Genomic DNA, 252,024 nt, shown 5'->3' on the forward strand with positions numbered 1-252,024 from the left:
GTGACCAGGGCCGGGCGCCTCGGGGGTAGGCTCAGGGGGCCTGCAGGGGGCCGGAGGGTGGTCAGTGGGGATGCGGTGGGGGGGGCAGGGTGTCCAATGGGGTCTCCGGGAAGGAGGATGTGGGGGACGTAGCAGGGTGTCCAGTGGAGGCAGCGGCCGGGAGGGGGGCAGGGGTCCAGCCAGGCTCCGGGAGCAGTGGTCTGGGGCTGCGGCCGGACGGGTGGACGCTCGCGCTGGCCACGCCCCAGCCGCGCCGCGCATCTGGGGGCGCTGACGGCGTGTCACCCGGGCGGCTGCAGCGGCACCCCACCCCTGGGAGCGCGGGCCGTGGGCGTGACCGGAAGCGCCCATCTCCCGGAAGCGGCCGCGGGGCATTCTGGGCATTGTGGTCTGGGCGCGCGGCGGGAGGTCAGTCCGGGTCCGGCCTGAGGAGGAGGAGGAGGAGCGGCCGGCGCCCAGGTACTCGGGCTGCGCGGACGCAGGTGGACGCGGGGCGCGGGCGGTGCGTGCGGGGGCGATGCAGGTGGATGCGGGTGGATACAGGGGCGCGCCCTGGGCGCACGGTGCGGCGGCCGGGTCCTCGCAGCCCCGTCCCCGCCTCTGCCCGCGGGGGTCCTCGCCGCCGCATTTTGTCCCGCGGCCTCGCGGCCGTGCATGCTCCGGCCCCTTTCCCGGACGGAGGGAGCCGCGTGGACCGGCCCCGCGCACGTGCTGCTGCGGCGGGAGGCGGGAGGCGGGCAGCCCCGGCGGACACGTGTCTGGAGGGCTCTTCGCGCGCCTCCGGGTCTCGGCCCGGCTGTTTGCTGCTTTGTAGGTGCCGAACGGCTTACCCCGAGCAGCCCTTGGCGCGGCCGGAGCGGAGCGCGCGCGGTCGTTCCGGAGCCCCAGCCTCGTGCCCGCAGTCCGTCCTTACCTGAGCGGTGCTTCCAGCGCCTCCGCGAGAGTGAAGCTGTGTCCGGGGTCTTTTTACTCCCCCTCTGAACGCTTGTCCTAGAGGGTCCAGGAGAGTGTGTTCGTGGGATTCCTCGCCGTCTCGGGGTGCTCAGCCCCAGCCTGCCCGGTCTCAGGATACGAGTTAGAATCTGAGACCGTTCAGAAACCCAGAATGGTGCAGAAGAAGCTATCTTCCAGGCTGTTCACAGTGCAGGTGGGATGAAGTACCTGGAGCTGCCTGCTGGGCGCTCCGTCTCTGCAGCCCAGATTGAATCCGCAGAACCAGGACCCTCTGGCTCAGCAGAGCTGCCCCCCCTGCAGGTCTGGGAGCCCAGCGCCTGGCCGAGGGTTTCTCGATGGTGTTGCACCCTGCTGCCTGGGCTGGACGGCATCGCCCGGCCTTTGCGTCCTCTCATGCTGGCGCTGCTCACTGGTGTCCTTCAGAGGATCTTTGGTGGGTTTTAATAACCCCGAATGTTACAGTTGTCTGTGCTGGGCAGAGATGACCAACGCCTCCAGGGCGTTTTAAACTCGTGGGTTTGGTGTCTACAACAGTGGTTGCCAGGGGGGTTAATCTCCCTCCTTGGAACATGGGATGCTGTCATCTGATCTCAGGAGGGTGCAAGGCTTTTTTCTTTCTAACAGGTGTTTGAAAATGTAATGAGCCTCTCTGGTTAACCTGCCACAGTAGCAGCTGGTTTAAAACACAGAACAGGAGGGACGGTGTTAGCTTTTGTTCTGGTCTTGGGTCCCCAGCCTTCCTAGGTGCTGTGAGGACAGAGGGAGTGGGAGCTGGTGCTTCCCTCCCTCCCCCGGGCAGGTGCTGGGGTGGGGGTCAGGAAGGGTCCCAGTGGGAACTATTGAACCTGCTCCTGAAGGCAGACATGCAGATCTTCCGTCCTCCCCCATGACCCTCCCAGCCGGCAGGTACTTCTCTGGTCGCTCTGAAGAGGCCTGAAGTTGACCGGAGCTGGGCTGGGGTTCGGACACTTGGGGTCCAGGCCAGTCCTGCCGCCCGCTTGCCCTGAGCTTGGGCACCTCTGTTGCCTTCTGCGCTCCTTTCCGTGGCTGAGCGCGTGGCGGGGTCCCTCCCCCTCCAGTAGCGTGAGGTTGGGCCGGGCTTGTATGTTTAGAAGAGCAGTCTGCACCGTCTAGGCAGAGAACCGCAGGCCACCTGTCCGTGTTGGTGGTTATGCCCCCTCATGTGAGTTGAATAAACTGAGGGCATCAGACTTGAGGTGGACAGACCCTCCCCCCCCCCCCGGGAATGTGGGCAAGGCCCCAGTCTCCCTGGCTGCACTTTTCTCTGATCCTCAGTCTGGCACAGGTGGCCTTTCCTCCTGGATACGCTGAGTAACGGGGCCTGAGGCCCTGCTGAGCCCTGGGAGTGGAATCCGTGTGCTTGTAAACATGCGTGGGTCCCGTGTGTTCACTGTTGTCCATGGCGGCCAATGTTAAAAATGGCTTTCAGACAAGACCCTGGAATTTTTGGTCCCTGTTTCTGTGTGGCAGCCAGTGCTTCTGGGGTGGGGCCGGGCTCCTCCTCTGACCCTGACCCTGTCGTGCCAGTCACTTCACAGTGACCCCATCGTCCAGCCCGTAGGGGCTGAAGGTGACAGCCCTCAACCTGTTTCAGAAGTTTTTGGAGTGTGTGTGCAGCAGTGCTGAGCAAGGAGACACACAAGCCTCGTGTCCCCAGGGGTTCCTTCAATTGAAATAAGTGTCACCACTCATCCCCCGGGTGGTGGTCTGGCTGCTGCCTGCAGTGTTAGCTCCTCAAGGCCTGCCCCTTCCTTCTTCTCTGAGGCCAGTTGGTGGCATTTCGGCCCATGAGGGGGTTGACCAAGTTCAGCACTGCCACATGCCCCCCCCCCCGCCCCCCCCCACCCCCCCCCCGTCTGCATTCTGCCCTGGGTGCCCCTGCAGCAGGCCTCTCATCTCGGGAACCAGGAGGTGTCCTGAAGGGAGGTACAGACTGTTTCCCCCCCCCCCCAGTCGAGGACGGCCTTGCGTCAGGGGAGGAATGGGAGCCCGTCAAGGGTTTGGCAACTTCTGTGCTCCTCCGGGTTTCCGCTGCGTGTCTGCCTCCTCCTGGCACGGGGCAGGGTGATGCTGGGCTGGCCACGTGGCAGTAAACGTACTCTCAGGACAGGGCTGCCTTTGTCCAGGGCGGGCATCTGCACTCATGAGCGTGTCCCAGCGCTGCGCTGAGCAGAGGGGGTTCAGGCCCTTCTCCTGGCACATGAGAAGGCAGCTGCTCCGTGTTCTGTGCTGGCTCACTGAGAAAATGTTTGTGGGGATGGCAGGTGGAAGGCTGGTGCCCCGGCTGGGAGGCAAGACCGTGCCAGCTAACGGGCTGCAGATGCAGAGAGCGGTCCCCAGAGTGGGACGCGGGCACTCGTTACTGAGCCCAGGGCTCAGAGTGAGCTGTGGGTTACGTGGGCCCTTAGCATCACGTGATCACAGAACAGAGGTGGCCCCGAGGCCTGGGCCTCCTATCTCCCCTCCCCCGGAGGAATTCCTGAGCCTGGGCTTCTCCTCCTGGCTGGTGAGGCCCCTCCTCCCTCCCAGCTGTTGTGTAACTCTGGAGGCCCCAGAGGGACTTTGGTATGTATGTTGCTCAGCAGGTTGAGTTCTGCACTGGGCAGTGTCTCTAGATTGTAGGGATGGCCTGTGAGGGCTGCGCTTGATGGGGTCAGCCCTCAGGGTGAGCTGGGAGGGAAGGGGTGAGCTTGTAGGACACGCCCTGAGGAGGCCGCTTCAGGGTGCCACCAGGAGAGCCGCGATGTAACCCCGTTCCTCCTGCCCTGTTCCCCGTGTCTGCAGACACTCTGCCTCTGTGAGCTCCCTGCCATCGCCTGGGATGGCTCTTTGTGTGTCCATCCTTAGGGGGCGTGAGGCTGGTCCACTGCTGCCTTGCGACCCTGGAGGACTCCTGTGGCCCCTCCCTGCTGGGCCCTGGGAGACTCTGGGGCTCCTCTGAGGGTGGTTGGGGTGGGGCTGCCGTGCTGTCAGGGAATCCTGGATGTTCAGAAGGAGCTGTTTTTCCACAACCAGTGGAACCCTGAGGCAGCGTCTCCCAGGTGCTCTGTCACCTGCCCTGGCGTGCCTGAAGGTGCAGAGTCCTGGGCCCTGCCCCAGACCTTCAGACGGCTGTGTGGGGCAGGGCCCCAGCTCGAGTTTCTTTGAGAAGCACCGCCTCCGCCTCCGGGTTTCAGAAGCCACAGGGGTCCAGTATGTAGAAGGAAGGCTCATTGTGCTTGACACTGGTGTCTAAGACGGCTGCCATTGCCAGGGATCCGGGGACACAAGGTACGGGAAGTTCCCATCGCTCCTGGAGGCGACATCTTTCAGAACGGGAGGGCCAAGTACGTGGGGCTCCTGAGCCCCTGGGGTTTGGGAGGGTGGGGTCCCCACTCCTGGGGACCTTGGGCTTAGTTAGGCTCTTGGCTGTTAAGGGGCACTTAGCCCGTGAGACGGCTCCCATCCAGGGAGCCATGCACCTAGGGGAGGGAGAGTGGACTTGAGGGAGTCCTAGGGCTGGAATGGGGTCTGGGGGGTAAGGGGGGTGTGCCGCTCCCTCCCTGCCTGCTGAAGGAGCCAAGCTCCTCCCAGCTATTTCTGCAAGCTGCCCAGAGGAGGTTGGAAAAGTGAATGCGAGGGTCTCTTTGGCGGGAGCCGCGAAGCCTGTGCTCTGTGTGCAGCTCTTTTCCCGGGGGGCCAGGAGCGGGGGCCGAGCTCGAGCTCCCCTGCCTGGCTGATTGTTTCATTTGGTCCCTTGAGAATGTTGGGGGGCTGTCCCAGGACCTTGCAACTCCTGGGGCCACTGTTGTCCCCCATTGTCCCCTCCCTTTGAAACTCTGGAATTCTCACAGCTGTCTGTCGCCCCCACCCTGCCGCTCCTTGTAGCCCCAGAACAGACCACCAGCGCCAGCTTCTTGGGGGATTTTGCTGTTACCCCCCGGTTTCTCTGAGTCACAGAAATAAACACAGGAGGGCTTAGAAGGTAGAAGCCACCCTGCTTGTCCCACACAGTTCCCTCTGCTGAGCCCCAGGCCGGGGCGGGGGTAGCTTGGTGTGAGGTCTCACTCTGCTTCAGGGTCCCGGGGTCGGGGGGGCGGGGGGGGGCGGTCTCTGCAGTCACCTGGCTTTCCTGGGCCTCATCATGGGAGGAGTGAGGAAGCTTCCCGCTTGGGTGGTCTCTGAGCAGCATGCCGGCCCAAGCGCAGGGGACCGAGTGCCAGGAATCTGGGCAGCTTTTTCTCGGGGTCCCTGGATCCCCCAGACTGGTCCCAGATCTTGGGAAGTTTCCGTGCCCACTGCTTGGGGATTAGAGGGGATTTCTCCCCAAATCCGGACCCGCTATGGTCACCCTCCCTGAACAGGCCGTGCAGTAAGGAGCATGGGAGTTGTCCCAATGTCTTTGAGCCCAGCGCCTCTGCGCCAGGGAGCCCCCAGCCACCCTAGCCTCGGCGAGCGGCGGGTGCTCCCTGATTTTCACCCTGTCTGCTCAACGTGGGCGCCCTTCTTCACCTGACACGATTCTTCATGGCAGCTCCCTTTCTGACTTGCTTAAAAAGGAACTTTATATCAGCGCCTTAAAGAGGAAACCAGGGGCGTTGGGCACAGAGAGACACGGTAACAAAATGCAGCAGCAGAGTAGCTTTGTATTCTGATCAGTAGGCATGTTTATCTGCCTCCCGCTGTTAGAAAGGCCATTAGTGGGGGTCAGGAAGGGGCCACTCGCCTCTGCACCAAACAGAGGCCCCTGGACTGTTGGGAAGTTCTCCCCGCGTGAGGGACATGGAGCTGGGTGGGCCCCGCCTGAGCTGCTCCTTGAAGGCCCGTTGGCTGGGATGCTGCACCTGGAATGAGTCAGGTCCACCTACAGCCCATGCTTCACTTAGGGGAACCTCTGGGGGTGCCGGGGTCCCTAGGCTCAAGATCTGGGCCTCTGTCTATCTCCTGTGGTGCCTCCCCGTTGCCTTGTCACACCCCCTCGAGGGCTCATGCTTCACTGTCAGCTTTACCTGCAAACCCCATCTGCTGCGTCCCCCAGTCTTGTGTGGCGTCCCCCCAGAGGCCGATGGGACAGTGCTCCCAGGCTGTGGTTCGTGCCCCAGCCACCCGTCGCCGACCACCTGTGCTGTGGCCAGGCGTGTGCCTGGCCTCCTGGGAGGAGGAATCGTGTGTCCCAGCGGGGTCTCTTCCTGCCCACACCCTCTGGGCACCAAGGGGCCGGGCGGCACTGCAGTAGCTCCGACTGGGTCTCAGCATGTGGACACACCTGGGCGCTGTGACACCAGCCACCAGAGCAGGCTGTCCCTGAGACTTCTCCCAGGAGGGATGTGTGCCCGACCCAGCAGCCACGGCCGCCTGCTGTGAGCACTTGAAATGAGTCTGGTGTGCCCCAGAAACTGGATCTTAAATTGTATTTAGTTTTAGTTAATTGACATTTAAGGGACCCACGTGGCTGGTGGCTACCTGTGAGGCTGCACAGCCCTGAGCCCCCCGAGGTGTGACAGCCTGGTCGGCTGTCCTGGCATCTGGGTTGTGAGCTGCAGGGCGGGCGGGCCCCCCTCTTCCCCTCTGTGGGTGTTGAGTCCTAATTGAAGAGAAACGGGAGATGCCCTAGCGGTTGAGTTTTGGGGGAGGAGGGGAGGGGTCCTGGCTGTCGGCTGAGCTGCCCTGACTCTTGGCTCTTCTTCCAGGGGCAGTGTCACCTCCAGTCCCCTCCAGGGCTGCGTGGGGGCCTGGGCGGCATGGCGCCCTCCGGCCAGGTGGCGGAGAAGCAGGTGCCCCCGGAGCCCGAGCGGGGCCGCGAGCTCAAGTCCTGGCGGTGCCTGGTGTTCTACCTCTGTTTCTACGGCTTCATGGCGCAGATGCGGCCTGGGGAGAGCTTCATCACGCCCTACCTCCTGAGCCCCGACAAGAACTTCACGCGGAAGCAGGCACGTGGGTGTGGGCGTGGGCGGAGGAGGGTGTGAGTGGGCGCAGGAGTTAGGCGGCCACGTGGTGTCGCGGTCCTGCCCCCCGCAGGCCCTTCACCCTGAGGGGCCTGGCTCCCACCTGCTAACAGGCCAGTTAGAGTGACAGTGGCCCGCACAGGGGTCTATGTGTGTGGGTCTCTCAGGGAAGGGGGGGTGCCCTCTGCCACTCCCACCGCAGGCTGGGTGCACTGCTGAGAAAGCCCGAGTCCCCCCACTGGCACCTGCTTCCAGCAGAGACTTAGGGGCTGTTCGCCAAGAAATTACAGAAGGAATTTTCCTGTGCCTCAGCGACAAGGACACAGGATCTTGCTGAAACTTGACTAGTGAGCTTATGCCCACATGGGTCCTGGGTTGTCCCGGGTCATACGCAGGGTGGAAGCAGCAGCAGGCTGTGGCCCTGGTGCTCTCCCTCTCCGTAAGGTGAAACAACAGAACTCGAGGCTGTTGGTTGATGGAGTGCCAGGTCAGAGCTCCTGTCCCAGCTCTGGTCCCCACCGTGCTCATCCCCCCAGAGGACCCACACCGCTGCACCAGAACCTGTCCCAGCTGGCTGTGCCGTGTACCCCCGGGGCTTGCTCGCCCCCTGCCCCCTAGCCTTTGTGTGTCCCCTCCAGCGTGGCCGCCGGCCTCCGCACACCTCGTCGCCATCACTGGCCCCTGCTGGGTCCCACCGTGCCGCTTGATTTCTTCGGGAAGCCCCTGCCCCTCTCCCTGGCCCAGGGCTTGGCCCCTGCTCCTCGCAGACCCTAGAATCATTTAAGTCTGGAGGAGTCGCTGTGCCAGTGAGGTCTGACCCCTCAAAGGAGCCATCTTGGAAAAATGCCCATGACTGGCCCGCACAAGCTCAAAACCGTGCACATGTGTGGTGGTGTCCGACCCACAGCTGGTGCTGACCGCTGGAGCCGGTCACTCCTAGGTAAGGCCCGGGTGGGGGCTCTGCCCATCCGATGGGGCTGTGGCCTTCAGGGTTGTCTTCTGTGCCCCCCAGACTCCCAGGCCTCTTCTGAGTAAGGGGTCCCTCACTTCCCTGTATCACTGGTCGGCTGTATGGCTTTTCCTTAGAACACTGCTCTGTTAAGATTCCTTGTAGGAATAAGATGTATATGAAGCTCTGTTAAAATAAGTAAGAAAAATCTTTATAGCGACAAAGTCATAAATCCCATCTGCCTGCCCTCTCGGGTTACACGTTAACAGATAAAATATAGGAGTAGTTTCCAGAAGTCACGCCGTTCCACCAGGCCCTTGGATGTCATCAGAGGGTCGACAGAGGCAGGCCGGCTCTGCCCCTGCTGCACAGTGGGGCCCGACCCGCTGGTGCTGGGAACCGTGTCCTCACCAACTGTGTCTGGGAAGTGCACTGGGCCGTGCCCACAATGGCCTCTGCAGCCTCTTCTGCGGCTGGACTCAGAGAGTTACCCAGTGGGTTCAGGCTGGCCTTCCCTAACTCACACCCCAGGGATTAAAGCACAAAGTGTCACCATGCTTCAGTGGTACACTTTGTCACCACAGCAGGAAACGCGGCTGCTCCCTCCGCACGTGTAGCCGGCTTCCTGTTTCTCTCTGGCGACTCCTGAGCGCTCTGTTGTGTTTCTGCCCGGCTGATAGAGGCGAGGGTCTGGTGGAGGCGAGGGCCTGATGGAGGCGAGGGCTGATGGAGGCGAGGGCTGTCTTGCTGCTGGATTTGCGTTTCCTTGGTTTCTGCCCCGACCAGCCTCCCCCTTCCTCGCGGGGCTGTCCGACTTCTGTGCCTCGTGGGATTCCCGGTGCTTGCGGGGTCTGACGTGTGCCATATCTCTGCCATGTGCCTCCTCTCCTCACTGTGCCCATGGGGTCCTTCATGCTGGGGCTGTACGTTCAGTTCACCTGGATCCTCCTTTGAGGTGACGCTATGAGTGTGGCCTCCATGCCCTCCACTCTCCCTGGTTTATGAGGCGCCTCTGCGAGGGCATGAAGGTCTGCCTTGTACCTTTGGGTTGAGTCCTGCGGCCCCCGCCCGCCTCCTGATGGGCCCCAGCCAGGACCAGTCACCCTGGTCCTTCACCGAGGCTGACACTGCCTGTCCCCGTATCGCTGGTGGGATTGTCGGCCGTCCTCCTGTGTGACGGTCCCTGTCCTCCCATCAGGCGGGACTCAGTGCCCATCCGGGTGCTGCTCTTGGATTTTGGGTCACCTGTGGCCTGGCCCCTCCCTGCTCCCCTCGTCCACTGGTCCTCAGAACCCACCGTGCCCTGTCCTGGTGCCTGTCCCTTCTGCCAACCCCACAGCCCTGGCCCCCCACCCGCAGCTTGTCCTGGCTCCTGGGGGCCCCGACCAAGCCTCCCCCCTTCAGAAAAGCCACTGCCCTGGAGCTGCCTGGTCCCAGATCTGGGCACAGCTCCTGTGCTCTGCCCATCAGCCTGGACCCTGCCTGTCTAAACACTACGGTGCTGGGAACGCATCCAGGCGACACTTGGCTCAGGCCAATAGGAGGCCGTCCTTATGCCAGTGCCAGGCCACTTGACAGATGGCGCCTGCCCCAGGAACTTGGTGGGCATCCCCTATCCCCCAGCACCTTCCAAGTGTGACATGGGTTTGGGAGGGGGAAATAGAAGGAGAGGTCAGGAGAGGAGAGGGAGAGAGGGAGGAAAGGAGAGGAGAGGAGGAGGGGAAGGGGGAAGGAGGTGCATAGGAGAGGAGGAGGAGGTGGAGTGAAGGAGGGGGAGAGAGGGGAAAGGGGGGAGGAGAAGAGAGAGGGGAAAGACCAGCTGATCTCCCTGAGGTTCTGACCCCTCAGGCTTTGACAGGGAGCCCCCCCGCAGCTGAGCAAGCCATCTGCCAAGAAATCTCATTAACCAAGGGATTTTTAATGTTCTTGGAATTCTCCGTAAACACGGTCCAGACCCCTGTAGTCAGGCCTCCGTGGCTTTTCGTGACCAAGTGCAGATTCTTCAGCTTCCCCACTGGGGACTGACGTGTGCTAAAAATGTCCCAGAATGTCCTGGGGGACCTTCAGTGCTCAGTGTTTTGGGGACCACAGACTTTGGGGGCAGGCTTGGCTTCCAGCTGGTGTGTAGGTTCAGGAGGCCACCAGGCAGAGGAATTTCAGTCTGGGGCCTGGCTGTCTCAGCCTCCCAGCGGCTCGTAAGTGGTGGGCTCAGCATGGCCCCACGTGCTGACCCAGGGCTCAACTCTTGTAAAGTGGGGCCTTGGTGCCTGCACTGTGCGGATTGCACCGTGGTGTTAGCAGGTGGCCAGGCTCAAGTGAGGGTTAGCACCCTGTCAGGTGGGACCCAAGGGAGGCTGTAGCTTCTGAGAGCCCAGCAAGGCCCACGGCTCACCTGGTACCTGCCCTGGCTGATGTGAACCATGGTTCTGGCCCCTGAATGGGAGCTGGTGGGGTCAGGTGGAGCCCCTGCGTGCGGTCTGGTGTCCAGTGGAGTCCGGCAGGGCACCTGCAGAAAATCCACCTGGGCCTCAGGAGATGCTCCAAGCACAGGGCGCCTCCCATGTCTGTCCCCCAGGAAGGGTCAAGGCCAGAGACCTGGCCCTCTTACTGGGCTGGGGCCTCCTCCTATGGAGTGGCCCCAGGTGAGCCCAAGGCAGCCCCTCCCTGGGCAGCCAGGGGGACAGCTGGCTCTTGCCCTGAGTGGGTCTGCAGTGGTGCCCTCTGCCCTGTGTCCCCGGGAGGGCGCACCCTCGCTGTGCGCGGCTCCGCATTTGTGTGGAAAGGTGAATGCACCGAGGCCACAGGCAGCTCCCCTGGCGAAGGCCGGAGTCCTGGCTCCCATGGAACACATTCCCTAGTTCTGCCTGATGAGGTGAGAGGCCCTTGAGTGGGCTGGTGTGAGGAGCAGCTGCAGGGGCTTCCCTTCCAGCATCCCCTGCACCTGGAACCAAGTGAGACTGGCCACTAAAGAGTTTCCTCAGTGGAAAGGTGTGAGGAGAGCCCGGTCCTGTCTCCTCCTCTCTTTCTGTTCTCTCCTCCCACTTCCCTTCTTTTCTTTCTTGGTTCTTCCCTTTGTCAACCTTAAAAAACAAAAGAGTCAGTTATTTTATCAGCAGAATGAGCTTATTTAGGAATAGCAGAGGAATTACGATTTGGGGCTTCCTTTATAGAGGAAGGAGGAAGCTGGGAGGGGCTGTCCGGAGAGTTCAGCGAGGTGACGGCTTCTCACTGGCCGACTGGCGGTTTCTCGTTGGCTGGGCTGTTGCTGGGCCAGGAGGAACTCTCCCTTCCTCCTCCTGGGGTCTGTGAAGGAAGCCTCCTCCTGCTGGGGAATTCGAGGTTCAAGAGTGGCAGGGTGTGAGAGCCCCCCCTTCAGGGCTTCCTGACTCCATTTTAAACAAGGTTTCCTTTATTTATTTTCACATTTTCCCCTTTTGATCAAGATCTTTCCTCGAAAGCATCACTGATCAAGAGTCAGGTTTTTCGTATTTAGTGGTTTCGACCCTCGGTGCCAGGAAGGACATTTCCTGGTTGTTACGTCCTAGTCGGAGGGAGAGTGCAGATTGAAGACCTGGAAACCATTGAGGCCACATTTGCATAGCAAGGAAGGGTAGGAGGGAGAACTCTCCAGCATTTCCCATCCAGCTAAGTGTTGGAGGCCGTCTTGAAGCACTGAGCGAGCATCACCCTATGGGGCACGTTGTTTCTACCAAGGTTTGACAGGCAACAGGTATAAAGCTTAAAAATGATGATACAGAATAAGATGAGGAGCAGATATTCTGCGAGAAATCATCCTGGCCTGAAGGGGTCTTTTCTACATGCCTTCCAAAGAGGAGTTGGTCCATTTGTTTTTCCTTTAGATGCAGGGGAGCAGATTGTATTTAAATAGGGGAAAGAACATGGGGGAAGCAAAGGCTTCCGCCGGTTGGCGGAGGTGAAAGTGTTCAGTTGAGCTCATATGATTACAGTTGGAGAAAGGTTGAAACAAAGTACGGAACACCTGGCCGTAACCACCTGACCCCATAGGTAACACCCATAGGCTTGTGGGTGTCATCGACAGTGGCATTTGGGATCAAAAAGCAATTGGTTACAGGTAAGACTGAGGGGTCTCTGACATGAACAGATCAGAGTTCCTGGTGACAGATCCAGTTGTCAGAAAGGTTTTCCTCTTTTGCGATAGGTTGGGCCAAGAAAGAGAGGAAGGGAGTAAGGTAAGAAAAAACAGCGAGAGAAAGGTAGACAGGTCATCTTGGGAAAGCTGTCTCCATCTGTCGTCTGCTGTGACTCCTGGAAATCGGTCTTTCAGGTCACCAGTTGGCGTGCAGGTCCAGTCAGGGTTTGGCTCTTTTCTTTAGATGCAACATGTGGATCTAAGAGTCTGTTCCGTGGAGTTTGGTGGCACGAGGGTTGGTTAACAGTACCTGAGAGGGGCCTTTCCAACAGGATTGAAGAGAGTCTTTCTGGAGATGTCTTTTCTGATAGACGAAGTCTCCAGCTGCAAGCTTTGATGTTTAAGATCTTTATCTCCTGGGAGTGCACTATGGAAAGATTGTTCTACTAAAGCATGGTTACTCCCCACGGAAGCAATCAGGCCTTTACAACACTGAAGTATGTCTCCCTTTATCAGCTGGGGATCGAAAGAAACAGGAGTCAAGTGCCTGGGACAACCTGTGATTGTCTCAGAGGGTGAAGTTTATGGATTCCAAAAGCAGTAGACCTGAGATTAAGAAGGACCAATGGCACTGGTTTTGGCCAGGGTGTTTGAAAACTGGCCAAACAGCACAGACCTGTTGGAGCACTTGACCAGTGAAGTGAGTTTCCCGGTCACTATGAAGTTTGGGGGAGGGGGGTTCCCCAGGTAGGGATGATCTTTTCTCATAGAATTTTAGCCACGGAAGTAGCAGTAGCCTGTCTACAAGAGAAGGCTTCAGTCCGGTGGGAAAACTTACAAACCATGACCAAGACATTTATATCCGTGAAACAGGGGAAGCTGAATAAAATTCATTTGCCAAACCTCGAATGGTCCATTGGGCAATTTAAAGTGTCCGGGAGCAGTGCAGACAGGTTCCTGAATTGTATTTCGGGCAGGTGGGGCGAGCAAAGTAGGCCCTCTTTGTGGCCCTGTTAATATTTCTCCTCCAGTATTGGTGCATAAAGGTTATTTCATCAGCAGACCAGTGACTCAGTGCGTGTACAGTGGTCAGTGGTGGGAATTTCAGAGTCTCTGGCAGGACTGGATTGTTATTTGGAGAACTTTCAAGCCAGAGTTCTCTCTTTTTATCACACCAGCAGTTATTAAATTTCCAATATTGGGCCGGCCCCGTGGCTTAGCGGTTGAGTGCGCGCGCTGTGCTACTGGCGGCCTGAGTTTGGATCTCGGGTGCGCACCGATGCACTGCTTCTCTGGCCATGCTGAGGCCGCGTCCCACATATAGCAACTAGAAGGATGTGCAGCTATGACATACAACTATCTACTGGGGCTTTGGGAGAAAAATAAATAAATAAAAATTCAAAAAAATTTTTCCAATATTGTTTTTCATTGTCTGGGGCTGATTGTGGGACATCTCTAGCCAGTTTTTCTAGATTATCATTTGGGGGAACATCCCTTTGGACCATGACAGAGGTTTGGTGGTGGGTTTCTTCGAGAGCGTGTTCTTTGTGGAAATGTTAGCCAGCTGGTTTCCTGGCTAAATTTTCCCAGCCTCCAGGGAATCAAGTTTGGAATGCCCAGGGACCCTGATAATAGCCAAGCGGCTGGTGATAGTATGGCATCTAATAATTTCTGGACATAAGAGCCATTTTTGATTTTGTCCCTGCTGGACGTGAGGAAGCCTCATTCCCGTCGTCAGCTACTCCAGAGGCGTACCTGCTGTCAGTGTAGATATTTGCGGTTTTGCCCTCGGCTAAGATGCAGACCTGAGCAGGAGCGTACACTTCAGCCTGTTGGGCGGAGGTGGCTGAGGGAAAGGTCTCCCTTGATGACTTCACACGGGATTGCGGTAGCACACCCAGCACGATAGTTACTTACCATTTTCACTTTTTAAAGAAGAAACCAGGTAAACCAGGAAGAGCCAGCATTATCCAAAGGAATTTCCTGTAAGTCATCACGTGTGTGTGTGTGTGTGTGTGTGTGTGTGTGTGTGTGTGTGTGAGTGAGGAGGTGATCCATCAGTACAGGAGGGAAGAAGGGTGTCAGGTTAAGATGATTACAGGGAGAAAGAGTGACATGATGAGCAAATAAAAGATGTTGAAGAGTCATTTGATTCCCCTGGTTGGCTATTTTGGTTGCTGCTATCAAATTCTAGAATTATCTCCTCCTTTTGGGAGAAAGAAATTCCAGCATGATGTTTCCCTAAGAAATCTTGGCCCAATAAATGGCTGGGGTAGCAACTAACAAGGGGGTGTGTCTCAGAGGGCCGAAACTGAAGGGAATAAGTTCAGAGACAGGAACCTGGTGAGGTGTGTTGGGACTCCCCACTGTCTGAAGGGTTTATAGTGCTCTGCGGCAGGGCTGCTTCGTGGCCGGGGGTTTGAGCCCTGGGAGGGTAGCTCCCGTGTCAGTAAGGACAGAGATGCCTTCCCAACCTGGAGAGTGCTTTCTTTAGGCCAGTTAAGAGGAATGGTTGGGAGAAGCCCCTGTAGCTCCTTGGAGTCCTGTGATTGGGGGTTAGGAGGGCGTTGGAAAGGCTGGTGTTGCGCCACACGCCCACGTGAGCCATTCGGGATAGGTTGCCAAGAGACCAAAGAAAAGACCTAGAGACAGCAAACGAGACACATGGGTTTATTGGGAGTTACTTAAGGGAAGGTCCAGTGGAGGCCAGCTGGACGGAAGTGTGCACCACTACCGCCCCCTGAGAGAAGCTTGCTTAAGTAGACCGAGGGACAATGCTTGCCAAGGGGGACTGTCCCTGTATGACCTGATTCCAAGGTCCAGACCCCCCCCCCCCCACCCCTGGGCCTCTATGTTCCCTCAGACCTTGATGGTCTTTGTGCTAACTATCCCGTGAGAAACATCTGGGTTGGCCAAGCCCGGGACTGTTCATTGTGAGTGCTGACGCGTCGCCCAGACAAGGAGCCTCAAGGACACATGGCTTAAAGGGCACGTAGGCTAGTGCCCCTACAGCTGGTTAGAGGGCTGCAGAAGCCTGGAGTGCTTGTTTGTAGCAGTCTTTCCTCCAGTGTCCTGGCTCTGCCTAGTACTAGCAGAGATGAGGAGGGCCTGGGTTTTGTTTAGGCGCCTCCATGTGTTGGAGCTGAAAATTAAGGATTTTAGTGGTCTTCCTTTTAGCTGAATCTTCTAGGGTGCGGGCAAGCTGATTTGCTAAATTAATTAAATCTGGAGTGGACATAGTTTCCCATTCCATCCTGGTCCTTTTTTTTTTTTTGTGAGGAGATCAGCCCTGTGCTAACATCTGCCAATCCTCCTCTTTTTTTGCCGAAGAAGACTGGTCCTGGGCTAACATCCGTGCCCATCTTCCTCCACTGTATATGGGACGCCGCCACAGCATGGCTTGACAAGCAGTGCGTCGGTGCGCGCCTGGGATCTGAACCAGTGAGCCCCGGGCCGCCGCAGCGGAGTGCGGGCACTTAACCGCTTGCGCCACTGGGCCGGCCTCCATCCTGGTCCTTTTAACCAAAAGGGAAAGATTCCAGTTCGCCGGATAATGAACATAGAGTTGAAGGCTGCCCGAGTGGGTTCAACATTCATAGGAAGGCCAGAATTTTCCTTAAAGACAATTTGGAGTCGACTGTAATAGTCGTGCACAGGCTTGCTGGGTTTCTGAGTGCAAGCCTGACTCTCACTCTAAATCAGCAGGTTTTGGGAAAGCCCTAGGGATTGCCTAGTGAAGTCATTTAGTGATTGCCCAGCCTGATCACATGACAGAGCAGGTGGTTGGTCTCTCATTTGCAGTCTAGAGATTTTTCAGGATCCGGTGTTGGGCTCGGCCTTTGCCAACAAGCATGTGAACTAGCTGGTATAAATCTAGGAAACCTGGTTGGTAAGTTTGGACGACTATATTAAATTCCTCAGCAAATCTATGACGACCTTCAGAAACTCTACGAAAATCTCTGACTATGGCTTGTAGTTTGGCCTTAGTTCAGGGGATACAGGAAATTAGGGGCTTAGCATTAGGACCCTCAGAGGGTCAGATTTTAAAGGGGCAGGTTCTAAGGGGTTCAGATGAAGAGGAAGTAGGGAGAAGTTCGGAGAGAAAGGGAAATTCACCAAGAAGGTTGGAATGAGGAAGTGGAGGAAAGGTGGGGCAGGTGCTGCAGGGGAAGAGGAAGTTAGTGCAGGAGGGAAAGAGGTGAAGAGGCTTCCGGTGCCTTGTTTCCCTTCAACTGTTTGTCTCAGTTAAATCAGAAATGGTATTCTGTAAATCCTCGAGATACCAACTGAAATAGGCGGCCCATTCAGTTTCTTTATTTTAGGGCTGTGGTCTTCTAATTTGGTTCTAAGAAAAGCAAGTCTGGGGAGATCGAAAGTTCCCCATTGGAGTTCTAAATTATTTTTGAGTTAAGTTGGTCCAATTAGTTAAAAATGCACATGAGGAGGGACCATAGTTTTTAAACATAGAACTGGCCAAGAGGGCCGGCCCCATGGCGTAGCAGTTAAGTGCGCCCGCTCTGCTGCTGGCGGCCCGGGTTTGGATCCCGGGTGCACACCCATGCATTGCTTGTCAGGCCATGCTGTGGCAGCGTCCCATATTAAAAAAAAAAAAAAAATGTGGAGGAACACGGGCACAGATATTAGCCTAGGGCCAGTCTTCCTCAGCAAAAAGAGGAGGATTGGCATGGATGTTAGCTCAGGGCTGATCTTCCTCATAAAAAATAAAAGAAAAAAAAAAAAACTGGCAAGGGTCCCAGACAGTGGACCTTCCTGAGAGCATGTGGCAGATTCGGATCCCATTGCTCAAAACCAGAGGTTCAGAAAACAAGAAGTCCTCACTAGGAGGGGAATGCCTTCATAACAGCAACGACAACAACACAGATCCCGAAGGAAGTCGGAGAGCCCGACCAGAACGAGGGGCTCGATCCCACAGGAGACTTACTGAACTGAAAGGGAGAGACGTCTCAGGGAAGCAGAGAGCACAAAGTGGGTCCCCACTGGGTTCCGGGGTCGTCAGTTCCTCAGGGGTTTGTCTCCTTCGGGTCGCTGCAGGGTTGCCATGAAATGTCGACCTTAAAAAACCAAAGAGCGAGTTATTTTACCAGCAAAACAAGCTTATTTGGGAATAGCAGAGGAATTGCAGTTCAGGGTGTGCACACTACTGCAGAACCACAGGCAAGTCTGGAGAACAGAGGAGCGAGACTTCCTTTATAGAGGAAGGAGGAAGCCGAGAGGGGCTGTCTGGAGAGTTCAGGGTGGTGACGGCTTCTCACTGGCCGACTGTTGCGGTTTCTCGTTGACTGGGCTGTTGCTGGCTCAGGAGAGGCTCTCTCTTCCTCCTTCTGGGGTCTGTGGAGGAAGCTTCCTCCTGCTCGGGAATGCGAGGTTCGGGAGTGGCAGGGCATGAGACCCCCCACCGCCCCCGTCAGGGCTTCCCAATTCTGTTTTATTTTATTTATTTATTTATTTTTGGTGAGGAAGATCAGCCCTGAGCTAACATCCATGCCAATCCTCCTCTTTTTGCTGAGGAAGACTGGCCCTGGGCTAACATCTGTGCCCATCTTCCTCCACTTTATATGGGACGCTGCCACAGCATGGCCTGACAAGCGGTGCATCAGTGTGCGCCCGGGATCTGAACCCCGGGCCGCCAGCAGTGGAACACGCGCACTTAACCGCTATGCCACAGGGCTGGCCCCCAACTCTGTTTTAAACGAAGTTTCCTTTATCTTCACACCATTCTCTGTGTTCTATGTGACCCGTGGTGTGAGCTCTTTCTCTCTCTGCCCTCTCTGCGTCCCCGTGACCAAGGCAGCTGTGTCGGTGTGAGTGCACAGCGGTCACAACCTGATTTCCATGTTGGTAGATTTAAGGTGAAATCAACCATGTATTTATTCACTAAAAACAAGGGGCTGACCCGGTGGCGTAGTGGTTAAGTTGGCACACTCTACTTTGGCGGCCTGGGTTAGTAGGTTTGGATCCTGGGTATGGGCCTACACACCACTCATCAAGCCACGCTGTAGTGGCGACCCACATACAAAATAGAGGAGGATAGGAACAGAGGTTAGCTCAGGGCTAATTTTCCTCAGCAAAAAGAGGAAGATTGGCCACAGATGTTAGCTCAGGGTGAATCTTCTCAACAACAACAACAGCAAAACAAGCCTAGATTAGTGTGACTTAACATGTAATTAGTGATTGTTTTCGTGGTAGTCACCAGCTTTCTGAAGGCAAACGTGTCTTCTGTGCCACACAGTGTAGCAGTCAGAGGTCTGCACACGTCAGCGCTGCACCGCTGCGTGAGAAGCATGCCTTCCCGTGGGGGGTGGAGCCAGGGTGGAGCATGGTTCGGGGCGGGCTGTGTTATTCTCTTTCCCCGCTGCTGTGGACGGTCCTGATGGGCTGTACCTGTTTAGAGGATATAACAACGTGGGACAGCGCTCATGGCGTGGTCTTGGTTTGGGGCCACCAGAGGCCGTCCGCAGTGGCTGTGGTGCTGGGGTACGCGGGGTCACCAGCCTGCTGTCCCACAGGTCACCAACGAGATCACGCCGGTGCTGTCCTACTCCTACCTGGCGGTGCTGGTGCCCGTCTTCCTGCTGACCGACTACCTGCGCTACAAGCCGGTGCTGCTCCTGCAGGCCCTGAGCTACATCTGCGTGTGGCTGCTGCTGCTGTTCGGCACCTCCGTGCTGCACATGCAGTTCATGGAGCTCTTCTACAGCGTCACCATGGCTGCCCGCATCGCCTACTCCTCCTACATCTTCTCGCTCGTGCGCCCCGCCCGCTACCAGCGCATGGCCGGCTACTCGCGCACGGCGGTGCTGCTGGGCGTCTTCACCAGCTCCGTGCTGGGCCAGCTGCTCGTGACCGTGGGCCGGCTCTCCTTCTCCACGCTCAACTACATCTCGCTGGCCTTCCTTACCTTCAGCCTGCTCCTCGCGCTCTTCCTGAAGCGCCCCAAGCGCAGCCTCTTCTTCAACCGCAGCGCCCCTGTGCGCAGCGGGGCCTCGCCCTCCGAGCTGGACCAGATGAACGTGGGCCCCGGCCGGCCCGAGGGCAGGAAGCTGGGCTGGACGCTTCTGGACACCGTGCGGAACTCGACTCTGGTGCGCATGCTCTGGGAACTGGGGGACAACCTCCGGCTGCCGCAGCTGCGCCTCTGGTCCGTCTGGTGGGTGTTTAACTCGGCTGGCTACTACCTGATCGTCTACTATGTGCACATCCTGTGGAACGTGGTCAACCCCACCACGGACACCACCACGGTCTACAACGGCGGGGCGGACGCCGCCTCCACTCTGCTCGGTACGCCCCGCTGGCCTCGCCCGCTCTGCCCACCCCGCGAGGGTGGCCGTGACGTGTCCTGTCTCCCCAGGTGCCATCACCTCCTTTGCTGCGGGCTTCGTGACGATACGTTGGGCCCTGTGGGCGGAGCTGGTGATCGCGGGCGTGACGGCGGTGCAGGCTGGGCTGATCTTCCTCATGTACAGCACGAGCAGCATCTGGCTGTGCTACATGGCCTTCGTGCTCTTCCGCGGCTCCTACCAGTTCCTGGTGCCCATTGCCACGTGAGTCGGGCCGGTGCAGGGTGGGCGCAGGAGACTGCTGGCCCAGGCAGCTACTGTAAGGCCAGAACCCAGGGCCTGGCTGAAGGTGGGCAGCTGGAGGGCCGTGCGCCGTCCTTCTGCCGGGTGGGGCTGTTGGGCGGTCTGTGTGTGTTAAGAGGCCTCTCTCCTGGAATGGTCTGTGGGGAGCAGAAGGGGTGTGTGTGGGCAGTGTGAAGCAGGGTTGGTGGTGTGCTCTTGCTCACATTGGGAGGAGCAGTGAGCCCTGGGCACCTCTAGCCAGGGGCCTGATTGTCCCCTGTCCACAGCATGTCCCATCGCGGTTGCTGTGACCCTGAGACTCGGCAGGGAGCCTTCCCCTATGGCGACCCCTCCTGCTGAGGCCACTTGGTGGCCCTTGTGAAGTCCTTCTTCCCAGGCCCCCTGCTCTTTTTCCAAGGCCCCAAGCGCTGCGGCAGTCCCATCTTGGGTGGCCCTGAGACCTTTCTTGTCGTCTCCAGCTCCGACTGCTGGAAACGGCGGCTCACGGCCAAGAGGTGACCAGTGTCCCAGCTCGCCCTCTATCCGGGGCTCTCCTAATGCCCCTGCGTTCTTCACACCCATGGGGACTCTCCTGCACCTGCCCAGGGATGTCCCCAGAGCTGCCCACTGGACTGCTTCTGCCTTCCAGAACCTTCCCTGGCTCATGTCCTGCCTGCACCTAAGATCCTCTGTGTGCTTCTTTGAACTGGCCTTTCACGAAGCTGCCTGTTCACACCACACGTGCTCATACCCCACACATGTTCACTACACGTGCTCACCCCCCCACACGTGCTCACCACATGTGCTCGCACCACACACGCGCGCAGGAGCCTGCCTTCTGCACCCAGCGTTGGGTCTGTCACCATCCCCCTGGGTCTTTGGTGCTGGTTCGCCTCTAGGCCTCACCTTCGGCGCCCCCAGGCCTGGCCTCTCTCCGATCACACCCGTGAGAGCATCTGTCCCACCACGTCTTGAGCTCGGACAGTGTCCCAGGCTCCTGACCATCTGCAGCCGTTGCCCCACGGCATGGTGGCCTGATTCCCGTGCCCCCTCATGGAAGTGCACGGCGCCCACGCTGCCTCTCCACTTTTGGCATCACCTCCGAGAGCCTGGGTCAAACGCGGGGTCTTTCCTCTCCTGCACCTGGGGGACAAGCGCTGCCAGACGCCTGCCCACATCCTGGCCCTGCTGGGGTCCATTTCCACGGCAGGCGCCCTTCCTGCAGCCTGTGGCCATGGCCCAGGCCTGGCCTCACTCTCAGACTGAGGTCGTGTTCCCCCTGCCCCCCACCCCGCCTTGCCCTTCTCAGCCGTGAACGTCTGGGAAGCGTGTCCTCTGGGCAGGCGCTCCCCTCTCCTGTCACGTCAGCACTGTGGAGGGGTGCTGGGCTGTCTGCCATTCTCACCGTCCCTCCCTCTGTCTGTGAGGACCCTGCCTTGGGTGTTCTTGCTATTGTAAAGACCCTCAATGCCCATTGTGGGAAAGGTCAGATGAGACGCAGAGAAGCGTGAAGAGGAGAACAGACTTTCCTCCTTGGAGCCCGGCCTCCTTGTGGACAGTCGGGTGTCTGCCTGACATAGGGTGAAACTCAGGGCCCCACATCCCTGCCCTTCCCTCAGCTGTGGAGTCACTCTCAGAATGCCGACGTGATTGGTCCTCTCAGTGATGAGTGACATGCCACACTCTCATCCCCCGTTGCCGGGGACACCGCCTCCGATATTTTCCTGTGGCAGACAACACTGAGGTCAACACTCTTTCACCTACGTTTTTCTCCCCAATTCTGATCGTGGCCCCAGATGAGTCCGAGAGGGGAACTGGCCAGGTCAGAGGGCGTGTGCTGTAGAAAAGGGGTGTCAGTGGATACTGCAGACACCCGCCGGGCACACCCAGCCCCTGTGGGTGGTGGAGGGCGGACCCCAGCCCACCTGCCCTTCCTTGATGACAGCTGGGCTGGCTTCTCCCTTTTATACGGGTGGACTCTTCTTCTGCTGGGGTCTCTCTTCTCCTTATCATGTCTCACGGTTACACCTCCAGACATGCTGGGAGCTGTGTACCGTACGGGCTACGCTGCAGGCTCTGCCTTCACTCCTACTTCCTGGGTGGTGGGGCACGGGTGAGACCCTCATTGGGGGACCCTGGCCCAGCTCCGGTGTCCCAGGAGCTAATCTGTCACCCTGGACCTTTGGTGACGAGCTCCTTCTCACACTGGCCTGCCGTCCTCATCCTGTGAGTGCTCCTCCACACGTCCTGTATTTCCTGCTCCCCCGACCCCAGCGCAGCAGAGTCCCCTCAGCCGTTCTCTTTAAAGTCTTCTGGATATTGGTGTTCGTTTATTCTTCAGAACTTCAGAGTATTTCCTGTCTGATTATTATTTATACTTTGGGGATTTTGTTTTTTTGTTTGTTTGTTTTTTGGTGAGGAAGATTGGCCCTGAGCTAACATCTGTTGCCAGTCTTTCTCTTTTTGCTTGAGGAGGACTGTTGCTGAGCTAACGTCTGTGCTCATCTTCCTCTATTTTGTATGTGGGAGGCCGCCACAGCATGGCTTGACAGTGGTGCGTAGGTCTGTGCCTGGGATCCAAACCGGCGAACCCTGGGCCGCCAAAGTGCAGTGTGCCAACTCAACTACCACAGCACTGGGCCAGCCCCCCACCTGGGGGATTTTGGTTGGAAGGACGTTGGAATGTTAATGTTTGCAGGACCTGGAGCTCTGAGCACATCACTTCCTCATGCTTTCCTTGTGTGACTGTCTTTTCCCTAGTTTATTGAATCAGTTAGTAACAAAAGACTCTCATTCCCTCATGATGCTCTGCCCGTTCTTGTGAGAGTGACTTTCTGAGAATTGTGCAGTGATTGTCACTCACTCTGCCCCACAGTCACCAGGAGACTTAAGTGTCTTCCCAAGGCTGTATTTTGCATTCATTTTCTGAGGATGTGGCAGCTCGGGGCTCGTGCCCTGGGAGCGGTGGGTGGCCTGGGCGCTGGGCTGGGCTTGCGGGTCTCCCGGGACCTCAGTGGGCCTGGTCAGTCCTCAGGCCAGTGGCTGCCCGGGGGGCGGCTGCTACCCATGAGTGGCGTTCCTCTGCGCACCTCTCTGACCTGGGCCCGCTTTCCCATTAAGTTTTCAGATCGCGTCTTCGCTTTCTAAAGAGCTCTGTGCCCTGGTCTTCGGAGTCAACACCTTCCTCGCCACCGTCCTCAAGACCACCATCACCCTGGTTGTTTCCGACAAGCGTGGCCTGGGCCTCGCGGTCCACAAGCAGGTGAGCCCCCGTTGCGGGGAGGGAAGCCTCTTGGGGGATGTCCCGGCTGGCGTCCTGGTGCCCACCCGACAGGTGGCGTCGCCCACTCCTTGAGACCCAGACCACAGGTCAGGAGGCTTGCACAGGGTGGGCCAGGCGTCTCCAGCCAGACACACTGGACTGACTGAGTCAGAGCAGGAGGTGAGAAGGCTGGAGCCGGGAGGGAAGGGTCAGGGGACAGGGCAGCAGGGAGCCATGGTGTGGCCTCCCGGTGCTCGCCTGCCCTGCTCCCTCCTGGGGCCCAGGTTGGGGCTGTAAACATTTGGGCGCAGCCGATTCTGGTTAGACACGTGGGGCCTCCGGGCTCAGCCTGGCTGCAGGTCACTTCTGGAGGAGCTCTCGCCGGCCCCGGGCATCCCCCGTGCTGCCTGACGCCCCGGGCATGATGGGGGCGTTTCCTGTGCTGTCACCACTCACGCCTTCTCTCAGGTCTCTGCCTGTAACGTCAGGCCTGTCCGACCTAGGCCTGTCCCTGTGACCGCCCTTTGTCTTCTCTGTGGAGGCGGGAGAAAGGAGAGCTGGTGGGTTGACGTGGCGCGTGCTGGCCCTTCTCTAGTCCACCTCCCTTTGTCCAGCTCTGGGCGAGTTGTTGGTGCTTTTGAGAAGAGCTTGAGAATTCCTGTCCACTGTGAGGTTGGGGGACACTCACTTGTGGCTCCGGGTGGTCTCAGCCAAAGCAGGACCTCTCCGGGCAAGTTGGAATTAGCCAGAGGACAGGCCCCCAGGAGGGATGGTAACCAGGCTCCTCAGGGACCACCCTGCCCCGCCTGTGGCTGGACAAGCACCCTCGGCCTGTGGGGATGCAGCCTCCATCTGCCTGGAGCGCAGACCTCACTGGGGCTTGGGCTCCACGGAGAAGGTCCGACCCCCTGTCTGAGGGTGCTGAGGCTGCACTGCCTCGGTGACCCCAAAGCTGGCCAGGAAGGAGGTGCTGGGCAAGAGCAGACCCTCTTGCGTGGAAACAGCCTGTGGGGTTTGGAAATGCCCTCTAGGGGAGGAGCGTCAGAGCCTCTCGCCCTTTGCGTCCACACAGGCAGGGGGGTCTCAGCCCTGCTTCTACCAGGCCCTCCAGACCTCTACCCCCAGCCCCCAGGCTGAACACTGGGGACTGTCCAGCCCGAGCAGGGTTGGCTGAGCCCCTCTGTGGCCGAGCTGGACTCGGGTCCACAGGTGCCTGTGCAGCTGCACCTACCAGGTGGATGAGAGGGGCTGCCTGGAGGGCGTGAGCCCTGTGCCCCGGGATGGGCGGACTGAGGGCCTCCTTCACGGGTGCTGGCCCGGCAGATGCTGCTGCTGACCGTCCAGGGGAGGCCTCCCCCTGGAAGCACAGCCTCTGTGGGGGGACCATCCTTGGCCCCAGGCCTTTCCACAGAGTCTTGCCTGCCAGTAGTCCAGCTGGCCTAGGAGGGGCCCCAGCACCCGGGAGGAGCCCCTCCCCCTCTCGGGACCCATTCCCAAACCTGGACCCCCCAGTTGTTCTGGCCCCAGGCAGTGGGGCTGTTAGTGTGGACGAGCAAAGACCTGTTTCAGAGAGATCTCGGATCCCAGTGGACCCAGCCATGTGGCAGCTCTGACCTGCCTTGGGCCCTGACCTCTGAGGTCACTGTACATGTTGCTGCCCCGTGTTCAGCCTGTGGAGGGTCGGGCAGTGTGCCTAGAAGCAGGGCCCCCCCACCTGCTGAGGGCCCAGGCCAGGTGAGAAGGGCCAGAGAGTTTTTCCCAGGGGCTGGGCCTTCCTCGCACCCTGGCCCCGGCCTCTCCCCCTGGTGGCTCCTCTCCACGTCAGGTCACATTGAGAAAAACACACTGATTTTTCTCTGGCTGGTTTCACTTCCAGTTAAAGAGTGACTGGAGAGGCGGGCAGTGTGTTCAGTTAGAAATACTGGCGAGTGGGGAGGGAGAAGGTGGCGGCTCATCTTGCTCACCTCTGCCTGTTCACAGCGAGCACTTGCTGTGTCCCCTCACTTCTTCCTGAGCAGTGGGGACGGGGCCACGCGGACGCTGGGGGAGCCAGGACGGAGTGTGGGGAGAGAGCCTCGGTGAGCTATTTCTTAAATTAAACTTCTGATTTCTGGAGGACCACACTTGCACGTAGGAGATAACACAGACCCGCGTGCCCTGTTCCCACTCGCCCGCTGGGCACGTGCTCAGTTCTGTGGTTCACTGTCACTCCAGGATATTGACCTTACTCAGTCGAGAGCGAGAAGGTTCCCTCCCCACAGGGTCCCTCCACTGCCCTTTCACGGCCACGCCACCTGAGTCCCCTCCCATCTCCCCCCAACCCCGGCAACTGCAATCCGCTCCGTTTCTATCATGTTCTCATTTTGAGGGTGTTATTTAAATAGAATCTGGTTTTTGCGATCCATCCAGGTGTTACTGCATTGTAGTTCAGTTCTTTTCATCGCTGCATCGTGTTCTCTGGTGTGGAGGACTGCAGCTTGCTTACCTGCTCACCGTGAAGGTCTCTGGGTTGTTTCCAGTTTGGGGCTGTTACGAATAAAGCTGCTATAAACATTTGTTTATAGAGTTTTGTGTGAACATAGGTTTTCATTTCTCTGGGATAAGTGCCCAGAAGTGCAATTGCTGAGTCATATGGTAGTTGTGTGTTTTTTAAGAAGCTGCCACTGTTTTCCACGGGAACTGCACCGTATTTACATTCTCACCAGCCTTGTGTGGGAGAGCCGGCTTCTCCATGTCCTCATCAGCTTTTGGTGTTGTCACTGTTGTTTGTTTAGCCATTCTGATGGGTGTGCGGCGATATTTTCTTGTGGTTTTAATTTGCATTTCCCTGATGGCTAATGATGTTTTTCTCTCCATGTGCTCATTTTCCATCTGCACATCCTCTTTGGCGAAATGTCCCTTCACTCTTCTGCCCATTTCCTGATTGGATGGTTCATTTTTCTTCTTGAGTTTTGAGTCTAGATACTAGTCTTTTGTCGGGTATGCAGTCACACGTCACTGGATGGTGGGGATACGTTCTGAGAAATGCGTCCTTAGGTGATTTCATTGCTGTGCAAACATCACAGAGTGTACTTACACAAGCCTAGATGGTGCAGCCTCCTACACACCTAGGCTCTATAGTACTAACCTTATGGGACCGCCATCGTATATGTGGTCCATTGTTGACTGAAACCTTATGTGATGCGTGACTATATATGGTTTGCAAACATTTTTTCCAACTTTGTTGTTTGTCCTATTGTATTCTTAACAGGGTTGTTTGCAGAATGAAGGTTTTTAATTTTGATGAGGTCTGATTTGTCCATTTTTTCTTTTAAAAAGAACTCTTTGCCTAGCCTGAGATCCAGAAGATTTCCCCCAAATTCTTCTTAAAAGTTTTACAGTTTTGCATTTAAGGCTGTGATCCAGTTGGAGCTGATTTTGTTTGAAGTGTGAGGTTTACATTAACGTTCATTCTTTTGTCTCTGGGCGTCCACTTGCTTCAGCACCATTTGTTGGAAAGACTAACCTTCGCTCCATTGAATTGCTTTTTCGCCTTTGTCAGAATTCAGCGGGCATATTTGTGTGTGTCTGTTTCTGGGTTCTGTCTGTTCCCTTGAGCTGTGTACCTAGCCTTCCACCATCACCACGCTGTCCTGGTTACACAGCTCTATGGTAAGTTTTGAAATTGGGTAGACCGATTCCTCCAACTTTTAAAGTTTTTTTCACAATTGCTTGAGCGATTATAGTGTCTTTGCCTTTCCCTGTAAATTTTAGAGTAATCTTGCCTATATCCACAAAAAGTCTTGCTGGGATTTTGCTAGGAATAGCATTAAGCCTGTATATCAATTCTGGGAAAATGGACATCTTTACTATGTTGAGTCTTCCAATCTGTGAGCGTGGTTTGTCTCTCCATTTATTTAGAACTTCTTTGATTTCTTTCAGCATTTTGTAGTTTTCAATATACAAGTACTGTACATGTTTTGTTAGATTTATACCTAAGTATTTCAGTGTTATTTTGAGCAATTGTAAGTAATATTGTATTTTTAATTTTGGTGTCTATATTAGTTGGCTAGGCCTGCCATAACCAAATGCAGCAGAAAATTATTTTCTCACAGTTCTGGAGGCTGGATGTCTGAGATCCAGGTGTGGGCAGGGCTGGTTTCTCCTGAGGCCTCTCTTCTTGGCTTGTAGACGCCGTCTTCTCCCTGTGTCCTCACATGGCTGTCCCTCTGTGTGTGTCTGTGTCTTCATCTCCTCTTCTCATAAGGACACCAGTCAAACTAGATTAGAACCTGCCCAGTGACCTCATTTAACCTCCTTAAAGGCCCTCTCTCCAAATACGGTCACACTGGGGGTTAGGGCTTCAACACGTGAATTTGGGGAGGATGCAGTTCAGTTCACGACAGTGTCCGTGTGTTTGTTGCTAGTATATAGAAATGCAGTTGATATGTGCGTGTTAATCTTGTATAATCTTGCTGAGGTCATTTTAGTTCTAGGAAGGTTTTTCTTTTTTGTGTGCCTTTTATTTCCTTTTCTTGCCTTATTGCACTGGCTTAGACTTTATTATTCTTTCCTTATACTTGCTTTGGATTGATTTTGCTCCTCTTTTTCTAGGTTCTTGAGATGGGAGCTTAGATTAATGATTTGAGACTTCTTTTTAGTAATTGCATTTAGTGCTGTACATTTCCCTCAACACTGCTTTAACTGCATCACCCATATTGATATGTGGTATTTTCATTTTTGTTTATTTCAATGTACTTTTTGATCCCCCTCAAGCCTTTCTCTTTGGCCTATGATTATTTCAAAGTGTGTTGTTTAGTTTCCAAGTATTTCGCGACTTTCCTGTTATCTTTCTGTTATTGATTTCTGTTTTGATTCTATGTTGTGATAAGAAAACAATCTATATGATTTTAATCCTTTTAAATTTGTTGAGGTTTGTTTTATGGCCCAGGATGTGGTCTGTCTTGTTACGTGTTCTGTGGACACTTGAAAAGAACGTGAATTCTGCTGTTGTTGGGTGGAGTGTTCTATGAATACTGATTAGATCCTGTTGTGATTTCTTCTCTATCCTTGTGGCTTTTCTGTCTGGTTCTGTTGTTGAGAGAGGTGTTGATGTCTCCATCTGTAGTTGTGAATTTGTCTTTCCTTTCAGTTCCATCACATTTTTGCTTCACGTTTGTTGCATACATATTTGGGATTGCTGTCTTTGTGGATTGAGCCTTTTATCATTATATAATGTCCTTCTCTGCCTGTGGTCGTTTTCTTTTCTCTGAAGTGTGCTTTACCTGATATTAATGTAGACACTACTGCTTTCCTTTGATTAACGTTTGCATGGTGTATCCTCTTCCACACTTTTACTTTTAACCTGATGAGTTTCTTGTGGACAGCATGTGGTCGAGTCATGTTTTCTTAATTCACTCTGAAAATGTCTTATAGTTGATGTATTTAGGCCATTTATATTTAGTGTAATTATTGGTGTGTTAGAGCTTATGTCTGTCACATCATGTTTTGTTTTCCTTTTATTCTTTCTGCTTTTGTTTCTGTTTTCTTTTTTGTGCCTTCCTATGGGTTGTTTTCACATTCTTTAGAATTTCATTTTGGTTTATCTGAGTGTATCTCTTGGTATAGCTTTTCTGGTGGTGGCTTTATGTATTAAATAACAAGTTTGAATGAAGTATAGAAATCTTTCGTCCTGTTATGTCACTCTACTCTCCTCTGTTGATAGTACAGTTGTCTTAAGTGTTTCCTATACATTCTGTTAGAGCCACATAAGATAGGGTTATAATTTCTGTTTTAACTATCAAAATGGAGAAAACTCAAGAGGAGAAGGAAAGTCTGTTGTATTTACCCACAATTTTGCTCACTGTGTTCTTTCTCCTTCCTGATGTTCCAAGCTTCCTTCTTTGTCATTTCTCTTCTGTTTAGAGAACCTCTGTTAGCCATTCTCCTGTGGTAGGTCTGCTGGTGACAAATTCTTCTCTTCTTTTCTTCATCTGACAATGTCTTGATTTCCTTTTCCTTCCTGAAGGATATTTTTACCAGATATAGGCTTTTGTGTAGACAGTTTTTTTTCTTTCAGCATGTGAAAAATGAGTCACTTCTTCGTAACCTTCATGGTTTCTGATGAAAAAGCCTCTGTAATTCTAATTCTTTGTCCCCTAAGGTGTCATTTTTCCCTGGCTTCTTTCAAGAGTTTTTATTTGTCTTTGTCTTTAGCTTTTAGAAGTTTGAATATGGATTTGTTGGTCTGGTTTCCTTTGGGTTTGTCCCATTTGGGATTCCTTCAGCTTCTTGAATCTGTAGGTTCATTTCTCTTGCCAAATATGGGGAGCTTTCAGCCATTATTTCCTCAAGTACTCTTTCAGCCCATCTTCTTTCTCTCTTCTTATGGACTCCCATGACCCAGTGTTACATCTTCTGTTTATAGTTCCAAAGAGAATGAGGCTCTGCTTATTTTTTTTTTTTTTGAGGAAGATCAGCCCTGAGCCAACATCTGCTGCCAATCCTCCTCTTTTTTGCTGAGGAAGATTGGCCCTGGGCTAACATCCGTGCCCGTCTTCCTCTACTTTATATGGGGCTGCCACAGCATGGCATGACAAGCGGTGCGTAGGTCCGTGCCCAGGATCCGAACCTTCAAACCCTGGGCTGCCGAAGTGGAGCACACGAACTTAACCACTACACTGCTGTGCCGGCCCCTGCTTATTTTTTTTTCAGTCTGTTTTCTCTCTGTTTTTCAGCTTTAGTAATTTCTGTTGTTCTGTCTTCCGGTTCACTGATTCTTTTCTGTGTTCCCTCTACTCTGTTGTTGAGACCATTCATTGAGTTTTTATTTTAGTGATTATTGTACTTTTCATTTCTAAATTTTCTTCTTTGTCTCTTCTGTTTCTTTTCTGAGATGTTTTTTCATGTGGTTCAAGCATGTTTGTTATTACTTGTTGAAGCATTTTTATGATGGCTGCTTTAAAATCTTTCTCAGATAATTTTAACATCCCTGTCATCTCGGTGTTGATATCTGTTGATTGTATTTCATTCAGTTTGAGACCTTTGTGGTCCTAAGTATGCTGAGTGATTTTTGACTGAAACCTGGACATTGTGGGTATTATGTTATGAGACTGGATCTTACTTGATCCTTCTGTTTTAGCTGGCTTCTCCTGAGACCACTCTAGCGGAGGAAGTTATGGGTGTGTGCCGTGTTACCCAGGTGGGGTGAAAGTCCAGGTTTCTCACTCAGCCCTCCTGACCCTGAGGGGTGGGTGGGGCTCCTCCTTACTACTGGGCGGGGATGGGAGTGCCAGCTCCCCATGTGGCCTTCAGTGACATGGCTGGTGGGGCATTCTTGCTGCTGGTGGGGTGGGGGGGTGAGAGTCCTGACCCTGTGGGGTGGGGTCATTACCGTCTGGTGGGAGTGAAAATCCAGGCTTCCCCTGTGGTTTCTGGGGGTGAACATTCCAGCTCCCCACTTGGCCTTGACCAGCACCACCTGAAGTGGGGCAGGTGCCTTGTTACAGCCTGGGTAATGAGAGTGGGGTCTGGCTGGAGGCTCTCCCGGGTTCTTGCTGGGTGGGAGGGTAGGAGGGTGGGGTCTGGCTGGAGGCTATCCCGGGTCCTTGCTGGGTGGGAGGGTAGGAGGGTGGGGTCTGGCTGGAGGCTCTCCCGGGTCCTTGCTGGGTGGGAGGGTAGGAGGGTGGGGTCTGGCTGGAGCAAGGTCGTTCCTATCTGTCAGTTTCCTGTCCTGCTGGGCATCCCTCTCTGATCCTTTGGCCAGAGAGAGCGGCTTTAGTTGGGGCTTTTTTCGGCATTTCTGGGTTGCTGGTTTATTTGGTTCCAGAACACATGCAGCAAAAGGAAAAAGCCCAGGGAACGCATCACCTTATTGCTGCTCTGGGTCTGGGGTCCCTGGCTGGTCTGCTCCCGTCCACCTGTCGGAGTCACCTTTGTGTGTTCCGTGTGTCACGTGCAGGGTCTCAGTCATACCTGGAGGTATGCGTCACCTCCATCTTGCAAGCAAAGTCCTCGATGATTCGTTTCCTGGTTTTGTTTCTGAAAATGGGCTTCCCTCAAGGGCTGAGCTTGTCGGTGATGAGGGGCTCCGGGAGACCGGCTCATGGAGCTCTGGGTCTGGGTGGGGGCCGCACCCGTTCTGGCCCACAGACGCCCGAGAGCACCCCAGACCCCCTATCCCCGTGGTCATGAGAATCTGGAGGAACATTTCTGCATGCTGGATGTGCCTTCCTTTGCGGCACTGCTGTGCAGCCTCACTTGTCACCGGGGCAGGGGCTGGTTAGTGCGGGGGCTGCCCAGGTCTCGGGCCGGGGAGACGCAAACTGCCGTCCTCCTTGTCCTGGCGGCTCCGCTAAGCACAGACGTCCGTGAGCCCCTGGCAGCTGTGGGAACTTGGCCTTCAAAGGGAAGCATGTTTGTTGTTGTGAAAAACAAGCAGAGCGCCCCGGGGGGCAGACCACAGAGGCCACGCGGATGTGGGAGAAGTTCCAGGGTTCTGTGGGAAAGTGGGACGAGCCGCCCCAGGGCTGCGCCCAGCTGTGGCAGGGAGGAGGGCGAGGGCGGGCCTCGCACCCCGTGGGACCGGCTCCTGGGCTGACCTCCGACCCCGGGGCGACCACCCCACCCCTGCAGTGTGCCCGTGGCACCTCTGAGCAGGAAAGCAAGGGAGGAACCCACAGTGCAGGCCCTGACTGCCCCTCCCCATCGCCTGCCCCTCCCCTGCAGGGCCGCCTCCACCTCTCCCGCCTGCCCCTCACCTGCACGCTCTCTGTTCCAGTTCCTCATCTACTTCGCCTACTTCCTGGTGATGTCTGCCGCCTACTTCCTGGGAGCCGTGCTGGTGGGCCTGCGCCACCTCCGGGAGGGCCGCCACCAGCCCCTGCCCCTGGCCCAGGAGCTGCGGAGCCCCGAGGAGAAGGCCGCACAGCTGCTGAGCGTGCAGCCCGCAGCCCTGCCACTGGCCACGGAGAACGGCGTGTGGGCCACAGGGCCGGCCCCCCTGGAGCAGAGCCAGCAGCTTGAAACCAAGGCCTGACCCGCTCTCGCAGCCTGACCCAGTGGGCGGCCGGATTCCTGATGCCAGAGGTAGCCACCAGTCATCCTGCACGTCCTCACCGATCCTGAGACCTTGACATCTCAGAACCGACGTGTCCCTGGCAGGTCGCCTGGCCTTCTGGTGTTGGGTTTCCGGCACTGTCCAAATTCCAGTATTCAGACTTTGGAGCCAGTGACTAACGGGGCCCTACGTTGTCTGTCCTCGTGACCCACGCCTCAGGGACAGGGCCTTGGCTTGTCCTGGGCGGCCCAAGCACTGTGCCCCTCAGCCCTGCTCACCTCTGCCATGGCCTGGAGCCTGCTGGGTGCACGGGCAGCTGTCAGGCTGCTGTGGGCGCGAGTGCTGTCCCCTGCCCACCCGTGGCTGGTGGTGGGGTTTCACGTGCCCACCATGCCTCCCAGCCTTCACTGTCTGGGGAAGCAAATCCCGCTTGTCCTGGGGACTGGCGAGGTGGTCTTGGACGCCAGCCCCACGGACTGCAGCCCCCACAGGGTGTCCTGGGCCCTGCAGGGCAGGGGTGGGAGCCTGGGTTCCTGGGGCATGTGACAGTCACAGTTGTCCAGGTGCTTGCATTTTAAATAGTGCAGTGTTCCTTTTTTTTTAACTGATTTAGTTGAGAAACCTCATTGGGCTTCTGTTTCTGTAGGAGAAGCCGGGCGGGGGGCAGGGCAGGTGTTTCCCCGCCGTGTGGAAGCAGGACGCTGGTGTTCTGGGAGCTGGTTCCTCGCTTCTCCCCAGGCCCTCCGTTGTCCTCCCGCTGTTCCTGAAGTGGGCAAACGCTGACCTACCTCCTGGGTGACAGGGCTGTGTGGGGCTGCTCACACCAGCCCAGAGGACTTGCCCCGTGCCACCCTGGACGTGCCACCTCGGGGTCTAAGAACCAATCGTGCGTCCCTCTGAGATGTGAGATGGTCTGCTTTTCCCAAAATACATTAAAAAGACCACACCGCTGGAGCGTGAGAAGCTTCTGATTCTTCGCGGACCTGGGGGTGAGACTGGCGGTCCATGGGGAGGCCAAGAAAGAGGTCCCAGCCCCTGGCCCCTAGCCACAGGCAAGGATCTACACTAGGACCCACCGTGTCCTTGAGCTGAGCCCCCCTCAGTCCTCCTGCCCCCATCCAGGGCAGGGCAGCTGACAGGGCTGGCACTCGGCGGGGTCCAAAGGGAAGGCTGGCTGCTCAGAGCCAGCTTGGCAGTCAGGAACAGCACTAATGGCCGAGGAGGGGCTGCTGGAGCTGGGCACCCAGGGGTTCCCCAAGGTTGGCTTGGGTGAGCGGGGCATCTTGGCACCGAGGGTTGAGGAGGAGGCTGTACTTGGAGGTTGGCCCAAGTCACAGCTGACAGTGTGGGTCAGGTGGAGCGAGTGGTCCCGGGCGTGTCCACACAGGCTCACCACAGCTGCCTGCGGACCCTGCTGGGAAGGGGACAGCACGGAGTCTAAGGCCACAGCACCATCCTCCTCCTGGGCCCGGACACCTAGTGGGACGCCCCCTGCAGCTGCCTGGTCCTTCTGCCGGCCCCCACCCGTTCCCTCTGCAGCCTCCCCACGTGCACCATGGCCCACTGCTCAGCCTCAGCCATCTCCAGGCTCCGAGAAACAGCATTTCTCTGCTGCTCTCGAGCTCCTCGGCCACCAGGGCGGGGGGACATTTGTTCTAGGGGCACAAGTGAGCCCCTGCTCTGTGCGGTGTGCATGGCCCTAACCTCCCGGAGCCCAGTGACTGCAGTAGCTGTGAGGAGAACACGAGCTCGGGTCTGGAGCCCAGGCTGCAGACCACCCGCCCGGCCTGGAAGAAAGAGCTTCTGAGGACTGCTGGCCACCCCAGGGAGATCCGTGAGAGAAGACAGGTGTTGGGCACCTGCGTGTACATGTGCTTCCACGCACACCTGTTACACCCGTGTATCTGTGCGCACCCATGCACACCTGTGTATATCGTACATCTGTGCACACCCATGTGTATGTGCACACCTGTGTACATGTGTGCACACCTGTGCTCCCGCAGCAGGATCCGCCAGCTGGGCGGTCCAGGGACAGGCTCCTGAGGACTTGACTCATGACCAGGAAAGCTGCCTGGAAACCAGTGTCAGTGCGCAAGGTCGTTTTATTTGGAGCCTGTTCGAGAACACGCTACATGGTTGACGGGACCAGCTCCCTGGTTACAGTCGCAGGGCTCAGACAGCAGGCCCTGGGGCGGCTGGGCTCTGCCCTGCCACCCCTCCCAGCACGGCCATCATCAGTGCAGACCCCCCCAGTTCCCCCCCAGCGATGCCCACATGCACCCCAAAACGTCCTTTCCAGTCCTCCCGCAAGGAGGGCAGTGACGTGAATGTTCTTGGAGATGTGCTGGTGCCCCCGCTGTCTTGCACACGTGGCCTCCTGGACACGGCCCAGTCCTGTCCTATACTGGCCCCGACCCCTGAATGTCGCCTCGTTCATCCTGGGGCTTGGCTGGGCAGCCCTGAGCCGGCTGTGAGCTGTGTCGTGGCCAGAGTCACGCGTGGCCACCCCTTCCTTTGCTTCTGAGGTTTTCTGAGCTCCATTGTCCTGCAAAGGTAAACCTGAGACCCCAGGGCCGGGCTCAGCAGGAGGCAGTTCTGGCCAGTGACCCGGGGGGCCCTGGTTTTGGGCCCAGTGGGTCCCAGGACGTGCTCCTGAGCAGAGCTTGGCAGGGGTTAGAGTTGGGAATCCTCGCCCTGGAAAAGGAGTGCTGGGCATGGGGTCAGGGCCCCAGGACAGGACACTGCCACACCCTGGTTTGTGGACCCCTCAAAACTCCCAGCACAGCCTGGTCTGGGTTCAAGCCCTGTGCTGGGTGTGACCTCGTGGGTCACTTGGAAAGCCAGCGTGGGACAGATAGGCCCAAAGATGGGCCCCCTGTGGTAGGGCTGGCTCCAGGGAAAAATGGTCCACAGGCCACCTGCATATAGCAGCATTGGGGGCGGGGGCAGAGCCCGGGAGGCCCCAAGGAGCTGGGGTCAGCAGTCGGGTGTTGATCCTGGAAACTGCTCCAGCGGGGGGATTGCTTCGAGGGGTGGAGGAGGTGGTCTCCCCTTGCACCCACAACCCCAGCCATCCTGACTGCTCGCTGCCTGGGGAGAGGGCGCCCCTTCTCTGCTGCCAGCACAGCCCAGGCCAGGTCAAGAGGGGAGGAGGGAGGCCATGGGTGCAGCCCCTAAGGCCTTGTCATGGCTGGTCTGCAAACAGGTCTGAGTTCGTGCAGGAGGGGCACCGGGCAGGAAACAGTCAGCACCTGCTTGGCGATTGAGGGCCCCACCGGCACCTGGGAGACCTGGGGCGCGCACCTCCCCAGGGCAGTTAAGTCCTGGAGTCAGCCTCCTGCCCACAGGGAGCCAGGTCAGCCCCCCTGGTTGGTTCAGGCTGAGAGGGCTCCACAGGCACCAAGGCCAGCTGTAGGACGATGGGGACGGGCGGGAGAAAGAGTCTTGGCACCAGGCTTTCTGTTTTAAACTTTTTAAAAAATACACTCTTTGGCTTCCTTTTATTTCTTGAGGATTACATGCAACGTGAACTATACAGGAAAGCGTCCCGGCCAGGTCCCCACCCTGGGGGTGCTGGCAGACACTCCCTGCCCTGCCCTGCACTGGGGGCTTCTCCACTCCCCCTGCCGCCTGGCCGCCTCCCCGGCCATCTGTCCCTCTGCGCCAGCAGAGGCCCTACTTGGAGGAGGAGGTCATGAAGCTGTTCTCAATGCAGAGGACGATGAAGGCGTTGTGGCAGCTCGCGGCCTTCTGCTCCAGCAGCCTGCCCGCCAGCAGCGAGGACGCCTGGCCTGTGGCCGCCGTGGCCTCCGTCCGCCACGTCTCGCAGTAGCTCTCGGTCAGCCGGCGCCCGCTGGGGTCTGAGCCATGCCACACGCTCTTCTGGGGCCTGCAAGATGCGCCGGCTGTCAGTCTCACCTGGGCCAGCTAACCACACCCCCCACCCCGCGCCTGCCACAAACGGGCATTTCTCAAAGGTGGAGGCTGTGGCTGGACTTGGGGGCCGGTGGGAGTCAGGCCATCCCTTGTCACTGGAGCTCCACCGCCCAGACCACACCCCGTGCGGCCCTGGCCCTGAGCTCCTGTGTTTGATAAAGGCCATCCTGGTGCCACCACCTCTGAGGATGGCCCTCGGCGGGCGCTTCTCCATGAGGGCAGGCCCCCGGCCCAGGAACCCGGGGGATACTTGTCTGGACCCCCAGAGACGCCCTTTTCAAAGCACGAGCATTGGGGGAACAGGCGCCCCCACCCCTGGCCGGCCCTCGGAGGGACAGCAGGGATGAGGCTGTTTTGAGGACAGTCCGGCAACTTCTGCCAGCTTTGGAGTGCACGTGTTCTCCATCTCAGAAACTACACTGTAAGAAATTCACTCTATGGAAGAGCGAGTTCGCCGAGATGTCTGCACGATAGACGGTGGGGCTGGTTAAACCACTGCAGGCCCCTGGAGCCCGTCAGCCTTGGGCCACCAGACCGTCTCCCCGACGGGCATGGGGGGTGGGGGCGCTTGCCCGGGGAAGCAGGGTAGGTAGGGTGTTTATATAAAACACCACAGAGAATGTTTTTTACTGTTCTTCCTGCTCTTTTGGGTTTTACGACTTAGCACGTGTCAGGAAGGGGGTCGGAGTGGAGGGTGGGTGGTCAGGAGCCTGGCTCCTTTGCTCAGGTTCCGTGTGGCTCAGAGCCGCCCCCAGGCTGCCGTCTCCCACGGGACCTACCAGGCGGGGTGCTGCAGCACATCTCTGCCATCGAAGGAGAAGATGCGGGCCCCGGGCTTCAGCCGGCCCTCAGAGCCCGTGAACAAGGCCTCCCAGCTGGGAAACAGCACCTCGTCCTGCGGAGGGAAGCGCAGGGGACTTATTCCATCTGGTCACGTCCTGCCAGAGAGATGAGTGGCCAGGCGGCCTCAGCAGAGCCCATGCCTGTCCGAGGGTGGGCCAGCTCGCAGGCACCCTCCCCCAGTCCTGGGCCTGGAGCAAGTCCACTGCCTTTGGTCCTGAGATGCTGGTGCTCCAGGGCATCCAGAAAGCACACGATTCCATTCCTGGAAAGGAGCCACGGAATAAAGCCACGTGAAGGGCACTCAAGAAAAGATGGCCCGAGGGACATTTCCTGAGTGCCAGCTCCTAGATGGCCACGTTATGAGCCTGGCCCTGCCTCCCGTGGCTGGATACACCCACGTATGATATACCAGGACCCCTGGCAGGCCGGTGCAGGGGTTGGGGGCCACGTGAGGGGCTTCACGGGGCCCCTGGGGATGCAGGGCCCTGGCTGGGTTCCCAGAGGCTGACCGCCTGGTGCCCCCGATGCCCATGTCCCTGCCCCAGCTCAACCGCCGCACCCACCCTGAGGTTGACAATAGGCACGCTGGCTCGGTCGGCGCGGCGCACGATGCTGTAGAGGTCCTGCAGCCGTGAGGACAGGAAGGCGCGGAAGGTGCCGGCCAGCCCCACGGCGCGCGCCTGCTGGAAGCACTGGAAGTCGGCGCCGCGGATGCCACGCAGGCCGCCCGACTGCGGGCTGTTGAGTGCGATCAGGTGCAGCTGCGGGGGAGCCGCGAGGTGTCAGCGCCAGCCCAGTGTGTCTCCGGAGGCCTGGGCGTGCCCCTGCCCGCCCCAGCTCCCCAACACACCCCCACCCTGCGCCCCTGCCCAGCCCTCCATGAACAGTAAGGGTGAGGCCAGTGCAGCTGAGGCCCCGCCCGGGAGGGCTGCGTGCGCAACGCCCGCATGGCAGGCGCTGAGGCCCCGTGAGAAGCCGCCAGCCGACCCCTCAGCCAGGCTGCAGCGACGGCTCAGTGGGCTGGGGGCCGGGAGGCAGTGCCCTCAGCTGCTGGGTCCGGAGCAGCCACCGTCAGGCCAGTGCCCCCGCCACATCCACCTCCCAAGCAAGCCCCTGTCCTCAGGCCTTGCCAGCCGCCTCCCTGGAAAAGAGTCTTCCCAGGCCCCTGTCCCCAGCGCTGTCACCTCCACCATCCCAGCTTCTCCAGGACACGAGTAGGGACTGACCTCGGAGGACTTTAACTATAACTGGACAGTCACTCACCACTGGCTGGAAGTCCTGGTGGGTGTGGGCGGGCGAGCTGGTGGGGCGGGCGGGCCGGAGGTGCACGTAGGAGCCATGGTGCGGGGCTCCAGGGTAGGGCTGGGGGTCCAGTAGGCGTGGGGGGCTGGCCCGGATGTCGTCGGCCCGCCAGGGCCGTGCTGTGGAGTGGGGGAGCTCCCGCCGGGGATACGGGTTGCCCTCATGCAGCTGTACCACGGGGGGCTGCAAGGCAGCCACTTCGTTGTCCTGTGGACCGAGAGGTGGACACACCGTGAGGCCCCACCGGGCACTCAGGACTCTGCTCCCCTGCCTGGGGATTGCTGCCTGCCCAGCCCAGGCACCCCTTCGTCTGCACCCCGACCTGTGCTCTTGGGCGGGAGAGAGCTGGACTGGAGGTGGAGAGCTGGGGTGCACCCCTAGACCCTGGGGGTGCCCGGAAGTATTGGGGGAGCCAGGGCGGGGAAGCCCCACCAGGCTGTTAATGCTGAAATCAGCTCGGGTGGCCCTCTGCTCAAGCATCCCCAGGCTTCGTCACACTCAGAAGCCACCTCCTTGCTGTGGCCCCGGGGGCCCTCGGGTGACTACATCCCCCTGACTTCACGGCCTCCTCCTGGCTGCAGCTCAGACTTCTGGGGCCCTGGTTTCAGCTCCTTAGGACTTTGCTCCATTCCCACCTCAGAGGGGCGACCTCCACCTTTAAATCCCAGCTCCTGCACCTCCCACCTGATTCCTGCTGCTTCTTTCCCACAGCCCCGAACGCCTTCTGACACCATATAATTTACTACCGTGACCTACTGCTGGGTCCTGTTACTTTTTAATAATTGTAATTAACTTACATATTTATATATAACATATAATTATACATTATATCTAACATAATATGACGTATTGCCTATCATTGTTACTGCCCGTCTCCCCCACACTCTGTCAGCTCCATGGGGTGGGGGCTTTGCGTGTGTCATGCACGGCTGCACCCCGTGCTGCAAGCACATGGGCGAGGCCGGTGACTGTGCTGAATGAATGAATGAAGGAAGGAAGAAATGGAAGGAAGAAAGGAAGGAAGGGGAGAAGGGACTGGCTGAGCCTGATGAGCAGACAGGCACATCCGGAACCCCTGACACCAGCTACCTGGCACAGGGCCTCCTTCCTGAGCTGTCTGAGAAGTCGTGACTTCTCCTCAGGAGCCCTCAGCAGCGGGACCGACACTGAGGAAAACTCACTATTTTGGCCCATCGGTCCCCCATTCTTCTCCCCCTGCCCTGCCCTCCAAGCGTCTGTCCCTGGCCCTGCACTCTGGATGAATAAAGACAGACTCAAACAAGAAATGGGTTGTGACCCCAGGAGTGGATCTCCCGCCTGGGAAAGGCGACAAGCATGACTGAGGGGAGGCACCCCTCATGGTCCACACACCCCTCTCCCCAGCAGGGGTGGCTGCGCACGGGGCTCTAGGACCCTAAAGCACCAAGTGTGGTTCCAGAAACGGGAGGCAGTGCACAGACCGCCACCGTCGCACGGACCGCGTGGCCTGGGCATCCACCGGCTCCGAGGCGCGTGCCTCTAACGCACAGTTGTGGAAGGAAGAAGGCTCCTTACCGTCCCACGGGGCAGGGGCGTCCGGGCCTCCAGCTGGAAGAAAACACCCGGATCAGCCGGGGACCTCCGACGAGCCAGCACTCTGCTCACCACCCCCACCCCCCCACCTCTGGCGCCCGGCCCTCCCCACTGCATCCCAGTGTCTGGAACACAACGTGTTTAATGCACCATTTACTTTAAAGAAGCGTAAGAGTCACTTCTTTGTAAACCTGAGACTGCTCGTGAAAACAGTCTACTAAGCAAAAGGTTAACAAAAGAAGCGTGAAGAGAACGCTGGCTGTCACTGGGCTCCACGGAGTGCCTGCCCCAGCAAGACGGTCCTGACTCGGTGAGGCTGGCTGTGGGCAGTGGCCGTGGGCCTGGGTCCCTGCGCCCCCGCCCAGGCGCATGGGGCCTCCCCCATCAGTGCAGGCCCTCTCTCTGCCCTGCAGCTTCTCCCGTATCCCACACCCCACGGGCGAGGCAGGAAGGCCGCCACCCCTTCTGTGTGCAGAGAACTCACCAGCACCTTCCTGAAGCCGTTGTGGACGCGGACGTACAGCTCCTCCCTCTCAGCCACGAAGATGAGCCAGCCCTCCGGCACCTCGGGCACCTTCTCCAGCATGGTCTGGTATGTGGCCCAGAACCTCACCTGCCGGAAGCCAGGCCCAAGGGGTCCCGCTGGGCACAGAGGCAGCATCGGGGCTCACAGGGTGGGTGATGGGGGAGGCACACAGTCCGGGTGGGGTAGGGCATCCGGGGGTCTGTGCTGAATGTTTCAGGGTGCTGGATGGGGACACGGATGCCCCCTCATGAGGGACAGACCTTAAGACTTCAGTGGGTGCCTTTCTCGTCAGGCTGGCCCCTAAGAACGCCCTGGGATGGCCGGGCGGCTGACGCCGCCCCCAGAAAGGGAGGGGTGCTCAGCGTGAAGTCCTCGAGTTGCCCATGAGCACTGTGGGGGGCTGGCTCCCCGCGAGTCCCTGGGCCACCAGGGCCTCTGCAGTGGACCCACCCACGGGGACCTCCTCAGCGGCCATCCTGTTCTCCTCTGCCCATCTCAGACCCCCGGGCTCCCTGCTTCTGCGTTGGAAACCACACCTCAGGGCTTCTGTGCGCCTGCCCCAGGGCCATGCCCACCTCAGTACCGGGTCCCTGTGGGCTCCACCGGGGGCTCCCTGAAACGGCCCTCCACAGGCCTCCAAGGGGAAGGGCGGCCAGGCAGGCGGCTGGGAAGTGAGGGTCTGACAGGTGAGGGGCAGGGGCTGCTTACCCCTGAGGAGGTGCCCATGGTGCCAGGGGGTCCTGGGGGCCCAGGTGGGCCTGGGGGGCCAGGAACGCTGATGGCTACAAGAGAGAAACCAGAGGTGAGACACGTGGCCATGGCTGGACGAGGCTGGAGTCCAGGGCCCACTCCTGCCCGACTTACTCTGCCTGTAAGGGCCAGGAAAGGAAGGGGGCCCCGGGGGGCCTGGAGGGCCGGGGGGCCCGGGAGGCCCCTGACGTCCCTCGTAGCCGATGCCGGGGGGTCCCTGAGGTCCAGGTGGGCCGGGCTGGCCCCGGATGCTTTCTCCCTTAGGACCCTGGGGTGGACAAAACACATGGCATTGTCACCTATGTCCCTCAGGCCGGGGACAAGCAAGCTTGAGGGTCCAGGCCGCATCTACCAAGAGCCCCTGCCACAAGCGCAGCCTCTGAGCCACCGTCACCTCCCTGCCCACGCCACAGGGCCTCGGAAACTCTTCACTAGGATGGGATCCCAGGACTAGACCAGAGCAGCCCCTGGACAAAGGGGCACTCCCCAGGGCCCTCAATCCTCCTCCACCCCCAGACAGAAGTTGGGGCCCATGGTTCCCTGGAATCTTTTAGGACAGACGGTCTCCCTGAGGGGTCTAGGGAACAGCACCAGCAGGCGAGAGGAGGCGCCCCAGGTCAGAGAGCACACCCTGCAAGGACAGTGGCTGTGCCCCTGCCCGGCCTGCCACATGCCCCCCACACAGGGGCGAAGAACCAGGAGGGGGCGCCCTGGGGGCCCCAGGGATCTCTGGGGACACCAGCTCTGTCATAGACCTGGGCCTAGGCGGGTGTGTCACAGGGATGCCTGGGGGCCCAGACTTACCGGAATCCCAGGGTAGCCTGGCGGGCCAGGGGGGCCGGGCACGCTGGAGCCGAAGAATCCGCCACCCCCGGGCTCGCCCCTTTCACCTTTCTGCCCGGCATCCCCTCTGTCTCCCTTCTCCCCCTGTGGATGGAAACGCTGGTTAGGGACAGTCCACCTCTCAGTGCTGGGCGGGGCGGGCACTGACCCCCACAGAGGTGGGCAGGGTGCGGCAGTGGAAGCTTCTGGAGCCCAGGCCTGGCAGGCCCTGCGGGACAGGGCCAGGCTTCCCAGCCTTCCGCTGCATCAACAGGGTCCGCACAAAACCCAGCCAGGACCGCGAGCATCCTGGGGCCAGCGCCCGACATGGCGTTGGCAGAGGGGAGCTCGGGGGGTGGTGGTCTGAGACGGGCTTGGCGCGAGGACCAGGAGTGTCACCCACCTTCATTTCAGCCTCCAGCTGCAGGAAGTCAAACGGGAACTGCCCTGAGGGAGGCGAGAAGTGAGTGAGGGGTCTTCACGCATCCTCCCTTCCTCACCCCGCACCCCGCCGCGTCCTCCTCACTGCCCCGTCATTTCTGTGTGTCTGGTGGGGATCCTCTGCAAGTTGTCACACTGACTCCCCTCTCCCCAAGACTCAGCTTGCTAATAACTGAAGTCTGTGCCTTTTGACCCCCTTCACCCATTTCCCCACCCCCACCGCCCGCCTCTGGAACCACCAATCTGATCTCCTTTTCTAAATGGTGCCTTTTTAAATTCCATTTTGATTACAACAGGTCATTGATTTTCGTCAATTGACCTTGGTAGATTCACTCATTAGTTCTAACAGTTTCTCTGTAGATCCTTCTGGGTTGTTGACGTTCAAAAATGTGTTGTCTGTGAAAACAGCAGGTTTCCTTCTTCCTTTTCCAAAATGCACACCATGTCTTTCTCTCCCCTGCCCCCGCCCTGGCTGGGCCTGCACCCCAGAGCGGTGATGACAGACATCCTGCCTTGGCCCCGACCCCGGGGAGCCCGTGTCCCCCACTGAGGGTGGCAGGAGGGCGCTCCCGGGGACACTCTGTGGAAGAGCCTTTTCCAGCATCGTCTGTTGCCTCTCCCCTCTCTCAGTCCTGCGAGGGGCGTGTCAGTGTTATTAGTCTTTTCAAAGAACTAACTTTTGATTTTTTTACTTTCTTGATGCTTCCTATTATATATATATATATTTTTTTTTCTTCATTTACTTTTTTTTTTTTTTTATAATTTTATTTATTTATTTTTTCCCCCAAAGCCCCAGTAGATAGTTGTATGTCACAGCTGCACATCCTTCTAGTTGCTGTATGTGGGACGCGGCCCCAGCATGGCCGGAGAAGCGGTGCGTCGGTGCGCGCCCGGGATCCAAACCTGGGCCGCCAGCAGCGGAGCGCGAGCACTTAACCGCTAAGCCATGGGGCCGGCCCTCTTCATTTACTTCTAATCTTTACTATTTCTCCTCATCCATGTTCTTCAAGGTAAAGCTGCTAATCATTTTCTAACTTCCTGAGCTGATGGCTTAGAAACGTACACTACATAAGGCTATAATTTTGTAAACAAAGACTTAACAAAATGCTTTCTCCTTCCAGGAGGGAAAGTGACCTTGGGTTACCCTTCTGCATGACCTTTCCCCTAGAAACCTGATAAAGGTGGCATGCCGGACCACTGGGGTGACATAACCCCTGTTGGGGTCATGATGGGGAGAGCTTACACACGATCAGCCCCGGGGGGTGGCAGGGCTCCCTGGAGTTGTGGGCCCCCCGCTGGGTAAAAGGCCTGGCAGAGCTGGGGTACAGTCCCTGGCCTGGTGGGAACCCCAGCTCTGGGCTCTGCCTAGGCTGTTACGGGGAACTCCATGCCCACCCAGGGCCGGCCCCGCTCTGTGCTGTCACCACGGCTCCTGTCCCGGGTCCTTTGGCAGAGCTGGGTGACCTGACGCAGGGTCCCCATTGGGTGGGGGTCCCGTGGCTCCAAGGCCACTGCGGGCTGCAGAGTGAGGGCTGAGAGCCCCTGCAAGCGAGGCCCTAGCTGCCCGCATCTGCCTGAGACGAGTCTTGCTTTGCTATCCTCCAGCTCCAGGCGAGCTCGGCTCTAATCTGGAAGGGCAGTGCTCTGCGGGCGTTTCCACTTATGCTTCTTTGACGTTGACTTCTTGCTTCTTCCACTCTGGTCAGACAACGTACTGTGCATGATTCCACCTCTTCAGAACCAGAGCCTTGCTTTCAGCCCGGTGTGGGCCCGTGTGGTGGGACAGCGTCTCCACGTTGGTGCCGGGCCCAGAGGTCGAGGTCACCACCGCGGTCCAGACCCGCCATCTCCTGATCGATCTGTTTTTATGTCTGCCGTTCCGTCACTTACTGAGAGCAGGGTTAAAATTCCCCTGTAGGGGGCCAGCCCAGTGTTGTAGCAGGTAAGTTCGTGCACTCCGCCTTGGTGGCCCAGGGTTCGCTGGTTCGGATCCTGGGCTCAGACCTACGCATTGCTCCTCCAACCATGCTGAGGCAGCCTCCCATATAGAGCAACTAGAAGGGTGTACAACTATGACATACAACTATCTACTGGGACTTTGGGGAGACAAAAGGAAAAAAGGAGGAAGACTGGCAACAGATTTTAGCTCAGGGCCAATCTTCCTCAAAATAAAAATAAATAAACAAATCCTATAAAAAAATTTCCCTATAATGACTGGTTTGTGTGTTTTTCCTTTTAGTTCTGTCAATTTTTACTTGTTATGTCTTGGAGCTATATTGTCACGTGCACAGAAACTTAGAATTGCTGTATTTCCTGCTGGGTTTGCTCCTTCACCATTATGAATGCTTTCTGATTTCTGGCAACGTTACCCGCCCTAAGATACGCTTGTCTGATTACTCGCACACACACGTGCACAGAGGCACAAGCACGTGTTCACCTCCCCAGCTCCCTTCTCATGGAACATGTTCCCCTCCTCCCACCCTCAGCCTGGCGTCCTTCCGTTTGGGGGGCTCCTGTGGGCAGCACAGAGTTTTCCCTGCTGGCGCGTCTGTCTTCAGTAGGAGCATCTCCCTCTTTACACGTAACACACTTACTGTATACTTGGGTTTAAATCAGCCGTTTTACTCCTATTTTCTATTTGTTCCACCTGTTCCGTATTCCTTTTCTCCTTCCTTGCCTACTTTGGATTGAGTTCTTTCTTCGCCACCTTCCTTTCTGTTGGGTTATTACCCACACTCTCCTTCCCACCCTTGGCTCGTCCCTGGTGACACAGTGCACCTTGCTTGCAGTCCCGTGTAGACTCGGGCTTTCCCACTTCCCACCAGGGCTGGGGTCTGGGCCGCGACATCCCAGCGTGGGGTCAAGCGGAGCCACCGGGGTCACTGTGCTCTCTGCTGCTCCTCCCCCACCTGCTCCTGTGCTCTCATCAGCCTCACTTCCTTCTCCCCGACGGCCCTCAGCATCCCTGTCAGGGCCGCAGTCCTGGATGCCTCGCTGCCCTCTTCATCTTCATCATGAGGGATGCTTTCACTGGCTGCAGAATTCTAAGCGAGCAGTAACTTGCTTCCGACATCTGGAACCGCTCACGGCCTCCGGCTTCTCTCACTCTGCACAGAAATCAGCTGTCTTTGAATGGTTCCTCAGTTTTGGAAAACTCTCGGCCGTTACGCCTTCAAATGCTCTTCCGCCAGTGCCCCCTCTTTCTGGCAACCGATGGCGGCCGTGTCCTCACACTACGGCGTCTACACTCCATCAGGATGGTCCGTCCTCCTCCGAGCCTCCGCCCGGAACGACCTCCATTAACTTCCTCTTTCTGGCTGTGTCTCGTCTGCCCAACTCACACGGGGCCCTGGAGTCCAATGCCGCAGCTGTCAGCCCCAGAATCAAACCCGACTCCAACTCCCTGCTGACACCCCCATCTTCGCTCACATTTGCATGTCATCGTCACAGCTGAGCCCACGTCTGGACGCTCCACTGGCTGGGCCCCCTGTGGCCCGTCTCATCATCTGCCCTCCCTCTTCCGCTCCGGTCCCTTCTGGCCATCTTGCTCACTGCCCGGTCTTCGTTAAATCCCAGGCCTCTGTGAGCTCATCTTCCTCAGCGAAGTTTGCTCCTGCTTCCAGCAGCCCTTAAGGGACATCTGGGCTGCCGTCTCCACCTGGCTGGTCCCTGACCCACCCTCACTCTGGCCACAGCCCCCTCCTCCCTGGAGGCCCTGGCTCCTGGCCAGCTGGTGGTGCTGGGGGGAGGAGGTGCCCCAGCTCCCCGGGGTTCCGTCCTGCCAGCGCCCCGACTCTCACATGCTGTTTTCTCGTATTTCATCCAGCAGCAGGAACAGAAGTCAGCGGGGGGTTCTTACTATCTGAGGAAACGTCTGAGGTGCTAGGAGTTCATCCCCCTGGCAGACCTGCCCGAGGACCCCTGCACAGCCCGTGGGAAGGCAGGGGCATCCCAGGACCCTGACAAACAGTGGGTGCCATCTCCTCTGGAGGGTGCACCCTGGGGCCCAGCCCTGATCCTCAGCAGGCGAGGTGATGGGGCATCCTGCCTGGACATCGCCTCGGCCCTGCTTCCTCCAGCTGCCTGTCTTTGCAGCCCCCAGCCGTGGCCCCAAGGCTATGGGGCTGATCAGGTGGCCCCAAATCCAGACCCAGCACCACCAGTCCCGTCAGGGCCCTGTGGGCCAGGAAGGGGCTTCCTTCCTCCTGGAGGGCAGGGTGGGTGACCACACACGCAGCTAGCATCAAGGACCCACCCACTCTTGGTGCCCTGGCCCCTCGGCCCAGGGCTGCCCTGAGCACTCACCTGGTGGTCCGGGCGGGCCCACTTCTCCTTTGTCACCCTTTGGTCCAGAAGGCCCCTGGTGCCCTGGAGGAACAGAGACCCCAGTGCCCACTGTTGAATGTGTGACAAGAACCTCTGGGACATTCCGTCTGGCCCATGCACCTCCCCGACCCTGGGGGCACTGTGTGCACTGAGGTGGGCCTGGACCGGGGACAGGGACGTCACATGGACTTGGGGACTGTCAGAGCAAGAGCTTGTGGCCAGCAGAAGTGCTCAGTGGTCCCACCCCGAGGCCACAGCCCAGCGGTCAGCTCCCAGAAGCCACGGCAGCGGGCAGGAGCATGCTACGACACGTTTCTGCGGGCAGGGAAACCAGATCCAAACTGCAGACAGCAAGTGGCTGGCCACTCAGTGTCCACTCGCATCCATGGTTAGACTGCCTGGAAGGCCGTGTTCTGAGGGACCAGGAGGTTCAGGAAAGAGGATCACAATCAATAGGGATTGGGGTGCACAGGGCACTGGGGAATTCACGCTGCCTCGAGAATGCCCGCCCTCCCTGGGGCCCCAGGAGCCCTCACCTGGCAATCCTGGAGGCCCAGGGCGGCCAGACTCCACAAACGCCTGTGAAGAGTGGGCCAGAGCAGGCCAATGAGGGAGACGCTCTGGAAATGAGGCCAACACCCACCCTGGCTCTCTCTGCAAGGCCACACGGGCACACCCCCGCCAGACAAGGGTGTGGGGAAGGGGAGGGAGAAGACACGGGGGGTTGGCATCGGGAGCCCTGGTCCTGATGAGACCTATCCCTGTGGGTCACTTCATATTGCGGAGCCTTGTAACTGGGGGTGTCTGCCCTCCACCCCCAGACCACGGGGCTTGGGGCTGAGACTCCCAGATCCAGAGAGTCCTCCCTTCCCCTGGCCGTACTTCCCTCGGACGGCTTGTCTCCTAATTGCCAGCCTGATAGGTGCAGCCCCCAGACAGGCGGGCCTGGGTCCACCACCCACCCTCCCAGAAGCAGTCACCCCGGGACATAGAGGCCACAGCGTAGGGTCCTCCCTGTTCAGCCCCTCCCACTCAGCCCCTCCCTGGTCAGCTCCTCCCTGGAGGTCAGCCCCTCCCCAGGGGTCAGCAGTGAGGCGAGGAGGGTGGCAGCTCCTCTGAGGGACAGTGTAGAGAGGTGCATGGGGAGGTGGCGGTATGGCAGGTGCCACGTGGCTTACATTGGTGTCGTAGACAGGAGTCCCGGGAGGGCCTGGAGGCCCTGGGGGTCCTGGGGGGCCAGGCACACCCTGTATGGGGAGGACAGAAAGCTCTGGTCAGTCACATTTATGGCTGGACTGTCGACACTGGCCAGGGTGGCAGATGTGCGGGGAGCATTTCCAAACATCACGATAAAACCAGAAAACTGAGTGCGTTTGATGACATAATTGAGAAAGTGTCCAGTGGTCATGGGTCCCTGAGGACAGAGCTGCCCCTCCTGCTCCCAGGACAGTCATGCTCAAAACGTCCCTTAGAAGACGAGCTAGAGCATCGAGACTGGACGTGAACGTGGACACGCCACCCACGTGGCCACAAACAGCAAACCCTTTGAAGTTCAGCTGTGTATTTCCAGGTGAAACGGGCACCCAAGGAGGCCGCTGCTGGCGGCTTCAGGTTGCGTGTGTGAATTTGACTGAATCTTCGTGTATTCACTCATTCTTGGAAAGAGAGCAGGCGGCACCAGAAGTACATGTTTGAAGGCACCAGGCTCACTCAGCACAGGGCCAGGCTGAGATTCGAAGGCGCCGTCGGGATAAACGGTGAGCTGTGCGTCTCTTCCTCACGGCGTCACTGTGCGGGACCAGGGCACTGTCGCCCGGCCACCGATGCCCTGCAATCCCGCCCCAAGCCGCTGTCCCACTGTGGCCGAGGAGGGAGGCGCTGGAGGCAGAACTGGAGCTTGGATCTCAGGTCCACAGAGGGGCCAGGAGCAGACGGAGCCCAGGCCCACCAGACGCACTGGCAAGGGGCTCATGCCCACAGCCTTTCACATCCGCCTCGAACCTCAGGAGCCAGTCTTTCTGACCAGCGTGACCTGTTGCTCTATCACTCTTGCAGAACTCTGCAAGGTGCTGTCTTCTGTTCCTGACTTTTCACGCGACGACAGCCAAGTGTCAGTCCACAAGAAGCAACGCAGCCTCGATGAAGGACCAGCAGTGAGGACAAAACCGGAAGAGCGGGTTGCCTGAAATGCTGACCTCAGGACCACCGTGTCCCCACCTGGGCTGGGCTCGCTGAGTGTGAGGCAGCGCCAGGGAGGGCCGGGAGGGGATCCCGCTCCGGCTGGGCCTCCAGGAGGAAACGCACACAGGGCGGTGGGTGGGTCGCTGGGCGCCTGGCCGAGCCAGAAGCGAGTGCTGAGACTGGAGAGCAGCTGTCTCAGGTAGAAACAACTAAAAATGCCCCACCACGCTGAGTCACTGAAATAAAACCCTTGGCTCAAAAGATGGCAGAGTTATTGAAAGTTATAAACTGGTGTTGAGTGAAGAGAACCCCACCGGCAGGGAAGGGCCACCCCCAAATGCACATGCGCCCGGACGCCCTTCCGAGAGCACCATGCTGGGTTTCTGTCCGGGGGGCTTGGGTTGTGTGTGCCCGTGTGCATGTGTGGGCGTGTGTGTGTGCTGTGCAAGGGTGTGTGTGTGTGCTCTGTGTCAGAGGACCAGCACAGTGGGGTCACACTGCCAGGTCACTCAGCAGCAGCCTCCCCCAGGTGAGCTGTGGGCCCTGAGGACATTCCAGCCCGGCCATCCGGGGCCCTGAGTGTCCTCGCCACCCCTCAAAGGACACTCACCCTCACACCAAACCCGACGCTGGCCTCTCCCGGCTCCCCTTTCTCGCCTTTCAATCCGTTCATCCCGGGGCGACCCTGGGGTAGAGCACAGTGGTGGGGACAGCTGGCCAGGACCACGGCCTCAGCCGGCACCTTGGTCTCCAACCCCAGCCTCACACACCCCAGCCCTCGGGCTCTGGGGAGCTGGCCTCACAGTTCCTGCCCGCCACCCAGGACCTCCTAGGGTGTCAGCCCCTTGGGGCCCAATCCACCTGAGAACAGAGCCCAGGAATCCCTTGCCCCTGTTCCGGAGAGCGCTGTGCTCAGGCAGGGCTGGTACCCAGGAAGGACAATGGAGGAGTGGCCGTCTACCCACATCAGCCCCAACATCCCTGTGGCCCTGGGCCGCTCACTGCCTGCCAAGCCCAAGCTGCTGCCCACACACATGGCAGGAGACCAGCGTCCTTACCGGCCGTCCAGGGAAGCCAATCTCTCCCTTGTGCCCAGGCCGTCCGTATGGACCCTGTGGGGGCGGGGGGGGGCACGTTTTAGGTGAGCGGAGACCAGCCCACTGTGCTCTCCAGCCCAACACCCACGTTCTAAAGGTGCAGCTGGGAGGTAAACTCAGGCCACTTGTGCCGGCTCAGTGCCAGGTGGTGACAGGTGCCTTCGGCAGCCTCATGTGGCCTTCCAGACATGCACACGCGTGTTCCCTGCAGGGAAGCGGGGGCCTACTCACCGGGGGTCCTCGGAAGCCGGGCTCGCCCTGAACAGAAAACCAGAAGGCACATCAGGTGGCCGCAGGTCACCCACACCGGGCAGCCCCCAGACATGTCTCCATGCCCATCTGGATGCCCCGGGCAGTGCCTGAGGCTCGCACAACACCAGGGGAGGAAAGGAAACAGCAGCAGAGAGAAGATTCTGGACTGGGGCTTGTGTCCCAGGGGTGCACAGGTGGGGCGCAGCCTGGGGGCCCGGAAGCTTGGGGGCCCTGCCCGTGCAGTACCCTGGCCCAGGTCACCACAGGCACGAACCTCAGATGCAACGCCGGGCGGGACAAGCAGAGCTTTCTCTGGGCCTGGGCATCCAGGGTCCCGTGGCCCATCCCTAAACAATCCCAGGGGCTCAGGATGCCCCGCAGGCCTGCCCCCTACAGCTACCCCATCTGGGTCCGGCTCCTCCCCAGGACACTCCCTGGGGCCTGTCTGAGAGGTTACCTGCTGGGAAGGGGGACCCAGGGCCCAGGTCCTTTAAGGAGCCCACCACCGACCTCAGCCATGCTCGGCTCCCTCCTGAGAAAGGAGGGCTGGGACCCCCGCCCCCAGCGGCAGCGCCCCCAGAAGAGGCTGAGAGGCACCCGGACACCACAGGGCCGGGCAGCTCCTGCTGGGCAAAGCCTGGGAGCCCGGAGTCACGGCCCCCAGAGTGCCCCCAGTGGCAGGGGCCGACCAGGGGCCATGCAGGCACTGGGGGGCCTTGAGGACCCTCCCAATGTGGCTGTGAGAGAAGAATAGACAGGGAAGGTGAGGGGCCCAGGCTGCAGAAGGTTCCAGAACCCTGCTCAGGAAAGGCTCTCATGCATGGGCAGGAGCTGGCCCCTCTCAGGAAGACAACCCCCCCTGTGCTGTCTCCAGGCCCCCGGACACCCCGCTGCCCCAGCTTGCAGAGGGCGAGAAACAAGGCCACACGGCTGCCTCACCTTGGCTCCTTTCTGGGGGGCAGTCAGCACTCTGCCATCTGGGCCAAAGACTGCGCCCGGCTCGCCCTTCTCGCCCTGGAACAGTGGGAGGAGTGGGGCCTCGCACCCACCACAGCAAAGCCCCAACTCGGGGCTTCAACCAGAGCACCCCGGCATGTGGTGAGCAGGCCCCCCCTTCACGGGGCTCTGTGGTCGGGGTGTCTCGGCCCAGGGCCCCACAGGCCACAGAGATGTGACCGCGAGAACCCGCATTGGAATCCATCACGCTCCGGGTCACAGCTCCCCACGTGACATCTGCAGGTCAGCCATGCAGGCACCCGGGTTCCCCCAAGCCTGGAGTGGTCACCTGGGTGGACGCAGACTACCCCTCAGGGTCACGGAAGGGCTGCCCCTGAGCAGACGGTGTCCCAACCCCTCACCTTGGGGCCCGGCAGGCCCTGCTGGCCTTTGGTGCCCAGATCTCCCTTTGGCCCAGCCGGTCCCTGTGAGCAGAAGCAGGAATGAGGCGCCTACACCAGGGACCCTGTCCCTGCAATGGGCGAGCACGTCCCCTCCCACCGCGACTGCCCAGACGGCACCTGACCCGAGGCCCTGACCAGTTACAGGCAAAGGAGGGCCTGCTCCACCCACCCCAGACCCCCACCCCAGACCCTGGGGGCTTCTGTTCAGGAGCCAGAAAGTTCCTCAGCCTCCCAGGCGCCCACCCAGCACTGGGCTTGCCAGGGGGTCCTGGTCAGCGCAGGGGTGAGGCCACAAGGCGACTTACAGGAAAGCCCGCGAACCCGGGGTGGCCCTGCGGGAGAGAGCAACAGCGTCAGTTCAGGGTGGACGTGACGGGCGTGAATGGGTCCCAGACGGGGCGGCACTTACCTCGGGCCCCGGCATGCTGGCCAATGCTCTCTGTCCGCAAGTCAGCAGAGACAACAGAATCAGGAAAAAAAAGGAAAACCACGTTTACGGTTAAAATCCCACTCGTACACTACCGCCACAAGATCAACAAAACAACAAGAGGAGTTAGATAGGAAGGAAATTTCTCTTTCAATGGTCTTTCTGGCTCTTGCTTCAGGGTCCTCAGACAGAAGCGAAGCCACTTCTGCACCACAGAAGCTTCCGGTCACCGTGGGACCAGGGGACCAGTCTCCTGCCTCCCCGGCTGTGTGCCAGAGGCCGGAGGGGACGTGCCAGCATCCGGAAAGCCTGGCTCGACAGCTGAGAAGCCCACAGGCCTCCACGGAGAGGGAGGTTTCTCCATTTACAGTTTTTTGCTACAGAATTATCAATTCTCTCTGGACACCCAACCTCGTGTATTTCTTCTCTTTTAAATAATTAAAAAGTCTCACTAGACACAGACATGGTCGCTGGTCTTTAATAGAACCAGCAGATTAGAAACCCTGGTGCCCTACAGGGGAGGGCTCGTGGCCCTGACCCATGGGCTCCCAGCCCCCTTGAGTCAGAGCGGGGCCCATGGCCGCTGGGCCTGCACCGGCCGGAACCAGTGCTGGGGGGTCCGGGCAGAGCACATGCCCACCCATGCAGCGTCCTTACGTCCTGCTCCTTCACGTAGACGACAGGCCCTGGGGGTCCGGGGGGTCCAGGGAGGCCTGGCTGCCCCACTCCGTCCTTCCCTGGGTCGCCCTGGAAGAGAAGCGAGGGTCTAGCACTTGGACTGATTGCAGGGGAGGAACTGTCATGGCGGCTCTGGGGGGGACCCCTGAGCGCACCCAGGACTTGGACGGGTCCCCAGAGCCCACAGGTGTGGGCAGGCCCTGAGAGCCCTCACCCAAGGCAGGGCAGGCTCCGAGCTGGGACTCTCTCACTTCAACCCTGAGATTGCCCCAAACTTGAGGGTTTTCACCCCAAGTCTCCGAGGCCACGTGGATGGCACGGGGTAGAGGGCAGCCCGCCGCCCGGCCTGTGGACCCAGCCCACTCCCCACTCACCTTCTCTCCCTGAGTCCCTTTTTCTCCTTTTGGTCCCTGTGGAGACAGAAGGGAAACGGTCATCATGAAGAGAACACCAGTCTCCTCTCCAGAGACCCCACACCGTGGAGACCCACTCCTAACGAGGACATGGAGAGTTCCTCCTTCTCTGACCAAATGGCGCTGGGGGTGGAGGGGAGCCAGGCAACCAAAGGAAACCCCTCGGACAGTCTGGACCCCCCACTCACATCCCGCAGAGCTGGGGTCTCCTGGCCCCTTGCGGTACAGAGAACTGGGTCAGAGACCCCAAAGACCACACTGAGGTGCCAGCCCTCATCCAGTCACGGCTCCTTCGGGGGTGCTGCCCCCCACAGCCCTGGGCCCATGGCGGTCACTCACCTGGGCTCCAGCCGTGCCATCTCTGCCGGGGAGACCAGGGAACCCAGGAGCTCCGTCAGCTCCGACTTCTCCCTGCAACAGATGCGAGAACCACGCATCAGCCCACAGGCCATGAGCCACGGGCCACGGCACCTGGGGCGGTGACTGACAGGGCCTCTGTCAGTTACTAGCTCACACCCTTGAGGACAATTCAATCTGCTCGGCCTCCTCAGGTGTATGTGGGGGCCGAGGAGGGCAGGAGGGGCCGGGGGCGTCAGACGACTCAGCTGGCTCCCAGGATTTACCACGCAGAGCCAGGAGGAAGCCCAGGGGGTGGGGCAGGGTGCCCTGCAGGGTGTCCTGGGAGGTCAGTGTCCGCAGAGGGGATGCGTTGGGGGTAGGTAGCCTTGAGGGGGTGTGTCCTAGGGGTACTGGGTGCCCTGGGGGGCAGATGTCTTGGGAAGTGCCCTGCGATTAGGTGCAGAGCGGGGGATGAGGGGTCACCTTCGGAACACACACGTTTTAAATTCTAAGGAATAGAGTCAGGGCCAAGACGACACGGGGAAAACCAGAGGCGGGGGTGCTGGCCTGGCGTGGAGCTTGGCCCCGTGCAGACCTCCAGGTCCAAGGCCATGCTGGGCCTCAGGGGCCACTCCAGACCTGATGGGGCCGAGGGAGCCACAGTCCAGCCAAGGCTTCTGGCCTCAGCCTGGGGACCCCTCCCTGTCCCCAAGACCAGGGCTGGTCAAGATCGTCTATTTCCTGACCCCGAGAAAAAGTTCTTACCTTGGTCCCCGGTGGCCCAGCTGCTCCAGGATCCCCCTAAGGTGGATAAAGGGGCCTCTGTGAGTGCGGGCCGGCCCACCCCAAGGCCTACTCCCACAGCGGAGTCCACTCCTCCTCCTGGAGAAGGAAAGGAGAGGGTCTCCCCGCTCAGAGGGTCAGTCACATCCTGAGGGCACAGAGCCTGGACTTTTCTGGAAGCTGCCCCACACCTTCCATCATTTCACTCTAAGTAGCAGCTCCAATGAGACGATTTCATTTTTAACAACTTAATAAAGCTAGTAACTGCATCCTTCTAAAAACTTTTTCAACCTTCGAAATGACTCATAGTTTTGCAAAATCAGGGCAAAACATCCTAGAAGGAGCAGGTGCAACAGCAGGGGCTGATCCTACGTGGACCCTGCACACCCTGAATGTGGGGTGACCCTCTGCCCTCGCCACCACGGGGAGGGTGGGGCTGGTGTCCTCCAGGGACAGGGAGCAAGGCCGGGAGGTGGGAAGACGCGGGCGGCAGAGAGGAGGTCTGGGCGCCATCCACTGCTCCCAAGGCTGAGGGGCCCTCCCCTATGTCCCTCTTTTTTTGGGGCCACTTAAGTGGTCCATCCTAGCTGGAGGGAAGGGGGCAGCGGGGGTGCCCGGATAATGACTGTCTCACTGACCTTGACTCCAGGCAGGCCGGGTGGTCCCTGTGCGGGCAGAGAAGGGAGAGGCCCCATTAGTGCAGCTGCAGGGGGTGGGGGGTGGGGGCCTTTCTCCCACAAGAAAACAAGCCCCTCCCAGTGCTCACAGCTCTTATTGAAAATGGAAGAAAACCGAGTTTGTCAATAGGAGCCAGCACAGCCCTGAAACTCCATAAGAGGGTGGTCTGGCCCGGCATCACCTAGAGCCCCACAGACGTACCACAAACCGGCCACGGTGGTGGACCTGCGAGAGTGACCCTGAGAGTCAGCCCTGACAGGCGCCTTCACCCCAACACAAATAAACCTGCATTTTTATTTAACTAAAGATAAGCTCATCTGAGCAGGTGGAAGGCTGCCCAAGGCCCTGGCTGGTTTAGCCACGCTGTGACCCCCGAGGTCTCCATCACCTCTGAGGTGACACGGCCCTGCCGACCCCTTCAGAGGTCAAGGGGCACTTCAGCTGTGTACCTGGGCTTAGAACCCTAAAAAGGGGACCCGTGCCCCCAGGGACCTCACTGCCGCCCACGAGGTCCTCCCCTCCTTCACGTCACAGCAACAGCAATGCTGTCACCTCTCGTTCACATCTCACCTGATGCCACACGGCACTGCCACAAACTAAAACTTTTTTAATATATAAAACGGAAGGTACGAAGTTAAAACGGTAGAGCTGTCCTAGCTTACTACGTAGTTAGTTTCTGCCCAATTGAAAATTCTCGTTAACGTTGCTCAGAACAGGAACCTGGCCCACCACGCGCTTTCACCAGCCTGACTCCGAGGGGTCAAGCTGGACACTGGTTGAAGGTCGCCCCCAAGCATCCCCGGCAGGGACTGCAATGGCCCCGAGGGCTCCTGAGGGAAGGGAGCGCCTGCTCTGCCCTCCTGGGGTCCACGGCCACGTCGGGGAGCTGCACAGGCCCTGGACGTGCCCCCCACATCTTTCTCATCTAAGCCTCAGTTATTTCCGGCTCTCGGTGGCTCCAGCTGAATCTCATCCTGACCAGTGCAGAGGTTAACGGCACAGCACAGGGGCATTTCATAGGCAGGCCCCATTTTTATTTAACCAAAATTCTACTCACGTCAAAAGTTTGCTACTTCCTAAAATCAGAGCCAGAAGAGAACTGACTGACTGATATTCCCCAGAAAGATGGGCAGGATGGGCCCATCTTTTAGGGCCCACCCGGCCCCACATCCATTTATCTCGACCACCAGGGGCGTTTTCCCATTTTGGAGACTCGATTCTCTTCCCCATGGTCCCCAGGGTGGACAGGCCCTGGACTGAGGCAGCCCTGCTGGCTCTGCAGGCTGCTCCCAGTCCCTACTCGGGCCAGCCCTGGGGACACTCCCCTGGCCCAGGCGAGAGCTGACCAAGCCCGACTCGCGGGCAGTACCTGCAGCCCGTCGGCGCCTCGCACCGTCGACCAGAGGGGGCCCCCGGAGCCTTCCATGTCATCCTGGAGGAGAGCATGAGAGGGACACTCAGGACTGTGTCTCTTCTTACAGGAAGAGATCCCTCCCTGAGGCCGGCCACTGGCCCGAGGCAGAGACCCGGCCAGAGGTGAGTGGGGCGGATTCCAGGGCTGGGGTCGCCTGGAAGTGGCCGTGCTCTGTCCTGGGATAAGAAGAGTCTGCCAGGCAGCGGGGGCCCTGCTGGGTGGGTGCCCTGCTCAGCTTTTCTTGGGTTCAGGTTCCTTACGCTCGGTCTGGCGTGTGCCGGGGGCCCGGCTGTGTCATGGTGTTTAGTTTCTGCTTTTGTCCCCCTCGAGCAGCACACACGGGACATAATCCCCGAGCAGTGACCATCTGCAGAAATGGGCCTGCTGCTCCCTCCCACCACCCACGGCTCCAGCAGGGGGCACTGTCCAGGCGGTGAGGCAGTCAAGAGACACAGCCAGGCTGTAAATACCTGGCGGTCAGTGCACTCTGAGGCTGACCAGCCGGTCTTGCTGAGCCAGCACAGCCGCTCAGGGCTCAGACCAGGGGCTCCACCACAGGGCCAGGGACAAGCCCAGGGGGAGGGAGGGCCAGTTTGGCCTCTGCCCAGGAAGTGCCGGTGAGTACGGGATGTCCGGGGGTAGCTGCAGGGCCACAGAGCGGGCCATTCTGGGGGCCGGGAGCAGTTGGTACTCACAAACCCTGCGGCAAGTCCTGGTCCCGGTGGCCCGGGGAGCCCAGGGGGGCCGGGGGCTCCTGGTGGTCCAGCTGGTCCGGGGGGTCCTGCCAAGCCGTTCTCGCCAGGAGCACCAATGGGGCCAGGGTCTCCCTTGCTTCCCTGCACAGGTGGGAGACTGAATGTCACCACTCTCGGCCATCAGGGTGTCGGCTAAACCCCAGTGCCCTTACGTTTCCTTACAACGCTTCTTAAACATCTGAAAAGCCAAAGATTATGTTTCACGAAGCAATGCAAACCCCACAGCACCCCTTTTTCTTCCAAGTTTAAGAAACGATTTCATCCACTTAACAAGACAATTGAGCGAGAACCACAGACGCATGCGGCTGACACGCTTGTTCCAGGTGAGCTCGACGCTCGTGGCTCGGGACGCACTGAGCACAAGAGCATGCTACACACACGGGGCTCCGGCTCCCCGACAGGGAGGGGACAGAGAATGAGGGGGGAGGAGGCAGAAGAGCTGAGAGCGAGTCAGGGGTGTGGGGCCCAGGACCCCATTACCACCAGAGGTGGGGGCGCCGAGGCCTCAGGGAGGAGCAGGAGAGCTGGGAGGCACGTGTGGCATGGGGCTCTAGTCTCGGCCACGTCTGTGTCACACGGCCCAGGCAGCCTGGCTGCTCAGAGTTCAGGGGTCCCAAGGGCCGGGGGAGAGCTCTGTGTGGGAGCACAACAGCGATGCGAGGACGTTCGGCACAGAGGCCCTCATGCAGAGGGCTCAGCTCCATGCAGGGTCAGCCATGAGGCCGGGGTCCACCCATCGCTTGGCCTAGCCCCACCCCCTCGAGGCCACCTAACCTCCTTGATCCTCAGTGTCCTCATCTGTAAACAGAGAGAACCATGGGTTTCCGCTGGGCTGTGGGGGGCACACCGAGCCCACTGGCCCGTAGGGAGGGCAGGAGTGGGACCTGCTGCCCTGTTCCCGTAGCAAGTCCAGCAGGACGGAGGAGGCCGCCTTTCCAGGGCACAGGCAATGGCCAGCACAGCCTCTCCTCTCGGAACCCCTCTCCACTTGGACCTCACTGCCAGCACCACACCCTCCTCAGCCACTCCCGTGGGGGTCCTCTCATCGCAGCCCCCCATCCTCTGCAGGTGCCCCATCTTCCATTGCCACCTCCTTGAGGGATCGTCTCTGTTACCTCTTGGCTCTACGTCCATCTGTTTTTATCTAACAGACATTTAACTAATTTTGTAAGTGAACATAAGTGAGGCCATCTTGTTACGCTAAGCGGCCCCAGCTCCTCCTCTGTGTGACTACTCACTGCTCTGCACGGACTCCAAAAAACTCACATGCTCTCCACTTACATATGTACTCCCCAATAGCTTGATAAATTAAAACTTTGTTCTATGAGTTTCTCTCCAGGAACAGGCTGACCACAGGCAGGAAACACACCTACAAGGTATCCATCACAGCTGACAGAAGAATGAAACAACGTGATGCCTGGAGCCCGTCACGCCTGGACCCCTCCTCACTGCCCATTTTCCCTATATAAGTGCCTTTCCCTATATAACTTTCCCTATACAACTGCCTCAAGATTCTGCAATCCTTGAACGTGGTTCTTTTGAGATATCAGTCACCCATCTTCCGATTCACTGGCTAATCTAATCAAACTTCCTTTCTCGACCCTTAACTCGTGATTAATTGGCTCAGACCACGGTGAGCAGAGCGAGCCCATTGCTCAGTAACAATCTGACCGGAATGTCTGTCTTGATCTCAGCCTTTAACCCTGTTATCACATTTAAACATCTCACCTAATTTTTTATCTTTAAAAAGTTTCTACAAAAAAGTTTGTTCTTTGAAACTTCTTTCTAGTCTTACCTGTTTTTTTCCTTCAGTTTCCTACTTGGTTTATAATTGGGTTGTAGGGATCTAGAACTCTTATTCAAGTTACTTGAGGTTTCCGTAAGTCTGAGTTATCTTTGTATCTGAAGGTCTAACCCTGGTGTCCGGGATCTGGATCATAAAGGCAGTCGCTTGCTTCCACATGCCAGAACCTGTTCTCGTCTCTGACACTTGATTTTGTCCCCGCTGTCACCTTTCCCTTGTTTTAAACCTCATCAAGCAGGATTCCTGGTTTATCCCCAAAGCCTGTATCTACACACGTGTGTGTGTCTATGTGTCTACTCTGAACCTCATCTCTTTCTCTAGGCCCCTCCTGACCTGCTGATCCCAGCGTCAGCCTCTCCCTCAATTTCTCCCCATGGAGATTTCCAAGTGGACCCCAAGCCCGGAGCTGCGCTACCAGTCTCCCTGGGTGACAGCCCCTGTGACTTGCTGGGGAAGTTTCTGGTTAGCGCCCACCTGGTCCAGCCCTTAGGCAGCTGATCCTCCAGAGGGACCCCGGGGCTGGCTGTGGGGGCGTTGGCACAGACCCAGCAGTGAGGCCCTGTGCTGGGCTGGCCTCCCAGGACCCCTTGTGTGAGAGCATCAGGGACCCCTCTGGACCACACTGGGGCCCCCAGCGGCACCCCAACCTCCAGCAGCCTGCTCCCACCCCTGGAAGTCGCCGGGGGGCCACTTCATCACACAAGTTTTCACTAGGAGCTTGTTTCCAAAGAGGCCACCAGCTGCTGAGCAGATCTGATCCCACTTCATCTGCAGACCAGGACTCGAGTGGAAAGGACCATGCAGGAGAAACGGGATGCCCCACCAGGGCTGGCCGGCTGGACAGAGCTGGGGCTCAGAGTCAGACCCCATGACCAGTGCCAAGGAGAGCTCGCTTGCTTGGCTGCCAGTCCCCACCCCAGCCCAGCACCCTCCCAGGGGTGTTTCCACCCAGCGGCCGACCCCATTTGGAAGAACATAGCACCAGAGTGTTCTGCCTGTACCTTAGGTCCTGGGGCGCCTGCTTTGCCCTGCGGGAAAAACAGAGTAATTACTACAAAATCAGACCAATATGCAGCCAGCAAGAGAGAAGCAAACAGTGTTTCACTCATTTTACCCTGACCCACGAGGTCGTGTTTATGCTGATTTAATTGTTTCTGATTTTCCTGCCTCCTGGCCGTGGGAGCTGGCTGCCTGAGGGCCACTCCTGGGAGACAGGAGTCTAGAACTCGGAGCGTCTCCTTGTGGCCCTGGCGCAGCTCTGGCTGTGCCCGCCATCGCCCGTTTCAGGTGGGGATGGAGACTCCAAGGAGGCTCGGCGTGAGGGGCCAGGACTGACCGGCTGCCCAGCGCACCTCCACCAGGGCCTGTGTGCCGAGGGCCAACGCCTCCTGGGGGAAAGCCTTCCGGCCCGGCTGCCACCACAGTGACAAGCGTGGGCACAGGAGGCTCCACTTAAAACGCCCTCCTCTGCTCTGACCCAGACTGCCAGGTGCTCCTGGAAAGTATCATACGGAGCATCGTCTTCAGACGAGGTTTCGGGAGCACCTCCACGGTCATTCACCAAACAACCTCGTGGAAACCGTGGGCCCCTGAGAGATCTGTGCAGCGTCGGAAGTTTCTCCATTATCGATGTAACAGAAACGGAAACTTGAAAAAAACGTCCCGATCAACGGAAGAAGCATTCTTCAAAAGACGCTAGTCCAATAGTCGTGAAGCAACAGCGACAAGGGCCTGACCTCCCGCACGAGCCCCAGCCAGCCGAGCTCTAGGCAACTTCCAGAGCACGAGGTCCCGGCCGCGGGGCGGTGACTACGATGGCAGACGTTGGCTACATGTTGGAGCAAATCCACCACAGCGTCAGGCGCCGCCACCCTTGTGGCGTTTCTCCTCCATGAGGCCACCGGGACTGCGTCCCCAAATATCCAGGGTTTGGTCACCCTCTGGCCACACCGTGTGGTGCCTGGTCACCTCCACCCTGGGTGCCTGGGGAAGTGACTTACGAGGCTGCCTTTCTGGCCGGTCCCTCCTGGTCGCCCGTCTTTTCCTGGAGGACCTGGGGGTCCCTGGGGGGAAGAAGAGCAGAGCGTGGGGCCACATGGAATTCAGAGGCTGAGAAAGACTCCTGAGTTAGCAGACGATCATCTGGGCGTCCACAGACTTCCAGAGAACCGAGGACACCGGAACGTTCCCCGGATACGGCCCAGAGTCCTGTGGCTCACAGGAGACCCCACTCACGGTAACTCAGACGAGAGCTCAGACAGCTCTGTTTAGGTTTTCATTTCTTCCCTTTCCTTTTTTAAATTTTTTTGAGTTGCCGATCAAATTGGGGAAGATGAGAAGGCGGGCCGCCCTGCTCACTGACGTGAGACTCACTACAGAGGAATGGCACGCCATCAATGGGACAACCCCACACACTCATTGGATTATAGGTCTGGGGCACTCGACCCAGCGAAAACCAGGCTATGGGCACCTGGTTCATGTGTCCAGATTATAATGGCCACACCTGGGCACCCACCAGGCCACAGTGTCCCCAGTGCCAGGAGCAGGGGGTTGGCAGGGCTCCGAGGTCCCCGTGAACGTGGAGTGGAGTCAGCCAAATTCGGGCTCCTCAGGGCTCCCCCGTCCTCTGGGCAGTGAGGCCCGCCCCCGATCCCATGAGAATCATTCCCAGAGTCGGCCTCTGGGAGGTCAGCTGACCCGCTGAAGACCAGAGAGGGGGGCGGCGTTGTGTGTGGTCTCGGGTCAGCCCACTCAGGTTCCTCCCTACCCTGGGGGCCAGAGACAGGAGCCCCCCTCCCTGCAAGGATTTGGGGAGCAGTGGTGAGGACAGGGGAGTCCAGAGGTGGGGGACCTTGTGCCCGGACAGGGGAGAGGCCCCACGCTGGGTGTTCACCCCTATTCCTGGCTGACCCCTGGAGGGGACAAGGGGAGAAGAGGGGAGGCAGGCCTTACCGGAGGGCCAGGGAGCCCGGGGGGCCCCTCCCGCCCAGGCACACCGGGAAGGCCCGCAGGTCCTGCGACGTCTGAGCTGTTCATCCCGAAGCGGCCTGGCTCTCCGGGCAGGCCTGGGACGCCGGGGGGCCCAGGGGGGCCAGGGAAGCCTCGTGGGCCCTGGACAGGAGCAAGCACAGAAGGGTCATGGCACACAGCACCCACCGAGGGGGCCCCCACCCCCAATCGAGCCTCAGGTCCACTTGTGCACTGAGACGGCAGGGCAGGCCACCCGAGCTGAGGGACACTCACTCGGAGGGTCTCCAGGTCACCACCGAAGCCGGACCCCTCCATGTCAATGAAGGTCTGAGGGGAAGAACCAGGAGACACGTCACCAGGAGTCCAGACCCCCACCCGGCCTGGCCCACGTCCTGCCCGCAGCCTGCTCGCCCCCGAGCAACACGGCTCCCTGAGCGCCACCCACTGTTCAAGATGCTGACAGCGAGAAGCAGAGAGAAAGTGAATGCGGCTCCCCACCAAGGGAGAGACCAGTGAAGGGAGGGCAGGGCAGGCCTCACCCTGCAGCCCCACAGCCCAGCCCGGCCCACCTGAGCCCCTGAAGGCAGGAGCTGTTCCCCTGGGCCTGGACATCCCCCCAGGAAGGCCGGTTCTGGATCTGAAGAGCGAGGCGCTAAGAAGCCAAGCAAGAGTTGGGAGAGGAGGGTCCCTCCTCCCAGGATGGCAGGCCGACCCCCAAAGGCGAGACTCACCAGCTTGTCGTGTCTGAAGGAGGGTCCCGGTGGTCCCGGAGGCCCTTGGGGTCCTGGGGGTCCTCTTGGCCCGACCCCAGGATCCCCCTGGGAACACGAGACAACCCATTACACCAGGGTGCATGGCTCCCACTGCGCGCTGGGGGGTGGAGACTAACGCGCCCGCCCAGGCCCCAGCCGGGTCAGACTCTCACCTTCTCGCCTTTGGGGCCCACGTCCCCCGGGGTTCCCGGGAAGCCCTGTGGCCCAGTGTCGCCCTGGAAGACAGAGGTCAGGCAGCCCGGTCAGGGAGAAGGCACCTCTGCCTTGTCACCATCCGAGCCAACAACACGCGGCTTTGCGCCCTGTCAGCTCCGCTGCAGAACAGCGCGGAGCAGACGGAGCCGAGCCCTCCAGGGGTCACTGGGGGAAATCGGGGTGGCGGCAGGCCCCGAGTCAGGACCCAAGCGGACAGCTCCGGCCTCAGAGATCCCTGAGGCTCTCCACATGGGCCCATCCTAAAAACAACACCTGGGAGGGTCTGCACAAAAGTGATGGCGGCGTCCCCGTGTACATCCTCGCCAGAGAGCGGGCGCTAGGTCCCTTATGTGTGTGCCGGCTGGGTAAGTGGGCAGGAGACCCTCGCGGCCCAAAGGACCCTCACCGTGTCTGGACGTCCGTGCGTGTGAGAAAGAAGCGCAGGGTTTGTCAGACTCCAAAGTCAGTGCCGCTGCAGAGCAAGCTTGCTGATCCAGTCATTTGGATCCTGGACACACGCGTGCACACACACAAGCACACGCATGCACACATGTACACGCATGCACCCACGCACCCCCGTGGAGCCACCTGGACTGAGCACTGGCTGCTTTCCTCACTCTCGGATCACGATCTGACTGCAGAGCCTTGTCATCGGCCGTGAAGGTGAATTAATGATCGCTCTGTCGTCGCTGTGATGTTCCCTCTGGCCCGAGTCCACGGCTGACCACGGACACTCCCTCCCGCCTCCTCTGTTACCACTGGCCGGGGCTGTGGGTTCCCAAATCTGTATGTGTGACCTTCCGTGTCATTTTATCACGTTTCTTGTAAACAGCATTTGCTGATTATTAAAACTCTCAACTGAGTGTTTTAAGACAGCAGCTCTCCACCTACCGAGGCCATGACAAACCTGCGCTGACACCGCCGCGTCTGCTTTTCCGCGGTCCCCCCCACCTCCCTCGCGGTCAGGCTCTCGGCTCCTCCGCTAGGTATTTTTCTCCTCCAAGAATCTGGAAGCTACACCTTTCATTTCTTTTTTTTCCCCTGGTAGCTAGCCTAACCGTCCCAATGCACGTGCATAATGATATCTTTCTATCAACGGTTAGACTTATATTTTCTTAACAAAAGTTAAGTTGCACTTCCAAAATGGCTCCATCATGAAACCTCTCCACTTTGCTGAGTGTAGAGTGTGGGGCAGAGAGGCCTAAGGGTCTGACGTGTACATCACAGACAGCATGTGGCTCGGAGAGAAAAGTAAAGTAGACTTACGGGTTTTCCATCTTCACCGGGACCCCCCTGGAATGTGCAAGAGAAACCATTAGTGCTGGAATCACACCCCGTCTGCACCCCGATCTGGACGTGAATATGGACCCCTCTGCAGATCTGGACGCCTGTGGCTCTCCATCTGCAGGTGAAGAACCTCCATCAAATGCCCTGCAGCCTTCGTCCCGGCCAGCTGACCCAGAGCTGGCCCTGCCTGACACTCTCCAGGCTCTCCCACAGGGAGAGAGTAGGGGGTCATCTTGGGGTCTCCAGGGTCCCAAGGACCCGCTGCTCTGCCACATCAGCTGCAGTCGCACCCTCTCCCCGTCCTGCCCAAGCCCCCGCCCCCAGGTGGACCAAGGGGAGACATGCACTCACTGGCTCGCCGTCCCTTCCGGGGGCACCATCTTTCCCCGGCGGCCCCGGAGGTCCGGGGGGTCCTTGTGGCCCAGGGACAGGCTGTGCATCAGGGCTGTGCATGGCCGGGCCTGCGGGACCCTGGGGACCAACTGGGCCGGGCAGGCCCGGCTCCCCCTTCTGCCCCTTGAGGCCTCCCTGGGGACAAAGAGGAGAGGGTACAGGCTGAAGGGCCACACGCTGGCCCGCGCACCCGTGGCTGCGCCCTCCGGAGTCCTGGGCTGGGCTCAGTATCACATGGGGGACATGCAGAGTGGACACAGAGTGGACAGAGGACATGCATGGTGAACACACAGGGGCCACTGTGCGGCACTGACACCAACACGGCTCTGCCCACATGCGAGTCGGATTATGGGTTCCCGGTGCTGCGAGCCAGGGAGCCACCCCAGCCGTGGACACCCAGTGGCTGCTGCTGCCCACCGTGTTCGGGGCACGGGAGGGGGCTCAGAGGAAGGGGCGTGAGCCCCAGGAGCTCCCTCAGGTCACGTAAGTGGACCAGAGGCACCGACTGACTGCCCTGCAGCCCCTGTGGTCCTGAGTCAGGGGAGGTGGCCTCACCTCTACCACGCGGCCCCCAGGGCTCCGGGCGCTCCCGTCCCACGTGGCAGCTGTATCCGAGCCGGGGAGGGTGTGGGCTGGGGAGGCAGAGGTGGACGTCAGGCCCGGGAACGGCGGCCCAGGCTCTGCTGTCAGCTCGCTGCCCGGTCCTCATGGCTGCCCGCTGGCCCGGCACTCAGCCCTGACGTGGAGCACGCACTCCAGCACTTTCTCACGCGCGCACGCGCGCACACACACACACACTCCTCTTGCTGAGCCATTTGAGAGTCAGCTGTGTTTATCACGATCCTTCTGCCCTGAAGGTCACGCGTTTCCTAAGAGTAAGGACTCCTTCTGAGAACCCGACGGTCACGCTCGGGAAACGCAGCATCGCTGTGCACGGTGACCTAACACAGCCTGGATTCGCGTTTCTCTGCAGGCCCAGCGGCGTCCTTTGTAGCTTCTTTTTGGGACGGTGACGGAGAGGGTTCCGGGACCTGACAAGGGTCCTGCCCAGGGGCCAAATCTGGCCAAATCAGCCCTCGGCCTGGTTTATGGGGCCCTGGTTCCCAAGGGTTGTGAAAACAACAAACAACCCAGAGAAGAAGGCCGAGGCCCCCACGCTGTCCCCAGGTGGCCCCCAAGCATCCCCCATGCTGCCCCCCATGCGGCCCCACGAGGCCCCCACGCATCCCCCCATGGCAGCCCCCATGCTGCCCCACAAGGCCCCCACGCATCCCCCCAGGAAGCCCCCATGCATCCCCCACGCTGCCCCCCGGGCAGCCCCCCCACGGCCCCCACGCAGCCCCCCACCTGCAGTATGCCCTGCCCGCCCTTGGTCATCCCTGCCCCCTCCCCCGTCTGCGGAATTCCTCAGGATCGAGTTCAGGATGGGCGCCCTTCCCTTTGTGATTGACAAGTGGGGTGACCTTTGAGACCCGAGCCTTTCGTCCAACAGGCTAGCACCGCTGAGTGGATCAGAGACTCAGGACTCAGGCCCCACTGAACCCTGCGCTCTCGGGCTCGCAGAAGTCTAGTTCTCTGAGGGTCGCGTGGAGGACGCTCTGCCCCCTGGCTGGGGCTGGACGGGCGCTCAGACAGTGTGGAGGGAGAGCTTGCGGACTGGAAGGGATCTGAGGCCCTTTGGTTGAATGTGGATGGGACCACTTGGGAGGGGCTCACACTGTCCAGGGCTGCACAACCTCACCCACTCGCACAGCTCTGGAGACGCTGGTCCCTGTTTCCAGAAGAGATAGGAGCCACAGCCACGCTGGGGTCTCCGGCTGCTGCCCTCGAGCACAGCCCTGCACCAGGCTGGCTCTGCTCAGAAGCTGGGGCTCCTGGCCCAGGCTGATGCCCCTGTGGCTCCGACCCGCCCTGACCCCACCCACTGAGGACCCACTGAGGACCCACCTCGAATTACAGGGTGGCCCCAGGAGGGCAGCCCCGCCCCTCCCCCTCGTGGAAGCTGGAAACCTCCCAGGACATGTTCTAAGTATTAGCATGATTTAAGGCAATTTAAAGTCCCTGCCTCAGCGAGCATCTAAAACTGCAAAAACATCACTAAGAGGGAGCACAGCCCTGAATGAAGAAGATGTCTTGTGGTCACGGTCGGAGACGCAATCCTCCTCAGATGTCTGTGCCCGCCCCCAAAACCGACTCATAGAGTCAGCAACATCCCAATCAAAACCCCTGCCGGCTGTTTTTACAGAAATTGACAAACTGATTCTAATGTTTGTAAGAAAATGAAAAAGACATAGAAGACACAGCGATTTTGTGAAGGAAGGACAAACGCGGAGGATTTGACAGCAAACCAGATTTCAAGACTTATTATGAAGCTACGGTAACCAGGACAGATAGGTCACGGGACAGAACAGAGGCCAGAAGCAGACGCGTGCACACATGGACAACTGATTTCCAACAAAGGACGGTCTTTTTGATAAATGGTGCTGGAACAACAGGACACGTATAAAAACAAAAGAGCTGCAATCCATGCTTCATGTCATATACTGTCACGAATGTGACACCGACCTAAATGTAAAACCTAAAACTACAAACCTTCCAGAAGACAGTGGAGAACGTCTGTGACCCTGGCTTAGGCAGATCTCCTAGATATGACACCGAAAGTAAGATCCATAAAAGAACGATGAATTGAATTTCATCAAAAATAAACACTTTTGCTCTTCTGAAGGCACTATCAACAAAATGAAAAGACAAGCCACAGACTAAGACCATACGTGTGATAAATGGTCCTATCCAGAATACACAAAGAACTCGCAAAACTCAGCCCATTAAAAAACGGGAGTAAGATTTGAACAGATTCTTTACTAAAGACAACACGTGAATAGCAAATAAGCACATGAGAAGGTGCTCAACGTCACCAGCCATCAGGAAATGCAGATTAAAGCCACGAGGAGATGCCACCTCACACCTGTTAGAACGGTTACAACCGACTCCTCGTGTTGGCGAGGGTGTGAAGGGACCAGGGCTCCGGTGGGAACATCGTGTGCAGCTGCTTTGGAAAACAGTGTCTTAAATCATTAAACACACCCCATCGTGTGATCCAGATGCTCCACTCCAAGGTGTTGTAAGGGAGCAGAAGTGAGGCCATCTTGTTACGCTAAGTGGCCCCAGCCCCTCCTCCGTGTGACTACTCGCTGCTCTGCTCTCCAAACAATTCACACGCTCTCCTGATTTACGGCCTCCACTTACATATGTACTTCCCAATAGCTTGATAAATTAAAACTTTGTTCTATGAGTTTCTCTCCAGGAACAGGCTGACCACAGGTGGGAAACACACCTGCAAGGTATGTTCCATCACAGCTGGCAGCAGGATGGAACAACGTGATGCCTAGAACCCGTCATGCCTGGAGACCGACATCCCTGGACCCCCTCTCACTGCCCATTTTCCCTATATAACTGCCTCAAGATTCTGCAATCCTTGAAGATAGCTCTCTTGAGACGTTAGTCTGCCGTCTTCCCGGTTATACAGGCTAATCGAATTAAAACTTCGTTTCTCGATCCCTAACTTGCTGTGATTAACTAGCTCTGATCTCGGCAAGCAGAGTGAGCCCATTGCTCGGTAACAGTGTTTACCGAGAGAAGTGAGAGCACGTGTCCACACGGAGCCTGACCCAGAACCCTGCAGCCGCTTCACCTGTGACTAGGGTCTGCCAGCAGGTGAGCGCACGGAGAGCTTGTCCGTCCACCCAGGGGAATACCACTCAGCACCAACAAGGAATGAACTGGTGATAAATCTCAATGTGGACGAGTCTCAAACAATGACACTGAGTGAACGAATCCAGACAAACAGCACAGTGGCCCTCCAGGGCCCCAGGGGACATCCCCCACCCCAAATGCCTATTTCACAGGGGTCCTGGGCAGAGGCTGTCTGCTCCAACGCCACCTCCCCCTTCAAAATCAACTCTTGTGTCCTCCTCGTGAACCTGCTGGCCCCAGGCTGGGAGGTGGCATCTCACTCGGGCAGCAACCTGGGGCTGGTCCCACAAATTCCCCAGAAGCAAGAAAATGAGAAACAAAACACAGGAAAGAGGAGGCCACATCCAGGAAGCAGTTCCGTCCTGACTTTTCCTGGGGCAGCTTTTTCCAGCTGATGACCCCACAGCAGGGCAGCAAGCAGGCCGGGCGGGTGTTGACTACTCCCCAGTCTGGGGCGTGTGTCTGCGATGGACGGGAGCCCCTCACCCAGCCACACACACACACGCACATACACACACACAACCCACACACCAGAAAACAGCTTTACCTCCTAATGAAGACACGGTGGTTTCTTCCTCGATTTCTTCAGTTCTGGAATCTTCCTTGTTGCTGCCTCCAGCCAAGGGTGGAGAAGTGACCGGGGGAGCGTCGGGGAGGCTGAGGGTCGGGGGTGCGCCCTGGCAGGGTGAGAGAGCGAAGGGCTCGGTTATTCAGCCAACGCAGGTGCCCTGTGAATGCTCGTGCTGGCAACTTGGCCAGGTTCAGGTTTATCTGGTTTGTAAAATAAGATATTTATAGACTTTAAGAAAGGTAAGAACCCTCAGCAAAAAGAGGAGGATTAGCATGGATGTTAGCTCAGGGCTGATCTTCCTCACAAAAAAAAAAAAAAAAAAAGAAAGGTAAGAACTCTCAGGGGCTTTGTCTGAGACAGGGAGAAGCCAGGACCCTCCAGGGTTGTTTGTTCTAAGCAGCCTGTGGGGACGGGTCCCCTCCCCCAGTGGCCCAGGCCCTGTGAGCCCAGCAAGTCTCGAAACTCCCCAGGCCTCACGGTCAACCAGCGTGCAAGGATGGATGAGCGTCCACTCCTCTTGCTCAGGGCCCAGGACGGCCCCTCGGTGATGCTCCAGGGCCCCGGCTCCTTCCCAATGTTGGGACGATGAAGGGCAAGTGGTCAACACAGTGGCAGACGCTGGCCGGGGAGGAAGCCCTGGCGATTCTCCGCACAAGGCTGGGTGTGGCTTCGACGTGTCCCCCATGGGTCCTGACAGGACTCCACGGCCTGGGGATTTCCACCCACTCTCTCTTCCAGAGCCGGCCCCGCTCTGAAAACTCGTCTTCCCTGTTCCCAGAGGCACCACAGACTTCAAGGGTGTGGACACAACAGACGATCAAATACGTGGTCAAGATGCTCCCTGCACCCCCACGAGCTCCCTGGTGACACTGTCACCCACTGTCTGGTGGGAGAGCGTGGCCAGAGCGGAACACCAGGCCTTCCCCTGCAGCCACCACCCTGCCATCTCGGGCAAGGTCCCCAGGGACCCAAGACCGGTTGGCCCTGGACAGGCCCGCCCACCCGGCACAGAGGCTTCCGCACAATCACTCATGGTCAGCCTGCTGGCGGGATTTTCTGAGGCGGGAGCCCGGCAAGGATGGGTTCCTGGTTAGAGCACCGCGGGTTATGGGCAGACGATGAAAACGTCTGACTAGGGATCTCATTATTTATTTATTTATTCACTTATTTTTGGTGAGGAAGATTGGCCCTGAGCTAACATTTGCTGTCAATCTTCCTCTTTTTCCCTTGAGAAAGACTATCGCTGAGCTAACATGTGTGCCCATCCTCCTCTATTTTTTTTTATATGGGATGCCTCCACAGCATGGTTTGATAAGCAGTGAGTAAGTCTGCGCCTGGGATCCGAACCTACGAACCCCAGGAAGTGAAGCACGTGAACCTAACCACTATGCCACTGGGCCAGCCCCTGGGGACCTCATTTTTGGTCCGTGACCCATCCAGGGCCCCGGGGGCAAAGATGGGAGCTCGGCGGGTGAAGGGGCAAGTTCCGAGATCCAGCCCGAATCTGTGAGGAAGAGGTTTGGCGGTCGAGGAACGCACAGGCCATCTGACCCTGGGCTGGGCCATCGTGGGCCTCCACCCGGTGAGGCCATGTCCAGGGGGCCTGCACCCAGGTGGGCGCTCCTCCGAGCACCACTCCCCTCAGAGCTGCCACCCCTGCTCCGGCCAGCCTGGGCCAAGGAGTTCCCACGCCCCCACTGGGGCAGCCAGCACTCCGCCCCGTCACGGCCCCTCAACATCCAACCCTGGGCTGAGACGACGTGAGACGGATGCTGGGGGAGGAGGTGAGCCACCACCATTCATCCAAACTGTAAAAGCCATGTCCTTTTCATGTCCCCGAGATGCCCCTCCCTCCCGCGTGGCATTTCAGGGGTGAGCTGGACGCACCGAGCTGGCCGCGAGGAAACCCTTCCCCACCTCGACGCCCGCACGCTCTCTATTCTTGCCTGATTGACAAACCGTTAGTCCCTACGGCCCTACAGGCTGACCTCAGGACCCACAGAACGTTGAGAATCAGAAACCGAATTGTAAGGAACGTTCCCTGCAGCAGAGACGAGAGGAAGCCCAGCCCCACTGCCGGGACTGGGCCATGGGCGGAGACCCCGCCAGGACCCCAGGATGCGGTCCCGGCCTCACTGCACTCACCGATTCCTCCCCGAGAAGGTCCTGGGTCTCCTCGAGCCCGCTGCCGAAGTCTCCGGACACCTGAAGGTTTGAGAGGAACAAGGAAGGAGATGGTGACCAGAGGGTCCTGGAAAGCAGAGGACAGCGGGACCAGCCCCATCCCCACCCACCCAGGCAGGGTCTCGGGGCCCCGCCTCCTCCGTGCCCATCCTGGAGGGCAAGGGCGGGGGCTCTGCGTGGCTCTCCTGTGTGGGGTCAGCCTGGTTGTCAATAAGGCCCACCCCATCAGACCAATAGAATGAGCCTCTGGACATCCACTGGGCCACTGGCCAGACGCACAGAGAACTGTAAAGAAACGCATTCCTTTCTTTTGACTTGTCACCTTGTTCCTGGGATACTGTCCTGGGACACGGCCAGAGGAGAGGCCCTGCAGAGGGACATGCAGGCCGCACTGTGATGAACACAGAGTACGAGGCTGCGGGAAACGTGACTGGACGACCTCACTGTGTTCACAACAGTGACCACTGGGGGTGCAGTTTGTGTTCTAGAGTCTCCTCGGGGACATGGGTTTTCCTCCTGTCCCACTGTCCTTCACACCCCTGAGAATCGGTGTTTTTCTACCTTAGGTTCCACAGGACTGTGTACACCCGCGCACATGCTTACACACCAGGCTCACACACCCACGAACACCTACATGCTCACACACAAGCACACGCACGCTCACACACCAGACTCTCACACTGACAGAATTTTCGCCACGGTGACTGCCACTGACTGCGTCACCCGCCTGGCTATTCTAGGGACGGCTTCTAACATTTACTGTACCTTCAGAACGTGTTTTTAAATGGAAAGTTCCGGGCAAGAGAAGGCTCCTTCTGATGTTAGAGGGCAAAGAAAGCTGTTAGCCCAGGTTCCTGGTACCCCTATGGCATCTTTCAAAAAAAGACCTTTCCAGTCCCATCACTTTGGGGTCCCAGGGAAAGGCCAGCCCCCACCGGCAGGACAGGGGTGGGGGAGGGAGCCCAGGCCGCACGGTCACTCACCCCATCGTCATCGTCATCATCGTCCTCCAGGCAGTGCAGGGGGCTCACGTGGGGGTCCGCACGCACTCTCAGCTCCGCGATCATCCCCTAAATGCAGAGGGAGAGAAAGGTCACCAGCGGTCCAGAGGTGGGGTCTGGGGTCGCCCCGAAAGCTAGGCAAGACGCAGTTACAGGAGTGGGCGATGGGGGTGAGCAATGAGCTGAATCTGAAACAGGCCGCTTCACGGACCACCTGGAGTCTGTCCACGGAAAACGGCTAACGGAGGTCCCAGGAGATGGGGAGGCCACCGACCATCCCCTGGGGCCTGGTCACAGCTGCTCCTCAGCTAAACCACAGACACGCAGCCAGGAGCAGGTCAGGTGGAGCAGGGCGGGAACAGGACAAGGCCACCTTTCCACAATTAACAAAAGTCAGCACCCGGGGACAGAAAGAGCCCACGGTGCCTGGAATAGTTCTTTGGTTCTCTGCTGCCCAGGCTTCCACTCGGCCCAGAGCCAAAGTCATAGTCACTCACTCATTCACTCATTCACTCACTCATTTGCTCATTTACTCACTCATTCACTCATTCACTTCACTCATTCACTCACTCATTCACTCAGTCAGTCATTCATTTGCTCATTCACTCACTCACTCACCCTCTTGCTCACTCCACACGCACTCCCCCACGTGTTCTCAGCTCTGTGCTAGGCTCCAGGACACAGCAGTGAACAGGGCCCTGCCCTCCCGCAGCTCAGTGTGGAGAAGGTTAGTGGTTGGAGGGTGCCCAGGCAGGACAGTAGGACAGAGATGAGGTGTGTCACTGGAGGTGGTGTCCCCGAGGGACACGAGGCAGATGGCAGTGGGTGGGGGGACCTGGGGGGGCAGCAGACACCGGCAAGGCAACATCCTGAACGAGAAGTGCAGAGCGCCGCCCCTCGGACAGGGCACCTGCTTCAACGGGAGGCTGGAAGCCTGAGGGAGGGAGCAGGGGCCGCCGCCAGCTGGGGACAGCACGGGTGACGAGGCTGCACTGCGGCCTTCGCCACGAGGCCCCTTGACCCCCGAAGGGCAGGGACGCAGGGCAACACGAATGCAGGTTCCGAATCCTGGCTGAGGTCTCGGAGCCAAGTGCACGAGGCTGCTGGATCCCGGGGCCTTGACGCCACTTTAAAAGGTTTCCCTACCTGGAAATCATGAGTGTTCACACGTGCTTTCTCTAATATTCCCTGTTTTTCACTTAACGTTTTAATGCATTGGGATTTACTTCAGTGCATTTTTTCCTAAATACAGACCCTATTTCATCAATCCTAAGATGCACATTAACCACTTATAACAGGTCAGGGGTCGGCAAACTTCCTCTGTGCAGGGCCAGGCGTATTCCAGTCTCTGTCACAGCTACTCTCTGCCCTGTCGGGAAATTGATCACAGACAGCACGTGGGGGCTGGACGTGGCTGCGCCAATCAAACTTTGTGGACACGGGAATTTTCATTTCATATAATTTTCACGTGTCACAAAATATTCTTCTTCTTTTGATTTTTCCAACCACGTAAACATGAAAAAGCCTGTTTAGCTTGCAGGCTGCACAGAAGCAGGCAGCGGGCAGGATGTGTCCCTCGGGCCGTGTGCTGACCCTGGCCCAGATTACTCTGTTTATTCCTGTGAATGCCCCTCAGACTCTCTTTATCAGCTGACCCTCGACCTCCTGACCTTCTTGCTCCACACCAACAAGAAGCATGCGACAGCAAACCAACAAACACCGCAGTGTGTCCCCGGCTAAACCCTCATCTGAGGGCTCCACCTGTCTCTCAAGACTCAGCTCAGGCCACCTCCTCCAGGAAGCACTCCTGGACTCCCGCCCAGGAGGGTTAGCGCCTCTAGGGCCCACTTCTACCCAACTCCCGTCTTCTCGCCCCACTGAGGGTGAGGCCTGTGGGGCGGCGTCCCACCTCCCTGTGTGTGTGTGTGCACCTGAGTCTCTGTGCCTGTGTGTGCGTGCATACACGTGTGCATGTCCAGGCACACCTGCTCCTGGGAGGCGAATGAGGACTGCTGGATCCGGGGTGGGGAGGGAGGCCTGAGGGTGACCCCTGCAGCCCCCACAATTGCCGTGAGGTTGTCATCTTCCCCAACACAACTCCCAGCCAGGCCAGCACCCCAACTCGCAAGGGTAGGAGGGCGGCCGAGGACGCAGGCGGGAAGCAATCGGAATGCAGGCGAGTGACTCCGGCTCTAAGCACACCTGTGATGTCCTCCTTCTGCACAGATTTCACGGGCAGCGGGCACCGCTCGGGTGAGCAAAGCTGCCGCCATCTCAGGGCTGACAGAGGAGGTGCCGAGTGACCTCCCATCACTTCCTGCCTCGGGGTCGATCTCTGGAGGTGGGGAACACTGCGTCCACTGGCAAGACCACCTCGTCCTCACTGTCCCCCCCCCCCACATAATCACAGCACATTCCAGAAGACTGAAGGCGGGCACGGCCCGTGGCTCCGTGGTCAAGGCTGGTCCTGCCCTGGGCAGAGCTTGGTGGCGCCCCCTCCCGCCGCAGCTGAGACCCACAGACCTCCCGGGGCTGGAGCTCCTGTCCCGATGGCAGTGAGCAGGGAACCCGGCTTCGGGCGTGGCTGGTTTATTTGAGGGACAAGTGTCCTTCCTCGAATTCTGGGATGCTCCAGCCGCCGTGAGGGCGGCTGAGCTATCCAGGCGAGGCGTGTGAGCGTGGGTGTGCGTGTGTGTCTGAGTGCCTCTGCATGTGAGCAAGCAGGGTGAGCATGTGACTGCTGTGAGTGTGAGAGTTTTACGTGGCACGTGTGCGAGTGTGAGCAGGCGTGTGAGCACGGGTGTGCAGGAGGCACAGACCAGGAGCCAGGAGTCCCGAGATCCAGTCCCCGTCCATCCACGCACAGATGCACAGGCACCTCCATCATCCAGGCTCCAGAGGCACCATCGCCCACAGGAAGCACAGGCCAAGCTGGACTTAAAAACGCAGGGGTCAGCCTCTGGGGTCAGGTCAGGGGTCAGCAGCAGCATTGTGTTCGAGATGCAAACTCTCGGCCCACTCAGACCTGCTGAAGGAGGGACAGGGTGGCCCCGGGTGACAGCAAGTTACCAGGTGTGACAACTCCCCGGGACGGCACGAGGGGCGCTCCTGGCAGGTGGGAGTCAGGGCACTGGACACTCCGTCACAACCACCCCCACATGGACACGCCCCACGAGGCTCTGAACTTGCGACAGACCAGGCCCGCCACCGACGCAGGCCAGCGACAACACTGTACAACGCCGGCCACTCCACAAGAGGCTGCAGGGCTTCCCAAGCCAGAGTGAAGAGAGGGCAGAGAAGCACTGACCCGGGCCGGCCACCCACCGGTGCTGGAGCTCTCCCCAGGACGCACGGCCGGGCAACTCGACACTGTGCACAGGCCCAACGCCCACTGCCAATACTGGACCGGCTCAGAACCAGACGTGATGAAATCCAGACCCTGCATTTCGTCCAAGACTGTTTAAAGATTTTATTTATGTATTTATTTTCCCCCCAAAGCCCCAGTAGATAGTTGTATGTCATAGCTGCACATCCTTCCAGTTGCTGTATGCGGGACGCGGCCTCAGCATGGCTGGAGAAGCGGTGCGTGCCCGGGATCCGAACCCGAGCCGCCAGCAGTGGAGCACGCACGCTTAACTGCTAAGCCACGGGGCCGGCCCCAAGACTGTTTAAAATACGTCCTGTCACAGCCACGCTGTGGGTTATACCCTTAAAGTCGTGTGTAGACGATCAGAACCCTACACTGTGCAAGTGTGTCACTGAAGTCACTGGTGTGGGGCTGCCTCCCTGGGACCCCAACTCCCGGGCCCCCAGCACTCTCCAAGGGGGCCTTTGACCCACCCCTTCTGCCCCCCTGGGAGGGCCGTGTCCTGGCTGAACGAGCCTGTGTGGGGGGAGGGGATACGGCACTCGGGTCCCCTCCTTCCTCTGCTGGCTGACCCCCAAGTGCGCCTGGTCCCTTGTCACCGACCCCAGCAGTAGCTGTGATGGGGCCACGCCGCCACCGTCCCATTTCCTTGCACCTCCATACCGAGCGGCTTCTGACCAGCCACTCACATCACACCCAGACTCGTCCACAGCTCTCTGCACAAGAGCATGGGCTTCACGGAGGCTCCTCCCCGTGGGGCCACACCCGGGCATGTCCTTCTACCACAAACCACGTTCCCTGTTTCTCCGCTCTACCAAGCCAGGACGCTGCACTAACGCTGTGGCGCTGTGTCTAGGCCAGGCCGCCAGCCACGCACTTCAGAGAGCGACAGAGCAATCCACTGTCGTAAAGAGGGCTGTCAGGAGCAGCAGGGTGACAGTGACCTCGGGCGCCCCGACTCCTCCCTTGGTCAGGAGCGGTGGGTCTGCAGTGGCTGCGCTTGGGGGCCCCAGGGGAAGGAGGACTTCGGGGGTCCGGGGGCACCCACACTTTCCCTGTCCAGTGGACCAAAAGTAGCTGGCTGGTGGGCATCGTGGCTTCAGTGGACGGAGCGTTCACTGTTTATGTAACATGGCCCAACCAGTAGCATGCTGAGGAAGTCACAACCTCCAATGCATTCGTCACTGAACAAAGTAAGTGACCGTCCGCAGTGCGGGGCTGCAGTGGAGCACAGCCTGTCCCGTCCCCGAGCAGAGTCCCGCTCCTGGCACGGCGCCGGTTACAGACGGGGGTCGGAGGGTGTTCCCGGGGCGTTCGCCTGAATAAACAGACCACCGAAGATGAAAGACACCCCTGGCAAAGAGGAGGGGGCCTCGTAAGATAAAGCAAATGATGAATGAGAAATGGGGACCCTTCCAACAAAGAAATTAAGTCAGGAAAAACAGACTGCAGAGAACTTGAAATGGTAAGAAAAAAAGAAGGTACAGAACCACTGAAAAAGAGCTGGAAGTCAGACTTCAGGCAAAACACTGTAACAACTGGATGGAATAAACGATTTCCCAGGAGGTATTTATCATGACCAAATTGGACTCAAGAATAAACCTGAAAAGACCAACGATGTTCAAGAATTTTTCTGACAGCAGAAAACAATACAGGTTCTGTGAGTATCCGTCTGGACAGGCGCCGGGCTGAGCAGCTGAGCGGTGTCAGCGAGGGGCCGAGCGCCCGTTCCGGAGACGATGGGAGGGAACGCCCAGGCTCCTCCCAGCGCCCTGAGCTCTGTGCTGTCTCTGCCAAATCTCACAAACCACGTGATCTGCATGATTCTTTCCCAAGAATGTCAATCCAGAAAGTCTGAGAACCCTTGGACTAAACCCATTTTGTCTTCCTTCCTACAAGACAAGCACACTTCTCCCCTCACCTCGCTGAAATCTGATCAAACACCCACAGCGAAATTCCTGAAACTTACAGTCCTCGGGGACATAAGCAGCAGGACCGAGCTGACTCAGCTGGATGTGGCGCAAGTGAAATCAACTGGAGGTCAAGCAGGACACTGCCAGGGTCAACAGGGCTCAGCCCAGAGCCATACAGGAACCCTACATTCCCCTGTTTTTGTTTTCATAACCTTCAAAGACAAGCGGGACATTAAACGCCAATGGGTGTCTTCTCCAGACCAGACTTCACCACATAAACACTTAAATACCCCAGTAGTTTAAAAAAAAAAAAAATGACAACGTATAAAGGCAAATGACAAACTGGGAAATAAAATTTGTGGCGTACAAAGGATCAGTTTCTTTCACATATAAAGAGCTCACATAAATCAATAACAAACAGTTGAACCCACCAAACCGAAATGCAAAGGACATAAACAGGCCAGTCATAAAAGAAGAAATACAAACAGCCAAGAAACACATGAAAAAATTAAAGTTTGTCTTCACTAACAACAAAGAAATGCAAATTAAAACACCCAGACACTGTCCACCTACGTATCCAACTGGCAAACGCATTTTGCATAGATGCCAGGCAACCCAGGTGAGGCCCAGGGAAGAGACAGTCTGGGTAGCCTTGCTGCTCGGGGGTGGTGACCAGCTCACCCCTCTGTTTGCACCATGAGACAGGTAACCCTGGCCCATCAGCACACAGGCAACTTCTCTGTCAAAGCGTTGAAGATGTCTAGAACTTAGAGGGACACTTTTCCATCTGGAAATGCCTGGGAAACCACACACAAGTTGCCGGTAAACAGCTCCTCCCCGGACAGGACGACCCTCCGACTTCTTTCCAGTTAATCGTATTTGAGCCTCAGAATGAAAACACAAAGAAGCCCAGTTTGGTACCAAAGTCCCGCTGACTCCCAGACCCCACGGGTGAAAGTTGTTGCCAAAGGTGACAGCTCAGCTTTCAGAGCCCAGTCACCAGGACTTAGGACAACTTTAATCAAGCAGCCTTTGTCTGGGCAAGAATCAACCTTCTGTCCCCTGCGGACACAAGCCCCGTGAGCTCACACAGGGACCCCTGTCTGGACTCGGGGGAAGGGGGCGTGCCAGCTGCAGACCAGCTCCAACTACAGAATTCCAGTGCTGTGAGTCAGTGCGGCTGAGGGTGCCCACACCGAGATGCCAAGAGGTGGGGATTCCAGCTAAAGGTTCCAAGAAGTGTGGGACCGAGCGCCCAGGAGAAAGACCCCATCCCTCCTCTGGGATCTGCCTCCCCTACAACATGAAGGCCAGGGTCAGTCCCAGGAGGAGAGGCCTTCCCTGCGGAGCCACAAGCCTATCACAGCTGGGGAAATTGCACCCACACGCCTCTGAAGGGGAGCCCTGCCCTGGGGATTACAGGCCATGGGGCTGCTGCACAGTTTGATAAAGATAATAATAACCAGCACAGTTAATGGTGGCGCATGGTGTGAACCCCTGGGCCCCGCAGCCGGTGCGAAACCTTCACGGTTGCGGCGCTCCCAGAAGGGCCCACACTCAGTGCTCCGATCCGCTCTCGCCGTCTTGAAATTCTTACTTCCCACTGTGCAGGGTCACAGAGCTGGGCCTGGACGGCCGGGGGCACCGCAGCGCCGACCACACGTGCGCACACACGGGGAGGCGCTCCCGACGGTGGCAGGTTTGGGCGTCCAGTGAGGAACGTAGTCCCAAGGGGGCCGGCTGGGCTGGGGGTCTCAGAAACCACTGCAGCCCGGGGAGACCCTTGTTGGGGTGGTGAAGGGGCCAGAACACCAGGGAGTAAGTGGACACGGGAGAGCGGGTGGACTGAGGACCCCCGAGGCCTGCCCTCCAGGTGGGGGCCGAGGGTTCTCCTCTCCTGGGGATGCTGCACCAGGCGGGCGGCGGTGTTGTCCCTTGTCCCCAGTCCCCCCGACCCCCAGGGCTGGCTGGGCCCACGCGCGGCGGCCGTCGCGTTACCTGGAACTTGTCGGGGTCCGCTCGTCCGGCCTGAGCCACGAAGACGCTGGCGCCGGGCTCCAGCTCCAGGCCGCGCGGGGCCCGCGCCAAGGGCACGCGCTGGAACTCCTCGCAGTCCACGAAGAGCGCGGCGGCCGCGCCGTCCACGCTGAGCGCCAGGCGCGTCCACTGGCCGGTGAAGGCGGGCAGGCGGAAGGCGGCGGCCGTGCGCGTGCGCGCCGCGCCGGGCTCCGTGTACAGCAGCTGGACCTCCTGGTGGCCGGCGCGCACGGCCGCCAGCTTCGCGCCCACCGAGACCACGGCCTGCGCCGCGTCCGTGACGGCAAACAGCACGCCCGCGCCCGGGGTGTCCGGCCGCACGTGGAGCAGCAGCGAGAAGTCGCGGAAGAACCGGCTCGGGAAGTGGTACCGGGCCGCCTGGCCGCTGCTGGGGTCCGGCCCGAAGACGTAGGCCGGCCCGACGTCGGGGTCGTCCACGCGGGAGACCTGCGGGGGTGGGGGCTCCCCGAGCAGCTGCAGGAGCCCCACCTCCGCGCGCGCGATCTCTGCCGAGGGGAGAAAGACACTGGTGAGGCGTGTGCGGGCACGCGGGGGAACCGAGTGAGGAGGGCCGCCCACTGCCACCCGTCTCATCCAGGGACCGTGGCAGGCAGACCCGGAGGCCACAAGCCACTGCAGCCTCCCTGCCACCGGCCCGCTCGCCCACGAGGGACGCGGTAGGGACCGTCCCAGACCAGCGGGTGGGCTCAGCGCCCGCATCAGTGCAATGGGCCCGCTATGGGCGCTGGAGATTCGGAGCCTGCCCCCACCCCACGCTCAGACCCACCTCACGCTCAGACCCACCCCCATGCTCGGACCCACCCCTACATTTGGACCCCGTCCCCATCCCTGGCCCTGCACCCTGCCCCTACCACCACACTCAGACCACATCCTCACCTCACGCTCGAACCCCGCCCTCATGCTCGACCCCATCCCCATGCTCGACCCCACTCCATGCTCGGATTCCACCCTCCACCCTTCACCTCCCCCCCCACCCCCCTCTCCCATTCTCGGACCTCAACACCTGCGCAGACCCCACCCCACCTGCCCCACGACGCTCGCTGGCACCCCGCAACCAGCACCAGTCAGTGCACCCCACCAGGGACATTTACCTTAAAGACAACACTGGATTAGGGGGAAAAAAGGAGAAAACTACACACCGAGGCGTTCCCTGCAGTTTTATCTACATTAGGAACCAGCCTGGAAGCGAATTAAACTCCTGGGAGGTAGAAGGTGAGAACTGGCTGTTTCTTTTTTTTTTTTTTTTTTTTTTTTTTTTTAAGATTTTTGTTTATTTTATTTTTCCCCCCAAAGCCCCAGTGGATAGTTGTGTGTCGTAGCTGCACATCCTTCCAGCTGCTGCATGTGGGACTCGGCCCCAGGATGAACGGAGAGGCGGTGCCCCGATGCGCACCCGGGATCCGAACCCGGGCCACCAGCATCGCAGCGCGCGCACTCAACCACCAAGCCACAGGGCCGGCCCTAGAACTGGCTGTTTCTTAGTGGGCCCTCTTAGCCTGACCCGGTCCAGTTGTTCTGTGCCTGGGCTCACCCTCAATACGAGAATCGCACCAAGTATCCCCAGGTTTGTCGGGGGTTCACAGGGTGTGGACAGCCCAGCCGCCTGCTGCGTGGGGCCCCCTGGGAGGTGGGGGCTCTCCTCCCCTCCCACTGTGTCCACACTGGGTGCCATGACCACCCTGAACTGGAGAGGGGATGCGTGATGGCTGAACTGCCCGCGGGCAGCGGGCTCTCTCCTTAACCGCCTGACGCTCACACTGGCACAGCCCCACACAGCTTCGTCCTGCCTCCTGCGCCCCGCAGACTCTCATCCATCCACTTCGCTGTCCTCAGGAGCCCAGTCAGAATGAGCCCTGTCTGTCCTCCTCAGTCATCGGTGTCATGCAGCACGTGTTCTTATGTGACATCCCACCATATGGAGCCCTCTCGTGGCGTCAGCCCAGGCTGGGGATGCAGCCATGGTGCCCGGGTTTCTCCCCTATTTCTTGTCCTTCCAGGTGGGACCAGAGGTCCTGCCGTCCATGATGCCGACCCTGAGCTGACCGTGTACCTGGACCCGCCTGAGCCCTAGGTTGCAGTGCAGAGGAGGGCAGCCTCCTGGGTATGTCCGGGCTGAGAGTAGCCTGGACCGATGACCTGGGGGCTAACAATCTCTGGAGCCAGGGGCAACAGGGGCGGAGGGCAGGCCCTACCCCACTGTCCAGGGAGTGTGGTCACTGCTGGACACGGGAGAGGGGCAAACACCTACTCAGACCCCTTCATCACTGACTTCCCTGCACCCATGTTGCCAGGCAGAGCCCGGACTTTGGGGTCACAGTCTGGCCAAGGGCCTCAGCCCAAGGGCTTTTCTCTCAAGATTCTCACCTACAGTGGGGACTTCTCAGTGCAGAGCAGAGGAAAGAAATGCTGAGCCCCAGCTTCCTAAGACAAGTTGTGTCTTTCAGATGCCTCCTTGAGAACAAAAAATGAAAACAGGAAAGAGAAGAGCCACCGCAAGATGTGCACTTTGGGTAGCAGCCAGGACTAGTCCTCCCAGGGCAGCAGCACCTCAGCTCTGTGTGGCCCCAACTTCCCACCATGTGGGCAGCACTGCCAGCCAGCCAGGGCTCCCCCTCAGCCTCCCTGGTCCCTGCAGGTAAGACCTTCATGCAGATGGGAAGTGGGGAACAGCCAGGCGCAGCGCAGCCAGCAGCCTCGGTGGAATGATGGCCTGGCCTCAGCACCTGCTGAGGATGGAGGGCCCCTCATGGGAGCAGGGGGACCTCACAGGAAGACCCTGGGCTCTGGGAGATCAGTGGTCACTTCCCACTCCAAGACAGACACTGCTGTCCACCAAGATGGTGGCTGCTATGATGGTTCCTTTGTATTAGAAGTGTCCAGGACCCATGTGTCCATTCGAGGAGATGTTCTAAGATTAGGAAACAAGACTCTCACCAGCCCGGGTGTCAGTGGCCCTGGTGAACCAACTCAGCTGTCCCCAAAGTCAAACATGGATGTGACCCACCACTGCCCTTCCTCCCGGGCAGCTAGAATTTGTCCTAAATTAATTAAGAATGCAAAATGCAGCAGCCGTTGACTTCCTGGGCTGGAAGACAACAGCGTGTTACGTGGGCAGCCCCAGGGACTCCAGAGATGCAGGAGCAGCTCCTTCCCAAAGTTCTCCCGTTTCCTCTCCATGACATACCTCATGGTTCCCATCGGGAGCAAGCCTCCAAATGCCATGGCCCTGAGATCACTGACCCATCCTCCAGTTACAGGCCCCATGAGTGTGGAGGGTGTTGTCACCTCCCTGCAGAGCTTCTAGCAGCTGCTGTGCTGGAGGCACCAGGCCAGCTGTCTCGGGCAGGAAACCAATATCTCTCCAAAAAGCGAATGCCCGGGTCACGCTCTGAGAGCTCAGACGAATGCCTTCCTGGGAACACAGGCAGGGGCACCTTGGCAAGCTGGGGCCCCTCTCATTGGCCACACTCCCTTCAGATGAAGGAATTGGGTGACTTGCCTAGTTCAAGACAGTTTCCCTTTCAGCAACAGGCCAGCCAAGACCAAGTGGGATTTATCCCGGGTATGCAAGGCTGATTCAACATTCGCAAGTCAATTAATAGAATCCATCATATCAACAAGCTAAAGAAGAAAAATCACAAGATCATATCAATAGATGCAGAAAAAGCATTTGACAAAATCCAACACCGATTCATGATAAAAACTCCCAGTAAACTAGGAATAGAGCAGCATTTCCTCCACTTGATAAATAATATCTATAAAAAACTTACAGCTAAAATCATACTTAATGGTAAAATACTTGAAGGTTTCCCACTAACATCAGGTACAAGGCAAGGATGTCCCCTCTCACCACTCTTTTTCAACTTCATATTGGAAGTCCTAGCTAATGCAGTAAGAAAAGGAAATAAAATTACACAGATTGGGAAGAAAGACATAAAACTGTCTGCAGATGACATGATTGTCTATGTAGAAAAGCCAAAAGAATTGACAAAAAAAACTCCTGGAACTAATAAGTGATTATAGTAAGGTTGTAAGATACAAGATTAATTACCAAAGCCAGTCACTTCCCTGTATACCACAATGAACAACTGGAATTTGAAATTAAAAACACAATACGCTTTATATTAGCTCCTCCCAACGTGAAATGCTTAGGTATAAATATAACAAATACATGTATAACATCTGTATGAGAAAACTACAAAACTCTGATGAATGAAATCAAAGAACTAAATAAATGGAGACATATTCCATGTCCATGAATAGGAAGACTCAGTATTGTCAAGATGTCAGTTTTTCTCAACTTGACCTACAGATTCAGTGCAATCCCAATCAAAATCCCAGCATGTTATTTTGTGGATATCAACAAACTGATTCTGAAGTTTATATGGAGAGCCATAAGACCCAGAATAGCCAACACAAAATTGAAGAAAAACAAAGTTGAAGGGCGGCCACTACCCAACTTCAAGACTTACTGTGAAGCTACAGTAATCCAGACAGTGTGGTATTGGTGAAAGAATAGAGAAATAGATCAATGGAACAGAATAGAGAGCCCAGAAATAGACCCACATAAATATAGTCAACTGATCCTTGACAATGGAGTAAAGGCAATACAATGGAGCAAAGATGTGCTGGAACAACTGGACATCCACATGCAAAAAAAAATGAAATCTAGTCACAGACCTGACACCCTTCACAACGATTAACTCAAAGTGGATCACAGACCTAAATGTAAAATGCAAAACTGTAAAACTCCTAGAAGATAACATAAGAGAAATCCTAGATGACCTTGGATAAAAATGACTTTTTAGATGTTGTACAACATCAAAGGCATGGTCATGAAAGAAAGAATAGATCAGTTGGACTTCATTTAATTTCATTAAAATGAAAAACTTCTGTTCTGCAAAAGACACTGTTAAGAGAATGAGAAGACAAGCCACGCACTGGGAAAAAATATTTGCAAAACATATATCTGATAAAAAGAGATATATCCAAAATATACAAAGAACATTTAAAACTCAACAATAAGAAAATGAACAACCCAATTAAAAAATTGACAAAAGGGGCCAGCCCCATGGTGTGGTGGTTAAAGTTTGGCATGCTTCACTTCAGTGTCCCGGGTTTGCAGGTTTGGATCCCAGGCATGGACCTACACCACTTGTCAGCCATGCTGTGGTGGTGACCCACATACAAAATAGAGGAATATTGGCACAGATGTTAGCTCAGGGCTAATCTTCCTCACAAAAAAAAAAAGAAAAAGAGGAAGATTGGCAACAGATGTTAGCTCAGGGCAAATACTCCTCAGCAAAAAAAAAAAAAAGGACAAAAGATCTTAACAAAGACCTCACCAAAAAAGACATACAAATGGTAAATAAGCATATGAAAAGATATTCCATATCAGATGTCATCAGGAAAATGCAAATTAAAACAACAATGAGGGGCCAGCCCCATGGTGTAGTGGTTGAGTTTGGTGTGCTCTGCTTCAGCAGCCCAGGTTCATGGGTTTGGATCCCAGGCACAGACCTACACCACTTGTCAGCCATGCCGTGGCAGTGACCCACATACAAAAATAGAGGACCACCGGCACAGATGTTAGCTCAGGACTAATCTTCCTCAAGCAAAAAAAGAGGGAGACTGGCAACAGATGTTAGCTCATGCAAATCTTCGTTAGTAAAAAACAACAACAACAACAACAACAACGAGATACCACTAAACACCTAATAGAATGACCAAAATCCAAAACACTGACAACACCAAATGCTGACAAGGATGTGAAGCAACAGGAACTTGCATTCATTGCTGGTGGGAATGCAAAATGGTGCAGGCACTTTGGAAGACAGTTTGGCCGTTTCTTACAAAACTAAACATACTCTTACCATGCAATCTGGCAATTGCTTTCTTTGGTATTTACCCAAAGGAGTTGAAAACTTTTGTCCACACCAAAACCTGCATGTGGATGTTTACGGCAGCTTCATCATAATTGTCCAAACTTGGAAGGAACCAAGATAGCCTTCAGCAGGTGAATGGATAAATAAGCTGTGGTCCATCCAGACAATGAAATATTATTCAGCACTAAAAAGAAATGAGCTATCAAGCCATGAAAAGACATGGAGGAACCTTTGAAAGAAACCAGTCTGAAAAGGCCACATACTGTATGATTCCAACTATATGACATTCTGGAAAAGACAACTATGCAGACAGTAAAAAGATCAGGGGTTGGGGGCAAGAAGGGATGAATAGTGGAGCACAGGATTTTTAGGGCAGTGAAACTACTCTTATGATAGTATAATGGTAGAAACATGTCATTATACATTTGTCCAAATCCACAGAATGTACAACACCAGGAGTGAACTCTAAGGTAAACTATGGACTCAGTGAAAGTGGCGTGTCCATGTAGATTCATCAGTTGTAAAAGATGTACCACTGTGGTGGCGGATGTTGATGGGGGGGTAAGCTATGCACATGTGGGGGCAGGGAGTATCTGGGAAATCTGTACTTCCCCTCAATTTTGCTGTAAACCTAAAACTGTTCTTAAAAAAGTTGTAAAAAATCAGGCAAATGACAGAAAGTAAGCAAATATTGCAACACTAATATCAGATAAAACAGAATTCAAGTTGAAAGCCATTAAGTGGGACAAAGGGGATGATACTTTTTGACAATCCACTGAGACTTGATGATCCAGGTACCACCCATGTCACCCAACAATGGTGTCCCCAATATACACAGCAAAAAAGTCCTCATTCATGATGCAGACCCCGAGACACTCTCTCATCCCACTTTCCTGTCAAAATAGAACATAACAATCTCAGTGAGATACACATTGAGACTTCCTTAACCTAATAAAGCGTTTAAAGAAAGCTCCATACCTGCTGCTTTATTATAGACAGTAGCAACGACAGTCAGGAATGTCTAGGGTGGGGGGAGGACCTAATCGCAGTGTCAAAGAGAAAAATATACTGAAAACAAACATTTCAAGGAACATCCAAGACTGTAAAACTTGACTGGAAGACGAACAATCGTCTTGAGCAAATGATGAGGAGTCCCACGTCCCTGGGTGAGACTACTCTGGAATGTTCACATGTGCGTAATACCCAAATTTGTCCACACATTCAATATGAGCCATGAGAGCCTCAGTGGGATGCTCCTGATGATCTAGAAGAGAAGATGCCCAAGGACGTCCAAGGAGTCTTTGAAGGGGGTTGTGAACCCCCTGAGCGCAGGGCTGTGTGGGGCACAGCTGTCACCCAGCACCCAAATCAGGGCCCGCACGGGGGCGCTCGGCCAGCGTGTAATTAACAGAGATGTGAACGGACAAGGACAAACAATCGGGAGGATGAATAGGGCCGTTACGGCTTCATCTGTCGTAACAGGAAGCTGGAAACACATGGAGGTCTGTCAGTGGGGAGAGGGGAGAAGAGAGCACCAGAACCACGCAGAAGGACGAGGGTGTCTCCTTGTAGTGACATGGAGATTTCTGAGACATGTTGCTAAGGAAAGGAGGAATTTTCAGATACACAGAATGTGGTCCCATTTATGCAAAACGAGAATGGAGAGTACAGGCACATGAGTGTACACACACGTGTGCGGACACACACCGATGCAGGCAGAATAATGACCCCAGAGATGTGCATGCTGGAACCCATGAATGTTACTTTATACGGGAAAGGTGGCTTTGCAGATGTGACGGGTTATGGCCCTTGAGAGGGGAGATTATCCACATCTAACCACGTTGTCCTTAAAACCAGAGAACATCTCCTGGCCAGGGACAGAGAAAGGGTTATGATGAGGGAGATAGACAACCAGAGAGATGGCTGCACGAGAAGGACCTGGCCGACGCTGCTGGCTCTGAAGATGAAGGAGGGGTCACCAGCCAAGGAATGCTGGCAGCCTCCAGAAGCTGGAAAAGACAGGAAACAGAATCTTCCCTGGAGCCCCAGAAGGAACACAGCCCTGCAGATAACTTGATTTGAGCCCAGTGAAACTGATTTTGGACTTCCGACCTCTAGAACGGTACGGTAGTACATTGTGCTGTTTTGAGCCACTAAGTTTGTGGTCCTCTGTTACAGCAGCCAAAGGAAACTCACACACATGCATCTGTGCAAATGCACAGAGAGAAAGGGGAGATGCCCCATCCCGGCACGAGGGGGCCCTGGGAGCCACGTTCAGCCCTCTCTTGTATGGCTTGGATCTTGATGGCAGTGTGTTCATGAGCTAGTTCTGGGATAAAAAGCTAACACAGGAGAGAAACAGCTGAGGACAAGATGAGGGGCCCCCAGGGGGGAAGAGTGGCGGGTGAAGGCAGTCCCCCAGCCGGCTCTCCTCGTGCCCTCCCCCATCCCGCTCTCCTCGAGGGGACAGGGAGGAAGCAGATATAGGGGGAGGCACTCCAAGTGGCTGGACAGAGCTGTGGCCTCAGGCTGGTGTGCCCTCAGGCTCGTGGGATCTGGTGAGCCATTCACGACACACACTCGACCACTAGGAGGGGAGTGGGGCCGTCTCTGCCCTGGGGCCTGCCGCCACCCTGCAGGACACACTAGAGAGGAGGGACAGAGGCGGTGGTGCCACAGCGAGAGCCCCCGCGTGCACCTCTGGATGGTCCTGGGAGGGAAGCAGCACCCCACCTCCGGCCCCCCTCCCCTGCAGAAACCCCCCCCCCCTCCAGGCCTAGGGCCTCACGATGCCCCAGGGTGGCCCAAAGACCTCACTCACTCGGCCAGTGATGCTTGCAACCCAGCACCCTCCAGGCGCCAGGACTGTCACACCCGTCACCAACTCGGGGGAGGGGTTAGGGTCCCCCTCGGTCCCTTCCCTGCCCTCTAGAACCTTCCTCCTCCTCCACCTGCCCCCATCATGTGGGGTAGGAATGTCCAGCCCAGCACAGGGGGCCGGCAGTGGGTGGTCCCCCGCTGAGAGGCCAGAGGAGAGGAGAACGCCCTTAGCCCCAGCCCTGGCTACCCTGAGACCCTCTCCAGCCAGGCCCCATCCAGGAGGGTCCCCGCTGTGATGGACATCTGACGCCCACCTCTGGCCCAAGGGGATGTGGGCAGTCGGTGTGGATGGAAGAGTCCCCCAAGACTCTGCTTGGAACAAGGCCTCCCACGCAGGCAGGGGACCCTGCCAATGTGTGCAGATGTCCAGTCAGCAGTCCCCTTCAGGCCACTTGGCTGACCGGACCAGCTGCAGTTAGAGAAATTCCACACCCCACGCAGCCCTGCCTGGGCCTCGCCGGCGTGAGAACCGCTCCACACCCGCTCCCGGTCCGTACCCTCTGCAGCTGGGTCCCCCACCCAGAGGAGGCCGGGGCCAGCAGCAGATCTGCCTGCGTACAGGGCCCGGGGCGGGCAGGCGTGGCCCTTCCCCTCCCTCCCCCGCCCCAAGGAGGAGGAGGAGGAAGAGGGCTGTGCTCAAGCACATGGGACAGGGGCCCTTCTGGCAGGATGCCTCCCTGTGGGGCTGCCCCTGTCCCCACACTTGGTGGGGACCAGACGAGGCAGGCCCGGCAGCAGTGGCTGGGTGGGGGACAGAGCACAGAGCCTCCAGGAGGCCCGTGCAGGCCCGACGTTTGGTGTTCCAGCACCGAGGATGTGTGGGACGTGGGAGCACAGCTCACTGCAGCTCCCCCTGCCCTTGGGGTGAAATCAGAGCCCTGGGCCCCTCCGCTCAGCAAATACCGGCCCTCCCAGAGCAGGCCCTGCCCGCTGTTCCCTGCCAGACGCTCTTCTGGCTACGGTCACCCCCTCGAGCAGCCTCCCTGTCCGTCCGTCTGCAGGAGCCGTCTCCCTCCCTCCATCACCCCGAGGTGTGCTTCCTCGTTAGGGTTGGGCACCACTTGTTCCTGCCCCGGCCTGTGCCTGGGCACTGAAGCCCCTCCTCGGTGCATCCCCCGCCTGGCAGGGGGCAGGGAATCACCACAAATGTCCCTTAGGGGCCCAGCAGAGGGACAGCCCCCTCAGGGTCCAGTGCAACCACCTCACCCCCACCGACCCAGCTCCAAGTCCAGTGACTGCAGGGACCAATGACCCCAGGGACCAATGAGCAGGTCAAGGCTGCTCCCCAGGGCACCAGGGGGGAGGAGAAGGGAGGGGAAGGGAGCGGAGCGAGACACCCACACCCGACACGATGGGGCCAAGGCCAGTAGGTGCCAATGGGGAGCAGGTACCGCTCAGGGCCCAGCCCCCGCCATGGACACAGAGGGGCCCAGAGGCTGTGGCTGCCCCATCTCCCCTACCTGCCATGTGGAGATGGGGACACAGTCCAGGTGGGGGCTGAAGCCCAGGAGTGGCTGTGTTCTGGACCTGGGCTGGGGCAGGCCCCACGTGAGCTCCGCAGACTCACTGACCACTGGCTGAGTGAGGCTCTTGACCCTCAGAGCAGCAGGCCCCCTTCCTGCAGCACCCGCCCCTGCACCCCCTCAGCCCGTGCAGGTGGGGGACGTTAGACAGCATGGCAAGTGGCTGGGAGCAGCAGCTAGAATTTGGTGGGAATCCTGGCTCCTTTGGGCAAGTCATGTCACCGCTGTGTGCCTCACTTTCCCCTCCGTGACTAGGGGTGTAACAGGCTATCTCAGAGCCGTGGGGAGGACTAAATGAGCTAAAATGCTCGGGCGGGGCATTCCCCAGACATCTCCCTATGCATGTGCATGCTTCCAACCCCCTCCAGACTTCAGCCTCCCCCCTGCAAAAGAGGCATCACACCCCTCCTGCCTCCCAAGGGAACAACGGGCACCTGGACACAAAGGCCCAGCATTGGGGGCGGGGCAGGCGAAGTCTCTGTGCCAGGGTCACTCAGCACGGCCTGGCAGGACCCAAGGGAAGGGCGAGGAGGCCGGCCGGCCGGCTGGCTGGTTACCTGCAGCCGGCCCAATGAACACACAGTACCCGTCCTCCTGGGCGGGGAGTGAGGCGCAGGTGACCGGCAGCCCGCCCCCGTCCAGGTGGCTCCAGCACGCGTCCTCCAGGGCCTCACAGAACTGGCGGCAGGGCAGCGGGGCGGGGGACGGCCTGCAGGGGGGGGCCAGCAGCAGGCAGAAGAACCAGGCGAGGAAGCGGTGGCAGTGGGTCCGCAGGAGGCCCCCCCAGGCCCACGCAGCGGCCTGCACCTCCTCGCGGCTCGCGTGGTGGAGGTGGTTGGGTAGCCGGGAGCGCCAGATGCCCAGGCGGCCGCAGACGGCCAAGGAGGGCGGGAGAGGCAGGCAGCGGCCAGCGGCACTGTGGACAGGCTCTCCGGTGGGGGCCAGCAGGTCAGCCCCGAGCAGTGCAGAGTGATTAGCAAGACCCGGCCCCACAGAATTAGCCGCGTGGGGAACCCAAGCACCGCCATCCCCAGTTAAAGCTGAGAGTGAGATCCGAGTCAGCCCGGTGGAGGGATCAGAGAAGAGAGCTGGGGGAACAGTGCCCAGGGAACCCGTCACCAGGGGAAGCAGATGTGGCGTGCGCCTGTGGACGTCAGGGTGTTGGTGCTGCTGGCCAGGACGGGCTGCCACGGACAAGAATCCTTCGCCATCCAGATCCTGCGGCCGCCCCGGGGACTGCTCGCCGCCCCAGGGAGGGGCCCTGCCCGGCGCGGAGGAGACGGCTCTACCTGGGGACTGCGGTGGCAGCTCCCTGCCTCCCTGAGGCAGCTGGGGGGGCACTGGCAAGGTGCCGGCCTCGGTCCTCTGGGTGACAGGAGGGGCCCCACTACTCAGCCAGAGAGCGGTCCTGTTCTCCTGGGAGGCACTGGAGGGTCCAGGGAGGGTGAGGGGGTCCGTGGGGGTTGCAGGGGCTTGCGTCCCTGTCCTGGTGGAGCTCTCGGCAGGGGTGACGTCATCCCACAGCTGGACGAAGTTCTGGATGCCCAGAGCCACATTCAGGATCTTGGCCCCGACGCCAGCGATGTTCTCCGGGCTCTCGGCAGAGGCAGTGGCGGCAGCGGAGGCCCTGCCCTGGCCAGCCTCCAGCCTCTCCGGGAGCAGCTCAGGGCTGGCAGGGGCTGTCCCCGGCTTCGTGGGGCCATCCTGGGGGGCCACGTGTGTGGTGGTATCCTCTGTGGATTGCACAGATGGGCTGCCTAGAGGCACGGAGACCGGCGTGGCTGTGGGCCCTTTGGTCCCAAAGGACCACGGCCAGATCAGTGTCAGCAGATCAGCCCGGGTGGCCACGAGGCAGCAGGTGAACAGCAGCAGCAGGCGGAGGCGGCCGCTGGGGTGGAGAGCCATCAGGGCTGTGTGCACCTCGGAGCCCGCGCGGCGCCTGCCGTCCCCGGGGGTGGGGCCGGCCCAGCTCCCGCCCTCCCCGCCCACAGGCCTGCAGCCAGCTCCCCCATTCATGTTTCCCCCTGGCTCTTTCTTCCACGTTTTCACTCTCATGGAAGGAAAAAAAGACACAAACCTCTAAATCAAGGTGACAGGCACACTCGAGAACTTTTCACACCTCCTTACAGCCGCCACAGACTCCAAGAGGCCAAAGGGACATTTCAAGAACACTCAGTGGAATTCTCAACTCCCTCCGCGTGAGCTGGAGGGCTGCCACGGATCCCTGAGGAGGGGTGTGGGCATGTGGGCTCCAGCCAGCACCCCAAGCCCCAAGGCCGGGCAGGGGCTGCTGGGTTCCATGCCCTGCAGCCTGGGCACTTGCCACAGAGCCCGGCTCCAAGAGAAAGCCCCAGCCCGGCCCGCTACGGGCATCCGCTCTGGGCAGCACTGGGAACCCCGGGACACCAAGGCGGCAGCCCCTAGCCCTGCTGGCCCACTACCCTCTGCGCTGGGAGCCACTCCAACAGAGAACAGCCCGGAAGCCTGGCCTGGGGCCACTGCTCTATGGTAAAACTGGAACTTGAAAATGCTCAGCTTGTTGCAAGGCCAGTTCTTCTGTTGCAACTATCGCCTCCAAGACGTTCAACACCGGAGGGGCGAGGGGACACCAACGCCCGGGGCAGCCTGCCCACCTGCTCAGGGACACCGTGCTCCTCAGCCACCCAGTCCTCCGGCTCGTCCTCCAGCCCCCTTGCAGACGCCGGGCTGTCCTGGCTCCATCTCGCCGGAGACCAAGCGCTGGGTTTGAGCGTTGGTGACACATGGCCTTTTCTCCTTCATTCTCAAGCCAGCTCACACAACAGCCATTCCTCACTCTCCATTGGTTAGAAACGGCTCTCTGGGGCTGACCCTGCTCTGCGTCAGTTTCCATCAGCGCTCCTGAGTCTGGCCAGGGTTTCTAAGCCAACTCTTGAGAACCGCTTGAAGGGGACAGAACACAGCAGCCATTGGGCATTGACATCAAGGCAAAGGAGGGTCACAGGACTCATTGAGACTCACGGTGCCACCAACAGCAGGTTCTACACAGACAGACGTCTTCCCCCAATGCCCCCGCCCCAAACCACAGGCTCAGTCCCGTGTGTGTAGAGCGGGGGGCGCCGTGCCGAGGCTCGGGGCTGCCTGGTCACCCCAGAGCAAACGAGATGGGGCTGCGTGAGCGAGCCCTGTCCACAGCCCTGGGTGCCAATGCGGGCGGGGGGAGGGCGCCCCATCCCTGCCTCGTCTCAGCTCCATTGTTCCAGTGCCCCTTCCAGATGGTGTCCTAGAAAGGGACAGTCTCTGGGCATTGCTGATGCTCCGCAGGGCATCAGCCAGGCCAGCCTGTAGCTGGACACTGCCAACTATGTCCCGACTCCTTCCAGTCACAAAACCTCGCATAACACTTTCTTCTGTCCAAGACACTAAAAGGCTGCTGCCCTGTGGCCTTAAGTCCTGCCAGTGCCTGCTGTGACTGTGATTACAGCTGTTACCTTCCCTGCACAGCCAGGCTGGCCCCACTGCCCACCCAGCACCCACCCTCTGTGCTGCCCTGTGAATTCCCACCCCGGGAGGGGTCCCCGGGCCTGGGCAGCAGCAGGAGGAGGGCAGGTGAGGGATGGGCCTCCCCATCAACTAAAGGACCCCGGGTGGACAGGAACCGCTCCAGGCTCCCTCCCATTCTGAACATCCCAACAGGGCTATTGGTAAAGCAGAGAGTCCACAGCCCACCAGGCACAGTGCCGAACGCTATGCCTTACTCTGTGAGCCTGTGACCGCGAGGCTGCAGCCGGTTCATGGATGAAAAAACTGAGGCACGGGACCAGAGGCCTGGCTCCAGAATGGAATCCAGGCAATCTGCACACACACGCTCACAAATACACACATTCACGCACACGTGCACTAGCCCAACATCGCTTATACAAGCACACTTGCTCAGTTATGCACTTGCACAAACTCACACTCACTCATGCACACACACACTCGCACCACCACATACAACCACACAATGCACATCCACACACTCACATAACCACACACTCACAACCACACACACACGATCACTCATACACTCTCTCTACACTAGACCCCGTGTGCTCTGCACCCCAGCTGTCCCTTCTGCCCGAGTCCCCTGAGAACCCCGCCTTCTGCAGGCTGTGCTGGGGGTCTTGGCCCACCCTCCCCCAGGGCTGGGATCAGCAGGGAGAGCAGCTGTGGTGACCACAGCTCAGAACACCAAGGACGTGATCGATCGAGAGCCGTCCAAAGGGCAGGCCAGGCTGTTTGGGATCAGAACTCATGTTTCAGGACAGCTGAACACCATGTCCCCTCTCCAAAGCGGGGGCATCCCATATGCAAACATCTGTCTCAGTGAGCCCTTGTTCCCAACATTAATCCCCACAACACTCAGAATCTTAGAAATGCCCAGAGAATAGTCTCTTCGCTTGAAACCTCACTGCCATTAATGTGATTTTATGCCTAAAAGTGTCTCTGGACAATCTCAGGACAGAGCTTCCCAAGGCCCTGCCCCTTCTCCTGGCACGGATCAGGGAGGGAGCACCAGCTCGTCTGTGGCAGAGCCCTGACCCCCGTCCAGGGGGGTACCCCCCCTCCCACACCCTGCCCCGTTGGGCATCCCGACGGCCCTGGGCACCAGTTGCTCCCTGGGGCCACTCACCAGCTGAGCCGGCCCTGCATTCACTCGCTCAACCCGCCACCCCAGGCAGAGCCAGAAGCGAGGAGCTGTGCCGGCAAAGGAGGGATGGCAGCTGCCGCCATTGGGGGCCACGCTCTCGAGGAAGGCAGGCAGCAGCGGCCCCACCACACTGAGCGCCCGCACCATGATCTTCCCTTCACCCTCCACCCTCCTTCCTCCTCCTCCCACCCTCCACCCTCCAACTTCTGCCCTCCACTCATGACTTAACACTCCAGACCTTGTCCTTCCTGCCCACCTTCCCGAGGCCACCCGCTCCCTAAGCATTTCTAGAACATCACACGTTCAACCTTCTCTGGGAAATGCTAGCGCAGCTCTGCCACGTCCCACAGCTCAGCCCCAGGACTCAGCTCCCACCAGGAGGCAACCTGCCAAGGTGCCACCACATGAGCCTCCTTGCACACATGTGCTCACATGCACTGTCCTTCACACACATGCATGCACAAGCATGCTCTCACACTCACACATGCATGCTCGTGCACACACACGTGCACACTCGTGCACACCTCACAGTTCACATGCATGCATACTCACACACGTTTACATGTACACACACGCAAATGCACTCCCACACACTCACATACATGTACATACTCACATACATGTATGTGCTCACATGCACACACACTCAATCACTCACACATAGACCCTGCAGCTTTCAGAAAGCGCTGCCGTGCAGACCAGGTTTCCTCAGCAACCTCTCCTCCAGCTATGGCTGCAATAGGCCCCTCCCCGCCCAGCTCCTTGGGGACGCTGCCGGCTCTGAACCTCGGGGCCCCAGACAGGAGCTCAGGGTCACTGCCGCAGAGCACCGTCCCACTCTGGGCCCGTCAGGAGCTCTGTGTAAAGGGTCCTGCCAGGCTCATTCCGCTGGAGTCTGCTCGCTGCTGAGATTGGGTAATCTTCCCCAAGTCGCCCATGGGGACGAAAGAGGGGAAAACGGGTGCTAAAGGGAAACCACTTGAAGTCGTTGAAACACAAGTATCTTTGGGTGAGATGCTGCATTTCTGAAAGCATTTGGTTCTCCAAGGCCCCAAGGTCAGAAGAGTCTCAGCGTCTGCTACCATCCCTTACCACTGCTCCCCCAGCCCCGGTCTGGGGCTGGGTCCCTCTTGCCAGGTGAGGAGAAGCCAGTGGAATGCAGACCCTGCAGCCAATGGCAGCGCCCAGATCCGCCTGCTCCCATGCTGGGTGGCCAGGAACCATCACGGAGTTTCCTGGGTAGCTCCAGGCCGAGCCTCAGGGCGGCAAGAGCACAGTGCCAGGGGCTGGCTGGGCTCTGGGGTCAGCCCCCCAACTTGGTGACGACGAGTCAGAAGTCAGGGTCGGCCCCAAGGCTGGCATTCGGGGCTCCTTCCCCATCGGCTCCAGCCCCCACCGACCAGAAGCGAGCCCCCAGCAGCACTCCGAACAGAGGCGTCACCCTGAGGCGGGTGGCGACATGCGGGCTTCCAGGCAGTGCCATCTCAGGGCAGGCAGGACCCGCCACCCGAGTCGTCCTTAAGAGTGCCTCAGCGCACATGTCCCCCAGATCCCGAGAACTGAAGTCAACAGGGGAAAGGAACTCCTCTTTCCAGCACCCCTATACACCCCATGCCTCCTGTGGATGGCTCAGACCCCCTGCGTTGATGTGGCCCCGACAGACACCCCCGTGTACACAGCAGTCCTCGGTCACTCCCAGGGCGGGAACGCGTGGTCACTCACTCATTCATTCATTCATTCATCCATCCGCCACCTTGAAGGTCCCAAAAAGCTAAAGGGAGGAATCAGATGAGGCAAGGGGGGCATATGCTGGGGGAGGGTTTAGGCCAACACTCCAGAAAGAGGCCCTGATGGAAGGAGGGGCCCCCCAGCCCCCACCCCACTCTCCTCACTGTGTTCTCAGGGTATCACATTCTTGGGGTATAACGGGGACATTTAAATGCAATTTGGAATGTTTCCCCGTGACTGGTACTGCCCAATAAGAACTCGAGAGCACGGATGCCCCGACTCCCGCTGTTCCTGCCCCCCACCCCCAAGAGTGGCCTGGACCAGGGTTTTGGAGCATCAGCACCTCCTTTCCGGTGGAGGGGGAAGCACTCAGACATTTCCCTGCGGCTCCTCAGCCCCGACCTGGGCCAAGGGCAACCTCATGCCCCTTAGAGGTGGACACGCATGTCGTCCCGAGGGCAGCACGGGATCTGCACTTGGCTCTGATGAAGCGATGGGACGCCCTGGTGACACCTGTCACTCATGATGGACATGGCCACGCTCCAGGGGAAGAAGAACCGCATTGGATGGGAGGACCCCACCCAGGGGGAGAGTACCTGGATCAGATAAGAGGACCCCCACCTGGTGGGGAGAGGATTCGATTAGATGGGAGAGACCTCGGTCTGAAGGCCCTGGTCCCGTCACCTGGGCCTGAGGCCAACCACCCACCCCTGACTCTCAGGGGAGTCAGCGGGACACCCCACATGCTGCTTCCATCCCGCGTTCCCCATGCTGCACGTGGAGGCTGTGGCTATTTCACTGTGTTCCCACAAAGGTGACGATGCAATGTTGACTCACACCCCCCTGAGCACATGCAGACGGGCGCCTTCCCTGGGGGGGCCGGAGGAGGTGGGGTAAGAACCTTGGGACCCCTGAGAGTCAGAGCCACTGAGCGAAGGCCATCGCCTTGACACAGCCCCGTCCTCAGGCCCTCGAGGGCCACGTGCTTTCCCTGCTGGCTTCAGTTATGAGAAGGGCAGGCAAAGGGGACCACGCAGGAAGCCAGCACCATGCCAGACCCCTCTCAATGGGCAACGTCCAATGCTTCCCTGACACAGCAAGTGTGGCCTGGGGTTGACCCACTATCTCCCTCCTACTGTACGCTGCTGAGGAAGTCCGTCTCCTCTGTTTCCAGGCTGTGGTGTCTGCGGGGACAATGGCCCCTGACAGGCCGTCCCATCCGCCAGGGCCCTGGCAATGCCCACTGGAAGCCATAGCCGAGTCCCTGCACATGGCGACTCGGTGTTGGGGCAGGTCCCTGGCAGGACCCAGGACAAGGAGCCGGCTCCCATGGGGCCAGAGGCTCCCATCTGCCCTGGGACTCGCTGTGTGACGCTGCGTCATCCTGCTGCCGAGCCATGCTCTGCCCCACGCCCTCCAGCAGTGTGGCCAAGAAGGTCCCGGAGTCTGAGCGTCTACCTGGCCTGGAGGACGCTGAGGACCTCCTGCGGCCTCGATGTCCATGAGTGGGCTCACCACTGCCTGCCACCAGCCACTGGGCTCAAAACTCAGAAGTGGCAGCAGCTGAGAGCCTGGAGCAGGGCCACCTCTGGGGAAGACGCCTGCATTTACCTAAGTTCCCAGAGGGGCCAGCTGGAGAATCCTCCTGACCATGAATACAGGTGCTGAGAAGGGAGACATCCCCTCCTGCCAAGAGGGCGCCCTTCAGGTCTCCTGGGGCAAGCTCTTGCTTTTACAAGGGAGCTGTACCTGCACCGGAGCAAGTCTGCCCTCGGGCCCAGCTCCCAGTTCAGGAAGGATAGGGATCTGGGAATTCCCGGTGAGCTAGGAATTCACCAGGTGAGTGACCGAAAGCCAACAGCGCAGTTTCCGCTGTGGTCTCCCTCTGGTAAACTCCTATGCATCTCTCAAGACCCCATCCCCGTGCTCACTATCCTGCCGCTCCCAGACGGGGCTCGCTGTTCCTGGCTTGGATCCTGTCTTGGGGATGACGCCCCACTCCTCGATGGTGTGTTGGCTGATGTTCTTTACTAACCTGGTGCCCGTGATATCCAGATTTCAATCCCTGCTTCATGAATTAAGGCAGGTTTTCCTGCATGGGTGGGTTCCTGCCCGTCCCCATGCCCGCAGGACTGTCTCTGATGACTGTCAAGACCCAGCTGGGGGCACACGCCGGATTTGTCTGGAGGCTCTGTTATCAAATACACAAGTGTATAGAGACTTTGGCCCTGAGTGGAGGTGTGTACATGGCTTGGTGGGTAACAAGGGGTGGCTGCCTCTTTCACGGGATTCTGAGACTGTCTTTGGAACGAACTGATCGAACACTCGCTGTATCTTGTAGGTGCCCGCTGACCCCAGCACAGCTTCGGGCAAATTCGACCAACGCTCAATGGGCCTTTCTCGGCCTGCGTCTCCCCTCACGCTGGGGACCACTCGCTCCTCCCTAAAACACCCTCTTCTCTCCTCCGTCCGTGACACACAGCAGCTCACAGCCCAGATCAGCCGACAGCCTCCACCCCTGTCAATTCACCCCAGGGCTCTCCACGCGTATGCATGTGTGTGTGTCTGTGTGTGCATCTGTGTACATACGTGGGCGATGTCTGTCCACACATGCGTGTGTGGTGTCTGTGCCCGTATGTGTCCACTTGCTCCCTTCAGACGGCTGTCCCGGGATTCCTGGATGCCTGGGAGGCTCCAGGTCGGCACAGGGAGTCCTCCCAGGCTGGGGCTGGACGCTCACCCCTGGGGGTCACACAACTGCACAGCGGGCGCCCGGTGCCAGGCGTTAGGACTCTGCTGAGCACCCACCCCGTCGCACGGCTCTCGTTTTGAATGATGCCCCAAACTCACAACCTTCCAAGGGCTGCGAGGGCCGTCCTGCTCCCTCTGGCAGGGGGCGAAGGGCCAGGCTGTGCTCAGACACTGCTCTCTGTCATGTGCCTGCCCGGGGCCTGCCGGAGGGCACACGGTGCCGTCCTCACTCGTCCCCAGGAGCCATCACATCTGCTGCAGGTACAGGGCAGGTCCCTTTGACGCGAGATTGATCCATTCCTCCAAACACCGTGGGGCCATCTCCTCAGAGAGGAGCCACCGGCCCGCACCCAGCACCCCACCTCTTCTTACAGAAGGTTCTGCCTCCTGCCGCCACGAGATGGGCCCCTGCCTCCCACCCTGCCCAAGCCAGGGGTTTGTCCCATCTTGTTGTCCCGTCTGGTCTGGATTCCTGCATAATGTGGTCTTTTATTTTATTTTCAAAGAAACACAAAACACCCACATGTGAACAGAAAAATCCGCTCTCTAAGGAGGAGGGCAGTGAGCCGTCTCGACTGACACCCTTGGCTGTGAGCCCCGGGGACGGCGCTCGGTGCACCCAACTGTCAGGGATGCTTGGCAGTGACCTCAGAGGTCACCCCTCGTGCTGAGGCCCGAGTGCCGGACCACGGCATGGCGTCCCTCCTGAGGCCGCTCCAGATGGCCTCCCCGGGGCTGCCCACCGAGGCCCCACGGCAGTGGGATAAGGGGATGGAGAAGCCGCAGCAGCTGCCAGCACCCCTTCCTTCACTCGCCCCCCCCCCCCAGACTGTCCCTGCCCGTGGATGCTCCCCGAGCCAGTAATGTCTTGCAGAGACCCCTCCTCAGGTGGCCCTGGGGTCCTCTCTCCTGCTTGAGGACCAGAGACTATCCAAGGCCAGCCCTGGCAGGTGTCCCCGAGCCTCCAAGGAGCAGACCTGGGGACACGCCCCCAGCACCCACTGCCCACATCAGTAAAGGTCTGCACACTGGACACATCTCCACAGGAAAACACAGAATGAAAACACGACTGTTCATCTTCCTGTGGTGCAGCTAGTTGACAACTGTCTGAAGCGTCTGAACGATCTGCCTGAACTCTGCATTTCGTGGTGACTTTTTCAAGCCACACTGACAAAGAACGCAGCTCTTAAGATGCCCGTTGAAGGCTCCTTGGGGGAGGAGCTGACGGGCGAGCCCCCAACAGGCCCTGGACGGTTGCTGCACCGGCCAGATGCCTCCCCCGGTGTGTCTCCCCTTCCAGCCACTACCCGGCCTCAGGGTGCTGTTAAGATTAAGAGGCACAAGGTGGCCGTGCAGGGGGAGGCCGGGCAGCCAGGGCCACAGGTCAAGGCCCATGGGTACCTCCCCTCGCCAGTGGGTGATCGATCACCGAAGAATCTGCCTGACCCCACTGCCAAGTGAGAGCCGAGCACGCAAACTCCAGAGCTCCGGGAACGTTGCGACACTTGTCTAATTTTTAACCAGCAGGCCGTCCAGTGCCCTCTCTCACTCTGTACTCGGGTGTGGTTTAAACCCATTTCCTCCCCCGTGAGGGACAGCAGAGATACCCCCCCGGAATTCATGACCAGGCCTTTTTTAGCTCCCTACAGATGCACTTCCCCTGGCTGAGCCCCCAGCATTTTCGAGGCTCTGGTGTCCCTCCTGCGTGGTGGGAAGAATGGTCTCACAGCCCCCACCCCCAGATTCCTCCACCAGTTATCAGTGGTGGACCCAAGGGAATAAACGCCCAGTGTGGCCCAGCACTCAGTGGGGTCTGCTCCCTCACCCCCACCACTGCCCCAGGTGACAGAAGCACACGAGGCCCTGGGCCTCCCCTGAGGGTCTGCGCAGGCCCCAGCCCCCAGGGAGCCCGCCCCGGGGAAGTGACCAGGAGACCAGCTGCCCAGAAGGACGGTCACTGGAGGTGAAAGGTGGTCGGACAGCAGATTCTCGAGGCGTCCAGTGTCTCGGGGAAAAGGCTCCTTCCGAGCACAGCCTGGCAGCCACTGTAACACCCCCACCTCCCACCTCCCCCTGTAAGGCCACGGGGAGGACACGCAGTCATCTGTCCAGGGCGCTCACCAACGGCCTCAATCCAAACATGAGGAAGCAGCTGGACGAGTCAGACTGTGGGACATGTCACTGGACGGCTGGCCGGACTCTCCAAAAACATCCATGTCGGGAAAGACAGGTGGGGAGCCTAGAGCAAGGAGGCCGAGGAGTCACAACCACCAAGCTCTGATGGTTCCGGGCCACCAAGCAGATGCGAACCAGCTTGTAAGGGACATCACTGGGACACTGGAGGACACCTGAATAGGGCCTGTATGTCAGAGGACAGGACAGAACTGTCGTGAGCATCCTTGCTTCAGGAGACGCACACGGAAGCACCAGGGCCACGTGTCAGGAAGCTGCAGCTCATTTCTCAAGAAGAAGTGGGTACGTACTTGCATACGGATCCCCGTGCACGTGCACCTGTGTGTACACAGATGTGTGGGCGGGTGTGCTCCTACGTGGACACTCTTGTGTACGGACACGCGGGTGCATGGACCTAGACGTGGATGGGGGAGAAGAGCCCGCCTGGACAAAGTGTGGCGAATGTTGACGAGCGCTGAATCCAGGTGAAGGATATGTGAGCGAACACTGCACCGTCCTTTCAATCTTTCTGTAGGCTGGAAATGTTCTGATAAGAAAAGTCTGTAGGGAAAGCAGAGATTTCTTCCTGATGTCCTCTTGGAATACTCCCTCCACCAGCCTTATCTCTGGAAACGCAGGTGACTCAGCGGAGGGTGGCAAGCACTGCTTTCCAGGCAAGGATCCACGTCCCCCGGGGCTCTGCGTGGGTGTTATTCCTGCCCAGCCTTCAAAAGCCCCTGGCAGGTGGCCAAGAGGGGCTGGGGAGGGGCACGCCATCTCCCTGTCTTCCAGTGACTGGACATCACAGCCAAGAGGGCCGGGGGGAGGTGCAGCGGTGGGGCCAGCAAGGGTCACGAATTTCTCCTACTTGCCATTGTAACTCAAGCTTGCTTACACAAAACAAAAGATCCACAGTGCTCTGAGTCAAGTTTTAGACTCCACAGGAATTATCCAAGGTCTACCCCAAAACAAAGCAAATTTTTTTGTGTATGTGAGGAAGACTAGTCCCGAGCTGACATCCGATGCCAATCCTCTTTTTGCTGAGGAAGACTGGCCCTGGGCTAACATCCATGCCCATCTGCCTCTACTTTATATGGGACACCGCCACAGCATGGCTTGACAAGCGGTGCATCTGTGCGCGCCCGGGATCCGAACCCGCAAGCCCCAGGCCGCCGAAGTGGGGCGCACACACTTAACCAACCGCTATGCCACAGGGCCGGCCCACAAAGCAGATATTTTTACAGATGCTAAAAACTCCTTTAAGAACCAAGGGATCCTCCTACTTTGTTCTTCTTTTTCAAGATTGTTTTGGCTATTCAGGGTGCTTTGAAATTCCATATGAATATTAGGATGGGCTTGCCAATTCCTACCAAGGCGTCAGCAGGGATCCTGAGAGGGGTGCAGTGGCTCTGTGGATTGTGTGGAGGACGGATGCCATCTTAACAACGTTACATCTTCCGATTCATGAACACGAGATGTTTTTCCATTTATTTAGATCTTCCTTAATTTCTCTCAACATTGCTTTTTAATTTTCAGAGTATAAGTTTTACACTTCTTTTGTTAAATTTATTCCTAAATGTTTTATTCTTTTTGATGCTTTTGTAAATGGAATTTTTAATTCCCCTTAATTTCATTTTTGGATTGTTCATTGCCAAGTGTATAGAAATTTAATTGATTTTTTTACATTGACCTTGTATCCTGCAACCCTGCTGAAGTTATTTATTAGTTTTAATAGATTTTAGTGGGTTCCTTAGGACTTTATATATATAAGACCACGTCATCTGTGAACAGAGTACATTGAGTAGAAGTGGTAAGAGGGGACATCCTGTCTTGTTCCCCATTGTGGGGGGAAGCATCCAGCCTTTCACCAGTAAGTATGATGTTAGGTATGGGTTTTTAGGAGATGCCTTTTATCGGGTTGAGGAAGTTCCTGTCTATTCCTAGTTTGTTAAATGTTTTTACCATGAAAGGGTGTTGAATTTTGTCAAACGCTTTTTCTGTGTCTATTGAGATGATCCTGTGATTTTTATTTTTTATTCTACTTATATGATGTATTACATTGATTTTCAGACATTAAACCAACTTAGCATTCCTGGGATAAAGCCCACTTGGTCATGGTATATAATTATTTTTCTATATTGCTAGATTTATTTTGCTGCTATTTTAAGGATTTTTGTGTCCATATTCATAAAAGATTTTGGTCTGTAGTTTTCTTTTTTGTGTGATGTCTGTCTGGTTTTGGGACCCGGGTAACACTAGTCTCATAAAATGAGTTGGGAAGTGTTCCTCCTCTTTAATTTTTTTGAAAGAGTTTGTGAAGAACTGGTTTTAATTCTCTAAATGTTTGGTAGAATTCAGGAGTGAAGCTAGGCTTTTCCTTACGGGTAGCTTGTGGGTTACCAATTCAGTATCTTCATTTGTTAGGGATCTATTCAAATTGTCTGTTTCTTGTTGAGTCTGTTTCAGTTATTTGTGTCTTTCCAGGAATCTGTCCATTTCATGTAAGTTTTGTGGACATACAGTTGTTCATAGTATTGGGTTAGAACACTGTAGGGTTGGGACAGGGCTGGAGGACTCATACTTCCCAACCTCAAAGCTTACTACAAAGCTACAGTGACCAAGACAGTGCAGTTCTAGCACAAGGACAGACACGTCCATCAGTGGAACAGAACTGAGAGTTCTGAGGTGAATTCACACATCTATGGTCAACTTTATATTTGACAAGGGTGCCAAAAACATTCGGTGGGGAAGGAATAGTCTTTTCAACCAATGGTCCTGGGACAACTGGACAGCCACAGGCAAAAGAATGAAGTTGACCCTTTCCTCACACCATATATAAAATTAACTTAAAATGAATCAAAGACTTAAATATAAGAGCTAAAACTATACAATTCTTAGAAGAAAACATAGGAATAAATCTTCATGACTGTGGATTTTGCAAAGAATTCTTAGACATGACACCAAAAGCCTGGAAAAAATAGATAAATTGGACTTGAGCAGAAACAAAAACCTTTGTGCCTCAAAGGACACCATCAAAAAAGTGAAAAGACAACCACAGAATGAAGAAAATATATGTAAATCATACATCAGATAAGAGACTTGTATCTAGAATAGAGAACTCCTACAATCCAACAATAAAAAGACAAATAATTCAGTTAAAAAATGGGCAAAGAATCTGAATAGACATTTCTCCAAGGAAGACACACAAATGGCCAACGAGCACATGGAAAGACGCTCAACACCATCAGTCATCAGGAAAACACAAATGAAAACCACACAAAACACACTTCACGCCCACTAGGATGGCTGGAATCAAAAAGTGGGATGACAACAAGTGATGGCCAGGATGTAGAGGAACTGGAACCCTCGTCCACTTCTGGCGGGAATGTAAAATGGTGCAGCCACTTTGGAAAACAGCCTGGCAGTTTCTCAAACAATTAAACATAGTTACCCCATGTCCCAGAAATTCCACTCTGGATACACACCCAAGAGAAACGAAAACATGTCCAGACAAAAACTTGTGCACGAATGTTTACAGCAGCATTATTCACAAAAGCCAAAAAGTGGAAACAATAAACATGTCAAATTGCTGAATGTGGTCCATCCACACAAGGGAATATTCTGCAGCCATAAACAGGAATGAAGTTCTGACACACGCAACCACATGGATCAACCTTGAAAACATTATGCTAAGTGAGTGAAGCCAGTCACAAAAGGTCACATACTGTATGATTCCACTTACATGAAATATCCAGAATAGGGAAATTCCTAGAAAGCAAATGAGTGGTTGTTCAGGGCTGGGGGAGGGGGGATGGAGGGTGGGCAGAGATAGTAAAAGGGTTTCCTTTTGAATTGATGACATGTTCTGAAATTGGCTGTGATGGTGGCTGCACATATCTTTGAATATACTAAAAACCACTGAACTGTACACTCAGGTTAATGAATTGTATGGTATGTGAATTATATCTCAATAAAGCTGTTTAAAAAAAAGAACCAGGGGAGACCATGTCATATTTTTCAAACTTCACAATCCCAAATACTCCTTAATTTGCATTTATTTGTTTGTTAGCAAGACTGACTTTTTTTCATATATTCGATGAAAGTATTTCTTTCCTTTGTAAATTCCTGTGCATTTTTACTCATTTTTCTAAGGGAGCATTTACCATTTTTTTAAAACTAGGAACATGGACAGTGGGTCATCTTTGCCACATACTCCGTGTCCTAGCGAAGCAAACCTCACAACCATCATGTGCACGTCACGGTCAGGGAAACCGGAACTCAGGGAAGGAGGTGGGCCGGCCCTGAAGTGGGTACGGGGGAGCAAGGACCCTCCCAGCCCCAAGTCCCATGCTTAACCACGTCCCTGTGCATTAATTCTTCACCTCGCAGGGACACGCTCTCCTGCATTCATTCAACAAATATGTACCAAGCTCATGCCGTGTGCACAGCCCTGCTCAGGGCACTGAAGATGCATCAGCTCCCATGCAGGAAAAGCCCACCACGAAGTGGACACAAAGGAGAGAAACCAGGCGGAGGAGAGCAGAGGACACACGGCGATGGGCACAGACCAGGACATGGGACAGAGGGAAGGTGCCCCTCGGAAGACAATAGAAAGCAGCAACCCCCGCCCGCCACCCAAGGAAGCAGGTTTCCTGCAGACCGACACCGGATTCTTGCGTGGTGACGTGGCCTTCCTGGTGGAAGGGCCACCCAGGGGGCCACCCAGGTGGGGGACAGGCAGCCCCTGCTGGCCAGCGGGGAGGACAGTCCCCTTTCTAGGAGTCTTGAGGGTCAGCCAGTGCCCATGTGCCGTGGGACCTGTTCAGCAGATTGTCCCCCAGGGGCAGAGTCCTCTGCTGTCTGCAGAGTAAGTGTCTTGTCCATGAAAAGGGCCACGCAATGGGGCACGCGGGGCTGGCTTTCAAAGGCTCCCAACCCAGGAGATTAATATCTGACTGGAGTTTTCACAGAGCGTCACATGGCTGATTCATCCTTCCCCAATGTGGAGGAAAGTGAACTCCAAGTGTGGGTTCACCCGACAGCCTCAAATACAGGCCCAGGACGGCCCGGCCCCATGACCGTCCAGAACACGTCGGGAGGACGGGAGGCTGTGGCCGGGTGCTCCCCGCAGGGAGGGCGGGTGGGGTCCCAGCTCTGCGAGGGCCCCTGCCACCTCGGAGCTGAGCTCCTGAGGATAGGGGCTGCGGGGGCAAAAGGAGAGCAGACATGGAGGACCCGCGGGGACCTCTGAAGCAGTGAGCGGTCGATTAGTTTTACGGGTTTGGCGGGTTGCTCATTAACCAGGTTTCTAATGGGAGGCTGAGGGCAGGCTCACACGGCTGGGTTCCCATGGGGAGGGGTGGGAAGCGGCTGGCCTGCTGCCCCTCACCCATGACGACCATGCTCCAGTCCGGTTGGGGTGATGGGTCAAGCACCTCCCATGTGCCGACACCCCGAATCCGTCAACAACCCCTCGGTCCCATCCCATGATTGCGGCCCCTGTGCCTGGCCAAGGCCACTCGGCTGATGAGGGCAGCTGGACCAGGATGCAGTTGGGGGGCCCCAGACCCCACTCCTGACCAGGGACCACCACGAGGGCAGCACCTGGGTCTGCTCCCCGCCCCGATCTCCAGCTGCACAGCAAGTGTCTAGAAATAGTGGTGAGCAGGTGGTCACGCCGCATGTGACGGGTGTCTCCCTCATGGACACAGAGGGAGGGGACCCACAGCCGACAGTCAGCAAAGCCCCCCAGACACCTGACTGGGGCAGATGAGGCCCCTGTGAACCTCCACGGGATCCAGGGGTGGTGCCACCCCACAGCCCCACATTCTGGAGCCCGATGGCCCAGTGGCTGCGGTCTGCTTTTCAACTTCACGTCCACCTGAGTCGGCAGGGTCACAGGGCACTTCCTCAGCAGCAGGACCCTCACTCGTTTCACAGGGAAGAGGACACAGATCCGCAGGGCAGGTGACCTGGCCTGGGGATCTAACGCGGTCTGAGCCCACCCTCCAGGCTGGGCCTACTTGTCTGCAGGAGGCTCACCATCGAGGCTGCCTGATGACTGAGGATCTCAAGGCCATAGAGGGGATGCTGGGCGGGCAAGGCAGGGCCTGCCAGGCTGAGGGATGTGGGACGTCCCTGTGGGTGAGTGTGACATTAATGATGCAGAGCAGGGCCCTGTGATTCTTGCCATACTTGTTTTGGTGATTACAAAAACAAAACGCACAGATAATTGAAAATAAAAGAGAAAAGGAGCCAGAGGCAGGGGCTGAGAAGGCCAGTGGTCTGGCTTCCCTGTGCCCTGTGCGGCAGTGGTGGTGGCCAGCATCCAGGGGTGTCCACACCCCTCACCTGCAGTGGAAACAGCCCCTGGCTGGGCACTGGGCATACTGGGTACATACCCATCTGTAGGAGGCTGAGGCCTGCATGGAGCAGAGCAAAGGCCTGGCGGTCACCAACACCCACCCTGGCCCCTCCAGAGGCCAACTCAAGGAGCACACTGCACTTGGATGGCCACTCATGGCCAGGAAGGAGAATCGGCCAGTCTCGTCACAGCTATCGCGTGTGGTCAGCCCCGGCCCCTGAGGAAGCTCTGGCACCACAGTGGCCTCTCCTGGGAGGCAGCCTCCCATCTCTGCGGACTCCAACCATGGGAACGTGACCTCACCCACACGGACCTTGGCCAGGAGGGGCCGGTGGTCCCAGCCCAGCCGCAGCCGCCCCCTTAGGTCTGTACAATGTGCCCTCAGCCTTGCTGTGGCCTCGCCCGCCCTGCTCCGGGGGTGGGGAAGCAGAGGGAAGTGAGTGCCCCGGCCCCCCGGGCTCCAGGCTTCACGGGGAGGGCTCCTCGGACGGGCTGCAATGTTCTCTCCTCGTTGTGAAACTTCACCTCGAGAAAGCTGGCCTATTCAAGGGTGACAAATAACCCAGAGAACTTGCCGGGACCTCACAGCCGGCTTCTCCTGGTGCTGGATCTGATTTAGGGACAGGAGCAGGGAAGCAGAGGGACCGACGGCCCGCTGCCCCAGGAAGTTGTGGGGACGTGCAGATACTCCGCTCAGTTTTTTTTTTTTAGCCCATAAAAATGCCTAAATGCCCATTCCCACCCCCTCCACACCCCGGCAGCCGTCTGCAGGCTTCGAGGCGGCTCCTGGCTGGAGGGTCTGCCCCCACGGACCACTCGGCTCCTCCCTCCTCACCTGCGCACAGCAGCCTGCGCTGACGGGACCTTTGTCCCAGGGGCTTTAATTGTTCTAGGTCCCTTTTCTCTCCTTATTTATCATCTCTACTCAAATAAGCTGATGTTTTCTTTTTTGTGTGTGTGTGTGTGAGGAAGATCAGCCCTGAGCTAACATCCATGCTAATCCTCCTCTTTTTGCTGAGGAAAACCGGCTCTGAGCTAACATCTATTGCCAATCCTCCTCCTTTTTTCCCCCAAAGCCCCAGTAGATAGTTGTATGTCATAGTTGCACATCCTTCTAGTTGCTGTATGTAGGACGTGGCCTCAGCACGGCTGGAGAAGCAGTGCGTCAGTGTGCGCCCAGGATCCGAACCCGGGTCGCCAGTAGCAGAGCGCGAGCACTTAACCGCTAAGCCACGGGGCCGGCCCTGATGTTTTCTATTTTGGAAGCAAGAGACACTGACAGAATCCCACTCAGGTCACGTGGAAGATTCCTGTTTGCAGCTGGCATTTTAATAAAACCTGACGATGTGTTTCCCGAATTCTAGCCTCTCGCTCTTCATCACCACACATTTGCTTCTAAGCACAGCTGGGCTCGGGCCGTGTGGCCTGAGTCCCAGTGCCAAGCCCGGCTTTCTCACCTGTGCCTCCCCAAATGCCCACCTCTGGGATTCTATTTCCAGGAGAAAATGTCCCATTTCCTTAAAAGGGTGGAACAACTGCAGCAAAACATGGTTCTCAAGGAAGGTTGGCCCCCATCCCACCCCCAGGCCGGCCTGGGAGGCCTCTCTCAGCACAGGCCTGGGGGCTGCCTGGACCTGGCAACCTCTCAGCTGCCCCACCTCCAGGAAGAGGAGTCGTGTGCGTCTCACACCGGCCACCCATGTGGAGTACAGGGAGGGGGCTCTGCCCTCCCACCCTCCAGCCAGACCCACTCAACATGCCAGGAAGCTCTGCCCAGGACCCGCAGGGGAGGACAGACCATCTTCTGCTGACACCATCCCCCACGGCTTTGTTCCACCTGATAAACCACGTGGGGGGTAAGGAGGGAAATGTGTCAAGGGACCCAGAGGGGCGAGCAGCATTCGATGGCACTGCCCGCCCCCGTGCTGGAAAAACACAAAGCTCGGCTTCCGATGAAGACCTGGGGTCAAGGGTCGGAGCTGATTCTGCCCCGAGAGCAGTGCTGGGGAGGTGGGCTCCCATACGGACGCTCTGTTTAACCCCCAGAGCCTGGCCTGCAGGAGGCGGGTAGGAAGGTCCTGATGGTCTCCATCCTGGGTGCAGCAAGGTGCCAACCACAGCCTGAGAGAACAGCCCCATCGCGTCCAACAGACGCCCATTAACGCTGGAGAAGTGCTGCCTGCACACAGCTCAGCCCTGCTCCGACCTTCCGACCACCGGGCTTTTTGAGACCGCCCCAGCCAGGGGTTCCCATCTCCTGGGTCTGGGGTAGGGTCCAGCCTCAGTATTTTGGAAAGTTCCCGTGATTCCTACGGGCAGGTGGGTGTGAAATAAAGTCACACAGACTCTGGTGCCTTCCAGGGCATATGGAACAGAGAGCCCAGAGCCCTGGAAGAAGGGGTCATCCCTGGTCCCGAGCCTGGGGAGCCCACCTTGCCCCTTGCACGGGCCAGATGGCAGGCCTGTAGCTTCCACTTTCCTCCCAGAGAGCAAGGGTCCCCACCCAGGGCCACCTCCTTGGGGCCAAGGGGGACCTCACAACCCCCGGTGGCTTGCTTCCGGATCCTTCGCCAACCCCCCGCGGAATGGCATGTGCTTGGAGAATGCAGTCAACTCCACCCAGAATCTGGGGAACGTGATTAGCAGGGTGAGTCAGTGCCAGGACAGCCAGGAAACAGAGCCGTGGTTCGGGCCGTGCAGCTCCTTCTCCACCTCCCAGGAGGCCCAGAAAACCAGGGACGGGCCGTCTGCCAGTGCCACCCCATGTGCATCCCTGCTTCTGCCCTTTCACAGCTGCTGGTGACACGGAAAATGGGGAAGAACAGGGCCGCTAGCCCAGGATTCCTGTTTGTTTCACAGGAAGCCACCCCTGCTCCAATTTTGGCTTCCAGCTGAACACACAACCGGAGGCTGTGATTCACTTCACAGGCTTGTAGCCGCGCTGGGGGCTTGGGGGTACCGTATAGGGAGCCTCCTTCCAACGCCAGGCTCTGTGCTCGGCCTGAGGGTGACCCGCAGATAGAGCTGCCCCCACAAATCGCAAGCCGTGCTTGTTTCTCACGCCCAAAACTGTCGGAAGTTCAGTAAGTGGAGGAAAACCGTGCTCTGAATGTGGACAGGTTTGCAAACCCCGACGCCGTCCTACGCGTGGAAGACACCCTGGTCCCTCGGGTGCAACCAGCTGTCATGCAGGGACCGACCACCAGGGGGAGCCACAGCCCCGGAGATTACTGTCCAGGCATAGACTGCCCAACGGAGAACTGAACCCAAAGTTGACTCGGTCTTCACTTTGTCGGATTCTTTTTTTAACTGTAAAAGCAATGCACATACTGGAATACACAAAGGCCTAGGAAGTAAAAGCAAATAGCCCGTCCGTCCACAGCCCAGTGACCAGTCCACTTCTGCCTTCTCTGCCCACAGGCGAGAGGAACCTCAAGCAGAACTCGAGCCAAGCTCCCCTCACCACCAGAACCTCCTGTCGCTGAGGGCTCTACCAGGCCCACCCGAGGTGACCGCAGGCATCATTAACACCAGCTCTGGCCCATTTATGGCCCATCCCAGCAGTGCTCTAAATGATGCTGAACTCACGTCCTGACAGGTGGTGGTTCTGTATGTGCAGCAGACTTCCAAAATGGGATCACCAGGTCAAAGAGACGAAGATCCCAGGATTTAAGGAACAGAGAGGGTCGAGTCCCTTCCAATGAGAAGGCATGATCCCCATGCCCCCGCAGCGCAGAAGCAGCCCCCTGGGCACAGCCAACCCGATGGTGGGAAAGGGCCAGTCTAGTTTCCTCTGTGTGGGCTGAACGTGTTGTGCATGTGGGAGGGACATGGATCTTTGGGGCCAGAGGGCAGACGGTGGTAGGCAGAACAACGCCCCCCTGGACATCCGCATCCCACTCCCTGCGGCCCATGAACAGGTTGTGTTACGTGGCAAAAGGGAACGAAGGTGCAGGTGGATTAAGGTTGCTAATCATCTGACCTTAAAGTAGAGAGATTATCCAAGATTATCCGCATGGGCCCAGTGCACTCACAACGGTCTTTAAATGGAGAGGAGGGAGGCAGAAAAGCCAGAACCAGAGACAGCATCCTGAGAAAGACGGAACTGGTCAGTGCTGGCTGTGAGGATGGGGGACGGGCCACGAGTCAAGGAATGTGGTGCCTCTAGAAGCTGGAACAGGCAGGAAACGGATTCTCTCCTGGGGCCTCAGAAGGAATGGGCCCTGCAGACTAGATCTTAGCTCGTTCAGACTTCCAAACGACAGAACTGTAAGAAAATAAATCTGTGTGGTTTTAAGGCACTAAGTATGTGGTCACATTACAGCAGCCCCAGGACACTCGTCCACCCTGCGCTTCCTGCCTGGCGGAGCTGGGCCCTTCGCATAGGATGCCTGGCACCTGTGCCTCCTTGTCTGCGGAATCCCTTCTCCATCCTGGCCCATCCTTCAGGGGCTCCTCTGGCAGCGTCCTTTGTCACCAGGGGCACACACTTCCTTCTGTCATATGCTCTGCAAATACCTGCTTCCGGTTCCTCTCCATTTTCTTCCGCACTTAGTTTTCATTTTCACGCAGCGGATCCTCCATCCCTTTCTCTTGTCTTCAGAGGGTCCCATCACGCTTAGGTCCACCCACTGTGAGGCCATGGAATGTCCCCTAAATGACAGCCTCGTGATTTCACAGTTTCCTTTTTAACATCTGGACTTTAGGCCATTGCTTCTCAAACTGTGGGGAAGGATCAGTTTTCCCCCCAAAGCATCATGGCAAATACTTTTCTAAGATACAAATAAAATGTCCCGGTGATGCCCAATTGCTATAAATGTCTCTAAATAGGTGCTGTCACACTCTGTACCCACCTCAACACAGACCCAGAGCAGACCCCGTCTGCTCTCAAGAGCACTGGGTCAGCCGTCTGGAATCTGTTTCTATGTCACATGCGGGGGCGTCTAAATCTATTTTCTTCCAGCTGCATGGACACACCTGCTAGAGCCATTTAACACGCAAACCACTCTCTCCAGGAGAATAACAAAGCTACTTTATCCCCCATAACGCACATTACCGCGTAGCTAGGGTGGGTCGACGCCCAGCAGTCCTGAGTGGTCAGTGAATACCCACCGGTGACAAGGGGCCATCGGTGATGAGGGGCCATCGGAAAGCAAAGTGCACATGGGGCCTCGGTCAGGCTCAAACTCTGAGGGCCTGCCTCCCTTTCCTGGGGAAAGCTGTCCCCAAAGACCAGGCCCACCATCCTGCAGAGGAGCCCAAGCCCTGGGATGCAGCTCACGTGACGGGGTGGGGGCAGCCTGGTGAGGGCAGCAGAGAAGGGGGAGGAGGAGGAAGTCGACGGAAAGGAGGAGGGGCCAACGGTGCACCCGCCCTCACTGCTCTGCACCCAGCCTCCACGGGCTCTGGGGGCCCACCCGGGGTGTGAGTGTGTGTGTGTGCAAGAATGAATGTGTGTGAGTGAATGTGTGACTGTGACACACTCCCCACCTCTAGAACTCCGGCCATTGAACGAGCCCAAACCTGGGAGGGGACGGTGCCTTCCCCTGATGGGAGCCGTGGTGGGGTACACTCGGGGACACTTCATCAGTCCTAACGGCCCCTCCTGTCTGCAGCCTGGGCCGCGAGCTCTGGCCCAGCCTCAGTCCAGCCGGCATCCAACAAAGGCGACCTTTTGGCCTAATTAAAAGCCCTTCTGGATCCAGGTAATGCTGGAAATGGATATTCCATCAAGCTCTAAAAGCACAAGAAACGTGGTCTGCAGGAAGTTATACAACCGAACACCAATTCATTTGGAGACGGGCTTGTTTTCCTGGGGCGCCAGCCAGCCCCTCTTCACACCCCCTCCCCGATCACGCGGGCCACGCCCCCTGAACTCGGCTGGATGGCATCCGGGACGGAGGGCGGCCTCCACGCCACGTCCATCAGGAGGGGAAGGCGCACCTGCGCTCCCCCATCTCCCCTATCTCCCCTCCTGACGGGGCCAATTCTCACACGAGGCCCCACCTGCGCGGCCCAAGGACCACCTGGTGCGGTCGGGATCACCTGGGCTGCTATTTCACGGAGACTCGGGGAGGGCGTGAGGGCCCTGTCGGGGAGATTTTAGATGAATTCCCTTTGAAAACGTTCTTTCTTAGAGATGGCGTTGTCCCTAAGGGCCCCAAATCATCCTGCTTTATAGAGTGCACCCAGAAGAAGAGCCAGAGGCCACAACACACCCCACCCAGGCCCCACCCAGACCCCCAGCCCTCCTCCCGTGTGAAGGGTGGGGAGGCCTGGGCGGGGAGGGGCTTCTCACCCACCAGCCATGCCAGGAGGGGCTCCCGGGTTACGGAAGGGAAGTGCGTTCTCTTCCTGATTAACACCCACATGCCGTGCGAGGGGGCCCCGAGGGAGTGCAAGGGGAGCCCCACGGAGCCTCAGCCCCGGGGCTGGAACTGACCCCTTCACCCCGTGGGAACCTCCTCGGTAGTGTCCACCCCTCCCCGCTACCCTCCTGCTCCACCCACTGCCGGGACCCTCACCTGCACCAAGCCCCCCCGGCAGTGGGCTTGCCCCCCTCACTCCTGGAAGCCCAGCCTGCCCACCGCCCTCCACCCAGGGTGTGCACGAGCTCCTCCCCACCTCCTGCCATCCGGGAAGGGGCTGGGGCTGCAGCGACAGGGAGCAGGGCGGTGGATGCCCCAGAGACAAACCCATTGAGCACGTCCCTCTAGAGAACCACGTGGAGCAAACACTCCCTCCTTGACTTCCTCCCCACCTGAGGAGGGTGTTCACGGCCGGGCCCTCCTTACACTGTAGCCTGTCTGTGTCTCACAACTAACAATGCAGCAAAGCTTCCGACTGTCTAGAATGGGCCGTTCAAAGGCCCTGGGGTCGTCCCACATCCAGAGCAACCCCAGCACCACCCAGCAGAGAGGAGCTGGGCGTCTGCAGAAAGCCAGGCTGGGCTCCGGGGGCGGACCCCCCCAGGATCCCTGGCCAGGATGAGGTGGAGCACCCCTCTCTTCCAGCTGCCAGCCTGCCCCTCAGCCATCCACAACACCTGCACTTACAAACCGTCGCCTGGTAAGAACGAAGCTGAAGACAGAAGGTCCGAGTCGCAAATTCGGTCTCTTGCTCCCTCGGTTTCTTCTCCACGTTGATTTTAAACGTGTCATGACAGCCCTTCCGGGAGACGTCGACAGCTCAAGTTCACCCTGACTCTGAGACCCAGAGCCCAGAGCTGTCACGATTCACCCCCAGAGAGCCAGGAAACCCAGCGCGCCCGCAGGCAGGCCGAGCAGGAGGACAAATCCTTTGATGGACGGCGACTGCGGCCTGGACACAGACGGGAAAAGCGCCGATTTCCGAGCTGAGAGCAGAGGTTTCAGGGGACCCCACACTGTTCCCGCGAAGCTGCCTCCTGCCCTCTGAGGCCCGAGGCCCCGTGTGGAAGTGCAGAAACGCTGCTGCCCCCGCCCCCCGCAAGGGCTCGGCTGTCTCCCAGCCTGCCCTGCGAAGCCACGCCCGCTGGGCTTCCCGGGGTCCCTGGGAGGCTCCCCAGGTCACCTGGGTCCTGTCCCCCGGCTACACGCTCCCCAGCACCACCGCGCCGTCCTCACGGCCCCTCGTGTGGCTGGCGACTTATGAGCCCAATTGCAGGAGAGAAAAGCTGAGGCACAGAGAAGACACAGGCCTCACTAGAGTTGCACAGCCGGCCAGAGACGGGCTGGCGGTCAGTATAAAGGAAACAACCAGCAGAGGGGCGAGGACTCAGGAACATGACCTCTGTGGCTCCTGATGCGGCCGATGTGGCTCCTCAAAGCGTCACTCCGCGCCCCCTCCCACAGACGGCGCCTCTCATAAGGACAAACCCGGACGAGGCCACGAAGGCCGCGGTGGACGGGCTCCTTGCAGGCCCTGGGAGAGGCCTGTCTGATCCACCCAAATCCAGCCTCCTGGGCCTGTGACCCTCCCGCCTCCCAGGAGGGGCCTCGGCCCCGGGAGCACCCGGGGTGGCTCAGAGGGCCTCCGTCTCCCGACAGAACCGGAACAGCCCCCTCACACACACAGCCCTGACCTAGGATCTGAGAGGCTGGTAAGAACGTACCTATAAAAATAAGGATTTGTTTTTAAATTTTAAAAGATTGAACGAAATGTTCCATCCCATCATCCAAGCTTCCTCCCAACGTCTGAACAAACTCGACATGTTTCTCTGTCCTTGTTCTTCTATAAGACTTATAAGGTCAAAAGAAATTAAACATTAAAGAGAGTCTGTGACCTCTTTCAAAATGAAACCATTGTTATTATTTTCTTTGGCTAAACTGTTAAGTCACGTTTCAAAGAGGATTAACATCTGTGTGAGCTGCTGTTTCTCTAGAATCTATTTGAGGTCTTCTCATACAGTCACTATAGGAAAGGGGACGGGGTGCCCTACTGGGGGCATTTCTCAGGGTGAACTTAACGGTGCATTTGCCCTAACTCCGCAAGTCTGGCGTGTGGCCGAGGGGTCGTTCCGACTGTGCGGTCCTTGATTCCGACCATGCAGTGGTCAGCGAGCCTCGGGCAGGAGGAACCCATGCTTCTCCCCTCCCAGGAGGCACCTGGAGTGGGTTCCAAGTCAAGTCTTCACAGCACGAGCCCACGGGGGCAAGAGAAAGGGGTTCCATCCTGGTGACCTGCTCCGGGCCGTGCACGGCGGGTGAAATGCAGGACCATCGAGACACCGGCGCAGCAGAACCTCAGCGGGCTGCCTGGGGGGCCCACCCTGGGGGAGCCCACTGCCTGGCCCACGGGGCAGGCTGGTCCTCAGCCAAGCTCCCGAGAGGCGCCTCTGGGGGTCCCTCCCCCGTCCCGGGTGCTCCCCGCCAGGGTCCCAGTCTCCGGCTGGCCTGTCCACCCCCAGCTCCAGGCCCTATAGGCCGCCCTCCCAGCCCGAGGGCGCGCCCTCAGCGCAGGGCCAGGTGCAGAAGCAGAGGAGGCACCTGGCCCTTGGTGATGATTTGCTCCATTTAAACCTGACAGTGACTCGACTGACCAAGCCGCCTGAAGACTGGAAGCGTGGGGTCCCAGGGGCCTTCTGTAACCACCTCCCGCCATGGACCCGGACCATCAGCCGCGCATCGCTCAGGGCGGCCCTTGAGCCCCCTTTCCTCCAAGGTCTACCTCTGCCCACCCAGCCCCAGGCCAGCCAGCTCCCCAGTCCTCACTGGCCCCCTGCATTAGTCCTGGCCCTGTGTCCAAAAGTGTCTCAATTAACAGACATTGAAAGCCACAGAGACTGGCTGGGGGTCCCCTTGGGGCCTCGGGGACAATTCTGTAGGGTCTGGACATGTATCCAGCACAACTACTGGGGCCTCGAGAACATCACCATTTTCTGGGGCGTCGGGAACCCCCATCAGAATGAGTCCCGCCTCCCCCATGCCATCAGGGCCTGGCCTCCACCCCTGGGCCCCCTGGGTGCTGTGTGGGACGGGTCCTGCCGTCTGCCTCCCCGGAGGTCTGAGTGGTGGGAGGCGGGTTCACATGGGCCCCTGCCCTGTCCCTGCATACAGCAGGCACTCAGTGGAGTCTCTGCAACCCCACCCCCACCCCCGCTGCCCTTGGAGGCGGGCAGGAACTGCTCTGTTCTGTCTCAGGCCCCCTCCCAGGCCTGCCTGACAGCCCAGATAAGCCGCTATGAATGGAATGTGACCTCCTCCTGGGATGTCAGCCCCCAGCCTTGCAAATAAATCACCTGGAAGACAAATGACCAGGCGCCTGCTGGATGGAACCGTTGGTAGGTGACAGACAGCGGGCCACGGTGGTCCCCCTACGTTCTTGTTTATTACTTCAGATCCCCCACCTCAGTCGCCGAACTGCCCGTGACCCGCCGACCCGCCATGTGGGGTGCCCGAGCTGGCAGAGCCTCGTGACCCTGGCTTCCCGGGACAGCCTGTCCCCGCTGACGGCCTGCTTGGAGAAAGGGCTGGGGCCGGGGCATCTGCCGGCAGGGTCTGCCAGGCCATGAAAGGTCTCTCGGTGTGGTCTTTGCCTAGAAATAAAAGCAAATCCACCCGGCAAACCACAAGACCTGAGGCCAAGACGAGCCCTCTCCACATTCTTGGGCTTCCAGCGGCTCAGGCAGCCACCCACATCCTCCATCTGCCTTTGTAACCCGACCCAGGGTCACCAAGCGTGACCCCGAGCCTGCCCTGGAGGGCCCAGCCCCCTCCTCTGGGCAGAAGCCCAGGATGCCCCACCTGGAAGCCCCCACCCAGACAACCAGGCAGGTGGCTGAGGCCCCTCTTCCCACCATGGTAATCGGTTCACACTGGCTGCCCTGGAGGAGAGCGAAGTGACCGCAGCTGGGGAGGGACCTTCCACCTGCTTGAAACTTTAGCTTGGACCCACCATGAAGAGTCCTGGTCCACGTCAGGACACAACCAAGACCCTTGGGTCTGCAGCCCCACTTCATGGACATGGTGCTCCCCGGGCCCCTGCACTGGTGTGGAGGGATGGGCCCTTCTGCAGGACCAGGGAGGGCAGGCGTCGGGGTGGGGTCAGGCCCAGGTGAGGCCAGGCCCGGGGGAAGCAGGGAGGGGGCACCAGCTGCTGAGGGTCACATAGCAGCTGTCACACAGCCCACAAAGGAGCTGAGACAGCGGCTGAGAGACACTGAGGAGGAAACGGACACTGCGGGAAGAAGGACACAGCCAGCATCTATCTGGTGTACAGAAGAGCCACCGACCAGATGGCCATCGATGGTCACTGCACCAAAAGGCCCGCAGCCTGAGGAGCACGTGCTTCACGCCCCACCTGCCCCTCACCTGCTCCCAGGTGTGGATGCTTCATCACCTCTGTGGGTCCAGGGTGTCTGCTTGTAGCTTGTTCATTGGCTCAGAGCTGGAAGAAGAGGCCTCCAGCCCCATTATGGGACCACGGAGAGGAGAAAAGAGGGGATCCGGGAACTGGGCCTTCCTGGGACACGGTTCTAACCAGTGGAGCCTGCATGCTGCACACAGTGGGTGTACGCATGAATGGACGAGTGGACACGTGAATGAATACACCCCTGAGCCTCGGGCCCAGCATGCTGGAGTGTCCGGCTAACTCACTCTGCCCTTCCTCTGGTGCACACATCTCCCTTCCACGCAGCGACCATCCTCCCATTGGCCCCTGGCCGCCTCTGCTGAGATCCATGATGGCGAGTCAGAGAGAGCCGCGTCTCTCCGTCCTCACCTCCCAACTGTGCTCTGGCCTCGGAGAGGCCACTGCCCGAACACGCTTCTCCACGGGACACGCAGGAGGAGGACTCCCAGATACGACCCGGGACCACTGTCAAAGAAAGCCACAGTCCCTAGGCCAGAGACATTTCAGTTACATAAAAAAGGTTTTAAAAGTTAAAGAATCTACAATGAAATATTCTGCAGCCATAACAAGGAAGGAGGCACTGACGCACTCTACAACGTGGATGAATCCGGCACACACGACGCTCAGTGAGAGAAGCCACACACAGGACAAATGCTGCAGGATTCCATTTACATGAGAACCCAGAACAGGCGCATCCACAGACAGGAAGCAGACCAGGGGCGGCCCGGCCCTGGAGGGAGGAATGGGGAGGGATTGCTCATGGGTGTGGGGTTTCCGTGATGAGAACACTCTGGAACTAGACAGTCGCGATGTCTGTATAACATTGTGAATGTTCCAAATGTCACTGAATTGTTCACTTTAAAGCGGTTCATTTTATGCTATGTGACTCTTACCCCAATAAAAAAAGTTAGGGAATTCGATTGTTCCCCGCCGACAGAAGAGAGAGCAGACAACACATGTGGAAACTGGCCGTCTTGTGTCCCGGAGTCTCCAGACCTCCCGTCCTGGTCCCTGGTCGTGCCGGGTCGGTCACCGCCTCCTCAGCTTTCTCGTGTCTGCTCAGCCTGTCTAGGGAGGCCGCCCGGTCACACAGCACATAAAGAGCACGGCCTTGCGCATCCACGTGTTCCTCAAGACCTGAGGGCACCCGGGCCTGCACCCCGCACAGCGTGGAGAGACACACCCTCGAAGGTGCTTGTGGAGGGACAGACAGGAGGGGGCAGTCAGGAGAGCTGCATAGGGGTGGTCCTCAGGCTCCGGGACGACACCGGGTAGCAGCCTCGGCCACGGAGGAGCCAGAGCCGCCGGGAGGCCTGAGGGCCGTGAGTCACTGCGCCTCATTAGTCAGACCTGAGCTCACCGTCCAGGTGCCAGCCCACATTCCTGGGCCCTTGGATTCCTGGGCCTCACCTCCTCTGCTTGTTCCATCGGCCCCGCACACCCAGCAATGGGCCCAGCGCTCCCTGAGCCGACTGCAAACAGGTCAGAGCGAACTGTGCTTGGCGACAGAAATCAGAACCCAGAGCCTGGCAGGGCCCAAGATGATGACCAGTGCCGGACGCTCAGGGACATTCAGACCCCATCGTCCAGCGAAGGGGCTGACGCAGGCACCACAAATCAAGAGGGTTAAAGGGAACGTTGTCACAGTCCATAACTCAGCCCGACACCAGCACTGAGGCGCCTGCGGCCCGAGCAGGCCTCCCCAGGCCTCCTGCCTGACTTCCGACCGCGGTGTCTCGACACGCAGGCAGGCGGGTGAGGTCAGGGCTGCAGTGCTCGAGGGGCAAGAGGGGGCCTGCCGGGGAGGAGGTGGCGCCCGGCCCACGGGCTCGGCACCCTCACCAAGCAGCGTCTCGCCCAGCGCCCGGGCGGGGTCTGGGGTCTGGGAGGCCACAGGAGGCAGGGCTGCCCGTGAGTGAAGGGGGGTCCCACACCCACCTCGTGGGTCCACGTCCAGAAGTGAGTGGGGGCGAGGGGCAGGGAGGTGGCCCAGGGCCTCTCTGGGAACATCTTGCACACGTAGGAAAGGAGAGGGACAGCAGGGGAGGGGACATGACCCTTTGACGTACAAGCTCTGGTAAGAGGGATGCAGACAGAGAGGAAACAGCAAAATGATGAACAGCAGCTCGGCTGGGCCCAGCTCGGGGCCGTCTCACGATCACACTTGAGTCCAGATGTCTCAGTCAACCGGGTCCCTTATAAATGCTCCAGAGAAGGCCTGGCTCGACACGCACACACGCACAGTCTTGGAAGAGGTGAGCATGGAGTCAGGACGTTGTCTTCTTCCAGGACCCACGTGATCTGGAGAATGTCTGCTCGGTGACCGGCACACCCTCTGACACTGCCCAGCCCAATGCAGATGCTCAGACAGCTCCTTCCACACGGGGGATGTGAACGAGTCTCCTGGGGTCTCCCCAGCCCCAGCCATCCGCGGCCCCGGGACCACCAGGGAAGAAGGTGATGGAACCAATGAATCCACGGCCAAACCCTAAATCCAGGGACGCCTGAATTATCATCAAAGGACATTGCCGCTGAGGCCGGCAGGTGGGGGCCAGCAGATAAAGGGAGGGATGCCCACGCTGCGCAGCCAGGAGCCAGGAGCCCTGCGGCTCCACAGCTGCCCAGAAGCAGCCCCGATCCAGGCTCACAGCTCAGCTGGAAACTTTTTTTTTTCTTGGTGAGGAAGATTGGCCCTGGGCTAACATCTGTGCCCATGTGCCTCTACTTTATATGTGGGATGCTGCCACAGCATGGCTTGATAAGCAGTGCGTAGGTCCACGCACGGGATCCGAGCCCACGAACCCCAGGCCGCTGAAGTGGAGTGCTTGAACTTAACCACTACGCTGCTGGGGTGGCCCCTCAGCTCAAAACTTTTAATGGAGGCCGAGCGTGCTCCGAAATTCCAGCCCAGAGAAGCTGGGCCCTGTGCACAGAAAAGGAGGACAGAAGGCAGGAGGAACACCAGCTGCCTCGCCGAGCCACCCACCTTCTCAGAATGATGACCCCATCGTCAGGGACCCCACGGACCACCAGGTGGAGACACTTCAGCCAGGACACTGCTGCCCTAAGGGCCTTGGCTCACCCCAGGCCCGGGTCCCCAGCACCCACTCGCCGGCCACCAGCACCCAGGCCCTCCAAGGCTGGCCTCCCCTCGGGGACAGAGGGCACGCAGCCACGTCCTCAAAACCGCAGAGCCTTGGTGCTCCTGGGCTCCCCCAGTGAGCACCTGTGGTGAACAGGGTGCAGCTGACACCCTCGCCGTTCCCGGGTGCCTGCAGGCTCCTCTGGGGTCCGGGTGGGGATAAATGAAAGCCACCTGCTGTCCCCAGGCTGCCCTTTCTGATGGGGTCACTGAATCTGACCTGTGCAGGGCTCGAAGAGCCTGGTTCTCACTGGTTTGCTTCAGCAGGAAGGGGCACCCCCGAGCCCTAATGCTGCCCACCTGGGTCCTCACACGCTGACCACAGAGTGCCCGGTCAGGCTCTGGCTGGAGGAAGTGTTCCTGCTTCCCAGTCTCAGGGGGTCACAGATGCCCCTCCCTGGTCCCGGCTCCTGGTGTCCCAGAGTCATCGCAGCCTCAACCACGTGTGGGGTGGCCCATGGCCCGGCCAGCAGCATACAGTCGGCCGTGGTTCCCAGACTGTCCGCCTAGTAGGGTCACTGCCTGACATATTTAGATGTTGCATAATCCACCCAGGGGGGCTGAAGGAGGCTCGGCGAATGCTTCGGAAGGACTTGGTTAAAGACAAATGGTTTAAAAACAACCGGTGTCTATGACACCTGGGCACGGCGACCACACAAAGACTGGAAATCAAGAGGGACTCAGGCAGCCCCACCTCGAAGTCTCTCCCACGTGGAAGGAGCGCGCAGGAGCCACGCGTGATGCTCCAGTGATGCTCGGGCGGGAGAGACACAGAGTGCGGGTGGCCGATTTGCCACCCCGCATGGGAGTGTGCAGACACAAGTGTGTATCTGCACTTTTCAGCTGATAAACAGGAATCCTGACTGTCTGTCGACGCTCAGCGTGCCTTCTTTGCTCCCTCCCCCTCTCTCCCTCTCTTTTGATGTTGTTAGGGTTTAAAGTCAAACAGAACAGAGTTCACATCAGGCGCAGCCACCTCCTTCAGGGCCTGGGAAGAGCCCTCGGCCTCTGAATCTGTTGTGCAAAACCACGTACCCTCCTGGGTCACCTGGGGAGCATAGGGGTCCCCAAAGGCCCCCCACGGGCACCCTGGCACCAAGCCCTCTGGGAGTTTCCTTCCCGGCACCATGTCTGCAGTCCCAGGCCCTGTGCCTCCCCTAGACAAGGAAGCACGGCCGGGAAGGCAGGATGCAGGACATGCTGAGAGGGCCTTCCGGCTTCGGGAACGGGAGCCCCTGCAGGTGGCCCCCGGGGCAGCCTGAGCCCCACAGTGCCAACTCCATCTTGCACCCTCGGTCCCAGTGAGGCGCTAAAGCAGGGGAGGGTGCTGAGTGAGCTGTGGGATCCTTACAAGAGGAAAAAGAGGTTTAGTAAAGGAGAAGTCACAGCCAGGGCCGATCCCACACCAGATGGGAGACCCGGAGACAAGGATCCTGCACCAAAGTTACACGTTTTTACATCCTTCTCAAAGTGACAGTGAGGCCCACAGCCCCGGCCGCCGCCTCTGGCGTCTGGAAAAGTTTTGTTTTTGTTGTTATTGGTTTCATCAGCATGGGGGTGCTCACCTGCTTCAAAGGCACGCGGCCTGAAACCGACCCAGAGGCCCCGCCCAGGCTCCTCCCAGGGGCTGTGGCCCCGCCCTGTGCCCTCAGGGTCGCCCTGTGAACTAGCAGCGCCCCCAGTCTGGGCCAGTGCCGGCCCCCTCCTCCCTGAGGTCCCCACCAAGCCCCAGGGTTTTCAGCGGGCCCCAGGCTGCCCAAGAACAGGGGCCCGAGACCCTCCAGGGGACGTGCCGTGCTGCCCAAGGCAACCGAAATGAATGGTCATGAGGCACGAAGTGGGGACGGACGGACAGCCGTGGCGTCGGCAGGGCTCGGGCCCAATTGGCAGACCCGTGGGAGATGAGTGGGGTCCGGAAGCAGTGGGCCCCAGCGGAACCTTCAGGGTTGAGAGCCGCCCAGAGGGAGCAGCTTTTCAGGAGCTGAAGGCAGAGGACAGTGCCCGGTCCTTCCAAACCACAGGGAGGAAACCACAAGAATGTGGCCACAGTGCCCCTGAGCTCAGGGTCACGGTTCACACCTCGACCAGGTTTCGGAGGCCGGCCTTAGAGACGGGGCCCACCCGTCACCATTACCCTTCTGAGTTCTCTCGGCCAGAGCAGCACGAGGCGCAGAGGCCGCTCCCCTCGCTAGGGTGACATTCTCTGCAGGGGACTCTAGGCCAGCACCAGGCTGCCGGGGTGGTCACCATCCTGTGGCTTCCCCTGAATACTCGCCCAGGGTCCCGTGGCCAACACACGGCAGAGCTGGGCGCCAGGTGTGTTCACCTGTAGCCACCCCCTCCCACCTCTGGCACTGCCTCATAGCTAGAGGGACCTTCCGTCCTCTCCCGTAGTCTGAGCGCGGCCTCCACGGGCGTAGCCAGCCAGCAACGGCCAGGGCCCCGTGGTCCTGAGGGCACTCAGTAAATGTGGATTTGCTCTTCATTTGCGGTGCAAACCTGTCTCCTTCCCCCAGAAGGGGCTAGTTGTTACCAGGGATGGCAGATCAGGTGCCTGGGCAGGAGGCGGCCTGCCGGGGTCCTTAAGCCAGAGACCCTCACCTGACCCCACAGTGCCAGCACCCAGCCCCCTCGGGGACTGTCCAGGACCTGACAGCAGCTGCCTGCCTTTCCCCAGGCCTCGCTCAGACAGCCACCAGACGGACAGCCCGACGTGGGCTCCCTGTGCACGCAGACCCCGCAGGAAGCAGCTCCCGCCTGCCCACACTCAGGTCTTGCTCACGTGGTCCCACCTTAGATTCCAAATCAAAATGCCGAGCAGGAGTGTCCCGGGTGGGGAGCTGGCCGTGCCTGGCCACTGCCCGCAGGGGCGACGTGGCAGAGCCTGTCCTGAGATGGCCACAAACTGACCGGTGGTGGCTCCACCTCGGGACCTTGGAGCCAGCGCAGAGGCACCAGAAGGACCATCTTCACGCAGCTGTGACAACATATCTGGGGTGAAAAGGAAGTCATCCTTCCAAAAACAGGGAGGCACTCTGGCCGGCCTGATGTGTTAACATTCGACCAAGCCTGAGACGACTAACTCAGCACAAACCCGGGGACTCCTCGGCCCCTCATAGGGGCGGGGGGCAGGTGCTTGTGAGCCCCGACCCGAGCTGACCCTGTGGATACGAGGGCTCAGGGAATGAGGGCACCGTCCTGACACCCACCCCAGTGGAGGGGCACCAGCCCGTCCTGTCTGTGCCTGGGAAACGCCCTGGGCGGCAGTTCCCGCATCCTCGTCACCCAGACATGTCCTGCGGGGCAAACGGGAGGTGACAGAAGCTCTCGAGGGCCCCACGCCCAGCAAGAGGGACATCCACCCATCGGAGGTGCCCATTCTCAACCCCCTGAGCTCAGTGACATGATTCCAAACTCGTTTGCTCTACGGACAAGGGAGCAGCAGTAAGGACAGCTGGTCACACGTAACAACACCTGAAACCTCCCGAACTTTCTAGAAACTGCCCCCCAGGCAGGAGGAGGCTTCCCCACAGAACAGTCCTCTCCACCAGGGGATGGCACTGGCTCTCACATGGCTGGTCGGGGAGAGCCCGTGAGTGTTCCCGTGCCCAGACGGCCATTCGAGCCCTTCCTGGTCCCACCTGGCCTCCTCTACTCCCGCGTGCTGACGACCAATGCCCAGCACAGCTGCTGGCCTGTGCCCCTAAACACTGCCTGCCGCAACCTCATGCAGGGGACCGGTGACGCGCTCTGGCCTAACTCATGAGCCTTTCATAAAACCCTCATTCAAAAGTCCCTCCATCCGCCCATTTGGGAAGCGTTTATTGGGCACCTGCTGTATGCTGGCAGAGCATTAGGCACCAGGGGCTCCATCTCCACCCTGGGGGGAGGATGGCAGCTGGGGCACGGATGCCCAGGGCACCAGGCAGGGGACAGGCTGGTGCCGGAGCAGAGGGTGCAGGTGCTGGGTCGGGGTGGGTGGGGTCTGCCTGGCAGGGAAGAGGCGGAGGGAGAAGCACGTGCAACCTCAAAGGGGGGTTTCAAACCTGGGGACGGGCCAGCCCCAGTGCCCCCTGGGCCACCACCCATCGTCCCTTCCCAGGCCACAGAGAGGCCGACACAGAGGTCAAGGTGGGACCAGGAGGGGCCTGCGGCCTCTTCCATCCAGGTCAGACTAGGGACCAGCCAAGGAAGCCCCTCCCGGTGTCCCCAGGACGAGGGCCATGACGGAGGCCGAGGAGCCTGGAGGAGGATGAGGGCAGGAGAGAGAGCCTAAGGGGAGGAGAGGAGTGCCGTGGCCTCTGAGCCGACTCCTGGGGTGCAGCTTCACTAGCGTTGGACCTCAGGGTGAGTGTGTGTCTGAGCACGTATACATGTGTGATGGGCACGTGTACATGAGCGTGCTGGGGTGGGAGGGGGTGAGGACACTACAGACCATGGCGTGACGGGTGTGGTGGGCACAGCGGGCAGTCCACAGCCCTGCACACGTGCAGTCACCACTGTGTGGACATTCCACAGGCGCAGTCGCCCAAGAGGAGCTGGCTGCCTGCTCCCCACCTGCAGGAGACATTATTTATGGGGGTGCACCGTTGTCTCCCACAAAGGCAGGCTGCTGGGCCTTGGGGTGTGGAGAAACCTTAAAGGCCCCCTGACACCGCCGTCCGTCCGGTGGCTGACTCCTGGGAGCCGGCAGGAGTGAGGGTCCCGTACAAGGAAGGCACCTTGCACGTGCCTTTGGTCACCTTGGAGCAAAGATGTGACTTGATGATCACCCAGCGCCCCTCATAGCCCTCATGGGCAGAAATCGGAGGAAGGGCCTGCAGGACCCCCAAACGGAGGCGGAAGTCCTTGAATCAATGAGGAGCGTGATGAGCCCGGTAGAGGAGAATCCAGCTTCTCATTCCGAGCGATTCTCAAATTTGCTAACGGCAGACTATTCTCACCTTTAAGGAGTGGGGGTCTGGCAGACGCGGACAGGGAGCTGGGGCGGCCCCACACGGCCTTGCGCTCAGGAAGGAGGACGAGGAGGCAGTGAGCGCTCAGCAAACATTCCTCGGCCCCGCCACCTCCTGCCTCCCGGGCTGCATCAGGGGCTGCGTGACAGAGCGGGACAAACGGGAGTGTGGGGGTGCGTCATCTGACCGAGGCCCCAAAGACAGTCATCAGATGGGGGAGGGCCTGCTGACCGCGTGGAACTGTCTGCTGCGCCAGCCAGAGGTCGGGATTGTCTGTCACTGCAGCGCCGCCCCCTGCTCTCATCCGCACTGGACTCCCCACGTCCTGGGTGCTGGGCCTTGCCTCCTCTCCCCTCCCAGTTACCACCAGCCCCCGGATGCCAGGATCAACCCACCTCTGACCTGGCGGCCCTGCTTTGGGTCCAGCTGTTGCTCCCTGGGATCCAAGGCACAGACCCCGAATCCACGGGGCTCCCTGAACGTCGGCAGCGGGGTCCCCTCACGAGGGGCACCGAGCATACGGCACACGATTTAAAATTTCGGTAAGGACGAAACAGGCACCTACGTGAGGGCTGTAGACACTTCCCAGGATGAAGTCCAGTCTCACTCAGAGCTCATCTGTCCGTCTGTCCTCCAGGAAGTAGAGGGTGCTGAGTGGGACAGGCACAGGCACCAGTTAACCCGACACAGAGCAGGAGCCAGTGTAGACGCCACTCAGGAACCGCAGGGAGGGGCCCATCTTGCAGCTAGGGGTGGACGTGGGCTGGGGGTAGATGCACGTTGGGGTAGACGTGGGCTAGGGGTAGATGTGGGCTGGGGGTGGATGCCGGCTGGGGGTGGACGGGGGCTGGGGGGTGGACGCAGGCTGGGGTGGACAGGGGCTGGAGGTGGATGCGAGGGGGTGGATGCGGGCTAGGGGTGGACAAAGGCTGGGGTGGACGCTGGCTGGGGGTGGACACCAGCTCGGGGTGGACATGGATAAGCACAGATGGGCCACTGGCAGCAGTGCCCTTCCTGCCCTTCCAGGTAAAAGGCTAGAACATGTGGCAGGACGGATGGACCCGGGGCTGGGGAGTGTCCACACGCGGTGCACACAGCTTCCAGCCAAGGCCCTGGCTCCCCTTGCTCCCCGCCACCACACGGCCTCCTGCCTCCCCCAGCCCTCGGGGCCCCGCGAGTGTGGCTCCTTCCTTCCTTGCGTCCTGCACCGCTGTCTCTTGGTGGCCAGCCTGAGGGCAGCTGGCCTTCTCCATGCAGCCTTCCCTGCCCACTCCCCACTGCGGTCCCAGAAGGTTCCGGAGAGCGGGAGGAGTGGGCCCGCACGATCGCAGAGCCCTGGGAATGCCAGCCCCACGGGTGTAATCCCGTTGCTGGGATACGGGCGAGGAAGAAACGCAGTCCCCTGGATTAGTGTCTAGACATGCGACCTTTCCCCTCCTTCCCCAGATATAATTGGGACCCAGATGGTCCAGCGTCATGAGCTGATAGCACCACTGAAGGGGGAAGTTGTTTGCGGTGCCTCGTGGGGACATTCCTGCAGCAAGAGCGCCATCACTACCTGCTCCTGCGCTGCCACGTGAGCCAGGCCCGGGGCGGCGAGCAGAGCCCGGCCGCGCACGCACAAAGGGGCTTTCATCCGCGGGACTTCACGTCTTCAATTAGCGATGAAAGAATCTGAGATCATGGCCTCCCGGTGCCCCTGGCCCCCTCGGGGGGGTGTTCCATTAACTCTGTGCTGCCCACAGCCCTGCAGGCCGGGCAGGCGCTGCTCCCGGGGCCAGGCCAGGGACCCCACCAGGTGCTCGGTGTCCGCCGGGGTCCCTCCATCGCCTCCTGCCTCGGGGGCCGGCATGAGACTCGAGTGGAGCCCGGGGGTCTCGTGAGGCTCCTGGTGCGCGTGAGAACCTCTCGCCAGCACGTGGCCTGAGAACTGTGCTCTTTACATCCAATTTCATTTTTCTACAGAAGCTGATCTTTTATTCTTATTTTTGCCCATAAAAGCATCTAAACGACTCACCGTCTGAATCAGAACCGCCTGGGCCCAGCCCCCAGGCCACATGACAGATTAAATGACCCTTATTTGAGACGGTTCCCAGGGTGACCTGCGGGGAGGGGCACTGCAGGTGAGGGGAGAGGGCGTCTCACTCCCTAGTCTATTTCTCCTGGGGTCCTGTATTCTGTGGAGTTGCAAATACTAAGTCTGCCTTCCTGTTTAACTTGCATAACTTGACAAAATTAAATTGTTTTAAAAATCATGGAAATTGCACAATACAACCAGGTGGCCCCAGATCCCTTCCCTAAACAGTGCCCAGGGAAGGCTCTGGGAGGGTCTGCCCACCCGTCCTTCAGTACCAGCCTCTGACCTTTACCCGCGACATAGATCCGCTGAGAAACTCGTGCTTCGTGGAAACTCAAGTCCAGGCCAATTTGTGGCTGTGCTCCCTTCCCCAGGGCACAATCGGGGTGGAGGCGGCTGGCCCCAGCCTTGCATGGCCATGCAGCCGGCGGCCCCAAGAGAAAGCTTGCGCCCCATTGCCGGCAACCTCAAACTTCACGATCAACCACTGGTCCCAGGAATGGCGCAAGCCACCAAGGGCTGGCCCTATCCCCGTGCCACTCCCTGGGGGTCACAGGGCCCGGGCTCCAGCACCAGGCGCCAGAGCTCGGCCCTCCTGAACGTTCCAAATTCGGGTGATCTGGGTGTGTGTGTCCCAGGAGCCCCAGGACAGGGCCAGCTGTCTCCAGCTCGGTCCTGAGCTTTCTCTGACCTGCTGGTTGATGTAAGCACAAGAGAAAGTACACTTGGGGCACCTCGGTGTCCTCACCCATCTTTTACGTGAGAAGATAAAGTTGATCTGTCCCTGCAGCCTCGATACCTGCAAGGCTAAGGCAGGCGATTCCCTCGAGGATGACTCTCCGTCCAGCGCCCACCTGGGTGTCCAGGTGACCATGGCGCTGTTCACGGAGCATCGTCTGTGCTGGCGCCACAGGCACCAGGGACTCACAGGTCGGGGGTGAGACTGGGGAAATCATGGCTGAGGGTGAGGAGACAGTGGGGGGGACCCCTGAGAGGTGAAGCCACCCTAAGGCCCCAGGAAGGAGCCGCCACCCTGCAGCCAAGGGTGTGGAGGAGCCGAGAGGCGGGCAGCACCTGCTCCAGGGTCCAGGCCTGGCCAAGGCACGGAGTGTGGGGTTCTCTGGCAAGGCTGCAGCGCCCGCAGGGCTCCACCCAGAGCTCAGCATCCCCAGAGGCGAAGGGCCTGTTGGGGAGGGACCAGCCAAAGCCTGGTGGGGATCCTTTGTAGGATCCCATGATGAAGCCCTGACCCAGGAACCTCTCCCACACCTTCACCTGCCACAAGGCAAACAGCCAGATGCCCCCCAGGCGTCGCCCCGTTGCCACCCAGGACCCAGGCCCTCCCGTCCTGGGCAGAGTTCCATCAGGGGCCCTGGCTTGGCCCCACAGCGGGTGAGACGACGGATGCTGGTGGGCTGGCGACCATGGGGTCGTGGGCGCGGCAGACGGCCCAGGGGGAGGCATGTGAGGAGGGCTACGCAAACGGACAGGGAGCATCGCGGGTAAGGCGCCCTGAGGCCCAGCGAGCAGGCGCCTCTGATCACGGGTTGGAGACAAGGTGACCAGGCAAACGGGGTCCACACAGGAATCATTTAAAGCCCCCGGTGGCCGGGTGTGAGGTTCCCATGCACAGTGAAGGAATGGCACCTCGCAGGGAGAAGGAGGAAGCAGAGGGCGGCCCCTGAGACACAGCCATGCCCAAGGCCAGCAGGTCAGCATGGGAGCTGACCCTCGGTCAGGACACAGCCCCTCTGGAGCGCTAGGGGCTGGAGGATGCCAAGCAGACTGAGTGCTGATGGATGGCCTTCCTAGCGGTCGCTCCTTCACCCAGAACCATCATCTTTCAAGCTCAAGTTGGAAACCTCTGCAAGTTCCGGAGGCGGACGGGGTGACGGTGGCACCACAGTGTGAATGTCCTCGGTGCCGCTGAGAACTGAACACTGGGAAGTGGTTAAGATGGTGAATTCTATGTTCTGTGTATTTTTCCACAATAACGAAAAGAATTTTTAAGGAAATTAAAGAATAAAAAAGCCCACGACACTTCAATTGTGCAACGTTCCTCAGGAACTGTGTTCTCCAGTGCGTGGCTCTGGGGGTGAGGGCGGGGACCCCACCCCACCAGGAGGACCGGGTCAGGCCTTCCGAACACAGGACCCACGAGCCACTGCAGAGCCCTCCGAACAACATTCTGGGTTCTGACCATCACCCATCCAGCTGTCCACGGAGATAACAGAACTGAAGAGGCCCGAACCAGCTTCCTGATTTACAGTTCCTTGGGGTCAAAGGTCAGGTCCCTGGCCAGTAAAGAGCTGGACATCAGGTCCCCGAATGCCCAGTCTTAAGCTGTTTCCTGTCGGCAGGCCTCATAATCACCGCACGGACACCAGAGAAACACTTAATCCACTTTTTCATAAAGAAAGTGGACGTGCAGACGATTTCTACAGCACTGTCTTGACTTACGCCGTGATTTTCCTTCCCAGCACGTCGGAGTTTCTCTTCTGTCTCTTCTACATGTCGTGGGCTTTTATTTACAGGACAGGGACACAAACAGGAACGGACTCGTCCCACCCTCCTCGGCTCCCGGCTCATGTGGGCTTTGGCCAAGTAAGCGATCCGCCAGGCAGGGCACAGGACTGACTGGCCACGCAGAGGCCACTGCGTGATGCCCAGGAAACAGGCCTGGGCGGCGGTGGAGGGTGGACAGAGCAGAGCCGGGCCGGGCGGGGAGATGGGGCGACAGCTGCCGCATGGGGAGGTGTAGGGACCTGAGAAGGCCACAGGCAGCGTCCAACACTCTCTCTCTCCCGCGACGGGATTCTCCTGGCCCCTCTCAGTGTCTCCTACAAAGCCGGCACCTCCCGTCGTGTCCTTGGATGTGACGCAGGCCGTGGGCCAGAGGTAGCACAGCTTTACCTGGGCTGACGGGACCGCGACAACTTACACAGAGGAGCTGGGGCCAGAGCAGATTAAATCACGGCCTATGCATCGTCTTCACAGACACACACACCAGCTCCTAGACTGGTCAGAAAGTTCGCTAAAAGGCTGGAGGAAGCAGGAGTCAGCCTGTGCCAACTAAGAAAGAGCACACTGGCTGGCAGGAAGGCAGACACCACAGGAGCCGACGCGAGCGTCCTGGAGATGCTCAGACGGCCTGGGGAGGCGGTTGGCTGGGCGCCTGGGGGACCCTGAGCTCCACAAACTTCAGAGGCAGTGGGAGGACATGTGAGGCCGGGAGACGCAGGCACACAGTAACAGATGTTGAGGGAAAGGACCGAGCACCTGGGGGGACCAGGTGACCCCAAGGCCCCGGCACATAGATGGGCCCACCCAGAAGGTAAGTTAAGAACCTGAAGAAAAGAAAATGGGACACCCAGAGCTTGGCAGAGACAAGCTGAGCGACAGTCACAGCAACTGGGAGACGACGCGGCAGTGAGGTGCGGACCTCACCCTGTCTCTGAGCCCTCATCTTCCAGAAGTTCAGGCGCAGCAGGAGAAGAGAGGCTTGAGCCAGCCGGGGCGCTGGCGGTGCCAGGTCCCCAGACGTGCAGGCTCCCCTGTAGGAAGTGACACCCCAAACACACGTTTGCTGAACTGCCAGCAGCCCCTCCTTGTCACTCAGACAAGCCTTTCAGTAAAAGCACATCAAGGAACCAGAAGCATTTCTGCGGAAAAGGAGGGTAAAGGTCAAAGGAGATGTTCCCCAATGTCTGAACTCACGCCCGAGAGCATCCGTAACCCCGGGGAGGGTCACGTCGATTTCACTTGTCATCCGAAGGATGCTCACTCGTCACCTGAGAAACTGAGGCAAATAAAGAAACTGAGGCAGAGACTACTAGTCAGGGCAGGGTGGGCAGGACGAGGCTGCTCTACTGGGTCCCAGTTGAGTGGGCGGTGTAGGCTGCAGCTTCAGAGTTTAACTATTAATTGTTTACTAACTAGTTAGGCTTCAAACACCAACTCAACCAGTACGTGGACCTGCTGAGCGTCAGGTCATAAGCTGGGCCTCAGCGGATGCCTGGGTGACCAGACTGCAAAGGAGGGACGGACGCTGCAGCCCAGGATCATCAGACCCTGCCCCAGGCCCCAGACTTCTGAATCTGAGCAGGAAATGCCACTCGTCCCCTCTCCCCATGACCCTGGGGAGGAGTGCACCCCCCGACAAGTCCCCTCACAAAGGACACGGCCCCCACTGCCCGTCCTCTGGCCAGGATGAGACCTGTCGTGCCGGGCCAGCCCTGGCTGCTCCTGACCCAAGACAGGCCTGCAGACCCCACGGGGGCCCAGGGAGGCCTGTCTGCTCCCGAGAGTCAGGGGATGGGAACTCTGTGCCCCAAGGTCCTGAGCTCAGCCCCCCAGCCCTCCCCCGCAGCCCGCTGCACTGCACTTAATTCCTCGCTGTCCACAGGGCACAAAGCCAGGCCAGACGTCTGGCCAGGCTGAGCTCGCAGCCACTCGCCCTGCCTGGACCTCTGCTGCTTTTGCTAAATGCACGAGCTCTCAGAAAAGGTCCCCGTGCCAGAAAACAGGATAAAAATGTCCGATACATGGAATGCAAATGTCCAAAGATGGAATTTAAAAGTTCCCGGAGCCTGGCCTCACAGATGTGGCCAGGTTGGCCATTTTCACCAGTAAACCAAGTGCGGCCACCAAGTCCATGGGACAGCACGGCTCTCGGCATCCTGGATACCTGAAGCCCCACTGCAGCATTCTGGATAACCGAACGCTCTCAGGCCCTCGTCCATCCAACAGGCACCAACTGCTGACCACCGCCTGGCACACGGCCTTTCTTTGTGACCATCCTTCTACCACACGCGGTGGCACTGGCCGAATGGGCACTTTCTGGGAACCTGCTTTTGTACCATGTGCCTCATTCTCTAAATATAGAACAGAGCTGGTCTCTGTGTGACCTCGTGGACGATAACACACACCCGCCACCCTGCGGAGGCCCGGCAGGCCCGGGGTCCCAGGAAAGCCCCCCACACAGCAGGTGTCTGACGCGAGCAGGCTGCACCTCACCTGCAGGGCCTGCCCAGGCACCTCAGACGTCCCACCGTCATTGACCAGCCCCCACTCATCTGCTCTCAGTCCACCGCTTCCCTCTCCATTCAGGCTTCCCCCCGCTCCACGCTCACTGTGGCCAAGACGGCCCCCGGTCAGCTGCTCCCGAGTCCAGCCCGGCATGCGTGAGCCCCTCGCTGCCGCCCGGCGTACGTCCGGAGGTCCTGCTGGGGGCTGGAGAACAAGAGGCCCCCCTGAGCTCTGGAAGGTTCCCGAGGCCGGGGCCTGTCTATAACTTCTCCCTGGACAGCCCATGGCCTAGGGATGCTAGAGGCACAGGACAGAGAAGGGCTGACCTTGGGGGCCCCAGGGGTCAGGACGGACAGCCCAGGCAGGGGTCCTGCACAGCTGGAGAGACACTTCAGAGTTGTCCACACTGACATGAAGCAGTACTTCACAAGTGAGAGGCCCTCCTTCCTCGCAGCCCCACGATTCTACCCTTCCAGTGACCTCACGACACGCTGCAGGTGCTGTAACAAATTTCCATAAAGTTAGTGGCTTAAAACAGCACGCATTGGTTCTCTCTCAGCTCTGGAGATCAGAAGGCTAAAATCAAGGTGTCGGCAAGACTGCGTTCCTCTTGGAGGACCCGGGAGAGTCCATTTCCTTGACGGTCCAGCTGCTAGAAGCTGCCTGCATTCCTTGGCTCCTGGCCCTTCCTGCATCTTCAAAGCCAGCAGCGCAGCATCTTCCAGTCTCCCGCTCTGGCCTCTGCTTCCATCATCTCGTCTCCTTTTTATGACTCTGACTCCCCTGCCTCCTCCATCCCTTACCATGACGCCAGGGTTACACGTGGGGCCCACCTGGGTAATCCAGGGTCATCTCTCCAGCCCGAGAGCCTTAATCGCATCTGTGGAGTGCTTTCTACCCTGTAAGGCAGCGTCCAGAGGGTCTGCGGATTCGGACGTGGACATTTGTGGGTGCTGTCACTCAGCCGACCACATATACCATGGGAATCAGGAGTATAAATGAGGGATTTTTTGTCCAGATCCTGAAATGTGGGGGCGTTGGGAGTCCGCAGTGCCAGCTCCCTGTCGGTCCTCTTGCTGGCGGGCGGAGCTGTTTTCCCATTGGGGCAGCAGAGCCACTGCCAGCCGGCTCTCCGTGAGGCCCTCGGGCTTCTGCACGTGCAGAGAGGGGCCGTCCACGTGGCGCCAGGCCAGGGTCGGAGTCAATAGGGAGGGCGGCCCCGGTCTGTTTAAAATGTCGAAGATTCCCCACAGTGACGAGGAAGGTTGTGCTAGGATAGGTTCCGCCTAGGATGGGTGATTTCTTCTTTCTGGTTTCCAAACTTCCGGTGGCAATCTGAACCATTTTCACAATACACAGCTATGAATGATAAGCGGAGCACCACAGGCTCTGGGTCAGCTCTGGATGGGCCCGAGTCCTCGGGGGGTGGAGGCTCATTTTAGCCAGGAAACAGGAAGGTCCTGGCTGCCCCAAGGGGACTGGTGACCCTGGATCAGCATGGGTCCCCCCTGATGCCACAGGGAGACAAGGACAAGACGCCAGGACACAAGGCCATCAGAGGTCACTGCTGACACTGCCCACTGGAGTGGGCACTGTGATCCCACAGCCCTGGGGCCAGGAGAGGTGAGCAAAGTGACAGCTGGAACCTTGGGGGGGGGGCAGGAGGGCCTGGAGCCCTGGAGGGGCATCTGGACTCAGTAAGGGCCTCCCCTCCTCAGAGGGGCCGAGAGGCTCGGGGAGCAGAGATAGTTCAGCGCCGGTGTGGACATGTTTGGAAGGCGAGGAGCCATTCCCCTGAAATAATAATTTACATTAGAGAAAGCCTCTCCTCGTTCCATCGTCAGGCTGGCTCCCCAGGGCACCTGCCCGCCTAGACCCAGAGCCCCTCCAGTCCTATCCTGGGGGAATCTCCTAGGGCACCTGCCTTTAAACACCCTCAGGCCACACATGAGGGGAGGAGGTGTCGGGGCCGGAGGCCCCTCAAGGGAGGTGCCTGGCTTCCCTGGGGAGGAGGCTGCAGCTGGGAAGCGGGAGGGGCCTCCACCCTCCTCGGTACCCAGGGACGGGTGGGGAGGACCCTGCAGGGGGGCACAGGGGGCGCATCAACGGCTTCCCTGCTTTCCAGTTGGAAGGCTGAGGTGACAGATGACAGAGAGGAAGTGAATGCTGTCCTCTGAGCTCTCCCCAGATGGCACCACAACGCGGACGGGGCCTCGATCCAGGAACTGGCCTGTCTACCAGAAAGAACACGAGGCCCGACATTCTCGGGGGTCTCCTGACAGCCTCGTAGAATCTCAGCAGGAGATTTCTTTTTTTTTTTTTTAATTTTTTTTAATTTTTAATTTTTTGTGTGTGAGGAAGATCAGCCCTGAACTAAAATCCATGCTAATCCTCCTCTTTTTGCTGAGGAAGACCGGCTCTGAGCTAACATCTATTGCCAATCCTCCTCCTTCCCGCACCCCCCCAAGGCCCCAGTAGATAGTTGTATGTCATAGCTGCACATCCTTCTAGTTGCTGTATGTGGGACACGGCCTCAGCATGGCCCGAGAAGCGGTGTGTCGGTGCACGCCTGGGATCCGAACCCGGGCCGTCAGCGGGAGATTTCTTCAAAATCACAGCAGCCCCATAACAAAATCCAACAAGCAGAGGCCCGTCAGTGCTCCCTGGATCCCTCCAACGGGACGTGGTGGGCGTGACCATGCTGCAGCACGGCCGAGAGCACTGGAGGACCTGGGCAGTGGGGGATGTGGACCGCTCTGTTGGATACAAATGACCGTTTCAGTAGGCACAGCCCGTGGCCAAGCAAGAAACACACCAACCACGTTGCAGTCACATGGGCCCACGTCCTGCTCGTGGTGCACACCTAGCCCTCCTTCTAGGCCCGGCCCTGACGGCTGGGTCAGAGCCATCCCCATCACGGTGTCCCCAGAGCCTAGTGAGGGGTTCTCGGGACACACCCCAGAAAGCTGCTGTGCACTGTGTGTTCTCTGCTGGAATTGCTCTTCAACCCCACAGCGCCCACTGTGCTGTCACGCCCACGAGTAGCCTCTGTCCTCCTCATTTCGGATCAGAGAGCGAGGCACAGAGAGGGTGAGTAACCCGCCCATTGTCACACAGCGCTCAGGGGCAAAGCTAGAATTAAAATCTGGAGCCTGGGCTCTCAACCATCAGAGCAGACAGTGTCCCACCCATGAACGCAAAAGGGACGGCTACATGTTGGCAGGGCTGCCTGCCAGCTGTAAAATTCCACCATTAAACAACTCCATCATTATTTTCTGCAAGGACTCATCCCAATTCCACACCCACAAGGGCAGAGTAAAGAAGATAACAGCTAACAGGTAGTGCGTGGCCCTCCCTGCACGTGCAGTGCTTATCGGCCTTGCACACCTCGGCTCATGGAACCCTCACTACCCCTGATCATCCCTGCGACACGATGAGCCCCAGGCGGTAGGTTCCCCAAGTCTGCTCCTCACTCCAGTGCCCCGCCTCTGAAGGAAGAGTCCATAAAAATGATGGAAGAAACAACTCCATGCTTTAAGAAATATCATATCCCCGATTAAAGACCAACCACAAACTAGAAAAATATGCAAAATATGCCCCCAAGAGCTGACACCACAGACAGAAAAGTGAGGAGGAAACAGAGATGGACATCAGAGGCCAAGAGGAACACCAGGGCCAATAACTCCTTAGAACATTCATGCTCACTAGCCATGGAAAACTCACAGAACAGAACACTGAAGTGGTACTTTTCCACACAGTCAGGCGCCGCATCATGACGCGTGGGTTGATGATGGCCCTGTATGTGACGGTGGTCCCCCTGAGATCAGTACCATAGAGCCCAGGTGTGTAGGAGGCTGTGCCGTCGAGGTTTGTGTAAGTCACTCTGTGATGTTCCCACTTCAACGACATCACCTAATGAAGTGTCTCACAGAACGCGTCCCCGTCGTTAAGCGGCAAGTGACTGCATCAAATTAGCAAGATTTTTGAAGTGACAGGGCCCAGCCCTGGCGGTTTGGGCTGGAAAGCTGCTTGTAAATTAACGTTGCCCACCTGGAGGGATGCCCTCCCGCTCCCGAAGGTCCCCAAACACAGCCCCCCACACTCAGCCCCAACACTGGCCAAGGGCCTCCCAAGACAAGCAACTTGAGAACACGAAGGGCTAAATGGACCCGGACCCCATGGTGGACACTCTTCAACTCCTGGGAGATGACAGTCTGCATTGCCCTCCTCGCCCTCACTCATCACCTGGGCCCCTCCCCGGAGACCCACCGCTGTCCACCTTCCTGTCTTTCAGGGCACGCATGCTGCCTTGCACAGAAGGTGCCCAAAAACGCACCTAGGAAAGAGGAAGTGGATGAAGAGGGCAGGAGGCTGAGCTCACCCGAGGGACCCAGCAGGGCGACCAGTCTCACTACCCATCGCCTCCCAGCCTGGACCAGCCAGGGGTGAAAGTAAGGCCTTCCAAGGTTCTCCACTAATGCCGGCCCCCAACCCCTGGCCCCTGACCCCAGCAGCCTCTTCAGCCTTAGCTTGGAAGACATCAGACACTGGCTCCATGGGGTCAGCTGGCTGGTCCAGGACAGGGGACCTCAGGGGAAGGCAGGGCCACCTGAGACAGTCTCCTTCCTCCCCCAGGCCCACCCTGCATCAGGTCCACCGGGTGGGCTGGGTCTATGCTGGCCGGGCAGCTCGCTGAGGGTCCTGGGACATCACGCCCCCCCCTCCTGCCCCCCTGCATGCCCCTGTCCTCTCTGAGGGCACAGGGCAGGGCTCCACACTTTCCATCTGGCACTGTCAGCAGCAGCAGCCACGTAAATTGCACGATTCCTCCCAAGATGAGGTCCCTGGTTGTCTGAACAGAAACGTAGAAGAAAGGCCTCCTTCATCTTGGAGGCCGGGGGGCATCTGGGTCCAGGTCCCGCAGAGGTGCATCCAGCCCAGCTCCTGAGCAGCTGAATGGGCTGCTCTTAGCCTTTCCCGTTCCCAGGACGGGAGAAGCTCGCCGTGCACAGCAGGCGCCAAGACGCAGCCAGCAGGCCGCTGAGACGCCTCCCAGCCTGCTTCCATGTCAGGCCAAGTCACCCCAGGACAGAAGGGGGTCTCTCAGCTCCCTGTGCCGGCAGGTTCTCTGCAGACAGAGGAGACCCAGCTGCCAAATCTGGTACCGTCTGAAGATTTCTAAACTTGAATTCAAAACAGAGGAGGCCTAACCATGGCTAATTCTGAATCGACTCAAAAAAACAGTGAGAAAATGTAAAAAGGAGTACTTCCAGCCAAAATTAATGAATGATTGAATGAACGAAAAAATAAATAAATAGCACATGATATCTGCCAACTTTCAGTCCCGGCTCCACCAAAACCAATCCATCAATCGACAGCACGTGGTCCCTGCAGTTTAGATCCAGGCTCTGTCACTATGACCCACCACCAAGCCCTCTCAGGGCCACCACCTTCCAGCCCTGTCCTCAAGCCTTTGGCTCTGGTCTCGTGTCCTTTCAGAGGAAAACACCCTATAAAGATCGAGCCTGACCCACGGCCAGCGTCTGGGCCAGCTGGAGCCGGCACTGGCTGGTGCCCACTGCAGATCCTCCTGGTCTTCCAGAAACCAAAGGTGGCTGAAAGCCCCACCAGCCACCCCTGCTCAGCGCTGGGTGTCCCTGCCCCGTCCTGCCTCGTCACAGGGGATCAGCCCAGGAGTGACCCCATCCGCCAGCATGAAATTCCAGGAAGATGTATGGGCCTGTGAATAGGTTCTCCTTTCTGGGGCTCTCGCTGGAGACAGCCAGGAAGGCCATGCTGGGGCTTGCCTGCGCTGGAGGAGGTGGGGAGTCAGGACCTGATCCTGCAGGCGCAGCGGGCGGAGCACAGACACTGCCCTGCAGCCTCCAAATTTCGTCTGACTCAGCGCATCCCTGATCATAAGCTCCTGCTGACAGCTGTTCTGCAGTGGCCTAGAGCCGCCTATCTAAGGCGTTACCCTGTCGGCCAGCCAGCGTGGCTCCTCCAGCCCCTGCCCGCTGGGAGCTTCCTGTCTCCCTGAGCCATACAGGGGACGGTGGGAGCAGACAGTGTGCGCTGCAGAGATACAATGTGTGGTACGGAGACAGCTTGTATGGCGTGAGGATACAATGTATGGCATAAACATACAATGTATGTCGTGTACAGTGTGTGGTCTAAACGGCTTTACAAAACGACCACCTGCTGCTCACAGCACCCCGGAAAAAGGAGCTATTCCTGCCCCAGGTTAGGGGAGGGAAATGAGGCAGCGAGGGGAGGTGGGGCGGCGGGGTCAGGCACAGCTGCCGCGGGCCCTCTGCTGCCTCAGGGGGGCCCAGGCCTGCGCCGACCACCCCAGGGGAGGGGGAGAGGGCTCAGGGGCCGTCACTCTTAGGAAGGGGCCAGGCCTGGCAGAGGGCTAGTCCCAGACCCTAAACCATCAGGCTGGGAGGCCGTGGGGCCAGAGAAGCCACAGGACTGGCTCCGGGCAGGGCTGTGGAGGCCCCAGAGCACATTGTAGGCACCCCCACCCTCCCAACAGTTCTCATTGTCTTTCTGGGCCATTGCTGTCAACATGTACCAAATCTAATTACCTTACAAGCATGCCAAACATCTATATTAATTTTCCCAATATTTTACCCTTCCCCTTTCACCAGCCAGCCCTGGTGGTCTAGCAATTAAGATCCACGCTCTCACCGCCACAGCCCAAGTTCGTTTCCAGTCAGAGAACCACATCACCCATCTGTCGGTTGTCATAATGTGACGGCTACATGTTGCTGTGATGCTGAAAACTATGGCCCCAGTATTTCAAATACCAGCAGGGTCACCCACGATGGACAGGTTTCAGCGGAGCTTCCAGACTAGACAGAGTAGGAAGGAGAACCTGGCCATCTACTTCCAAAAAAATTGGCTATGAAAACCCTATGAGCAGCAGTAGAGCACTGTGCCAGAAGGTGAGAGGATGGCACAAAAAGACCAGGCAGGGCTCTGCTCTGCTGTGCACAGGGTCGCTGGGAGTTGGAATCGACTTGACAGGACTAACAACCACCACCACCAACAGCACCAAGTTCCTGGGAGCTTTACGAGTCAGGTCCTGTGATGTCCACCTGAAGACATCGGCCAGTTGGTGCTCAGCCAGCTGTGCTCTTGGGAGAGGGGCCCCCGCTGCGTGGCACTTCGTCTGGTTCTCTCACAGATAACAATTAACCCAGAGGCTCCGAGGCTAAGGTCGTGATGAGAGTGTGACATCTGTGATCAGCCCTCCCAGGCACCTGGGTAGCCGCACCTTGACAAGGGCTACAGCCAGGCCTGTGCCGTGGGGCAACGGCCAACCCACTGCGGACAGAGCCCAGCCTGTGGGCTGCTCATGAGCCACAGCTCCAGCTTGCCCCATGCCACCTCTCACCTGATCCCTGAGTGCGGGGGGGAACCAGCCCCGGGTCCTGGAGGCCCCCCTCAGCTGACTGGCCCTTCCCAGCAGCCCTCAGGCCACGAGGGAGAGGAGGCTCTCTGGACATGGAATCGGAGACTGGATTTTGCCCCATCCCATCACTCACCAGCTGTGAGGTTCTGGGGAGCCCAAGGCCTTGCCCGGAAAGTGCCAGGGTGAACCAGGGTCTCCAACATGTGCTCCATCGCTGGGCCCTGGAGGGGGTCAGTGCCCTGACCCCGGCAGCATGGAGAGTCTGATGGAGCCCCTTCTGGGGGTGGGTGGACAGCACCTTCTTGAGAAGCAGCCAGGCCACCCCTAACCCTGGACGGACAGCTGAGCAGTGGGGGTGTCATGGGGACGCCTCCCTCAGGGCTGCACCTGGGCTGCGGCTTCCCCTCCCAGCCCGGCCCCAAAGGTCTGCCCTCTGTGGTCCTGGAGCTGTCCTCGGGACAGGGCAGTTACCCACAGCAGAGGACAGGGGCCGGACGCCACACAGGCCCCTCCAGCACTCCCAGGGTCCCAGAGAACCCGACCTTCTCGATAATCCGGATGAAGAAAGAGCAAGGCACTTTTGGTGGAGAGAAAGTGAGTGTGTGAGTGTGCATGTGTGCATGCATGTGCATGGGTGTGTGCACATTTACACCTCTGCACGTGTATCTGCAGGTGAAGCGAGCAGGGTGGTGAGCAGGGCTCCCTGCCCCGTGCACTCTGGATGGAGTCAGGCTCGCTCCTTCTAGGTTTCTCGCACAGGATCCCCCCACTTCTCCTTCCTTGAAGAGAAAACAGGAGTACCCTGAAAAACAAGTTTTGCTGAAATTCAAAACTATCTTCCGAGGTCCTGCATCTGAAGACTCCCCAGCGGGTGAGCCTGGGCAACAGCTTCACTCGGAAACAGGCCTGCCCGGGACAGGAGCGTTCCCATCAGCTCAGGTCCAGTGTCACCCATGCATGACCCCAGGATGGCGGACGCCCACGCACACTGGAACCCAGGGTCCTGGCTGTGTCGTGTTCGAGCCCACTCCTGGGGGCCCACCGAGGGAAGGCGGGCTGAGGGGCAGGGACCCCGGCGCTCAGCCGTGGTGGCAGAGAGACCCGACCCGAAGCCACTTGGGCTTTGTGCCAACTGAAGGACAGTGGGAAGTCCTAGTGAGAGAGGGGGCGGGATGCTCAGGGCGGGGGGGGGGGGGGGGGGATGATGCAGGAGCTGACAGAGCCCGACACCGAGGTCACATGTGGGAGAGGCCAGAGACAAGATGACGTGGAGACCAGGCTCCTGGCATGGCTGTCCACCTGACACAGTCCTTTCTCAGTCCTGACTCTGAAGCCCTGACTCACAAACACTTCCTACCGGGCCAAGGCCCTTCAGCACATGTGCATCCACAGACCCCCAGCAGCACTCAGCCCCCTGGGTTGTAAAGACCGCTCAGCCCACGGCACCACCACATGTCTGGGTAGCAGAGAAATGCACAGAATGCCATTGACAAGCATCAGAATCACAGCAACCAATCCTTAAACAAAACAGCAACGGACTTTTTTCTGAGGTTTGTTTTTTTTTTTGGTCAGGTGCAACACAGAGATACGGAAAGATGCATCATTTTTGGTCACAAAAAATGTGCAAATCAGCAAGCTGAGCCTCAAGCCTTTGATTCCCAAGGGTGATTTTTAAGGGTTTCTAGAACAAATTGAGTACCTGCTAAGTCAGGATTTCACACACATTAGCTCTTCTCCAATAACACCTAGAGAGAGCAACTTTTATCCCTTTTCAAGGGGACTTGGTCCCGGCCGGGAACGGAATCCAAGTTCTCCCTGCACAGGGGGAGGGGCGGGTGGGCAGCACACAGCCCCGCTGAGCCCGCTTCCTGCTTTAGCCTCCAGGGTACAGAGAGCCGCATTCCATCAGGCACCTCGGAAGGGGCCCTCCTTCCCACAGGACCTGACGCTGTGGCTAGCCCCCACTGCGGCCACTTGGTGGGAGGGAAGATAAAACACACACCATTTTGCGAACCGGAAGTCTGCGTTAACTCAAACACCTCCTCTCAGATCTCGAAATTGCTTCTCACAGAAGCTCTCTGACACCACATTTCATATTCTCCCCTCTGAGGCTGATGGACATTATTACCCCTAACTCCCTGAAGACAAAGTTTCCAGAGCCGGGCACTCCAGTGTCTACCTGTGTCTTGGTTACACAACTATCAGAGGGGCTCCAGGCTTCCCCATTCCTGCACATGCAGCCCCATCTGGGTCTGGGCCCTGCTGGCATCGCTGTCCCCAGTGCAGCTGTCTGAGGGGCCAGCCCCTGAAGCCACAATTACGGCCCAAAGTGGCCCTAGGCGGTCAGCAAGAACCCACGGGACCACAGACCTGTGTAAGGACAAACAGCTCTCCCAATACACCCTGGAGTTGACACCAATAAATGTGGAATTATCTGCTATCCAGCAAACAGGTGCTTCTCAGCAGATCTACTTATAAGGTAGTTACTTCTTAAAAAGTCTATGCTGCTATTTAACCCGGTAACTAAGCCGATTGGAAACAATGAAACAAATTACTATTTCTCTCCCCAGAATGAGTTCCCTCCAGTCAGGTCCCTCCTTCCTGCCAGCTGGGCAGCAGGTGTGTTGCTCCGTGATGACCACGGTCAACATCCTCCTGCTCTCATTCTGAGGAGAGGGCTGCCTGGGAAGAGCGTCCCCGTCCCAGCACAGCCTTCCATTTCTACCAGCGATAAAACCCCGGACACGGGGCACGGGCTCCCCTGGGGTCTGGCGTCCCCCGCGCCACCTCCTCCCGGGCCTTTGTTGGGCATGTTGGGAAGAGGACTTGGCCGGCCGCGTGGTTAGGCACAGGGTCCCAGAAGCTGGTGGCAAAGGACGTTTCAGCGCGGCTGGAGCGCGTTCCTGCGGCACAGTCTGCGGTCCACGCGGGAAACCGGCGGTGCCGGCCCAACAACCGACTTCTCCGCATTGTTCTCGGGCGGCTGCGCTCTGCGCTCGGCCGCATCAAAGGGGACCGCGCGCAACCCGACACCGCGGCGGGCGCGGGGACGGAGGCCTGGCGGCCGGGGCAGCGCACAAAGACTGGCCCTGGGGGAACCGGGCAGTTCTGCCTCAACAGGTTGGAAACTCAACGACGACGCTCCGCACTGCAGCGTCTACTCCGGAGACCTGCCGGAACCCGCGCGCGGTCACTCCGGGGCCGGGAGGCACGACCTACTGCGGCCGCTCAGGCGCTGGGAGAGACGAGGCCAGTGACGGCGACACAGGCCCGGTGGGAGGGCGGCGAGTGGTCCAGCGTCTCCGGAACCACCGTGCGTGTAGCAGCCGCCACCACGACAGCAGCCCCGGCCCCTCGCTGGTCCTCGGCCGGCAGCTCAGTCTGCCGAGCGCACCAACCTCCCCGCGGAGTCGCCCAAGTTTGCTCACGACGCGAGGGACTTGGGGCGCGGACGCCCCGCACTACCCCCAGCCCAGCCCGCTCCCGGGTCCCGCGGCGGCCGAGGTGGCGGGAACCCCCATAGCCGGAAAATGAATGGCCGGAGCGGGACCCTCGGGACGAACGGCCCCCGCCCGACCCTGTCCCCCGACCGCCCGCGGGCCACCTGCGCGCGTGGGCCGAGCCGGGGCCGCCTCCTGGGACCGAAACCGAGATGGGCTAGGGGTGATGAGGCCGCCGCCCCGCTGGGGCCGGCCCGACACCCGCACGAGGTGCGGCCGAAGGCGGGCGGGCCTGGCGCGCCAACTTACGCGTCCCCGGCGGGTCTTACCTGGCTCCGCGGAGGCCGCGCGGATCCCGAGCAGCAGGACCAGGGGGGCGAGCACGTCCAGGAGGCGCCGCCACCGCGGCCGCAGCCAGAGCCACCTGCGGGCGACAGGCCACCGGTTAGGGCGCCGCACGCGTCCCCCGCCCGCCCGTCCCTGCGACCCCGCGCCCCCGGCCGCCCGCCCCTCGGCTCGCACCTCGGCGCCATCTCGGCCGGCCGGACCGTCTGCGCCGCGGATGCTGCGTCCTCAGCAGCGGTGCGCCCGCTCGGCCCGCCGCGTTCCGGCCGCCGCCGGGGACGGGCAGGGGGCGGGCAGGGGGCGGGGCGATGGGGCGGGGGCCGGCAGGGAGCGGGGGCGCGGGGAAGGACCGCCCGGGAAGGGCAGGGGGCGGGGCGCAGAGGGCGAGGGGAGGAAACTGGCCGCCAGAGACAGGCAGGGGGCGGGGCGCACGCCGGGGGGCTCGGGGACCGACAGCCGCGGGGCGGGGCCCGGGCGGGGGGCGGGGCAGGGCGGGACCCTGGGACAAGCCCCGCGCAGAGCGGGTGCGGACCGGCTCCCGGTGACCTGCCGCTGGTCGGCAGGTCCCAGTAGCCAGGGGTGCTTCTCCCCTCGGTCCCCGGCCCAAGCGCGTGGCCGCCCACACCCCGCCCGAGCCCCTGGAGGGAGCTGCCTCCTGCCGCTGCCCGAGGCCGCACGTGGGGTCCGGGCTTCAAATCCCAGGCAAGGTCCAAGGAGACGCAACGTGTTAGGCTGGCGTTTATTAGGGAAAGTGTCCCCCGCGGCCCCCCAGAGGATTCGTCCTCAGGCCCCGAGTCCGGTGGGGGCAGCGGGAAGGCGGGCGATTTGGACAAAGACGTTTATTGCCAGGGGACCGCGGATGGAGGAGGAGGAAGCCGGGCTCCTCCTGTCCAGCCTCGTGGGTGCAGTGGCCGCGCCCTGACGGCCCATCCACCTCGCCGCCCACACGGGCTTGGGGCCCAGGACCGTAGTGCTCCCCCGGGCTTCCCAGGAGCGCCAAACGCCGCCTCCTGCGGGGTCCTGCCCCCACTTTGCGGAGGGACGCGAGGGGGGTGAGAAGGCCCTGGCGTGCCCCTGCCCCCAGGACCCGGCCCGGGAGTCCTCTCTCCCTGCTGGGGGCCCAGCTGCTCCTCCCCCGAGTCTCCCCATCCCCCGCGGCTCCCAGAGTTACATCCACTCAGTGTCCGTTTCCTCAGGCCGGGGTTCCTGAACCTCTGTCTGACCACAAGCCTCGGGGTCCTTCTTCCAGTGAGCTGTGCAAGGGGTCCTGTCCTCAGACCCACCCAACAGGGGTCTCCATGACAGCCCCTCATATCCAGCTCTGAAAGTATGTTGCATCTCCCTGGACCTTGTGCCCTCTGGTCCCCATCGCCCTGGGCTTAGTCGCTTTCTGCTAAACCCTCCGGATTCTCCCTCCCCCACCCCTCCACTCTTCCTGACCCGGTTCACCTCCTGCCTGAGCAGGGTCTGCAGTGTAGACTCCTGCCTACCCCACCTCTCTACACTTCTCTTCCTGCCTCCCCCCACCCCAGTAGCACATCCTGCTGGACACTCCCCCAACACCTCTGACTTCACACTTCTCTCAGAACTAGAGACCAAGTCCCTGGCCTGGCGAAGGGGATGCCTTCCACGCTGACCTGGCAGTCTTACCCATGTGCCCCTCCCACGAGACCTGCATGTCTACCATTCCTGGCCCTCTCCACCACCACCTCCCTGGGCCTGGCAGCCAGGCTGCTTTCCAGGACCCTCCGGATAGCCTGACAGCTGCCCTCAGCAGCCCCCTTCTGGCCTGCTGGCTGTCTCTCCACACAGCAGCAGAGGGGCCTGCATGGATCCTTATCCAATCATGTCACCTCCCCCTCCTCCTTTAGTCTTCAAAGACCCCAGGCCCTGCCTGCCCCACACCCCCATCATCGTCTGCCTGCGCACCTGGCGTCCTTCTCCTGGCATCCTTCTCCTGGCATCCTTCTCCCAGGATCCTTCTCCTGGAGTCCTTCTCCTGGCGTCCTTCTCCTGGGATCCTTTTCCTGGTGTCCTTCTGGCATCCTCCTGGGATCCTTCTCCTGGGGTCTTTCTCCTGGGGTCCTTCTCCTGGGGTCCTTCTCCTGGGGTCCTTCTCCTGGGGTCCTTCTCCTGGCGTCCTCCTGGGATCCTTCTCCTGGGGTCCTTCTCTTGGGGTCCTTCTCCTGGAGTCCTCCAGGGTGGATGAAAAGGGCACTTATGGTCCCTGGAGAGGAGAGAAATCAACTTCAAGGGCTATGGCCTTCATTTTTTAAATGAAAGAGAACGGCATGGAGTAGAAATGATAGCACAAACTCTTTTGCAAAACCTTTGTTTCACATGTGGATGAGGGGTGGGGGTCTAGGTAGGGCGTGTGTCTGATGGGTGTTTGTGCAGTGGGGGTGGGTGAGACTGTGTGTGCTGTGTTTGTGTGTGTGGGTGGTGTGTGCTTCTGTAACAATGTACGAGGTGTGCGTGTGTGTCTGTGCAGCTGTGTGTGGGGTAGGCTTGTCCTGGGTCCTGATGGCCTCCCTTCTTGTGCCTCGTGGTCCATCCTTCTGTCTGCCTGCGCATCTGTCGCTCTGACAGTGGGGCCAAAAACCTGCTCCAGGGTGCGCAATCTGAAGTGCAGGGCTCTTTCATCTCTTCCATCTCACCTGCCCTCGAGGCCCAGCCTGCTTCCACCCACCCAGCCTGTTCTTAAATCTTCAGTCTGATGACTCACCTCCGCACGTGTGCCTGATGCTGGCCCCCGGCCAGTCTGCGGCTCCAGGAAGGAGCGGCTGGAACAGGGGGTCAGTGCTGGGTCGCTGCCCCGACATGGGGTCTGGGCTTCCGCACCTCTCTCCTCACCAGCAAGGGTGAGCCCACCTTGGCGGGGTTCAAAGAGCACTCTGTGTAATGAGAAGTGCTGTCAACAACAAAACGTACAAAAATAAGGCTTTCTACTGTGAAACACGTAGGATTGCGCAACTCCTAGCTGGGAAATGGTATATTTTGCGCTCATTTTTTTACTCTGTATCTTACCATAGAGTCACTGCTATATGTCTCCACGGTTCCCAGGACATCACATCTGGAAAAAGATGGAAAATATTTTCACATAGGAAAATATTAGAGTTTTATTTTTTCCTTTCTATACACAAGAAATATGTGATCACTGTAGAAAAAATAGAAAACATAGGCATGTACATAGGAAAATAAGACCCAAATCTCGCTCAGCTAACTCTGTGCTGTGGGTCTTCCCGCCCTTGTCTCAAAGATGCCCTGTCAGGGGGAATGTGCTCAGACCCCAGATAGGCACACGCAGGCCACCCTCTGGAAGGGCAGACAGAGATCAACTCATCCAGACAGGAAGTCCCGACTGTGCCAAGTGCTAAGGGGATGGTCCTCAGACCACAGCCTGGGCAGCAGGGCCCCCCCCCACCAGGCCAGTGGGGGTCCCACAATCCGGCTGAGGAGGAGGTGATGGGAAGGCCAGGGAGGGGGTGCATCCAGGAGCAGAGGCCCTGTGTCGGAAGCTCGTGGCCTGGAGAGAGGGACGATCCCGCGTGTGCGTGGTGAGATTCTTGGACATGTGGCACATGTGGTGGAGAGGGCAGTCGTGGAGTTTCTAGAGAGACATGTGAAGCAGGCCTGAACTCCAGGGCTCCGGCCAGCTTTCTCGTCTGTTCCTCGTATTATTTTCATCTCACTCCGCTGCTGAGGGTCTTTGGGCAACATGCACCAGGGGAAATGACAGAAATGACAGAGAGGTTCTGTGCTCGGCCCCAGCTTGTCTCCAGAGATGCAGAGTTCAGGTCTCATGGACCCAGGTCCAGCAGTGGCCGGCAGAGCACTGCACGGTGCTTGATTGACAGTCCCGCCCATGGCTGGAAACAGAGGCTCAGGTCCACTCACACTCCACGCTGGGTTTGTTTTTGTTTTTAGTTGACACAGAGTTTCCCCAAACTGCAGTGGATTCCCTCAAGTCCGGAGCCCGTGCCACGGGGTGTGTGTCCTGCTGTGGGCAGGCGGGTCCTGGGGTGGGGACTGTGGGTTTGTACAGGGAGAGAGGTGGGACACACAGGGAAGGGGCCGCCGGGGCCAGGTGACGTGGAAAGGGCAGGACCTCGACCTCTGCCCAGGCTGTCCCTTCTCCCTGTGTCCAAGAGGCACCGCCAAGCTTGCCACGTGCTACAAAAGTAGCTTTTCATCAGGAAACAGGAAGTTTGCAGAGACAGAGCCGGAGGTGAGAAGCACAAAGTGTTTCCAGAGAGAGTATCTACTTGATTCCAGGTCACACTGTTCAGTTTTCAGGCCCCTATCACATGGTCCACCCATATCTGAGAAAGATTTGGGGCTGTACACATCCTGGCTGTGAGGATGAGTGGACGGAGCCCATCGTGGCCTCACGCCCTGGCCTCTGTTGGACTCTCACCGTCCCCACGACTCCTGCACCCCATCACTTTGCTCCATTGCCCTTGTCTGTCTTCCCTGAGGCACTTATGACTGTGTGAGCGACACTGTATACTTGCTGGTTTTCATGCCTTCTGCCCGCACAGCCAATCTCCAATATTTGACCTTCTGGTGTTTGCACCTGCAGCTCTGGGGTGATGGCTGGCTCTGGCGGAGGCTCAACGAACACCTGCCGAAGGAAAGACCAGAGGAGCCAGCCACCTTCCACAGATCTCAACCCTTCCCGCTTGGCCTCGCCCTGGATGGTGGCTCCACTGGACTTCAGCCGCTGACCAGCCCAATCCTGGGCACCAGAGCTGGGCAGCCGATGGAGCGGTTGTTCATGAGGGGATTTATCCCAGTAGAATTTGAAAACAGCAAGTGAACAGTGAGACACCCACAAAATGGAATATTATGGTCCCATGAAGAAATCCGATGAAATAAATGTTCACGTGGAAAAGCTTTGTCCAACACCATGCCAACACCACGTGGTCCTGTGATATGAAACAGGCTCGTGAGGAAGGTGACGAGCCCCACTGATGGCAGTGATTATCTCTGAGCAATGGAATCGTAGGGAGCTCTAGTCTTTTCTCTGTTCCCTTCCACATTGTCCAACGTTCATACAATAAACATTTATTTTAATTTCAGAGCATGCTGTTTCCTCGTTTCGTGGCTGCAAGAAATGTCTCAGCTCAATGCGTGAGGATGTACTCATAGGATTTCATTCTAAAATATTAACAGTATACATTGTGGAATTATGGATGAGTTTCTTTTTATTGATCTGGATCTTCTTCCTCTTCTTCTAACAATAAATGTGTTACTTGTAAAAAAAAAAAAAAAAAGAAATGTCTCAGGTCAGGTTGAGTCATCGGAGGGAAGGGGAGGGGTCCCCGAATTCTCAATATATCACCTAAGGACCTGGAACGTTCTAGTCCTCAGCACTGCCTTATCCCCACAGAGATGCACCGAGAGGCGTCAGGACAAAGGGAGTCAACCGCCCTTTGTGTCTTGTACGGTGTTGCCAACACACGCAGATGGAAGGAAGAGGCCCAGGTGATCCTCTCGCCCTCCCTCTTCCTGCCAGCCTGGCAGCCTTCCACCATAAACAGCACAGCCCCGTGCTTTCCTTCCTTGATGCATGGCCCGGCAAAGCCTCGTTCAGACAAGTTCATCCCAGAGGGCCGCCCTCACTCCTCTCCTGCTTGCCCGCCCCAGAGGGGCTGGGGTGACTGCTCAGTGCAAAACAATCCCTAGCTAGAATACACGCCCAATACCACACACCCACACGCACACGCACAACCTGGGTCTGTTCACTCTCAAGATCACTGTTAAAACATTTCCACCCCTCCTCAATTCCTGATCCCCCTCAATGACGGGTGTGGCCTCTCCTCCTCTCCCCACCCCACCCTCTCTGTCGGCAGCCCCAAGTACTCAGGTCTCAGCCTGGTGGGTCCGCAGAGCCAGCCCCGACGGCCCGGTCTAAACCAGCCACCCAGCACTCAACGCCGCATGGCGCTGGTTTGTTTTCTGCAGAGCACTTACGGCTATCTAATGTTCTTGTTCCTTCGTTTGTTCCTGTATTTGCCATGGACTTCCCACTTCCCTCCACTGGAATTCAGGCCCCCGAGGGAGGCTTCGTTCATCACTGAACAAAGCGGAGGAGGGAAGGCAGGAGTGAGTACAGGCGTGACACTGGAGCCCAGTGTGACACCTTCACACGGGACTGGCTTGTCCCCACGCCAACCTGCAGCCTCCTTTCCCCGGCGCCCCTCTCTGCTCACGCTCACCCCAGTCAAAGTGTGAGCTGTTGAAGACATACGACTAACACAGGATTGTAACTCATCGTAAAAAATCCAAATGTCACCAATAAAGCTGAAGTCCCGCTTGACCTGCCTCCCCATCTGTCTCCTGACAAGGATAGTCCCTGTTATTCTCCTGCTGGTTTTAAAGAAATGCATTTTGTAGATATTTGTTACTCTAGAAATGTAGGAAGTTGTTTTTGTGAAATTTTTAAGGCATACATGAGATAATACTCACGGTTCTAAAACTTGCTTTATTAACACAATGTATGTTGTAGCTCTTTCCACATCCATGTATATAAATGTATTTCAATGATTGCACACACATTCCATGGTAGGGAAATGATACTTAGTGATCCACCATTAATAAGACAGGTTGTTTTCAATCCTTTGCTTAAAATAATGTACTGCCTTGAAAAGAGGTGGAAACAGTGAGAAAGAAATAGAAATGCTAAAAATGAAAAGCACAGTAAATGGGGTGAAGAAAGGTCTTGACAGGCTCATCAGTAAACTCAACTCAGCCAAGTGGAGAACTGGGGAGTCTGAAAATAACTCCACAGAGATTGCCCAAATTGAAACACAACGAGAGAAAAGAATGGGGGGGAAATGGAGCTGTGCATCTGAGAGCTGTGGGACAGTCTCAGGCAGTCTACGGTGCACATGACTGGAATAACAGAGGGAAGGGAGAGAGAGTGAGAGGGGCAGTGGAAATATTTGAAGAAAAAAGGCTGAAAATTTTCCCAGATTAATGACAGACACCAAACCATAGATCAAAGAAGCACAAAGAACATGCACACATGTAAAAGCCCACAGAAGTAAAACAAACAAATAAACAAAAGCAAACAAAACTCCAAATGCATAACATATTCAGACCGCTGGGGAAAAAGACAGATCTCTACGGCAACCAGAGTAACAACATAGATACACAACGTGCAGAGAAATGAAGACAAGAATTACAGCAGCGTTCTCTTCAGAAACCATGCAAGCTAGATGACAATGAGGCAATATCTTTATAGCCCTGAAAAAAAAAGCGTTGATTCAGAATTCTATATATTCTGTGAAAATATCTTTTAAAAGTTAAAGATAAAAAAAAGACTATCTCAGACAAACAAGAACTATAGGAATTTATTGCTGGCATACCTACTCTACAAAAAATGATAAATGATGTTCATCAATCAGAAAGAATATGATGGGCTGGCCCAGCGGCTTAGTGGTTAAGTTCACACACTCTGCTTTGGCGGCCCAGGGTTCACAGGTTCGAATCCTGGGTGTGGACCTATGCACCACTCATCAAGCCACACTGTGGCAGCATCCCACATACAAAATAGAGGAAGATGGGCACAGATGCTAGCTCAGGGCCAATCTTCCTAAGCAAAAAGGGGAAGATTGGCAACAGATGTTAGCTAAGGGCCAATCTTCTTCACCAAAAAAAAAAAAAAAGAAATAAAGAATATGACACCAATCTGCCAGCTGGACCTTCACAAAGAAATGAAGAGTATCAGAAATAGAAGAAATGAAGATAAGGTAAAATTCTTTTTTCCCCTTATTTTTAATTTCTATAAATGATAGCTGCTCTCTAAAGGAAAAAGAGCAGCACTGTATTATGTTGGTAGCATATACGAAAGTGAAATATATGGTAATAACATGAGGAAGGATGGGAGGCAAGAATTGGGAAAATATTGTTGTGAGGTCCTCACACTACATGTGAAGTGGTCTAACACTATTTGAAGGTAAACTCTGATTAATTTAAGATTTATATTATAAACCCTAGAGCAACCACTAAAAACATTTTAAAGAGGTACAAGTAATAAATCAAGAGGACATAAAATAGAATGATTACAAATGCTCAGTTAACCAACAGAAGGCAGAAAAAGAGTAAAAAAGAAACAAAAGCAGATGAAACAAATAGAAGACACCTAGCAAAATTATAGTTTTAATCTAATCTTATGATATCACATTAAATGTGAATGATCTAAACACACCAGTTAAAAGGTAGAGATGGTCAGAGGGGATAAAAAACCCAGCTATATTATACCTACAAGAAATCTACATGAAATATAAAACATATATAGATTTAAAGTGTCAGGATAAAAAAAAAAAAAAGATATACTAATCAATCACTAGCCAAAAGAAAGCCAGAATAGCTATCTTGGTATCAGACAGATTTCAGAAAAAGGAATATTATCACAGATAAAGAGGGACTTTACATATTGATGAAGGAGTGAATTCTCCGAGAGGACATAACATTCGTAAAGGAGCATATACCTAAACAGCAGGCTTCAAAATATAGGAAGCAAAAACTAGTTGGATTGGAAGGAGAAATAGGCAGGTCTCCAATTCTAGTTGACTATGTCAACACCCTACTCTCAGTAATTGTTAGGACAAGTAGACATAAAAATCAACATGAGTATAGAAGACATGAACACTATCAACTACTTAGAGTGCAGCGATATTTACAGAACACTCTGCCAACGATACTTTTTGAGAAGAAGAATATATTCTTCTCAAGTGCATATGGACATTCACCAAGGTAGACCATATTCTGGGCCATAAAATACACCTCAGCAAATTTAAAAGAATATAAATCATACAAAATATGCTTTCAGGGCATAATAGAACAAGAAATCAAAAATAGACATCTGTGAATTTCCAAAATATTTGGAAATTTTAAATGACACATTTCTAAATAAACCATCAGTCAATGAGGCATCTCAGAGAAATAAAAAAAATACTTTGAATTAATTGAAAATGAAAATACTACATATCAAAATTTGGGGGAAGCAGGTAAAGCAGTGTTTAGTGGGAAATTTATAGCACTAAATCCCATATTTGAAAAAAGAAAGATCTCAAAGAAATGACCTCAGCTTTCAACTTACAAAACTGGCGGGGGGGAAGAGCCAATTAAGCACAAAAGAATTAGAAGAAAGGAAATAATATAGATTAGGATAGAAAACAATGAAATAAAAACTATTGAAACCAAAAGCTGGCAGTTTTTTGTTTCTTTTGTTTTTTAAAAACTATCGCCAGACTGATTAAGAAAAAAAAGATAGCTGCTATAAATTGCCAACATCAGGAATGAAAGAGCAGACATCACTACCGATCCTGCAGCTTTTCAAAAGATAATGAAGGAACGTTACAAACAATTTCATTTTATGCCATATATTCTATAGCTTAGATGAATATACAAATTCCTTGAAAGACACACATTATCCACACTGATACAAGAAGAAATTTTAAAAATCCAAGTAGCTCTAGATCTGTTGAAGAAATTGAACTCATAACTAAAAACCTTCCTAGAAAGAAAACCCTTCATCCAAATAGCTTCATTGTTGACTATTATAATACATTTATGAAGAAATAATTGCAAACCTACACAAGCTCTTTCAGAAAATAGAAGAGGGAACACTTCCCAATTCACTTCGTGAGGCCTGTCTTACCCTGGTACCAGACAAAGACACTACAAGAAAAGAAGCTAAGGACCAATATCCTTCTTGAACATTTATGCAAAAATCCTTAACAAAATGTTAGCAAATAAAACCCAGTAATATATAAAAAGGGTAGTACGTCATGACCATGTGGAATTTGTCTCTAGAGTGCAAGCTTGACTTAACGTTTAAAAAAAACAACGTAATTAATTGTATAAATAGAATAACGGAGAAGAATCATAGGATCATCTCCCAAAATGCAGAAAATGAGTATGGCAAAATTAAACACCCATTCATTCTAAAAATTCAGCAAACTAGGATCAGAAGGGAAAGTCCTCAGACTGATAAAGGGCAGCCGCAAAAAGTTTATTGATAACGTGATAACCTCATGTTGAAAAACAATGCTTTCCCTGTAAGACAAAGAACAAACAAGGATGCTACTCTCAGCATTTCCGTTCAGGATTGTTCTGGAGATCTTAGATAAGAAAGGTCTTTAGTTAGGAAAAAGAAATAAATGGTGTACAGATTGGAAAGGAGAAAATAAAAGTACCTATTCATACATGAGATGATCATATATAGAAAATCCTAAGGAATCTACATATAATCTATTAAAATTAATAAGTGAGTTTAGCAAGGTTGCAGGATATAAGGGCAATACAGAAAACTGACTGCATTTCTATACACTAGCAATGAACAATTGGAAATTGAAATTTGAAACAATACATACACAGATACACAGTAGCATAAAAACATGAACTATCTAGGGATGAATTTAATAAAACACGCAAGATTTGTATGCTATAAATATAAAACATCACTGAGAGATACTAAAGAAGTTCCAAATAAAAAGATAGTTGTGTCATGTGTTTGGATCAGAACACTCAATATGGTTAAGATGTCAATTCTCCCCAAATGGATCTATAGATATAACACAATACCAACCTAAACTCCAGCAGGTTTTTTGATAACTGTTAGTAAGCTGATTATAAAATTTATATAAAAATCCAAAGGACCAAGTATAGTCACGACAGTGTTGAAGAAGAAAAAGAAGTTGGAAAATGTACCCTACCTGATTTCCATAATTTATTATAAAGTGACAGTAATCAAAACAGTGCAATGTTGGCAAAAGGATATATAGATAGGTCAATAGAACTGACAGAGAATCAAGAAATAGATCCATGTGCATACGGTCAATTGGTTTTCAGCAGAGGTGACTAATCTTCTTCTATGTCCCCCTCTCCCATCAAGTGAGAGCTCAGATGTGAGAGAGAAAGACCCACGCAGATGGGTGAAGCCACTCTGTCCCAGACACAGCTCAAGAGTGATTGGCACATGGGGCCAGCCCTGTGGCTTAGCGGTTAAGTACGCACGCTCCGCTGCTGGCGGCCCGGGGTTCAGATCCCAGGCACGCACCGACACACCGCTTCTCCGGCCATGCTGAGGCCGCGTCCCACATGCAGCAACTAGAAGGATGTGCAGCTATGACATACAACTATCTACTGGGGCTTTGGGGGGGAAATAAATAAATAAATAAAATCTTTAAAAAAAAAAAAAAAAAAGAGTGATTGGCACAACCTTCAGCAAGAAATATGCCCTGTTACAGGTCCTGCGTTGAGGGAGCTCAAATCAATGACATGCCCACAGGTATTTCTAGCACATGCAGAACCCTGCAAGTCCAAGGGCAGCATGCCAATCAGGGATTATTTTTATCATTAACGTTGTTCCTGGGAAATGTTCTACCTTTATCAGATTTCCAGGGAACAGAGCTAAAAAGTTAAATCAATATCAAACTTATCCATAGTGATGATGAAGGGTTATGCTCATCCTTTACTCACCCACCAGAATCGGCTAAATAGGTCAAGACAGACAATACCAAGTTTTGGAGAGGGCGTGGAGCAACTGGAACGTTCGTACACTGCTGGTAAGAGCATAAATTGGTCAATCACTTTGTAAAACTGGCCACATCTAGTAAAGTGAAATGCACGTACATCCTGACCCTGCAGTCCCTCTCTTGAGTGTACACCCAACAGATACAGTTGCTTATGTTCCCTAAGAGACGTGTACAAGAATGTTCATAGCAGCACTACTCATAAGAGCCCAAATTGGAAACAACCCAAATGTCTGCCAACTGATGAACGAAAAAGTCAGTTGTGTTAAATTAACACAATGAGATAATATTCAGCAATGATGAAGAATATGCTGTACATAACAACATGGATGAACCTCACAAATATTACTATTGAATGGAAGAAGCCAGACACAAGAGTACATATTCTATGCATCTATGTACGCAAAGTTCTTACTTTTTTGTGTGTGTCTGTGAGGAAGATCACACCTGAGCTAACGTCCGTGCCAATCCTCCTCTTTTTGCTGAGGAAGACTGTCTCTGAGCCAACATCCATGCCAATCTTCTCCCACTTTATGTAAGACACCGCCACAGCATGGCCTGAGAAGCGGTGCGTCAGTGCGCGCCCAGGATCCGCACCTGGGCCACCAGCAGCAGAGCACGCACACTTACCTGCTACGCCACAGGGCCGGCCCCAAGTTCTTACTTTTTAATGGTCAAAAATGTTGAAATTTATTATTACGGACCGTAGAAAAATTGGGACATTTTCCAATTTCTTATACAAGATGGGTATAACCTCCAGAACCACATGGGACAAAGATAGTGACATGTGCGCCCACACACAAGCTAGACACACACTCCTCTCCCTATAGATACAGAGGCACAGAACCCTACCGAATGGAGCCCATCTCCATTTACTGAACATCCACCTATTTCAGGAATAAAAGGAGGGGCCAACACCAGCACACCTGTTACTATGAGTCTCCACTTTTGTAGCCAAAGAGCAGAAGCTGTGTGACTATGTAAATAAACTCCAAGGTGTTTAATAGCATTCAGCACCCAATGATAAAACCTCTCACGCTTTGGGGTAAAATATGCTTTCTTAACTTGTTAAAAGTTATCTCCCAGAAATCTAAAATTAATTGTGAAAGAGGACACATTCTTTGTAAAAATCAGCAAAAAGAAAATGATAAACATTTGACAAGAATAAACATGTGGCTGTTCTTGAGATCCTAGATCATGTGATAGGGCAAGGAAAGAAAAGAAGACTAAATGTTGGAGTTGAGTATCTGCAGTTGACTGCATTGTCTGTTTAGGAAGTCCAAGAGAAATTAGTCAGAACTCTGCAGAGACATTAGAATAAATAAAAGTTTAGAATGGTGGTCAGAGACAAGGGAAACTTAAAACCCCCCCCTCCCAGGGGCCGGCCCGGTGGTGCAAGCGGTTAAGTGCGCGCACTCTGCTGCAGCGGCCCAGGGTTCGCCGGTTCGGATCCTGGGGGGTGCACCAACGCATTGCTTGTCAAGCCATGCTGCGGCGGTGTCCCATATAAAGTGGAGGAAGATGGGCATGGGTGTTAGCCCAGGGCCAGTCTTCCTCAGCAAAAAAAAGAGGAGGATTGGCAGATGTTAGCACAGGGCCGATCTTCCTCACAAAAAAAAAAAAACAATAGTTTTCTTATAAATCAACAACAACCAATTTTAATATGATGGGGAAAATGTCTTCACAATAGCGACAAGACACATAGAATGCCCAGCAGTGAGCTTAGTACACCGTGTGTACAACTTGATTACAACGACAAACTTCTACCGAGGGATTGAAAAGGAGACCTCCATAAGCGTGAGGTCCCTCCCCATTCTTGGGATAGTAAAGCCTAATGGTTGAGAGCAGACCTTCCAATGTTAGGAAGAGGAGTAAGCCCCCAGTCGGCACACTGGCTTGGTCAGCTCAGTAACACATCATGTCATCGCCCTCCCTCCTTCCCTGCTCCCCTCCTGCTCCTGGACCACAGTCCCCATAAAGCGCTTTCTCTTAGCCCTTCGTCTCAGGCTCTGCTTTCAGGGGACCCAGCCAGGACATCCAACGAATTCTTGGCTGAGGGATTCACACCGAGGGGCGGTGGAGTGGAGAGATGAGAGCTCACCCTTGGGGCCAGCCTGGCCCGTGTCCACTTTCCAGGGTGGACCTTGGCAGGCTCTTTTTCTCCTTTGTGCTCACAGCCCTCCTCCATGAATGGTGGTAATGATAGCGTTTGTCTCCTACGCCCGGCAAGGATCCAGTGAGATAATCTGCTAAAGTTCAACCTTGTGGGATGTGGAAGCTAAGGCGGGCTAGGGAACATAGGCGGGTACGTCATCCCACTCCAGAGACAGCGTTCACGGAGGGGAGGTGATGTCCCCAAGGTCCCATGGCTGGTGAGGGCAGAGAGGGAACTCTGTAAAGGTCTAAGAACCCCGTGCTCATTCCCCTACCCCATGGCTGATGGCGGTACTCGGCATGTCCCAATCTGAACTCAGCTCTTTTCCCAAATGCCATTTTCTGGTGCTCCCTCTTTTGGAGAGTGGGGCCCCATTGGCCCGCCATCCAGACAGTTACATGGGAGCTGTCTGTGGCACCTTTCTTTCTCCCCTGCATCCCACCCAGCTTTATTGATTTTGCCTCCTGAGCTTCTCCTGGGTCCATGCACGTCTCAATCTCTACCACTACTACTCTAGGCTAAACTAGGGTGGCCATAAAGCCACTCCCTCCTCTCTTCCCTATTCCAGTCTGTCCTCAACCCTGGTGGGAAAGGGACATCCATCCATCCCCCAGCTGACTTCCACCTCGCATTCTGGCCGTGCTCTCTCCTACTCTGAGCCTTTGTGCATGCTGTTCCCTGTGCTGGGATGACCATCCTTCTCTCCTCGAGAGGTTGCCGTGCTGGCTCCCCGGGGCTCATCCATGGAGCCCCCTCTGTCTCCCTCACGGCACCGTATTCCCATCCCGGCTTGGACGTGGACCCCAGTATCCCCAGCACCTGGCACGCGCTGGCCTTTCTCTGCGCCCTCTGGCAGGGAGGTCATTCTTGTCTTCTCTCCGCAGCTTCCTCATGCATCTTTTGGTTGCTTGGGTTTTACCCCTAGTCATAGGTTCTAGAAAAGCTCATGGATGGTTGTTTTCTCAAAGTTCTTTCTTGTTTGACAATGTGTGCTGGTTGCCTTAATACCTGAGTGACAATCTCACTTAGCGATGGGTGTGTTCTGAGTGTATTGTGTATTTATATTTTGGCTTCACTTGTGTGCCGTCCTTATCAGTGTGTGTATTTCAACTTGCCAGTCTCCAGAAGCCCCCAGAGAATTTTATTGCAGAGATGGGTATCCCCACGTTCCTGCGTGTCCACCCACATCATTTCTTCTCAGATGGTGCAAACAAGCGGATTGCAGCTTGACACTCCCACTGGGGCTCTTTCATCCCCTTCCAGCACGAGTCCTTCCCCTGGCAACCTGCTGGTTCAGAAGGCGTCCACACTCATGCTCACTAAACCACAGTCTGGGCTGAGGCAGCGTGCGTGGGGAGGAAGACATCGCCCAGGGTCATGAGAAACCGGGCGCTGGCTCGCCTTGGCCCCGAGGGCCTGGCTATCTGGCTGACAGTTGTATGCAATGAGTAATAACCACGCAGCATGTGCAGGAAAGGAGCGTGGGCCCCGGCGCCTCCATTGTGCTGATTCAATCTTGCCTCTGAATACCACGTCCACTGGACTTCGCGGGCTTCTCTCCTCAAGACTTTAACCGAAAATGTGCAAGACTCCTCTTCCCTGTTGGCTGGCTGAGCAAAGCCCCATGTGAGGTGAGCAGCAGGTTGCCCAGAGTAGCTCAGGTCTCAGGCCACACCTCCTCCTTCTCCACCCCAATGGCTGCTCTCCCAGGGGGTCCCATGACCTTACCTGTCGCAGAAATCCCTGCCTGGATGCAGGGGCTCTGGCTCTGCAGAGTCAGCTCGGATGCCACGTCTGAGGTGGGGCCCTCTGTCCAGCGAGGACGGGTGGGCAGCAGCTTCTGGGAAAACCTCAAAGGACCTTGCGAAGTTGCTGCTGAGGGCTCTTGCCAGCTCAGGCTCTCTTCTTGGGGGACCCTGCCGACCTTTCTGTCCTGGATTCGGACTCACCCGGTCTGTGACTCAGGAAAGTTTCTCAACCTCTTTGAGCCTGTGTTTCCTCATCTGTGAAAAGGGGAGCAGAGGGATTCCTCCGATACTGCGGGGTGAGTGGTGGTGAGCGGCGACAGAGAGATAGCGGCTCTGCCCTCTGAGCATGAGAAGATGCTCAACATCATTAGTCACTAGGGAGACCCCAGCGAGATGCCCTACACACTCCTGAGGATGGCCAAATGTGAAAGACCAACGGTACCAGTGGTGGCGAGGACAAGGAGGGATCAAAACTGCACTATAAAGTGGAACAACCACTCTGGAAAGCAGTTTGGCAGTTTCTTAAAAAGTTTAACGTACACCTACTGTGTGACCCAGCCACTCGCTCCTGGGTGCTGACCCGGGAGAAATGGGAGAATGTGTCCACACAGAGACCTGTACCCTGATGTGCACAGCAGCTGCATCTGTAATAGCCACAAACTAAGACCGACAGTGTCCATCGGGAGGTGAACGGACAAACAAGCCATGGAATTTCTCTACGGAATGCCACCCAGCGGCTACACAGAATTAATTGATAAGCACAACATACACAATATTAAAATATCGTGCTGAGTGAAAGCAGCCAGACAAAAAGTACATATTGTGATTCCGTTCATATAAAATTCCAGGAAATGCAAACTCACCTGCATCACAGAGAACAGATTAGTGGTTGCCAGGGTGGGGAAGGGGGGCAGGAAGGACAGATGACAGGGGCATGGAAATGTGCGGATCATGTAGGTTTTGTTCACGGTGTGGATGGTGGTGACGGATTCCCCGGGGTATACGGATTCCAACCCTATCACATGGTACACTGTATATGCCATTCACTGTATGTCAGTAAAACTGTTCAACACACACCTCATTACAGACGTTCCAGGTGTTGGTTATTTTAATCTGCACTCTCGGATGGTTAGTGGCCCTGGCTGGGAGCACCTGGTGCAGTACTGGTTGGCTGGGATTTAACCAGACACCACCTCGTGTTGGTGGTGGTGGTGGAGGTCAAATTAGTAAACTTTACTTAAACTTCAAACAGTAAATGTTGAAAAGGCAACTTGGCCAAGGCATTGTTGTTTCTGAGGATCAGCCATAGGACCTGGAGTGGGATCTGGCCGAGGAAGTTCTGATGCCTCAGTCCAGCCACAGACGAGGAGGGGTCCCCAACCCTGGACGGTGCGGGATGGGGTAGGGAGGAGGACCCCGCAGCCGGCTGGGCTCTGAGACACTCAGGCGGAGGACGAGACAAAGCCCCATCGGAAGTGGCTCACAAGGAGCTTTGTGCAGAGAGCTGGGCTGGGGATCACCTGGGACGTGCGGTCTCTGCCCTGTTCCTGCCACACGGGCTTCTGAAACCCTTGATTTCCCTGAGGGACAGGGACAAGGGGAACATCATCATTATTCATAACAAGCCCCTTTCACCCACGCCTGGTTTACGCTGAGGAGGTGACTCTTGGAGGACGGGGCTGGTGGCCAGGGGAGCCAACCACGGGGTCAGAGATGGGAACTTTCAGCCCCACTCCCCACCCCACCCCAGTCCGGGGGAGAGAGGGGCTGGGGTTGACTTAATCACCGACGGCCACTATTTAATCAATAGCGCCCACATGATGGAACCTCCATGAAAACCCTGAACGAAAGGGTTTGGAGACTTCCCGGCTTGGTGATGTCCCAAACTCCATGGGGACAGAAGCTCCCATGCTCGGGACAATCATGGACCTCGCCATGCAGACATCTTCCTCTGGTTGTTCATCCGTATCCTTTATAACATCCTCATGACAAACCCGTCACAGTGAGTAAAGTGCTCTCCTGAGCTCTGTGAGCCGCTCCAGACAGTTCCTGAAGCTGAGGACGGGGTCCTCATTTGGGAGGCTCCGATTTGTAGCCGAGTTGGACAGAAGTGTGGGGACACCGGGCACCCAGTACAGACAACTGGCCCTGCAGTGGGGCAGTCGTGAGGGGCTGGCCTTCACCTGCAGGGTCTGGGCTGACTCTGGGTAGTTAGCGTCAGAGTTGCTTGGCGTGGAAACCCACACGTCTGGTGTCAGTCGTGCTGTGTCGAGGAACGGTTTTCCTTCAACGACCCATAACAGAGGCCGGAGGACCACAGAGGCTGCCTTCACCCCAGCCAGCCACCACACCACTGCGCCTGCTCACCCTCTGTCCCCTGTCACTGACACGGGGCTGACGGCTGAGCTGGTGGGTGAGTAGCCAGGGTGAGTAGGTGGGTGAGGGGGCCAATGGGTCAGTATTTGGGGGTAGGGGGTATAGGAGCCAGTGGGTAGTTACTTGGGGGTGGAGTGTAGCCAGGAGAGTTGGTGAGTATGGTGAGGTGGTGGGTGAACAGGTGGGGCGTAGCCAGGAGAGTTGGTGAGTATGGTGAGGTGGTGGGTGAACAGGTGGGGCTGGTAGGAGAGTATTTATGGGAGATGGAGGTGCTCTCCTGAACTGGGGCTGTAGGAAGGACTGGTTGGGGTGTGCTTTGTCCAAGGAAGGCTGTAGCTGGGAGAGCTCAGGGTGTAGGGTGGAGACTAGAAGGGGAACAGCTGGGAGAGGCTGGGAGTAGCTGGGAGGAGTTGGAGAGGAGGTTGGGGGGTGGGACTGCAGTTGGGGCCTGTTGGAGTCTAGTTAGGGCTGGTTGAGCAGGTGGGATATGCGGGGCTTTCTTGGGGTGGCTGGAGAACAGAATAGAGAAATAGGAGAGCAGGAGGGGGTAGAGGTAACAGGGACTCTGGGCACACAGACCCCAGGGAGCAAGTGACATTGATGAGTATCTGGGAGACATGGCACCACCTGCCGAGGGGATGCACAGACTTGGGGGGCCTGGAGGAGCCCAGGCAGCCCGTGGGAGGCCAGGCCCTAGAGTGAGCCCGGCTGAAGCCCCTGGTATAGAAGCAGCACCAGGAGAGAAGCCAGCTGCTCCTGGGTCATTCTGCTCCCCTCACTGGGCACCAGGCACCATAGGCTGGGGTGGTGCCCGGGTTCCAGGACATTTTGGCAGGAGAAAGTCCTCCCAGGGGGCTGGGTTCCAGCAGCCCCCAAGCCAGGCATACTGGGGGGTCTCCATGTCATACTTGCACTTCTTTGCCTTCAGCCGGAGGTCAGAACAGCCGGTGCCAGCAGGACACCCTCTTCATGGGACGCTCTCCTGGTGCACGGCCATTTCTGTAAGCACAGCCGCTATTTCCCCAAAGGAACATTTCGCGAGGGGTCTGGTGTCCTAGAGGTTGACTCCATGCTGGGTGATGGCCATCAAGTGGCCGCGACAGGTCTTGGTATCAGAGAGCCCAGTGCTGGTCACTGGCGCAGGAGCTGTCAGAGGGGATGGACGGTCCAGCTCCCGCTCCAGGCCCTTCCATGCAGCTCCAAGGAGGAGCCAGAATGCTGGCTGGCTGCTGCCTTTTATATCTCCTCACATCAGAGTAAACAGGGCCCTCTCACCCCTACCCTGTGGAACTGCCAGCCTTCCAGAACAATCCTGAAGCATACTGGGACATGGTGACTGGGCCATGGCCAGGAGGTGGCCCCTTGGCTGCCCCCATGAGAATCTACAGGGTCCCGCCACACTCTGTCTCCTGGCTTCTGCTTTCTCTGGAGCAAGTGCCCACTGGTGGCCATCCTGCTATGTGACCGCAGAAGGTCCAGGTCTGTCTCAGGCCCTGCGCTCACCTGACCCCTGCCCCGGCACGGAAATGAAGACAAATCAGCTTGGGGGAGACACAGCCACCCAGGTGTGTGGGTGTCCCGCGGCTGCTGTGGCAAAGTGCCACGCACTGGGTGACAAGCAACAGAAATCTATCATCTCCCAGTCTGGAGGCCAAAGCCCGAGGTCAAGGTGTGGGCAGGGCTGCTTCCTTCTGAGGCCGTGAGGGAGAATCTGTCCAGGTCTCTCCCAGATTCTGGAGGCTGCCGACAATCTTTGGTGTGTGTTGGCTTGTGGAGGCCTCACTCCAGTCTTTGCCTGTCGTCACACGGCGGTCTTCTCCCTGTGTCTCTCTTCCCGTAAGGACACCAGGACTGTAAGGACATCTTGGATTTAGGGCCCACTCTACTGCAGTCTGACCTCATCTTAACTTAGCTAATTATATCTGCATTGACCCTATTTCCAAATAAGGTCACAAACTGAGATTCTGGAAGGACATGAATGTCGTGGGGACGCCGTTCAACTCAGCACACCAAGCACTGCAGAGGCACAGTGACAGCAGAGCAAATAAAAATACCACTGTTTCCTAGTAGGCCACTTTGAAAATGGGACAAGTGAAATGCTTGATTGGAGTCCACATGTGAGAAAATAAAAGGCTCACTGCAGCAGATGAGAGGGTTTGGAGTAAGTGGATTTTTCGTGCAGTTACAGCAATGCCTTTTAAAACTCCTGTTCCTTACATATCACAGATGCTATGGTGCCCCTGTGTCCCCCAGACGCTCACACAGCCACTCCAACTCAATGCCAGCGTCTGTGTCTCTTGGCCTGAGGCTCTCTCTGGCCGGAGCCAGGCCGGAAATAGAGAAGAATCAATACCACCCTCACCTCCGCCCCGAGGGCAGCTCTCAAGCCACTGAATAAGCACAGCACATCCCTTTCTCCTGGAAATTCATTCCAGAAATGGACAGAAATAGCGTGTTCATGACTAAGAAGACCAAATCTTTGTAAAGATATCCAGTGCCTCTAAATTGATGTCCAGGCTCATCACAATTCAAGTAAAATACCAAAGGGGTTTTGTGGAACTTCACAAATTGAATCTAAGATTTGTAGGAAAGCACAAATGCCCAGGAATTGTTAAGACATTCTAGTAGAAGAACAAGGCGGGGACTTTGCCCTGCTGGGTATCAAGATGTATTAACAGATGAGTAATTAGGACAGTGTGGTATCAGCAGAGGATAGACAAAGAGATTCCTCAAACAGAGCAGAAAGCCCCAAAATGCACCCTCAGAGATGCAGAAACACACCAGGAGCTCAGATCCCGGCGGGAAAGGACGGCCTCCCGAACATGTGAGGATGACCAGCGTCCAGGTGGTGAAGAAGGAAACTGGTCCCTCTCTCAGATCATGATTCAAAAAGAGTAATAGACTCCAAATAGATTAAAGGAATGTAAATGTAAAAGGAAAAATGTTTTAAACTGAATATATACAAGAATACTTTATGATCACAAAAGGTTGATTTCTTAAACAAAACATGAAACATTCATCCATAAAAGACAAGATTGATACATTCAATGACCCTAAAGAATTGTTCATAAAAGGACATGAAATGAGAGTGAGAAGACAAGCTGAAAACTCAGAAAAGATATCTGCCACAAAGGATTAGTGTCCTGAATATACAAAGAAAGTCTACAAATTAAAAAGAAAAAAATCAAATGACACAAAAGAAAGATGGGCGTAAGAACAAATGTCCCAGAAAAGATGTAGGAATGGCTAGTAAAGAAATGAAAAATTGACCTCCCTCATTAGTAAACAATGCAAATTAAAACCTCCCTGGAGATTCCACTGTGTGCTCCCAGGCGCTGGGAAGAATGGGGTGTGATCAGAACCTTCCACATTGCTGACGGGTATATGGAGTGGTCCTGCTTTGGAAAATTATTTGACATTCCCTGGTAAAATTAAAGATACACATACCCCATCATGTGACGGTGCCATTCTTAGACATGTGCCCTGGGGCAGTGTTTTCCAAACTGCAGACCCATTAGTGAGTGATGAGATCAACTTAGTGGGCCACGAGCCGTGGTGATGATGATGACGATAGAAGCTAGAATAGAAAATGTAATCGAGCATTGCACACTCTAGGTAAGTACTGCTTCATAAGCATTGGTTTCAGTTGTCTGTGTATGCCCTGGGTCACCGTGAAAACATCATGGTGAGAAAGTTTGGAAAACACTGTCTAGAGAGATGCTTGCACACACGTGTATCAGGTGAGGTGCACAAGAAGGCTGGTAGGAGGAAAAAACTGGAACCAACCAAATGTTGTCAGGTGCGGAATGCTACACAGATGTGAACGTGAACCACAGACACGTGCCTGCTTGTGCTCAGATCCATCCCCACCCTTCCCCTGCTCCCCTCTGCTCTGAACCCGAGAACTACATTTCCCAGGCTCCTTCGTCAACTGCTGTCAGCGAGTTTCAGCCAATGGGAGGTGCTGGGGAGAGACTGGGAGGTGGGAGGAAGGGAAAAGCCAGGGGATTTCTCCCATCTGTCTTTCTTCAGGGGGCACGTCAGTCAGCAGTAGCATCCCCTACATGGTTCCACCCCCACCCAGCAGTCTCCCTTGGTTCCTGGCCGGTGGCCCGGCTCCCAGCTCAGGTGACCCCACCTCCTCCCTCGCTCCCTCCAGGTCAGGGGCAGTGGTGGTCTCCTGCGTTGCTCATCTCTGGTTGCCTCACTACGCCCTCCCATGCCTTGTGTCCTGCTCTCCACACTGAACTCCCTCTATTGACCTACGGGGGGTGGATTGTTTTCTTGACTCCACCCTGAGTGACACGAGAAACATGCATCAACATGAATGGTTCTCAGAAACGTAATCTTGTGGGGAAAGTTTGTGGAAGACATACAGTGTGATTCTTTATGAAGCTCGAAGAGCAGAACTAGATGACTGCCCGGTGTCCACGCACATGGGGTGCAACCATGGTGAAGAGTAACGGAGAGAGGCTCGTGGGGACGGGCATGTCCTGACCGTGGTGCAGCAGACACCTTTGGGGCCCCACCCAAATCTCCAGGCCCTTACCAGTTCAGGGCACACCCTAGATGAATGCACGACCAGCCTCTGCTCTTCGCCTGAGGGCTTTCTTGGATGCACACGTGCCTCACCCGTCAGGTGGCAAACTCTGAGCCCCTTGGTGTACCAGATGTCCCGAGGGCCCAGGGTGGCAGCCGGTTTGATCACAGCCCTTTGATGGCTGATCCCCCTCAGTCTCGCTGCTCCACCACCTGCCTGTGTCCAGGGAGGTGTCCCCTCCTCGCCCAGGAATCCTAGGGTCTCAGGGTCGGCTCTTGGGGTAACCTGAAGAGACAGTGGTGTGGGGGGGTGATTGTTCTGTTACTATTCTTTACATTCTGCTTATGCATTATAAACACACTTCTGAGTGTATGATGTCTCTCACAGCAGGAAAAGTAAATAAAAAACCCTGAGGCCAGAGTTACAAATGTGAATGGATTTTTATGATAAATGTCGACTCTCCAGGCAAGTTCTTAGTTGAAGAGGAGCAATCCACACCGGGTTCCCCTCCTGGTGCCATCAGAAGCTGTGACGGGATGTGTGAGTGCTCCTGGACCCTGAATCACAGAAGGAGAACTGGGGGTGCTGGTAGGGGCCACAGGGTGAGAAAAACCAGGGGCTGTGAAATCCAGGATGGGGGGAGGGGTTGGTGTCCAGGAGGGGGGTAGTGGTGTCGACCGACCCAGGAGGGGTTGGCCCTTGCCCGCCCGCCCCCCAGCCCCTCTCCGCCCCGTCCATTGTCCGCCTTCCTCTGAGCCCACGCCTGATCCTCCATCTGCTTCCCTTTTCCTGTTTCCTTTCGGCCCTCTCCTCTCTCCGCCTCAGCCTCCCTCTTGGGGTTCCTGCAGATGAGGGAAAGGAACCAGCAGTCGGGAGGCCTGGGGGCGGAGGGGGGACCTGTGGCCTGCAGGACGCGGGCTTGGCACTTGCTGCAGCCAACTTTGCTTTGGACTCGACGGGGCTCTGTCTGCGTCTAAGGCAGATTCTAGAAGAGTCTGAAGCCGCAGTGAGGCAGCTCCTCTAGCAGCAGAGCCCTCTGTCTGTGCCCTGACAAGTCGGTGCAAAGATCCCCTGGAGGTGCCTTAGCGCGTCATAATTTTATTTATGGCAAAAGAAAGAGGGAGCCAGCCCAGGAAGCCAGCCAGCCCTAAGTCACAGGCTGCGAGCTCTAGAAATACGGTGACAGGAGCCAGCCCGGGGTCCCCTGGGCGGCCGCCCCGCCCGCCCGCGCCCAGCCCAGCCGTGCTGGAACTCCTCCGAGTCCTCCTTCCTCGCTGTGCTGGTGTTTGGGCGCCACCCATCACACGGGGGACGGAGGTATGGAGCCAGCGGACCAGACCTGGCACAGGAACTGGCGACACCGTTAGTCACCCTGCCATAAGGGCCGAGCTCTGAGTGCCGTGGGCAGAAAGAGAACCTCCAGTCAGGCCTGTCCCTCACAAATAGGCTGCCAGTGAAGATGCAGGTCCCGAGGGTGCTGGGAGGGGACAGGGCTGTGGAGGATGCCCTCTGACCCCTGCAGGTGGAGGGACTGTGCCTTGGAGTCCCCAAATAAATGGTAGACCTGTTTCCCTCTGGGACAGCTGGGCCTCAACCTTCCCCTCCTGAGGCTTGTGGCAGCCCTGCCCCACCACCTCCACCTCCAGGGGCAGGAGCATCAGTTCATCTACAAACGAGCCCTCCCCCCCCCCAGTGGGCGTCTGTGGCCTGCTGGGATCCCGGCCTGCACGTGTCTGTGCATGTGTGTGTGTGTGCACGTGTGTGTGTGTGCATGTGTGGGTTTTCTGGTTTTCTCATATTAGCTCCAAGTTCAAACACTGTTTTTTTTTGCGGGGAAAGTTTTGCCTTGAGCTAACATCTGTTGCCGATCGTTCTCCTTTTTTTTTTCCCTCTCCAAAGCCCCAGTGCATGGTTGTTTATCCTAGTTGTGAGTCCTTCTAGTTCTTCCGTGTGAGCCACCACCACAGCATGGCTACTGACAGACGAGTGGTGTGGTTCCGTTCCCAGGAAAGGAACCCTGGCTGCCGAAGCAGAGAGAGAGCTGGACTTGAACCACTAGGCCAGCAGGGCTGGCTCTCAAACACTCTTTTTAAAGCACAGTCTTTCTTCCCACACCCAGAAACCCGACAGTGCTTCCTGGGGGCCTTGTAACCTGCCGTCTTCCTCCCTCCCTCCCTCCCTCCCTTCTTCCTTTATTTCGAGAGCAAACTGGCAACACATATTAAGAGTCATACAAATGTTCAGATTCTCCAACACCACAATCTCATTCCTGGGCTGACCCATAAGGATTTCTGTGAAGGAGTTTGGGTTTTATCCCGACAGGGACCAACCGAAGGATTTTAAACCTTGCATGTAAGAAAGTCACTTCAGTGACAGAGAAGAGGACACACTGAGGGCCCTCACGTGGGGACTGCCAGATGACACGGGCAGTTTGTCGGTCGTGACTGAGAAATGATAAAGGCCTCTTCCTTATTAATTATTTTCTTGTACTTTCCTCAAGTTTATTTTGTTCTTCTTTTAGAAACTTCTAGCATAGAATGCCTACATAATTTATTTTCATTCTTCCTTATTTGATAAAAGTGTTTAATGGTATGAATTTTCCTCTGCGCATGCCTGGGGCACCGCACCTAAGTTGTGATAAGGAATGTTCTTATTTTATTTACCTTATGTGTAATCTGTAGTTGTCGTTTTTTTAAAAAATAAACTTTTTTATTGAAGCACTCAAGCATATAAACAAGTACACAAATTATACACACTTAGCTCAGTGGATTTTCACAGAGTAAACACACCCATGTAACACACCCATGGAACCAAGATCAAGAAACAGGATGTTACCAGGACCTGGAAGCCCCTCACATCCCTTCCAAGTCGCTGCCTCTGCTGTCACCCTGCTTGTGGACTTTAACTAGCTCTTAGTGTGCGCTCTGGGGCTGCTGGCTGTTTGTATCATGTTTGGACTAAAGGCGGCTGCTGAGTGTGGATGGAAGCCCCCTAGGGCCTCCAGTCTGGAGGTCAGCGTGTGCCTGAAGTCCAGGTGGCCAACCAAGACTTTCTCCAGCCCACAGATGTGGACACCCCAGCCCCACCTCTTGGTCGCAGACCCTGGGTCCTACCGCTGTCAGACGAGACAGTTCCCCTGCAGGAGCGTCTGAGAGGAGGACTGTGGAGTGAGTCAGCTGTGCTGCCCACATACTGAATCCCTCCCCTGTGTCCCCCTCAAGCCTGCCCGAGTCCTCTCCAGCTCTCCAGAAACCTCCTTCTCGCAGGCAAGCGTGGCCACACTTAAACTATTGGCTCAACGTGGCCAGTTCTCGTTGCTTCGCCCAGAGCCCATCAGTCACACGGATGACCCCGGGGGATGACCCCCAGCAGGGGCTAAATCCTGATGATCAGGATCACCTGCGTGTGCTGCTTTTAGAAACAGACTCCAGGCTCTGTCCGAGGCCCTGTGGGGTCAGAATCCGCAGGGACAAGCCCAGCTGGGGGGTCCTGTGGCGTTCTGATGATCCTTGGTCTGGGGAGTAGATGCTGGGCAGGGCTGGTGGCACTGCTGAGGGTGTAGGATGGGAGGGAGGGGTGAATGCCACAGGCCCTGGGGTTGGGGGTATGCCTTGAGCTGGGCCACTGGGCTCAGGGAGCAGGAGGGGACCTCAGAGCCCCCCGCCCCACCCTGCTCTTTGTGCAGACGGGGAACTTGTGAGCCAGAGAGCAAGGTCGGCTGCCCCCGACACTTCCAGTTTCTGGGTTCTGGACTTCAAGAACCACCGCCCCCAGGCCAAGGTCTCTGGGGGAAGGAGGTAAACTGGGTTCTCAAGATACGGAAGTGGGGAGGTGCCGCGGGGTCGTCTAGACCTGCCTCACCTGCCCCAATTTCCCCCTGCTCCCTTCGTTAAGAGTCATAACTGGGGCAGCAGGCCCCTCTGTTCCGTGCTGCTGTCTTGTATAAGTTTGAAACCGTCCCCCCCCGCCGCGTCACTCTACCCCACTCACTGTGTCACCATCAAGGATTGAAAAGGAGGAAGTAAAGGTGTCATTTTCAGGGGCTTTGATTGTTGACATTAAAACCACAAAGTGTCCACAGACATGTTATTCTAATAACAGGAGAGCTCAGTGAAGGCACTAGCAGGGAGATTAATATATGAGTCAGCTGGATTTCCGTACACCTGGGGCAAACAAAGGTGTGGGCAGGTTTGAGAAAACCAACACGGGGTGCACGGCCCCCTGGGGCAGGTGACACCAGGGAGCAGGGAGGGACATCTGCCAGAACCCAGAGGGAGCCCTGGGGAGTGGGCCCTACAGGAGCTGTGGCCTTTGGTGGAGGGACTTGCTGACCTAGTGACCTGGGGGGAGGACCGGGGGATCCGTCCCCGACCTCACTCTGCTCCCCGTCCTCACTCTTGTTGGCGCCTCCCTGAGGCTGAACCCAGCAGAAGCCAAAGGGCAGCACATGGAAACTTACGTGGCCGGAGCCGTGAGCGGCTCCACAGTGCGGGCGGTCAGGGAGAGCAGGGCTGGTGAGCACCGTTTGTTTGGAGAAAACTTAGGCATCTGATCATACCAGGAGCTGGAGAGGATGAAAATGCATGGCATCCCCGTCACTGCTGGGCAGTTTAAATCAGAGCAGCAGCTTCGGGAAGTATTTCGACACTCTCCCCTAAATCTGAGCCCATGGCACTGCACGTCCACTCCCGGGTGTGTTCTTGTTTGTGACAGGGGCCTGTGTAAGTGTGTTCACAGCAGCAGAAGCCCGAGAGCAACCCAAATGACAAACCTTTGAGATCCACACGACAGAACAGCACACAGCCACCAGGACAAGTGACACAGACAGCCACATGGGTATGTCACAGCCACAACGCACTTTAGGAGAGGAGAGCTCAGGGTCACCGCGGCACCATGCCCTTCCTATATGATTAAAACAGCTAAGGCAGAAAGTATCTTTTTCTTTTTTTTAATATTCAAGATGGAATCCAACCAAGAAAGAAGGAAGACAGAGAGGGCCGTGGGACCTGACGGTCTCCCTGGTGGGGGCGGGAGTTGGACCTTGGGTAGGAGGACCTCTGCAAGGTCCCCGCTGTTGCCTTAGGGGGACACTTGTTACATTGCTTAAGGTAACGTTGCAGCGGCCTCGCGTGGACCAATGGGAGAGAGTGTCCCGGAGCAAGGGCCGCGAGGAACCCTTCTGTGCCGTGAGCCTAAGGAGAAGTGCGGGCTGGAGCGGCCTCCACACTCTTCCACGCTTCCTGAGCCCACGGCTGCAAGGCGGGATCAACGAGCACTCGATTGTGGACACGGCCCCTTCCTGTCTCGGAACAATCCTGCCTGTCTTTGCCCCGCTCCCCTGGGTAGGTCCAGAGCTCCTCAGAGTGGAGAAAGCTGTGACCTCAGGCAGAGAAGACCTTTGGGGACAGGATGGATGCTCCCGGGGCCTGGATTCCTGTCTCCAACTCCAGCTTGGGATTCCCAAGACAGGGGTCACCAGGGGAAGCTCCTTTTAAGGGCAGTGCTGCCCTGGGGACAGCTGAGCCCTTCTTGGAAGGGGAGTGGGCTCTGGTGGGGACAGGGTGGGCCCAGTCAGTCCATGAGGCAGAAGTGGGCAGACGTGGTCGCCAGCCTCCAGCACTGCCCGTGGCCCCTATCACTGTCCTCATGTGGTTCCTACAGGCTCAGAGGCCGCGCAGTTGTCAGGAAACATCCTGAAATCCCGGGAGCTGTGACTAGACGTATAAGCTCTTTCTTCGGGCCCAGAGGGAGGGGTAAAGTTCCCTTCTTCCATTTTCCATCATACTCAGTTTGATTTGGTGAGCACAGCTCTATCTTGGCTCTAGAACCTTCCAGCACAGACAGGGAGCCCACATGTGCTTGGAGGTACACGTGGCAGCCACTGTACACCCGCCCGGGGGTGTTTGTGTGACTGTGAGGACACGCCCACACACTCTCACACACTCACACACTTGTGCACACGGCAGCTGTGTGCCACAGTGGCCCCTCCGTAGCACCAGGGCACCCGGAGCCTGGCGAGCACAGTCCCAGTTAGGCCTCTGGGTTCAAGATACCTTGGTGTTAAAAGTGCAATAGAACATGAATAGTGAAATCTTGAGGCAACACTGATATCTGCAGGGTTTACAGAGTTCTCGGCACAGCAGGTTCAGTTATTTGTGGAGTCATTTTCCACAAAGTCGTCTCAACACTGAGTTAGCGGAAACCCGCGTTCCTGGAGGAAATCCGGGGTTAGCCTCTGGTCACATTTTTATCAACCAGCTAATAGATAACCTGTTTCAGGTGTGTTTCTGTTTAAAGGCACCTTTAATCTACACTGTTGGTGCATTAATGTTGAACTCACGCCTGAAGGCAGCCTGTGCGCATTTTCTCCTAACGTGTATTTCTCATGAGGCACGTCACGGCCTCTTTGAGCCACAGACACTAGACAGCACCTCAGCACTCGCCTGGGGCCACTCTAAACAAAGAAACCCCCAGCAAAAACGGAAAAAACATAGCACGAAGTAGACCATGAAAAGGACAGGTTCACAGTGGAGAGCTGAGACGAGAAGGCAGAGTGTGGCCGGTTCAGCCTCGGCTGGGAACATGTGTGGGTGGCTCAGATTGCTCCCCGCTCTGTGCATGTCCGCGAATGACGGTGACAGCACCACAAAGACTGATTTTGTGGTTACAAATAAATCCTAGGGAGTAGGAGAATTTGCGAATACGGTAGTTGTGAATAATGAGGCTTGAGTGTATTTTCCTTGAAGTAAACTTAAAGAAATTAGAAGTAATACAGAAACAGCATCATGGGACGGCATCAAACACTTCTCTGGAACTTCCACTGTATCAGAACCCGGGCCTGGCCCTGGGCCCCGCCCCGCCCCTTGAGGCAGCAGCAGGTCTTTGTGGCTGAAGAGGTGCATCCTCATGATGCTGCTCCTGGGCTAATTAAATGGGTGTCTCAGCTCAGGTTCTCCAGGAAACAGGCTGTGGGGCGCTGCCTTGCCTGCCCGAGGGAGGCTGATGGGGAGTCCAGGCCGAGCCCCGTCGGGCGGGCAGGGAAGCAGGACCAGGTGAGAGGCCTCGGCACCTTCTTCCAGGACAGCCTTTTTCTGCAAATGTGAAGAGCCTTCCAGCCGTGCGAAACCTCGTTGGTGGCGCTGGGTTCACGCACAGTCGAGCCTCCCGTGAGGCTGCGGGATCCTGGGATGGCGAGCTTAAAAGGAACTTGCAGGAAAGATTTGTCACGGATGAATCATCCATCTGCCGCTGTCCCTTGGGATGGCTCATGTAAAAATAGTTGTGACTTTTCCAAGGTCATGGTGACTCTCGGGGTCTATTTTAGTACAGTTAGATCTGACAGATAGGAGAGAATGTGGGACCTCCTCGGAGCAGACCTGGGAACACTTCCCAGCTTTCGGCCTGGATTAAGTTGATATTTAGGTTTGGTTTCTGCCTTTAATAGCTTTAGGAATAACATCTTTTATCTGGAAACAAGATTGAAAACTTGAAGGTTAGAGTTCTTCCTGTAAAAGCGCCCAGGTGTGTGTCCCCTGCCTGGCACCCGCAGACCTGACACAGCTGTGAGCACGGCAGTTGAGGGCCAGCTCAGGTGGCCACCCCGGGCCACCGGAACGCCTGCCTGGAAGCCCTGACTTGCTGGCCAGGGAATTTCTTCTGAAAGGGATGCGCCTGACCCCTCCGTGCCAGTTCCCAGGGACAACCACGCTGGTGCATGTAGGGGGCTGCACAGGCCTGGATTCCTCACATAGTTCAGGATCCCCAGTGGGGTGGGGGCCCAGAGCAGGGCGATGCTTGGAATTTGGCTTCAGCAAAACTAATGGCTCCTTGGAGAACCTTCTGTGCATTTTAAACTTGCTCCTGCGCCCCAGGGCTTGGGCCCCTCCCCACATCAGGGTCCTCTGTCATAGTCCACAGCAATTGAGACTCAGGAATAGATAAAATCTGGGGAACTAGCCTCTATGGAGGAAGTAGTCCTTCAACTTTTGTTTCCGTTTTTTTAAAACAAAACTGTCCCTTTCCATTGATAGAGAAAACATGGTTCATGCAGAGACACATTTGCCTGCATCTGAGGCAGCATGGACGGGCGTGTCAGCTCCTTCACCATCAGCCTCTGATGCTAGATGGAACAACCTGGCACGTCCACCACTCCCCAGCAAGGCATCGTGGTGCACCCACAGGCACCTCTGGAGAAGGGCATGGCTTCTGTAGAGACGGCCCACCCTTGTGGCACGTCTGACCAGGGGTCCTTCAAGAGCATGGTCTGAGGGGCCCTGGACCCCCACTGGACTACGGGGTTGGAGCCAAAGCCTGCTCCTTTCCAATCTAGATGAACTTCTGCCTAGAGACATCTGCCTGAAAACGTCCCTCACCCACAAGGAGGGCCCCGCCTTATAGGACAGAGGCAGGATCTCACCTCCCCCTCCTCCAAGACTTCCCCACTGGGGCACCCACTCCCTGCTGGGGCAGGAGCTACTCGGCTGGTGGATCTGCCCCTGTCTCTATCTACCCCAGTCCCTCTCCCTCTCTCTAGCTCCATCTCTACTCCTACACCCATCCCTATCCCTACCTCCACCTCTATCTCTATCTCTATCCCTATCTTCATATCCTCTCATCTATCATCTCATCTCATCTCATTACATTTCTACCTCACCTCCATCTTCATCTCATCTCACCTCACCTCCATCTCACATCTCATTTCATCTCTTCACCTCATCTCACCTCACCTCCATCTTCATCTCATCTCCATCTCATCTCATCTCATCTCATCTCCATCTCATCTCTTCTCATCTCCATCTCATCTCACCTCACCTCCATCTCATCTCATCTCATCTCCATCTCATCTCATCTCATCTCATCTCATCTCATCTCCATCTTCATCTCATCTCCATCTCATCTCATCTCCATCTCATCTCACCTCTTCTCCATCTTCATCTCATCTCCATCTCATCTTATCTCCATCTCATCTCACCTCATCTCCATCTCATCTCCATCTCATCTCATCTCCATCTTCATCTCATCTCCATCTCCATCTCATCTCCATCTCATCTCTTCTCATCTCCATCTCATCTCACCTCACCTCCATCTCATCTCATCTCCATCTCATCTCACCTCATCTCCATCTCATCTCCATCTCATCTCATCTCCATCTTCATCTCATCTCCATCTCATCTCATCTCATCTCCACCTTCATCTCATCTCCATCTCATCTCATCTCCATCTCATCTCATCTCCATCTTCATCTCATCTCCATCTCATCTCACCTCGTCTCCATCTTCATCTCATCTCCATCTTCATCTTATCTCATCTCCATCTCCATCTCACCTCCATCTCCATTTCAACTCTCCTTCATCTCATCTCACCTTCCTCTCCATCTCATCAACTCATCTCCTCTCATCTCCATCTTCATCTCCATCTTCATCTCGTCTCGTCTCATCTCGTCTCATCTCATCTCATCTCCTCTCCTCTCCAGCTTCATCTCCACCTCCATCTCTATCTCTAGTTCCAGCTCTATTTTTAGCTCTTTTGGTCTATCTTTATTGAGCAATGATTGTCCTCAGAAGTTGTCACAAATGCTTTGGGGCTGGCAGACCCTAAAAATGGTCTATGATGACCAATCCATGCTGCACACAGGGAAACTGAGGTCCTGCCACCACGACTTGGCCACAGTCACCAAAAACCCAAAAGGAGTAGAGCCGAGGCCAGTCCTAGGTCTCCTGACTACCAACCCCCCCCGACGCTGACTTCTGTGGTTACATCCTTGGCTCTGGTAGAGAGGGAAGGGGACCAGAGAATTGGTAGGTGGTTCTGGTGAAAGCCTTTGGTGAGGAAGAAATGAACGTGGGGCCAGAGTTCCTGCCGGAGTTGGAAACACTCATGACTGGTTGATGGCAAGTGTGCCTGCCTGGCAATGCTGGTCTGACCCCAGCACATGACTCCGAGGAGGCAGGCCTCCTGGATCCCAGCTGATGGGAGCTCCTGGAAAATAAGGGGCACTTTCTTCTCCCAGTTCTTGGAGGCGTCTGTGCCTCAGAACATAAGTTTTCTTTTGTCTTTACTGAGAAAGCACATTTTATTATGGGAAAATGAAACCAGAGAACGTGTTCCACCAAGAGCTGCAGGCAGATAAACATAACAACACACCAGCCGGTCCTGTGGCAACTGGACAACGCCTCACCTCCTGAGCACCCCTCTCCAGGTGTGCACACTCTTGCACCTGCCATTCGTCTAAGGTGACCAGCGCCTGCAGGCCAACCACCCCAAAAGTAAGGTAGGGCCTCTAAGCACCCTTTCTTCATCATTCAGCGTTTCCGGGCTTTCTAATATCTGCACCATTAACCATGTTTCTGTTGGCACTGCTTTTAACTGAGTTAGAGAAATTGGATACCTCTGTTTCAGTGATAAAGATTTCTGACCCCCATCTGGTTTTGTTGTTTTCTTCGTCTAAAAAGTTTGCCTCTTAGGCGTGAAAAAAGCTGCTCTGGTTCTTGGAACTTCTATCATGTACTGAGTGCAGCCTCCACCTCACTGACTCCTCCCGGGACGCTGAGACGGATTATCCTTTAGAGACGAAGAAACGGAGCGTGGAAGGGCAAGACCTCCCTCCCAGCAGTGGAGCCTCGGGGCCTCTGGTCCTTTGCTCCTCCCACCGTGTGGTGTCCCTTTCATGCCAGGATCCTGGACGGATCGCTGTTGATAGATTTCCTCTGTACTGAGGCTGAGAGCCAGCTTGGCCGTGGCGCTCCAGCCTGGTGGCACAGTGGAAAGTCACCTGGGAGCTGAAATCCCACTGGTGCCAGGCCCCACCCACAGGAGAGGGGGGCTGGATCTTGGTGGAGGGGCCTTAGTGTTTTTGACAAGCTCCTGGTGATGGACTGTGCAGCCAGGGCTGAGGACCAGAGGCAGCGAGCCCCGAAGATGGCGCAGGACAAGAGCAGAGGTCCACTGAGACTAAGTGGTCACTGCCTGGCGGAGGTGCAGCTCCGAGGCAGGGGAAGGACCATTTTGAGCTTCACCCCATTGTTGTCATCCTCACATCACACAGTCCCGACTGCAGGGCCCAATACCCACTGTTTTAATGGCTAACTGGATTCCTGGGGACTCACTCCTAGGGGGTGCTGGGTGCTCGGCATCTGTACATCACAGCAACTGTCCTGCATCCATTTCCACAGAGTGACCAGTGACCAGCCCGGCATGTTGGCCGACTCTACACAAGCGCGTGGGGGCGTGAGTTGGAAGAGGAGCATGGGGCGTGCCACTCTGAGTTGTGCCTGTTGGAGGGGAGAAGCCCCGCACCCCTGCAGCTTGTGTCCTGCAAACTCCTGCTCTAGCAGGGACGGGACCAGTCCAACAGATGGAAACCCATAAGGTTTGTACTTGATGGACTCCTCCGGGGGCGGCTGGGAAGGGAGAATGCAAGAATGGCCCGAGTGCTCCTCAGCCGGGCACTCCATCCCTGAGAGGGGATGGGGACCTGTTTGGTGGGAAATTCCTGTCACCATCACACAAGCCGGCAGCGCCCCCAGCTCCCTTTTCTGAGGGCCCCTCTCGCCTGACAACACCCTCTCCACACCCAATGACTCTTCCTTACGCCTCTCCTCTCTTGTTGCATGAGTGTCCTAGGGCAGCCGTAACAAATCCCTACAAATTGGGTGACTTGAAACAACAGAAATTTGTCGTCTCACAGTCTGGAGGCCAGAAGCCCAAAATCGAGGTATCGCAGAGCCGCGCTCCCTCCTGAGACTCCAGAGGTGGGTCCTTCCTGCCTCTACCAGCTCCTGGCGGCTCCCAGCTTGTGGCCGCGTGCTCCATCTTCCAGGGGAGCATCATCACATCTCTCTCTCTGTCCGCCTCCCTGGTCACGTGGCCCTTCTGCTGTCTGGTCAAGTCCCCCTCTGCTTCCCTCTTACAGGGACACTTGTGATCGCATTTAGGGCCCGCCGGATAATCCAGGATGGTCTCCTCATCTCAAGACCCTTCACTTAACCATGTCTGCAAAGGAAATAAGGTCACATTCACGGGTCCCCGGGGTTAGGACTTGGTGTCTTTGGGGACCACTTTCCACTGACCATGCTCCTACACCTACCCTGGACCCTCAGGGTGCTCCCTAAAGTGCTGGTTACTTCCCCATCCTGCACACCTGCCTTATTCTCTTCCACTGACCAGCCCAGCCTCAGCTCCTGGTCCACACAGTAACCTGGCTCCAACCGGTGACTCATGGCCACTTCCTGTGAGGCCGAGAGAGGGCGGCTGGCCACAGCGAAGACAAGAAACGAGTCTCTTTCAGGAGGGCAGTGAATGGCTGGGAAGCCCAGTGCTGTGGCCGCCGGCCCGGCTTTGGGACTCCTCGGGCCTCTGGGCTGGGGCATCTCTCAGTGGCGGAGACACCCCTGTTCCTGCATTTCTGCACTTCCTCCTGACCTTTGCCCCTTCTCTGAAAACTAAGAAAGCTTCTGCTAAGAGTCCTCTCATCACAGAGTTCCCTGAACTTGCTCTCTAGCTGCCTGTCTCCATCAAATGTTCTGGGGCCTCGTCACCACAGACCTGTCTTACCCCATGGCTGAAGCATCCTGCACACTCTCGTGGCCCTATTTCCAGTCCACTCTTTTGTTGCCGCTGTCTAGGCATTCACCGGGCACAGGACGTCCACATCCTGCGTTGGTGATACAGCAGGGAGTGTGGGCAATTGGGGCTTTCTCCTGGGACCCTCCCTTTCTGGGCCCCAAAATACTAACAGTACAGAAGCGCCCAGCCACGTCCTGTGTTACGTTGCCCATGGCCAGTGCATCTGAGACTATGGGGGACATGTGGGAGACCACGGGGGAGCCCTAGATTTGGACCCAGTTCCCCGGGGCCACGGCATCGTGACAAAGAAGGAGTGGGCTGCACAGGCGGGGGAGGTGTCACCCTTACTCCCCATGATCCTAGAACAGACCAACTGTCCGTATGGGCCTCCATGGGGTTTGGAGGCAATCCTCTTGGGGGTGGACGTTTGGATTGTCTCCAATCTTGGGATGAAGCTGTGTGTCCTTCCTTCCCGCCCTCCTCGCTGTTTGTGGAGCCTGGAGACCAGCAAAGGTGGGAAGCTGTGCATCTCCTGGCTCTGCAGGGAACCTCCTAGGACATGATAGATGGATGATGCTCCAGAGTCTCTGCTGTGAAAGGTGCATCGCCTCCTTGCTGGGTTAATGTGTGGGGCCGTTTTATGAGCTGCATCAGACCCTTGGGCACTTGGTCTTTTCTCACAGAGAGCCCCAGCGGCTGCCCCTGCGGCCACCTTAGCCATTGTTCCAAGCCTGGGCATCCACGGGGGCCCTGGGGCCACCTGTTCCACCACTTCCAGACCAGGGGGGTGGGATTGGGCTTCACAAAGGACCAGTTGAAATGACCTGGGTGGTGGGCAGGGTAATCCTCTGTGAGGTGAACTTGGCGTGGAGGACGGGAGTGGGCAGGGTGCCCAAACAGTGCCCCCTCCCCAGTGGGCTGCTCCCAGGGGAATCCAGCGCAGTAGGTCCATGTCCTGTGAGACGCGAGGCCCCCTGGGCACCATGTTGTCTGTCTTCTGGAGTTGCGTCCCGTGCTTCCCCGGCCCACTTCCCGTTTCCCAGTCTCCCTGCTGCGGGATGGCGCCCCGATAAAGCCTCCACAGTAGGCCTCACCTCAGGTTTGCCTGGGACCCTGGCCAAGGCGGCAGGGGTGGGCGCAGAGGGGTAAAGGGCTGGGCTGACGTGTGTGCTGGACGAGCAGGTGGAGAGAGGAGGGGAGTGGTGAGGACAAGTGTGGGGCCATGGAGCACTGAGCAGTTCCTGAGAACATGGCAAGAATCAGCTTGTCTTGGCCACTATCGCTCTTTCTCCTTGTTTCTGTCAAATGTATTCCTCAGGTTGTGGGAGTCTGTGTTTAGGAGAAAATGCAGGGAGAGCCCACTCACTTCCCGTGTCACAATGGAGCAAGGATAGGAAGAGGGAAAGAGATCGTGTGTGCGCGTGTGCGTGTGTGTGTGTGTGTGTGCATGTGTGTGTATGGGTGGGCAGATAGACGGACAGATAGATGGATGGTAGATGATAGATAGACAGATAATAGATAGATAGATGATAGATTGATAGACTGATAGATTGATAGTTAGACTGACAGACAGATGATAGAGAGGTAGATGGACGGCAGCTGTGGGGAGAGGCTGAGACTGAGGTCGGTTCTGGAGTCTATGGAGGGCAGTGTTGCTCCTGCACAGGGCAGGCACCATGGCAGTCACCACAGTTGACTGGCACAAAGGAGAAATCAAGAAAGACGAAACGGAAAACGAAAGGGTGTTTTCCTAGAACACCCACCACCTGTGGTGGAAATGGGAGGTAGTTGTGTGAGGGCTCAGTCCAGAGGGGCTCTGGAGCACACTCAGGGCTCAGACCCTGGCTCCAGCTCACCGTGGGTGTCTTTGGCTTATGTAACCCCGGCCCCCATGTGCCTCAGTTTCCTCACGTCCCTGATGGGCTGCTGGGCGTGAGCGAGAGGGATGCGTCCACAACTGTGAGGTCAGGACGTGCAGGCGCGGATTTAAGGGCAGAGGCAGGAGTTCGGTTGGGTGTGTTGGTCTGAGGGGCTGGACAGGGGCTCAGAGGAAGGGTGCGGAGACTTGAGGGTAGAGGTGCCAAGGCCGAGGGGCCTGCATGGCCATGGGGGGCGGGGAGGCTGCGGGTCTTGGCCTCCAAGCCAGAAATGCGGAGGGAACTGTTACCGGTGACCCAGGACTAGGGTTACCGGGAAGAAGTCGCAGGACCTGGGGAGGCACGTCTTCACAGGTGACACGTTTGCAGTTTCCTGGTAGCTGAGTGACAGGGCTCCCTCACCTGGGTGGCCCCAGAGCAGGTGGGGTGGGAGGGTGGGGGAGGATTTGGGGAGTCATGGGGTCAGCCCTCTCTGGACCCAGCTTTACCACAACCCGATTGTCATGCAAACAGGGCCCTGGAGGTATTGTCTGGATCCTGGGGTGAGACAGCAGGGAACTCTAGACCCTGAGCCATGTGGGCCCAGGACCGGCCAGAGGAGTCAAGGAGTCATAGAGTTGGCTTGGGATTCTCCACGCGGTTGGTTTAAATTTTCAGTAAGAGTCCGGCTTCGGGTGGACGTGTGTGTTTGTTGGTGAGCACTGTTTTCTCCTTTTGGGTCTTTACAGGAGGAATAAGGTGAATCTGGGGCTTGCTGGACCCTCTTCTGTGCGGCGTGTGGGGCCGTGCTCACGGGGGGCTCGCTTTTAAAGTCAGCTCAGGGGTAAGGCTCTTCTTACACTTCCTGGAATGTGGCTTTTATTTTGTAACAAAGCAAATGTTTTAATGTTTGTTTTCCTTTAACAAATAAATATGGCTCCAACAAATGTCAGAGAAAGACTGCAATAATAAACCAAGTGATCATGATTAATTGAGGAAGAAAAATGATGCTTTCCCTTTTCCTCTCCCAAAAATAGGACCTGAGGTGGGAATTTCCAGAGAAGTCACAAATCTCAGGCCCTTTCCTCCTTCCCACTGCAGGCCCTTCAGAACCAGGGTGAGTTTCCATGAGTTTACTTTGGGGCACAAGCTTTTCTCTCCCTGGGGTGGCCCTGTCTAAAGCCCTTCATCTGCTGTCTCCCCACACATAGTGGGACCAGAACCCACTAAGCTCCAGGGAAAGGCCTGCACCAGCCAATGCCTGAGGTCACCTCCGTGTCCTAAATGCTACAAGACTGTCCGTTGACTCCCGACCCCAGCTCCGTGGGGCTGGGGCAGCCCTTCTGAGTGACACCATTGGAGCAGGGGGTCTGGGCCTTTAGATTCTATCCCCTGCATCAACCGGTCACTTCCGCCGAGGGCCAGCAGCAACCACCAACGCTCCCAGCAGCTGGCGCCCCATGGCCCCAGCACGAGGAGCTCCCAGGTCGTCAGATGTGCCTGGCCTCAGCCTGGGCAGAGGAGGCGTCCAAACACGGTCTCCATGTTGTCCTCCAGAGAGTGAAGGGCTGCATAGAAAGAAGAATCAACTTCTGGTCTGATAGCGCTCACACACGCACACACTCACTCACACACATGCACACACACACACCACATCCTCACACGTACATACACACACCCTCCACCACGGAGCTTGGCCACCGCTCTCAGGCCGGCGTGCCCAGCTCTTGTTTGCCGTTGTCCCGAGAATCGAGGTTGGCGTGGAAAGCCAGGCTGGTGGTGGGGAGAGAGCTGCACAGCCCCCAGGCTAGTGAGCACGCCCACTTTTGCAGCAGGACTCCACAACAAACCAGCAAACAATTCCAGGAGATGCCTCCTTCCCTCTGCGCCGAGATGATATAATGGAGGAGTGGAAAACAGAACCTGTTCCAGCAGTCCAGGACCAGCAACCACAGACAAAGCACACACGGCAGAAACTGTGACAACCGTAGCCTGCGCCCAGAGGTTGTCCACGCACGCACCAACGCTCCCCAGGCAGGGCAGCATCCGCACAGCCAGTTCTCTCTTCCCTGAAAGAAGCACAGCAATAAAAATATCTGTCCGATCCTGTGTGCAAGCACCTTTGGCCATGTGGTCAGATGGGGTCTCCAGGACCCTCCTGAGGGCTTCTCCTCTTGTCATGAGTCATGAGAACCATCCTGAGGACGTGTCTGGAGGCTGGAGGGCGCTGAGGTGTGAGCAGGCTCCCCTGCTCCCTCCGGAGGTTGGACGCTTGGTGTCGGGTCACCGTTTGTTTCCCTAAGACACAGAGCTCCTGTGTGGGGTGTGCTGGTCCCTCTGGACAGCGCCCACCTCCAGGGGTGCCTCCTGCCCTGGGCGGTGCCGGGAGCCTCCTGGTGGTCCCATTTGTGTTCTCTGGGCCCCATTCCAGTCTAGGGGCTGGGGGGACCTGCCCTGAGACAGTGCCACTCTCCTGAGTTCCTCAGTTTCCCCTAAAGCTGCCCAATCCTGCCCCCCTTTTTCACCTAAGGCTGATTCAACTTGATACACCAAGGAGTGGGGTCCCCACCCTGGGCTGGCCCCTCTGGTCCAGGCCAGGTGGGGGCAGTGAACACAGATGTGGAAGAGGGCCAAGAGGAACCTTGTCCCTTAGACCCACTGACTCTCACCTTCAGGCCTGTGGTCTCGTGGCCAGCTGAGAGGGGCTTCCTTGGGGTGACCACCCAGTGGTTCTGTCATTACCGTCAGTGTCTGAGTCTGAAAAAGGACGGTAGAAGTGGGGGTGATGGGGAATCGCCTGGACTCGGATTGGGGGGAATCTTCTTGGCTGGTCAACTTGGATGTGATCCATGCAGAAGGCTGTGGGCAGGGACGCCCATCTGCTAAGTGCCCGCAGAATGTGGTGCCAGGGGAGCAGCCCTAGAGCTGGACCGTTGGGTCCCGGCTCTGCTCCAAACTGTGTGTGCAGGGAACAAGCGTCTTAACTTCGCTGTAAAGTGGGGATATCTAACAACACCTGCCTCATAGGGTGCTCTGAGGATGAAGTGCTCCCAGTAACCCCTGCTCCCAACCAGCCCAAATGAGCGATTATCACTCGGGTGCTCCCTGGCACCCCTCGGCCCGCAGTGGGCAGTGGCAGATGGGCCTCTCACTGGCTGTGAGCCAGCATGTAGATGAAGTGATGGCCACACTCACCTGCCCTGGATCCCCACCTTTGCCATGTGACTTGGGGTCCCTCATGCTCTGACGCTGGCCCACCCGTGTGACTCTCTGGTCTATGGGGTGTCAGCAGATGTGGTGCCAGTGGAGACTTGAGAAGCATGTGTGTGGCTGGACGTGTTCGTCTTGTGCCTCTGCCTCCACGTTAGACCAGGCCCAGGCTAGTCTGGTGGAGGAGGGGAGCCTGCTATGCCCTGCAGGTGAGAGAGAGCCCGGACAGGACCAAGGTAAATACGAGAAACACACCCACGCATATCAGAGCCAGACCACCGAGAACTCAAGACAGAGAGAAAGTCCTCAAAGCAGGAGGAAAGGCAACGATCAACTTTCAGAGGAAACCAAGACTCACAGCTAACTTTCCTGAGGAAGCAATGGAAGTCAGAAGACAATGGAACGAGATCTTGAAAGTGTTAGAATAAATAAGTCCGAACCAAGGATTTTATGAGGTTTTAATTTATTTATTTACCTTTTATTTTGAGATACCTTTAGACTTTATTCTCAAGAAGAGTTACAAAAGTAGTTCCAAGGGTCCCCATATATCCTTCAGTGAAAGTCCCCTCATGTGCACATGTTACGTCCACGGTACAAGGATTGAGACTAGGAAGCAATCATTGATGCAGTATACTAACTGAACCACAGAATCTACTAGGATTGCACTAGGCTTTCACTAATGTCTTTTTCTGCTCTCAGACCCCACATGGCATTTATCGTCACATCTCCTTAGTCTCCTCCAGTCTGAGGCCGTCTCTCAGTCTTTTCTTCTCTTTCACAACCTTCACACTCTTGAAGAGCACTGGTGAGGTATTTTGTAGAATGACCATCAACTGGGGTTTGTCTGATGTTTTCCCATGATCACAGTGGGGTTATGGGTTTCTGGAAAGACCACCACAGGGGTCAGTCCCCAGCACATCCTATCAGGGGGAGCAGGACATCAATGTTACTTATAACTGGTGACGGTTATAACTGTGATCACTTGGGTTAGATGATGTCTGCCCGGTGTCTCCAGCGCAAAGCTCCCAGCTCCCCCTCTGCACACTCAGTCCATCGGAAGCTGGTCACTAAGTCCAGTTCACACTCACAGAGGGGCCAGTAAGCTCCGTCTCCTGGAGGAGTGTGATAAACAGATCTGTGGGCTCACACTAAAACCATCACAATACTTGACATTCTGAGCTGTGCAAATAGCCTGTTTTCCTTTAAAGTTTTGCCCACTAATTGTAACATTTACCAGTGGATATCGGCTATAGCAATCAATACTGTAGTGTCATAATGATGATTTTCTATTTCCCTCATTCCTTCTACATTTACTGACTGGAATTTACTGTAAGGATAGCTGCCCCTTCTCTCTCACTTACTTATGTATTCAATCATTATTTAAATCAATATAGACTCATGGATATTCTATTCTTTGGGCTGTAAGTCAATAATATTGTTATTTACATTGTTGCTCAATAACCAAGTATCTTATATCCAGCAAAAATACCCTGCAGAAATGAAGGCAAAATAAAGGTATTTTCAGACAAACAAAAACAGAGAGAATTTGTCTCCAACAAACTGCCATTGAACGAATTCCAAAGGGAGCTATTTTGATGAAGGACGATAGTCACACACAGAAGCACAGACACAGAGGAGGGGACAGAAGCAACACGAGGGAGGTGTGGAGTGTCAGTGAATATGGACTGAAGACATCAAAAAACAACATCTGGTGGGTTTAAATAGATGTGGAGTAAGCTTCATGGCCATAGCAGCAGAAAAGGTAACCGGGGAAGGTGTTAGTTTTCCATCACTGCACAAGAAATTACCACAACTTTAGTGACTTGAAATAATACAAATTTATTGCCTCGAGTTTCTGTAGGTCCGAGGTCTGAGTGGCCTGACTGGCTCCTTGGCCTGGGTTCCCACATGGCCAGAGTCAAGGCATCAGCCAGGCTGGGCTCTCGTCTGCAGGCCTCGGGGAGACCACATCTGAGCTCATTCCCGTTGTTGGCAGAAGTCAGGTCCTCACCGTCGCAGGGCTGACCCCCCTTTTCCTTCCAGCTCTCAGCCAGGCCTTCTGCTCCTGAAGGCTGTTACAGTCCGTGTCACTGTCCCGTCCATCTCCAAACCAGCAACACACGTTGAGTCCTCCTGCTTCAAATCTCTCCAACCGAAGCCAGAGAAAGTCCTTTGCTCATAAGGGGCTCACATGCTTAGATTGGGCCCCCTGGATAACCCAGGGTTCTCTCTGTGTCTCAAGGTCTGTAACCTTAACAACAACTGTAAAGTCTCTTTTCCGTGTAACATAACATACTCACAGGTTCCAGGGATTAGAACGCAGACATCTTTGGGGTCGGGGGCGGGAGGTGTTGTTCTATCCACCACAGGGAATAAATGGGATTCAAGCGGTCAAAGGCCCTGGCATTGTCTGGGAAGAGATGAAAGTATTGACTTCTACTAGACTCTTAAAAGCCAAGGTAATGTCTAGAATAACTGCTAACAGAACAAAAAAAAAAAAGGTACAACAAGCAAGCCACTAGATGGGGAACATGGAATAAATACAAAGATAGTTGGTAAAATTAAAAAGAGGATAGTTAAGAAGAGGAGAAGGAACCTAGAACAGGTGGGAATAAGAGACAATGAACTGTAAGATGATAGTTGCAACACCAAATATATCAGAAATTACATTAATGGCAAATGAACAAGACACTGGCAAAGACTGTCAGACTGGATTAAAAAAGAAAACAAAATCTAATAATATTCTGTTTATAGAGGGTACATCTAAAAAAACACAAAAGGTAAAAGTAAAGAGATGCAAAAATATACCATCAAAACAGTAATCAGAAGAAAGCTGGTGCAGCTACCCAAACAGTAAGGGCAGATCACAAGAGAGACTCTGTGGTCCAGTGGGAGTGGGGCAGGGAGTGGGGCTGGGGAGGGGGCGTTTTGCAACAGATGGTCCTGAGCTGATTGGACATCTATCTGGGAAAAAATTAATCTCCTCCCCACCTCGCATCACACTAAAATGCCAATTCTAGATGGATTGTTGCTCTAAAGGTGAAAGATACAACAATGAAGATTTTAGAATGTGACATAAGGAAATACATAATCGTGGTGTCCTAAACAGACCAGAAAAAGCGTGTGTCATAAAGACGTAAGGGGAAAGTGTGAACCTCTGTGAGGGAGAAATTCAGTCCTTACGTGAGAGCAGGTTTTACAGCACATACCATGGCATAGAACTAAGGCAGGCTTTATATAGAGAATGGATAGAGAACTCATACAAATCAAGAGGAATAAAGTCCACAACCCACTAGACACGTGGTCGTAGACTGAAATAGTCACTTCACAATAGAGGATTCCAGGACATATGTGAAGTGGTGATCAACCTCATGAATCATCAGGGAAATGCAAATTCCACCATGAGATACTGTCCTACCAGAATGGCTAACACTTAAAAGATTGCCAGTTCCCAGTGTCCCAAGGACACGAGGAACCAGAGACCCAGACAGCTCTGGTCGATGGCTAAAGCACCCAGAAAACTGTTGGTCCCTATTTACTAAGTCTAACCTTTCCATACCCTGTGACCCAACGTCTCCACTTCCTGGTATATGCAGAAGTACCTACTCATGTCCACCCAAAGACATGGGCAAGATTATTTCTAACAGCATGGTTCAGAAGACACTAAATCAGAGAGGACAGAGGAATGGTTGTGGTATGTCCATACAATGGAATACTGTGTTGCAATGAAACAAACTCCTGCTATGGCAACAATGTGGCGCATGTCACAGACAGGCAGCTGAGTAACAGCAGTCAGACACAAAGAACATGATTTAGGGAGGCATCTCCCCTCAGGGTCCTGTAGTGCGGGGCCAGAAGCTGAGTGGGAGCACCCCCTTAAATTTTGCCCCCAGGTCCCCAGCTCACCTCTGCCTAGCCCTGGACCCGGCCCTGACCACAGCTTCAGTTATGTGATTGCCACCAGCCTCTGCCCTTGCGACTGTGAGCACCCGGGATGGAGGCTGTATGAGCCCCTCCACACGGTGCCTGGCGCGCAGCAGCAGCTTGGCGAGGATTCAGCGAGTGAATTAAGAAAGGAATGTTCGGCCAGAAGCGTCATGGCCAGATTGACTCGATGCTGGTGAGTAACTCTTGGGGATTCTGCTGAATCACAACTTCCTGTTGGTTTGGACGTATTCTTAATTGTACGTTCTGAACAGATGGAAATGTCTTGGCCTCTGGGACTGAAACATTGACTATTTGGTAAATGCATCCAGAAGGAAGTGGCCGGAAGATGACTCACCCGGGCCATTTGAACTCTGATGGGGTAAACAGACTCCAGCAACTTCTGCTCATTTAGAACCAAAGGAAGCTGGGAGCTGAAGCATGAACAATGAGATGGTGGCCAGCCAAAGTCTGAATGGCCCGATTCTCGCTTTTTTCCCATTACATGGGGAACCCATGCCACTTGCAACATCTCTGGAGCATCTCAGGGAGACGGGCTGACAAAATCACCCCATTAGCATTTCCATTAATGATCAATTAGATGTGTCATGGGCAGTCCGTTCCCAGGGAGGGCAAGCCAGGCCCAGATCTTCTGTAGAGACAGGACGGGGGACAGAAGACGAAGCGGTGAGAGCCAGGGAGGCCGCATGGCCAGTGGAGAGGGGGTGAGAGGCCAGGGGGAAGGGCTTGGCTGGAGTAGTGTGGGGTCTGCACTGGAGCTGCCTAAGACAGCAAGAGTGTGTTTGAGAAGCGAGTGAAGGATTTTGACTCCCGATAATGTTCTTCACGAGGCATGGTGACTTTGGGATTTGCTTTGGCAGCAAAGCTGTGCTCCCCAAGGGCTCTCCTTGCAGAGACTGGGCCCCTGGAGCCCCGATCAGCCGCATGTACCACGTGAGAGACAGGAGATGAGTAGGGCCGACATGTTAACAGTCAAGGTTTCCTTTCCCTCCTGCAGAGTACGAGGCGGCAATGACAGCCAGCTTATCCCCGCATACCTTACGAGAAAGCACGAGAAAGAATGGAGTAGAGTCATCGATAGCCAGGTGATTCAGTCATAGCTGGACACTTTCTTTCTCATACTCTGAATTCACAGAAGAGCAACATAAATGATACTGTGAAGTATTTTCCAATATGTTTCTCACTCCTGGTTGTTTCTGCTGCCTGCAGCCCCCTTCCCGTGGAGCTAAGGCCCCATGGTCTCCGGAGTTGGGCTGAGTCCGGACATGAGCAAAGAGGGGACGTCCAACCTGTCACTTCCCGGAGAAGCTCATCCTAGGGCCGGAGGAGGCGGCCCCGGCTTCCATCGCCAGAGCCCGCGTCTGCGGGAGGAGGAAAGATTCTGGATTCTGGGTCCTGGTGGAGCACACAGCATTTGCATCAGACCCCAGGGAGAGGATGACTCCAGGGGCCACGGGACACCATCCCCTCCAGCCCCCCCCCAGGAGACAAGCCCCCACCTGGTTGCATGGAGGATCCTGGAGGAACAGAGAGGGGGAGAGGAGCTGAGTGTGACCAAGGGGCTGCCCCTGGTGACCCTCCCTTCCCGCCCCAGAATGGGGACCCGAGAGGAGAGAGGCCCAGAATTACCCAGAAGAGTGTGTTAACTGGACAGAGACCAAGCCTGAATCCAGAAGAGACTAGATCACCCTGAATGGGGCCTGCACGTGAGCCGACAGTGGGAATAGAAGACATAGTTCTACCCCTGTGCATCTGCTCCCTCAGGCGGCTGTCAGAGCCACCTCAGGGGCATCAATCATTGTCCCGCATCCTGAGAGGTGCCTTTAGATACGAGCTCATCTCAGGAGCCACAGCAAGAAATGTACGATTCTTTCCAGCTCTTCCTCTCATTGGATCTAGTTCCCACTGGTCCCTCTGGTGCTGATGTCAGTGGTGGGTGGGTCAGGGACCGCAGGAGGGGCCGTCTGTTTGATCTCTCTTATCTTGAGTGGTTTGGGGAGTTTTCATGGGATCCTCAGAGTTCAGAGCCCTAGGAGTTCTGGAAGCACAACACTCCCTCCATCAAATCAACTCGACTTTTGCATTCCACTCGCTTCTGCCTTGCACTCCGGGGGCTTCTGTTCTCACCATCACTCCCAGCCGAGGGCAGCACAGTCCCTCCTCCCACAGCCGGGTTCCTCCCGGACTTCTCCCTAAACACCAGGCCTGAGCAGCACCCTGCCCCAGCCACTCACTCCAGATCTGCAGACGCGGGCATGGGCGTGCGTGAGTGTGCCTGTGTGTATGAAGTGCTCTTTCACGACATTTGGGGGTTTTATCCCCTACATGAGAAGTTAAAGTTCTGTGCATGTTGATTTGCCCTTGGCAGATTTTTTTCATCCATGACGACTAAACAAGGCAACTTAAGGCGTGGAATATTGGGGACGAGGCGGACCATGCATTGTTTGATTCTGTGTCCTGTGTTTGGTTCCTTCTGGTGCCCACAGGCTCATTGTGGGCTCAGAGGTGCGGAGAGGCGATGGGGGCCGAGGACTGGCCAGCCTCCCAGTGGGTCCTTTGATGCTGGCGGTCTGTAACGCCATGGGGCACTCAGCTGGCTGGGTTGCACTGGGGAAGGTGCTCCCACTGGCACTTCGGGGAGATGGGAGAGGCTTGGTCCTCATGTGCGGGGAGGGGGAGGGGCTGGCCCCACTGCACAGCCTCCTTCCTGCTGATTAAGATGACTCCCTCAGGCCCACGACTGATCAGACGTCGACAGGACCTAGACGTCTCAGCAGCCTGTTGAGAAGGAGCTCACACAGACAGATGGAAGTGGGGAATCAAAGTCAGACTCACTGCACCCCACCCCCGTCCTGGGGGACACGGCCATCTGTGAGCGTGGGCCTGGGGAGAGCCCGGGGTGGGGGACAGCGAAGGCGCTAGCGAGAGGTCTGGAGGTTGCAGAAGGAGGTCATGCACTTGGCAGACCCCAGGCTCACAGCAGCGTTGGCAGTGGGTCTGGGGCCTGGAGACCGGAGAGGCCGACAGAGGTGCTCAGGCCCAGCCTGGCAGGGGAGGGCCCTTCTGCACTGGGCGGTGGGGCTGTGGCCCAGATGGCCACATCGTCCTGGCCTTGGAGACCCAGAGCCAGTCTGGCTCCCTGCCCACATCTCAGTTCCGTGGGAATCCCAGGCCCCCCGAGTCGTCTGCAAAATCTCCGGGGCTTCTGTTCTCACCATCACTTCCAGCCGAGGGCAGCGCAGTCCCTCCTCCCAAGACCAGGTTCCTCTGGGGCTTCTGTTCTCACCATCACTTCCAGCCAAGGGCAGCGCAGTCCCTCCTCCCAAGGCCAGGTTCCTCTGGGGCTTCTGCACCAGCTCCCAGGACACCCGGCCTGGGTGGCACCCTGCCCCAGCCACCCATTCCATATCCATGTGCGTGGGCGTGGGTGTGCATGAGTGTGTGTGCGTGCATGTGTGTGAGCATGCAAGTATGTGTTTGTGCACGAGTGTGCGTGCATGTGTGAGTATGCGTGAGCCTGTGCACGCGCGCATGGTGTGAGGCCAGTTACTCCCACTGTTGGCTCCCAAGGCCAGGCCGTGTGGTGGCCCTTCTGCCCCTGAAGATCTTCCTCTTTGTCTTCTGCCCTGTAACACCCCCCACAACCAGAGGCCTAAGCAGGTGAGGGGGGACCCCTGGGAAAGCATTCCCTGCAGGGGTCCTTAAGTGGCAGGGCAGCCAGGCTGCGTGGACGGGTCGAGTCGATGAGGCCTCATGTGGAGCTCCGGCAGAGTGCACAAGGTGGCCGGATCTGCCCGGCACAGTCTGTCCCACAGTGGGGATGGCTCGTGTAAACTGCTGACCCACCAGTGTTGTGAAAGTTTACTGGACAGAAAGGAAGAGCTGAGGCCCTTAATGATGGAGAGGCTCAGGGCAGAGTCCTGGTCGCTGGGGTCCCGGGGTCTGCCGCTTGGGCACAGTGTGTGAGCTGAGCAGGCAGGGACAGGACAGTGGTGAGGTCCAGGCTTGCAGAGCGTGTCCCGGGGTGGGAGGGAAGAGGCCCAGCTGCCCACAGGACTGTGGAACCCATGACTGACACTGTGTGGACATCTGACCACCAGGACCAGATGAAGCCAACACAATGACCAGCTCCGAAAAGGTGGCCCCTTGGTTGGGGGGATGGGTGCCTGGTTGAGGGAGACACACCCAGGAGGGGAGGAGAGTTTGAAAAAGGGCTGTTTACCAGGACTTCTGCAGTAGCCAGAGTTTGCAACTATGGGAGCTGCTCCACCTGGGCCTGCGGGGTGAGGGAGTGACCAGGGAGGGGATGCTTTGATCCCTCTCTCCTCCCACTGCCACCCACTGACAGGGCTCCACTGGGGAAAGAGAATTAAAAACAAATCTCTTTCCAACCCAGAAAACCTCTCCATAAAGGTAGAAGAGAAAGAACACAGTTCTGTTATTGAGTGAGCATTAAACTAGGACATGATGCACGTCACAGACAACCCGCTGCAGGGACCACAGAGATGGAGAGAAGCCAGGCTCTTGAATAAGTAGGTTTGCGATTTGAGTCAGGGGACAAGTTAGGCCCGTCCCCTCCCAGGACACCGGGAGATAGGCGTGGTCTTCCTGGAAGATTACAGTTCAGAGAGCTGGCTCCCAGGCCTGGAGGAAACATTCCTGAGCTGGGAGACTGGCCAGAGGCTTACGGAGCCATTAAAAAGATTTACAAACATTTGGAGATGACAGAGAAAGAAATTCTGAAAGAAGGGGGGTGAGGGGGTCTCTTCTCTTATTTTCAACAAGGGGGAAATTTGTATTCGCCCTTAGAGCTCCCCCCTGGCCAACCCCGGGGGTACCCCGGGTGCCCCGGGGCCCTGAGCCAGAGGGTGGGGGAGCAGATTGGGAAGGTCGGCGGGATGAGCAGAAGGACGTCGGGCACAGCTGGCCACTGCGGGACCCCAGCCCTGAGAGGACGGGACCATGTGGCTGTCCCCCCTTCCCATCCCGATTTTGTGAGCAGGTTGGTAAAGGACTCATCTGGGGCCACTGCCCCACTGCTTTTCCCAGCCCACGTTCTCTTACAGGGAATAAAACCTAAGGAGCCTTCTTCATAACAGACCAATGTTAACTACATCCAGCAAAACCCGTTTCTCTAAATCACAGCCCTGGGTGTGGGAGAGTGTTCATCAAATGGCATGACTGCATAACCGAGGACACCCCGCAAGCCGTGCCTCTGGCCGGGAGGGGACGTTCTGATGGAGAGTGCAGCCAGACTGCAGGAGGTCGGGCAGGAGCGCCCACTCACCGCCACCCTGTGCAGTTTTATTATATCTTTCCCTGTAAAAGTTCGAACTGAACCTCCGACATATGACACTATGTACTTTGGGATAATGAGGAGCATTATCGAGGAGCACCCTCTAACATTTGTGCAGTGGGTTCTGCAAGTAGCACAACCACCCGGAATATCTGCGGGGACAGTGAGCCGTCATCGGACCTTCTTGTTACGCCATCATTCTGTGGGACACCCTCCTGCTGGCCTGGGGGGGGGCGCTACAATGATTTTAAAAAGGAAATAAAACATTTATAAGGGTTCTCAGCATGTAAAAGTAATACAACCTCTGTGTGGGGGACCTAGGAGCTGAAAGAGTGCCAGGAGGTGGCTTCTCCTCTAAACATCCTGTGAGGGAGGAACAAAAACCTTTCCTCCACCCTCTTAGGTTAAGTCACAAGGCCTGCAAATTAAACTGACAAAAGCAGATTAAGAGGAGGAAAGGTTTATTTCTCCTGCACATGGGGGGCCTCACAACAAAGAAAACTCCAAAGAAGTGGTTAGACCGGGCGGGGGGCAGTGGAGAAGAGACTAGAAAAGGGAGAGGGGGTTTGGGGGGGTAAGTCGTAGGAAGGTGACAAGGGAATGTACGGTAAAGAAGGTTGTTCAGGAAGGTTTGTTACGCAGACTCAAGTCTGAGAGTTGTCTCCTGAGGATGCCTTTACCAACAGAAATTCTCCTTACAAAAGGGAAATTCGTGCCCTACTTTTGGGCAGCAGTGGGGAGAGCAGAGAGCCACCCCTGTGTTTGCTGTTTCTTAATTGCCTTCAGCTCAAAATCATCCTCCTGCCAGAGGGGCCTGATCTGGGGAGGCAGGTTATGATTCCTTTCAATCCAAAATCACATCAAGGTTTTTAAGGAAAAATAAGTTCAAAGAAACTTTGTTGAAGAAAAACCTACGGTTCCCTCGGTGAGCGGCCCCATAATTCAGGGCTGTCACTTGAGGATGTGCTTCACCTGCAGTCCTTGTCACCCGGCTACCCTGTGGGGCCGCGTCCTCCGGCTCAGGCAGCAGGAGGGGTCAGCTGGTGGCTATTCTGACAACCTCTTGTCCCCGGCTCGGTCACCACAATTCTGCCTCCTCCTCGCACAGAAGAGGCCCCTCCTGGTCCCTCCTCTGTCCCCAAAGCCCTGACCCCACCCCAAAGGGTGAGTGGCCCAGAACCCCGGGACCCGACCCCCGGGGGCGAGGGTCTCAAGGTTCAGGCCGCGGTGGGTCTGTGAACGGCTCAGGCTCTTCATCTCCCGCCAAGACCCCAAGCCTCACTGAGTGTCCTCTTGTTGTCTGTGTGCCTGGCGCCAGAGGCCCTTCCGGTGTGACTGGGCCTTCTTGACCAGATTCTCTGCGGGTGACCAGGGCCACACAGGCCACTGAGGGGCAGCTGAGACAGCAGGAAGGCGAGGGCCGCCCAGTCCCCAGCACACGCTGGCCTGAGCTCCTTCCTAGGCTCTGCAGCGGGCACCACGGCTTTCGCATCAGAACTCTGACCTCCCGCCGCCCACAGAGACTGAGGTCGATTGTGGCCGTGGCCACTGGCCACCTGGAGGCTGCAGCATCAGACCCCTCGCCCCCGGGAACACCGAGAACCCAGTCCTGGCACCTTTTGGGCCGTCCCCAGGCTGCTTGCCCCATGCTCCTCCCGGCGTAGAGATCAGACGTGTCCGGGGTCCGGGCACTGTGGCCCCTCTGCTCTCCTCACAGGTGTTGGAGATTTGTCAACTGTCTGTGCGTGTTCACTGAATTTAAACATTTTCCCTTGTACCTTCTGTTCAACTCCCCCAAAATGATTTCCTTTCAATGTTTGTATTAGCTTCCTGTGGCTGTCGTAACAAATGACAACACTTAGTGGCTTAAAACAACACAAATTTATTATCTGACAGTTCCCGAGGCCAGAAGCTCCAGATCAGCCTCACGGCCGTAATCGGGCACCACAGGCTGGTTCCTCCCAGAGGCTCCGGGGGAGAAGCCCTTCTCCTGACTTTTCCAGCTCCCGGAGCCGTGGCATCCCTCGGCGTGTTGCCGTGTCTCTCCAGTGTCCGCCCTGGTGTCCGATTGCCTTCCCCTCTCTGCCCCTCCTGCCCCCTCACGAGGACCTGGTGAGTACTGAGGGTCATCCAGGGTGACCACCCGTCCCTGCTCATCAGTGGCCCTGAGCTGTTCTCTGGTTTGTGATCCTGCGTTTCCCTCCAGGCTGCACCCGGGGCTTGCAGCACACAGGGATGGGGTGAGTTGATGCCGTAGAACCCCTAGAACGTTGACGTCTCTGGCATGATCCCATCGCTATGGAAGCCACCTTCTCCCACCCTATAGTGCATGGCGATGGGTGACTGCTGGTCCTGTGTGACGTGTAGGCCACGGCTGAACCTTATAACATCCCACGGCCACGTGACAAGCCCCCTCCATAAATGCCACCCTCCTCCACACTGGTTTTCAGGGTACTCTTCCCTCTGATAAGGCTCGCCTCCCTTCTCTGTCCTTTTCATTAAAACATTCTTTTAGGGGCCTGCCCCGTGGCCGAGTGGTTAAGGTTCTGCACACTCTGCTTTGGCAGTCCAGGGTTTGCGGGTTCAGATCCCGGGTGTGGACCTACACCGCTTATCAGCCATGCTGCGGCAGTGTCCCACATATAAAATAGAGGAAGATTGGCACAGATTTTATATTCTCTAGTTTTTAGGTATAAATTTTATAATCCCTTTAAGATTGTAAGGGAGTCCTTTTGGGATTGTCCTCATGACAAAGGGAACCCTTGAGCCCTGCTGTCCCCTCAGCTGGAAAGTCGATGCCTGGTCTTCAGACGCCCCGTGGCTTCTCTCCTCAGGGTCTCCTGGCAAGGTCACCTCTCCAGAGGGGCCCCCGACCCCTGTCTGGAGTGGCCCCGTTTACTCCTTCCTACCCTAAGCCAAGCTGTCACTGTGGTCTTGCCTCCTTGTCACTCACAGGACGTAAGGGTGGGAGGCTCAAGAGGCCGGGTGGGGTCTGTCCTGTCCCCAGGGCCTCACGGAGCCTCACAGGGCTGGCATCCAGTAGGTGCTCCATAAATGCAGTGACCGGATGAGTGAGAACTTAGTGAACATTCCATCCCCCCACCCTCTGAGTGGACAAAGGCTACATTGGCGGAAATCTTCTTGTAAAGCTCACAACACAGTTTAAAAGTCTCCTTTCCCTGGGCTGCACACAATGTGACTTGCCCGTCACAGTGCTCTGGTGACAAGTGCAATGGAGAGAAGGGCTGGCTTGTCCCCTCCCTCACATTTCCAGGCTCTGAGCCTCACGCGTCAGCGGCCTTTCTTGGCTGCCCTGGGCAGGCGACTCAGCTCTGTGGTGCTGACTGCTCCTGATCGACTACAGGGGCCGAGTCTGGGCAGGAACGCAGATGCCCAAGTGCCCTGCGTTGGTAGGGGACTCTTTCCTGGGAGCAGGGGCTCAGGAGAGTCCCTGGAACTACCAGGAAGCTGGGCCAGCTCCCCCGTTCAGCTAGAAGGTTCTATTTTTGTGATTTACATATTGGGCTTCGTTGACACCAATGCCGTTGTTCACAGAATGGATCGAACGTTTTACAAACCAGAGGACCAGGTGATGTTGACTATTCCTTCCGTATTTGACAGGAGGTAGACTGGGGCTCTACCCACCAGCCTGGAGCTGCCCCGAGGGTAGAGAGCTCCTCTGTGTGGCTGACAAGTCACTGTGCTCAGCGCAGCGCCCAACCCATGCGTCCAATAGTGACTGATCTTCACTTTGTGTGAAGAAAGAAACGGTGTGAGTGGACACATGTGCTCATCGGGAAAGCATCACCAACAGGGAGACCAAATGCGAGAAACTGAATGTTCTTTCTCTGTGAAAGAACGTCTCACTGGAAAAAATACAACCCCAGAGAGCCAAGAGCAGCCCTGAAAACGTGCCGCGTCAGCACTTCCACAGCAAAACAGCTTCGCAAACTCAAGTTAGAGCCCCTCTTGCTGTGGTTTGAACATATGGCCACTTCCCTTGAAAGAAACAGCGATTTTTTTCCTGGCTTAGCTGTTCTTTTTTTTTTTTTTAGCGTTTATTTTGAAATAATTTCAAACTTACAGAAAATTCAAGGAAAGTTGCAAGAATAAAGAGAGAACTTTTTGTATAGCCTTTACTCTGACTTACTGATTTCCTACATTTTGTCCCATTTCCTTGAACACCCCCCGTCCCTCTAAAGTGTTGTTAGAAGCAATGGGAAGTGGGTGGGAGACATCGTGTCCCTTCACCCTAGATCCTTCAGGGTGCGTTTCTAGGAGCCCAGACATCTGATTGACAGTCCGTATTCAGTTTTTGTCAACTGTCCCAATAATGTTGCTTCCCATCAAGGGTGCCATCCAGGAGCGCATGCTGAATTGACTTGTCATATCTCCTTCATCCACTTGGCTTTTCTGTCCCTGTGGGCCCTGTAGTCTCTCTCTAGCTCCTCTATCGGCAGGGTGTAAGAGGGAGCCGGTGGGCAGAGTAGAAATGTGGTTTTCAGAGTCTCTGCCCCTGCAACCCAGAGCTGAGCGCAGAGGGTGGGTTGGGGTGAAAGACAATCTCTTAGTAACAGGCACACTTTCCACATTGTCTGCCTCTGGTTTCCTTGTCTTGCCTTATTGCATTGGCTGTCATTTCCAATATAGTGTTGAAAGAGATGGTCAGAGCAGAGAGCCTTGCCTTGTTACCAAAATTAGGGGGTGAACATTCCATACTATGCCATTAAATCTGATTCTAGCTGTAGGTATTGCAGGGACGGCTCATATCAGATGAGGAAGTTCCATTTTATTCTTAGTCTGTTTGCATTTTTATCACAAATGGGTGTTGAATTTTTGTTGAGTGACTTTTCTGCATTTATTGAGGTGATCATATGTTTTATTTCTTTATTCTACTAACATGATGAATAACATTGATTTTCAAGTATTAAACAAATCTTGCGTTCTTGGACTAAACTGCACTTGGTCACACTCTGTGATTTATCCTTTTTATTTATTGCTGAATATTACTTGCTAATATTTTGATAGGTACTTTGTAACTATGTTCATGCAGGATATTACTCTCTGAGTTTCTTATAATGTCTTTTGTCAGATGTGGCATCAGGGTTATGTCAGCCTCACCAAATGAATTGGGAATTCTCCCCTCTTCCATTTTCTGGATGATTTTGTGTCAGATTGATAGTATTTGTTCCCTAAATCTGATAAAATTCACCAGTGAAACCATCCAGGCATGCACTTTTCTTTGTAGGAAGAGTTTTGATGATGAATTCAATGTTTAAATATAGACATAGGGCTATTCAGATTTTCCATTTTATTTAATGTTAGTTTTGGTAAATTATGTTTTTCAGGAATTTGTGTCACCTAAGTTGTTGAATTTATTGACACACAAAGTTTTTCATGACATTTCTTCATTCTTCTTTTATTATCTGAAGGATCTGTATTGATATCTCTTCTTTCATCCTTATTTCTGTCTCCTCACTTTTTTTCTTGATCAATCTTGCTAGAGAGTTATCAATTTTGGCAATTTTCAAAAAATCAATTTTGGCTCTTGTCTTGACACGAGTACAGCCATGTTTGGCCGCTCCATTGACCTACAGCCACCAGCACAAAAAGAAATATAAAAGCTGCTTTCTGCATGGTGGGAACCGGCCCTTCTCCCATGGAGATAGTTGCAATGTGTAAAAATTTCAAGGCCTTTCAGGCGCCGCAGCCTAGGGCAGACTGGCCATCTGTGCCGGGCTGGGACGATAAGCAAGGTAAACAATGCACGTACACAACTACTGGGCTGGGACGACAGCCGGGAGGGTGCTCAGTGCACGTACGCCACTGATAACCATTTGTGCATGGGAACACTAGATGCTTGCTCTGTAAACTCTGTAACTGCTTATATAAACTGCTGGAAACTGAGACCCGGTGAGAGTTCCACCTGTGGAAGTGACGTCTTGCCCAGGACGTGTGATTCCTGCCCAGCAGTGTCAATTGACAGGACTCTCCCAGCAGTGGGGCGTGGATGTTGTGAGTAATTGATTTATTGTGAAGTAATTGATCTGATGTGTTCTCTTTTCGGTCAACCTCGTGTTTCTCTTTCCCATTGATTTGTGTCATTTCCCTTCAGTCGATCTGGTGTTTCCCTTTCCAATCGATCTGATGTTTTCCCCTCTTATTACATGACGTATTTGAATCTGCTGCTATCTCAGCTGATGTGGATGTTTTCCCTTTCCAGTCGAGGTGGTGTTTCTTCCCTCTTATTATTTGACCTATTCGGATCTGTTTGCAGACTATCGCCTTTACTATCCTCTATATAATAAAATATACCTTCAGTCCATTTGTTTGGAGTGGAAAGTTTATTTACGTCTCCAATTGAATCCCCGAACCTCTCATAACAGCTCTTTAAAGTTTTTCTGTTTGTCTATTTTCTATTTCATTAATTTCTGCTTTTATTTTTATTATTTCTTTTACTTTTTTGGTTTTAATTTGCTTGTCTTTTTCTAGTTCTTTATGGTGAAAACTTAGATAATTGATATTAAGCCTTGTTTGTTTGTTTGTTTCTAATGTAAGCATTTAAAGCTATGAATTTCCCTCAAAGCACCTCTTTGGCTGCCTTCCATAAGTTCTCATATGTTGTATTTTCATTGTCATTCAGTTCAAAATATTTTCTAATTTCCCTTGTGATTTCTTCTCTGCTCCACAAGTTATTTATAAATGTACTGTTGAATTTCCAACTGGTTGAGACTTTTTTAGATGTGTGAAGTACATATAGGAAGCATTGTTGGCTCCTCACCATATGCCAGACCCAGCACAAAGTCTCATGTTCTCTTTGCAAAAATCCTATGAGGGAAGGACTATTACTATCCCCATTTTAAGGTGAGAAAACTGAGGCTCAGAGTAATTAAGTGAACTGTCTAAGGTCAAACAGGTCGAATGTGGCCCAGCTAGGGCCTGAGCCCAGTTCTGCTGGACTTTAAAGTGACTGTTTCTGACCACTAGTGTGCTTGTGTGTGTGCCTGTGTGCATGGACACGTGTGTGCCTGTGCACAGCTATGTGTGTGTACTTGTATGCACACACATTTGTGTGCCAGTGTATGTGCACGTGTGTACCTATGCGTCTGTACATATGTATGCCTGTGCACATGTACACATGGGTACTGGTATTGTGTCTGTGCATGTGTGTGCTGTACGCATGCCCACGTGTGCCTGTGTGCATGCATGTATGTGTACCTGTGTCTGCGTGTGTTTGTGTGTGTGTGTGTGTATCAGTTTCCTAGATCTGCTGTAACAAAATACCACAACTGGGTGGCTTAAATGACATAAATTTACTGTCTCTCAGTTATGGAGGCCAGAAATCCAAGGTTGAGGTGTGGGCAGGGTTGCTTCCTTCTGAGGCTGTGAGGGAGCATCTGTCCAGGCCTCTCTTGTAGCTTCTGGTAAATCTCCGGCATTCCTTAGCCTGTGGAAGCATCGCCCTGATCTCTGCCTCTATCTTCACAAGGCATTCTCCCCATGTGCATGTCTGTTTCCAAATTTCCCCTTTTTATAAGGACACAGTCATATTGGATTAGGGCTCACCCTAAAAACCTTATCTTAACTCAATTTTTCTCTGTGTTATGAGCTCAGCTCTGTTCCCCAAAATTCATATGTTGGAACTGTGACTCCCAACGCCTCTGAATGTGACTGTATTTGGAGATGGGGTCTTTAAAGAGGTGATTAAGGTTTAACTGGTGTCCTTATAAGAAGAAGAGATGAGGACACAGACACACACAGAAGGACGACCATGAGAGGACACAGGGAGAAGACGGCATCTACACACCAAGGAGAGAGGCCTGAGGAGGAACCAGCCCTGCCCACACCCTGATCTCGGACTCCAGCCTCCAGACGGGGAGAGAATGAATGTCTGTTGCTTGAGTGGCCCCTTCTGTGGTATTTGTGACGGCCGCCTGAGCTGACTAAGACACTCTGTGAAGGCCCTGTTTCCAAAGAAGGTCACATTCTGCAGTGGTGGAGGTCAAGACTTCCGCATGTGAAATTTGGGGACACAATCCAGCCCATGACGGTGTGTATATGTGTGTGTGTGTGTATGCGTACACACGTTTGTGTGTGTAAAATGCACAATTCTACGTATAAAGGACACAGGTGAAGATGCTGCGCCCACTGCGGGGACGGGCCCTGCCGGGGGAACTCAGAGGACTGGGCAAGTGGCTTCCCCTTGTGCTGCCCCCTCACTCCCACCCTGAGGCCTCGGCAGCCCATCCTCCCCCAACCCTCCTGGGGGTGACTTTCCCATGGGCTGCCGAGATCAAGGCAATGTGGCCCTGCCACCCCGGCTGTGGGCACCTGGACCGGCACTGCTCACCCACTGACAGCCGTGGAGGGGCCCCATGGGGAGGAGCATGACAGCGACACAGAGGCACCAAGGGGCACTCCCTGTGCTCAGGCAGAGGTGACACCCAGCACCAGGACAAAGCTGCAAAGCCAAGCACCAGAGGAGGCTGATGACAAGGATCAGCGGGGAGAGCCGAGCCGAGGGTGGAGTCCTGAGGGGGACAGAGAGCAGGACAGGGGGGCCAGGGTGTTGGGTCTGGAAGGCTGTCAAGTCTCCGGGAGCCAGGCCCCTTCTCCTATGTGGCCCCATGTGCAACACGGGCTTCTGGTGTTTTTATCTCTGGTGTATCCTCCACAGCCCCTTGTACTCTGGTCTCCCAGTGTCTTGGGCCCCATAAAGCCCACAGCGTCCCCCAGGACGCCATGGCCACTCTGGGGAGAAGGAGGGACCTGGCCTCAGGCGGCTTCTGTGAGGCTGATGTTCGTGAGGCTGACTGATGGCGAGGGGCTGCCCCGGACCCTCCAGCTGGCTGCAGCCCAGGGCGCGCAGCGTACAACCAGCAGGAAATGGGTCCCAGATGCTGGTGAGCGGCCCAGGGTGTGAGCCTCCCGATGTATGGAAAGAAAAGGTTATGGGTCAGATTTTCCAGGGCTGCTGCCCTGGGGTCGCCTGTGTGGGAGGAAGGAAGCTGCCCTGGGAGGGGCAGATAAGCCTTCCCGCTCCCACAGGAAGGGGGGCGTGCCATGCACGCTTCTTCTGGACCCTTCTTTCCCCGGAAACCGTGGGCCCAGGTTAACCCCCAGGGCACCTGTTGGGCGGGTGCAGAGGTGAGCTGGCCCATCAAGGCCACACACAGACCAAATACACCCCCAAAGCAGGGGCTCCCGGCTCAGGATCATGGGCCAGGGAGAGAATAGGGGTCTCCCTCTTGTGCCCCCAGTGTTGTCCGGCCATGCTGCATGGGGGCAGGCGGGGAGGCGGAGAGGTCTGGCCTCAGATACAGGATGTTCAGGAGGCCCCGAGTGTGAGCCGAATGCATGCACAGCACAAGGCTTTAGCGCCCCATCCGCCAGGTTGGAGGGTCTCTAACCATCACCCACAGAAGTTTGCTGAATTTCTTTTATTTTCCAGCAGCAGAGCCCTTCTCCAAAGCATGGAGGCTGGAGGCCGGTGCAGAGCTGCCCTGAGCTGCTCCCTCACTGATTTTGTCCCAGGTCCGCCTCATCTGGCCCTGCCCTGCTACCTCCCTGTTCTGGTCCCCACGGCCCCCAGGTATGGGGAGGCCCCTCTCCTGCCTCTCCTGGGTCTGGTCTTTGCAGGAAACCTCAAAGTTCCCCAGCTCCTGGTCCTCCACCCTTCCTAGCAGGTTCTTGTCCCCTGGATCCCAGAAAGGGGGAGAAGAGCAGCGGCCGGGGCGGAGGACAGCCCCTCAGGTACAGACATGCATCCAGTCTGGTCCAGTCTCACCGCTTCCAGCACAAGCTCATGAGCTTGGCCTTCACCCTCAGGCCGTCTGTAAGCCCTGAGCTCTGAGTGTGAGCAAAGGAGACAGCACACAGGCCCCCTTCTCCGAGCCCCAGCTCATCCCTTGTTCCACCCAGTCACCAGCTCCTCGCCTCAGCTGTGCTTCTGGGTCTGAGGTCCCTGGTCCTGCTTCTGGTCGCCTCCATGTTTGATAAAACTCTGCTCTGAAACTCCCTGATTTTTCTACGCAAAGAGACCTGTTTATTGGTAAACAGGTGAAGTTGTCTCCAGCTGGTCTTTGGTCAGTGTCCTGGGGGGTGTGACAGGGCAGGAGGTGCTTGTCACTGATGTCCCACTGAGACTTTGAGGGAGGTTTGAGCTGGTGCAGCTGGGAACCCCAGCCCTGGGTCTCCTCTAACCTCCATCTGCATACAGCAGGTGCTCAGCACTGCTTTACTGAGATGCCCCACAGTGAGTCACTGCCCCATAGGGGGCATCTCAGCTTGTAGGCAGTCCTGGCTGGAGGATTCCAAGTGTCCCCTGACCTGGGACATGGGTGGCAGTCGACAATGGCATCTGGGGATGCAGGGTGGAGCTCTCCTGAGCACAGGGTCAGGAACCGTGTCCTGAAGATCCTTGTGACCAACTTTGATTTGGCTGGGGATGGGGAGCACAAGTGAGATGTGGCCAGCAGTCTTCGAGGACGGGGACAGGGCAGGACCCAATTCGCGCCTCCTCGGCCGCTCTCCAGCACGAGTTTCCCAGGATGACATTCCCTTCACCTCCTCGCTCTGCACTCCCATCTACCTCACACCCACAGTCCTGGCATCCTGGCTCCCCGAGATGTGTCCAGAGCTTCTACCCCAGCTGGGGCCATGCCCAGGTGAAGACACCAAGGCATGAGGGAGGCGCCACTTGCCACCTGGAGGGGAGAGGTGGGGAACCCCTGCCCAGATCAGGGCATAGCCCTCCCTGGAGGAACCCCAGTCAGAGATGGGGGGGAGGGAGCGGGGGACCTCTGCCCTGTTGGATCAGATGTGGCAGAAACCGGTCCTGGCTGTCCTGAGCCCAGGGAGCATGCAGGAGGTGGGGCGGCTCCAGGCACCGGAGGACATGCTTCGAGGGCTCTCCCAGGATGTGGGATTTTCCGTCTAAAACCAGCGGGGTCCTGGGCCAATCGGGTCAGAGGACCCTCTAACCTAGATGTAAATATACACTCGTATGTGTGTATGTGTATGCATACGTGTGTGTACATGTGTATGGTATGTGCATATGTACACGTACATTTCTTAATTCAGGGGCCGCTCACGTGAGTGATGTGGAAGTGAGCAGAGGCAGAAGGCTCCGAGTTGTCCTCAAGCAGGGAGTGTCTCCAGCGCTGACACAGAGACGGGAAAGCCAGTGGCCCATTTTCTCTTTCCTCCAGGGCTGCAGGGTCCCATGAGGCTCGTCAGAGATGACAGGGAGTCCTGGCAGCTTGAAGCTTTCCAGAGTCACATGGGCGTGCACACACACTTGTGCATACCCCCTGACACACACATACCTACATGCACATGAACACACACCCCCCACACACACCCCACGCACACACACAGCCCCCACAGATCCCATCACTAGCAGTTACGGGAAACATGCTTCCTGGGAACAGCTGGTCCACCAGGAGAGATTTGGTGCAGCGAGGAGCTTCTTTCACGGGGTGAGGCGAGGGACACCTGGTTCGGGGCAGCTCAAACCACAGCAGGTTCTGCTCCCAGAGGGCAGAAGTCATCTGGCCCTGAGGACCTCCATGGATCGTATGTCGATTGTGCTGCTGGTGCTGAGGACTTGATGCTAACTCGAATGGTTGTCCCTGAAATGCGGTGACCACCCACCTCAGGGATACCAGACCCCAGACCCCTCCCCCAGCCCAATCAGAGAGGACACAGGGTTCAACGCTGGGATATGTGGGGTACCCATCTCCCCCTCATTAGGGCAGTGTGCGGTGTGGAGACCCATGGTGTGGGGGCCCCTGGCAGGGCCTGACTCCATGGCTGGCTGGTGACCCGGCAGTCTGTCTCTCAAAGACTCAAGGTCCTGGCTGCCAGACCCCAGCTTCATGCACCAGAGTCCACAGAGTCAGGTTCCAGAGACCACAGGTAAATGCAGTGACCAGGTGCTGCATGCTGGGCAATGCTCCCACTCGCTCCTATAGCCCCCTGCTCTGAGGAAGGTCCTGGGGTCAGCACTACACCCATTTTACAGACGAGGACTTTGAAGCCCAGCAAGGTCAAGAGCTTGCCCAAGGTCACAGAGCAGGAAGGAGTAGAGAAGAGGTTTGCAGCGGGGACCAAGCTCCCCAGGAGGCTGGGGAGGTGCTGTCTGGGGTCTGAAGACACCCCCAGAAGAACCTGGAGGAAAGCCAGGCATTCGTGCATGGGGTCCTGATCCGGGTCCCTTCCCGCTGGGCGACCCCGTGAGAAGGGAGTTTGCAACAGACCCAGGGCCCCTGCCCTCAGCCCCCGGGGTCTGGGACCCCAGCACCCCCTGCAGCTTCGTGACCTACACGTGGTCAGTAAACGTGATTTATAACCTCGGCTGACCTTGGCCAGACCGCCCAGCGATGCTGATCAGGGGAGAAGACGTGGGCTCTGGGCTGGGTCGTGTCTTCAGAGAGGCGTGCATGTGTGGATAAGCAGGTGGATTCCCAAAGGGAAACTCAAGTCTCCATCACCCTGCCTCTCCTGGCAGCTGGTGCTGTGCAGAGAGCGTGGCGGGGCCAGAGGGCATTGGTTGGACCAGCTGAGCCTATGGTTGACCATGAAGAGCCTTGGTTTGCTCTGGTAAGAGCCCAACTTTTCTCAGCTGCCTCTAAATCCAACTCTATCCAGTTGACCAACAACGAGTCAGACATGCCACGGGCCACTTTGCAGGCACCGAAAAAATCTCCTAGAGCCTCTGCTGTTAGCTGGACCTGGATGTGGAGTGGATGGATGTTTACATGAGCAGGTCAGATTCCTTCGCCTCCACCAGGCCACCAGCTTCGTCACTAAAGATTCTTGTACTATAGTCCAATTCCCATTGTCATCCTTGTGGCAGAATCAGAAAACCTCTGCCATGGAGTGCTGAGCCAAGGGTGGGTTCAGAGGATGGGTTGTGCCAACCTGTGGGTGGGCCCACTGACCACTAAGCCACCCTGCCTTCCTCACCTCCTTGGGGGGCATGGCACTGTGTAACTCATCCTCTCAACTCTACCCAGATATACCCAGCACCATCCAGATGTGTTTTTCTTCCACATTGCAATACATACAGGTCTTTATTTTTAACAGCTGCATAATATTCCATTGTCTGGCTATGCCAACATTCAGTGATTAACATGGGGGTTGTTGCCAGTCTTCGCTCTTCTAATTGGCAATGTAATTAATGTCCTTGCATATAAACGCACCTATCTACACTCCCACTACAAGTCTCTGTACTCTCTGTACTATTCACTTGGGTTTTCTTGGTTCCATGTCCTCTCCACCCGTGAATGAAACCACCAAGTACGGGGACTTTGTCCTGTGACTGACGGATCTTAGGGCCTGGCACTGAATACGTCCTCCCACGTTTTCTTCCAGAAGAGTCCCCGTTTTAGCTCTGTTTACATCCACGATTCACCTGGGAATTGATTTTTATGTGTGGCATAATGTACAGCTCAAGTTTCATTTTTCCCACATGGATATGTAATTAACCCAGAACTACTTGTCAGACAGATCTTCCTTTCCTCTTGATCTGTAATCCCACGTTTGTTATCAATCCAGTGTCCCATATGTGTGTGTCTATATCTGACTCTTCATTCCATATCCTTGACCTACTTCTCACTCCATCTTAACGACCATGGCTTTATGTTAAGTCTTGGCATCTGGTGGTGGGGTCACTCACTTTGGTTTTCTGCAAGATCGTCCTGGCTATTCTTGTCCTTTTGTATTTCTACGTGAACTTTAGAATCGTCTTAGCAATAGTCCCACCACACACACACACACGCTCACACACCTACTGGGATTTTAAGTGAGATTACATTGAATCTGTAAATCAATTTTATGTCTTTATAACATTTGTCTTTTAATCCATGAATATGTCATATCCCTTCATTTATTTAGGTCTTCCTTAATCTACCTTAAAAATTTTTTATGATTCTCAAAAGCTTTTGTTAGATTTATTACAAGTAGTTGATATTTTTTGATGCTATTGAAATGATGTCATTTTAAAATTCTCATCTTCTAATTGTTTGTTGGAGGTCAATATAAATACAATTGACTTTTGTAAGTCTTGTATCCAGTGTCCTTGCTAAAGTCACTTTTTAAAATAACAGCGTTATTAATATATAATTTACATGCCATATAATTCATCTATTTAAGGTGTAAAATTCAATGTTTTGTAGTATATTCACAGAATTATATCATCACAGTCAACTTTAGAACATTTTTATCACCCTCCCCCCAAAAAAAACCCCACAGCTGTGCTAACTTCACTTTTAATCCTAAGCATTTATCTGCAGATTCTTTTGGATTTTCTACGTATACAACTGAATTCCTGCTGTGCTTATAGTTACAGAGCCTGGAGGAACCTCTAGAAGGTTTAATAAAAGCAGCTACCTACCGGTGATGGAGAACAAACAGAGGTTAAAAAGAGAGAGGCTGCGTTTGCAAATGTGCCGACGTGAACTAGACAGCCAGCTCAACGTGGGCAGCACAGCGTGCACACGTGTGTGTGTTCCAGAATGGCTAACTGCGGTGTGCATTCTAACCCTAGGTGTGGGTTGAGAATCAGTCGGATGTAAACAGCAAACAGAGGTTAAAAAGAGAGAGCCTGCGTTTGCAAATGTGCCGACGTGAACTAGACAGCCAGCTCAACGTGGGCAGCACAGCGTGCACACGTGTGTGTGTTCCAGAATGGCTAACTGCGGTGTGCATTCTAACCCTAGGTGTGGGTTGAGAATCAGTCGGATGTAAACAGCATCGGGAGATGTGAGTGATTCTAGTACAAGCCCCCCAGGGCCTTGTCTGCAAAGGCGTCTCTGACCGCTTCTCCTTCCCCTCCCCACAGAAGAGGAGATGCACCAGGTCACACAGGGGCAGATGGAGAGGTGGGATGGGCCAAGCCTGTCCCCTCACTGGGGCTGCTGGCTGGCCAAGGGTCCCCAGGCAAACCCCAGTATGTGGCAGCTGTGCTCTGGGTAGATGTCACCAGAGACACAGGCCTCCTCCCGTGGGAGGCACCGGCGGTGACCGGCCGGGTGGCATTCCCAGTGGTCCTCAGAGAACAAGGCATCTGTCCCCAGCAGAGGGGCTGCTTCCCAACCTCCAGATGCCTGGAACTATTAGGAGAAAAAAATTCTGTGTCTAAATACTTTTTCTGTGTCAACCTCAGGTACAACGGGAGCAAAAGACTCTCTAAGAGGATTTCTGCTGAAGAAAGGTCAGCGTGTCACAGAGCTTGTGATTTTCAGGGGAAAATCACGTCAATAACAATGTAGGAATTTTCATTTAGACAAATTTGCACATTTTATAATTTTGATGTTCATACTAGTATAAAATGTCAAATTTTAAGAGCTAAAATTAAGTTTCCAAGGACAACTGGGCAAACATTCCCTCCAGCCAGAGGGAAGTCCCCCACTGGCCGATTTCTTCCTTCTGTTTCCTCCTCCTCTCTGCTTTCCTGCCCTGGGACTTCCCGAAACCATAGGCGGCGGGACGGGAGGTGAACAGTCTTGAAGAATGCGCTGACTCTGACTCCAGCTGGCGCGTGTGAGCTGATCTCGGCTCTGGATTGTTTCGACAAGGCCTGTGCTTTATAAGAGGATGGAATGATGCTGAAACCTCAGTTTGAAAGACGATGGCCTCCCGGGCAGAAAAGGATGGATAAATGAGCAAACAAACCAACGAATGGGTGGATGAAGGCTTACGTGGAAAGAGATGACAGAAGTTTCCGTATGAACTCCAACCAGTAACACTAAAATGCTCTTAGGAAACTAAACTGTGTTTTGAATCCAAGATTCTGTTTTGAGTATAAGCTTACGCCAGCAGAAAAAGACAGCTTCTGAGCTGCTCGTCTGTAAATTGGCAGCAGCCCAGGAAACAGATAAGATAATGCACTTGTGGATGTGTGCCCGACGCAGAACAGAGGCTGGCTGTTAGAACAGTTCCTTCCAAGGCCAATATTTTCAGAAGGAAAAATAAAACAACGGTTATTGCCACCACATTAAAGCTCTGTAAGGCCCCATTTTACTTTTAACCTAATAAGAAGGATCCAAACTAGTGGACATGTGTTATTGTATATTTGTCATAACCCTTAGAATGTTCAACACAAAGAGTCAACCCTAATGTAAACTGTGGACCTTAGTTTAGAATAGTGTATCAATATGAGTCTCAACTGTAACAAATGTAGCACATTCATTAATGCCCGATGTTAGCAATAGTGGAGACGAGTGTGGGGGGGAAATGGGAACGTGCTGTACTTTCCACCCAGTCTTTCTGTAAACTAAGACTGCTCTAAAAAATAAAGTCTACTAATTACAAATTTTTAAAAGGGAGCCAAACCACAGTCCCCTTGTTTAATAAACCCTATGTGGTTTTTCCTAGTAATAATATTATCATTTTAAATGTCAAATTTGGAGTCCTTCATAGCAACATTTTGAAATATTATATGGTGTCAGAAGACTGGATGATTTACTAATTCTCTGGTCATTACATTACCTGATGTTACGAATTAAACATTTTGTAAATGACTTGTAACATACATAACTGTTCCCTTTTTTTTCAGTTCATGCATGGGAATTTATAGGGAGTACAGATGATATTATAATATTACAAAGACCTATAAAATTGCTCCACTTGAATTTTCTTAGTCTGTTCAGGCTGCTATAACAAAACACCACATACTGGGTGGCTTATAAACAACGGAAATTTATTGCTCACAGCTCTGGAGGCTGGACGTCCCAGATCAGGGTGCCAGCATGGTGGGGTCACAGACTTCTTGTTGTATCTTCTCGTGGGGAAGGGGCAGGGAGGTCCTCGGTGACCGTTTTACAAGGGCACTAACCCATTCATGGAGGCTCTACCCTGAGAAAAGAACATTAATACGAAAACAGTAAAATGTGGCTGAGAAGGAAAATGCTCATTAACCAGAAAAGTGAGAGCAATGAACTTAAAGGCTTTTGCACTAAAACAAAATGAGAAAAGAATAAACACATTTTCTGGGCTGGTCTTGCTGCCCGTTGGTGGATGTGCTGCTGTTATAACCGATAGTAGAAGACACCTCCCTTTATAAAAACAACATGCGTGTTACCATAACACTATTCACCATTCGATTCCGGGGAGCAGGAAGACCAGAGTGGGTGTGTCTACTCTAAACCTTGTACGTGTGGCCATGTACGTGTACCCACGTGTGGAGCCATCACAGGAGGCCCCCATGGCCCTGGGAATCTGCAGTGAGCCCCCGGTGTCACAGTTGGACAAGACGGACCCCCTCCAGGGAACTCACTGCCACAACCCAGGGAGGGTTCACAATGAAGACTGCTTCCAGGCCAGAGCTCTAGTTATTAAAACGCCAATACCTCCAAATGCAATGTTTAATTGTTGGACAGGAGCATACACCCCAGAAGGGCTTCTACCGTCACAATCACACAAAATGTCACCCACTCTTGGAGCAACTGGACTCTGTGTTATTAAAGAAATACACTCAGAAGTGGGTCACAAAATAAACAACTAGAAGATAAAATCTCACTGTATACCCACTGTTTTCATGTTAGTAAGAATTTCTATATTATTTTAGACTCATTTCTACTGTCAATACCACCACCAACAGGCAGACATGCTCATCTGAGGCAAGATTTTCAGTTGGAGAAATAATTGCATCATTCCTGAAATTATGAATCAAGAGAGATAAAATCCCAGCGTGGGTCACTGAAGAATTCGAATCCGAGTTGCTATGAGATACTGTAGCTAAACTGAGACATCTTGGCAAGTACTCCTGAATTCCAAGTCTCGTTTCTGGCATGTCCCCGGAGTGCCAGGACCAAAGCTGCCATGGGGACAGCCTGATGGGGACCTGCAGCCCGGTCTTGGCACAGAAGCTCCCAGGTTCTCGCCAACGGGATGGGCACCAGCTCAAGGCGCTCACACTGGCCAAGTGGTGACAACCTGAAGCTGAAAGAAAACAAACCCATAGTCCCTTAAAATAAACTTAGTCTCTAAAAACTGCAAGCTTCTAATGGTACACAAGGAGAAGTCTCTTTTCTCTTGTCAAATGAATAGCACTAAATTGAGGTTAATTTAGTCAGCAGAAGTGCTGCTCATGGGAGTTCTTCTGAAGGTCTATCTGCTCTCAAAAGGCAAGGTTTCCTGGAGTGTCGGCAACAAGTACCACAAAGCTGGTGGCTTAAAACAGCAGACATTTATCCTCCCGCGTCCTAGAGGCCAGAGGTCTGAGATCAAGGAGTGGGCGGAGCTGTCCTCCCTCTGGAGGCTCCGGGGGAGGGTCCTTCCTGCCTCTCCCAGCTCCTGGTGGCTCCAGGCGTCCCCTGGCTTGTGGCTGCATCACTCCAACCTCTGCCTTTGTCTCCAACTGTGTGTCTCTCTCTGTGTCCAAATTTCCCCTTTTGTAAGGACACAATGGTATTGGATTACGGCCCCCTCAACGATCTCATCTTAACTTGCTTAAATCTGCAGAGCGCCTGTGTCTAATAAGGCCGCAATGAAGGGCTAGGACTTCAATACAACATTTTAGGGGGGAGACCATTCAACCTACAGTGAAACATATCTGTGCAAGGGCCAGCCGAGTCCCTGTGAGCAAGGACTTCTCCCCAGGTTCGGGAAAACCTCAACCATCAGGGGTGTATTAGTTATCTGCTGCTGCATAACAAGTGGCCCCCATTTTGTGGTTACAATGACCTACAGTCACCTTCCTATTCTCACACAGCTGGGCTGGGTGGTCCTGGCTCAGACCTCTGATGCTGCAGTAGGCTGTCCCTGGGCTGCATCACCCCAGGGTTAATGGGGTTGGCAGGTCCAGTTCTAGGCGACTCACTCACGCAGCTGGTGAATGGGGGCTAGCTGTTGTGGAGAGGCCTCAACGCCTCCCTGAGACTCGGCGGCCGGCCACCGTCTGGTCTGCCGACCGGGTTTCCCTCTCGCTGGGCCATGGTCTCAGCTCTCATCTCCGGGGCTCTTTCTCTCTCCTACAACCTCTAGGAAGAAAGGCAGGGGCTCCTCCTTTGCCTTGGGAGCATGCCTGGAGAATCCACAAGAAGATATGTGCAGGCTACAGGGTTTCCAGACATAGCTGTGGCCGGGGAGCTCTCCTTCTCTGGAGCAATGAAAACACCTGGGAGATTTTTCTTTATTCTCCCAGGTGTAAAAACCACCTACACTTGGTGTAGGTGTAGAACCTTCTACACTTGGTGCCTCAAAGGTAGGCCAGCTGATTCACTGTGCTCAGGGCAATTTGTCCAGAAACCATGACGGTCGCAGATTTTAAGGCAGCCAGAGGGCACTTGATGCCCTGTGGGGGGGTCTTCTCAGAAGCTCCAGGCTCTTACTCTTTATTTGAGGAGCTGAAGGGCCTGAGGCAGGGCCTGGGCTGCACCCTGGGAGCTGGCCTGCCTTGTGGTCTCAGGAGACCCCCAAAACCCATCTCCCCAGGGCCGAGGGCCTCCCCAGGGACCCCAGGGGTGGCAAAATGACACGATGCTCCGGAGTTCCCTTTCCTCTTGCAGACTCACCCTCGGCTGCACTTCCTTAGCTATCTTAATGAGCTGCTTGACACGGTCTCAGAAACGCCAGCTAACGGGCTTTTGCATGTGCCGGTGTGGTCCCTTGGCCCTGCCCACGGGCGGTGGTGGTGGTCTTCACCTGCAGGGCAAGTTCCTGCCCAGCCTCCCCCCACCTCAGGCCTGGGGGCCAACGTGCTCCAATGTCATTAAACTGCTGCTCACCCTCTGGGCCACGGAGGTCAGGAGGGACAGCTGCTGGCCCATGACTCCAAGAATCAGAAGAAGTGGAGACGAAAAACCAACACCAACAGGGTAAAACTCACAGTTAGGTCTGAAGAGTTGGCAACGAATGATCAGGGGGAAAACCGAATGGCTCTCTATGGTGAAGGGGCAGAAGGGGCGGGAGTGGGGCTGCCGTCTGGCCTCGCCCAGGGAGGTGAGCTTCAGACAGCAACAGGGATGAGGGGTCGTGAGTGTGAGTGTTAAAGTCCGTGTGTGAGCAGAGAGAGGAGCCGAGTGTGTGGTTTCCAGACCACGGGGAAAGACACACTGTGTTACTGGATCATTCTGTGGGGCCCAGGGGTTGACACCAGGGGCTTAAACATACTTTATTACAAATCAAGGAAGACTGAAATTAAATACACCAGGCATATAATTTAAGGATTTGGGGAAAAAATAATAAAATGAACCCTAAGGCAGATAAAGGAAATCACTAAGGAAAAAGGGAATTAGTGACATAGGAAATGGAGGTGGGACTCGGCTCATTAGAGTCTCAGCCCTAAAACTTGGCCTTGGCCGCGGCAGAGACCAGGAAACATCGGCAAATTACTTGAGAAAGGGGCCCTCCCAGGCACGACCCTCTCAGAAAGTATAAATTTCCACATGTAGATTGAGACGCCTTTGAAACCCCGAGACGACCCTGGACTTCATAGTCAGAGGCAGCTCAGTGTCTGTTCTGTATGAGGAGCGGGACAGGGTTGGGTGGATTCCACTAAAGACGGGAGGGCTGAGGACCCCACGTTGTATAAATCACGGTTCGAGAGGGTGAGACCCTCCCAGGCACTCGGACTGGAGGGGTGGCTCACTTCAAAAACCGTGATGTAAAGACACAGCCCTGACCAGCGTTCCCTCCAAGAGGCCCTCCTCACACCCTCCGGATGGGAGTCCGTGTGTCTCAACATTTCTTCATCCGTGTTAAATATTTCTGACCTCCTTTGTGCTGGCACCACCCTAGGCGCTGGGGATACCTCACCATGTACGTTCTAGCGAGGGGGGATAAAATGGGGCGCTGGGTAGGGAGTTGAAGTGGGGTCATCGGAGGGGCTCCCTGAGAGACCCAGGAGCGGACGGGAGGAGGTGAGGACGGGGCTGCACTGTGGGGGGACAGCCTGCAGGCAGAGGAAGCAGCCAGTGTGCAGAGTGGACGGCTGGGCCTGGTGTGGTCAAGGGCGGGGGAGGAGGCTGGCATGGCCAAGGGCGGGAGGGGGAGAGGCGCTGGGGTGTGGTTAGCAGACGCAGCACAGTCCCCTGACTTCTGGGTCAAAATCAGCCATGTGGGTGAGGGTAGACGCAGGGGGAATTGGAGCACTGGGGACCCAAGAGGAGACGCTGGGGTCTCGGCCTGCGGTCTGTGGGGTGGGCTTGGGGCTCACACCCGTCTGAGCCCTGGCGCCTGGTGCCCGCTCTCGCACGCGGGAGGCCGTCTGTGTGAACAAATGATGGAGACGGGACCCTTTGTGAATTTTGGGGCTCTCCACAGAGATGGCGTCTGATTACCCAATGTGCAAATTCTTCAGTTACGAGGCGAGACGCAGAGAAATAAAAAGGGCGCATGCTGCCCCGTAGAACGCGCCGGGACGCAGGTGTCTCGTTTTATTTACCACTCAGGGCTCCTTTGGTGCTCAACTCCCTCCCCACTCCTCTCCATCCATCACCAGCTCCTGGCACGTCCCCTGGAGTTCCCGCAGACAGGGAGACAGATCCACAGAAAGGAATTGCGCTTGTCTTAGAAGCACGTTTTGCGATGCAGGGTCCTAGTTTATGAAAGGAGGGCGCACCCGACTTCACTAACTGCTGGCCAGTAATGTGCTGGACAGAACCCCCTTGGGCTGAGGATGCTTCTCCAGGCGGCTGGGTTGGCAGGAAGCTGGTATTTCTCCAGGTCCCTGTGGGGTGGTTTCAGTCTCTAAAATATGAGATTCCAGCGGGTTCCTCCTCACAACCCTGACACCAGGCCAGTCGGGGGAACTGGAGCATGAGAAATGCACAGGAGGTGTTGCCCAGACCCTGGATCCGTCACGGCTGGTCGTCTGTGCCCGAGGGTCAGCTGTCCTGGAGAAAGACGGATGTGGAGCCGACCGAGGCTCCAGGACGAGGGACGGGGCCCCTCCTCAGTTTTCTCCTTGTGCTTGAATCGTCTGGCCTCGTATGGAACTTCAGATCCAGCACACATAGATCCATCCTGTGGGAGCCATGTGGGCAGAGAGCGCAGAGGACTCAGCCCTTATAGTCAAGGGGAAAGGGAGAAATCTGAAAGGTCAAGCAATTACCCTGACGATGCTAAATTAAACCCAAACAGTTGAGGATTTGTTGCTGTTGCTAATTTTGTTCAGGTTTCTCTACACCCTGGTGGGCAGAGGCTGGTAGGGGAAATCAGCCCAGTTTTAGACAAAGTAAAGAAATTGCACTCTCCGGCCATCGGCACAGTCTGAGTGATTTGACTTTATGCTGGTGTTGCCTGTGAATGCCGGAGCCCCTGGTGGCCCAGTCTCTGCATGGCTCCAAGCTGGTGTCTTTCATTCCAGGGGAGGCCGGAGCTGCGCGTGGGAACCAGGTCTGCCGAGGGCGATGTCAGCCTTGGGGCTCCAGACCATGGCCGGGTGCAGGGCCAGTCCAGGCCGGGGTGGCGGGGTAAGAGCCAGGACTGCAGTGCTGGGGGCCACCGGCTCCCCTGGCCAACTCACCTGCAGGCACCATGTGGCAGCCTGACCGAGGCTCAGCCTAGCCCAGGGGCAGTTCAGGACAAGGAGCTCGCACTGGGCCCCCTTGCCCACCAGGACCAGGAAGGAAACATCCCTCCCCAAGGGCAGGTGCTGGTCTGGCCGACGACACACTTGGCCTTGCACTGTTGAGGCCTCTCCTGGGGAACAGTGGCCGCTCCCTTCCTAGCTGGGCCCGGGGGGTTAGCCCGTTTGCCAGCTCAGGGGACAGAGACACACAGCAGCAGAAGCCGGCTCAAAGGAAGGACCTTGACAGCCCCCTGGGGAGCCGTCCCCATCCTGCCCCTGCTGTGCCCGTGGGGAAATGGAGGCTGCGTGTCTAAGGGACCTGCCTAAGCCCACACTGGTCAGAAAGAGGAGACTCGGGGCCACAGCCCTTCCTTGACGCCCAATCCCAGCCCACAGCCACCTGCCCAGGGGACTCTGGGCACCACCGCCCGTCTTCAGGGTCCAGACTGCTGTGTGACTGGGGGCGGCCTCCTGCTGAGGGTTCCTGCCCAGAGTTTGCGCCCACCTGACCCAGAGCTCTCCCCGCACCCAGGGCTGCCTCCACATCACAGCCGGCCTCCCTCATCCCAGAGCCTCGGGCCTTGCTGTGGGTGGGAGGATGTCCACGGATACCGGTCACCAGGAGGCCGGGGAGGGAGAGGGTGGACGCCAAGGCTGACAGTCTGGTGCACAGTGGGGCTGTGCACAGTGGGGTGGTGCGCCCGTCGGTCCTGTCAGGGCCTGAAAGTGGAGGAAGCCCACCTTTCCCCCCCTGTACCTTGAGTGGTGGGGTCTCTGGGTCCCCCGTCCCACCTGTCTGTGGAGAGGCGTGATCGCTGAGGCCCAGGGAGTCTGGGCCCAGCCCTGCATCCTGCTTACTAGAGCAGGTGAGAGGCCACACCCCCAACTCCAGGCTCACCACCCCCACTACCCCCCGCCTCCCGACAGGGCAGGAGATGGACACACACACGCACACATGCGTGCAAGTACAAACACATACACACGTGCATGCACATCTGTGAGCACACACACCCAAACCTGCCCGAGGGGCAAAATTTAAGGGGGAAGATGCCAAGAAAACTCAGTCATCAAGGCAAGCAGTATTTTACTGCATATTTTATTTTATTTTTTTTTTGTGAGGAGGACTAGCACTGAGCTAACATCCGATGCGAACTCTCCCCTTTTTTCTTGAGGAAGATTGGCCCTGAGCTAACATCTCTGCCCATCTTCCTCTACTTTATATGGGACGCCGCCACAGCATGGCTTAACAAGCGGTGCGGCGGTGCACTCCCAGGATCCGAACCTGCGAACCCCGGGCTGCCGAAGCGGAGCGCACGCACTTAACCACTTGCGCCACTGGGCTAGCCCCTTACTGCATATTTTAAAAATCAAAATTAATCCAAAAGGATTCATGATAAAAAATCAAAATAAGAAAAAAAGACACTCTTCTTTCTAAAAGAAAATTTGTTTTTTCCAGAGTCTGAGGCCACGTCTTGCTTGCTGTGGCTCTTTGCTCCGGTGGCTTTGTCTCTGATGCCTGTCACGTCCGACGTTCGGGGACGCGTGAGGTCAGAGGCCGTCCTCAGCCTGCACGTTGAGCAGGTGCCTAGAGTGACGTCCTCCGTGGGCGTGCGGTGGCCACGGCCCTGGCCACGGGGACAAGGACGTAAGACAGGCTCCCAGAGACGAGTCCACCTTCCCCCACCCCCACCCCTACCCCTGCACTCGCTTTTCTTTCCCTCCGGCCATGTGGGTTGGTCTGTCTGCCCATGAAGCTTGCAGACTTGCTGGACACGGGAGCCACCACTGGGCCCTGGGCCTCCGTCGCGCGTCTGGGCCTCGTCGTCGGGGCAGCGCCTCCTGTGAGTGAGCATCAAGGTGCCCCGTTTAGGAGAGCCGGGCACTGACCGTTCAGCAGTGGCTCAGCAGGGCCCTCTGCACAGGGGCAACGGCGGGTAGAAGGCGGAGCAGTGTCCTCCGGAACTGGGGCCTGGGAGGAACGCAGCCATTTGGACATGCAGACAAGTGTCTTCTGACTGACCGCAGGGGGCACCTTGGGAGCCCCGGGGAGGGGACATGAGCGAGGACTCTGAGAGAGGGCCCGAGTGGACGTGGCCGTTTCTGTGGATGGAAGCCTTGTATCAAAATGAAGGGTAAGCTTTATCCGGACGGCAGGGCCTCCCCATCAGAGCCCTGGAATGGGCTCTGCCTCCCCCAGCCCTGCTGTCCCCTCTGTCACAAGGCCTCCCCTGACCCCAGCAGACACCTCCACCCAAGGAGCTCCCGGAACCCAGGAGAGAAGCCTTCCCAGCCCCCTGACCAGTGGCCCCCGAACTCCGGCAGGAAGCAGCCTCTCCCCACAGCTATGCCTCGGTCAGCTGAGCCCAAAGTCCCCGCTCCATGAGGGTCCCCATGAGGTGGGGACACCAGGGGGACACCAGGCATTGGAGAGGAGCTGCCTCGTGTATATGGTTGTGAAAAGCCCACCAGCCATGCTTGACGCCTCCTGGACATGGCCACCCTCGCCCCGAGGTCCCCCATCCTTTGGCCTGGTCGGGGTCAGCCCCCAGCAGCCCTGGCTGGAGAGCAGAGGACAGGCAGAGTGAGTGAGGTCCCCATGGTTGGCTGCGTCACTGATGAAGGCCACTGCTCCCCCCCAAGGCAGCCTCTCCCGAGCGCTCAGCATCTGTGTTCTAGAAACTGCACCTCTGACCGTGAGGGCGTGCTGTCCTCGGCTGCCCCACACCCTGGAGTCCCCTCATCCAACGCTCCTCGGATTACGTGCACATGAAGGTGCCGGGCTGACCTCCCAGCAGTGCATGGTCCCTGAGGGCTCGGGCTGACCAGCGTCCATCACAGGCAGGCGGAACCCGGCCGGAGGCAACAGTGCAGATCCGCCTCCTTGTGGCCCGGCAGTGAGGGCTCTTCAGCATCGTTCTTCCCAACTCCCCGGTGAACGATTTCCTTAGCAAACCCAGCCTGCCATTACTTAGAGCTGAGCGCACCTTCCAGTTCAGCTGCCTAGGGCCAGCGAAGGTGTTTGAAGAAGCCTCAGCTGGAAACATCCGGGAGGCGCAGCCAGTGGGGCCCATCCACGTTGGGGGATCTAGGAAACCATCCCTGCCAGACAGTAAAACGATGTCTCCTCAGGGACCTCGGGCCACAGTACACGGGCCCTCCGGGTCCTGGGTCACGTGCGTATTCGGGGCCAGAGGATATGTGACTCCAACGGGAACGTGGCATCGGGTTCACGAAAATCTGACTTCCAGACTTCCTGGTCCAGGTGAGGGAGCGTCACTCCCACCCAAACAAGAAGAAGAAAGCTGGACAAACTGCAAATTAACACATTTTTGAGCCCAGCAAATACCCCAAAATCCGGAAAGAGCCAGATTCCCGCGGGCAGGACCTGAGCAGCTGCCCCCCTGAGCAAGGGCTGCCGCATGCCCCACGAGGTGGTAAGAAGAGTCCGCTGGAGGTGGGTAACCAACCCCAAGTCCCGGGGCTGGAGGGGTGGGGATGGTGTGCAGATGGTGGGGTCACACCCCCAAGGAAGATGGGAGAATCCTACAGAGCTTCCCTATGGCGCTGGCGGCGGGGGGGGGGGGGGGGGGGCCCAGACACCTCCCCTTTGTCCCCACAGAGCCCAGAGGCAGGGGAGGGCTGCAGGGGCAGGGGCACCTGGAGGGGGCAGGAACGCTCAGGAAGGCCACACCTGAGACCAGGTTCTCTGCGCCCAAGGCTGAGGCAGGATGGGAACAGGAGAGAATGTCCCTCCGGGCCCCAGTGGGTGTGGCTGCGAGAGACAGACGCTCTCTCAGGGAGGGAGGCCCCAGAGCTAAGCAGGGCACACACAGGCACAGCTGGAGGAATTTGGAGCCTGACTCCTGATGGGCTCAGCAAGCCCGCAGGAGGCGGGGTGCTCCCCTCAAGGACAAGATTTGTGTACCTCCAAATCGGCTCCCCTACACTGGTAGTGGGGGTGTAAAACAGTACAGCCACTCCGGGAAATGGTTTTGCAATTTCTTATAAAACTAAACATGTGACTTCCATATGACCCCACAATTGCCCTCCTGGGCATTTATCCCAGAGAGATGAAGACTCAGTTCACACAAAACATGTCTGCACACACAAAAACCTGTGCAGGAATGTTTATAGCAGCTTTATTTGTAAGAGCCCAAAACTGGAAACAACCCAGAGGCCTTCAACAGTGAGCAGTTAAACAAACTGTGGTCCACCCACACCATGGAACAGTCCTCAGTAATAAAAAGGAACCAACTATTGATACTCACAACCTGGCTGGACCCCCAGAACATCATGCTGAATGAAAGAAGACGAAAACTACCTGCAGTATGACTCCAATTACAGTCAACCTAGCAGAGACAAGATGACAGCAAGGAAGACAGGTCAGCGGTTGCCCAGGTGACCAGCGGGAGGAGGAGGTGACTGTGAAGGGGTATCACGAGGAGTGTTTTGGGGTGATGGGCGGTTCTGGATTCTGAGTTATGGTCAGGTGGTCACACACATCTATACACGTGTTAAAATTCGTAGAACACCAAAGAATAAAGGACAAAGCTATTCATAAGGTCAAACAAACAAATAAAGTATTGCATAGTAACTCAAAGAATAAAATAAATATCCACTAGTGTGTATTGATATACGTAATGATTGAATAAATAAATAGAGAAGAAAGAACAAACTCCCCTTCCTTATAGAAGTACTCCAACTATAGATGCAGGAGGAATGGGGAAACAGGAGAACAGCCTCCAACCCCCTGGCAATAATTGCTTCTGGCGAGAGCCACTGGTGGGCACAAACATAAGTGGATGAAGCTGTAGGGAGAAACAGGATCATTGCACGGCCTGAAATATCACCCCAAATATTTATTAATTCCTCTTGTGGTTTGAACATCTGTCGATACATTCTTTGATGCTCCTCCCTTCAGGAGGTGGAGCCTGATTTCCCTCCCAAGAGTCTGGCTGGATTTTGTGACTGGCTCCCCACGAATAAAGTGGGGAAAGGGAAAAAGGTAACTTTACTATGGAGAAACCAGCAGACACCCCTGAACCGAGTGAGCAGGGTCAACAGCCCCTGTGATGGGATGACACCAGGAACCCTGATACGTCATGATGAGAAGGGTGCCCCACGTCTATGGTGTTCTCGCCAAACACCCACAACTCCGGTCTAATCGTGAGACGATGGACAAGCCTGAAGTGAGGGATGGTCCACCACACGCCTGACCACAGTCCCTCACACGTGTCGAGGCTCTGAAGACAAGGGCAGGTGGATGAGCTGTTGTCACAGATGGAGGAGCTCAGGTGACCTGACCACGAGAGCAGCGTGGGTCCTGGATGGATCCCAGACCAGAAAAAGGCATTCGTGAGCAAGGCGTGAAATCCTCAGAGTCTATGGGTAATTAATTGTCACATGCCGGTGACAATCTGTGGTTCTGACCAATGTGCTGTAGTCGCCGGGTGTCACCACGAGGGGCAGCTGGGGAGGGTGGATGGGAACTGCGCTGTCTTTGCAGATCTGTAAGGCTAAGCTTATTTCAAAACAAAGAGTGTTTGAAAATCTTTCGTACAACATATGTTCGGAGAAATAGTCTCTTTTTGTGGGGAGTTGCCTTGTTCCTGCTGAGTTGGGACAGTAACTTCGAAGTGAAACCCTCGCCCCTCTGCGGACTGAGGCGATTTATAACAAATCCAAGAGGATTTCGTATTTCAAAGAGCTGCAAGCCGTAATTTGGCCAATTTTACCTGAAAATATTTCCTACCCCCTGGCATTTCCCAACAATGAGATGATTATTCTTCACCGCTGAAAAAGCCCCGAGTCCTGAGCAGTTTTTTCCTCTAATATCAGGAATGTCCTCCCAGGAGCAAAATGCCCACTGGGTCCCATACATTACCACAGATTCTCCATGTCAAAGAGTCTTTGTATTTTGGCAAGACATGGTGTTCTTGATTTCCTGTTTCGTGAAGATGCACCACCTCCCCAAATTTGACCCTCCTCGACCCTGGCAGCCCCAGGCAGGCTGTGCTGCTCACCCTGTCCCGCGGCCACCCGTCATTGGGTGGCGTTGGCCGAGGGCCCACCTGGAAGGGAGCCCAGCTGGGGCTGGTGTCCCAGAGACACAGGGGCCGGCTGCAGCCTCAAGGCGCTCTCGGGCTCCGTGCAGACACAGACACACCTGCGTGGCAGGGCCAAGTGCCCAAGGCCCTGGACGGGGTCAGGGGAGGCGCTCGTGTGAGGTATCTCCTGCCGCGAGCCCACGGGCCCGGGGCCTCCAGAGACTTTTTCCCGTCCGTCACATTGTCCTTAGAGAAAGTCGGCACAGGCAGCATTATCGCCTCGGTTCACAGGTGAAGAAGCTGACGCCTGGTGCCGGGCTCCCTGGGTGTCTGGGAGTGGGTGTACTTTCCCAGGACCTCACCCCCGCCCTGTGGACCGGGGCTTTCCCCTGCATTTCTCCCCAGCTCAGACCCCCTTAGAGCCCCAGGCTCAGAGGGCAGCTCGGTCCAGACACCCCACTGGACGTGCATGAAACTAAGGCCCCATATTTACCCTGATCTTCTCCCCAGGGGTCCACACGCTCAGAGCCAGAGCCCCTAGGGTGCCAGACACCCCTCCCCCCTCCCTTACGTCTAGTTCCACCCTGTGAGCTCAGCCTCCAGCAGGCCCGTCCACCGCGCCGTCTGCACCCCCACCTGGTCAAGTCCTGCTCCTTGGCATCGGCAGATCCCCACCTGGACCCTCATACCTTCTCACTCCCATGCCATCGTGCCTCCGCTAGCATCTGAGTGCTCAGATCCTTCCACTGGCTCCCCACCCTTCCAGGACACATCCCGGGGTCTCCGGGCCCCCAGCCTGGCCGTCTGCTCTGGCCTCTCCTCCAGGCTCTCCCCCTGCAGCTGTATTTCAGCCTCAGGGACCTCTCTCCTTCCACAGCCCTCCTTCCCGCCTCAGGACATTTGCATAGCTGTTTCCTTCTGTTCCTCCCACTCTTCCCCTGGCACCTGCCCCCACGTCTCCCCTGAACATCCTCACGCTGACTCGCCACCCAGTCACCCCATCCCCATCTCCCGCAATGCCTTGCTCTGCTCCCAGTAGTGCCCCTCACGGCTCTCACTGAGTAACTCCCCAGGTCCCTCACTCGGGTGGCGCCTGCCCCCGCTACTGCGTGTTTCTCCCCCAACACCGTCCTCAGCACCTAGCCCAGCGCCTGCCACACGGTGGGAACTTCACAAATACCCGTGGAATGCGGGGTGAAAATGGTGTGGCAGGGCTTAACTTGGCTGTTTGACTCCTAAATCCTTGATCTTCCAACGCACCTACATGGGGAGGATTAATTTTCTCCCAGGCAGTCAGGGGAGGCTTCCTGGAAGGGGTGATATGTGAACTGGGCTTTGAAGGCTAAACTTACCTCACCAGGCAGCAGAGGGTAATGCAGCAGCCTGTGAACAGAGTCCGCAGGAGTGGACGCTTGTGGACTGTAGCTGCAGGCGATTATGGCCGGGGGCTGGCCGGGGCTGAGGAGAAGAGAAGAAAGGGGGACAAGATGTGCAAAAGGGGCTGGCTGGGGCCTTGGCGCCCAGCCACAGAGCATGGGACTGTCCCACAGCAGTGGGCGTCCTCAGAGACGATCAAGAGAGGACGGGACCTGCGTTTAGGGGAAAGGGTTCTGAATCATGCCAGTGTAGGGGAGGGGGGAGGGGGAGACCAGGCCAGGAGTCGGGGTCTGGGGGTCCTGGGGCCCTGAACGCCGCAGCTGCAGCATTTCTGAGCAGAACTGACAGAACCAGGCGGGACCAGGGAGCAGATGCTGGGTAACCTGGGGTCCAACCTGAAGAACAGGGCCCTCCCCCTCCAAGGTTTTAGGGTTGTGTTTACTTCAACGCGCAGCATGTGTCTTGGAGAAAAATACGAGAATATTGACAGCTGGGAAGTCAAAGACGGGCAGGAGAAAGAAATCGGAGCCCTGATCCCCCACCCAGGTGTGGCCATCTGCCTCTGGTGCTGGCTCTTCCAGCATGTTCTCTGAGTCATCAGGCGTGCGTTTGTACAGCGTCGTGTCCTGGTGTACCCCACCACTGATGGGGCTGTGTGGTCCAACATGGAGGGTCAGACAGGCACGGCCCCCACCGCCAGGTTCGGGGAGGGGGTGAGGTGGGTCGGCTGGCTTTCGGGCAGTGACCTCGGGAGCAGCGCCGTCAGCCTGCACTGTGGCCTGGAGAGACACGTCCCGTGCTCCCAGACGGCCCCAGGGCCCCAGCTGAAGGAGGGGTCTTCCGGGGCTCATGCTGGAGAACAAAGCCTCTTGTGTGCCATCCACTCTGTGGAGGACAGAGTCCCTTTCAACGCCAGCCCGGCTCCTTCCACGGTCAAGGCCGACTCGGCCTCGGGCTCCTGGGGGCGAGCTGACGCAGCTGATGCCACTGGGCCATTCAAAAATAGCCCGCAAGAACGGCCATGGCCACCAGGCATCTTTGGGGGATGGTCTCAGCTTCATCTAACCTTAGCTCTGTCCCAAGTCAAAAAACAGGGCAAGCCTTCTGAGAGGTGGGCTTCTCAGAGGCTCCGGAGGGCAGGGGCTTTGCCAGCTCCGTGAGGTGTCTCCCAGGCAGGGCTGGCTCTGGAGGGACCTGGGCTGCAGGGCCTGAAGGGCCATGGGAGACGGTAGTCCAGACCAAGCCCCTGGGAGGAGAGACGACCACAGCCCATGGCAACACAGTCCATGGGGACCACAGTCCATGGGGGACCACAGCCCTCAGGGGCCCACAGTCCACAGGGCTACAGTCCATGAGGGGAAAGGTGGCTTCATGCAGCCCGGGAGAGCCGGGAGGAACCCAGGCCCGCCGTCCTCCTTGAGCCTGGGAAGCGGAGTGTGCTGAGGTCATTCAGGCCTCCAGACATCTAGGTCAGCAATAGTGGAGAGCGGCGAGGGAAGCGCTTTCTCCCCGGCCAGGTGGGGACTGGCTTTCTTGTCCAGCACGAGCCTTTTGTGAAGTTGGGGAGGGGGCATCCCCTGCCCGCACTTCCCTCTGCAGCTCCTCAGCCAATGGCCCAAGTGGACACCTGCCTCTCCACAGGTGCAGAGCTGGATGTCCCAGCTGGGCAGAGGGTGGACTGTGGCTGGATTGAGGGACAAGGACTATGTGACACTGGTGTGGACGGGGGAGGGAGGGGGCATCACAGAAATGGGGCGTTTAGTCTAAGCAGGCTGGGGGTGGGAGAGGAGGCGCCCGGCCCTGCCCGGCCTCTCCGGGCACACTGGCTTCTCCGTGTACCCTGGCACATGTCCCTCTACCTGCAGGTCACCCACTCCTCCGAGGACCTTCCCTGGGGACCCGGCTCCCCGGGCCACCCCTTCCTGCCCCATCTTGTTGCAGCCCCAGCTTTCGCACAATTTGGAGATGGTCGTTATTAACTCACTTGTTCCTGCCCCCTCTGGTCTCCATCACCCCTGGCACCATTTGTTGACCGAGTTGGTGAGTGAGCCGTGGGTCGGGGAGCAGGGCCTGGCCTGGGGCTGTGGTTCTGCTGAGGGTCTGGGGTCAGAGTTAAGCCTCAGGGCAGGGTCTGTGGCATCAGCTGGGACAGAGGGAGGAGGGGGGCAGTGAGGAGGCCCTGCGGCAGCAGGAGAGAGGGGAGGCCGGAGCAGGAGCTCGTGGGGCAGCTCCATGTCCCGGCTCCCTCTTCCACTGAAGCCATGCCTGCCGCACTGCCGACCCGCCAGCCATCTCCACAGGGCCAGTCCTGCCTGGCCAGGGGCAGCCTGCCCAGGGGGCATCCAGGATGCCCCCCACTCCCCCACCCTCCTTGGCAGGCTCCTGGGTGGGGCTCTCTAGGCCGTGGGAGCCAGTCCCTGCATCTGTTCCATTTACGTTTCCTCCTCGGGACACCACCTGCTCCCACAACCTCACTCCTAAAATAGGGAAACCCCACACTGAATCTCCAGCCTGGAACATCCTGGATCCAGACACCATTGTCGCCTCTTTTCTCCTCTCAGGAGTCCAGCGAGATCCAGAACGAATATGTGCAGATCCAAATGCAGACTCCTCCTCCACAACTGCTTCTCCTGGTCCTGCCCCCACACGGGACTCTTAGGGAGGCTCCAGCCAAGACCTAGGGCTGCACTTCACCCCTCTACACACATCCCATCCTCACCCCTCCTCCATCCACACCCCGTCCTCCCTCCATCCACACCCCATCTCCCTCCCTCCACACCCCATCCTCCCTCTATCCACACCCCATCTCCCTCCATCCAAACCCTGTCCTCCCTCCATCCATACCCCATCCTCCCTCCTCCTCCATCCACACCCCATCTCCCTCCATCCACACCCCACCTCCCTCCATCTATACCCCATCTCCCTCCATCCACATCCTGTCCTCCCTCCATCCACACCCCATCTCACTCCCTCCACACCCCACCTCCCTCCATCTATACCCCATCTCCCTCCATCCACATCCTGTCCTCCCTCCATCCACACCCCATCTCACTCCCTCCACACCCCATCTCCCTCCATCTATACCCCATCCTCCCTCCATCCACACCCCATCTCACTCCCTCCACACCCCATCTCCCTCCATCTATACCCCATCCTCCCTCCATCCATACCCCATCAATCCATCAGGTATCCCTATGCTGAATCCCCCAAATTCTTCCAGAATCTGACCGCCTCACGCCTCCTACCCCCACCGCCCTGCTCAAGCCCCCAACCTTTCTCCTGAGCCCTGGCCTCCCCCTTACCAGTCTCCCTGCCTCGCCCTCCCCAGCTTCTCCTCCTCAGGGTAGCCAGGTGAGCCTTCCCACACTGTTTAAGGCAAATGACAGGTCTCAGCTCTGCTCAAACCCTCGCGGGTTCCCTCCACGCAGCGGAAACGGCAGAGCCCTCCGGGTCGGCCTCCAGCGCCCCTGACTCCCGCGTATCCCACACCTGGGAGCACCGCCCAGGATCTGCGCCCTTCCTGTCCAGTGCCCAGCTGTCCCCTAGTGTCTGCAAGGACGCTCCCTCATTCATTCATCAAGTGTCTGCCCCGTGTCCCGGTGGGAGTCTTTGCACAGGACAGGGCCTGGCTCTGTCTCCTTCCTGCTTGAACCCTGCACGTGACCACTCCTATGTTACCCAGCACTGTCTGACCCCCTGCATGCAGCTCCCGTGGTCACTGCATCTCCGCGTCCCCTGGTCAGGGGCGGCCTGCGGTCAGTGGGTGCTCAGTGGCGTTGGTCAAAGGAATGAACAAGGAGAGGAAACGGCAGGTTTGGGTGGGAAGAGGGTCTGGATGTGGCTGGTTTGGGATGAGCTGAGGGGCAGGCTGCCCAAGGCTGGAGGTGCAGACCCTGGGAGCCACACCGCCCTGGAGACTGACTGGATGGGGGTGGGAGAAGTTGAGGCCCAGACCACTACCACCAGCCCCGTGGTCACAGGAAAGAATGAATGGAATGTTCTACAAAAGAGCAGGTGAGAAAGTGCTGGCGACCCAAGTGACCTCAACCAACCCTGGCCTCCAGGGAATGAAGCGTGGGCAGCCTGCAATCCGGACACGAGAGCCGGCCCTGCCGGGATCCCCTGGGGTGCTTGGGAGGAGTCCTCCAGGGCAGTAACTCAGGGCCTCGGCCCACAGGTGACCTCCCTGCAGGTGGGCCAGATGCTCAGGGACTTCTCATCCTGCATTTCCCCTCCGTGGCTATCCCAGAAAGAACACAGGCGAGGCCAGCCTCTCACGGAGGGCTGTCTCTGGTCAGCCGCCGGAAATCCTTGCTGACCCACTAGTGCCCGGCTCCAGGATGTGGACAGGGACCCTGCCGCGTGGAGCCCGCAGGCTGAGGACTTCCTGACGGGAGGTCTGCTCACATGGTCGAGACAACACGGCAGTAAAGTGCAGTGGTTGAAAGGGCGTCTCGAAAGACCAAGACCTTCAGAACATCATTTGTGAAGCCGAGGGGACTTTGACACCGTGAAGGCACAAGATGGCAGAGCCCTTCTGACCTCCACTGGCTGTGAGGGCTTATGGGGAGGGCAGGGATGGGCTGGATCTCCAGTGCCGAGCCCATGCCAAGGAGGGCCTATTCTGGGCTGGAGCAGAAGATTTTGGGTAATTTGACTTGTGAAAAGGGCAGAAGAGAGAGTCCTGGCACTGTGGGGTGGGGGGAGCAGCCCCCAGGCACCAGCCCCCAGTCCATCAGTGGCAGTCAAAAGAGGGGGAGTCAGCCACGAGGCACCTGCTCCTGGTTTGTGTTCCCCAAACGTACGTGGCTTTCATTCATTCCACCAGGATTTGTGGAGAACCTCCATGTGCCGGCCACCGTGCTAGCCCTTGGGACACGTCAGCTGGTGAAGCAGACAGGTCCCCAAACACCCTAGAACTTGTTCCCACAAGCAAGCAAGCAACAGGCAACAGGATCCTAAAGAGCACGCACATATCCTGTGTTAAAGGTGACACGGGCTGCAGAGGGAGAGACTGGAGCGTGGGGATGGAGTGTGGGGGGACAAGGGGTCAGCGGGTGCCTCACTGGGAAGGTGACAGCTGAGCGGGACTGCTGGCAGGCACACCACAAGGAGCCTTGCAGCCTCCCCCTGCATATCCTGGGACACTTGTTCTGGGACCCAGCCACTGCATTGTGGGAAACCCAAGCCACAAGGAAAGGCATGTGTGGGTGCATCGGCCCAGCTGCCCAGGCAGAGCCCCCACCCAACAGCCACCTGCCTTCTCATGTCCAGCCCACTCCAGCCTTCAGGTGACCACAGCCCCAGCTGGCTTGTCACTGCAGCTGCCCTGTGGAGCCAGTCGACTGGCAGAGCCTGAAAGAGAAGCCAGGGCTGCCTGGGCCTGGGGACGCCGCCGGTGACACTGGACCGGAGACCACAGTAGCAGATCCAGCTTAAAATTGGGGGCAGATTCTTTTCACAGGACAAGGCGGGACCCACTGTTCCTGCTGCCTGCTGTGCCCAGGGACTTTCTAGCCTTGCCAGCCTTGCTCAGTCCTTGTGAAAACACAGGAAGCAGCAGGAGGTCGGGGCCTTGCATGTCCCTGACCTGCCACACGTGGTGGGTGGTGGGGGGAGGTGGTGTGACAGTCAAACTACACGCCAGGACAGCGAGCACAGCCTGCCTGCCCCTTGGCCATGGAGGACCACACCGGGCACCACCCACCAGTGACATGGGACTGCTGGTTGGTAGAGCTGCCTGGACGGCAACGACACACTCCATCCCGTAGACGGTGGGGGTGCTCTGAAGACAGCCTGCCGGTTCATTCATTTGTTCATTCATTCCTTCGTTCGTTCATTCGACACCCAGCACTATCAGAACGCCCACGGGGAGCCAGGTTCAATGCCAGGTGCCGGGGGTCCCACCATAAGCGCCCTCGGGAGAGAGACGGTTAAAATCCAGTCCTGGTCTCACGTTTCTAGCGTCTGCTCACTCTCCAGATTCGCTCTGAAAGGAAGGACAGAAATTACGGGGGGAGCTTGTGCAGGTGTGTGTCCTCCTGGGGACGAATCTGGTGGCACCCAGGTCCACCCCAGTCCCCGGACACCTGGGCAAGGAGGAAGCACAGCCAGTCGTGTCCGGAATGTCAAGCCAGGCTCACAGATTGGGCATTGTCTCCCCACTGGATGACTAGGTGCGACGTTACATTTCTGAACTGCTAAAATACATGTATTATTTGGGCCCAGCCCAGGTGTTCCGGTAGAGCCTCTAAAAATAAGCCGGAATCACTGGCTCCCACGGCCGAGTCTCCAAATGCCGGTGACTCAGCCAGGACCGGGCGATCATCATATAAGGATGTGGGTGGCCAGCTCTGGCCAGCCGGGAGCTCTGCTCCCCGCTTCTCTCCCAAGTCCCCCAGACCAAGATGTTGGTTAAATTCATTTAAGTCTCAGGAGAGCGTCACTGGAGACAGGAGGGAGTTTGGCCCCCGGGGTGAAGTGGGCTGAGGGCAGTGGGGCCTCAGCAGCCCTCAGGGCTGGCTGCAGGCCGGGGTGGCGGGGCAGACCTCGGGTTCAGACGGCACCACGCTGCTGGATGGGGCCTTATAAGGAGCTGCCGGGGCCTCGGCACAGGCTCCCAGAATAGCCTCCCAGCTTGGCCCTTGGACGGGCTGGCGCCAGGGTCCCAAGGAGAGCGCCAGCACAGCCAGACCAGAGGCTGGCCAGCCCACCCTCAGGCTGGCTTCCTTCCCCCCAACCAGCCTGGCCCCCTGGTAGCTTCAGGAGGGGAAAGGAGGGACAGGTGCCGACATGGGCTATGTCCTGGCCCCACCTGGGCCAGTCCCTGCTGTTTCAAATTCATGAAATGAAACACAAGGGATTAGGAACCAACTGTGTTGGCATCCAGTAACAAAGTATCTCTCAGTGTATGGTTAGGATGCCTGTGCTTCTCTCCAAGGCATCAAAAGGCAACATCCAGGGCCGAGTCTAGCAGCCCCGTGGTCTTCTCCCACCCAGTGTCACAAGCCCCGAAGTCCACTCAGGACCCCGGGATGGACCCCAGCAGGACGTGTCTTGGGGCTTTCAGATCTAGCACCTCACAGGGTTTTTGTCACCGGGAAGATTCAAACCCACTTCATGTCTCTCTGTTTCCCTACCTCACTTTCCATCTGCACCCACACGCTCACACATCTACACTCACACACAGATGCTCACACACACTCACACGCTCAAACACGCTCGCACACATTTACACTCAGGCTCGCACACACTCTCCCTGCCCTGACACAGCCCCTCCCCCTCGGTGCCCGGTGCCCCTTCCTGTCTCCCTGCTCCTGTGGAGGGTCAGGCGTCTGGTGCCCTCTGACCCTGGTCTGACTCAGAAATGAGTCATCGAAAGCTCTACTGTCCAGGGAAGGCTGCCCACCGCCTGGGGTCTGTGGGACATCTGGCCACCCCCCGTCTGGACGGCCATGTGGGACAGGGGTCAGCGGCTCCACCTCCAGGCCGGGAGGTGCCCCAGATCCTGGAGAACTGTCAAGGGTGCACACAGACCCTGAAAGGGTTCCAGAGCGTGTCTGGTGCTGAAAAGGTGCAGGAGTAGGGGCCTGAGGAGCAGGGGGAGGCCTGAGGGGGTGTGGGGAGACCTGGGGGGGACCGTTGCCCAGCTTCACAGCCCTGGCCCCGCCTGCCCACCTCTGAAACCCCCAAGGCCAGCCCAGGCCTCAACCCAGAGGCTAGCCCTGCCCAACAGCCCAACCCACCAGCCCCCATGGGACCTCCATTCCCCATCCAGCCAGGCCCACTTCAGACGCCATCCTGGTCCCTTCTCACATGCTCTCCTTGGGCGGGGGCTCACTCTGAGAGGACCAGCCCTCCCCTCCTGTTGCTGCCAGAGCCAAGGCCTCCCTCCCGTTGGTGGAGGTTGGCAGTTGGCGGCCACCTGGAGGCCACCGTGACCAAGAGGGGGCCGAGCGGCTCCCTGGCCCTGGAGCTCCTCTGTCCCCCCACTGAGATCCAAGGGCAAACACCCTTTCTGGGCAGGTGGGTGGTGGAGGGGGTCCCCATTCAATAGCCCCCCAGGAGTAAACCCCAGAGTGTCCCCAGGAGTGGCCTCTGGGGAGGGGCGGGAGCTGCATATCCCTGAACCTGCCCCTGACTGGTCCTCTTCCACACCTGCTCCCAGCCTGGTCCTCCTCCACACCTGCTCCAACCTGGGCCTCCTCCACACCCGCCCCCGGCCTGGTCCTCCTCCACACCTGCCCCCGCCTGGTCTTCCTCCACACCTGCCCCCACCCTTCTGTAGTGGGCCTGGGCAGGCTGTGAGCTGGGGAGGATGGTTACGGTCCAGGGTGGGGGGACAGAGGCATCCACCAGGTAGTGACCCCAGCTGAGCCTCCAGGACCAGCCTCGTGACAGCACCCACGTGGGGTCGGATCCCCTCAAGGGCCAGGGGAAGTCCCCTTGTCCCCCCACCAGGACACGCACCCTCTGGGCCGGCCTGAAATGAGGGTCTTAGGGTGATAGTCTCAGCCCCGCCTGGGTGTCCTTGGTCCTGAGCCACCAGGCAGGGCTTGGCCTCTTGTTGTCTCCATATTGCAGGGCCTCCCTCATTTCCTCCGCAGCCGGGGGCCCCAAGAGCAGGAGGGGGTGGTCTGGCCCAGGGACACACCCGGCCACCATGGGTCCTGATGGGAGGTAGAGAGTGCCATGGAGGGCACAGAAGTGGCATCAGGCTAAATCAGGTCCTCTTGACTAACAGAAATCCAGGAGAGAGAAACAGGATGAATTTACAGGATGAAAACTGCTGCTGTTTATTTTTGTGGCCGTACCCAGCAGTGACGGTGGACTCTGACCTTCCACACTCTTCTCAGGATGGTTTCCTGCTCCTTTCTCCTCAAACTCGCCTTCTCAGATGCCCAAGTAAGAGAGGAGGGCGTCCCACTGGTAAATTAGCAGCTCAAGTCTCCCCGCCCCGGCCTGCGCCCGCGCCCACGCCCCCGCCGGGTTTCCATTTCCACACACGTCACCACCGCAGAAAGTATCGCTCTGGTGATGGCTATTTTTAAGGCACCAAACAATGGCTGAAGGTGGTCCCCCAAGCAAGCCTGGGCACCCCCGGGGGCTGAGTAGGAATGTAGCATCTCTGGCCGCACCCAGACCTGCTGAGTCAGAATCCGCATTTGAGCCCAGGGCACTCCAGCGCCCCGGATGAACATCCGGGACGCTACTGCAAACGTACAGGGACGACCCTTGCACACATGTGTGCCAGCTTTCTTCCAAGACTGCCTTCTCGGAGCTCGTCAGAGCCCCGAGGGCGCGGAGGGCGGCAGTGCCGGTCCCACCCACTCCAGGTCTGGGTGAGGCGGGCGTGTGCATGTCCCACTGCGCCCAGGGGCGCGGAGGCCCTTAGGGAAGCTCGAGGGTGTGGACGCGGACTCCGCCCCTGTCTGTGCTCCAGGGCTGGGATGGTTTCACATTTAGAATCAAAAGGAGAACAAGGGCAGAGTGGAGGGCCTGCACAGAGACCGTGCCCGCAAAGCCTAAAATATCCACTCCCAGCCTGGGCGGAAAATTTGGGGACCCCTTCCGGGTAACCAAGGAGCAGAAAGGCCCAAGGTCTCACACTGCCACCCAGCCCACTCCTGCCCAGCCTTCACGGGTGGTACTTTTCCACTTTGATGACACTGTGCCGGTCACCGTGAGGTTGAGGGGTCCTGAATGTTATTATCCGCCGGTCTGTCACCTACCTCCTTACACTGTCCATGGGGTCTTTGGTCTTAAAAAATGTGAACCTCTGCTGTCGTCCAATTTCTCTATCTGCTCCTTTGTGTCCTGGCTGGGCGTGTCCTGCCCTCAGAAAGCTGCTCCTGCTCTACTGAGGAATGGGTCTGACTCCTCACACACTCTTCCCTCCTTCCATCTTCACTCCCTAGTTGAGGCACCCCATAGGTGTACAGAATCCCCACAGACACGGAGAGCTTGTCCTGTACTCTCGGTTCTGTTCCATGGATTTGTTTCTCTATTCCCGCAACCAGAGAGCCCTGTTTTATTCACTTTGGTTTTCTTATGCGTCTACACATCTATTAAGGCAACTTCTCATCTTAGTTATTTGTTTTAATACTTTTAAAGAAGTTTTAGGTTCAAGATAAAATCGAGCAGAAAGTACAGAGAGTTCCCATATTCCCCCTGCCCCCACACGTGCACAGCCTCCCCCATTGTCAGCATCCCCGCCAGAGCGGTGCATCTGTTCCACCTGATGAGCCTACGCTGACACACCACCATCTCCCAGAGTCCACAGTTTGCACTAGATCACTCTTGGTGTTGTGCATTCTGTGGATTTGGACAGATGTATAACATGTGTCCACCATTATACTATCATACGGAGTAGTGTCCCTCCCCTAAAAGTCCTCTGTGCTCCTCCTGTTCATTCCTCTCCCCCTAACCCCTGGCAACCACCTATCTTTTTACTGTCTGGAAAAGTCGTGACTTTTCCAGAATGTCATATAGTTGGAATCATACAGTATGCAGCCTTTTCAGACTGGCTTCTTTCACTTAGTCATATGCATTTAAGTTTCCTCCACATCTTTTCATGGCTTGATAGCTCATTTCTTTTTAGTGCTGAATAATATTCCATTGTCTGGATGGACCACAGTTTATCTATCCATTCACCTACTGAAGGCCATCTTGGTTGCATCCGAGTTTTGGCAATTATGGATAAAGCTGCTATAAACATCCATGTGCAGGTTTTTGTGTGGACATAAGTTTTCAACTCCTTTGTGTAAATACCAAGGAGCATGTTTGCTGGATTGCATGGTAAGAGTATATTTAGTTTTGTAAGAAACCCCCAAACTGTCTTCCAAAGTGGCTGCACAATTTTGCATTCCCACCAGTGATGAATGAGGGTTCCTGCTGCTCCACATTCTTGTCAGCATTTGGTGTTGTCAGTGTTCTGGATTTTGACCACTCTAATAGGTGTGTCGTGGTATCTCACTGTTATTTTAATTTGCGTTTTCTGATCACATATGACGTGGAACATCTTTCCACGAGCTTATTTGCCATCTCTATGTCTGGTTTGGTGAAGTGTCTGTTAAGGTCTTTGGCTCATTTTTAAATTGAGTTGTTTATTTTCTTATTGTTGAGTTTCAAGAGTTCTTTGTATATTTTGGAAATATTTCCTGTTATCAGATATTTGTCTTGAAAATATTTTCTCCCAGTCTGTGGCTTGTCTTCTCATTCTCTTAACAGTGTCTTTGGCAGAACAGGAGTTTTTCATTTTAATGAAATTAAATAAAGTCCAACTTATCAATTCTTTCTTTCATGATTGTGCCTTTGGTGTTGTATCTAAAAAGTCATTGCCATACCCAAGGTCATCTAGAGTTTCTCCTGTTATCTTCTAGGAAGTTTATAGTTTTGCATTTTACACTTAGGTATGTGATCCATTTTGAGTTAATTTTTGCAAAGAGTGCAAGGTCTGTGTCTAGACTCGTTTTTTGCCTGTGGATGTCCAGTTGTTCCAGCACCATTTCTTGGAAAGTCCATCTTTGTTCTGTTGTCAAAGATCAGTCACACTGTTTTTGTGGGTCTGTTTCTGGGCTCTCTCTTCTGTTCCATTGACCTATTTGTCTCTTCTTTCTCCAGTACCACACTGTCTTGGTTGCTGTAGCTTTACAGGAAGTCTTGAGGTCGGGGAGCGTCAGTCCTCCGACTTGGTTCTTCTTCAGTACTGGGTTGGTCTTAGTTACTTTTCAGAACTGCCTTGGTTCTTCTTATACACCTACTGTTTCCTATTCTATCAAAGATTCTATCAAAAATCTTTGGGGATTTGATTAACACTGCTTTTAACATGTGTCTCAGTGTGGGGAGAATTGGCATCTTCACAGTTTTGAGCCTCAGGATGTGCGTCTCTGCTGTCGAAGGGAACGGCCCATGGAGGGGATGATGTGGAAGCATCTTTGGGGAACTCATGGGGCTGGTGTTCTGAGCTGACAGGAGGACACCGCAGTCTGGACGGGGACTCCCAGAGACGCAGATCAGTTAGGAATGGCAGAGTCCATGAGGGAGGAGGACCCATGCTCTGTTCCCACAATCCACCCGGGGTTGGGGGAGTGGTGGACAGGGCCTCTGATCCCATCTGCACTGAGGCCAGGGTCTACAGGCCCAAGCTGGGCAGGTTCAGATGGGTGGTGTGGGCTTGTGACCAAGTTGGGCCAGTGTGCAAAGGCCCCCCCTCGATTTTTCTGGGGGCCCTGAGCCTCATGGGGTGTTGTGCAGCCCCGGGGAGGGTGATGTGATGCTTCCTGCATCCAAGGGTCAGGGGGCAGATGCACACCTGCTCCACAGACACAGGCAAGTTTCACAGGAGCCCGCGCCCAGAGGCCGTTCCTGACTCTCCCGCCATTTGGCTGTGCTGCCTCTGTCTCTGGAGCAGACCAGCATTTCTACGTCCAGCTGAGCAGCTGACAGACATCTATTTATTTTGGCAGAAGGAGTTTTCAGGAAATGAGAAGTGGCCAAAATTGTTTAGTCTTCCATTGTTCTGCTGGCTCTGGGAAAGGCTGGGGTGCCCAGCCATGAATCAGGGGTCCCTTCTGGAAAGGGAGGCCCCAGAGTGTGGGGATCCTCACCTGGACTCAAGATTCAGTCTTTCTCCTCCAGGCACTTAGCCAGCTCCACCTCGGCCGGCAGCACCCAGGAAGTCAGCGATCTGGCCGGTTTCAGGCACCCTGGGCATGCTGAAGCCCACCCGACACGTGCCCCCCACTGCCCAGCTGTCCTGGCACGCAAGTGTTCTTGCTGTCACTCGGCCTGGAACATCCTCCCACTCACTTTCTTCCGTGGGCATGCTGAGTGTGTGTGTGCAAGAACAGGTGTGTGCAGGTGTCCATGTATCCGTGCATGCACACGTGTCCACGTGCACATGTATATGCGTACACACAATTTGTGTGTCAGCACGTGTACATACGTGTGCACCCGCATGTGTGTTTGTGCAGGTGTTTGCGTGTGTGTGTGCATGTGCGCACGAGTGTTGCTGGAGTAGCTCCATCACCCAGGACGGCGCTCACCGTGGGAGCCCAGCCCCCCTTCTAGCCAGGGGCAGGGCCCCTTCAGCCTGTGCCCAAGGCCAGCCTCACCGGCAGGCCCAGGCCTTTCCGGAAGTGTCTGGCAGTCCTGATCCCTCGGAGGGCGGGGAGCGGCTGGTGTCCCTGGAGCAGCCGTTTGACCTCAGCCAGGTCGCTGCCCCCTTTTGGGACCTGTTCTCTCTTCCTTTAAGGACAAGCAGGTGCAGGACACGGTGCCGGCCGGGGCAGGGGCCTCGGATGTCCACCCTAAGTTTATGGCGAGGTGCGGCCCCCCAGGTCCATGAGGAGGCCGATCCGCAGAAGCCAGGCAGGGACGCTGGGCTCGTCCGGGCCCCCGGGGTCCCCGATGGTGGGCTCTCCTCCAGGCCAGCCTCGCCAGAACAGACGGGGCTGCCAGGCTGCTCATGAGCCGTTTTGTTTTAATTTTCTGATCAGGGTAGAGAGGACTAAAAGCCTAGAAAAAACTGATATTTTTGGACATTTCAGGAGTCATGACTCATTGTCAGCAATTAATTTTCTTGCAAAAGAGTCAGTTCAGCTTTGCTCTGCAAGGCCTGAATGTCCCCTCATCCTGTCACCAGCAATTGTAGAGGAATTTGAACAGGACAAGTCCCTCTGGTTCTGAGGGGAGAGGCTCCATCGGCGTCCCCGGGCAGCCGCCACAGAGGACCACGGACTGCGGCTTTAACACAGAAACCTGTTCCCTCGCCGTCTGAGCCCAGAAGTGGGCCTAGGGGAGGCTCCTTCCTGCGCTCCCAGCTCCTGGGGGCTCCCTGCATCACTGGCTTGTGGTCTCTTCACCCGTGGTCTCTTCTGTGGTCACACGGCCTCCTCCCTGTGTCTGCCCTCCTCTCCTCTCTCTCATAAGGATGCCTGTGAGGGTGGTTAGGGCCCGCCCAGATAATGCAGGATCGTCTCCTCATCCTGAGAGCCTTAACCAGATGTGCAGACACTTCTTCCTTACAAGGTCACATCCACAGGTTCCAGGGACTGAACATGGATATGGGGGGGCCTGTTTTGTCCCCCGGCAAGCTGGGGACGGGAAAGCTTTCTCCTGAAGGCCCTGCTGCTGCAGATCCCAAGTTCCCGCAGAGAGAGAGGGGAAGGCTGTCTGGAGGAGGTGGGGGGGCTCGGCTAGAGGGCTGGGACTGCCCGGCGCCATTGCTCAAGGACATGGGAGGGAAGCAAGACGGGATCAGCGACCCACCGCTGCCCACTGCCCTGGTCCCTTCTGACCTGCCCGGCCGGCTGCAGGGCCCTGGCAGGCAGCTATCACCTGCAGATGACATCAGGGCCACCCACCGCCTGCCTGCAGAGACGCTGCCCCTAGAGGGCTCAGGCCCCCAGGCCCTTGCACACCATGTAACACCCCACCCCACGTTTTGGATGCTGGAAAGCTCGATTTTGCAATTCTCCTGCGATGTTTACAAGAGCCTCTTTCCGTTATCCCAGTGCACTGTAAACATGCAGGGCCAGGCTTCAGCTGCATAATTGTGGTTTCGGTGGACGGTTCCAACAATGCGCTCCTGGCCCACAGTGGTCCCGAACGGCGTCGGAGTCTGCACAGAGGGGGACCCGGTGGTTCGTGAGCTCCTGCCTCTCCCACCTCGCCCTGGCGGCTGTGGGACTGTCCTTCCTGCTGGCCTGGCATCATATCTGAGTGCAGGGACCCGCCCCGGCCCCCACAGAGCCCCTGGCCCAGAGCAGGGGGACCGTCGGCAGTGGTCAGGGAATGGGGACATCAGGCCCCCTGATTTCACTGAGATGGCAGCTCTCCTGGGGCTGGTTGGGCCTTGCATGGTGCGTGTGTGTGCACGTGTGTGCAGATGCGTGTGTGTGCAAATGTCCTCAGGGAACGGACCGTACACCCCTCACCACTCAGTACAGAACGCTCCATCTTTTTGTGTGCTTGTGCACGCATGTGCATGTGTGTTCCTGCTGTGTGTTTGTGCACACGTGCTCGTGTGTGTTCCCGCTGTGTGTTTGTGCATGTGCATGCGTGTGTACTTGTGCGCCCGGCTCCATCTTTCTCTCGTTCTCTCTGCTCCCGGCCCCAAGACCAGCCTTGCCCGTTCTGAAGGACGGTGAAGTCTCAGCCGCCCCCCAGCCAGTGCTCGGGTCAGCAGGGGCGTTGGGGCCGCCTGCTCCTGAACCCTGTGCAGTGAGCGGGTCTGCGGGGAGGCTGGGGTCCCCTTTGGTCCAGAGTCTCCTCCAGGATGAATGTCAAATGTCAGACGCGGCCCTGGGGGAAATAGTTCCCACACCTAATCATGTCCCCAGAGAGGTCGGGCGTGGGGCCTGAGAGCACATGACGGGCGAGGACAAGGCCCCTTTGTGTGTTCGGGGCAGCTGTGGCCACGCAGCAAAGCTCAGTGGACTTGCTGTCTGGCCGCCTGGCCTGCCCCGGGGACAAGAGCTCTCCTCCTTGTCACATCAGCGTCTGAGGCCTCCCGTCATGCTGAGCCCTGTCCCCGGACCTACAGAGTGTCCGGGACATTGGCTGCAGACAAGGGCCACTTTCTCCCAGTGGGACATTTCCAGGCCAAGATATTCTTAAATATGGCAATTTTTGATGGCTGCTCAGAGCTGCTAGAACAATTAGAAGTGGGCCATTTAAGTTAGCTTTGGCTGAGGCCAAGTCCCAGAGCCTGCACTGGAAATGAAATGTGAGGGGCTGCAGCCCAGCCTGGGATCTACGTGGGCCCCTCCACGGCCTCAGGAGGCAGGGGACAGTGAGGACACAGCTCTGCACCCCGCCCCCGCCACCACCCCGAGACCCCCAGAGTGGGGTAAGCCCCCAGTCTCCCGTCTCTATTGCCTGGCCTGACCATGAGGCTGCCCCAGGACCAGTGGAACCCCCCCAACCCGCCCGCGGTGGTGTAGAGTGAGTGTCCCCGTCTTCCACATGAAGGCCCTCCACCCTCAGTCCCTAGGCTCTCCTTGTTCTCAGAGAAAGCATGCTTAATCAGAAGGCCCCCCCTTCCCAGGCAGGCAGAGAGGGAGTCCAGTGAGGGTCAGGACCCCTGGAGGGGTGCAGTGGGTCAGGAAGCAATAGGACATTTTGGAGCATATGAGGAAGCCATTTGCCATAAAACTAACTTGGCCTGACCTTGTTTATGCAACAGGCCTGACGTGGCCGTTGAGCAGCATTGTAGTCTGCTTTAAGCATTTACTATGTCACAAAGACAAGAACAAATGCCCTTAAGGTAAAGAAAGATGTAACTTCCCCCACATTGGCATTTCCTTAAGGATGAGCTTCTCTCCCTAGGCTAGGGATTGATTGCTGCTGCTGCTGTGACCACCCAGCTAGAGATCATGGCGCTACCTGCTGTGTTCATCAACTGCTGAGTGAATCGCTGTGCTGGCTAAGCAATCTCATAACTGTGGTAAAAGGGACATTCCAGTCACGTGTGATACATGCTCTTTGATGGTATATAACCGCTCTGTACATGCCACTTCTTCGGTGCCCTTCTTTCCTTGGGGAAGGAAGGCCCTAGGCTAGTTCTCAGATCTGGCTCATAATAAACTCACCCCAATTTTGATTTATAGATTGGTTATGGACTATTTGTGTCTACAGTATGGAAGTCACAGGGAGCTGATTTCCCGCTAGTTGAGGTGGGAAGTGCAGTCTGTACAGAAAAGGGAGCCTGGAGTGAAACCTGAGGGGGTGGTGTGGAGGCGTTGGTGGGGGGCCGTGGTAAGGACATGCTTTATAAAATGGGTGCATATCGAAAAGACACAGAAACCAGCCTAAAAGGGGCTCCCACAGGGACAAATCTGAGCATGAAACTAAAATAAATAAGGACAGTAACAGATGACAGCCTACAGCATGAAGCTGGACTCTGAGTCTCTATTGGCATAAGTAAATTCAGTTAATAAATGGGGAAAAGAGAAAATCCTTCTTCACAATAGAACTCTGACTGATGGATGATGTAACGAGATATCACTATTTGGCAGCCATTCTGGAAATAATTAATTCAGGCACTGGGAGCGCAGGAAGACGCTAACCCGTGAAGGTGGGATGGCCAGAACCCCACGTGTGCCCCACAAAGGCGTACAAGTTACAGAGATGAGCTGACTGTGCAGTGGAGACCCCTGCAGACCCCATGTCTGTCAGACGGTCGAGGTTAACACCTCCAGGAGTGGACACAGGACACCCAGGGAGCCGGCACTCCAGAGACGAGCCGGTCTGACCAGGGAAGCATCAGACAAACCCACGGTAGGGACACTTCACTCTCCAACAACATTGAGGTCATCATAGTCAGGGAAGGACTGAGGAACGTTCCAGATTGAGGGGGAACATGGGGACAGGCCACTGGACGCACTGCACGACCCTGAATTGGATTGCTTTGCTGTAAAGGACGTCACTGGAACCACTGGCAGAACCCAAGAGGCCTCTAGATGAAGACTACAGGCATTCCTTGTACTGTTCCTGCAACTTTTCTTATGTTTGAAATTATTTTGAAAACAACACAAGATTTTTTTAAAAAGCAACTCCTCATGTTGCTGGTTTTCAGCACTCTGCAGCTGCCGTTGTCTGAACAGGCTTGCAGGAAGCAGTGCCATGGGGTCCCGAGGGAGGTGGGGGCTGGAGACCCACTCTAGGGACCCGCAGAGTCATGAAGGAGGGAGAGGAAGCTGTCTCCCCTGCACAGACAATCGAAGCTTGGAACTTCGAGCCAATAGGTGGCCCGGTGGTGAGGTCAATCCCTGTCACACTGCCCTTTTACCAATGCAGACTCAGAGCAGTGTCCACAGAGGCCCACAGGGGACTGTGGGCTTCACATGCCCCTCCCTCCCTCATGGAAGCCCACCATGAACACTCACCTGGGGGTCCTGCTCTGGCTCCCAGCCTCTGGGTACTGATCAGTTTTACACCTTGACATCCTGCCCTGAAGCTGGAGGCCACCCTACCTGTCCACAAGGCTGGCTTCTGGCTCCCAGGGCCACACCACAAAGGCCAGGCAGTTACATGTGCCACAGTCCACGGGGCCAGCTGCCACTGGGCTTCCTTGCACACCTGAGCTGAGCCAGACGATGTAGGAGGGTCTAGGGCCACCAGCCTTCCAGCCCCCAATGGACCCAGGGGCTCACAACTGGACTTGGGGTGGCCTCAGAGCTTCAGGAGGGGCCCCTAAACCACTTTAACTAGGTGGTCAGACTCCTCCAAGGCACTTCTTAAAAATCCACATTCCCAGGCCCCAGGGTGGGGGATCGGGGCAGGAGGCTGCGTGGACTCTCACCCCGGGGGGTGGGGACCCGTGTGGTTACTTCCTTCTCCTCTGTCCAGGAAGTTCTCCCGGCCGTGCTTGTCCGCCCATTTGAACCAGCAGGCACACCCCTGCCCGGCCTCAGGACAGACGTCCACTCTGACAGAGCCCCAGCCAGCTCGCCCGCCACCCGCCCCACGGCCACCACGCCCAGCAGAGCCTGACTTTGGCCTGTGCCCTGCTCTCCTCCTGCCCCATGGCCACCACGCCCAGCAGAGCCTGACTTTGGCCTGTGCCCTGCTCTCCTCCTGCCTTCTGCCCGGGACCCTGACTTCTCCTCGCCCAAGCCCCAGGCCGACATTCAGCACCCACTCCTGGTGTGGGGTCTTCAGGCAGTCCTGCCTGCTGGGTCTCCACCACGCACCGCCCACAAGAGGCCCTGACCCCCCAGTGTGCACCTCCCATGGCACAGCGCACCCCACAGAGCCGCTTGTGCAGGGAGGGCATTCTTGTAGGGGGCCCAGGAGTAACGCCTGACTACCAGCTCTCACCCAGCCTTCCCTGGTACCAGACGGGCAGTGTCTCCCTGAACCCCAAGTCTGTCCATTCGTGGGTGAGCCCTCAACCCATAACCGCTGCTCCAGAGGGGAGACACCAGCTAATCATTTGCAAACACACTTTACAAAGGAGTCTTAGCTCTGCCAGTTATCAAATTAATTCCACGTGGAGTTATAGGGAAGGAAGAGCCATTCCTCTACACTCCAGGTCCTTCTGGGTGGTCTAAGAATTCAATTGACATGAGACAGAATAACAGCAGAAAATCAAACCAAGTTTAAGAACACGTATACATGGGAGAAACCCAGGTAAACTGAGTAAGTGGCCAAATATAGCCGAAGCTGCCACCTTAAATACCATCTTCAGCTAAAGACAAAGGAGGATGTTGGGGGTAGTGGTTTGGGGCTTCAAAGGGGAGGAAAGCAATTCACAGGGAGATGGAAAAGGAAATGTTTGATAAACAAGTGTTTGCTGGGCCATCTATGACAATGGGCACCCAAAAGAGATCTTTTGATAAATGGCCCTTGTTAGATGCCTTCCTGTCTGCCACACCTACTATTATCCATGGTGACAGCTCCTTCCTGGATAGGCCTTCTATCCTACATTCTTTTAGGCGGTTAGTGGGAAGGTTAAAGTTTCTTTCAGAATCTTTTATCCTTAAAAATAATCAAGCCAAAGAGACACATTTTGGAGTGGCCAATTCTGATCCCCCACAGGGTCAATAGGTAACATTTTAAAATGAGGTCACCATTGGAATTGTAACAAGTGAGAAGTTGGACATCTGTACTGTAGCCATGGACACTGTCGGGAGCCACCATACCGCACATGCGCAGGTCTCCTTGGAGGGGAGCGCTATTGTGATTTATAAGAAATATATATATTTGGTCATTCAGATCACTGAAATATATCTCTCAGATATATGTGGTCTTTGTCCACAGTTCCTGGCTCACAGCTCCCAAAACACTTGGAATTTCCTGAGTGTTGAGAGTGATAAAGGTGTATTTTCTATGTGAACAAGGTGACTTTTGGAAGCACCCATGGGTGGGAGCTGGTCACAGGGAACCAGCCATGTGATCAGAATCAGTCCCACACCTGGTTTCCAGGGAGTGGAGGGGCCTTGAGTTTGAATCAATGGCCAGTGGTCAGTGGCTTAGTCAAGCATGACTACGTAATGAAGCCTCCATAAAAACCCAAAAGGACAGCTCGTCAGCCCTCTTTGGAGAGCTTCCACATTGGGGGACCAGAAGCTTCCCGTCGATGTGGGGAAGCCTCCACACACACACACACACACACACACACACACACACACACACTAACGTATGTGTGTTGGAACTGGGTCCAGGAACCCTTTGCAAGGAGTCTTCCCAGTCAGCCAGTCAGGCTGAAGATGGGCTGCTGGACTCCTGGGCCCCTTTCCCCTTCCAGAGGGAAAGACGTGACTAGGGGGTGAGGGCTTGGTGGGTGGGTTCCTTGGAGACGATTCGGGGCGGTGATTCTCATCCCGGCCCTTGAGAACAGGTGGGAGGTGACCGCCGTCCAAGGCAAGGCTACGTAAGACTTGGGCTCTCTGGGTCGTGAGGACTTGGGCTTGAGTCCTTCCTGAGGACTCTAAGGATTTTGCATAGTGGGAACAGAAGAGGTCATTTACACTGCCAGCATGCTGTGGGTGCGTCCCCTGGAGGGGTTGTGCACTCCATGGGAGAGAACCGCTGGGCCTTTTGGATCCCTGCCCAAAGGTCACTGGAGAGTCTGGGTCCCCACCAGGCAGCATCAGGAAAGCAGGGCCTCAGGGGCCCCTCGGGAGATGGGACATCCCCCGCATCAGTGGGATTGCCCTGCGAGGGGCCCAGCGGGAAAAGCTGGCTTGAAACGAAACAGTCTGTCGGCCACACCAGCTCCTGTGGCCACGCCCATCAAGGCAGACCTCCCTGGCCCGCTGCCCTCCATCCAGGCCCAGCCAGAGGGTCAGAAACCAGCCTGGGGACTGGCGGCTGGAGGCGACCAAGGCAGAGAGAGGCTGGCCACACTTGTAACCTGGAAGGCCGCTGCCTGCAGCCGCCCCACCCGAGGGAGGAAGCACTAACTTGGACAAGATGGGGCTGCCCTCACTGCCTGCCTGGGCATCTTTGATTCCTATACTAGACTCCGTGTGTGACTTAAATTAATTGCAAGACTACCAGTGACCAGAATGTTCAAGAGCCCTGCCTGGGTTTTCAAATTCGCACTAGCAAAGTCTTCCCCTGGGAACACATTCTCAAGGAGTGGTGAAACACAAGAATAAAGATGCTTTTACATCCGTGGGTCCTGTACACCTGAGGCATAACTAAAATAAAATATCAGTGAACTTTACGGCAGGAAATGTTTTTCAGCTTGACACCGAAAAGGAAAACAAGAAGCCATAGATTTAACTTTGTAAAAATAAATCTTCTCTATATCAAAAATTACTGTAAGTGAAACTTACAGACAAATCTGTTCAAATTCTCGCACTGGATCTTATTGATAACCTTTCAGTCATTAATTCAATCAACATCACTAGGAGATTGAGAGGCTTGTTTCTAATTTTTAAAAAATGGGAAACTGTAAAAAACATACTTGCAAGACATAAAAAAGCAAGAGCTCATAGATCAATAAGAGAAAGCAAGGCCCTCGCACAGAACAGGGCAGGGACCCAGGGGTGCTGGAGACATGACATGGCATCAAAGGAGAGGAGCAGGCCAGCGGCTGGCGTGCTCAGCACTGGTACGTAAGCCACCAGGTGCAGAAACAGACATGCGTGCACACACACGCATACGCACATATGCACGTGTGTACATACACACACACAAACACATGCTCACTCACACACACACACCGTTGCAGATAAGGCTGGAAAGATTAACTCAAGAACAGTCCAAGGTGTCACCCCATCTCTGGGACGATTGTATATGGTTTTGATTTTCTCTATTTGTTTGCTTATCGGAATTTTCTGAAATGAATACATGTATTTTGTGATGAGAATATTCAAATAATATTCTTTAAAAATAAAAAGGAAGAAAAGAGCATGAGATCCCACCACAGGACACTTTCAATATGCTTTCAGATACTTATTTAAAATGCAATCTTGGTAAATTTTAGTGCATCCCCGAGAAAACTCAAACGTACATCCTCCTGCAGGATTGTCCGTTTCTAGAATGCAGAATCCAGACCCTCCAACCCTTACCTTCTCCGGATGGTCCCGCAAGGGGCCCAGCACACGTCCTGGAGGGCCGCTCAGGTGAAGGACCCTGGGGTGCAGAGAAGGCGCCAAAGCCAAGGAGGGGTTGGGGCCGAGACAACCCGAAGGGCACCTGTGACAGCGGAAAGAATAGAGGCTCCAATGCTGAAACGTGACTGAAACCTCATCTGCTTCGATGGAAACTGGGATGTGAGCCGGAGACGGGGACATGAGGGGCCAACCACGCAGACTATCTCATTCCTTAATCGAAAAAAGTCTAAGTTTTTAGAACTGGCCCTAATCCTATTACACTAGTTTTAAACTACTGCATATATATTAAAGTGCAGAGACAGAACACATATGCATACTCACACTTATAACTTTTTGAATGCATAAATCTGATCATGTCCCTGCTGTTTTAAAGCAGTCTGTTCTTCTATCTTCAATGGAAGCGTTCACAAGCAGGCAGGGAGACAGGAGTGCTGTGGAAAGGTGGAAAGCCCCTGGGTCTGGCTGGCACGGGGACGAGGGCATGGAGGGGTCACACAACTAGAAAGATTGCTAGGCTGAGTTTGGATCTGACTGCACTGGGGCGGAGCACTGACAGTGTTTCAGCTTCCGTTTGGGGTTGTTTGGGTTCAATGGACGGGGTGGGGGGAGACCACGGTGAGGAATTCGATGCGAGCTGTTTGTGGGATGGACTGCAGGAGCCCGGGAGCTAGAGATCTTTGGTCCGCCACTGGTGGCGGCCAGCATGTCCACTGTAAGGAATCTCATGCTGGGGCTGGCACTGGCCAGTTCCAGCCTCCACATTGTCATTCTGGGGACCTGCCCAGCGCCACGCTCCTGTGTGGGGAGACAGCGGCCCACGGCCACTCGGGCTCTGCACATCTTGTCGCGTGAGTGGCACTGACGGCCCTTTGTTCCGGACGACCTTTTCAAGGCTGTCATGGGCCCTGGGGCAGCAGGCGTCTACCCCTTCTGCAAGAGTCAGGCTTCCTGATCCTGTGACATAGGTACCCACTGCACATGTGGATGTCACCAGCCCTCTCCATGTCCCCTGTGGGCACTGGGGCTCATGGGGAGCTTCCTGCCCAGGAGAAGTGATCAGAAATGGCCCTAATCCTATTACATTAATTTTAAACTACTGCGTATATATTAATTTTAAAGTGCAGAGATAGAACGTGCTCTCAGTTCTGAGACAGGAGAGCTAACACGGGCACCTGACCTGCCCAGGTTCCGACGAGGAGGTCGTGCCACCCGGCCTCGAGGGCTGCTTGGGGTTTGGGTGTGATGCTGGGAACCAGGAGCACTTAAGGAGAAAGACAGTGCCCAAGGATTTGGGGATTATCCTGACTCCCAGCACACCTTCTTTGGGCGAGCTCACCGGCGACGTCGCTCTAGGAACGGGCACCATCTGCCCCAACAGTGTCCGAGGCTTTAGAGACAGTGGGAAAGGCTGCCGGCAGAGGTGGCACTGCAGGATACCACGGGAAGGCCTCTCCAGATGGAAGGAAGGATTCTGAGGCGGAACAGGAGACAGTGGCTTGCAAAGCCGTTAGGAATGGGACCTCTGTGTGCCCCTAAGGCCACCTTCTGTGGGGTGCGCCTGTAATTTCACACCAGCTTCCCGAGAACACGAGGAGGCCCCACTGCATCTTCCCGCTCAGGAGATGAGAAACGTGGAGGCCCTGAGAAGGCAGGTGATGTCAGCCAACAACAGGGCGATGGGCAGAGGCAGATTCATGCCCTGGCGTGCGGCTGGGGGGGCATCGCTCCAGGCCCCACGGCCGCTGTGCCCAGCAGTCTGCCCGTCATGGTGCGGCAGGCTGGGCCCAGCCCCTCTGCGTGGCCTATGTGTGAGCCGGTGCAGCTGGCCCCGGGCTGGACGCCGAGCACTCAGCAAACAGCAGCTGGCCGCCCCCGGCATCTGCGGGCCAACCCTGGGACACGAGCACATTTGGGGGCTGCTTCAGGCTTCCAGGGGTGGAAGGAAAAGCCATCCGGCCTCCGTACTCCACAGCAGACGCTGATGGCTTCCCCACACGCCTCAGGCTGCGGAGGATGTCTCCGGCTCTGGCGCGGGCCGCCCTGCTCTGCCGTTCCTCTCTGATCAGAGCGATAACTGTTTCCCTCGGGACTGGCCAGAGGGGCCTGACCACGCTCCAGGGTGTGAGGCCGGCACTTGGGGACAGTCCCCGGGGTCACATCGCGGCGCCAGACACGGCTTGTTGTGGGGGGGACAGTTTGCAGGCCAAGGGCTGAGCCACTTCCTCTGAGTGGGAGGGTGGCTGCTCAGCCGCATACTTTGGGGTAAAAGCACCTGGAAAGGCTCCAGCCCCTCCCCTGCCCCACGCCCGGCTGCTGTGAGGCTCAACTTAAAAACTCCAGCATCTCCAAGTAAACGTTTTAGCTGCTAAGTGCAGGCGGCGCTGCTGGGATTCATTAGAATTCCTATCAAAATCCCACATTCCCACCCGCTGTGATGGTCACAGTCTTGCCTGCACCCCCGCCCTGAGCAAACGCCTCCGTTTTCCTTGGCAAAGACCTGCTGCCCCACAGGAGGCCCGAACAGCCCCGTTACATCCTCAAGCAGGACGGGAGGGGCTGGGTTCACACTGGGTTCAGGGTGCAGGTGCCCGGCCTGAGGGGTCACGGCCTGGGGGCTGGTCAGAGGAGCCTGGTTCCTCTGGGCTGAGCGCGTGTCATCACCCCTGGGTGCTGGGGTGATGCCGTGACACAGAGCATCAGTGGCAGCATCCACGATGGTCCCGGCTCCAGAAAGTCCTCTCAGGGTCCACGGGGTGGTCCCTGGTGCTCAGCAGCCTTGTTCCTGGAGGCGCACACACAGACAGGGATCAGGGCGCCCTGCTACCAGCCACAGGACTCGGTTCCCCGCTGCCACAGGCCCTGCGCCTGCGTCCCTGGCCACCGCAGGCGTTGGGCCCCCTCAGGCCCGGCCCTGTCCTTTGAAGGTCAGTGCTGTCTGGCCGCCACTGTCAGCTGCCCCATGTGGGGAGGCCCAAGCCATGCCAGGGACTCTGCATTTTGTCCAAGCTCCCTCGGGGACAAGGGTGAGCAGTCACGTTGGGAACTGCTGGCTTGGTCTAACCTCCTGGTGTTGGCGAGGGGAAACTGAGGCCTGGAGAAGGTAAACAGCTTGTGAGAGGCAGAATCAGGACCACCTGGGGCCCCCAACTGGGCCTGGCTTCTAGCCAGAGCCAAGCCTCCCAGGATCCAGAGAAAGTAGTTGTAATCGGTCAGCCAGACTCAGGCCAGCGTTTGTCCTGAGGACCCTGCGGGCTGGGAGGCGGGGCATGGGCACCCTGGGAAGAGCGGGCAGTGCTCCCAGGGAAGCAGGTGCAGTGGGCACATGGCCTGGGGCTGAGACAGCGTCTCTTACGGCGGGCAGATCCCAGCGACCTCGGGGAGGAGTGACTCCCCCTCCCGGCTGCTGTGGGGACTGGAGGAGACGTGGTCCGGCAGCACGCGTCGTGGCAGGAGCAGCGGGGTGCCATCCCTGTCTGCCCCTCCTCAAGGCTAAACATGTGGGGCCCTGGCAGCAGCACCCACATATCCCGCTGGATGCTCGGCCGGGCCATTCCATCCCTCGTCTGTTCAACAAAATCCACCGAGGACCTGGCAAGTGACACGAGAGAGAGGCCGCAGGGAAGGAACCTGACGTCGGGGGATGAAGAGCACCCCCACCCCAAAAACCAAGCAAAATGGCAGAGACAAAGGAATCTGTCGAGTGTGGGGTGATGAAGTCACAGGATGGCCCAGATTTAAGTCTGGGAGGTAGCCGCTGACCTTGTCCAGAGTAGCGGGTGAGGGGTCGAGAGGACGTGAGGGAGAGCAAAGAAGGGTGCACGCTCCCCAGGGACGGCTCTGGTTTTGTTTGCTTTGGTTTAGGATGGGAAGCAAGGGGCACTCTTGTGCTGATGGGATGGCCAGCAGGGCAGGGCAGTGGATGGGGGAGGAAGTGGCAGAGGGAGCGATGGTGTGTCTGGGCGTCTGGGACAGGAGGGATGCGTTGACTCCCGGGACGGCGCTGGGTGTCCTCGCCAGCTGTTCAGAGATTCTCCAGGGGCCTTGGCTGCATGATGGCAGAGGGGGATGGACGTTGAGGGCTGGGTTACACGGCAGGATAGACGCCTGGGGGTGAATTCCCAGGCAGAGAAGGTTCCCAGGGCCCCTCTGCCGCCAGCACAGCGCCTGCTGGCTTTCAAAGGAATTTTTTGATGTTCTCATGATCTTCCCAGTTTGGTGAGATTAAGATAGGAAGCTGTGGTTTGCAGTAAGTTGTCCAGTTAGACGACGGACATTCCATCCCTGCCTTCAACAGGATGATTCTCAAATGCCTCCAGGGGGTTGGATGGACAGCCAGCTCCGGGAAATCTCTCCAGTCCCGGAATGTCATCATTCCGTGGGGCCACAGGGTCCCAGGAAACTCAGTGGCAGCAGAGCAAGTATAAATGGCAGATCTATACCTCAGAGAACTTCCTGTGTTCAGGAGACGTGTGCCTTGCTCGGGAGCCTGGGGCCCGGGGCACGGGGCTGGGGTCAGTGTAGAAGTGTCTGATGGTTTCACAATTTTCTGTATCTGTAAAACCAGGCGATTTCTAAAGGCCAACTAATTCTAGCACCTCCACCACGTGTAACAAACAGCAGCCTCTCACATACAGCTCCTAGGAATTCCCTGACGCCTGGTCTGCTCTGTGCTCAGCCCGTCTTTCTGGAAGTGTGTTCTGCCAACTTCTTACGTGGCCGCGCCCCTGAGCAGTGAGTGCTCATGTTGCTCAGTGAGTGCGGAGGAGAGAGATGGAGAAAGAGAGAGAGAGAGACAGAGACAGAGATAGGGTAGGGGGAGAAGAGAGGGCAGGGGAGAGGAGAGGAGAGGAGAGAAGAGGGAGACAGAAAGAGAAACACTGAGGACTAGGGAGGATCAGAGGGGCTCCCCAGATTTCATTTGTCTCTCCCACTCTGGCTGTTTGCCTCTAAAACCCAGAACATTCTCCTCTTAGCCAAGCCCGTGGGTGTTCAGTTCTGTGTTGCAGGGCCCCCACCAACAAGTGGAGGGAGGTGCCCACCTCCAAGGGGACTGAAGAGGCACAGAAGAGCCACCACACGTGAGCACCGGCCCAGCTGGGCATTCGGCAAGTCTTCAGCGTGTGTTGGCTTTAATGATTGTGTTTTAATATTCCATATTTGATACAAACTCCATTTGATTGTGAAATCGCCCCAGCACCCCCTGTCCTCGGGCTCTGTTTGGGGCTCTGATTCTAAGCCCCTTTGGAGATATTTGCCCAGATGTGACTGTCTGGTCCGGAAGGTTCCCACAGAGAAGGGTTGTGATAAGAGGCCCGGCTGCCCTCTCCAGCCCCGACTCCGCTCCAGCAGCAACTCCCAGAAGCATGTTATCTTTTCCAAGGGAAACGGGCCAAACCGTGTGGTCTGCAAACCTGCATCTCCCTCAGGCACGCTCTGACCGCAGCTCGCTGCGAGCTTGCATCACGTCCCTTTCATCTTCTAAAGCCTTGTCTGTAACATGGTTTTACAGCTTAATGTCACCCACTTGACCAGATGTTTCCCAGATTTTGAACTGGTTTTAGCGGATGTAACTTTATCATATGCTTCTTAGGAAAAGCACTTTTCTCAGCACATACCCAGCAATTAACAAAATTCGGAGAAGGGGACATTTCAAATAATTTTAGCTGGGTTATTCTTAAAAATGCATCTGTGTCATCTTTTTAAAATGTTCAGTAACTTCATGTTGATAACTGTTTTTTCTCTGTGCCATCAGATACATTCTCTATTGGATAAAACCAAGTTATGAGCTGACCTCTGGAATTAAGGTAGCTTGGGTAAATGTCGAGAGCCAGAGTGACTCCATAATTACACCAATTTTCCTTTCAAGTTCTGCAGGGAGGGCGTTCATCTGAGAGCACCCACTGCCTGCAGTTCATAGTCAACCACCCACTCTCTGCCACCCAATGTCCCCCCAGAAGACCCAGGGGGTGACAGAGTGCCACGCCTGGCACACACACTCTCCCCCAGAACAAAGGAAAAGAGGAGAAAAGAGAATAGGGGGATTTATGAAATTATGAAACTATTATGTTCCAGTTTATAGCGATAATTTTTTGTGTGTGTGTGAAGAAGATTAGCCCTGAGCTAACATCTGATGCCAATCCTCCTCTTTCTGCTGAGGAAGATTGGCCCTGGGCTAACATCCATGCCCGTCTTCCTCTATTTTATATGGGATGTCGCCACAGCATGGCTTGACAAGTGGTGCCTTGGTGTGCGCCTGAGATCTGAACCTGTGAACCCCGGGCCGCCGAAGCGGAGTGGGCGCACTTAACCACTACCCCACTGGGCGAGCCCTATAGCAATAAATTTTAAAAGCTAGATTAACTGGATGATTTTCTTGGGAAATATAGAGTACAAAATTGACTCAAGTAGAAATAGGAAATCTGACTAGTCCAATGGTGGGGAGGCGCAGAAAAAAAAAAGTAGCCTAAGTTTTATCCTCAAAAAGGCACCAGGCCCAGGCAGTTTTATGTGTGTTTCCA

At 56.3% G+C, this 252,024-nt stretch overlaps 2 protein-coding genes across 6 annotated transcripts; one reads left to right on the forward strand and one right to left on the reverse strand.

Moving 5' to 3' along the window:
• Window positions 1-384: 384 nt before the first annotated feature.
• SLC19A1 (solute carrier family 19 member 1) lies at window positions 385-32,235 on the forward strand. Of its 2 annotated transcripts, none has more exons than XM_004429727.3 (6): window positions 385-459; window positions 6,645-6,884; window positions 18,487-19,258; window positions 19,329-19,521; window positions 22,660-22,801; window positions 31,560-32,235. In XM_004429727.3, the coding sequence occupies exons 2-6, from the start codon at window positions 6,696-6,698 to the stop codon at window positions 31,815-31,817; spliced, it is 1,554 nt and encodes a 517-aa protein (XP_004429784.1). In that variant the 5' UTR covers window positions 385-459; window positions 6,645-6,695; the 3' UTR covers window positions 31,818-32,235. The 2 variants fall into 2 exon arrangements, with proteins under 2 accessions (XP_004429784.1, XP_087274052.1); XM_087417926.1 differs by lacking the exon at window positions 385-459 and adding an exon at window positions 842-1,147.
• Window positions 32,236-35,294: 3,059 nt separating this feature from the next.
• COL18A1 (collagen type XVIII alpha 1 chain) lies at window positions 35,295-146,233 on the reverse strand. 4 transcript variants are annotated; one of them, XM_087417924.1, is made up of 42 exons: window positions 146,184-146,233; window positions 144,239-144,333; window positions 78,983-79,527; window positions 71,687-71,773; window positions 70,665-70,724; window positions 68,496-68,625; window positions 64,751-64,827; window positions 64,154-64,330; window positions 63,782-63,808; window positions 62,473-62,535; window positions 62,279-62,365; window positions 61,821-61,874; window positions 61,530-61,688; window positions 60,578-60,640; window positions 59,579-59,605; window positions 56,714-56,854; window positions 55,974-56,036; window positions 54,565-54,591; window positions 53,909-53,944; window positions 53,144-53,215; window positions 52,766-52,801; window positions 52,371-52,460; window positions 51,696-51,725; window positions 51,592-51,618; window positions 51,245-51,307; window positions 50,826-50,900; window positions 49,866-49,892; window positions 49,596-49,649; window positions 49,148-49,222; window positions 47,535-47,603; window positions 46,893-46,935; window positions 46,336-46,398; window positions 41,993-42,036; window positions 41,572-41,694; window positions 40,882-41,035; window positions 40,726-40,799; window positions 39,976-40,104; window positions 39,474-39,506; window positions 37,881-38,126; window positions 37,181-37,378; window positions 36,554-36,669; window positions 35,295-35,727 (listed from the first exon to the last, which is right to left on the reverse strand). In XM_087417924.1, exons 1-42 carry the CDS (start codon window positions 146,216-146,218, stop codon window positions 35,514-35,516), a joined length of 4,008 nt encoding a protein of 1,335 aa, XP_087274050.1. In that variant the 5' UTR covers window positions 146,219-146,233; the 3' UTR covers window positions 35,295-35,513. The 4 variants fall into 4 exon arrangements, with proteins under 4 accessions (XP_087274050.1, XP_087274048.1, XP_087274051.1 ...); XM_087417922.1 differs by having other exon boundaries at window positions 46,893-47,010; XM_087417925.1 differs by lacking the exon at window positions 146,184-146,233 and adding an exon at window positions 144,432-144,535 and having other exon boundaries at window positions 46,893-47,010.
• Window positions 146,234-252,024: the final 105,791 nt, after the last annotated feature.

The sequence above is a fragment of the Ceratotherium simum genome, chromosome 27, assembly GCF_057802395.1.
Source record: "Ceratotherium simum simum isolate JZ-2026a chromosome 27, ASM5780239v1, whole genome shotgun sequence".
In the NCBI taxonomy this organism is placed as follows: Eukaryota; Metazoa; Chordata; class Mammalia; order Perissodactyla; family Rhinocerotidae; genus Ceratotherium; species Ceratotherium simum.

Bases quoted from the DNA above. Each gene is read 5' to 3' on its own strand.
- SLC19A1 (XM_087417926.1), top strand. From the start codon at position 1,106: ATGGTGCAGAAGAAGCTATCTTCCAGGCTGTTCACAGTGCAG. The intron at 19,522-22,659 runs GTGAGTCGGGCC...TTTCCCATTAAG, and splicing joins TTCCTGGTGCCCATTGCCAC to TTTTCAGATCGCGTCTTCGC. The intron at 22,802-31,559 runs GTGAGCCCCCGT...TCTCTGTTCCAG, and splicing joins GCCTCGCGGTCCACAAGCAG to TTCCTCATCTACTTCGCCTA.
- COL18A1 (XM_087417922.1), bottom strand. From the start codon at position 146,218: ATGCCAGGAGAAGGATGCCAGGAGAAGGACGCCAG. The intron at 46,399-46,892 runs GTGAGGGCTCCT...CTGTTCCTCCAG, and splicing joins TGGGCCTCCAGGATTGCCAG to GGCACCAGGGGCCTTCTGGA. The intron at 38,127-39,473 runs GTAAGGAGCCTT...CTCGGTCCACAG, and splicing joins CGCCCCTGCCCCGTGGGACG to GACAACGAAGTGGCTGCCTT.